This window comes from Strongyloides ratti, assembly GCF_001040885.1.
Source record: "Strongyloides ratti genome assembly S_ratti_ED321, chromosome : X".
Lineage (NCBI taxonomy): Eukaryota > Metazoa > Nematoda > Chromadorea > Rhabditida > Strongyloididae > Strongyloides > Strongyloides ratti.
Window position 1 is genome coordinate 222,887 of NC_037309.1, and position 259,262 is coordinate 482,148.

The window sequence follows — 259,262 nt, forward strand, 5'->3', positions numbered from 1 at the left end:
TCTTTATATTATACTTTTTAACAAAAACAGTAACATTATTTATTTTATTTTTATAATTTTAATATATTTTTATATAAAAAAAATATTAAGAAATGAAATAGAATATTAAATTTATTATTCAAATGTTCTTTGTGTAATAATTAAAATTTAAAAAAGTTATTTTGTTTTAAGTGCAGAATTTTTTTTTTTTGCCTTAAGAAAGTATTTTTCTTCAAATATATTATTTTTGACTTATAAATAAATTTCAATAGTATAAATTAGCAGAATGGACATAAATTAATTATTTAAAAGACAATGAAGACTTAAAAAATTTCATTTATATTTTAAATAAATAGAATACATTTTTTTATGCATTTTATATTAATATATAATTCATTGTTAAGAATTTGTATTTTTTGTACTTTTAAAGGAAAAAAACATAAACTAAAACTTTACGATATTTTAAAAGTAATATTAATCTTATTAAAATATAATATAACAGAAACTATGCCGTTTTTTTAAACAAAAAAATATAAGTTAATTGTATAATAATATATTTAACAAATTACCTTAAACATTATGTATAACATTATAATTAATATCAATTGATAATAATTATAAAAAAAATAAATAAAAAAGATTAAAATATTCTTTTTTTTTTAAATTAAAAATATCTTTTTTTTTGTTTTTTTGTATTTCTATTTCCATCATTTTTATGTAATATCGTTTTATTTCATGTAAACAGAAATATTATGTCATTTCTTCTAAACTTTTTATCTTAATGATTCTCATTTTGGTTGTAGAAAATAATATTTTTAGCAATTTTTATAAATTTTAATTATTTATGAATGTATATAGCAATTTGATTTATCAATTAATTTAATATGTATTTACATACGTTAAATATTTTAAAAATAGCATTTTTAAAATATTTTTATATTTTATCTTTTATATAAAATTAAATTTTACTAGAAGATTCTTAGTAATTTAACTAATATTGTTTTAAAAATAAATATAACAAACGACTTAAGGTAACAATATTGAAAATATATCTATTTTTTATAATAATAAATATCTTTTGACGTCAGACTTTAATTCATTGTAAAATATAATTAATTTTATACTTAAAAACGTATTTAGTAAAAGTTCTTTTTTTTTAAATTACAATTTAGTAATGATTCCTACAGGTAAAAAAAATATTTTTATAGTAAAAAAAAAATTTTTTTTTATTTAAATAAATTATATCTTTAAAAAAAATTTATATCAACAATTTGTATAAAAGAATTAAATTATTTCATCATGTTTTTAAAAATGAATAAAAAGTTTTGACGTTATTAATGACATCAGAAATAAAATTAATAACAGTGCTATTTTCATATAACTTACCATTTTAAAACTGTTATTTTAGTTATCATTATAAATTCCATGATGATTAAAAATTTTTCTCCTCTGAATGAAAAAATAACATTTTTTAATTTTAATTCTATCATGGGTAATGAACTAAAAAATTTTTTAACTTTAAGTACATTATAAGTATAAAAATTCAATTAGTTAAATTTTTTTAATTAAAAAAATAAATGTTCGTAATTTGTTTTTTTTTTATTAAGTACCATTTTTATTTAAAAACATAGATGTTTCTCATTTTTTTTATCTTGATAAGTCTTTATGTGTTATTTGATATAAGTTATATAAAAGCCATATTATTTAAAATATGTCCAGTTTATTATTTTATTTTTTACATAATAAAATGACATATATAGTATAGTATATTCACATTTTTTTTCGCTTTTTTTAGTTGAGATAACTTTTGTGAAAATATTTGAAGTCAAAGATATATTAAAATTTACTATTAATATTTTTATCAGAGGTATCCACTTTCTTTTACCACCCATACAATTGCCTTTGATTGACATACATAATCAGGATTATTTTTGTGTATTATTTTAATAAGCACAATTTTTATCATTTTAATAAACAACCCCTGTATTATTTATATTAAAACTTATTTCTCATATTTGTATCAAATGTCATATTTTCAGGTGGGAATAATTGTAGTTTAATAATGACATACTTTTAAAAGTTAATATTAACTTACATAATTTTTTTAAGTTTAAGAAATGTTTATTAATTCAATTTATCTAAAATAAGCTTATGACTTTAAGTAAAATATTTTAAAAATGTTTCTTACCCATGTAAAATAATTTTTGCAAAAACCAATTATAAAATATATTTATATTTTGAACTTTATTTTTTCACTAAAAAAATATTAAATTATTTAAGAGAAATAAAAAAAAATATAGATTAATATTTTTGTTTTATAAATAGAATTTCGAATAACCAACATTATTTTATAAAGTATTGTTTTATCATAGAAAATAAAATTATTTTTATAATTATTAAATTATTTTTTAAAAATAATTTGCAAAAGATATTATTATTTAAAATTACTTATTTTTCTCTTTTATTAATTTAATATTTTTTAAAAAAACATTAAAAAAAACAATTTAATTATGCGATTTTAGATAAATTAATGTTTTTAATGTACTTTTGTTAATAAATTTTAATATTGTTTTTTAGATTGACTTCTCATACCATTATTTGATGTTTAAATAAATCAGCTTTTTAATTTAGTTTCTTTTTAATATCATAAAATACATATACATATATATTTTGATTAATGGTAAGATTTCTACAAATTCCATAAATTGATGCATTAAAATTTCGGAAATATAAGTACTTGAATCTCATTTAATTAAATTAGTTTAAAAGATATCATTACTTTCCTTCATTTGAAGCGTCATCTTTTAAATATATACATATACTTATACTAAATAACCCCCCAAAAATATATGAATACTCATAATAATTTAACTTAAAAAAATATATAAATTTAATAGGAGCATGTGTGATGGACAAATATTAAGACACTTAAATAAATTACATTTATTACAAATATTGTATAAATTTTTTTTTAAAACAACTTATTAATTAGACACTTATCTATTTTATTTATATAAACCAACTAAAAAAACATTAGTATGTTACTTTAATTTCTCAATATAATTTTTTTTTTATAAAGAAAATCTAAGTTATATGGAATCGAATATTAAAGAATCGAGGAGGGCTTCACTACCTGCTATTAGCAGGACACCGAAGTCTTCAAATAGACTTATAATACCTCAGACATCTTTTAATGCACAAACATTAATTGAAGAAATAGCAGAATTTGATTTAGATCCTCCATATATATCTCAGCAGACAAGTTCAAGGTAATAATAAATATTTAATATAACATAAATATATATATATATATTAATTTATACTTTAATATACTAATAAACTAAATTAAAAAAGATTATTTATATTAAAATTTGTTATATAGAAAATTTCTAATTCCATTTCATATTACTCATTTTATGTTAATCGTAAGGAGAAAATTTTAATTATGTAATTTTAAATCTTTTATAATTTATAAAATTTTATAAAAAAAAAAAATAGTTTGATATACTAATAGGAGTAATATAAAAATTAAATTATAAATATATATATATATATAAAGATTTTTTAAAATTATGTATTCAATATAAAATTCTTAAAATATATTAAAATACTTATTACAAATCTATTTTTAGTGCTGAAACATCTCCAAATATATTAAGTCCTGGTAAAAAACCTTTATCTGCTAAGTTATATCGGTATGTTATTTGATAGAAAAGAAAAAAAATTTTTTTTTTTTCATTACACTATAATGTATATTTCCAATAACAATAATATATATATTTTTTCCTTTTTTAGTAAACATCTTAACATTGGAAGAATGCATAATTACAGTGATGATTTTGATAATTTTTGTGATTCTTCAACTTCTCAAAAGAAAATAGATGGCAAAATGTGTGGAAATCAAAACATTTCTACTAAGATGAAAATTGAAAAGCAAAAAGGTTTAAATTTAAAAAACTTTATTATATCTAAAAAAGGAAAAATTATAGAAAATAAAACTCCTATTGATAATGGTATATAAAAAATATTTATTTTAAATGTTATTATTAAAACTTATTTTTATAGACAAGAATCGCCGTGCCACTTGCCCGGAGATATGGCTTAGTAGTGATAGTGATTCTCATGACATTAATAAAACTATACTAAGAATATATGGACTTAAAAATGTTGGGAAACATACATTGACAAATAAATTAGCTTGTTATGCTTATCCTCATAAATATCCACCAGCAGAAGAACCTAAATGTTTAAATCATAAAAAAGAATATTTTTCAAGAAAGCTACAATTTTTGCTAAATACCAAACTTCATGAATTAGAAATAATTCAAGGTTCAGCTTTAGAATCTGAACCATTTCAAAATATTTTAAATTTATACATGGTAGTGTATAGTATTGATAATAAAGAATCTTTTAATGCAGCAACACAAACAATCAGTCGTTTAGTAGAGAATAATCGTAAAAATAATCTTATACAAATAATATTAGTTGGTAATAAAATAGATTTACAAAGAAAAAGGAAAATTTCTAAACTAGGTATGATTAAATATTGTAAAAATAACTATTAATAATTATATATATTATAGAAGGAAAAACTATTGCAAGAATTTATAATTGTTCATTTATTGAAACATCCTTATTACTTGGTGTTAATATTGATATATTATGGAAAAAAATATTACGAAATATTCAAAGATGTCAAGGAAATGAAGAATCATTCATTAGTCGACTTATTAACAATGGAAGACGTTTTACCAAATCATGTGAAGAAATCGTGGCAAAATTAACTTTTCAAAATGACTCACCTACAAATTCAAGATCGTCTCAAGTTTAAAATCTATTCAGCATAACATGATTTGATAATCTATACTATGAACTTTTTTTTATAATTCATTTATTTGATAACTATTACCTTTAATATTATGTTTTAATAAATTTGTAATTGTTTAATTATCAAAGATTGTAAATTTCCATTTTGTTTTATGTGAAAAGACAGTTATCAATAAAAGTTAATATATTTTAATATTTTCATTTAATGCTCGCCGCATGACTCATAAGCCAAAATTAATATAGAAATATATATTTAAAATTTAAAAATATATATAACCAAAAATTTAATGAGAAATTTTTTGAATATTTAATTTTTTCTGAACTAAAAAAATACGCTAATGCGGAAAATACAATAACTTCTTAAAAAAGTTACGTCTTTATATAATAATTGTAACAAAAATTGTAAACTTTATTTGTTGCAACATTGTAACTTAAAGTAATTTTTAAGTAAAATATGATATAAAGGTAAAAAATGTTGAGTTAAAACAATTTTGATGCTAGTTTTTTTTCTGTAAAGATAAGTTGTGAAGTTAGATATGATAATTAAAATATAAATATATAATGTAATATAATTTAAAGCGTTCCTAAAAAAGCATTTATTAAAAAAAATGTCTGTAATTATATTTTTTACAGCTTGAGCATTGTATCATACTTATATCACTTTTGTCCTTGAGTTACTTTTAAATTACTTTAACATTTTTAATCTTTTAAACTTATTTTCAAACTTTAATTAATTATAACTTTGTAATAAAGTAATATTTACATTACAATACCTAGGACAAAAATTGTTTATTTATTACTGCTCTTTTGAAAGAAATAAGTATCCTCAAAAGTGGATAATTTATTATTGAAATTTAAGCAAAAAATATCTTTTAATTTTTAAAAACTTTATAACTTTTTCAAAAAAAAACATTTATTAAAAAAAATCGTGTGTGGTATTTTTATTATCTACATTTCTAGCACTTTATCATACATATATCATTTTCTTTTATTGAAATATTTGAAAATACATGTAAAACAAATTTAACAAATTTATCAATTTTGTATTTTTTCCCTTTTGATTAATCTTAAATTTCTTAAATATAATTTTTTCAAAATGACAATAGAAAGATGAATTTTATGGTTTTTGATCTTCTTTCGAATGAGATAAGTAACGTTAAGATAAAAATCATTCGTTCTTAAGATATAAACTAAAAAATATATACTGGTCTTTTAAATTACTTTTTACATTTTAAGGTATAAAAATATATGAAACACTGATAAACTTCCTTAGGAATAAAATAAATTTAAAAAAAATTATATTATTATAGTTATAAGTAGACAAAAAACAACTATTAATTAGTATAAAGTGTAATGATAAATAAACTAAGCAATCAAATAAGATATTTTAAAATTGATAATAACACTTGGTAAATAGTGTTTTATGCAAAAAAGAAGTCATTAATCAAAATAGTTTATAATAAAGGGCTTCATTTTTTTAAATCTTTGTATATTAACTTACTAATTAAATACCTTTTATCTTCTTTATTAAATAAGACTAGTAAGTTTTCCCGGTATATTTTTTTCTTAATAAAAATATCATCGTTCTTTTAAAAGTTAATAGAATCTTTATGTGTGAAAATAAAATTTAAAAAAAACAATAATTTAATTTTAAGAAAAAAATTTTTTTTTTCTACAGAATACTTTTTATGTGGTGCTTTTATTAATTATTAAATATTTCCTTTATTAAATTATCATTTTTTTTTAATTGTACTTATTAATTTATATTATTCCCACGAAAATTGAATTGGAAAATTGCTTTATATATATATACGTATATATTTTATATTCTTTAAACTACAGAAAATTCAGTAAAATAAAAAAAAAGTACATAACTAACAGAAAAATATAATTTGGCGCGTTATTCACACGCGCTATTTAATTTCATTATAAAATAATGATTATGTTTAATGAAACGCATGATTATATTTTATTGTCTTCATACATCATTTTGCTTAGTCACCTTTTTTTAAAAAGATTCGTTAATCTTTTTTATTTCATACATTGTTATTTTACAATTCGTTTTAAGACTTTAAAGTTTGTTAACTCTATTTCACAATATTTAGTTTAACAATTTAACCAAATTTTTTTAAAGTAACTTATATTTTTGATAATATTCAGAAAATTATAGTGATATATTGCTAAATATTATATGTATATAACTTTGTTCAACTCTATTTTTTAACTTTTTAAGATTGTAACTAATTAACTAAATTCCAGTAAAGTAACTTTTTATTTTCAATGATATTGGAGAAGTGGTGATTTATTTTATATTAACTATTATATATAACTTCGTCATACAACTTTTAATAATATTTTTTACATCAGCTGTTAAATTTTCTAAATCAAAATATTTTTCAGATTCTTTTAATATATTCACATGGAAAAGGCTGTAAAACAAAGAACTAAAAAAGATAAAGCTAAAAACAAAGATGTTATTGAGGAGTTAGGACCTGCACCATTACCAATACGTGGTAGACAAGATTATTATATAAAACCACATGTTTTGAACGAAGAAAATACTAATGAGACATGTAAGTTTTCTTTCTTTAAATTTATTATATGAAATAATTTTAAGGTAAGGAAACAGAAATTAGAAAAGACTCTACAACTGTAATTGCATCTGCACCCGCAATAGATGAAGGTATTTTAAAAATCATATTTTCATAATTAGGTTATATTTCAGATGAAACTGATGTTATAAAATCACCTGATAAAGTGAACGACCGATATCAGCCAAAATACAATATTAGTAACGTTGATAATGTCATATCAAATTCTCAACTTTACCCTCAATTAAGTAAAGAGATTTGTAATAATAAACCGTTTGAGGATATTAAACATTTAAAAGAGGACAATTCTTGGTATGCTGAGGAATCTTCACCATATCGTTCTTTGGTGCATGAGGAAAATTTTATTAAGGAAAAAATGGTTGAAAAAGACGCAATTCATTATGAAATTAATAATTTATTGATGGCATATAAGGATTTAGAAGTCTTAAGAAATCGCTACAATTTACATGGCATCGATGAAGCACTTCATTTAAATCAACATATCGTACAAATAATGCAAGATGATTTGTTTCCTAGAAGTATTTTTATTCAAGGTCTTTTGGAAAAATTTCGCCAATATAGTATAGATAACATTAATGCAATTGTTGATAATCAAATGAATGTTATAAATTTACAAAATTCTGAAAAGGATGTATGGAAAGAGGAGATAATTAATCAAGATGTTACGGGGATATGTGGACATGGTAGTAAATGTAATGGTATTGTTACAATATCCAATTTTGTATTTCAACAAGAAGCTTATAATAAATTCTGTAACGTGACAAACGATACATTTAATCATGAATTTAATAAATTGTATCCACTAGAAATTGGTATTCAAAGTTTGGTAACTCAAATAGAATGGTGCTTACATCGTATTATGATAGATTTTGATGCTGAAATAAGAACACAATCAAATATACTATCAATAACTAATAACACAAATAATAAAGTAGATAAAAGTATAAGAAAGGAGATTCGTAAAATACTAGCATGCCTTTTCTTACAACTTCGAAAACCGGTAGTGAGTAAAGACTATTCAAATTATATAACTAAATGGATAAAAATGACTGTCGCAATATTAAGCAAATGTATAGATGTTTCAGATCAAATCGCAATTATTACTCATCTCTTACGGTTACCCGGTGAATTGTATGAAGGTGCTACTGATCTTATAGTTCCGTGTTTAACAAATTGTTCATTTGATCAGTCAATTACATATTTTGGACTACTTATATCAACGTTAATGAAACAAGTATATAATAGAGAGGAGTTTTTATCGGAAATTGGTATTACATCTGTGGATGAGGATGATTTTTTAGTTATAAATGAGGATTCAAATATTGAGAATCCAGTAAAGTTACAACAATCAGTTCTTATAAGTATTTTTGATAAATTTAAAATAGACGATTTAATTGGTGGACATCAAAAATTATTTATTACAAAATATGGTGATCCATCATTTCATTTAAGTATTTTTACAAATTTTTATTATTTAGTAACTTTATTGGGTGAAGGGTTAGATAATTATTCGGGGAGATATGATTATAAAGATTTTATGATAAGGATAGCTCATATGCAAAAAGAAATAATATATTGGTTATATAGTTTGTATGGTGCATCACAAAGACAAGAAAATTCTGAGTATTGTAATTTAATTAAAGCTGATTTATCTAAGTTGATGGTATATTTTTTTTATAAAATAGCAAATACTGATTGTCCAATAATAGGACAAGTATTAGTTGGATTACCTTTAGATGGAATGTTTATTGTTGATATTTATAAACTTAATTTTATACTTACAACAGATATGGATAAATTAAAATTTAATAATCTTTTTGATGGAAAATTTATTGATTGTATGATTGAGAAAAGGAGGAAAAAAAAGTGGGGTGATTTATTTTGTGAAATGAATAAAGAAATAACAGTTAATGATGCATGTTATTTTAATGCTCTTGCTGAAGTTGTTAGTAATTTGGATTTTGTTGACATTAGTTTTGTTGAACAAATTTTAGAATCATGTATGATTGATAGTTTGAGTAGAGAATTATTTTCAAAGACAGGATCAGAAATGATATCTTCAATGTTAATGAATAAACCAGAATGTTTTAAAAGGATACTTGATTTTATTGGTAGAAGGCATGCAGACTTGAATTCATATGCTTTAGATATTTTTAAATGTTCAAATTTATCTGGTGTTATTCCAAGTATTGAAATAGTCAATCAACTTGGTAAATGGTTGATATTATTTGATATATCCCATCCTGTTGCTAGAGTTTCTATCTCTGTTTTAAAATCAGTTAATTGGAGAAATTGTTATAAGAATGAAGAATTTGAATTGTATGACTGTGTTGGTAAACTTTTAGGACAGTTGCAGCTTACTAAATGTGCTTCAATAAATAAAAAAATTGCTAAGGGTTCATTAAACATTACTAAACAGGTAGAAAATAATATATATTTAGAGTTTAATAATTTTTTATGGGATATTTGTTTACGACTTCCACAATTACACATTTCATTTCCTTATAATGATTCAGATGATGTCATTAATTCTCCCATTAGTCAATTTTTACATATAATGAGAAATTGTATGGATACAATAGAAAATTTTAAAACATATGGTTATTTTTATTTAGAGGAATTACATAAACAAGGATGTTATCAGGCTGTAGCTATAGTCATTGGAAGATTATTATATCAGTTTAATGTACAAATTATTATAAATTTTAATAACAAAGAATTTTTAGGAATGTTTGAAGCAATGTTAACATCAAATGATACCTATCTTGCATTTTCAATGATTGGATTTGGTGCCAAGTTTCCAACAAATATAGTTCATTTTTTTAGAAATATTATTCTATTATATTTGCACTTGCTTGTTACAAAAAATTCAACTAAAAAAGAGATATATAATTATATGATATCAGTTTTAAAGTTGTTATCTCTTAGAACACAAATTGATTTTTATAATACAATGGAATTCACATATATCTTTGATTGTTTTGTTCGTTATTATATTACATTTGGTTTAAATGATTTTTCTTTTGATGAGGAGTTTGAAAAAGAACTTTTTAATATTTATATGGATAAAACGTTTGAAAATAAAAAAAAAATTGAAGGATCGATGTTTGGATTCATGAAATCATATGAAATGCCGTTATTTTATACAAAAACACCTAATTGTGATGTTTCAGAATATATTTTATTGTCAATTTATTCAAGACGTACACGTGAATGGCAGGATATGTTTTTTGAATATATAGCAAAAGGTAAATCACCAGAAGCATCAATAGTAAAAGTTAAAAATAGACTTAAACTAGATATAAATTTACATCATTTACCAATTGTGCAATGGCTTCAAATGGCTATTGATAAATGTGATGATTGTCTAATTTATCCATGGATATTACAAACACTTTTGTATCAAATTTTTGAATATAGGCAATTTTTTATAATTATATCAAAAAATACTTTTATTGAACAATTGTTCAAAAATTTTACAGATGTTGTATTACCAAAGGTCATAAAAAATGTTAGCAATAAAAAATTGAAATGTCAATATGAATTATATTTGCAATCATTTTTAGAAAAAAAATTTATTATAAAGGGTGAGTATTCAGATTTACAACTTATTGATATATGGAAATCAAATAACAATGGAAATTCTATTATGACAAACATAGACTTAACAGAATATATTGAGGAATCTTCACGAACTTTTGATTATTCATTAAAACGTTTTGAATTAGATTGTTATAATAGACGTGATAAAATGCACCATCAACCAAAATGGTTAAAATATAAAAATAATTGGATTGGATTGTTTGAACAATATAATAATTTTGATACATCGCATTCGTTAATGGATTTTTCTGTTTTACAATTTAGCACACAACTACCAGTATATTCATTTTATGGTAGTGGAAAGCAAGAAAATTATGTCATAGCAAATAATTCAAATTTCAATGAATCATTTATTATTTTAAAAAAATACATAAATGAATATTTTAATAGTAAAGAAAAATTGGAAGAAATATTGACAAAATATAAAAATAATGTTTTAAAAAGAATGCAACAAACAAATCAACTTATTCATGGAACATTATATTGTAAAAAACAACCATTTAAAAAATGTGATCGTCCTGTTAATATTTCTGTAAATTTTAATGTATATAAAGAAGTACCTGATATACTTAATCAAATTAATCAATTAAGAAATCAAAAAACAAGTGATATATATCGTATGAAGATAAAACTTTTCAAAGATATTGCTTCAAAACATGCACAATTAAATGATTTTATTCTTCATCTTTATCAAACAATAAATAAGTTTAATAAAAATAATTATGATGATGCCTTATGTGATAATTTACGTTACATAGGACAAAATATTTTTGAACGTATTATGTGTGATACATTAGCAGAAGAGATGTTATTTGAACCATATAATGAATTTATTGCAGATGCAATAAAATATTCAGCAGAAATTGTTTGTACTGATGATAGAGGTAAACAAAGATTTCAAGAACAACTTTTATTTTTTATATTTGGTGGATCTGGATTACTTAATCATATATTACATAAAATTTTTCAACCAGGAATGTTTAATAAACAAAGTATAACTACTACATATCAAACGATATGTGAAAAATTAAATACATTTGGTAAAACTTATGATGCTAGGCAGTGTTTAATAAGATTTACGGATATTTTATCACATGAATCTGAAGAAACATTATATAATCTTATTCCAGTAATTATAAAATTTGCTAGAAAATGTAAAAATTTTACAGAAGGAACAGAGGAACATAATCTTTTATTGATGTTTTCTGATCATCTTAGTATAATAGTTAGAAGAACACTTCCAGGATCAATATCAGTCATAATTAAAGATTTAGTAAATTCATGTGATGAAATAATTTTTCCTGATACATTAGGTACTGCATTATATGAAAAATTAAATATACCTTTGGTATTAAACAATAGAGATGTTAGTACAATTGATATGTCAATAATAAATGAATTAACAGCTTTGGATTTATTAAGATATATTAAAAATACATGTGAAAATAAAAGATCATATCATAAACAAAAATTATTTTCTGTTTTAGGAAAAAATGTTTGTATGATTAGTGATATGATAAGATTTTTATTAATTATCATGGGTCATCATTATATTAGAAATCCTTTTAATATTTCTACTGTTGATGAAAAGATGCTTATTTTATTACATGAAACATGGGATTTTTTGTTATTTCCAACAACATTTAGTGATAAAGATATACTTTCTTGGGAAGTTAATGACCAACAATTTGGAAATTTTGTAGTAAGTGTTTTTGAAAAAATAATATCGGACATAGAATATTTTTCATTTTACAGTAGAAAAGATGGAGTTAAGTTTGGCGTTACGAAAAGCATTGTTGAAATAATATTTCCTAAAATTTGCCAAATGAATAATGGATTACAACAAAAACATGTAACAAATGTTTTAAGACTTGCCTTTCGTCAATTAAAATGGGAGCAGTTTGAACCATCTGCAAATGATTTTTACACATTTCATTGTATGATTTATAATAATGATAATGAAATTCATGGTATTATTGGTGATATATCTGTAAAAATAAATTGGACAAATATGTGTAGTGATTTAAATAGAATGCTTAATGTATTTAAATTATTTTATTCTTTGTCAATTTGTCCAGTATCTATAAATGATATTCTTTCTTCATTCAAAAGATCATTAAAATGTTTAACAAATCTTCCAAATTGGCATCAATTAACGTCAAAACATTTAGAAGATATTTGTGAAGTAATATTTTGTGATACTTCTATCGATAGGTATCAAAATTATTCTAATAATTTTGAATCCATTTTATATCCAGAATTACTATTAATTTTAAAAAAAATTTCACAAATAGATATGATAAATGATTTTGAGAATAAATCAATTGAAGAATTTGAGGAAAGAGTAAAAAAAATTTCTTTATATGTGAAGATTCTTAATAAACTTATTTTTTGTCATAAAATATGTAATGGGTATAGTTGTGAAAACGAATACATGACATTATTTGATAGTGTTAGTTTATGGTTAAGAAAAGCATTTGATTATAATAATATAACATATTACTATGGATATGTTGCAACAAATCTTATAAATTTATCATCAGCTCAAAATGAAAATATATTAAAAGATGTTTTAAAAAAAATTAAAGAATATATTTCTAATTGTGATAATTTATTTGCAAAACCAATAATACCTGGATTTCAACAAATATCTATAACATATCATTCATCCATTGCTTTGAGATATGAAATGGAAATAATAAATGTATTATTTAAGTATGAATATCTTAAAAAAAATAATATTTTATTCCCGGAATGTGATATTCATTTTATTATAGAAGATTCTATATTACTACATTTAATGCAAAATTTTGGTTCTTTTAACGAGTATGTTAATATAGAATGGATTTTTGGTTCAATATTAGATGGATTGGTTGATAAACAAATGCCACATGAAAAACGTTTAGAATTTGTTAGTGCATTAGAAAATTATTTAGTACGATGTTTAAAATCAAACTCAGTAATAACTATTGAATTTTGTATCATTATTTATTATTATTTACAACATTTGACTATTCTAATTAAAGATGTTCATATAAATTCCAGACGACAAACACATTTGAAATCAGCAATTCACATTTTAGAACAATTCGATAGTAAATTTTCATCAAATTATATTATTTCAAGTTTTAATAGTATGTTTAAAAAATTGGTATCAACAGGTGTTGAGAATCAATTTCCTATATCAACATTTGCCAAAGGAATATTATTATATATTAAAAATCAGAAATTAAAAAATGACATACGACTTATGGTTACTGATAAAATATATAAATCAAAACTTAATGATTTCCAAACATTATTAAAATCAAATCCAGTAACAAATAAGAATAAAACATTAGATATTTATACTTTAAAAGAATATTTTACTGAAGAAAAAACATTTATAGATACTCCAGAATTTTATATCGCTTATTTTAACAAAATTGCATATATATTACCTCCAAATTTTATTAAATAATTTATTAATTTTCCTTATATTTTTTTCAATATAAATAAAATATTTTTTTTCTTATAAATCAATAAATTATTTACCACATTCTAAAATAACAATTTATAATATAATATATTCTTTATATCTTTTATAAACTACAAACCGAACATCTGCCATAGATTGTATAAAGAGTAAAATGGAAAGTTATAAGTATTGTTCATTCACAATATAAGCTAATGTACTATATTTATTTCCCTAGTCATATAAAAAGTCTTTTTTATTGATATTATATTTTAATATAAAAAAAATAACAATAAGATTATTAAAAAAAAAAGAATTTTAAATATGATTAATCATTTCAAATATGTTTCTAATATTCAGGTATGAAATTTTTTTCTTTATTTTTTTTAACTATTTTAGATTATTTTAAAACTTCTAATTTTTTGTTTACATGCATACTTTTTTAAAAAATTAGACAAAGAAATATATAGTTTTTTTTTCTTTCAATGTTTCTTACTTAAAAAGTTACTTTTTTGGATTAATCAAAGTTTTTTTGATAGTGAAAGATGTTTAATAAACAAAAAAAAATTTAAACTAAGGTAATTATATATATTATTTTAAATTATATATTTTTTAGATCAATAATTCTATTAATATTTGTATCTTTAATATCATTAATATGGTATAATCTGGTTGGAATACCAAATAAAATTTATAAAGTTGATTATATATATCTTCTTTTAATTTTTGCTTCTTCAATTTTTATTGAGATATTATTTCATAATTATAAGAAATTATCCTTTAACGGTTTATCAAACTTGAGGCATTCAATGGAAAATGACATACAACTTCTTTGTCAAAATGGAATAACTTTTACAATTTTTTTTTTAAAATTGTTAACACCACCATACTCACTTGTTATTGGTTATCTATTAGGCTATTTTTTACATTTTTTTATTTTGATAATATTTAAAAATGTATTAAAAGTATTTTGCCAAAATTATACATATCAAGATAACTCAAAAAATTGGGTAAAAGAAGAAAAATGTATAGATATTAATATTAATAATACATCTAACTATCATATAACATTTTTTATTGCAAAATGTTTAATTTTATTAACAAACAACTTTTCATTAAATAATCAAGCAGTATTATGTATAATTGAATGTTTTGGAAATTTATTGGTTGAGATATTATTTGAACCAACACTTAGAATTGGAAAAAAATTTATAAATACATCTTCATGTAATTATAAGAGAATAAGTGATGATGAAGTAGAAAGTTTTAAAAATGTATTAAAACCTTTTATTTTACTTGGTTTAATATTAGGTTTATTTATAACTCCATATTCATATTTACTTACTAAACTAATTGGTGATGATTTTTTAAAATATAATCAAGGAGATAAACTATTAATTTTTTATTTTAATTATTTAATTCTTCTATCTATAGACTGTATTTTAAAATATTTTATTTTGTCTACATTAAAAAAGAATGAGGTAAGAAAATTTAATAATTTAACCTAATTTTTTTTTTAAGAATAATATTTATAAAAAATATTTTTATCTAATATTTGGAATAATAGTAATTATATATTACTTTGCTTACCAATATAACAATAATATAGGTTTACTTACTGTTAATATATTTTTAACATTAATAAACATAATTTTAAGGTAAGTTTATAAAATAAAAATATTATTAAAAATAATGTAGTTTTAAACAAATATATTCAATTGAAAAAAAATTTTTAACACCTATATCTACATTTTTGCCGTCATTAAATGGTATAATATTATTAATTTTTGGATATCTTACAACACAATTATCATTTATTGTAAGTTTAAATGTTAGTTATTATAAAAAAAAAATTGTTATTTTTTAAGATTTTTGCAAAAGTTGATGGAATATTAAACAATCTAACTCATCTTTCTATTGGAGGAATAATGTTTATAGTTATTATTTTTCAATTTGTACAAAATGAATTTCCTAAATATAATCCTATAATATTTTTTCAAGAAAAACTTCATTGTCAATAAAACATTATTTTAAGGCATATTTTCATATATACATCAAAAGAATGTTTTTATTTTATTAATGTTTTTTATTATAATAATAAAAAATAATGTATTTGTTTAAAATATGCTTTTAATTACATCTTAACTTTTCCAACTTTTATTATTTAGCACATACAAATTTTTTGTTGACAATTTTTCTTGTATAACCTTCACAACATAATGATCTTGGATATGCACATACAATCTCACCACATGCTTCTGTACTATATAATGTATTATTTCCAACACAATCGCAACCTTTATCAACAGTTAAACAATTTCGTTGACGTTTGATTACTCCACACATTCCACAGGTATCAGTACAAGATGCAGAAGTCCATTCTGACCATATTCCACCAATAACTAAACAATTTGTACAAGAAGGTATTTCTTCAACTGTTGGCTTAGAAATTGGTCCACATAATATTTGTTTTGATATAACAGTTGCTTTTCCAATACAACATGAATTTCTCGGAAATACACAGGGTGGAAAACCACAAATTTCTGTTTTTTTAGATAATCCTTTACATGGACATGTATCAATAGTTAAACATGTTCTTTCTAATGTTCTTTCTCCACATTGTCCACAATTATCACTACATGGAACAGTTTCTTTCCACTCACTCCATATTCCTTCATATTTACATGATTGTATTTCAGTAGCATCACCAAGACATGAAGAATTAGTAGTTAAACATTTTCTACTTCTACTAATTATACCACAACTTCCACAAGTAGTACCTAAAAATGTATATAATAAAAATAAATATTCTTACCACTACATGAACTCCAATTTTCCCATATATTCCATATTCCATTACTAGGTTGACAATCTAATGATATAGGTGGAGGATCATCAATTGGTATTGAATCACAAACAATTTCTTTATTTTTAACAGTAGCATTCAAACCATGACAACAAGATAATCTTGGAAAAGTACAAGGTTTATGATTGCATCGTTCAACTTTTTCATTTTCTCCAATACAAGGAATATTAAACTTTAAACTTAAACATTCTCTTTCTTTAACTGTAATTCCACATGATCCACAACTATCAGAACACTCTTTAACTGTCCTCCAACTACTCCATATGCCATTTGGAGAATAACAAGTAGTTGGTACAGAAGTTGTTTCAAAAGAAGTAGAAGATTCAAATGTTGATTTATCTGTTATTGTAGAATTTATTATTAAAGAAACTGTTGTAACTTCATCTGTAGTTGTATAAGATTCTTTTGTTGTAGGTGACGTTATAGATGGTTCAGTTGTCAAACTATCAGTAGTTTTAGAAGTAAGTAACGATGATTCTGTTGTTGAATCTTTAATTGTAGATAATTTTGTTGTATCTTCATCTGTAGTTGTAAAAGATTCTTTTGTTGTAGGTGATGTTATAGATGATTTTGTCGTATTTTCATCAGTAGTTGTAAAAAATTCTTTTGTTGTGGGTGATGTTGTAGATGATTCAGTTGTCAAATTTTCAGTAGTCTTAGAGGTAAGTGATGAAGATTCTGTTGTTGAATCTTCTATTGTAGATGACTTTGTTGTAACTTCATCTGTAGTTGTAAAAGATTCTTTTGTTGTAGGTGATGTTATAGATGATTCAGTTGTCAAACTATCAGTAGTCTTAGAGGTAAGTGATGAAGATTCTGTTGTTGAATCTTCTATTGTAGATAATTTTGTTGTATCTTCATCTGTAGTTGTATAAGATTCTTTTGTTGTAGGTGACGTTACAGATGATTCAGTTGTCAAATTATCAGTAGTCTTAGAAGTTAGTGATGAAGATTCTGTTGTTGTATCTTCTGTTGTTGAACTTACTGTTGGATGGAAAGTAGAAGTTTCAAATACTGCTTTCTCTGTTATTTTGGAAATATCTAATGTTGTTGCTTCTGTCGTTTGTTCGTTATATTCTGTAAAATAAAATTAAAACAGTTTAGTTTGTTATTTTTTTTTAAAATTTACGTTCGCATATAACAACTTCTGATAATAAAACTTTATTTTTATCCTCCCATTGATTATTGTCATTACATATAAGCTGTCCTTCTATTTCATAAAAACCTCTTTGAAGCATCTTAAATTATATTAAAATTAAAAAAATTATCAAAATTACATGATAAGTGTTTTCTGGATTTTGCACCATTATTGCCGACAAAATTTTATCATTTGAAGCTTTACAATTTAATGTAGTTACAATACAACCATTTTGATTAGTTGTTTGGGTTGAAACAAGTGTTCCAGAACTGGCTCCTGGTGTAATAGGATTTCCTTCTACAATTGTTTCACAACTATTGCATACTTTTGATTCTGTTGTTTCTGGTGTATTTGATGTAGTTAACAAAGATGGCTCTGAATATTTATTTTAATTATAATACTAAATTTTTTTAAATACCTTCACAAACAAATTCACCAGTCAATTCTGTTCCTCCAACTGCTTGCGATTTGTAAAAACCATTTTTATCACAATAAATTTTAACCTGATTATTATATGGACCATATTTCATATCCTAAAAAATAATAGAAATAAATATTATAAATAACATACAAGAAATGTTTTATCCTGTTTTGTTGCAAGTAAAGCAATATTGTTATTTCCATATTTACTTTTACATGAAAGTACTAAAACTTCACAATTATATGTTAAATCATTAATAGTATTTATTTCAAGATCTGCCTTTATAAAACCTTCTGTTACGACGTTTCCAATAGTAGGACTTGGACATTTAATACATGATTCTGTTGTTGTCATTTCTATAGTTTCTGTTGTTGTTTCTTCTACTTTTTCAATTTCTAAAAAAATTTAAAAAAATTACTTTAATAAATTTACCATCACAAACAATTTCTCCTGTTACTTGTACACCAGTTTCTGTAATCCATACATTGTTTTTACATGAAATTAATACTGAATGTGTATATTGTCCTGATTGTATATTCTAAAAAGATTTTTTTACTATGAAAATATATTTTTTTTTACTAACTGTATCTTGATCATTTGTTGATTTTACGGCAAAAATAACATATCTTGTTGCATCTTTACCTTGGCATGTGAGTTGAATATCTCTAAATCCTGTTTTTAGTATTATTTCATTTTTATCTACATTTCCTGTACTAATTTTATATGGATATGTAATTTCATTAGGAACGTTTAAGTTTGCATCATTTAATGATATTTGTTTTATATCCAATGGATTACAGTCGGGAATTGGTTCATATTCTAAAAATATTTATTTAATTTTTTTTTTCTGATTACCTTGACATATAAAATTTCCTGTAAAAGTTCCTGGAATTCCTTCATTTGATATTAGCTGCCCTTTGTGACAAACAAATTCAGCATATGTATAAGATTCTTCTTTAGAAATAACCTATAAAAAAAAAATAATTTCTAGTAATAAGAATATGAAAATAAACTTACTACATATTTTCCGTCTGTCGTTTCAGCCATAATAGCAACATAATTAGTCTGTTTTGCTGCTTTACATAATTCAATAGTTTTTATTTCTTCACCCATATCATTAGAATTTGTTGATAGTTGAACAGTACCTTTTACAGAATTAGAATGAGGTATAGGCAAAAGAGCATTTGTATTTTCTATATCAACTTGGTTTAATTCATTACAATCAAGAATAAATAAAGATTCACATGAAAGTAAATTTGAATATTCTAAACCTTTAAAATTCCACACTCCATTTGAAGAACATTTTAATTGAGCATTTATTAATTCAGGTAAATTTGTTGGATCATCAAGTCCCTAAATTATAATATATTTTAAAAAAAATTTTAATGTTTTTACCAATTCTCTGAATTCACCAGTATTTTCATCAACTGTAAATAGTAATGTCATTGTCAATGCATTTGATGGCCCTGTTCCTTTGCATAATAAATCTGCCGTTTTACATCCATTAGAATCTATCGTATAATTAACAGAAAAACTTCCTTTTTCAAAGATAAACAATTGACTTGTTTCTACAAAATCACTACATGTTATCCCACAATCTAAAGTTGATAATTTAAATATTTAATAACTTTTTCTTACTTCCTGTTTGTCTTTTACTTCTTTGCAATGAAATTATATTTTTGATGTAATTTTCATAATTAGCGTTTACAATGTTTAAAAAAATTAAAAAAATTTCAATAATTAATAAACTTTTAAACTCAAATTTTAATTTCCATCTTACAATCATATTACATTAACTTATTACTATAAATGATGTTTATTAAAATTTTATATTATTATTTATTAATAATGTTATTTTTTTTAAAAAAAAAAAGTTTTACAATATATTTTATAAATTTATTATATTAATTAGTTTTTTTTTTAAAGAAAAATAAAACATTTCATAAAAATTGTAATAAATCAAATGATTGTTAAATCAAAAAAAAAATGTACCCTATATTTTTTAATTTACTAGAATAGTCAAGGTAACTTTTCAAGCGTTTTAAAAAAATGGTATGAAAAAATTTTTATATAAAATATTCTTAATGTTGTTTGATGTATTAATGTACAACAAAAATAATAGTATTAAAAATATTAAAGTTTTTAAAATTATATTAAAATAATATTTTCAAACTTTAAAAAAGTAAAATAAATTAATATAAAAAAATATAATCAAATTATTTAAAAAAATGCAACTTTTATTTGATAAATTCTTTAATAATTTTTATCAGACATTATGATCAATTGACAACGACTGCTTAAACATAGGAAATGATTTTTTTTTTTTTTGATTTTGTTTTAATTTTAGAATTCTTGAAAAGCAATTGTTATAATTTTAATATAACTACACCTGTTTATAAACATAAACTTATGTAAACTATTTTATTAATTTTTTAATATTAAATTATTGTTAATAAAAGAATTTATTTTTATAGATAAAATATTATATTTTATGATAAACAATTTTCTATTATATTCATTATTTATAAATTGTACTTATTTATAAAATTTATTCATAAATTAATGTAATTTTAAACAAATATACTATTTATTCAAAAATATAATGTTTACTTTTAAAAGTTTAAAATTGTTTAATAATTATTCTGCAACCACTAATTTTTGTTTACGTTGTAAGACATATTTTTTTAACAATTGCTGCATAAATATTACATATGTGGGAGTTTTTTTATATTTATATTAAATATAACATTTATTTGTTTTAGGTTATTCTTCGAAATTTTTTGATTGGTTTATTTAATTTTTTTTTGTTTTTACATTTAAATATAATTCATTATGAAATCACACGTGCCAAAAAATAAAATACTTTTTTTATTTTTAAATACGATCATAATAAAAAGTATATTAAAATATATTTTATAAAAAAATATTAATAAAAAACCTTTTAATAATATTCATAGTACAATATAGTTATTTTTCATTGAGTTGTATTGTGTAATTTTTTTTTACCGTTATTACTGGTTAATAACAGCATATAGTACATACATCTATAACTTGCACTTTAACTTATAATTTCTCTAATACAAAAATAGGAATGTCAAATCTTTAATATTATTGATAGTAATTCTTGTCATATATTTTTAAATTTATCACTTGAAATATATATCAAAAAAAGTTTTTTTTAATAGTATCTTTAATAGTAATATTTAAAAATTTTAATAATTTTAAAACATAATAAAAAATAAATAAACTATTATTATTATCAAATAATTTTTAAATAAAAATAATAAATCACATCATTTTAATGATAATTAAACTTATATAAAAATTTTATTTTTGCAATGAATTAAAAATAACAAACTTTATAATCCAAAATATATAATCATATTGTATGATTTTTATAAGCAGAATATAATTTAATGTATCATAATTGTTATCAGTTACTTGATAAACATATTTTTAATTTATATGTAAAATCTAGATAAAACTAAACAATAATTTTAACTGAATATGAATATAAGTAAAAGATTTTTTTCAGTAATAATAAAATTTTTATAAAAAAAAATTTCTTTTGCTAACTTTTAAAAATTTTATAAACTTTTACATACAATCATCAATCAAATTATTTATTAAAGTCAATTATCCCTTTACCTAGGTATATAAATAAAGTATAATTAGAAGTCTTTTTTTAATCTTAAATTAAAATTTATAATTATTTGTAACTAACAAATATGTATTTCAAAATACTCATAAAAATTTAATTACATTTAATCAAGGTTCAATATATAAAGTTTTGAAGTATTCTTTAACAAAAAAAAAAATGTATCGCATTATAAAATATAAAGTTTTGTAGTAGTTTGTCGACAAATAAAAATACCTTTATTGTGATTAGTTTTTTTTGTTGATAATTACAATGATCATTGTACATATTTTTACAACTAACAACTTTAACTAAGTTATACCTCGAAAATATACGGTGCTTTGTTTCCGGTATTAAACAATAAAAATAACTATTATAATAATCATTTGTAATGTTTAATGAAAAAGGTTTTATTTTTAAAAGTAATCTTTAAAAAAGATCTATGATAATTTAATTATTTTCACCTGATACAATAGAAAAATAATTTTATATTTAAAAAAAACTAATTAAGAATGTTTGAAAAAGATTTTACATAAAAATATTAAGTATATAAATATTATTTATATTTTTAATGAAAGAAAAAGAAAATTTATAAAAATATTATTATAATCGTTTAATTATTTATAAACATTAATAAAAATAAAAAAATTTGATAATATTTTGAATAACTTAATTAACATGAATAATTTTTTTTATCATTTACAAAAAATTATTATTTGTATACTTCATTTATTTTATAATTGATTTTATACCTATTAGCGATAAACTTCAAATTATTTAAGGTAAATGGTGTTCTTAATTTTTAAATAAAAAATGTTAACAAGTTTCTTATAATCAATGAAATGTATATTATAAAAATGTTGAATAAAAAAAATTTTTTTTAATTTTTTTAACTTAAAATTTATAAATTTTAATACTTCAAATCACATTGTATTTGTTTATTAATTGATAGAAAGATATCTTCAATAATAAAATAAAACGTTGAAAAGTGTGTTTTAAAAAAATTAAGATTTTCTGAAAATATTTGCTTTCCATTAGAAAAATAATTCAAATATGAAAAAATGTTACTTTTTATATATTTTTGTAATGAAATTTAAGTTAAAACAATTATATATTGCGAGTTATAATAAAAAAGTATACATATATAAGTTATAACTATTTTTATGTTATATTAAAAGTTTTTTATTTTATAATAATATTTTAAATCATTATTTCTAAACTTTTCATATATTAATGTTTTAAAATAATATTTTACATGATAAGATCGCTGTTAAAAAGTATCTTAAAAACATTTTTAAAATAAGTCAAGCATTAAAATAAAATTTATAACAAAATATTAAAATAAAACTTTTAAATAATTTTAAACAAATAATTATCAAATACTTCAATCTATTCATAAAAATTTTTCCAAGCAATAACTTTTATTAATAAATTTATTTTTTTAACATAAAGTTAATATAATTATTTGCATTTATAAAATTACTATGTTTAAAAAAAATTTCATATCTTTATTGGTTAATTTTTATTTCTGATCCCCAAATTTATTTATACAAATTTTTTGATTTTTATCCTATTGTTACCCAAACATATTTTGTTTGTGATGATACCATTAATATGTTTTTCAAATGTTGATTATTATAATAAGATAAAGTTTATTAGAAATTGATTGATAGAATGCTATAGTTTTCTGTTATATATTTAAAAAAATGTGTCACCAAATTTGATTTCTATCCGAAATTAAATGAGAAAAACGTTTATACAAAGTAACATAATTTCGAAAAAATCATTAATGAGACGCGATAATTTTTTTTAATTACAAAAACTTATAAAAATGTTCATTTTAATGTAACATTATTAATTAATACATGTCAAGATAGTATTCAAATTTTAAACTAGTATTAAACTGGTGCATTTTTTTCTTTATATTTACCTTTTTTAATTTAACTAATTGAAAAGTAAGAAATTGTTAAATAAAAAAATTATACATTTTTTTTTGTGGCCCCATTTTATTATTTATAGCGTTATTGCAATGATAGTGCAAAAAATTTGTACATTTTGTTTGAGAATTATAATATTTAAATTTATTTTTAAATAAAATAATAGTAAGCTTTAATTTATTGACTTGACATAATATTAATAAGAAATATAATCAACTTCATAAAAATTTTTATAATAAATAAAAAATATATTGTTTATTATTAATATAAAAAAAAAGTTATAAAAAAAAGAAAAAAATTTGTATATAATACTATTATAATCTTTATAATACTTAATTCGATATTTCATTAAATATATTTTTTTTAATTAAGGTAATTGATACTTTTTTCAATTTAAATATTAACCAATTTAATCTTTATTTATTATTAATATTGATAACAATAATTTTTATTATATAAATACATAATTAAAAGTTATTAATTATAATATAAATTTGTATTCCTATTATAGAAAAAACCATTATTTTTCTATTAAAATATTTATACTTAAAGTTCATATTAATTTTTCAATTTCAATGTATCACTGTAAACATTCATTTGTCATATAATTTATATATGTATTCAATCAGTAGAATATTAACGTTTTTATCTTTCTTAAATGTAATTATTTTTATTAAAATTAAATATAAGGAGATTAAATTGAAATATATATGTATAAGAAATCAAATATCAAAAAAAAAGAAGAAAAAAATTTAAACACGTTTTTATAAAAAAAAAAACTAGGTCACCATCTTTTTTTTTTTTAACTTTTTGATAAATAATAAAGACATTAACATTGATTATTTTAAAATAACTTAATAACATATAACAGCCAGTTTTTTTTTATTTATAAGTGGTACTGTAAAAATACCGTTGTTTTTTTTTAATTTTTTATCTCTATGAGCATTATTCTATATTTCTAATGTATTATAACTTATTTCTCTATATTGTTTTGGGCTGAAAATTACATATATTATTGTTGGTAAAGGTAACTTTGTTTTTTAAAATTTTAAAAGATATTACTTTATATATTTAATATAAAAAAAAAACTTTTTTTTTTGTTGAGATAATACTTTTTAAATATTATTTTATTTAAGTAAATGTTAACAAATTTTTGATTAATTAAATTTTTTTTTATCTTTTAATTTTTTTTTTTATAAAAAAATAATTTAAAGATATTATTTTTTATTCAACAAATAATATTTAACTTGATAATTTATTATTATTTTTAATAGAGAGATTTATTATCAAAAAGCGTTATTTAAGAATAAAAAAATGTATATAAATATTTAATATAAACAGCAATGTTTCACGATCTACGTGACAACATAAGTGGATTAATAAAAAAGAAAATAAGATATAATATAAAACAATATTAAAAATATTAAAAAGAAGAATCTTGTGAATAATCTTTATCACAAACGTTTAAGAACATTATTAATGTTTAACTTCTTAATTGCGAAAAGAAAGCAATAAATGCGTGTTTCATATATTCTACAAAAGAAATAATGTAAATGTATGATCATTTCAACATCTTGACATTTTTCGCTCCTTAGCTTGTTAGTAATTCAAAATACTTTCCAGAGTAAATATTTAGAGAGTAACCCAAAATTAAAAATGAGCCTTGAAACGTTTTGTAGATTGTTAGGCAGTGATTATATTATTAATGTAAATGCTTTTTTTGAGATTAATTATACTAACATTATTTCTTATGATAATATATTTCTGTTATTATTATCTCAGAAAGTCAGAACGCATTAAAGATGCCAAAAATTTGTACAAAATAAAATTAAATAATTTGTTAAAATAAGGCCATATGACCTTTATTTCGTGATCAACAAAAATTATTGTTATTTATAATTCAATAAAAAACAAATAGATAATATACAATAAAAATTATTGGAATCTATGCGCTGAAAAACCCGAAATAAAAGGGATGTAAAGTATGGAAATTTATATTAATATAAATGTAAAATACATGCTTGGCCGAGTTAAAAAAATAATAATGATACTAAAAAAAAAGACCGGCAGTTTCTTGGCAATATTATAATATAATAATATATAATTTTGTAATAAACAAAAATCAAATAACCATTACTGTTTAGGGCAAGAGATGAAAGTCAATATAGAAGGCACTTTGGGACACTTATTAACAAACATCTTTAAAGTAATAGGCATATTTTAGATTAAAAATTATAAGGAGAAGGAATGGAAATTTAAAGTAGTAAGATGTAGTAAAAAAAAAAAAACATTAAAAAATCAAACAATTATTCTTGGGAATAGACAAGACATCTAATTTATAATATAAATGGATTTAGCCAAAAATGGTAACATTATATAGAGATCCTTGTAATTAGAACAATGACAATTCTCTAAAAAAAAAATAAGCACAATATATAGTTAAAACAAATATATGATATAAGATATGCCCTAAATATTAATACAATGTTTTATAAAAATTTACACACATCAAAAAATAGAGCTATATGCGGTTTGATTGAAATAATGAATCGGATGTTTCACACATAAGCCATATTTTAATTTTTGTAAGCATAATCATATGTTCTAATTATTGTTAGTCTTGTTATATCTAAATTTTGATACTTCATAATAGAATTATAAGATTGGGTATTTGATAAAATATCAGAATTGGGAATGAGTGAAATAATTATTATGATTTTATAGTATAACTGGAAATTACAACGTATCGTTATAAGGATTCATCTCTTTTCATGATCTAAACCCTCCATTGTTGTATGTTTGATTAATTTTTTCCAATGGTGTTATGATATTAAACGCAGGTCCATTAAAAAGATCTAATGGTATGGTAGGTTGATTCATCATCGCGGAATTTGCGGCTGCAGCAGCAACCAATGTCGGCGTTGTTGTTTGGTATGTGTTATATGTCGATGAAGCAATTGAGGCTCCACCAAGGTTTCCACTACTAAGATTACTTTGCGATGCTGTAGCATGTGCTAATTGTTCCTGTGTTCGATTAAACGCAGCATTTGCCGACTGTCCTAATCCTTAAAAAAAAATATATAATAATTTGTATAAAAAAAAATATTTTATCATTTTATTAAAACTTACTTAAAAATTCACCTGGATTATTAAATTGTTGATTCCAATTGTGTAAATGATCAACTTGACTACCTATATTTCCCCTCCTATCAGAATGTTTTGCCATATGTTTTTCTAAATATACTGCTTGTGCATAAGATTTCCCACAAAACCGACATAGATGTTTCTAAAAAAATTTATATATTTATATAATTTTTTTTATTTATTTTTTTTTTTTATTTTTTTTACGTAAATTTTGTTTTTATATAATTATTATTTACCTTTAAATGTTTAGAGTCTTGATGTTTTGGAATATGCTCTAACAATTGACTTTCCTCTGAGAAACATTTATAACAACTAAAAAAAAAAAAGTTTTTTTATTATAAAAAATTATTTTATACAAACCTGTTACATCTGAATGGTTTATTTTGTTCATGACATCGCGAATGTGATTGCAAATTCGACAATTGACTAAATGCTTTTCCACACCCATCAATTTTACATCTATAAGGTTTTTCACCTGTATGTGTACGAAGATGTTGCTGTAGATGGGATAATTGTGTAAACTAAAAATAAAAATATTATAAAAAAAAAATATTTAATTTTAACTAAATAACCTACACTTTTGCCACAAAATTTGCAAGGACCAAACGGTTTCACACCAGAATGAATTCGTAAATGTTGTGATAAATATGAATTATTAGCAAATGACTTTGTACATTGTTGACATTTATATGGTTTAGCTTCTCTCATAGTTGGTTGACTTTCTTGTTTCGGACGATCAAAGGGCTGAAAAAAAAAAAATTTTGTTAATACTTTCACTAAATTTGTATTGATATCTTATTAACAAAAAACTATTAAATGATAAATGATAAAGAAACTAATTAACTTTGGTTAATCGAACGTCCTTTGTCTGTAAACAGATGCATTCTTAATAAAACATGTATCATTAAAAATAATTTTTTTATACTCTGATGACAATTAATAACAAATATTATTTAAATTCTAGCTTAGCTCGCTCAAATATGTCAAACCTTTTTCTATCTATCTATTTATACAAAAGGTGGCCGGTGTAAATGTCTCTTCTTAATACTGATAACAAGACAGTCAGAAAATAGTTTTTAAAAAAGTATTGAGAAATTAACCGAACACATAAATTTTTACGCACATATCGTATGATTGGTCCTTTTTCTAGGTTCTATAATTCCGCAAATATTTTTAATGATATAAAATCGACATTGGAGTTCTTTGTTACACTTAAGATAAAATACTTATTAAAAATTACTAAGAAAAAACATATATTCTTAATATGTCTATTTTGTTTTTAAAAAAATTTATATATACTATATTTGATCTGATAAGTAGTAGTAACATAAATGAAGAAAATCGTCAAAAGCTTACCAGTTGAAAACAGAAGAATGGATCTACCGTTTGAGACATTATGTAGCTGGCAGCAAATTAAAAATAGTTAGGCAGTGTGATAAATTATGAATTTTAAGATAGATAACATATACTGTTTGAATGGTTTTTAGTGAAATGTTATCTTCTCCCGAAATATATTATCTGGGAATATTACTTTTAGATGCCACAGATTTTCGCAATGCGACGTTAGTTCTGTGATTTGTAAAATTTAACAGTGTTCTAAAAACTGTATGCTGTACAGAGGAGATCAGTTCACCGAGAAGTTTTTCGTTTTCTTGTAATTGCCTTCTAGGGTGATCTCCTCGTGTGCGATATTAAAGAGCTGTAATTAAAACTGTTTGATGATATGCAATAATGTATGTTGACATGACGAAAATTGGTTTCGCAAAAAAGACACGCAAAATCATTAATTTTTTTTTTTGTAAAAAAGGTTTTGTTATATAATCAATTGTAGTAAAAATAGTGTAAAAAAAAAAAGAAAAAAAGAAAGAAAGAGAATGTATTTATAAGGCTCATTAATATATTTGGATTACGATATTATAATAAATTTTATTCTAATATCAATTAACAATTATAAGATACTACAAATCATAAATATTTTTAACGGAATTAAAAGTAATATAAGAAATATGATCAAAGATAAAAATATTTTTTGTCTGAAAAAACAGGATAAAATTATAATTAATTTTATATTAATACATTTGCAAGAAAATATAATTTAAAAAAGAGGATATTTAATATTCAATATTTATATATATACATATATATAAATTATATTTAATATTATAAAAAGAATCAAATCTTTTTATTTTCTTTTGATCTTTTATATAGTATTTAAAAAAAAAAATAAATTAGACATATGAAAAAGGAAATTCTAGCTTAGACTATGGATAAAACATGATGATACAGAAATAAAAGTTAGGAAAAAGAATATATGAAGGACATATAAAAGAGTTAAAGGTGGAGTGAATGTTTCTATATATGTATCGTCATCTCATGGTCGTCGTTGACATCACAACATAGAAACAAAAGCATATACCAAAAAAGGCTGTATAGCTATACCAAAAAACCAAGATTCTAAAAAGAATAGGCTGGCACAAAAACAACCAGGTTATGAGGCGTCCCACCTTTTCGCAAATCTATAATTTGTTATGGCAAATTAAAAAAGGAAGGACATAAGTAGATAAATATGTTGATAAGGAGTTCAAACCTTTTGTATGAGTTTTAAACGAACACCCAAGTTTTAATATTTTATGTTCAGTACACATGATATGTATTAAAATCTTTATTGCAAATGGTACGGCCTACCTTTCAACCCCGACCAATACAGTACAGGTGAGTTAAAAACATAACAACAAATAAGAAAACAGGAAATACAAGAAAATAAACATTTGAAATAAATAGATAAGACTATTTATAAGAAAGGTTAATATAATTGAAAATATTGTTAAAATATAGATGATTAATGTTAAGTAATGATAAAATATATAAGAAAATAAGGAATAAATTATAAAAATGATCATAAAATGTCTATCAAAATATAAGATATTAATTAAGTAAAATTTTTAACATTTAAATTACTTGATATTAGATAAAATTAAACGATGACAAAAAATAAAAGATAAGAATTTCTTAATTTCTAATTAATAAATAGATAAAAGAATAAAATTTTTAAATAATAAGAAAAATAATAATAATAAAATAAATTTAAATGTTAAAAAAAAAAAATATTATTAATATTATTTGTAATTTTGTTTGCGCAAAATATCAATAAATTTTTGTAAATGAGCTTTCATATATATATATATATATATATATATCTGTGAAGTAGTTTTTTTTTTTTTTTTTTTTTGAGTTCTTCTTGAACAAAAGTTTTATGGTAAACTTGTCGCTAAATTTTTAACAATGAATTGATGTTCGTTATACATTTTTATAACTGCTTTTATAAATTGTTAAGGCTTGAAATAGAATAGTATATATAAAAAAAATATATATATGTATTATATTAGATTTATATCTATTTATGCTATATATATATATATTTATATAATATTGGTGGTAACATAAAATAATGATAAGTCTAAAAATGAAAATGAATTTAAAAAAATTATTTAGTTGCATTAACTTCATTAAAACGTGAAAATTCATTTACTATTTATAATAAAATTTCTTTTTTTTGCATAACTAAAGATTAATATTAGTAAAAAAAAGATATTCCTAGACATGCATAGACATATAAGTATAAAGCTTTATGAGTTAATTAAGTATATTATTCGTATAGGAGGTGTCAAGGAATTCTCTAAAAAAGGAGGTTCATATGCCTATATATTTATGATTTTGTCTTTTTCAATTCAGTTATAACTTTAAACTTTAAAATGCATATGTCAGCATCATGGTTAAAAAAAAAAGTACATAAAAATGTATACATGCAAGAAGCTACTTTACAGAGGCTGAGAAAAGAAAAGTAAAAAGATAAAAAATGACTGATAACTGTTATCAAACTAAAAGACAGCCAAATGTTTATTCAAAAAAGATATAAGTACTTAGACATTACATACTATTTTACACGCCTGATCTTTCGTACAAGAGTAAAAGAAAAAATTATAATAAATAATTAAGGCATGATTATATGTAATATATATATATATATATATATATATATATACTATAAAATATATGTATATTAAAATAAAATATATGTATATAAAATAATATAATAGATCGAATACTAGGAAATAAACTATAATAAGATGTTCTTATTATGTTGTTTTTTTTTTCTACTGTATAATTTAAACGGGGTAGAAAGAAGGGTTTTAGACAATTATACGTGCAGAGAAAAAACCCCCGACAATAACAAATATCACTCTCATTGGCTACATAGTATTTATCAAAGTTCCTGAGCTGTCGAAAAAATTACGAAAGATTTAACTAGAAATAACATTATAATAAAGATCACTTCAATAAAAGATAAAATATTAAGTGTATTTAGAGGACGATCATATTATAACAGATTGAAAGAAACAAAATATTATACAAATGATTAAAAAAATTATTGATAAACTATAACTAAAATAAAAATAAATTTTAAATAATATAGCAGATGTGATAAAACTACATTGAAAAATTATTTTTAGTAATGTAAAAAAAGTTGGAATAAAAAATAGAGTAAGAACGTTTATTCAGCCGACATGACAATACAGATTGACGATTATACAAATGGTCAGTGTAATTGCCTTTTTTGGTTGCACTTTATTTGAATCTAATATTTAAAGAGAAAAGAGAATGCGAACAAAAAATCTCTAAAAAGTGCATGAAAAAAGTACATACATTGACAAAAAACGCATTTTAAATTGTAGAACATGTAATAGTTATGGAAAAAGTCAACGACTGAAAATAAAAAATTAGTTTTTTAATAGTTAAACATTAGTGCTGTTCTGAAAAAAGACCTGCCGGCATTGAAGACGGCCCAGTGTCTGCATTATTTAACTGTTCTACTGATTTCTTAAGAATATAACTAAGGCAATGTCAATCTTAATATGTATGTTAGAGAAAAATAGAGTGCAATATTATCACAATTATCTAGTTTCATTTTTAAAAGGTCTACACTCTACTTCGTTCGTCACATATTAGACTCTTGAAATATGTAAGAAAGTGTAATACATAAAAAGCATCGTTATAAAAAAGATACAAAAATAAAAATTATAAGATAGATACCAATACTGCAAAAATTATAAAAATTTTATCAATATGGCTTATAACTTTTTTTTTAATCTTTTTTTTTTTTTTAAAAAATAAATAAAAAAAAAAAAAAACTGATTTTGAGTTATATAATATGTTTATTGAAAAAAGAAAAAATCAAGGCTTCCGTATAATATTACTCATCTTAAATCTTTTTATTTCATTCTTCTATCTCTTTTTAAAATGTGTCTTTTGAGTATAAAGAAAAAGCCTCACGAACACTCGCACTACAATTCTATTTTTCTATTACCACATTTTCTTTATGATTTTTAGTTAAAAATTTGCTCTCTCTTACATTATCCAACCCAGCTATTTTTTATTAATGTACTTTTTGAAAGAGACTTGGCAGTTAAAGCCTGCAAAAAAGACATTCATCGCCATTACATCGTCACAATTATATGATCTCCTTTTCCTGTACATCCTGTCTCACCCAATCTCTCATTTTATAAAATATACATGTCCGTATTTCTATCTGTTATGTTTCAAAGCTTTAAAATATGTCGGAAAATGAGTGTACTTTATATCTAGGCACAAAGGTTTTTTTTTGTACTACTTGTGTCCTTTTCTCTGACTTTCATCTTATAATCCCAATCATTGAGGCACGTTCCATTAATGATATGACGGCCTTTAGAAACATTAAAATTATTCATTTAACATATAAATGGTTAGACAGGAGGAACACTAGCGGCTGACTGGGTCGCGTTCCTGTAGTAAACTTTTTTTTATAGATTTTTATGCACAGAAATTTCTTTGTAAGTAAAGAATAAAAATTATATATATATTATATATTTATTTATAAATATATATTTATATATATATTTATATATATATATATAATATATATAAAATATATATATATATATATATATATACCAAGTATTAAACGGACGGACGATTGGCAAGTGATTGCGTGGAGTCATTTTTTTTAAAGTCATTTTTTCGAGGAATGAATATGTACACGTTGGTACCAGCCGATTGACAAATATATACACACAAAACTTTGAAACATTTTTTCATGCACTACTTTTAAAAGTATATGTCCTCCAGTTTATAGTCTACTTTAATACTCCCCATTAAAAAGTTTATTTGAAATGGTCATATCTAAAATAACCTTTTTTTTTTATTTTAATCTATTAAAAAAAAAAAACATCAAAATTATTGGCATTAAAAATATATACATTTTGTATACATATATAAATAAATGTAAATAAGAAACATATCAACATCCATCAAAAGAAGCCTTTTTACTTTTAGTTTACAAATAATTTAGTATAAAAACGTCCAGACATTTTAATTTTTAATGCTCTTATATTTCTTTTTTTCCCATCCAAGTCTGTCCCTTGTAATGGCTAGTATATTTTTTAATATACTGAGATGAGATAAAAATTTATATAGACAACTATTCATTTATCATTATAATCGTCTTTAAAGCAAACGAAATTTTATCATTTATATATAAAAAAAAAAGTTATATATAGTTGAATAAAAATTTTTCTGATAAATGTCTATTTTAAAAATGATTATATATTTATATATATCTATATGTTGTTAATAGTAAAAATTAATACGACTTACAAAAAAGAACACTCAAATGTACCTTGATAAGCCAAACATTATCAATTTCTTTTTATATTATTATTAATGTTGAATAATCGGTCAAATTATAAAATAATACTCTTTTAGTTAATTTTAAACATTAAAAAGTCTATCAATAAAAATTGACTCTTTATAATAAATATGTAATAAAAATTCATAAGAAACATTATCATTGTTTATTTATTATAATATACTTTCTTTTTCATGATAAAATAAAAATTGGTAAAAGGATTAAAAAGTAATGTTATCATTTTAATTATACTATGGCCTTTATAATAAAATAATTTTTATATATTGGATTTTTCAAAATAGTATAATATATCTATAAAAGGCTGTTTTTTAAATTTGATTAATTACCCATCCTATAGATAGTTAGTTAAATAGGAACATATAACAATTTTATTTGTACCTTGAAAATTTAAAAAAAAAAAAAAAATTCTAAAAAAGTCCAAAATTTCAAGGACAATTTTTTTTTTGTAACATTTCAATTGTCATATTTAATTTGTTTAAAATAAGGAACTTACGAACATATTTTGAGTCTTATATTTATATATGTATATATATATATATTCATATATATAATAAATTTATATATACCATAATTCATCTTTTTTTTTTTAAAATGATTTTTGACAAAAGATATCTTTTCATTAACCAACATTTGTATTTAAAAAAAAAGGAACCTGAATTAAAGAATAATTAATAATGGATAATTAAAGTTGAAACAATTTGTATAAAGGATATAGTTGTACAGTTTCTTTCAATTAATGTATTTATTGGTTTATAATATTAATTTTCTTCTTTTTTTTTAATATAAAATAAATTGTGATATCAGATGCCATAAAGAATATCTTTATTAAGTATATTCCGTTAATATAATTGAACATATATATTGGGATTGCACTTTTTATTTAAACTTTAGTTGTGTGGGACAATTGGTTAATGTAAAAGAAATTGTGTAAGTTAACCGGATACATTAAAGTAAGGGACTCAACATTTGAGAAATGTCTTGCCGTATAAATAATAATATTCAAATGTTTTAAATTAACAAAAATTATTTTGATTTTAAAAGTTTAGTATTAATATTATGATTATTAATATTAATAATGTAAATATTTAAAAGTACACTGGTAACATTTACACATATATTATATCAACAAACATACAATTTACAAAGAATATTAATATATCATATATGTAATTTAAAATTTTATTATATTAAGAAACTGATTCATTTTTTTCATATGCCAAGGTCTTTTTATGTATATATATAAATATACTTATATTAAAATTAAAAAAAAAAAAGTTAATTTTTTTTATTATATTAATTTTTTATAAATATAATTTTATAAAATTTAATTATTCTTGAAATGTTTTTTAATGATAAAATTATTTTTATACTTAATATTTTATTAAATTTTAATGCTTCTAAGTATTTTATTCTTTCATATTTAACATTTTTAATTATTATAAAATTATTATTTATATAATAAATAAATAATATTTTATTTCTTTTGTTTACCCGGAAAAAATAACTTTTAATGGTAGTTGATTGACAACATTTTAATATCAAACATCACAAAGATTTTTTTTTAACTTGACTTACCCTTTTTTTATACTTTTATATTATATAATTAAAGATATGGTTTTAAAATAATGCAATTTACACTAAAAAATTATACAAAATTAAAAGTATTTATTTATTAAAAGAATTAAAAATCTTTTATATTTGTGCTTTTTAAGTTATGTATTAAAAAAAGAAGAAAATGTTTCGTAAAAGTATATGGAAAAGTCGAATATAATATTTATTTGAAATACAAGAATCTTTATAAAGCTTAGCACTTAATATTAAGCAAAAAAGTTTTGTTAAACATTGGATGCTTTTGTATAAAAAACAGCTTTGCAAACATTAGATAATTTGTCGAAGTAAATTTTATTTAGTTTTTTAGCATGTACTTACTTGCAATGTGTTAAATAGTGAAGGCCGATTCAGCGAATAAAAACGAAGATAAAAATTTTTGTGTTACTATAGGGGTTTGATATATAAAATATTTATAATGTGAAATTATTTTAACAATTTAATTACATTTATATTGTTATTTTTAAAAAAAAATATATAAATAATTATATTTTATAAATTTTTTATTAATTGATCTTCAAAATTTTTTTTTTATACTGGTAAAATATAATTTGAAAAAAAGGAAACAAAAAAGTTAAATTTTAGTTTTTTTTTTGTTATGAAAAAAATTTTAATCTAAAATTTATTATCTTATCAATAAATTGATAGAGTTAATTGAACAATTTACTATTTCATCTTCCTCAAATATACTTTGTAAAATATTTATACTTTAAGAAGAAATGAATATATAAGTAAGCAATTTGTTTAATCTAAAATATACATTGAAATTATTTTTTTGAATTATAATAAAAATTTTTTATCAGTGTACTCTTTTGGGAAGTTAAAAAATTATTTCTTTTTTATTTATGTTATATTCCAAAAATTATATTTAAATTGAAAAAAAAAAAAAAAAAAACTTTATTACTTTAGTGCTTTTTGTTTCTTTAATTTCCTTTTTTAAAATACTAAGTTGAAAATTGTATTTTAAAAGTGTAATATTATTAACAATTTTAAACAGATTGAACTTTTATAGTTACCATCTTATAAAAATTTGATGGTAAATATAATATACTTCATAATTATTTGATAATATATAATATCATTACATCAAAAAAAAAAAATATATATATGTATATTTTAATGTCAAGAGTATAACAAAAAGTTATAGCACATACTTATCAATTAATTAAACTCTTAATTGTCCTGTCTGTTGGCATTCATTAGTAAGCAGCATTCGTGCTATATTAAATATTTTTCATATCACTTTTCTTTCACATAAAAATTAGATGTCTACTAATAATAGGAAATATAAATTATTTCTCTTTTTTATTTTATATCTCTCTTTATAAAAAAAAAAAAAAGAGTTTCTCACAATGTTGAGGGAAATGAAAAAGTAACATGAGACAAGTAGCATTTGCCTGGACAAATCTTCAGACAGAAATTAATTGGTGGCCTAGAATAGACAAAATAGATATCCCATATATGTATATATATGTGTGATTAAATTTTTAATTAAAGTAATGAAAAAAAAAAACAATTTGAAATATAAATTTCACATAAGAAATATAATTTTTAATTTCAGACATTTTTTTTTTCTTTCATAATAATAAGGGATAAATGTCTATAAAGAAAGTTAGGGAAATTGAAACTTTTTGAAGAAAATATAAATTTTCTGTTAACAATATTAAAAGTACATTTGCTTTTTGTTTTTATTAAAATGAGAAAAAATATGTAGTAATTTTTTTTTTGATGATGTCATTTCTTGATTATATTTAAAATAAATATACTTTTTAATAAATATATAAAGAATATATTACAAATAATTTATATTTTTATGCATTTCTAAAAAAAGTATACAATTAAAGATAAGAGATATTTAAAAAAAAAACATTTATCAGGTAATTTACTTCCTGTAATTGATATTCTAAAAGATAATTCAATAAAATAAATAAAAAACTTCTTTTATTTAAGTATTAAGTTTCAACCTATTATTTTTTTTTAAAATAAAATGTCACAAAAACGTCAACTTTTTGTGGACAAAATTTAAGTAACTTGTGAAAGTATATTCTTTATATGTACCAGTTCATTTTTTTATATAAAGCAAATATCAACTTTTAAACACTTTAAACTTTCTCTATAGAAAATTTGATATATACTTATGTAAAGTCTAGTCGTTGTATCTTTAAAATAAATTTCTAATTTTAAACAGCTTTTATACTTTTTGTTAAAGTACAATAAAATAATGCTAATATAATTATGCTTATTGTTCGTACATAATATATTTCACTTTTTTTTATAGTGTCAGTCTGTGATATAAGTATATTCAAAAATGAAAATATTATTTATGTAAAGTAATTTCTTTTAGTCATTTTTTTAATACCAAGAAGATAATTTTCACATATTCTTTAAGTAAATAGAAGGAAAAGGATAGATATATATATACATATATCAATGAATATTATTTCTTAATGAAAAGCAACTTTCCAGTTTTTGCATAAATTTCATATATAACTTACTTAATGAATATATAAAAAAAAATAATAGTAAATTAATTCAAATAATTTAGCTATTTTTGTTCAATGAAATTAATGTGCATTGATGAAATGTTCAATGATAATTCAAAAATTTACATCCATTTTGATTATTCTTCTGTGTGAAATTTCATTTTACGTAATCATTTCAAAAATGCATACAATAAAATAAATAGATTTTAAAATTAAAAAAAAAAAAAAAAACTATACAAATAGAAAAATTTTTTTTAATAATATTTCTAAAATTATAAATATAATAACCTCAATCAACAATAATAACAAAAGGAAACATAAGTGATTTAGAAAACGGAAAAAAAAACAGTTTACATTGAAAATTGAATTTTTTTTTACCCGTGTATTATATTGAATGTAGTTATTTTAAATTTAAAAAAATACTCACTAACATTTTATATTTAATGGATAATACACTTAACATAAAATTTAATAATTTTAATGACCTTTACTATTAACGCTTTTTTATTATTAACAATATAATAAACTAATTGTCTAATTTTCAAACAAGACTGTCAACTGCCATTGAAAACTTGTTATTTTTAATCAACTTTATATTAGTAATTATTATATTTGTGTTCGATCATTTTCTTAAAATGCGTTGACTTTTTTATTCAAATGCGCATTTTTTTTTATCATATAATCAAACCATAATGTAATCATTTCTAGGTTTGATTGTAAATGAAACAAAAAAAAATATATATACAAAGTAATAGAAAAGATTAGAAAGTATTATGATTTTAAAATATCTTTTTAACAATAGTTTAGGGATTGAAAGAAAAAACAAGAAATTAAATAATCAATAGAGGTAGAAAAATATATTTCAAATATTATATCTTTTACTTTTAAAAATATATTCCCTATTGTTTTAAATTAATTTTTAAATGTATTATGGAAATTAAAAAAATTTTTTATTACATATATTTATTTACATATTAAATATATTCATTCATAAATATAAAAACTAATAATTTATTAATGTGTTATTTTATTTATATGAATACTTATATTACTTTTATAATATTAAAAAAAATTTATTTATTTATGATATTGTTAAAAAAAAAATGAAAAGTAATTTAACTTATATTAGTATATATAAATTTTTTTTTATAATATTATTTATATAATATTCAAAAATATGATTTTAAATAATTTATATTACTTTATAATATATTTATACGATCTATGCACTATGAATATTTATTCATAACCACTGGTGATATTAAAAAAAAGTTAAATTTTCATCTACTAATATATATTAAAAAAATTATATACATTTACAATTACTCATCATTATGATATAAATTTTAGTATTTTATTTAAAGTTCATAACAACATTAAAATACAAAGAATTGCGCAAAAAATACCAAAAATTTTAAGTAACATTTAAATAAGTGTATTAAATGATTGTTATTTTTATTTAGTAATTTCTTTTAAAAAAAAATATACTGTAAGAGGAACATTAGAAATATTTAAAAAAAAAAGAATGTATTTGAAGATTGTCATCATAAAAAAATTCTTACTCATCAAGCTTACTACTTTTGTTAACATTTCTTAAACAAAATATTGATAATAAAACAATTTAAAAAAGAATTTTTATAAGTCACGTTGTAATATGACGACTATAAAGAAATCCTCTCATTATTACTTTTATTAAATATCACTATTCAATAAAAGCGGAATACATAAGAAACAATCATAGTTTACATCTATTAGAAAATAATATAACTAATTTGTTTCATAATTTGTTACTCACGAAAGCCGCTATTGTTTCCATAAATTGTAGCATTTTTAAAAAAAGCTTTAATCATACTTCTTTTATTTTTACCTTCAAATTTTTGTTAAACAAATTATATAAAAAGATTTTACTCATATTCTTAATCATGGGGACATGCAAATATCCAAAGCAAAAAATTATTTTTTTAAATTTATCAAACTAGATATATACTCTTTTTTTTAAAAAAAAAAATAATATATTTAATGATTATATTATTATAATTGTTAGTTTAAATATAATTGTGCATTATTAAAAATTATCAACAAAAAAAAAGCAATTTACTAAAAAGACAACACCATTAAATAAAGAATCATTTCCTCAATATTTAAAATATAATTAAGTTGCTTAAATATAGTTAATTAAAAAAAGTATATAATTATTTCATTTATAATACGTAATTGAAATATAATATCAAATGAAGTTTTATCAAAATGGAATCTTAAAAATCAAAGCATTATTTTAAATTATTAGGAATTTCTTTTCATTGTAGATGAAGACCTAGAAAATGGATGTTCTGGCTTTTCATTACGCACAACCTAAAAAAAAATTTAAATTTAATTTTTAAATTAAAAATGAATATATATAAATAAAAATTAATTAATTTTTTTCTTACACTTGATCTTTTTTTTTGCGCATTTTCTGCTGTGACAAAACGAAGAAGGCGTTGTCTTCTAGGATCAAATTCTTTTTGTACTCTAATTTTATCACTTGGTTTTGCGTTCCTCCATAAATATTGTACAAATAGCCGACGTTTAAAACCCGGAGATGAACTTTCTTTATCACTATCTGTTACCTTATCAATCATTGTACATATTCGATGAAATGAAGTGCAAGTCTTCCAAAATGAATAAAATCTTATAACTTTATATACATTATCTAAGCTAACTTTTTCACCTCTACCACTTAAACCACCACCAGAAGATCGAGCTGATACTGAAAATGATGGTCTTGGTGTTGTTGATGATTGTATTGAACTACTACCACCAGCATTTAATGTTGATGATGTTGATGAACTTATCATTAATGTTGCTGAATTAGGAACTGAATTAGAAGTACTTGTTGCAGCAATTCTAGCTGATATGATTTTTCCTTTAGCTGTAATACAATTTACCCGAGTAAACTTTTTCATATCATCACTATAAAAATATTTTGTTGGTCTTGATGTATGCCTCCACCATTGATCATCACCCATTATATCATCAAACTTAACTTTATCTCCATCAACAACAAAACAATAATTATCAGCAACCATTGTTGGTGGAACAACACAACTAAGCATACTTTTTGGAGCATTCATTAAATTTTCAAGTGCTGCTTCAGTTTGAACAGTATCATGGTGTACTGAATGAACAGGCATATCTTTATGATAAATAACAGGTTCTTCTTGATTTAATAAACTTTCCGCTGTCATACCACTATTTACTAATTCAAATGCACCTAAATCAATGTCAAATGCTGGAGAATTAGAACTAGAAGATGAATCGTCCTCAAAAAAGTTACTACTTTCTCCATCCATACTAACATAAGATGATAATGGTGGTTCAGGTGATACTTGTTCAACAATTGTATTTAATTCTAATTCAAAATCATCATTAAATATAGTTGGAGTTAATTCAATAGGTTCTGGCATTGGAGAAAAAATGATATGTGATGGTTCACTTATATCTGATATATTTGCTTCTTTCCATACTCCAGGTTTTTTTTCTTCAAGTATTTTATGTACTTCTGGTTCATCTAAATTTTCTAATGATTTAACTGGGGAATAAAAAACATTTTCTAATGATTCTCCTTCAATAATTTGTACAGGTTGCTCCCAACTAACCATACAATGTAATCCAGTCGTCTAAATATTTAATATTAATTTTTTTTTTGCAATATACATAATTAATTCAAATATCATTTGAAATAAAAAAAAAGCCAAGCATAACAATATTTCAAGCATATAAAATAAATATAAATTATTTAAATTTCATAAATCATGCAAAAAAAAATATATATATCAAAAAAAATTTTTTTTGAATATTGCTATTGTAACAAGGATAAAAAAATTTATTCAGGAATTGATGAAATATCTTTATTATTATGTCCTGATACTTGTGTTAAACCATGTACTGGAACCGGTAATTGTAAATTAATTGATGGTTTTCTTGATAAAATTGCACTTGATGGTGAACTTGTATCACCTATAAAAGGTGTTCTTGGTGATATATTTAGCCAATCCATTTTATGTGTAGGACTTTTTTTTCTTTTAATTCTTTCATGCTTTTTACGCTTTAATATTGGTTCAGCTCTATGAATATCAGTTACTTGTATTGCACCTTCATCAAAATGAAAACTTTGCCTCCTTTCATTTCTTGGCATTAAAAGCCATTTCTTTAAATTTTTAGCCAATCCATCCTTAAAGTGATTAGCTTCCTGATAACTTACCTGTTCTATACTTTCACTTAATGCATAACTAGTATTCTCTCCATTAAATAATACTATTGGTGGATTTATTAAAAGTTTATGTTCAATACATGTTACAGCATCAAATAATTGGGGACAATTTAAAAATTTAACTAAATTTAACGATGATTCAAGCTCACAATTACTTAAAGCAGTTTGTTGGTGTAATTTTTTAAATAAAAACAAAAAATCTACATTAGAAAAAGGGGAATTATAGGCATGCAAATTGAAAGAAATACAACGACTAAACAATGGAGGTATTGATGCAAAGCACTCTATTGCATGGAAGCACGTATTTGTATCTCCACAAATAGATAATGATTTCCTTACACTAACAGATGATTGAGTTTGTAAACTTGTGTTTGATGGTGATTTTGAGTGAATATGTTCAATAATTCCTCCGCAACTCAATGATCTTTTCATTCTCTTAACACTATCGGAAATTTCTTTAATATCAGGAGATGGAATAGGATCAGGGGGAAATTCATATTTAAAGGATTGTATAGAAGGACTTGGTGAATGTCTATTGTCATATTGAAGTTCACGTTCATATACTGATGGTGAAGTTGAAATAGAACAATGAAAAGAAATATCTGGACCTGATTCAATCCATGAATTTTCACGATTTTCAAAACGTTCATACATCCTAAAATAAAATTATTAATATAAATTTTTTCTAAAAGAAAAATTACATTGATCTCCTGGATGCTGATGAAATTGTATAGGGTGATTCAGGTAGACTACCAGTATAAATTGTTGGTATTGAGCAAGAAGTTGCAATTGAGAAATAATTTTTTTCACTTATAATGGCAATATCACTGTTTAATGATGGATTTTTACTATTATTGGAAAAATATGAAACGATAGAATTATGTGGACTTAGTGAATGTGCTTTTGCATATTTTTTAGGTAAATCTGGTTTTACATATGGAACCATATTTTTCATTGGTATTTGTACTTGAATTTGTTCTTTTGCCATATGTGTTAAACACATTTGTAAAATTTCTTCACCCTGTCCAAGGGCTATTCTTCTTTCAATCATACGTTTTCTTTTTAATAATTGTAATATATCTGTTCCTCTAAATTTTCTTCCGAAATAATGTATTTTTTGAATATATTGTATACCAACTAAATCAATACACATTGTTGTAACAGCTAATCCAACGAATAAATAAATTAACATAATTACAATATATTCATGCCTTTCAGGAACAAAATCACCAAATCCAATTGTTGTTAATGAAACAAAACAATAATAAAAAGCATCCATATATGTCCATGATTCAAGAATTGCAAATAAAATTCCTCCTAAGGCAATATATAAAAGTAAAATTGCAAAAACAAGTAATACAGGCACTTCAGTTTTATCTAAATCATCCCAATCTATATTGGAACGGGAAACGGATTTATGTGTTGATACTGTTTCATCGACTTCTGTTGTTACACCTTCTAAAAAAAATAAGAAATATAAAAAAAAGTATTAAAATAAAAAAATTACTTCTGATATTAGACCAACGAGTATAATAAAGATTTATAGTTTTGCGAACTTTGATAATATTTTTATATAACCATATTGTACATTCTGAAAGAAATTTTCCTAAATCACCAATTGTTATGATAGCTAAAGGTGCTCCAAATAAAGCAAAAATTACACATGCTATCCTTCCTTGTGGTGTAACAGGTACAATATTTCCATATCCTTAAATATTAATAATTATTAAAAACATAAAAAAAAAATATATATATATATATATATATATACCTATTGTAGCCATTGTTGTTGCAGCAAAAAATAAAGAACTTGAATGTGTCCATAATTGACCACTTTTGTCATTTTTTGAATTAGCTTTACGATATTTACGAGATCTTGAATTTTGTAAATTTGTATAGTTGGATGACACTTTAACATTATCATATCTAACATATTGGTCTTTGAAAGCCTTAAAAACATCCGAATTAAATATTTCTAGTTTTCTTTCCATATTAGAATAAAAATCATGAATTGTATCACTATTTAAATAAGAATTTGTATTATCAATTTTAAAAGACCACATTGTTTGAATTAAATCTTTCCTTAAATTATCAATATGCCTTACACCGTTAATCTTCAAATTTTCTTCATGGGGTGCTTCAAAATGATAAAATATAAGAGATCCAATAATAGCATATAGACAGACAGTTAAAACAAGTACAACATGTGGTATTATTATTTTAGCATACTAAAAAAAAAGAGCAAGTAATTATTATTTTATAATTTAATAATAAATATTCTTACCTTTTTAAATGATCGAGTTTGAACATGGTCAGTACATTCAAGTAGACCTTCGATTTCTCTGAATTGTTCGTCCATATGATAAGAACGAAATAACTACCAGATTCAAATTAGAATCCAGATTGAAAGATTGAAATTGAACAAAAAAAACTTTATCATGTAGTAAAAATAAATTTTAAAACAATATATATATTCTAATGTTATCACCAATATCAATAAATAGAATTCCTAAAAAAACTGTCAAAATTGAAATAAAATAGAATTTAATTTATATAGAAAATAAATGTTGTTTAAATACTTGATATATTGAAAATGATTGTCGTTTTTTAAACCACAATTTGTGTTTCTCTTCACTATTTTATATTAGTATTAAATGAAATAGTATAAATATTTATATTATTTATTGTATTTTTTTAACCTATAAAAATTAATATATATGATGAAAAAATATATTAATATTGAAGAATAATATATATTATCATTGAGATATTTCAAATATCTTAAATGTATGAAATAAAAATCATAAATTTTATTAATTTTAAAATAAATTACTTTAAAAAAAGTTAACATTTAAATTGTAAGAGATAGGAATTAAAAATTTTCATTTCAATAATAAAAAAAATAAATTAAAAAGTTCACAATGAAATTGAAACATTAATATAAAAAAAATTTAAACTTCAATTTTAGTATATAAAAAAAACAAACATAAAAAAGCATGACATCACTAAGTACTCAAGAATTTTAAAAATAAAAATTATAATTTTTTTTCATTTCTAATTTATTGGAAATTATTTTTATATATAAACATAATTACAAAGTAAACATTAATTTATATTTCCATGAGAAAACATCAAAAATGACTCAGAAAGAATAAAAATATGATATAAAGTATAAATGAACTTTTGATAAAATATTCTCAATAGAATTAAATTTTGGTTTTTGAGATAAAAGAAAAATCTTATGTTTAATTTGTGATAAAGACTCTAAAAGAATCATTGACCTTATAATCAAAAAAAATTTTTTTTATACGTAAAATAAGTTTGGTATTTCAAATGTTATATATAAAAATTAATAATAGAAAAAAACCTAATAAATTAAGTTTAAAATTTAAAAAATATTATTTTTGATAATTAAATTTTTTAAACTAGTATTTTTTTAGTTATGTTTTCTTTTACTAAAATTTAAATAAGTTAATAATTAAATTTTTTTTTTTGACGTCAAAAATAATATCTATTAAGTTTTCTTTTTTATAAAATACTATTTATATTTTAAGATATAAAAGAAGAAAAAATTATTTTAATATTAAAATTAGTTGACAAAATTCATAGTGAATTTATAATAAAATAAATTATACAATATTAAAATTTTGTTCAAAGTTTATATAAAAAAATGATATTACTTACAGACACTTCTAATATATATAATTTTAACAAGTTATTGTGATAATAAAAAGTATTAAATAAAGTATATGATAATACAAAATAATTATAATTAAAAGATGGTTAGATTGAATAAATAGATAGGACATTAAATAAACTATAAAGATTTTTAAAAATTTTTAAATAAAAGTTCATACCACAGTTAAGTATGAATGAAAGATAAAAGTTACAAAGAAAAAGTTTAAGCAATAATATATACGTATATTACTTTTACTTTATAAATAATTTGCCATCGCATACATTTATTCAACTTTATATACATTTTGAATATTAATAAAATCTGAAAGGTAACAAATAATAATTATATTCTATTTTAAACATTATTCATTTTTATCAAAAAGAAATGAACCATGATTTAATAATATATTAAATATATCCAAATAAATTAATTTTTTTTTTTAAATTATTAAAAATCAAAAACTAAACAAATAAGGTAGTGGATGACATAACAAAAGTAAGTTAAATATAATTATTATGTTAAAAATAAATACATTATCATATCATGCCATTATAACAATTAAGAAAAATTTTTTTATTCTTAAATATTTAGTATAATATAAATCAATGTCATAAATAGTTATAGTAAAAAAAATATAAAAAAATATTAAGTAACAATACAATATATGATTTTTTTTATTATTAAATATGTTAAAATTAGTATATATATACGTATGAGACATTTTAAATATATAAAATATTATTATAATAAAAATATCAAGATATGTTTAAAGCACCTCTAACACCAAAAATAGAGAATGTAATACAAAATTGGTAATAAAAAAGTTTATTTATCCTGCATTTTGTTAAGACATTTAAATGTTTTTACTCTTATAATGTTGTGTACTTAGTTAATAATGCATAACACAAAATATATTTTATTTTAGTCCTAAAAAGATATAAGTTGATTAAAAGTAAAAAAAATATTTTTTTTAATCAACTATGATCAATTAGTTTTAAAGTAGATATAAATAGTTTATAATATGTATGTAGATAAAAATAAAATATCATTTATCTATTTTTTTGTATTGTTTTAACTAAAAAAAAGTTATACATTTAAGTTAAAATTAAAAAAAAAAAAAATACAGAAAATGAAAAAAAAATATCATTTTGGTAGAAGATTATTAAATCGTCATAAAATGTACTCAAAGGTCTGATAAAGAACCAATTTGGTATATATTTACACTGATATAATAACGGCAAATAAAAATAGTTTTCCGGTTTCTATTCATCATGCACATACACAAGTATAAAATAAATTTAGGCAAAGTTAGTATTTTTCAAGTTTATGACTTGTAATTAGAATGAAAGCATAGAAAAGTAAAAGCTGAAATTAACCAAAAATAATTGCTGATAAGCAGATTGTTGGTTATAAATGTTGAAAATATTAAGTTATATGTAAAAATAAATAATACAATCATAGTGGACTTTAGATACTTTTAAAAAGACAGTTATACTATTTTGTCTATAAAAAGTAAATTAAAATATAAGATATCTAAGTGATATATATACATTTTTTTTTTAAAATATCATAGAAATAAAAATAAAGGAAAAAAAATAGAATAACTAATATATTTTAAATTAAAAATATAGATAATAAGATATTATTTTGTAATTTTTAGTAAGAAATAAAAAAATTAATATGGAACATTTTGAATTTATTACTATAATGATAAACTAATTTATGTAAAAATATATTTTATCATCTCATATATTGCCTTTTTTTATTATAATATAGAGATATTTTGTACAGTTAATTGAATATATAATGAAAATTAAAATTATACAAGAATAACTAAAATCAAAAATTCAATTTTTAAGAAATGTAAGAATATTCTATTTAATAAAAAAGACAAAAATATATACTAAATACTAAAAATAAACATTAGTTTAAAGATAAAAAGTTTGTGTACAAACATTTTTATATTAAGTAATATGGTTCAAATATATTGAAAGGATAAATATCTAAAATAAATAAATAAAAAAATATTATATCATGTTTTGGATACAGTACTTCATATATCACAAAAATGAAGAACAATTTTGGCTTTTCCTAACAAAAAAAAAATCTTATAGGTTCCTAAAGAAGTACTGATAAATATGATATATTTAAAAAAATTAAAAAAAGTACTTAAAAGTTTTAAATAATACAAAATCTTATTCTATTTGCAATAAAATAAAAAAAAATATATTGTTTATAAATAGTAAATAAAATTTTTTCTAAAGATAACTTTTTTTTTTTTAAATACTGTGATAAAAGATAATGATATAGTAGTTTGGAGATCTAAGATAGATAAGATACAATAAATGCAAAAAAGTAAAGTGATAAACAAGTTTTAATATTGAGCCCATTATAAAACCTTTTTTGAATTGCTGTAATAGTAACAAGAGAAATAATGATGATGATAAAACTAGCTCAGCCTATGCATATAGAAAAAGATCTCTTGAGGCCATTGAAATGTGAGGCAGTAAAGTTTTAACGAACAGATGTGTACTAACAATCACTTAAGAAAAGTTGTCATGTGTTAGTATTGTTTACAAATATTTGGAAATGTACAAAAAAACGATGAAATATAAAACAAAAATTACTTGGGTTTTACAAAAAAAAATGTATGTATACAAAAGTTATGTAAAGTAAAATAAAAATAAATTTAGAAATTTTTTTTATATAAATAACAATTTTAAAATAACTTTTGTTACTATATTTTTATAACTTTTTTAAATTTAAAAATATATTCTATAATAATTAAATAATTTTAGGTAACTTATTTATAAAACTAACTATATAAATTAAATCATATATAAAACTGTTTTGTGTTAAACAATTTATATTTTTTTTTTACAAATAAAAGATAACAAAAAATGTAATTTAGTAAAGTAGTCAACTTTTTAAATTAATAATTTATAATAATATAAAAAAAAATTATAGAAAAATAAATAAACTTGGATAAAAAATATAAATTTAATTGAACAATGTTATAATTTATAAAGTTTTCTACAACTTTTGAATGTTTTTAAACATTACTCTTTTTGAAATATATAAAACTTTTTTTTGGAGTTAATTATATTATAAATTAATATGACAAGTTTTTTTTTTTAATTATAAGATATAATTTTTCAATTTTACATTCTTATTAAATATTATAGTAACATATATTATAAAAAAAAGTTTAATAATAGTATATATTATATAATAAAAGATGTTCTTTAAATAGTTATAGAAAAAAAATTTAGAAAATAAATATTTTTTTTTCACAAAATGTTTATTAGAAAATTTTACTTCTTTTTATCAAATGTTGTTTGATTTGTTTAAAATTATGTTAACTAATATTATATTTTTTGTTTTACAATAAAAAAATAAACAAAATTATACATAAACATGAATAACAAAAGAAAATAAATTAGTTTATTTAGATATATTGTAAAGGAAAAACATTTTTAACAACAAAGTTTAATTAAATTTTGTTACAAAAATAATTTATTCTTATTTTCAACATGTTTTTATAGTTTCAAAAGATAAATAAACACTTTAAAATATTTCTTTTTTACTTTTTAAAATTATCTTTTTTACCACTAGGAAAAAGGAAAATTTAATCAAATTGCAAATAATTTATATCACTAAAATTTATCATTAAAGTAAATAATGCGCAAATATTTAGAAATGAATTGTATATGAAAATAATATTATGATTTTTAATTTTCTCTAATAATTAAAAATAATTAAAAAGAAGTAAACATATAACTAAAACTATTATTTTCCTACTATTTTTAAAAAATATTCTATACATAATTATAGGAAAGTTTTTAATAGTATACAAAACATAATATAAAATTTTATAAAAAAAAATATATTTTTTTAAATTTTAAGATTGTTTATATTAAAAATAAGTTGTTTTCTTTTTAAAAAGCTTTGTACTTTAAGTTGAAATCTTATTTTTAAATATTGTTTTTTTTTTCATTTTATTGTTATATTGTTTGTCTAAAAATATTTTCTTATTATTATTTTTTTTTTTGGCATAAATTTTCTTTTAGACTATATTAAAATAATTTTACCTAAAAAAATGGCATTTCTCCCGGCTGTTTTATTCTTTTTGGGAGTAAAATTTTTATCAGTGGATATAAAATAACATAAATATTAAAAAAAATATTTATTAAAAGTTATTAATTTTAAAAAATTCTACATTATTAGTTTTACCCTAAAATAATACAACAATATTTTATCAGAAAGATAAATTTTTTCGATTAATTTTTAATGAAATATATTGTTTTCTGGTCCATTAAAAAAGCTTATTATTATATGCAATAACTTTGCCAATGAAATAAATGTTATGAATCTAAAAATAAATTTGAAAAAAATGAAAAACTAAGTTTGTAAATGTAAGACAAAGTTTACTGGATTCATAAATGAAAAAATAGATTTAAAAAGGAAAGGCTACATTTTTTACTAGTTATTTGAATTATCATTTTTTTCATTAATTAATGTGAAGTTTGAAAGATTAATGAAAAATATAATTATCAAGATATAAGATAATCCATTATCTTAATGTACTTCTACTCTAATATTATTTGGATATAAATAAAAAATTTAATAATAACGTTAATTTTGATTTTATTTGTAAAATTATCCGCTATAAAACTTAATATAAAAAAGATATAAATAAAATAACTTAAAACTTTGGATGAGAATAAATCTTCTAAATGTAATCTTGGTAAATTGGTTACAATTAAACTATTAATGCTAGTATTACTTAACTTTCTAACAGTCTCCTATTATTGTAATAAAAATTTTAGCATACTAAGAATTCATTCAAATATCTCATTTCGCAAATTAAAAGATTTACTATTGTAAGGTATAAACACTAGATTATATAGTAATGTCCCAAGTTAACGGTAATATAATTTCATTAGCCCCTAGTTGTTATAAAGTACGGTTACAATCATCCTACTGAAATTATAAAAAAAGAAGACGTCTGTTTTAATAAAATAGAAAACTTACAGAAATAAATAATTTTGCTGTAATTTTATTGCATAGTAGTTTGACTATGCCGACTAATTAACCAGCCACAACCCAAGTACAATCATTCTACTGTTAACAGTGAACTTTGGTACTTGAAAAATTAATACTCCTTGAGACATCCTTCCTATACACAACGTCTAAAGTCGAAATATATATATATATTTTCTTCCAACTGATTATTGAGATATCACATTGACTTAGTTGATATCATATATGATAAATTTGTTGCCCTGATAAATGAAGACATGAGAACTTTTATATAAAACATCCAAAAATAACAAATTTCGATTATTAATTGTGATATAAAAGTTTCATAAATTTATAAAGTATTATTTGATATTCTTTTGTTTATATTTAAAATGATGAATCACTTTTTGCATTTCTTTTTAAAATATTTTTATAAGTTATTGTTACAAGTGTCAACATAAAACAATGATGACCTTCTGTTTGATTCTAGAAATTAGGTAATTTTTAGAAAAAAAAAAAACTATATATATACAAATATCTTTTTGGCACAATGTATTTAGTTTCTTTAAGTAATAAATAAAATTTCTTATGTGAAAATTATTTCTACTTTTTTTTATCCAAAAGATTAATTTATTGTGGTGGATTATTGGTAATATCTTTTTATCTTGTGTAGATTACTTAACAGTTTATTACTCTTTGTTCTTTATATAAATGTAAATTTTTTTTTTATATTTATGTATATCTTTGGTTTTAATGTCATCAATGACGTAAGGAGTGAAAGCAAATAAACATGTAAAAAAACTAAAGAATCGATGGGAATAACAAAGTTTTTTGCTATTATGGTTATTTTTTAAACAAATAATTTCGGTGAATGGAAATTAAACAGTATTGATAATTATGTGTAAAAAAAAATGGATATACTTATTTTATTTTGCAATGTTTAATAGTGTTAAAAGTATTAGTAAGGGATGCAAAGTTTGGGACATTAATTAGTAAACAATAGGATAAGATATATATTTATACTATGGAAATATTCTTTTACATTAAGATGGTAAGTTTATTAATCATACTAATTCTAATTTTCTTTGGTAAACAGAAATTTCAGGTTTACCCACTTTACATTTTAGTATTCTAATTATAAAAAAATGATATAAAATTTATTATATGGATCTATTTTCGTTCTAGTTAAATTAGTACATATGCTAAATCGCTTTGATAAAAAATTTTATTTTATTTCTTTTGTAATATTTATAAACATATATCTCATTATTTTAATACTATCAATAATAATATATTAATACAAGTATTATTTGTAACACTATTTATATAGTCGAATTGCCTCATCTTTATTTACATTTAATATTTTAAAAAGATTTTTAAATAAACAAATTTTTTGCATATTTTCAAAACATAATAAGAAGCATTTTACCATATGTTAAAATAAATTTTTCTTAAATTAATGTAATAAATAGTATTAGATTAATGTTTAATTCTATAAAGTATTTAAAAAAATAATTCTATTTTTAATGAAAAACATCATTATCTTAAAATTTAAAAAAGTAATAAACAGAAAATATGGATGTTATTTAATTTAATTTTTTAAAATTTTAAAATTTATTTTAAAATTATTAAAGTACAAATTAGATTTATTTAATTAATCTTTAAATAACAATTTTATAACAAGATAAAAATTTTAAACTAATTAAAATATTTGAAATAAAAGTTTAATATACTTTTAGATATGATTAATATAATAGCTTGGTAGAAGTACAATAACTATAATTGGTTAAAAAAATAATTGTATTTATATAAAATATATCTTCTGTTTATATTTTACATTTAAAAATTTGACATTTTTTGTAATTCAAGCAAATAATAATACTACACTGTTGTATAATGTATTTACTTAAAATATATAATAATAACTGAAAAATTAAAAAATTTCTGCAAAATTAGAGTCATTTGTAAGCCTAAAATTTACATTTTATTTGACTTTATTTAAATATAGTAAATATTACTAATTTGATGAATATATAAATAATCATATAATTAAATGAAATTAATAATAAAGATATTCTAATATGAAAAAAAATAATTAATATATACAATTTACAATAATCATAATATAACAATCAAAATATCCATTAAACTTTTGAATTTTTTCTTTTTTACATTAAAATATTCATCAATTGTTGTAATTACTTTACACTGATCCAAGCTATTTTATAATATATATTTCCATTATTAACTAATTATTATGTTAAGTAATTTTTTTTATTTATTTTTATAATATCTTTAACAACTAACTAAAAATAAAAATAATAAATTCTTGTTGTTACATATTATTTTTAACTTAAAAAATATTTTTAAAAATAAGAAGGGATAATGTTTCTTAAATATAAATTTCAACTAAACAAAAAATTTTAAATCTTAACATTTATAACTTTGCCTGAATCTATTCAATTAAAGTTTAATAAAAATTTTTAAAACATCATAATTTAACCTGTTAAATAATTATTTAATAAAAAAAATCAATTACAAAAAAAATTATTAAAAATGTTTCATTTTTTTTTGATACTTTTTAAACAATCTATATTTAATTTATCTTTTTTTATAATAATAATTTTAAAATAAATATTTAAAATTTATGTTGAATATGTAATTTTATTAATGAAATACAACAATTATAGTGCTTAAAAAATGGTTTTTAATCAAATACCTCATCCGGTATATATGTATAAATATCAGCAATAATTTTAATGTTATGACAATTTTTATCATGAATAATTATAATAATAGATTTTTAAAAGAAAATATATTATTTAAAATATTGAAATAAAATTATTTAAGTGATTTTCTATTTATAAAACTTTATTATTAATATTATCTTTTATATTTAAATTTATGACAATGAAATTTAAGTTGTTACATTTTATATCTTTATATTTTTTTTATTGTTTGCAGAAATTTAATAATGTGCAATTTATTTGTTGGTCAAAAAAAAGTTTTGTATAATTTTATTAAGTTATTGTATATTATTGAATAATTATATTATTAAAAATTTAGTAATGAGTAACCTTTATTTATATTTTAAATTCTCATAATTTAGTAATTTTAACATTAAAAGATTATAAAAGAAAATATTTAAAATTAATTGTATGTATAATTGATTAGCATTTAAATAATATATTTAAAATTAGGTAACATTTATTTAAGCCAACATCAATAAAAATATGCATTTTAAATTAACATTTTATTATATTATTAATGTTAATCTATTTTTATGATGTTTATTTTTTAATATGTATAAAAAATGACATAAAACAATTATCTTAGATTAACTAAGTTATGTAAAAATATAGAATATTTCATAAATCAAAAATATTTAATAACAATTTTATTAATATTATCCTATCAATAGTGATTCAGTGATACTTTTTAAGTCAAACAATATATTTATTGTAATTTATCAAATAAATCAAACGTCCATAATATCTTTCATAATAAAAGTGACATGCAATTTTAAAGATAACGCTTTGAATGTTATAAATAAGAAATATATGTTTTAAGATGATACAATTGTTTATCATAAGAAACTACTTTTTTTTGTAAAATTACAATTGCTCCTATATATAATATTTAAATGTTATTTTTTTTTACAAAACTAGACAAAATAATTTTAGAAATATTTTAAAATGTTTCACATTGAATAGATTATTTCTTTATATTTTGTTGTTCAGAAAAAGAATATTAATACAACATGAGAAATTATAAAAAAAAACACACAATAGTAGTAATATATTATTAAGTAATTATAATAATTATAAAAAAAAGTATAATGTATGAAAACTAACATTGATACATTGGTTATGCAAAAATTGTACTATTAATTTTTTTTTTCACTTATTTTTAAAACTTTTAAAATAAGTTTCATAAAATATACTAACATTTTTTATAACTTTTTATATAAAATTCAATGTCTTTTTTCAAGTTATTTAAAAAATGTTGATAGATAATTACGCTTATTAATTTGTACATTTTTTTAAATTTTATTTATGACAATTAATTAATTGTAAAATTAATAGTAATTTTAATTATTATATAAACTTTCAAGACACTTGAACATTAAATATTTATCATTATTAATTTAAATAATACAGTTGGTTGTTATTTTTTTATTTTTAAATTTCAAATTACCATATTTTAATTTCAAATTAAATAAATTTTTAATATAATTATTAATGACATTATTTTCTACACTTTTTTTTACTTATTTAATCATATGTAACATTTATAAAGTAGTATTAAAGATAAAAAATTATACACTTTTGTCAAGTAACACATTTTGTTAACTTTACTTTAATTCTGTATATAATATTTTAAAGTGTTCAATATTGTATTTTTATTTGAAGAAGATATCTTTATTATTAAATTTATGATTATTTATATACAAAGTTGATTCTATTTTTACAATAAGATCACAATTTAGTTTTTTCATTGTAATATTACAAGAAGAAAAAAATTTATTTTTTGATGTCTTTTGTTACATTTAAATATTTGCTATGACAATTGAATATTGTTTTTTTTTTTTTTATATTTTTATAATAGTTATTGAATGTGTAAGATGAAATTTAAACTGCTATTATTAAAATAAAAATTCTACCGTTTACAAGACGTTTTTTAGAATATTTAAACTAAATCAGTAGTGATACTTATTATTTATACAACTATTCACAATTTTAATAAATCTTGCTTTGATGAAAAAGTATAAATAATACTATTTTATGTTTTAAATCAACAGTAGGTTTCAAAGAATAAAAAGTGATATTGGTGATATTATAATGGTCATATCAATTTCCTTCTAAATGAATAATAAATTACTTGAAAAAACATCTGGAGAATTATAGAACATTTTCTGATATTTAATGTTTTAAAAAAAATGAGTTTTATTAAAAGAACTATTAAAATTTAACCAATTTTATTTGTTAGATATACCACGACTTTTAACTTTTTAAATTAATGATAGAAAAAAAAAATTTAAATTATATTTGAGCATCTGTTGATTGACAATATCTTTACATTTTTAAAAAAAATTTATTAATCATTATACTAAGCATTTAGATGAACTTTGATATTTATTATAAAATTAGCGATACACTTTTTTGACAACCTACTGTTGATTTGAAATATAAAATTTTATAATTTCATTCTTTTATCAAAGGCATACATTGAATAATTATAAATGGATGAGAAAACAAATTAAAATGACTACTGATATTATTAAAATATTTATAAAAACATTTCCTTAAATTATTAAAGTATCACATAATTAAATATTTTTTTTAAAATATTGTGATAAACAAAATAATTGACCTGTAAAATTAAGAAAAAAAAAAAACAAATAATATTTGTATATAAACAACCAGAAATTTGATAATAATTAGTAGATTCTAATTATATGTTTATGTACTTTTCAATGTTATATGTAGTGTGAAAGTAAAATCAAAATGATACCTTTTTTTAAAAAGAAATTTTTTTATTTTTTGTTACTAGTATCATATTATGTATATATTGTACTTTTAGACAAAGCTGATAATTTCATTTTTTCAAAGTACAAGCTTAGGAATTTAAGGAATTAAAAAACATATTTTATGATAAGTAAGTATATATTAGTGTTATCTATAAGACAATGAATCCTTAAGTATATATAAGCGAGTAAGATGTTGATAAAGTTTTTTAGATATTTTTTTCAAACACGTTGATTAAAAAAAATGTGATTATTTCTTTAAGGAAATTTTTTATTTTAAACTATAATTTTGTAGATAGGTAAGAAGTAGTTAAAAAAATTTTTTCCACATTAAAAACTTCAAAAAAATGTACATTTTAGGCTTTATTTGGTTAAAAAAAAATTATAAATAGCTATAACTTTTTTAAAAATTAAAATTTTGAGAAGAAAAAAATTAACAAAATAAGTTATTTCTTTTTCTAAGGAACAAGTATGTTATTTTAAACGTTAGACAAATGGCAACGAAGATAATCATAAAAGAATTTTTATTAAATTATAAATTTTTTTTAACAATTTTTTTCTAATAACTGGTTTAAAGCTTAAATTTGATATATAGACTTATTTTTTTACTAAAGATTTCGTTATTAATTAAAAAAAATTAACTTCTTATAATTTAAGCTAGCTCCATTGTAATCTTTAAAATTTCTTTTATAAATCAGATGACACATCAAAATTATAAATATAACATTTTACTTTAACTTTTTATGATATTTTTTTTATACTAATTTTGAAAAAATTAAACAATATCATAAAATTTTTATGTCTAGTAATTAAATAAATTTACCATTACAATAAGTTGTACTTTTATATTTAGTTATTAAAAAATAACAAATTGATTAGCTAGAAATTTTTTTTTAAATTGGTCAATAACTTCTCTGATTTCAATTTCTAATAGAATGACTTAAACTAACATATCAATTATGAAAATTATTTCTAAAAAAAATTTATTCCTTTAAAAAATTTTATATTTTATTTCTTTTTATAAAATAATATTTTGTGAATAATAATAACTACAAAAAGGAAAAATTATAAACAAAGAAGAAATTACTTTACAATAATTAACTTTTCAATCTTATAAAAAAAGTCTTAAAGGATGTTTTTAAGTTGTTTACACTACAAGACACAAAATGTAAAATACAAAATGAAATGACTTGATTGAAAAGATAAATAATTCCAAATTGCCAGGTAACAATAATAAAAAAAATTTTAGAAACTTTATAAAAGTAATATTAACAATATACTAAGGATAATGCTTATAATTTATATATAAAAATATATTGATAATAATAAATATAAGGAATATCTAAAAATTAATATTAAGACCAAATATTTCTAGCCCTCTGTTAAATTAATGTTGTTTTTTAGTTACAATTTTATATAATATCTTATAACTAAAATTTTGTTTAAAAAGGAATAACTACAAACAAAAAAGCTATAAATGTTTATGTTTAAAAAATTTATTTTTTTTATATTAAAAAACCATGTAAAAATAACTAAGTTTTATATTCTTTGATTGACATTTACTAATATATAAACATCTGATTTCTTATCATAACTTTATAAAAGTAGTCAAATATAAGTAACAAAATTATAATATTTTTTACTTTTAAAATAACAACAAATGTAATTTATTTACCTTTTGTTTTAATTTTTTTTACAATTTTTAACAACTAGTTAAAATCATCCTCAATATCTTTTCATCTATTTAAACATTTTATTTCTAAAAGTATAACTTTTTATCTTAATAATATTTATTATTATATTAATAATCTATACTAATTTATTCTAATAAAAAATACAACCATGATAAAGGATACTAATTGTTAAATTTTATAATCAACATTAATGGTTAATTAGAAAGGATAAGCGACGCTAACATGATTTTTTTTAATGAATGGAAAGTTTAACCAAAAAACATAATAAAATAGCAAATAGAACGTTTCCAAGAACATGGAGTTGTCTCTAATTTACACTGTTTTTCTGAAGATCATGTATTAATAAGTTTGTGAAAATTTTCAATAATGTAATATTAAGCATAATATGTATGTATTTCAACTATTTTAAGAAGAAAACCATTTTAATTTTGAAGTTATAATTAACAATATAAAACAATAAGAAGGAGGAAATAATTTATTTTGATATGAAAGTAAATTATTTAAAACACCTATAATCAACATTTATGAAGATTTGATAACAATACAGAAATAGTATTATCAAAATGTAAATTTTCCTGATAAATTAAAACATTTACTAATATTTTTTTTACCTTTAATAAAATTTTAAACACAGAACATTATTTATAAAAATTACAAAATTTATTATTACTGTGGATAATCAGTGAATATTCATATCAATTCCATTCTCTTGGAAACGACCTATTAGCAATCTTATTATGTTTTTTGATGAATCTTTCTGTTCATTAGAAAATAAATGATTATCTCGCTGTTAAATGGTAATTGACTATTAATATTTAGATTATAAAATTCAATGGTATTTACTCATTTATAAAAACTATGTTTTTCATCCAAGTTAACTGGCAATTATTTACAATTCATTGTTTAAGAATGAAATATGTATATGAATAAAATTAGTTAAACTATTATATTATTAAAGTCATAAAAATTGAATAAAAACACATTTGTCTTGCTGCACTTTATAATGTAAAATATCTTGTGATATATTTTTTTTTAACATAAATTATTTTTCTTTTATATTTTGGTAAGAAATCAAACGTTGATAATAAAATATTTATTATCAAATATATCCAAACTTATAATACTATATTATTTTTATTTAACAATAAAATAAGATGTCATTCATGATAAGAAATGATGTTTTATTTACTATTTTAGGTTGTATAAACTATTAGTTAATAATATCAGTAAAATATACTATAACTAAATTTTATTCATATTATTTTTATTATATTTTAATACTTACAATATAACAATTTAATTAGTTCACATATAATAAAAACCCAAAGAGTCTCTTAACAAAATTTTTATTGTTTAAAACTTAAAGTTGACTAAATTTTATAAATATCAATGAGCATTTTATATTTATGTTATTTAAATTTTAACTATAATCAATAAAGAGACATTAAATAAAAGAATTACTAAATGTTATATTTTTAACTTATTTCGGTAACATTATTTTAAATATTATCACAATAAATTCTTTTCATTATTAAAAATAACTTTTTGTCAAAATGTAAAAAGTATATTTTAAATTTAATTATTGTTCATAAATTACCAATATAATATTTCTTCTTTCCATATAATATAAGTAATGAAATAAGTTTAAAAAAATTTACTGTAACATTTGTAAATAAATACTACAAGAATTATTTATTAAGTTAGAGAAAAAAAAATATTTTTTATCTTAGTAAAAATATTAAATTAATTTTTGTAAAAAAATTTTATATGTTATATTATAAATAAAAGTATTAGTTTACGTTTTATAATTTTTTTTTATAATAATCAAAAATATTAAGAATATTCTTATTTTAAAGTATATTACAATATAATACAATTATTTTTTTAAAAGAATTGAACATTGAATTATACATGATGTATCATTTAGTATTTCATTTTTACTAAACATAGAAAGTAATTTTTCACAGTTAATAATTTTTTTTGGATGACAAATAGTGCCATCTTTTGTACAAGTACATGATACACATGGTGTTATATCAATTGTTTTTCCTAATTCAATTTCTTTATCTTTTATTTGACATGATACTTAAATAATTATTAAAAAAATTTTTTAATAAAAATAAACTTACAATCTTCTTTCCATTCATTTAAATTAATCTTACCTAAATTTTCACAATCAACCAATGAATTCATCAAATCATCTGGCATATCAAAAACATTAGGTTGAATTGTTTTTATATAATTACTATTTTGACAAAAAATTGTTGATAATTTTATTTTTCTTATTTCTCTTAACTGTCTTAAGGTAAATTTTGTCACTTCATTGTTATTTTCATAATAATATCTGTCACATTTTTTTAAACGACTAAATTGTTCAGCTATCAAACATGCCATCGTCGGTCCTAATAAGGCACCTCTTAATGGTTTTTCAGATATTAAACCAGGAAATAAATCTATATCATTGACATCCTCATATACAGATTGAAGTGAGAAAACAGTCTCTGAATCCATGTCATTTAAAAGATCATTAAAATTTGTAGCTTTTTTAAAACCACAAAATTCTCTAAATGTATTATAAGATTGAACACCATGATCTCGTGCTCTAAGAATATTTATAGCAATTAAATCCATACCAGAAGTTTTTTCACCTCTTCGAGCAAATAAATGATTTCTAACAGCAGATGTAATATGACGATCAAATGCCATTGATGGTGTTCCAAGTAATCCCATTATTATTGAATCAATTCCACCGGCAGTTCCATTATATATAGGTTCAACATGTCCAAAATGAGTAGATATGTCAATTGGATCACTTATTTCTTTAAAATTTTTATCTAATCTAGGAAATAATCTTCTTATCAATGTATGTCCAAATCTATAAGCAGCTGTTGCAAATGGTTGTGATATTTGTGGATCACATGTCTCATCATATTTCTTATAATAACCATCTTTTTTAACCATAATATCATATTTATCTAATAATTTTATTCCAATAATTTTTGGTATAAATTCACTAAATACAATATGTTGAAATTGCCCAATCTGTATTCTACGACCCTCTTGATATAATTTTTCATCATTCCAATGAGGATTTATAATACTTAATTTTTTAACAATTCTATTATGTTCTCTCATAAATATTGTATGCATCATTGTTAAACCAGGTTGATGACTATTTCTTTCATCACCACTAACAAAACATTTATATTTTGGTAAACTACGACAATCTTTTTCTTGTTCACCTTGTGGTAATGCTTCAGTATTATGTAAACCAATATTAGAATATTTTAATAAACCTTTACTAAAAAATCTTAATTGATTTGCTTCACAATCTGTTGATCCATAAATAGCAGAACCATCAATAAATGATGTCAATTGATTAAGTTGATTTCTATATCCAAGATTAAGTTGTCCAAGTAATGAACGTGCAAATGGTAAACAACGTTTTTCACCATTTGGATAATGTGTTGGAAAATGTGGGTCGCCAATTTCAATAGGTATTGGTGAACAATGAACTGATATTGTTTCTGGACTATCACATCTTGTACAATTAAGTATTTCATTATTAGGGCCACGTGATGTTGGTGAATGTGTTAAATCATGATCTAAAAATTGCCCAAATTGCATAACCATATGAGTAAATTTAACATGTGAAATATTTTTATCTTCATGTATTTTATTAGAAATTATCCTTGGATTTGGTAATAATTTTCCTGTAATACTTTTAATTCTAGGTTTATCAAAACCATCATCATATACTGGTGTTAAAAGATGTTTTAATGGTTGAAAAGCATTACCATATTCTGGATGTTTAAGATTATTACACCAACCAGAATAAATACGATACTTATTTGTATGATCACATGGTAAATTTTGTGGTAAACATTGATCTTTTGTTAATCTACCATTATCACTTAAAAATGCAGTATAATTAAAAATAAATCTTGATACATCAATTTCTGGAAGCATTTTTTGTATATGTTCAATACTTAATTTAGGTAATTTTTCACCACCAGGTAAATTATTATTATTAATTAAAATTTTTGTTGATTCTAGTAAAATTTCAGCAATTTTACCTATTTCTTTAGATCTTTCTTTTGGTCTTAACATATTACTCCATGCATATAATGGGTCACCTTTTTGAAAATTTGTTTGATTTACATTTATATTTTTTAATTCACGTTTTATTCTTTCTTTAACATTTAATTCAGCTAAATCAAAAACTTTTTCTATTGTTTCTTTTGTAATAGGTATTTCAATTTTTTTTTCATCATCTTTCCAATATTTAAATTTCATTTTGTTAATTGCATTATTATTACAGTTAAGAAAAGTATTAGAAAATTTATCAGGCAATAAAAAAGTATTTGGTTGTAAAGAATTTATATTACTTCCTACGCATATTATTTCACTAATACTACTTTTTCTAATTTCATCTAACTGTTTTATGGTAAATGATGAATCAGTAAAATAATTTTCAAACCAATATCTATCACCATATTTAAGAATTTCAAATTGTTTTCCCAAGATGCATGATAATGTTGGACCAAGAAGACTACCATCAATTGGTTTTTCACCAAGACTACCAATTATTAATTCAACATCATTAATATTATCATATAATGATGATAAAATATTAACAACATCTTTGGAATAAAAAATTTTTTCTAAATCATTAAAATTTGTTATATCACTTAATCCACATGCTTGTCTATAAAATCTATAACCTTTTATTCCATGATCACGTCCTTTTTTGATAGCCAATGAAATACTATCTAAACCAAAATTACCACGTTTTGATAGATAATAACTTTTAAAAATTTCAGGTATTAATAATGATGGAGGATTAATTTTTTCTAATGTTAAAAATCTTATAATATTTTCAATACCATCTTTTTCATAGAGTAATGATGGGTCATTAAATGTATCACCAATATTAAAATTTTTTATTATCCACCCTTTATTATCAACTAATCGTATCATTTCATTTATCATAGAAAATAATAATGGATTTAAAAGAATACTGACCTCATTAAAGACATTTGAATTAATAGTTATATCATAGTTACTTTCATAACCATAATTTCTTAATTTTAATTTATATTTTATCATATTTTTTTCTCCCAACAAAATAGGTAAAAATTCATTATATGTAATAAATTGAATCTTACCTATAATTATTTTTTTACTTTCTTGATATATTTTTTCATCATCCCAAAAAGGATTTAATTTTTTTAAATTTATAGCTATATAATTATGATATTTTACTAATATTGTTCTTAATGTACTAGAACCAGGAAAAATATTACCATCTTTTGTACCAGTTTTAAAACAACTATAATTGCTTGACAATTGACACCATTCAGATGTTGTTATGTCAGCTGATAATAATTCAGAATCATTATTAAAAATTACTGTTTTGAGTTTACCATTTACATATTCTCTTAATTCTTTTTCATTATTTATACTAATTCCATAAATTGAACTTCCATCAATGTAACTGGTAACAAAATTTGCTTGTTCACGTTGTCCTAAATTACAATTTTTAGGTATTGTTGGAATGGAACGTGTATACGGGATACATGTTACTAATCCTCGATATATTGAATCACTTGATGAAATTTCTAATGGATCACATTCATTATCCATTTTTTTAGTATTAGGTGAACAACATTGTGGTATAATATCTTCACCTGAAGATGTCTTTGTGATAGAAGAAATTAATGAGATATCTGATGATATTAAGTGAAACCAATATGCAAATAAATTTGAAATAGTAACATTTCTATCATTTTTATAATTAAATAATTTTGTTGTTAACTCCCTTTCATTTGGTAATTGTTCTTTTTTATATGAACTTCTTGGTAACATAATATAATCTTCATAATCAGGAGAAAGAATTCTTTGAAATGGTTCATACACTGAACCAAGTGTTGGATTATTAACATTATTACATTCTCCATTAATAGTACGATAAGATGAAGGTGTACAAAAATTTTTTTTGTTTTTTATACATATTTCTGACATTATATTAGATATATTTTCTGGAATTTTAATAATTTTTAAATCAACTAAATTTAAACCCATAGTTTTTAATTCTTTTGAAAGTGCTGTATTTAAATTTGAACCATTTATTAAATTATTTTTTTGATATTCTTGCGATGTTACCTCTATATACCTCATAATTGAATCTTTAATCAATTTATCTTAAAATAATCAAATAAATATAATAAATATATAAATATATATTTATATATATATATATTTTTTTTTTGTTAAAATCCCTTACCATTTGGTTTATCAATAAATTTTTTTTCTTTCATATTATTTAATAGTGCCATTTCTGCTTGATGAGATGCTGTCAGGATCATATCTTCATCAATTAAGATTTTATTTGTATTACTAGTTAATGTAGTTGTAACACTACCATCAATCTTATAAATATGTCCCTCAATAATATTATAGTCAATAGCATTTTTTCTTTCAAATATTGAATTTTCACATGATACAAAACTTTTACCACACGGAATTTGTGAATATATTAAAAAAAAAGATAAAAATAGAATAATAAATATTAAAATATTCCTCCACAAATTTATTATTATTTTCATATTTTATTATTAAAAAAAAAGTATAAAAAAGAATGAAAAAAAAGAAAAGTATGTAATTTAGAAATAAAAATATAGATAGTTGTTGAAGGAAGTAAAAAATAATAACTACTTAAAAAAATTTTTTTTTAAATATTTTGATAAAAAGTGTCAATATGTTTAAAGTATCCTTAAAAGGTGTAGATATGAAAGTTATGGGAAGAATATTTGTCAAAAATATTAACTTTTACAGTAGAATATAAATTTTGTTAGTAATATTTTATTATTAGAGATACCTTAATGTCCAGTTCATAATTTTTAGACTTGTTATGTATAAATTAATAAAATGTTCATTGATAAGAAGGATATATTTAATTTAATAAATTATCTTTGATTTAGATCAAAGATATATCTTGCTCAATTTCTAAATTTTTATTTACCTTCATTATTATTTAATGAAAAACTTTTACTAAAATTAATATTAAATGTATGAGTTGTAGAAAAATTATTATTTGTTAAAATAGGATATTAAAAAATGTAATTGAAATATAGAAGAAGTAATTCTACTTCAAAAGTATCTTTTAATAGATTTATTAAAAAGAAATTAAGAATTGCTTCAACATATATTGAAAACCTGTATCATATTTTTAATACCATAAATTCTTTATTGATATATTTGTTAAATTAAAAAAAAAAAAAACAATTTTTTTACACATTTTACAGAAAAAGTAGTAAAAAATTTCTAAAAAAACTTAGATTTCTTTTTATTAATAAGTTTAGTATTTCGATATTTCATTTCAATTTTACATTATAAATAGATGGATGATAACAATATTTTCTGAATAACTTAATTACATAATATTTTATAATTACATTAATGAAAATAAAAATAATTATATAATTGTAAATAACAGATGAAAATATAATTTAAAATCTTTTTAAGTCTAAATTATCACTAGTTTTATTAATTATCATCTACGGCCATTGATTGTCTCTAATTAACAGGAAAGATATATTACTTTTTATAATTTTAATATATTATTTTTCTTAAGCCATACAACAAAATTACTAAAATATTCCTCTTTTTTAATTTAAAAATTAATTTATTTTTTTTTAGAATATAAACAAAACATATTTAAAAATATATAGTCAAAAAGCATGTAAGTGTTATATATTAACATATCCTGGATAACAAAAATTAATTTAACATTATTTTATATTTATGTAATTTTACTTTTTTTTGACATATTTAAAATTAAATATAAAAGAAATATATTATGAAAATATATCCTATAATATTTTATTTAATAACATTATTTAAAAAAAAAAGTAACAACAAAATAGAAGAAGCAAAATTTATTAAACGATAAATAAAATTTTTTTATTTATTTACAATATTGTTTCTTTAAAATTAGACATGAGAAAAAAGATTCTTGTTAAAGTTTTAAAATTATATATATACTAACTTTAATTATATATTACTATAATGCTAAAAAACGTTTTAAACTATTTTAAATAAATTATATAATTTAAAAATTTTTTTCATCACTCAAGAATAACATTCACTTATTAAGAAAAGTATACGTTTTCTTATATAATATACACAAAGAAAAAAAAAATTTTTTTTAAATCTTAATATATATATCTGTATTTTGTTTAATGTTTTTCATCCATAAAAAAAAACAACCAATTAATATGTATTTTTATAAATGAACTATGATGCTTATTTGTTCAAATTTAGTTGTTTTCTTAAGTTTATATTTTTCCATTATTATAAAAGTTTTGTCAAAGAAAATATTTATCAAAAATATTTTACATAATCTATATTTGTGTCTATTTTTATAAAACATTTATTTTTCATTGATATATTATATGATAATTAGTTTTAAATATTTCTTATTTTAATCTCCTAATTTATATTATATTTTTTTTTTGTATCAAATATTTTATAATCATATATTATTCCTAGAAAAATATTATGTTTGGCGAAAGAATATATTATTTGCAATTAATTAATAAAAAAAAATAAAAGGTTATTTAATATAAAATATTTTACATTAAACAACATCTTTTTATTGTAATTGTTTTACAAGATTTGTAATATATAAAACATTATTAAATTAATTGGAATCAAAACAACTATTTTTGTATCAATGTTACAATCATTTTACTATAATTAATTACTTTTTCTATGTATAAAGTTTAAAATTATATTCATGCAATTAACCATTAAAATTACTTTTTAATCTATTGCACTTTTAAAAAAAATAATATATTTTATTTTTTAAAAATCATCTAGTTGTGATCATTAAATTAAATTATACAATGATTAATATTTTATTCAATATAATTAAATAAAATATATTAAATTATTAATAAAAAAAATAATTTAATTAACTAAAATTGTTAGATAATTTTTTAATTTAAATAATAACATTTTGAAACATTTAAATTAAAGAAAAATCATTAGATGTACTATATATATATATATATATATATAAAAATAAAAAATTGAAATTTTTTTTTGTTTAATCACATTATTATAAATAAATTAAAAAGTTTTTTTTATCATGTTTTTTTAACTATTTTTATGTCACTTTCACTTTAATAAAAAATTAAGAGCTTTTAAAATGTCGTAACTTATTTTTTATTCTCTCTCAAAGAGCTCATTTTGAAGAGGGTAAGAGGAAAAATTTATTTACTCTCCTTTATTATATTAAAAATATTTCTTTTTCATATTTTTCTTTCAAAGAACAATATTATTTTAAACTTTTCTTTTACACTAAATATCTATATATATAATAGAATATTCTTTTACTACTTTTTAATTAATAATCATTCTTGAATAATGTATCTATTTTATATTCTAATAATACTAAATATATAAAAAAAAATATCATATTATTAAATAATTTTTAGATTATTTTTAATTTAATATATTTTAAAATCAACCTTTATTTATGATAACAAAATATATATATATATATATTTTAAATTAAAATAAAAATACATTTAATAACTATATAATAAAGTAATATATATAAGTTTATAAATAACTATATATATATATTTTTTGTTTTATGATAAAAATAAATCAAATATTTTAGTTATATTTGTACAATAAAAATATATATATATGTTTGTCAAAAAGGTCTATTAACAATAAAAAATTTATTGTATTAGATACATTGTAAAAGATGAAAAGTGTAAGTATGTAGAGGATGAATAATTTAATAATTCAATTTATTATTTAGATTTTTAAACAAATAACATATGATAAAATGCTTGATTTATAAAATAAAAACTTAAAGGTTTTTTCTCTCGCATTTTATATTTATAAATTATATGTATACAATATCATCATTACATATATCTTTATAAAATATATATAAATATAATGCTCTAAACCATTTATTGCATCTTTTTTACATACTAATTGCTCCACTAAATTAAACTTTGTTCTCTTTTTGTCATCATATCAATGTTTCCTTTCTTTAGTATAAAAAAAAAAGATAACATGGTAAAGGCATTTATTTTAAAGAAGAAAATTATTACTATTATTTAATTTGTACATTTTGTAACAAAAAGGAAAATATTTTAAAATAATAGTAACAATTTTCTTTGATTTTATTTCCTTTATAATTGTTTAACAATAATTCAAAATGTTTTATTTTTATTTTTATAATAATCAAAAAAAAAAGAAATTTATTTAATATTCTGTTTCATATTTTAATTATCATTTTAATATATTATTATATTTATATTATAATTAATACTTACTTTACGATTAAAGTTTGTTATTTTTAATAATAAAGTCATTAAATTTCAAATTGTTTCAAATTTCATTCTTACCCTTTATAAATATAATTTATTAAAAAAAATCATTGTTTTACTTATTATTAAAATTCTATCTTTTGATAGTTGAATTTATTATGTTTTGAAATAAAACTATTAATGTACATACATTGATAGTTTTATTTTACCTGTTATCATATATTTATATTTCTTTGACAATTTCTACTGTTACTTGAAATATTTTAGATTTTGTGTTTTTAATTATATACATATAAAAATATATTATATATATATATATATATATATATTTAAAATGTCATCAAATCAAGAACAATATCCCTTACATAAAGCTGCATTTTTAAATAATACTGAGATGGTTCTTCAACTTATTGAAAATGGAATTGATTTATATGAAAAAGATTTTCATGGAAATACTGCCTTACATATTTCAACAATCTTAGGACATCGTGGTTAGTTTATCTTTTTAAAAAAAATATATACTTTTTCTCTTATTTGTAATAATTAAATATAATTAAAACTTTTTTTTATTATGTATGTGTATTTTTTCTCAGAAACAACAGCTTTATTATTACTATATAATTCTCCTGTTAAAGTAAAAAATAGTGAAGGATGGAATTGTTTACAAGAAGCAATTAGTTATGGTGATAGGCAAATAAGTAAGTTTGTACTTATATTTACAAAATTAATGTTATCATATCATATATCTTTTTTATTTATTTTTTTTATATAATTATAGTTACATCAATGTTAAGAAAATTTAAAGAACAAAGTAATGAAAAGATGATAAAAAATAAACCATTATTAAAAAATGCTTTAACAACAATTAATGATTTTTATATGGAATTAAAATGGAATTTTCATAGTTGGATTCCTTTTGTATCAAAAGTCTTACCATCAGATACTTGTAAAATATATAAAAAAGGTTCTTGTTTAAGATTAGATACAACATTAGTAGACTTTAATGATAGAAGTTGGGAGAGAGGAGATATCTCATTTATATTTAATCCATGTGCTGATAAGATTGAGGATGAATTAATTATTCTTGATAATAAGTCAAAAGTTTTTCAAAGAATGAGGAGAATTGAGTCTGATCTTGAGTTAGATGAGGAAATTGATGTTTTAATGTCTTCAGATATAGTTAGTGCTCAAGCATCCTCAAAGCCTATTAAATTTGTTCGAGAGACATCCGGATGGATATTTAAACAGGAAAAGTCGGTACGTTAAATTTAATTATATTTGCATACAACTTAATTTAATCTATTTCCTTTTAGCGTATGATAGGAGATTATGATTGTGACTTTTATTCTGTTGAAGGTTTAACCTTATTAACACGTAAAAGAAGAGAACATTTATCACAAGAAGATATTAAAAATAATAAAGCATTTTTTAGACAAATGACATCAGGAAACTCAATACCAAAGGAAGATGATTTACGAATCCTTCAACATAGAAAAAGTCTTCCACCACCAGGTAGAACTTCAACAACATGGGAAGAGTATATTGGAGCAGCAGCTGGTAATCCTCCACCACTTGGAAGATGCCAAGTTTTAAAAGAACATTCTAAGAATCTCAAAGCATCTGTTGGAATGAGTCAAGATTTTCCATTATCATTAGAAACATTAATTCAAATATTAGAACAAGTATCAAGTGTTAGACATTTTAATAAATTAAAAAGGTTTTGTGAAGTTAAACTACCACCTGGTTTTCCAATATTTATCGAAATGCCTTTATTGCCAACAATATCCGCAAATATATCATTTAAAAATTTTGAATATCGTGATGACTTACCAAATAATATGTTTTGTATCCCAAAAAGTTATCATGAAGATCCAACAAGATTTCCAGATTTATAAAAATTAAATTTATTATATTTATACTATTCCTACTTAACCATTAACATTTTACCAAATATAAATCAAAATATTGTTAAATTTTATATTAAACATGTTATTAATATTTGTATTTATAATTAATATGAACAAAATGTGTTAATAAAATTTGTATATTTTTTTTAAATAATTAGTTTCAATAATAGATAAAAAAAAATGCATTGATTAAGAATGAATAAAAAATAAATTAAATATATGATATTTGTTAGATATACTAAAAAAAAATAAAATATTAAAAATAATCAAATTTATATTAATATGAAATATTTGAAAATAGATAAGTTATAAAATTCCATCATTATTTCGTTCACTGCTTTTTTTTGTCCAATTAATAAATTTAATGGATAAATATAGTCGATAAAAATATGTCAGTAAATTTATGACAAGATGGAACGAATTTCGCGATGAAGAGTACATAATGAGTCAACGTATGAACCACCTTGACCTGCATAACGATCTTCAACTAAAAATCTCTTCATCCATGCTTCAAGAGGATCCGTTTGGCGGATGATTGTAATTTTAGTATGGCGAAGAATTTCATTTGTAATTATTTTTGCTACCTTACGAAGACCACGAGATTGAGGATTGTCACGTTCAGGAATAGTATGCTAAAATGTTTTTTATAAAAAAAAAATATATATATATATATTTATAACTTACAGTTTCATTATCAACTTGTTGAATATTTGGAACATTAAATATAGCTTGAATCCATTCATTAGAAACTTGTTGTCCAATCCACAAAAATATATTAACACCATTTTCTATTAAATAAGCTTCTTCTTTCTTCAAATATTCATATGAGGCTCTAATTTCACTTGGCATGAAAAATTCATCATTATCATTTTCTACACTAACTCCTGTAACTGGAATAATTCGTGGATACAAAATTCTCATAATTTCTTCTGTTCTCATACCAGGAATTAATTGCATAAGCCATGCTCTATTATCAACAGTTAAATCAGCTCCACCTGCTAAACCATCATTTTTAATAATACTACCTAAATATAATGGTAAAAGTCTAAGACATTCAGGTAAAATTAATTGACCAATTGGTGGATTATCAGAGCATTTATCACGGTAAGTTGCCAAAACATGTGCACATAAATTAATTGTTTGTTCTTTCATGTCTTTTGGAATTTTTTCTTTAACAATACGTTCAGCATTTTTATAAAGATATGCGACAAAAGTATCAGCTTCAATAGCTTTATAAATTATTGAAAAATCAATAGTTGTTGTAAGAGATAAATTATGAATACGAAGTCTTCTTTGTCCTGAACAACTTGTATATAAAATAGCTGCCTGTATATAACATGGTTCATTTGGAGGTAATTTATCATCATACTTTATTTCAGCCATAACTTGTTTATTTGAATCAATAGCACCAAATTCCATATCAGTTGAATTTTGCATCAAGAAATGTCCATAAAATGTGGTAGCACGTAAACCAGTTGATGTTCTTATTCTCATGATAGCATCAAATGCTGTCTCACGACTAATAGCATTCTTAAAATCTATTAAAAAGTTTTCACTATCTTTTGATGCATCAAAATATTGATATTTATATAAATGTCCTCCAGAAATTGAAACTAATGGTGCCATTGAAGCAACATCAATAAAAGCATTTGGGAAAAGGAATAAATCAACACATACACCATTCTTTGTGCATTCTTCACCTAATTTTGTATAAAAATCACCATTAGGACTTAATACAGCTTTTTCTTTTTCTCCACCTAAAACTTTTCTATCTTCACGATTAACTAATTTACCTGGAGCTTCTAATGTTGGTAAAGAAGTATGGAAGACAAAAATCTTTCCACTTCTATCAGATGATTTCAAAGCATCTAAACCAGCTTGAACAACAGGTCCTAAACAAGTATCAGTTATTTTTGTATTACCAAATAATTTTGGTATTTCATCTAAAACTTTTTGAATACTTTCTTCAGCTTCTGATGCATCAACCAAAAAACCATCAACAAATGGTACAAAGACATCTTCAAGATCACTTACAATTGTCATTTCAGTTTTTTTAGCTTTAGAAGATAAATTATAAAAATGTAATGTATGATCATAGGTAACAAGACCAACACGAAGTGTTGACTTCTCTTGATATGATTCTTTAGGTAACATTGATAAAAAATTTTTTAAATTTGAACAAAATGTTCTAACAAGACCACTTTTAATTGCATTATAAGAAACATCTAACATAAATATAAAGGCAGGTTCTTTTGGTAACACTTTATTTTTGCAATATGAGGTTGTTGCAACAAATTCATATGAACCAAGACAAAACTCTGGACGATGTGCAATATCTGTTCTTCTTCCTGTATGATCTAAGTGAGCAAAATATTCATCAACAACAGGAGTTGAGGCTTCACAAAATGGACATTTAAACTTCCTACCACCATCAATAAATTGCATAAATGGACACATGTATGCTTTACATCTTTGACATCTAACTGGACCAAGTTCACCAAGATTAACTATTGGTGGTATATATTCATTTGACATTGGTTTAGCAAATGGTGTACAAGAAACAACAAATGGTACATGTGAAACTTTTAACATATCATTTGTTTGAGGAACAGCATAAATTGTTGAACGTATAAAACGTGGACTTGAATTTCCTTGATCTTGTGCAATGTAGTCTGTTGTTACAAGTGGTGGTAATTCTGCAGTTGGATAACCAGTTGGAAATGGTCCAGTTTTAGCAATTTTATCATCTTCACGAACTTGAACAGCACTTGGCATTTGTTCTGGATCAAGTCTTTGTTGTTTTTGTTGCATTGAATCCATCATACCTGGTGGTCCTGGCATTCCCATTAATTGTTGACCTGGCATTCCCATTTGTGCTCCTCCTGGAATTCCCATTTGAGGTCCGCCTGACATTCCCATTGGTGGTTGTCCTGGCATTCCCATTGGTGGTTGACCTGGCATTCCCATTGGTGGTTGACTTTGCATACCCATTTGAGGTCCTCCTGGTGGACCCATTGGTGATTGATTTGGCATTCCCATTTGAAGTCCTCCTGGTGCTCCCATTGGTGGTTGATTTGGCATTCCCATTTGTGGTCCTCCTGGTGGTCCCATTTGTGGTTGATTTGACATTCCTATTTGAGGTCCTCCTGGTGCTCCCATTGGTGGTTGATTTGGCATTCCCATTTGTGGTCCACCTGGTGGTCCCATTGGTGGTTGATTTGGCATTCCCATTGATGGTGGACCTGCTTGTGACATTTGAGACCCTCCTGGTACTCCCATTTGTGGTGGACCCTGTTGTAGCATTTGTGAACCTCCTGGCATTCCCATTTGTAATGAACCTTGTTGTCCCATTTGAGGTTCTCCTGATGTTCCTGGTAAACCAGTTGGAACTGGTCCTGGTATTCCTTGATTTATAGTTGTTGGTGGCCCTGATAATCTTTGTTGTCCTGGTATTCCAGATTGAATTGTGGATGGTGGTCCAGATATAGAATTTTGTCCTTCCATCGGTGGCATAGATGGCGGTTTACCACCAAATTGTCCTGCCATTCCCATTTGTGATAATCCTTCTGATTGTTGTTGCCCTCCAAATGATGTTTCATGCATACCCATTGGTGGAGCATTATCTTGTGTATTCATATTTAGATTACCTGGTGGTTGATTTGGTCCAAGATTTTGTTGTTGAATACCTGGTGGCATCATTGGCATATTTCCAAATTTAGGTTGTATTGGAAAGACAGGTTTAGCATTACTTGGAGGATTATTCGTTAAAATTGGTGGTCCATTATTTAAATTTTGTTGAATCTGATTATTATAATTTTGCATTTCTTGACCTGTTGGCAATTGATTACCTCCAAATGGTGGTTTTTGTTCATTAAAATCCATATTATTTCCTGAATTTTGAAAACCTTTAAAAGGTACCTGTGAAGGATTTGAGAATGGTGAATTAGAAGGTGGCATTCCTTGAAACATTGTTGGTGGTTTATTTAGCTGTTGTCCACTCATTTGTTTATTGTTAAAATCAGGTTGATTATTTGTAAATGGTACATTTTGATTAAATTGATTCATCTGTGGTGGAGATGGTATAGAATTTTGAGGTTGTTGTCCTTGTAAATTCATCTGCCCAAATGAAGCAGATAATGATTGCTGATGATTATTATCTCCTTGGTACGATTGTGGAACTGGTCCATTATTTTGAGACGGCGGTAGATTCATTCCAGGATTTGGATATTGACCTTGGAATTGGTTCATCTTGTTGATTTACTGATGCTTCTTTTTCCTCAGTATCTAAAATAATTATATTTTACTTCTATTAAGTAGTAGAAAAAGAATTTCCAAATGTAAAGTATGTTTATTTATAACGAATAAAATTTAATAATTTTTAAAAATGAGTGAAAATTAATAAATAAATAATGATTGTTATTAAAAATTACAAAGTATGAAGGACTGTCAGAAGATAAAGCTTATCAATGATAAGGATGGGAAAAGTTATATAATTATTTATAAATAATTCTACATTTTAAATTATTAAAATAACAGTATGGTTGTCACATAAAATATAACCACGTCATTCCTTACTACATTATATTAAAGAATGTTAATGTTTTAAAGATTAATGATAAATGTTGAATATTAGATTATATATATTAATAAGAAATATTTTTATTTATTTTATTTAATTAAATAATAAAGTTACTAAAAAATGAAAAGACTTTTTATATAATAAAAGTATTGTCATTAACTAATATAAAGGCCACGTATGCAATACAACAATTCCTCCTATTTATACTGCCAACAGATATCACATAAACTCTTAACAAGAAATACATTGGAATACTATATTACTGTTATTTTAAAAAAATGATAAAACTACAAATATAAAAGAAGGCGGAAATTGAAAGAAATATAATTTAATTTTAATTTTAATTATTTTTTTAAGATAAAAAAAAGTTGTGATTAATGTAGCAAAAACATTTTTATGGCAGTCGGTAAATTTTTAATAAAGGAATTGATAGACAAAATTTGTAAATATGTCATATAGATTACCTTAAATTTATTGATAACTTTCAAAACATATAATTTAATATGAAAAAATCCTCCACCGCATTAATATTGTGATTTTTTTTTCCAACTCATATAATTAACAAATATTTAAATTCAATTTTTTTATAGAAAAGTAATTTTACATTTTTAAAATAGATTTATGGTTATAAATGGTTTACATATGAGATTTAATATTATCAACAGTAAATTTAAATTTTGTTATTAAACTTATAAATTCAAAAACCAATATTTGAACTCGTTGTATTTAAATAAAATTTTATTTTATCTCTCTATTAGAAGAAAACCTACTTTTTTTTTTTTTTTGATTTCCAAGCAACAGAATATCATATCATAGCGACACATTATTTATTTTTATTTCTTATTTGTTAAATAATATATTCTATTAAAAAGATATTTTAAATTGCAAATGATTACCATAATAGACAAATATAAAAAAATGCACTTATGAAAGTATGTATAGTATTAAAGAAAGTTTAATTTAACTAATGATTTTCTTTTAATATAAATTTTTGAATTTTGTAATACTATACTATTTTTATTTTTACTTTTCAATAAAAAATAAATAAATACAATTTTATTATTATTATTATTATTTGTATTAAAATATTTAATATTCTAATATTAAAATATCCTTTGTTGAATATAAGACAAAGACGATAAACTAAAATCTCACGAGATATTTATAATTAATGTTGTATTTTTAAAACTTTTAACTAAACTTAATGTTTTTTAAATGCCAATTGTTTTTTGCACTTTTCTATTTGTTTGTTTTTAAGTCATATTTTTATTAATAAAATCTATATATTTTAAAATTTATCAAGATATTAGTTACAAAAATGTTTCTAAAAAAATTAGATAACTTGAATGTATTGTTTTAAAAATTTATGAATGAAAAAATGTTACTTGTTTACCAATTATTAATTAAAAAAAAAGTCATTCAAATATATTTTTAAGATAAAAAAAAATTTTTATTTTCATATTATTTTTAATTCTTTTTTAAGTAAAAGTATTTCAAATTTTGTTTTAAAATATTTTTTTAGAAGTATTTAAAATTAAACTTAAAGATTTTATTTCATGCTATCATTCTAATAACCCTCATAAAGAAAAAAGCAATAAACGATTTAATGCTTCCTATAGGCCCAAAATTTCATTTATTTATATTTCTTTTCAATGTTCATAGAAAATAATAAGTTTATATTATCTAACTTCTATTACTTATTGTTATCATTTTCTCCCTCTCTCTCTATCATACTCGTAATTTTGAGTTTACTATTAAAAAAGATAAAAGTAAGATTTTGGTTGGCGCAGATTATAATTATATATACTAAATATTTTATTATACTTTAAACAAAAAGTTGTCATAACAAATATATCTTTTTTTTTATTGTTATAGAACAACAACATATAATCAAAATAATATTCATTAATTATACCATTTTCTTTGATAACTCATTATCACTTTTATCACACGTCAATTCTTCTTTTATTTTTCAATTCCGATTGCTTATTTTAAAATGTTATAATATTGTTAATAATAATAATAATAATAATATTTATATATACATCCAAGGAAAACGTAAGATTTATTTTGGGAAGACTATTTTCCTGTTATTAAGTTGAAGTAAATTTTTATATTATACTATAAAAAGTAAAAAATTAGCCATATATTATTTATATATACGTTTCACATTATTAGGTTGATTAACCTAATTTAACAAAAAATACTTTCTCTCTTTCTATTTTGTAATGTATAATAATATTTTTTTATTTTCTTTTTTTACTTTTCCTATTTTTTCCTCCTTCTGAGACAAGGATTCTGGATATATTTTAATATATTTATTTATTCATTTTATATATATATATATATAATATATTTATATATATTATATTTATATACATATCAAAATTTTATTTTAACACTCCTAAGAATTAAGGAAGGATAAATGTACTAACATATTTTTCATAGTAACATTTGAATATTTATAAATGTTAATTTTTTAAACTCACAATAATTTGATATAATATATCTGGAGTGTTATCTAAATCTTCCTATAAATTAAAAATTTAAATATTAAAAAATTTTAAGGATACTAAAGATATATTTATTAAATTCATTTTTTTTTTCTTTTAATTATATTCTCTTAAGTGCTTTTCTAAATGACTTGATGAAACAGAAAACATACAGATATATACCTAATAATTAAACATTAAAAAATACTATTCTTTTTTTTTTTTTAAAAATGTTATTAAATTTGTATAACTTAACTTTTAAAGAGAAAATGTTTACATTATAGGAATGATGACATTTACAGTTTTTTTTTCATTTTTATATTATAAAAAAATTATATGTAGAAATATTTCTACAACCAGTAAATGACAGATTTATCTTTTTTTTTCATTTAGTATAAAATTTTATCATAATCATTTTTTATTTACTATAAATTGATTATTTGTATTCTGTAATAATAGTAAATTTATTTATTCTAATTTTTTTTTTCTACATTATTATCTTCTTTTTTTATTTAAATTTTATAAGATTGACACTTGGCTTTATATTTTACATATTTAAATATCACGTATGTATTTAATAATAGTATGTACTATCAAATATTATAATCATTCCCATTATTAGATCCATAAATTAAATAATTCTTTTTTATGCAAATTTCGTTACTTTTTTTATTCTTAAATATTTCAACAACGTAACAAAGTTGAGGAAATCATTAACATTTAGAGTGTTTATCAAACTATTTTCCATTTTTTTTTTTCTGTTTCATGACAACTCAATATATTATTATTCTTTATTCCCAAAAAGCTTATTTTAGTTATTCAGGAAACTAATACAAAAATTTTTAATGTTTGGAAAACGTTTGAAATTTAAATAATATAATATTATAAAGATTTTTTTATAGGCAAATTAATTTTTTTGAAATATTCATATAAATTATATACATATGTTAATAAAAAAAAATGCACTTTTAAGTATTTTATAACTTTAATATTTTATACTTATATTAGTATTTTTATACCAATATATATATATAACTAAAAGAGAAAAATAGTCTTTTTTTTTCCTCCTTTTATCTTATTTCTATTAAAAAAAAAAATTATGTTTGATACCATATTTCAAGTATTTCTCTGTTTATTCTTTTGAAAAGAAATATGTATTAAATTATAAGTATGATTTTATTAAATAAATGTCTTTAAAATTTAAACAAAACTTGACAGTTAACATATACTTTTTTAAATATAGAAAGGATAAGAAATATATATTTATATATAATATTCAAATTTGTTTTATGGATAAAATATGATAAGTTAAATATAACTTAATTACTACATATTAAACATTTTTTTCAAAAAAATATTTGATCATTATACTTTAAATATATTATCATATGCCTAATGATTATTTTTATTCAATATCTTCAACATATCATATGTTATTATAAAGTTCATATATAATACTATTTTTTTTTTGTCTTTATTTTATTTAAAATATTTGAAAATCATAGATTAATTTTGTGTACATCCATTTTTCTTCTACTTCTTATTCATTTTCTAATGATATTTCTTCAAGCACATTAATTTATTAAACATTTTAATATTAAAAAATTTCATTGTTAGTATATGATCAAAAAACTATATATACATATATATGTATATTTTTCTTAGTATTGAAATTTATGTAGCATTATTAATGAAAAATATCTAAGTATACATCTGAATAATTAAACATTTTTTTTTAAATAATTAATAATATAATTATTTTAAAATATATACTTTCTTTATATATATATATTTTTTTTTGTTAAATTAATAACTTTTATAATATGTAAACAAAGAATTGAAGTTTCTATTCATGGCATAAACAATGAGTATAATTAAAATGTTAATCATTTTACATATTTATACAATTTTTACAACTTTCTTATTATATTTTTTTTATAACGTTACAAATATATAATAACTGTTATAATTCTAACATAAAAGCATGCTTAATAATTTTCAAAGCATATTTTTTTTTTTTATTATATAGACATTTTTTTTTCTAAAATTTATATTACTAATAAAAATATATACATACCTTTTATAATTTAATATAATATGATCATAATATTTTTTTCGCACTATTATATATTATAAATTTTTTTGTAAAATGACATATTATATTGAATGTATATTTATTCTTATATATTTTATAATTAAAAAGATTGAAATATCATACATGATATTATACTTTAAGTAACACCATAATCACATTTCTCTATTTAAATATGATGTATATATTATAAACATCTGTAAGATACCTTACTTTGGAAAGAAAAAAATAAAAAAAAAAACTTTTCTTTTGACAAATAATAATATTTTTTTTTTCTTTCTCAAATAATTTATTCAATTGTTTTCTTATTTTTAGATAATTTTTTACTTACCACTAAGGAATTAAATATAGGTTAAAAATATTTTTTAAACTTTCATTTTTATTTTTTTTTATTATTTATTCTACTATTGTCCTTTTTTTTTGTTGACATAAAAATTTTTACAATACTTTTGTTTTATTTTTCTTGACAGATTATGTTACATATTTCAAAAGTACTTAACATAAGATTAAGATTGATCACAAATATTGTTTTATTAAAGATCATTTGAATAACAAAATGTCAGTAAAAATTATGTATATATTTTTATGCTTTTTATTTATTATTTTTATTAATCTGTTTAAAAAAAATTTTCTATTACATATTCTTTTATATATTTATATATATATATATTTTTTTTTAAATAGAACTAAACTAACAAAAAGCAAAATTACGGCTAAGTAAAACTATTTCAATAAAAAAAAAATGGGATGTATTTTTGGCAAACTTTGCCTTCCATCATTACCTGATAAATCTATTAGAGATTATTGGCATATTGATGGTGTTATTCTTGATGATCAAATTGAGGGCAAACTTTTACGAAGACCTTCGGGTATTCTTTACGTGTACAATGGAAATTTAGAGTATCGTAGTAGATCATGTATAAGAAATAGAAGAAATACAAATATTACATTAAATATATGTAATATATCAAGCATTAAAAGTAGTAATAAATTTACTTCCTTATCTGTAAGTACACAATTTTTTTTAATTTATAATATTGAAATAATATAATATATTAATTTTTTTTAGAATGGAAAATGTATCTGTGATGTTGTTGTTGAGATAAGTTTGAAAGAAGGTTCTGAAAAATTGTCTCATGTTGCTTTTATAACTAATAAAGCTGACACGGTAAGTATAATTATTAAACTATCATATTTCTTTTATGTTAAAAAAAAAAAATTTTTATAAAAATAATTTTTTTTTTCTCTTATTATAGATAAGTAATATATTACATTCTATTTGTGAGAAACACCGTCAAAAACCACGAATATTTCAATTTAATTCTATAGATGTTGAGGGTGTCGAAATTGAATGCCCCTAAAAATTATACAAGTCACGTTTTAATTTTTTATCATTAATATTTCATTATTTTTTACTTATAATATTTACTTATTAAATTGAGATCTTTAAAAGTATGAAAAATTATGAATGTAATATAATCGCAAATTTTATATCGAAAAAAAGAAAAACAATAATTAGACAAAATAAACAACTTTATTACATGTTCTATTTTATATAAAATGATCTCCAAATTTTTAATGAATATTTTTATTTTATATATATATTTTTATTTGTTTTATATACATACATTGTGACTAAGAAATAAAGTTAATTTTCTTTTTTTAAAAATACATTTTATTGGCAATTTTCTTTTCTTTTTTAAATAATTAATTATTGTGTATTATTTCAAATGTAAAAAAAAACCCACAAAAAAATAATATATTATTGTTTTTGATATTAAATATTATATAAATATATAATTTTTATATAAATGGATCTGGACTATTATATTCTGTTACCTTTTCTTTTGTAAATTTTATTTCTGGGTCTGATAGTACAGAGTCATATTGTTGTGTATTATAATATTTCTCATCTCCTGATGGTGATAAAAAATTTTTTTGTGGCCCATCATGTACCTTATCATTATAATTTTCAACATTTGGTACTTGTTGTGATGGTTGTTGTTTTTCTTGATATGATATTTCTTCTTTTAGTAATGATACTTCTGGTTCAGTGGCATATTTTGATATAGGTTTACTTTCACTGTAACCTAGGGGTGGGCATTTACAATATAAAACATCTTTTCCAGGATTTCCCATAGGTCCAGGTATTCCATAATCTCCTTCTTGTCCTTTTGCTCCTTGATAACCTGGTTCACCTGGTCTTCCTTTAATTCCAGGTGCACCTGGTGGTCCAGTTGGGCCTGGTGGACCAGGAGGACCAAAATTACCAGGAGGTCCTCTTGGTCCTTTAGGTCCTTTTGGTGAGTAACATTTTCTACCATTTTTACCAGGTACTCCCTGAATTCCAGGAATACCCCATGGACCTTGTGGTCCAGGCAATCCTCGTTCTCCAACAGTTCCAATTTCACCATCCATTCCTGGATAACCGGGTTCACCAGGTGGACCTGGATTTCCAATTCTTCCTAGTCTTCCTCTAGGTCCAGGTACACCTGGTGGTCCTGCAGGACACATGACACAATTATCTTGTGAATAACTATCTTGTGAATAACTATTTTGTGAGTAACTATCTTGTGAATAACTATTTTGTGAATAACTATTTTGTGAAATAGGTAAATTATCAAATGAATGTCCATCTTTTCCTGGTATACCATTAGGTCCATCAAATCCTTTTGAACCAGAAGGTCCTTTCATTCCAGGAGGACCTGGTGGACATTTATTATTATTTTGATTTGTTTCACAGTAACATTGTGGATTTTCATTTTTAACTTCATAAGCATTTCCTTGAATATTTTGTGGATAATTTATAATATTATTTAATGATGTTGGATAACCATTATTATCATTTTCAAATCTAGCATTACTCTCATAAATTTGTCTTTTTTTTCTTTTTGTTACAAGAGTTTGAATATCAATCCATGTACCATCATGCATAGATCTAAGTTCATTCATCTCATGATCAAGTTCTTTCCAAAAAATTTTAATACATTGATATACATTAACAAATGCCAATAATGTAGCAAGGAGAATTAAAAGAACAATTGTAACAATAATAGCAACAAATTGATGTGTTTTCATTATAATAAATAATAAAACAAAACAAAAAGTCTTTTAAAAAAGAATGGAGAAAAATTTAAATAATGATTATCAAAAATGAGAAAACCTGGATTTATACATGGTAATAATTCTTATTTTTTTGTTTAAAAGATCATAATTAAAAAAATAACATTAAAATAAAGGCACAATTACTGAATATGTTAGCTAATTAATTTTCTTTTAGAACTTGTTTTTCTTGGAAACTATTTAAATAAGCCAAAACTTGTTTATAATTTTATTTTAAAAAATATATATATATCTTTTATTATTGTGAGATAATATATATCAATCAAATACATGTAAAAAAATAAGTTGGCAAAGTAACATTTATATTGTAATATCAACTTTTATACAAAACAAAATATATTTATAAATATATATTTTGTTAAAATTTTTGATTTATTAAACGCCATATATGTCATGTAGATAAAACAATTGTTAGTTTCTAAATATATCAATATATATTTTGATGCTTTTTTTTTAGTTATTTCGTGTTATATATATTATAACTTGTAAAACATAATATTCATATATATTTAAACAATATTTCTCCACAATACAAATTAATCATTAATATAAATGGTGGTAAAAAATATTTTTTTTTATTAATCCTTGTTATTGTAGAAATGTCAGAAAAATGTATAATAATATAATTTCATAATAAATCACAATAATAAAATTTATCTTTTTCTAAACTTGATTTAAATTTACTATTAATAAATTTTAAATAATAAATTTTTTTTAACAATACATATCATTAATATTTATATATATTTGTTTACTTGACACATTTTTTGACATAATAAGTTTTCATCTTTTAACTTTTATTGAAAACTTGTTAAATTTTATTAATAAAAATAACTGATATTTTCTTTTATTTCTATTGAATTTAATAACAATTTAAATTTTTTAACCACTTTTTTTTAATTACATAAAAAGGTATATAAACTTTAACTTTTTTTTTATTTAAACCAAATTTATTGAAATGACCTATAAATGTAAATATTCAATCAGGTCAGTACTACTAATAGTTTAACTTAATAACATTATAAAATTATTAAAGTGTTTTGCTCAAGTAATTTTACAATATTTTGTTTTGAAATAATTGATAATGATAATAACCTTTTAACTAAATATCAATACAATTAATAGAAAAAATTAAAAAATAAATAATAAACAATAAATTATTTTTTTTATTTTCCAGTGAAGCACAAAATTTTATTATAATAGATAACAAAAAATATTTTTATCAAAAGAGGTAAAAATTAAGATAAAAAAAAAATTTATAAATAGATTTATTTAATTTATTTTTATAAACAAAAGATTACTACAAATATTTTTAATAGTTTCATTTTAAAATAAAAAAAAATCATTAAAAATGTATGTTAATCAAATATAATATGTTGTCATTTTTGTGGGTGATTCATTATGATGGATATATAATAAAATTTACATTAATGCTATTGGAGACTGAAACAGTGATCTGATTTGTACATAAAGACATACATTTATTTAATTCATCAAAACGTAAAAAGTTTAGTTTTTATCATTCTATTATAATAATTATAATATAATTTGTAAAAGAAGATTACCAATTGCAAGGTAAATGTCCTTGGCCTCAAAATTTTTAAAATGTAAAATAAAGGAGTGTTAAATGTCAGTGAATTATCATATACAATACAATCTAAATATATCTTTAATAAAAGTTGGCATATATCAATTTTTGCTATACAACTATTTCTTATATGACAATTATTTAAATATTATTTGTTAAATTTAACAAAAAAAATTTTTGTAAAAAAAATAAATTTATTTTAAATATACTTTAGAAAATTATGAAATTTTTGTTATCTCTTATTACTATTTTTACTATACCAGCAATCTTAGCTCAATCATCAATTGATCCAATTCCTGGTACAAAATGTGCAAAAAATCAAGTATGTTAATAATATTAAATATAGTTAATATAACTAAAAAATCTTTTTTTTTTTAATTATATGTAGGTTGTTAATAAAGTAACAGTTTATGAAGATGGAGCTATTGAGGCAGAATGTGGTCCAATTCCTTGTGCTACATCTGGTGAAACATGTATTGATGATCAAATTGCTTGTAAAGCAGAGCGTGACGTTTTTAGTGGAATGAAATGGGCTAGTAATGGACAATCTATTCTTTTAAGATGTTGTAACTTAAATGTTTCTAATAAACTTTACGTTGGAACAGATCTTGTTACTCTTGGTTCATATTATACTGGTGGACCAGTTGCAAAAAAAGATTTATATGGAAATGGTGGACCAGAATATGATTTTGTAGCTAATATTAGAACAGAACAAGGAGGTGTTAGATTATGGGTGTATAGAATTTTATGTCCACTTCAACAAGAAACAGTACCTTCATCAACTCCAGTTAGTCAAATGTAAGATAGTAATAAAAAAAAATTTATTATCATTAATAATTATATTTATTTTAGCACTGATGGTCGCAATTTTGCTTATGAAAAAAGACGTCAATATCTTCTTAGACAATTATCACAAAGTCAGCAACAACAATCATCAGGTGATTTAAGAAATAATGCCATGGTTGGAGAGACACGTCGTCTTCAATAAATTTTATAAGTAAAATATACTCCCAAAGAATAAAATAAGATGATAAGAATATATAATAACTGTCTCTAAAGTGATCTGACAAAACTACATTTATATACTAATAATATATAAACTAATAAACTTAAAAAAAATACAATTTTTTTTAATTAGAAAAATAAAAAAATATTAATTTTCAATTTAATTATTTTTATCTTATATTAAAATATTATTATATATATTTAAAATATCTTACTTAAAAAATTAAGTTTATTAGATTAAATTTGGATAAAATATTAAAAAGAAATTAATATTTTAAAAGAACACTAATTTTTTAATTATCTTAAAAATATTTATTTTGTTTTTATATATTACAATTTTTACTATTCATTTATTACATATGTATATTAAATATATATTTTTCTCAATTAAATAAGATATAGTTCATAAAAAGAAAGGATAGGAAGAAAGAAAGAAAAAGAAAATTTTTTCATTAAACATTTTTTAATAAGGATGTCGATTTTGGTACTATACTTCATATAACAATACCAATTTGTACTAAAAAAAAAATTTTTAATTTCACAACACAAAATATGCTTTTTTAATTAGATAATGTTTTTTTTTTTATAATTTAGTATTAATATTTTAAAAATTTTCATCTTTATATTTTCTAATTTTATTTTTTTTTGGTTTTATTTTTTATTTATAAATATTTTTATACTTCTTGTAGAAGTATTTTAAATTATTGAGTTTATTTTTTTAACATATATAGTTAAATATTAATTAAATTTATTACAATATTAAAATAGTAATATTATATACATTTTTTGATTTAAAAACATTTTCTCTTCATATATTTTTTCTTATGATATAGTATATTATAAAATAAAATAAAAAAATAAAAAATAAAAGATAAATCTTTAAAGTTAAAAGAGAATGGATTTTAATTAGATTGTAAGTTTTGGTAGAATTTATCAAAAAGATAAGAAAAACCTAGATATATAAAAATTACATTTGGTTTTAAATAATTTTAATTCTTTTTATAAAAATTTTTAACTCATATATATATACATATATGTAGGAGAAATTCTTTTAAATATTTATTAAATTATTGTTGATTTATATACTTATAAAATTGTTTTTTATATATTTTTTATGGAATATATTAATTTGATACTTTTATTTAATGTTAACAGAAATACTTTTTAAAGAATTTTTAGAATCTTTTATTTTGCTTTTATTAATTTTTAATATAAGTAACGTGATGGTATTTTTATTATTTATATACTTTTAAGTATAAAAAAATATCTTACTACATAATTAATTACTTTTACTTAATTTTTTATTCATAATAATTATTTTTAAAACATATTTACATACTTATATAATAATTTTTAATCTCTAATATAAGATTATTTATCTTTTACAAAGACTATAAAAAAAATAACTAAAATTAATTTATTTTTATACGTTTTTAAAGAAAAATAAAAAATTGTTATAAATTGGTATATTATTTTATAAGTCTTTCTTTTAAATATTTAAATAGCTAAATACTTAATATAATAATATGATAAATTTATTACAATAAATATAATGATACAACATTTTAAGTATTATTATGATATAAATAACTTTAAAAATTTTTTTTTTATATTTAAATATAAATATTACTTTTAAATTGGTAGTTTTCATAGTATTAAAAATCATTCTTATTACTATAATATTTACTTATAAAGTGTAATATTAAACATTTCATTGAAAATGACATGTATTTTGAGTAGATAAATAAAAGTTGAAAAATTAATGATCTATCTAATGGTGCTTTTTTGGAGATAAATAAAATTTACCACAAAAAGTATTTATAAAAAAGTTAACATTTTCGATCTTATTTAAATAATTTTTTTTTTATTTCTTTTTATATTGATAATATAAAATATTTTTTAACTAAAATGAATGTTAAGTAATTTTTTTATACTATAAAATATTAAATATTTATATATATTTTAAAGTTATAACTTAACTTTAAAAAAAAATATTTTTTTTATTTAAAACTTTTTTTTTTAAATTTTATTTATTGAAAAAATCATTTATATTTTAAAACTTTGATAGTTTAAAAAAAAAAGAATATGAAAGAAATGATAAATTTTTATAAAACAATGGGTAAATTACAATAGAAATGTCACTTGTGTGAATGGATTATTTTATAAAATACCACCCATACAAAAAAGTTCTTTGATAAAAGTATAACAATACTTTGTCAAAAACTTTTGAACCTCGTCATCCATCATGTTTCTTTCTTTATCTACAAGTTAAAAGATTATCCTTTTAATTTATACATATATATCACAATATATTTTTAAAACAACGTTAAAAATTTTTTTTTTATATAACAATATATGCTTTTTATGAATATATATATTCTTCGGTGTCCATTAATATAAATATAGATTTATAAATATATATATATATTCTTATACCAAACAAAAAAAAATGTTAGTTTTTACATTAATATATCTTTATGAATAGTTTTATTTGATAAATTTTTTTTTATTTATAACTATATATCTTTCCAATAAACTTTTTTTTTATTATGTTAACTTTCTTTATAAAGTACATTGTATTTTTACGTAATAAGGAAAACACTATTAGAATGAAAAATCACTTTTTAAAATATACTTAATGAAAAAAATTAATATTATGTCTCTTAGTTTTTTTATACTTTAACAATATTTTATAACAATAATAAACTATATTTTATTACTTAAAATATTTTTTTTGAATAATATTTTTAATTTTACCTTTACATTAATTTTGAATAACAAAAAAAATCAATGTACTATTTATCTTTTATTTCCTTTTTTTTAAAATAATTGTTATTCTTAGATACATGAAATTCTTCTTTAACCAATAAACTTTTTTTTTTTTGCTAATAAAAATTGAATGTTATATTTTTAATGGAAAAAATTTATCTTTAAAATTATCATGAGTCTCATTATCCTGAATGACTTTTATAATTTAAAAATCATCCATTTTTTTTATTCCTTAGTATTTTATATACACTTGAATTGTCTTAACTATAAATCTATCTCACAAATCATATCAATCATTTTAAAAATTTTTTTAAGTTTTTTTTTTTCAAAATTGTCACCAGAATAATTTATGTATTACATTTTTAAAAAATAACTCATTTATTTTAAAATTTTACTCTAAATCTTTTTTTTTTGTAATTTCTTTGATATTAATTTTAAAAAAAAACATTTATTTTAGATATGTATAAATACACTCATTTGTCTTATATTAATTAATTATGTATTTTTAAAAGTTGTTCAAATTTTTTCTTTGAAATTCTTATCATTATTCAATTTATTCTTCAGTTAATCCTTTATTATAACTATCAATAATACCATTCCTTTAAATGATTTTAAACAAAAACTTTTTACTTTATATCTTTTATCATTTCCTATATTATTGTCTATTATATATTTATGTCTAAAAAGATATCTAATCAACTGTAACTATTATATCTTCCAAACATCATCTTAATTTACTTCCATCTACCAAACATATTATTTTCCACAATTCTATTAGGTTTATTTCAATAATTATTTAATAAGCATAATTTTATACCAAAAACATTTTCCTTATTTTTTTTTTATTTCTTATCAATTAAAAATAATGCAAAAATATTATATATTTATTCTTCTCTTTTTTTTATACAAAATATAATAAACCAATACTACACGTAATATAAAGTCTTTTTTTTTTTTCTCATATATAATTACCATTAAAATAAAAAAAAAAGAAAACTTTATTTTATGTAGTAAAATTTTCCTCCTTATTAAATTGTTGTTTTTTTAAACATTTTTTTATTTTTACAAATACAATTATATTTTATCTGTTCAATTGAATATTATCTTACAAATTTTAAAATTTTTAATCTTCTATACTACATAAATTTATATTGTAGACATAATTTTTTGCATAAGCTTTTATTTTCATAAAAACTAATTTCTTTTTTTTTTTATTTATCAAAATCATGTTATGTAATTTTTTTTTTCTTTTGTTATTTAAAACTAACTGAAAAATTAAAGAAAGGAAAAAATATTATTAGTAAAACGTTTAATTTTTTTTATTATAAATAAATATATATTATTTATTTTTAATTTCTTTTTTTTTTAAACAAAAAATTATATTATATAAGGTTAATTGTACTTTTATTTTATTATTAGAGCAATGAATTTCTATTGGATGCGGGTTCAAAAAAAATATATTATTACTATTATAATTTTATTGTTATATATAAGTAAAAAATCATTGTCACAAGGTAGAAGAACTATAAAAAAAAGAAATTTATACTTTTATTCACCTTCAAATTATAATAATGATATTATAATATCAAAAGAATCAACGCTTACATCATTGTTAATACCATGTCAAATATTAACAGAGGGTGAAGAACATTTCTCAACATTATGCCAAAAACACTATCATAATTTAGATTATTTATGTGATCCTGGTGGATTGTTAAGTAGAACAGAAGCTGATTTATTACATGGATCATTGAAAAAAAATTATACTACTTGTAATTGCAAAGATAGATTAAATAAATTTTGTTATAATTATACTTCTGATGGTCGTAAAAAGTATCGTGTTTACATTACTATTGTGCCTTTTACTTCATATGCAAGGTAAAAAAAAATAAAATATAACTTATTTTTATTTTTTAAAAATATTTTGCCATTTTTTTTTAGCTTAAATGAATGTAATAAAAATTACATGGATGATGAAAATCAATCATTATATAGAGCACAATTTATTTATGGGCAAATGTTGGCAGAGAAATGGTCAAGTATATGTAAAGCTGACATCTTTATTGTTTATATTGATACATGGTATCCAGAAAGAATACATAAACCATTTATGGTAACATTATTTCTTAACCAATTATCGTATATGTATTATCGTAGTAAAATTGATGTTCTTGATATTAATACAAATGTTTATAGAAGAATTTTTGATCATATGAAAAAAATTAATAAAATGATAAATTATCATAATTTTTCTGATACCACAAAACAACAAATATTTCCACCATGGGCTATTATAACATGTGTATGTTTATTAGGAATGGTTGTATTGTCAAATTATTTAGCTAATAAAATTATTAAAGAATGGACATGTAATAAATCAACAAAACAGTCAACATTACTTGCTGTCAAAAATCATTCTGATCGTTTTCGTATGGGTTTTGCTGGTCATGTTAGACGTCATGCTAATCGACAAAATAGTGTAGTTAAAAGTTCAATGATGTTTAGGCAATTTTCAAGATCTCGTGAAAAACAATGGATGTCTAATGTAAATAATATATAAAAATAAAGTTAAACAAAAATGAAAATTAAAAAATTTATGATTTTATATTTTAAAATATTGTTTATAGTTATCAAATTATATTTAAATGATAATATAAAATAGTATATAATTAGCTTCAAAATACCATATAGTTTAATGATTTTTGCCATAAAAATAAAACTAATAAATCAAATAAATAGATATTTGATTTAAATCTATAACAAAAAGATATGTCAAATTTCTTATTATTTATGTTATTAGAGGGTACAAAATAAACATATGTTTTTTTTTTATTTTTACAACTATCAAGCTTTTCATCTTTGTAAATCACATTTGTTTCATCTTATGTCAATAAATAAAAGTTAATTTAGGATTTGTACATTAAAGATATTTATTGAGGTCGTAATTGTATAAATTTACTGCCTTTCTTTTGATCAACCTCTAAAAGTATTTGCCAAAAATAATAAATTTTCTTTTTTTTTTTTTTCCTTAGATTTAACTACATTAAAATATAGTATAATAGAAAATAAAAATGATTAAATAAAGAATGAAGTAAGAATAAATTAATCAACCATTCTATCTACAGTACAATTTTACTATTTTTATTATTTATTTTAATAAAAAAAATTTTTTTTGGGACATATTCATATTAATATATATATAATATATTTTTAACAATACATTTGTTGTCAAATAAGAGAAAAATTATTGTCATAAGACATATTTTAAATATTATAACCTTTTTGAAGAAATGATAATAAATTTCAAAATTACTAACATTTCATAGGTTATATATAAATGTATTATAAATAACATTTTATTGAAGGCTATAAATTATTGTCTAATTGAGAAAGAGTTGAAGAAAAAGGTTTAAGGAAATCATTTAAGAAAGGCAACAAATCTATTTTAATTGAGGTAATTTATATAAATATAAATTAGTTTTCTAACGTACATATCATTTTAAAATTTTATATATTTTAAAATTAACCTCTTTTAAATAATTATTTATTTTTAATTGTAATATTTTATATTATACTTTTTAATTTGAAGAATTATTTTAGCTATTTTTAATTTATTATTAATATATATAATGATTTTTTTTTAAATAAGTTCTTCTTTTATTGTTTTTCTTATCTTTATTTTTACTATAAAAAGAAAAAAGTTTAAGATATATATTATTATAAGAATATTATGTTATATGATAATAAATGAATACAAGGAAGAATTTTAAGAATAATTACATTGACAAAGTGAGATAAAGTATTTTATTTTTATAATATAATAATATCATGGCAATCATTGATATTATATTATAAACATATATACTACAAGACTATCATTTAACAAAAACTGTCAAGTTTTGACCAAAAATTTTATAGTAATAAATGTAAAAGTATCAAAGCTTTAAGGCGGCCTTTTTATTTTGTATTATATATCATCAACAACATTATAGGAAAAAGAAAAAGGATGAGTAAAGGAAAAATTTTATCTCTTTTACACTTGTGCCAATATGATTTACGATCATGATGTTTTGTTTCTTCTTTAAAAGACACGCTATTTGCTAGGGTCAAAATCAAATAAATAGATTGAATGAAGAAAAGAAAAGAAAAAGAAGTTTTAAAAATTTTTATATATTCAAACTTGACTTCTTTTACGTTATTTAAAATATTTTTATATTTGGTTATGAAAAATTATAATATATTCATATTTCTTTTTTTTTTCCTCAAAATATTTCTATAATATTAATCTTTTATTTCCTTTATATTTTTATAATTTATTATTAAAAAAAAATGTTATTCCTTTATTTCATCTCTCAATCATATTTAATTTCAATTTTTTTTTTAAAGGAAAAAAAGAATAATAATAAAAAGGACATATTTTTAATATTAAAAAAAATATAGTGATTTATGTTCTTTATTAACTTTATTTCCTGTTTGTTATATTTAAAGCATCACTTTTAACAGCATTCATTTTATATTATTTTTGTTTTGTATTTTTTTTTTTTAAATTTTTATTTTTAAGTAAACAGTAATTTTTTTTTCTATTATAATTTATATTTTTTTTAAAAAATTGTACTATTCTTTTTATAAAATAACATTATATGACAAGTATTATATAATTATAATATTTTTAGTAAAAATATTTCTGGATACATATTTATAAAAAAAAATAATAATAATAATAAAATAAATATAATTATCTTTCGGTACATTTTCAATCATATTTTATTTAGATAAAATCTTCTATATATATGAATGTAATAATTAGCATAAAAATGATCAAAAATATATTAATAGTACAAATTTTATAAATAATTAATGTTTTCAGACAAGAAATCTTATCTATAATTATTATATAATACATCAACCAAAGGAGTACCTAAATTTATTTTTATTTATCAAACAATATTATATATTTTGAGAAAAGAAAAAATAAAATAAACAAAAATCATGCAATTCTATTTTATTATAAAATATTATATTTTACTTTTTTTTACAATAATTAATATTAATGAAACAGTTAAGTGGTTGTAAGTTTTTTATTTTTATACAATTTTTTTTTTCAAAAAAAGTATTTAAATAATAATTATAGATCTGTTGGTGTTGGATCAGAGGATCATCCAATAATATTAAGATCTGCTAATGAATGTAAAAATATTAAAGGATTAACAAAAAAACAAATTAAATTTTGTAAAAAAAATTTAGATGCTATGACATCTGTTGCTAGAGGTGCTATTGAAGCTTACAGTGAATGTCAATATCAATTTAAAGGACGAAGGTATGTATATATTTACATATCTATATAAATTTTTTTTTTATTAATAATATTGATATTTTTTTATTTTTTTTTATTTAGATGGAATTGTTCACTTATTGATCCAGAAACAAAAGAAGTCTTTCCTGAAGTTATATTAAATAATGCTATTCGCGAGACAGCTTTTGTTCATGCTGTATCAGCTGCTGGTGTGGCATATAGAATAACTAGAGATTGTAGTAAAGGATTAATGGATAGATGTGGTTGTGATATGAGTCAAAAAGGGTAATTTATAAAAAAAAAATTTTTTTTTTTCAAATTTTAATATTTTATATTTATAGGAAAGAGAGCATAAATTATTATAATACAGATCAAGTAAATGATAAAGGATTACCAATACCAAATATTAATAGTGGTGAAGGATATAGTTGGAGAGGATGTTCTGATAATGTACAATATGGTATTGGTGTATCAAAAGAATTTGTTGATGGAGGTGAAAAGGGTAGAAATTTGTCATCTCAACAAGTTATTATGAATTTACATAACAATAGAGCTGGAAGACAAATATTAGTTGATAGTATGAGAAAAATGTGTAAATGTCATGGTGTTTCAGGATCCTGTGAAATGAAAACATGTTGGCAATCATTACCAACATTTAGAGAAATTGGTAATATTATAAAAGATAAATTTGATGGTGCAACAGAAGTAAGAGTTTCAAGAGAAGCAAATAAATATAAACTTATCAGAAAAAATCCAATGTTTAAAAGACATACAAGTGTTGATTTAGTTTATATACAACAATCACCTGATTTTTGTAATCCCAATCCATCACAAGGTGTTTTTGGGACAGCTGGACGTGTATGTAATATAACATCACAATCAGTTGATGGTTGTGATCTTTTATGTTGTGGTAGAGGTTATGATCGAAAAGTTGAAATTAAAGAAGAAATGTGTAATTGTAAATTTCATTTTTGTTGTAAGGTAGAATGCCAAAAATGTAAACGTACAAGAGAAGTCTATACTTGCCGATAATTTATCATTTTATAATGTATAGTACGCAAATTTTGTGATTTTTTTTACCCTTTATTTTGTCTTTTTATTGGTTTTTTTTATTAGTTATAAATAATAACATTAAGAAATATTAAAAAAAACTTATTTTATTTGTAGTAAATTGTTAAAAGAAAGATAATTATTTTTATTATAATAATGTCAATGATTTACCTTTTTTTTAATGTTATTGAATATGTTAAAGTTATTTTTTTTTTCTTTACACTACATTTTCTTCATATTTATTTATAAAAATCTTTAAATATTTTTTTTTTCTTTTTTTCAATCTCTCTAATATAAATATTATAAAATAGACATTTTAGTTAAATTTTTTTCTATTGACAATAAATATTATTATTTGTAAAAGTCAATTTTTATTGATAAATTTTAATAATTTATTTATCTCCAATCATAGTTTGTTTTAAACTATTCCAAAGAGAATTGATAATAAAATGTACAAAAAATGGTTTCTTGATGACATAAAAATTTTATTTTTTCTATTTAAATTATCCTATAAAATTGATAATTTATTAATCTTTTTTTTTATCAAAAAAAAAATAAATAAACGTATTTATATATATAAGTATACCGTTTTGATAGTTTAAAAAGAAAAATAAGATACCTCATGCTGTTTTATTTTTAAAATGATAAAGTTAACAAACATTTTTGCCATTTTATTCTTGTAAAAATAGATGGCAAAATTTGATATATTTTAGTGTCATCATTAGGTTACTTCCTGAAGCATTTAAGTTATCTTCATCATGAATACTTTATATAAATTTTCCATTCAATTGATACTTCCTCTACCATCTTTTAAAGGGATATATATTTTGAATAAAAATTAAGAAAATGTACATATAAACATTTATACTAATTGTATAATTATTTGTTTTTGGATCTCTTTTACCAACTAACTTATCATTGTTTAATTTACTAATATTGTTTTCAAATTTATTTAAAATTATCCTCACATTATAATAAAATTTTTATTTAAAATTACTTTAAGTTATTATTTTATTTTAATACTATTATTAAACTATATTACAAAAATGATTATAACATTATATTTAATTTTGATGTTTTATATTAATATTCATATATATATTATAAATATAAATATATATTTCATAGTACTATAAATTTATACATCAAAAATTCAATTTTTCTAAATTATTTATTGAAACTAAACATAAAATATATTCTGTTCTTCACTTTTTATTTAACAAAATATATATAACTAAAATAATAGCTACAATTTTAATTTACTATAATTTATGTCTATATAACAAATTAGGAAAAATTAAGTACATATTTTTATTGAAAAATATGTAAATGTATTTTTCATTAAATAATCCTAATCAACTATAAACGTTATTTTTCATGACTTTCTATTTAAAAAATAAATATATAATAATTTAAAAGAAGAGTCAAACATTTTATAAAATATATAACTAAAATAGAAAATTATTTAATTAGATACAAATGAATATATTATATATATATAGATATATATAAAGTGTTATCACTTATTTATATACATATATCCATATTAAATTTATGAAGGTCGTATATAAAGATTAATATAAAATGTTGTTTTTTTTTTTATTGCATTAATTTTTAAAACATATTATATTTTAATAATTTTTCTTTTTTTTTTTTTAAATTTTCATATTTCTTTTGGTGAGAAATTTTTTTTTTCTTTTTTTTATAATACTATAACAAAAAAATCATTTTAAAACTTTTAAAATTAATATTATAAAATAGATTAATTCTATAGATAGCTTAAATAAAAATGTTTTATCTATTAAACTATTATATTCTATAACCATTAGTTTATTTTGATAGCGACCACCTATAACACAGCAGGTGTGCTTTAGGTATCTTAAATGACATTTTAAAAACTGTATATGGCTCCTCTTGTCAATTGGCATCATCTTTTAGAGGTATAAACATATATATATATATCTATATGTATATATAATAATTATGAAGCTTAAATGGCGTGAGTTTTATATATATTATTATATATCTATCCACTATAACATCATCACCATATTTTCTTGTAATGTTGTATTATTAATTTAAATGTTTACTTTTATTTAATGAAGCTTTATAACATTTTGTTTTATAAGTGCTTATAAAAGTTTTTCAATATAAATAGTAAATCAACAACAAAAAAAAAATTATATATTATATTAATATTTAATAATAAATTGTAATATATTATAATTTTCTTTTTTTTTTAATCTATATATATATATATATATATAAATTATATATATGGTTTTTTCTTATACCGTATAAATATATAATATTATACATATGTAATCTCTCTTTTTTCATATAATGGAACTACTAAATTTTTACTGTCTCAATTTAACGATCACTTAAAATGTGAGAGAAAGAAAAAATTTTTATGTATATAAAAATTTTAATATACTTTTCAATAAGCATTTTTTCATATTTAATATTAAAAAGAGTATTATCTCTCTTGTAAATTCACCTTTCTCTCATGTAACAACAATACTGGGAGATCAAAAGTATGTTTATCAAAAAATTATATGCTTATAGATAGAGTAGTCATTTTATTATTATTATATTTACCCCTATATTTTTTATATACTATATTATATTTAATGTTATCCCTAGTTGATCAGACAACATGTATTATTAATTTAAGGGTATATATTTTATCATGAAATATATTCAACTATTGAGGGGAGAAACATCAATTATATTATAATAATCTATCAACCATAAGTCTATTTCTATAATTATAAATAATGATTGGTGGTACCAATGCCTCATTATAATCACCCTATTTCTTCCTCATAATACCAAATTATATATATTATACCGCCCTTTTGAAGATAGAGCTCATTTTTATACACTACATTATTATTAAAAGTAGAGGTAGAATTTGTTATTATAATAATAAAAAGTAACTAGAACTCTATTTTTTTTTACCTATCTTTTTTTTTACGTCAACTATTTCAACTAATAACAATAATAAAAGTCTTTATTTATTTATAATCTTTCAATTTTTTTTCTGAATAATATTTTCTTTTTTTTTTGTCTAATTAACCAAAAAGTTTATCAAAAAATTATTCATATCATTTTGATTAAAGATGATATAATTTATCAGGATAAATGTTTATACTATTATTTTTATTATAATATTAAACTCAAGAAAGAAAATAACATATATATTTGATCCGCTTATAATTTTTTTCTAGAAGTGTTACTTTTTCATGATAATTTATATATTAAATATAGATAAGATAGTATTTATCTATCCTTAAGCTTGATAAAAAAAAAATAATTAAACGTGTATCATTCATCTTATATTTTTTAATAAATATTCTATTTTCAAATTTGTATTTTATATAAATAAATATTTATTAAAGAACTTTTTTTTTTATAAAAATTTATAAAATACAAATATAGCATATTTTTTTTATATTCTTAGTATTTTTCTATTTTTTGTTTACTGATTTTAAAAAAGAAAATTAATTTAATTAATAAGTTAAAGTTTTTGAATCAATATCTATTTAATTTTCTATATGTCTTTTTTTTAACACAGCATTTAAATATTATGATTAACTATTAAAGTTTTTTACTAATAGATTGTAAAAAAAAACACAAATTTTTAATAACTAACTTTTTTTTTGCCCCCTTGCCAATATAAATACATAGAAAATAAAAATATATAAGTAAAAGTTGAAATAGTTAATGTTAAAATGTAATTTTTTTTAAAAAAATAATGTTAAAGAATTTTTTAAGATTAAGAAAATATTATAATTGTTGATGGACTTTTTTTTTTTATTATTTTTTTTTTATCAAAAGATACATGATAACCTACATTTTATAAACTTTTTTATATATTTTAATAAATTTAAAAATATTCATCTTCCTTTTAGCTATATCACGCACATATTTTATCATGTAATTTAACACCTTTTGTTAATAATATAAGTATGAAAATGTAATACAAAAAATTGAATAAATAGAGGCTTTTAGCTATTATTTGAAAGTATCTTGAAATTTTGTCTTTTTTTTTCATTATATGTATTACAACAATAATTTTTCCACTTTTATCTTTTCTTTTATTGGAAAATATATTTGATTATTATAAATATATATTTAATATATATATATTTTTTTTTTTACTTATACAATAAATGAAGATCTAGTATATTAATTCACCAGTTTATTGTCCTAAATTTATACAATAAAATGGTCACATATTATAATTATATTAGCTTAAAATGTGTAATGAAAATCGTTTTATGATTTCAGCTGTAAGTTATAATATTTCTATCCACGAATATTATTATTTCAATTTATCTATCCTTTTATTTTTATAATATAACTTTATACTTTTTGGCACATGTGGCGTTGCCTATTTATGAAAGATAGAAGTTCTTTTTAATTAAATCTCTTCTCTTATATATACATTTATATAAACTATCCTACATTAATTTTATTATTTTAAAATATTTGTTTACAAAAAAATGAAGAAGCCTTCAATATCATAAAAAAAAACTTCATCTGTTAAAACATTTGTAAAATTTTTTAAACAATCATTTTATATAACAGTTAGGTAATTACACGTGCAAAAAGTTAAAATAATTATTAATATAAATATTTTTTCATGATTTTTTATAAGATTTAAATGATCAAACTAGATAATTTTTCTTATTATATATTTAATTTTTTTATATAAAAAATTCTTCTAGTAAAAATATATTTTTTTTTCATTATTGTTCATTTATATTATTGTATTAAATTTTTTTTATATTAAACTATATATTTACATTAAGATTTTGATATATATATATATATATAAATACATATAATAATAAAAAATATCATTTATTTTTGAAAGTGTTTCCAATTTTTAATCGACTTCTTTATGTAGTAACTCTTCTCAGTTTTTTTATTTATTTAAAAGACTTCTTTATTCAAATCAAACAGATATACATACAGTATGTATAGATCTCTTACGCGCAAAGTAACTTCAATTGTTGTGTTAAATGTGTTGTATACAATTTATAAAAAAAAAAATTCTTGTTTATTATCGTCAATATATATAATAAGTCACTTGTAACCTTTAAGTACATATATTAATATTTCATTATTTATAGACTTATCTTTCTTTTTTTTTTTATTTTGTATTATATCTTTTATAATAACTATTCTAATTAATAAAAGTAACCTCTAAAAATATAATACAATATTCAATTTTGTGTATGTGAAGTATGGAAGAAACAAAGGCTGACTATACAGTAGTAGATTCTAAAACTTCTGAAAATCATCTTAATAATTCTATAAATACAAATAATGATAATAATTCGTTAAAAATCCTAGAAGATAAGAAGCAAAATATAGGCAAACATAATAACAAAGATTATGACGTAAGTATTAATAATATTTTTATTTTATTTGTTAATATTATATAAAATATTAACTATATTAAAGAAATACTTATAATTTTGTTTATCTTTATTATAGGGAGATGATAGACATTCATGTTCAGATTCATCTGATGCTCGTCCAGAGTCAACAGAGAATAATGAAAATAACAGAAATTTAATTATCAATTACCTACCAACTTCATTTAAAAATGATGATTTAAGAGAATACTTTTCAAAATTTGGTCCAATAGAATCTTGCAAATTAATTTGTGATAAAACAACTGGTAAGTATAATTAAAAATAAATGATAAAACAAATAAAAATAAGTTGTACTTTTATTCAATTATATAACAAATACTTACAAAAGTAATTAACAAAAATTTTTCATTTTTTTTTAAACATCCTTTTTATTTTGTTCTAATTTTTTTTTTCTGTTATATTTTTTTTTAATTTTAGGTCAAAGTCTTGGTTATGGCTTTGTTCAATTTCTTAATATTAATGATGCTATTACAGCACGCGAGAAATGTAATGAAGCAGTAATATTGGATAAAAAAATAAGGGTGTGTTTTTTTTTTTTAATTTTATTTGTTTATTTTTCTTATTTAAATTCATTATGATGACACATTAGTTTATGTTAATTTTTAAGTACATTTTTTTTATACTCTTATTTGTTAGTTTAACTTTTTGTACCCTTTTAATCTTAAACAAATTGTTAAATTGATAAAAAAAAAAAAGTTTACTTAACCTTATGTAAACAAACAATACATTCATTCAACTAAGAATGATATTGTCTTGGAAGAAAATGAACATTAAATAAAATTTAATACTTTAGTTTTTGTTTTTACAATAAATTAACAATTTCATTTAAATAGTAGTGCTCCATTATCTTTTATAAATAAAATATAATATTTTGTTTATTATGTTTTTTTTTAGGTGTCTTTTGCACGACCATCAAGTGAACAGATAAAAGGAGCCAACCTATATGTTAGTGGATTGGCAAAAGACATTACTGAAGAACTTTTAAAAGAAATGTTTAGTAGATTTGGTGAAATAATTAATGCTAGAGTACTTCGAGACTCAGCAACTGGAAAAATTAAAGGTGTTGGATTTGTTAGATTTAATACTAAAAAAGAGGCACAAACAGCAATTGATATGATGAATGGTTTACAACCACCACATGCAGCTAAACCATTAAATGTCAAATTTGCTAATAGTGTTGTTAATACAACTCAAATACCTACTGGATTAGTAACTTTACCACTTGGTCAAACACCTAATATTATTGCACCACAAATAGTAGATCCATTTTTAATGCAACAATTATTAAATGTTAGCACTTATATTAACGATCGCAACATGATTGGATTATCTGATCCTGGACCAATAAGAAATACCAAAAAATCAAATCATCGTAACAATCCATTGGGTGTACAACAATCATCACAAACTAGTGGAACACAAAATCTTGTTTGGCCTAATCAACCAATACTTCTTAATCAACAATTACCAGTTCTTCAATATCTTCAACCAACACCATTAACACAAGTTCAACATATTACACCTGTATATGGACAACAAACTACAACTACTGCTGCAAATTTATATGCAAATGCTGCTGCTGGATTAGCTTATCCTAATATAAATGCTTTATCACAACAAATTCCAGCAGCCGTTGCAGCAGGATTATCTAATGTTAACCTTTTTTCAACCCCAACAAATGACATTCAACTCAATTCAGGTTACAATTTATATGGTGGAAAACTTACTTTTAACACAACTAAATAATTTTAATCTATTACTATATGAAAAACAAACAGAATATCAAGTATAAATATATATACATATATATATATATTTTCACTTTTTTTTACCAAACAAAATCAGTATCATCTCTTCTGTTACTATAAATATATATATATAATTATATAAAAAAGAAACTGAAGAATTATAATTATACAATTTCCGGGTTTGGTTTGATATTTTACTTTAGTACCAAAAAAAAATTATTTTTTTTATCAATATTATATTATAAATCTTTCATCAATTACAATGAAAAGTTATCATTAATATAATTATATTATACTAAAGAACATTTTATCATAAAGCTTTACACAAATAAATAAAAGAAATTTTTTTTCTTACAATCAAAGTAAAAATAAGATTATATTAATTGAGATGACACGTTGCAACAAGAAGATAAAAATGTTTCTACAAAAAAAAATAAAGTAAAAATAATATGTAATAAATAATATTTTTTTATTTTTTGTTTTTACACATCCAGACACCCAATATTTCACGATTAACTCTTTTTTTTTTTTACTGTAAATAATAACTTTTTTTTATCTTTTTATATTCAAAATAAAAATAAACAATTATTTTTATTTATTTTTTTTTTATTTTTTTTAATATTGAAAATAAAAACAAATTGAAGAGGATGTAATTAAATATATATACGTAGCGCTTCTATATTTAATAACATTTTAAAATTGTTTGTTTATAGTTATTCGTTAACATATATATACGTGTATTATTGTCCATTGAAATATATTTTATTGATAAATAGTCTGATAAAGTTTTATTTGAAGTTTAAACCATTATATATTAAGTGACATTATGCTTATTTTTAATCCTTTTAAAATAGATAAAAAAAAATATTTTTAACTATCTATTGAGTCCCTGCCATTTCAAATAATTTTGATATATATATGCTAAGAAATGTTACAGTTGCATAAATACCACCGATTAAAGAACATAAACGTAAAAAAAATTGAATTGTTGTCCTAGAAATATTTGAAAAAAATTATTATAAATATTTATAATATAAAAAAAATCACTATATACTTACATTGTACTTTCTTTTATTTCAATAACAGTCCCTGTTAATTCATAAACAATTACTATTCCACCATGTCCATGTTCCTCAATTGAGGATGGTTCACTTTTTATAGATGTTACAGCATACTGATATACAAGAGATGGTGATGAAAAAATTGAACCATAGTATATTCTAGTTGGTATAACTTTAATATTATATGTATAAACTGTTTTACCACTTAAAGATATCTCCTCAACACCAGCTAATGGTGTAACAACACCAACATTTTTATCACCAAAGTAGAAACTTTCAATTCGATGTGATGAGTTTCCTGATTTAACTGTCCCTTGTAAATGTGCTATCATATTCTCTAATTCATTACTCCCACCACCAGTTATAATACTTATTGTCTCACTTTGCATTTTTTTAATTTCTAACTCTCCATGTATTCTACAAGCTGTTCCCTCATCCATTGAATTTTTTGTATTTGATGATATAATTTGTAACATACCTATTCCATTACCAAATATAATAACTTTATTATTACCACCAAAAAAAGGATCAACATCATTATCATTATCTTGATGTCCTTTTGAAAGTTCCTTTTTCTCTTCCTCTTGTTTAATATCAGCAGCCTCTTTAAGTTGCTTTTCTATATCTATATTGACAAAATCTATATCATTTAATTTATTAAAATTACTGCCTTTATTATACTTTTTACGATGTGCATCTTGTAATATCCTCCAATATTTATACTCTTTTTCTGATAATTCAAAACGTGTTGGATCTTTATTAAGTGTTGGTTCATTATCATTTTTTTCATCAAATATATCAAATATTTGTGACACAACATCTGATTGTGGTAATTTAAGTTCAAAATTCCCACATGATGTTGCAAGTTGCATATCAATTGTCAATTTAGGAAAACTTAAAGAAATATTTTAAGAATATATGTGTTATGATATTGAGACATTATATCATATAACATACCTTTCAGTATAGTCAGCAGTATTCATTGAATATGTATATTCCTTCTGTCCATAAAACCGATCATATGTATGACCTAGAGTTATAATAATTATAATTGTTATTACAATAAAGCTAGCTAAAAAAAAAATTTTTTTCAATTATATTTGTTATTTATATTTATATATTATTAATTACCAAATCCTTTAGCTGCATTTTTTTCCTCTTTAACTTTTTCTTGAACTTTATTAAAAGAATCTAGTTCTTGAATAACTTCTAAAATAGTACGCCTTTGACGTAATCCCTGTTCCGGTAAACTCATGTATACTAGAAAAAAATATATATATATATTTATTTATATATTATTATAATATCACTATTATATTTATAGATCTTATATGTTTTTAAAAAAATTGTTTTCCTTTATATTTGACAATAAAATAGTGGATTTGCGTCATCATTTTTATTTTATCATTTCATTCATATACTGACAAACATTTGTATTGTTGGAGGAGTAGTTTCTTAAAACGAAGTTTTATAAAGATAATTTAAATTATGGAATAGTGTTTTTTCGAAAAAATATTATTTTGATCAACGTTGTTATACAATATTATAATATTTAAAATTATAACATCATATTATTACAGTCTTTTAGTAAATAAGGCGTAGACAAAAATATACATAGAAAATGTAAAACCATATATAGCTGTTATAATATTTTTACTTTCTATATTCCACTTTGCGTGTGCTATAACACAACCCTATTTATATATTTTCTATAACTATTTTAAAATACATATATTTTTTTTATTCTTTGTATAAGATTGTTTTTATCACTAAAATATTTATTTTTTTTCGCAAAATATTTTATGTATGGTTTCTATATACAAAGATAAAAAAATGAACAATTACATAGATAAATATATATATATATATATATAAGTTATTTTTTAAAGATATGTTAAAATAGATATTTCAAGCATCTTAAAAATTATTTATTTTTAGTATTACTTTGTTTTTTTTGGTTTCTCTCTCTTTATATTCTATTCAAAAAAAAATATTACTCTACATCTTGATATATTATTTATCTTTAAAGTAATATTATGTAGAAGGACATAGATGTTTTTTGAGGTTACATACTTTATCATTTTTGATTCGTTATTTTTTTTTTTTTTTTTTTTTTGAGGAGACAGATAACATTTTTTCTTCAATACAAATTGTATATAAACATTTAATTACATATGTATTTTAACCTCGAGGTCGCTATACTTCTAACTAAAATAAAATATTTCATAATTTTTCATTCTCAAAAGGACATTATATACCTTAATATTTTCACATTTTTTTTCTATATGTTTTTTATTACTTAGTAATTTCTTTCTTCTATTAGTTATGTATTTTATACTTGTTACTACTCTTGGTACCTATATTACAATTCTAATTGTGATATGTATCTTCTTTTTTATTACAATAGTATATATAATATTTAGTGTACTTGATATAAGTTATACTTTTCGAAAAGTAATGATAATTTATGGGGGTAAAATTAGTTTTTTTTTTTTCTATTGTATCTAATACATATAAAGTGTTTATTATTTTGAAATAAATTTATAAAAAAAAAATTTAGTTAACCGGTATGTAAAAGGTAGTGGGTTAGAGAGAAAAGAGAATAGAAAACTTTTACATATATTGTCATTTTATGATTTCCTCAAATATTCTGTTGTGATTCACACTTTTATTTATTTTATATAAATTATATCATATTTTAAATGAGATAATTTTGAAATTTTAATGTAAAAATTATGTATAACAACTGTTTTATTACATATATATTATATAAAAATAATAATATATGTAATTGTAATTTTTAGAGTGAGATAGATGTTCTTGTGTCGTGTGGTGCTTATTCAAAGCTCTCAAATTGTTATTATTAAATATTTAGGAACAGACAAATATTCAATTAGAGACAGAAAGGTTTGTGTTGATAAGCCATATGACAATTGTTGAATATTATTATTTAAAAATATATGATGAAACAAAAAAATGTATTTTAGTATATATTAATGACTCAAAAAAAAGTTGTTTTTTTTTTTATCAAAAATTCTTTTGTGTTAAAATTACCTTTTATATATATTACACATGTATATATTTGTGCGCATGTAAAGTTAATGTAATCTTATATTCATTATATTTTTATTTCTACAACTTTCTGTCTAAGGTGGTTGTGGTGGTCTTATTATTTTCATTTCGCATACTTTCTAAAAATAATTGCATTCTCTTTACCCCCTTGAGGTAACTCTCTTAAAAATTTTTATTACACAAAAAGAAAGTTTGTTGGTTCGTTGTTTTACTGGGGCTTGATTATTGCAAAAGACACATTATTTCAATCTTTCAAATCATATTTAGTAGTATAATGATATAAATTTATATATATATATATATTTCTACTAAGCTACACTATCACTTAGTCGTTGTTTTACTGGTCAACTTTCATTATACTATCTTATCTGCACAGTAAAAATTAGTATGCGATCACATTTAACAATATTATATAAAGTGTCGTGTTGTCAAGCAATTGTGAAAGTAAAGAGATGTGTGATTTTAAGTTACTATTATATAAATTTAAAAATATGCTCATCATGTAATTAAAGAAATTTAAGATACATTCTATGAGAAAGGTATATATCTTAGTATGACTGAAAATTTATTACTTAAATGTTTCCTTTATACTTTAGAATTTGAATTGTTAAGCGTTATGTTTTTACCTTGATATCACAAAAGTAGAAATATTTATTTGATGATATGTTAATATTCACACTAAATAGTATATCAAGGTGCCTTCTATTTTATATGACATATCATTGTTAATTTGTCTTTTATCATCGTCTATCTATATATTATATATATGTAATATATGTCTCAATATATTACATATACATATACATTTTTTTTTTAAATTTTTCTTTGTTCCTTTCAAATTCATTAATTTCTTTTTTTCAGAGGACATTAAAAAGGGCGCCACTTTGAATAGCCCTTTCCCAACCCTCGCGTTACCACTACATAACATCTATTGTGGCAAACGGTTTAAACCTTCACTTATTCCAAAAAGATCTGGAATAATTCAAACCCTAAAGGCATTAGATTATCTCTCTATTTAAAGTGAGAAATCTAAAATTTTTTTTTTTTTTTTTATAAATTTTGCAAAAACCAGTTTAGCATTTTTTTGCCTAAAACTTTTTTTCTTCAAACATGCTCAATAGTTTTAAGTCTTCTGTAAATGAATTGAATAGTGATTGTCAGCTTCCAAAATCTTCTTTCACAAAAAATTTTTCATTGTAAGTAAAAATAAAATTAATTGTTAGAAACCAGTATAATTATTAATTTTTTTATTATTTCAGCACATCACCTATACCTAAAAAAGAATGTGATACGATAATATCAGATAAAGAAACGTATTCACAATTTGACAAATATTTTGGACAAAATTTAGAAGAATTAAAACACAATAAAGAACAAATATATAAAGATGAATATAGTAATGAAAATATTTTAAGTGATGAAGAATATACTTATTGCACTTTGTATTCTGATATATTTCAAGGGAATACTTTGAATTGTTCTAATGGCCTTATATATGATTGTTCCCAAGAATATAATAATACTTTCAAATGTAGTAGTAATGGATCAATGTCTAATATCTATAATCAATCTTCTACAAACGATAAGACTTTGTATCTACCAAAAAATACTGATCATTGTTTTAAAAATTTGTTTTCTCATAGCAATGATTCAGAATGTCATAATCACCAACAACCCACCTCGTATCCTGCTAACAATATGTTTGGTTTTGGCATACCATTTAATAATCAGAAATTTAATGCCAGTGATAATAATCTACAGGTTGACACAACGGCATCAACAACAAATAACACTTCTTTTTCAATTGAAAATTCAAAAGATTTCTATGATAATCAAATTAATACAAACAATGATACTAATTTTGATGAGTTAAGTTTAACTGAAGAATTAAATATGATTAAATCAACATCACAAGAAAATCTTAATCAACTTGCTTCACATTATGGAACTGAACGAGTTGATATCACTTCAGAACTTAAAAATAAGTTGAGAATGAAAATTTCTTCATCAAATGCTGATAATGACTACTCTGTTTTTGATAAAGATTCAGTTAACCATGAATTAATATCGACAAATATTAACCGTTTAATGAGTGATGATAAAAATTACGATTTTGAGTGGGATGAGGGTGTTGAAGATCCAACTGATGCCGAGGTTGAGGAAATACTTGAAAATTGTACTAATCAAAAAGACTGTAATATGGATAGCGACAACTTGACAAAATATGATGAAAGAATTGAAATAAATGAAGATACCAATGTTGCTGTAATAGAAAATATTGGTGCTGTTTTTATCAAATCTGACACATCAAATGTCAAATTTAAAACAACAAAACTTAAAGAAATTTGCGACAACGTCTTACGCCACAAGATGTTAGATAAATATTGTGAAGATGAAAAAATGGATTCAATGGGAAATGTTGAGTCAATCGTCGATGATTGGGTTGAAATCTCAGAATCATTAAATCAAAATCTTTCACATCAAATGGATGATGATAATCTTCCTGAACCATCTGTACTATCGGATATTGAGATGCTTCTTGATGAACCAGTTTCAAAGAAGGTGGTAACTCAGGATTTCAACTCTAATTTTCGAAATTGCCTTTTAATTAATTATCATACATTGTTGGTTTACGTTACCTACCTTAAAAAGAATGAATTTGGCATTCTTGATAAAGTGCCCTTAAAAGACGACTATTATATGTTAATATTTAATAAAGAAAAGGAAGCAATTGAAGTTAAATGTGCCGCTAAAAAGAGAGGCCTTTATGCAGAGACTTATGAAGATATCAAAAATAATCCTTATGATCAGGAAAAGAAAAATTACTGGAAACACCCTGATGTTTTAAAATGGTTGTAAAGAGATGTACATTATTTTAGTGTTAATTTCAATGTTTTATAATGTTTTAAACTTCTAGAATCAGCGATTTTTTTAATAAGAAAAGAAACAAAAAAAGAACAAAAAATTTAAAAAAGATACAAAAAAATTTCACGAGACATCAAAAAAAAAAAATAAGAAAATTTTGTCAATTTACGTTTTTGCCGAGCATTCTTTAATTTTTTTACCATTTTTTTTCTATTTTTTTTTTACAAAACTTGATAACATAATTTAAACTTTTTTTTGCAGTTTTCAAATTTGAAAGTATAGTGGTTAAGTTGAAGTTTTATACAACTTATGTTGCAACAATAATAATTTTTATTACTATTTAAAATGAAATTTTTGTGCCATCAATGTTGTTGTCTTTTTTATACTACTATACATTTAAATTATACCAAAATGGATAATTACTACAAAATTAATTATATGAATTAAAAATTGTTACGATTTGATGACTGCTTTTTTTTTGTTTAATAATGTTTTTTAAATAAAAATTTTAATTTTTTTTTGGTTTTATCAAATTATATCTAATTGAAAGTTTTGTATATTGTTTTAAGAGTATTTATTAATTATAAAAGCAATCATATATTTTATTATTTATATATTAAAAACAAATATAACATCTACTTAAGTATATTTTTATGGGTGTATTTTTTTTTGAGTTATACGAGAACAAAAATATTATTATTAGTACAATTATTATTAAATGATGACATTATGAGAAGATATAACTTTTGTTATTTGCGTCTATTTGCCATAACTTCTTCCGTATTCTGATCTACTATTGTAGGGTGATTTAAAGTCTCCGTCTATTTCATATTGTGTATTCATTTGTTGGGGAATTCTTGGTTGAGCTGCATTTGGTGAGACTAATATAACAGAATCAATATTTTGGCAAACACATGTTCCTGGTTCTCCTGGTGGTCCTTGATTTCCTGGTGGTCCTTCTGGTCCTGGATATCCTTGCTCACCTGGTTCACCTGGTACTCCTGGCCATCCTCTTTCTCCTTGTAATCCTGTAAGACCATTTCTTCCTGGTAAACCTGGTACTCCTGGAGCTCCAATTGGTCCATTTGGACCTGGATCTCCTGGTGGACCCTCACGTACTTCTCCTTCTGGTGTTTCTCCTTTATCACCTGGTGCACCTGGTCCACCTCTAAATCCTGGTGGTCCTTGTGGACCTGGCTCACCTGGTAAACCATCTTCACCATCTTTACCTTTTAAACCATGAGCACCAACAGGACCTGGATCTCCAGGAAAACCTGGCCATCCTTTAATTCCTGGTGGTCCTTTAGGACATGGTCTACATGGTGGTGGTTCTCTAGCTGCATGAATTGGACATGTTTGATTTGGTGATATGCCTGGTATTCCTGGTGTTCCTGCTTTGCCTGGATTTCCTGGTTTTCCAGGTTCACCAGCTGGTCCTCTTGGGCCTGGTGGTCCAGGAATACAACAACCCGGACATTCAGTTTGAATAGGTGTTCCTGTTACATCACTACGATAACCTTCATATGAACGTTTTGTTCTGTTACTTGGAGCACCGAAACCTCCAAAAGATAATATATCAAAAGCTTCTTTATTTGATTTTTCACAAAAAAGCATTTCTCTTTCAGCATATTCAACAGTTAATTGTACATTATTATACATAACAGGTAACGTTAGGCAAACAATTATTAAAGATAAAAGACTAAAAAAAAATTATTAATTATAATCTTAAAATAATTAATATAAAAAATACCTAAATGTTACTTGAATTATTGTAATAATTTTATATATTTTATCTTTTGTTGATATTTCATTTTCTATTGAATGCTTTCCGTCTTTAATTCCGACAGCTAAAGCCATCTTCTAAAAATAATAAATTATTAATAATAATAGTATAATAATTAAAAATATTAATTGAAAGTGGATATATATAATTTTTGTCTAGGATAATTAAAAAATAAAAATTTTAATTTAATATTTAAATAAAATAAGAATATGGGATATAATAGTAAAATCAAAAATAGCTTCTTATTTGTTAGATATGAAACGGGGTTATAACTATTACAACATTCATTATGTGATATTGTATATTCATTATATTTTTGTAGGTGTATTCATTACAAAAGTCAATAGGTTAAAGGGAAAATGCTATGGAATTTATAAAGAAGAAATCAAGATATAGAAAAGAATGCCTTTTTAATAGATTTTAACAATGTCATGTAACATTATATTACATTTAACTATATTGTGATATAAACTTCCTATTTAAATATAATCAAAAGATTTAAACATTATAACATAAATTGTGATATAAAAGGTAATATTTATAAACATGAAACAAGATAAATTTTTAACTAAACAATTATATTTATATATATCTTAAAAGGCCTATAAATAATAAGTTAATTAACACTCTTTTTCTATATACCATTTTCAAGGCAAATATTTTGGAAAATGGATATTATATATATATTATAAAGAACCGCTTATTCTAATTATTGTTAAAAAATATTTCTAATTATAATAAATTGAGCAATTGATAAATGAATTGATACCACATTAAGTGATAGGTACGATGACCTAATTAAATTAAGGTAATAGTATAGATCTTCTCATGGTCATTTATACACAAACATATCTTATGCTTCAAAATTAACTTACTGTAAAATATTTTTTTTTTTACAAGTCTCCTGTTTTCGGTCAAGTTCATTTAAACATAAAATAGATTGGTTATAGTGATTATAATTAGGTTAAAATATCCAAATTTATAAAATTTTAAAAATTTATTTAAACCTTTAGATGGTTTAAGGAATGTGATAACGAATTTATACATTGAATAAAATATTAATTTTAACATGATTTATGTGTCCTATATTGTTCAAATTTCATTTAATTGTTTTGGTAATATAAAAAAAAAGAACTAAATAACATAATATTAATATTTTACACAATTTAATATCATTACAAAAAGTATATTTAAAGAAAATGAAATGTTGACATTGAAAAGTTATTTTTAGAAATAATTAATTATTTTGTACTTATTGTTTTTGAAGTTATATATTTTTTTTATTTTTCTATAAAAAAAAATACGAAATATGTCAAAAATAACAAAAATGTTTAAAATATTTTTTTATTAAAAATATTAAAATTACCAGAACTATGAGATACGTACATGGTATAATGACTTATTAAAATTATTATTAATTATTATAAATAAATTTGAAGAATCATACATTATGTCTAAAGTTAATATCTGTTTCTAAAGTAGTTGCTTTTATCATTGCCAGCGGGAAAACCGTAATTATCATTTGCGTTTGTTTGACGGTCGTCTATTACAGTCACTTCTTCTCTTGGAATTTGAGCTGGTCTGCTAGCAGGTTTTTGACCTTGAATATCAGATATAACAACTTCAGTATCCTGACAAACACATGTTCCTGGTGTTCCTGTTGGTCCTTGTTCTCCTCTTGGTCCTGATGGTCCCGGAGGTCCTGGTGGTCCTGGAGGACCTGGTGGACCTGGCCATCCTTTTTCACCTGGACTACCTGGATATCCATCTTCACCAGGGGCACCAGGATGTCCTGGAGGTCCCCATGGTCCAGGCTCACCTGGATCTCCTGGTGGTCCTGGAATAACATGAGCTTCTGGTGTAACTCCTTTATCTCCTGGTGGTCCTTGTGGTCCCTGTGGTCCTGGAGGTCCTGGTGGACCATCTTCACCTGGTTTTCCTGGTAAGCCATCAAGTCCTGGTCTACCTGGTATACCTGAATCACCTGGATCTCCTGGAAATCCTGGATGTCCTGGTACTCCACGTGGTCCTTGTGGACATGGAAGGCATGGTGGTGGTTCAAATACTCTTTCTGGAATACAAGATGCATTAGGTGTAATTCCTGGTCTTCCTGGGGCTCCATCTGGTCCAGGTGCTCCTGGAATACCTGGTAAACCTGGATCACCTTTTGGTCCTCTTTCACCTGGTATACAACAAGCTGGACACTCTTGGAAATGTGGTACATTCAAAGCAATCATTGAAGCACCATATCCACCATAACCATTACTTCGTTTAGTTCTATTAATTGGTGTACCTATAAATTCTTTAACATTACTTATTTCAACTTCAATATCTGCATTTGATGCTTCACAATAAGCAAAATCTTGTTTACTAAATTCAGAAACTGAATTAGCATAGTCATAAAGTGATGGAACTACAAGACAAATTGTTAAAAGTGAGGAAATAGATAAAATTGCTGCAATAGATATGGTAATTCTATAAGCTCTTTCTTTTCCATCATCCAAGATTTCTAAATTATTTGTTGTATTGCTAAATCTCCTATGGCCAATAGAAACTTTCATTTGTTGGTCGTTTGACTTCATGTCCAAAACACTTTTGGACAATATATTTATACAAGTGACAGGAGAATTAAACTATAAATATATTATTATTAGATAAAATTTATAAATATTTATTATAAAGAAATAAAAAAAATATATTTAAATGTTTTTGATTGTTTAAATTAAATAACTACAAATTCATTAATGTATATATATTTATATTATTAAAAATATGTTAGTAACATTTTGTTTGCAAAATATTACGTAAAAGAAGAAGGAAATAATTTATAAAATTAAAGAAGGGTATATTTGAAGATTTATGTTTAAATCATGATAAAGACAATGAAAGATAAACATATCATGACCTAGAAAAAGAATGGCAAGGGCTTGACTAATTAATGAAAGACTAAGATATTTGTGATAATATTTCTTTACCTATACCTATGATCAAATTATCTGTAAAATAGAGATATATTTAATAGTATCATTTTATATTTATTAATTAATTTATATCAATTTATTGATAAAAAGGTGATATTATATATAAAATAAAAGGGAACCAATTTTTGGACATTAATAAAGTTAAAGTAATCAACAAAAATTATAATAAGATATATTATAGTTAAATAATTTATGGTATTATATATATATATGCTTTATACTACCAAAAATGTCTATTTATTAGATAATGACATATTAAAAAATTAACAAAATAGGTTAGTCTGTACAGATGTCGGCTATCTTTCTAAAACAATTAAAGGAATTGTGAATCCCAAAGTTGAAGGATGTTAATTTACTATGACAATTTGGTACAAGTGTAAAAAGAAATACTGATGGAGATCTGTTAAATATATATATTTAGAAATATATAATATCTTTCAAGGTATAGAAATCTTGTAATAACTAATTCAAGGGTAAAAATGTAATCTTTTTAAAATGTAACTTTTATATTTATAAAATAGTACTTGCCAGTCTATCTTTCATTAATTAATTTTATTATTTTATTACATTTAATTACACATACTTTTGATTATCAAACTTAATTTATTTTGCAAAAAAAAAGGTAAAATATAAATTTAAAACAACATAGTTTGATATGAAAGAAAAAAAAATTTATTGACATTTTAATTAAGAGTTTTTTAAGCATGACCGAATAAGATAACACAACATCCAATACGAATTATGTCACCACTTTTAAGGAATACACTTGGCATAAATGCTTTGCTAACATCTTTAAGTTTAAAATATTTTTGACATCCACAATTGCCATTAGAAGTTGATGAAAGACGATCTTTGCCAATTAATATACCATTAACAAATACTGGATATCTTCCTAAAACAAAAAGTTCATATTTTCCCAATGTTGGAATATATTTTATATCAACCATACGATCCTTTATTTCACAACAATTATTATATGGAAATCTGTTAATTTTGACATCTATTTTGGAGTCTTTATTTCCTAAATATAGTTGATCATAAAAAAAATAACGAATTGAAAAACTTCTACTTATAATAAATGCTTTCAATGAAACTTTAAGTACATATTTTAAAACAATATTTGTTAATGCAAATTGTTTTTTCAATTCATCATTATCTTTCTCTATGTCATCAGCAAAATCTTTTAATGACTCATCATTAATATCCTCTACAATTATATCCCACTTACATAATTGCTCATACTGATTATAAATATCATAAACATCATCCTCTAATTTTTGTTTAAGAATATTGCGAATTTTTGTATCTTTTAATTCAAAATGTTGTAAAAGTTTGGCAAATTGGGATGTATAATAACGTTCGACCTCTATTGGTACATTGCGACAAAAATTTTTTGGTCTTTTTAAAACTCTAGGCTTTTCCTCACGTTCTATTTGTTTAACAGCATTCCTAAATTCTAACTCAAATTCAATATTGCTTTTAAAACCGCCATCATTATATTTATTAATTGCATCGAGAACCCTACTATATGACAATAAATTAGGTTCTTTTTTAGGTTCATTGATATGATAGCCACAATTAAAATCATCTAATGGTGTATAACAGAATGGTGGTGTTAAACAATCACAATGATATTGTCCACTGCAAAAAGTACATTTCATTATATGTTTGACTTCAGTTTCTGGCTTTAAACAGAGATAACAACAATTTCTTAATGATCCAAACAACCCATTTGGGTATAATGAATTTCTATACCATATATCATCATCAGATGAATCACTAAATGAGTCATCATCAAAATCACATGGTGGTTTATCGATAACATTTACAAGTAAATTATAATATTTCATTTTTATATTACTAGGTTTTTTATGTAACTTATCATAAACATTAATATTATTATTAAGTTTTTCAAAAAAGCTTAGTTTCTTTGTATCACCTGTTTTTCTTGCAAGACATCTTTCTGTTCTTAATGATTTTTTAATATCGCTAATTTCTTCCTTTGTTATATTTTTTAAATGACAATTAATACATCTCCAAGGACGTTTAGGAAAAGTATATTTGAATAATCTTATAGGATAACATACCCAATGATAAGCATCTCTACACCAGCGACATCTGAGGACAACATCTGATATCTCATTACATACAACACATGGTGGTATACCACCTTTTTCATCTTCTTTTACAGTACAATCATTAATATATCCCGGTTCTCTAGGCACTTTAATTTTTTTTATACATAATTTTTTAAATTCTTCAGCCATTTCTGAATCAATTATGTTTTTCTATAATAACTATAATAATATATTTTTATTAAATTTAACTCACCTTTAACAAACTATCTATATAACCATGAAATTTTTTTTGTCCTTGATTTACTTTTTTTTGTGAAACAGTTTCTTTTTTGACAGCATCTTGATATGTTGTTAAAACATTTATATCATATGTCTGGACTGTTTTGCGTCTTCTTTTACCAGTAATTATATTTTCTACATTAATATCATTATATTGATGCTCTTGGAGAATTGAATTTTCTCTTCCACTTTCTTTTATTTGATTAGCATCTGTTGTTTGCTTCGTTTCATTAGATTTAGTTATTTTTCTAGGTATTTCTTTTTTGGTTGTTTCTTTTTTACTTAGTTCTTTCTCTTTCATACTTAATTCTCCCGCTATTTGTGTATTATTAGCAATTGTTTTTTTAGTAATACAAATTGATGGAGATCTTTTTTTACATACACGTTTATTTTTAATTACCTCCTCATTTTGAGTTTCTTCTATTATGTTACTTTTAAACCGCTTACATGTCTTTTTTGCATTTATATTATTATCTGTCATTGAAATATAATCCACTGTTTTCTTCTTTTTTAATGTATTTGTACTATTATTTTTACTATTTTCAATACATTCCTCTACATACTTAGGTGCAACATTTCGTGTTCTTCTTTTAACTCTTTCATACAATGATTCTTTTGATGTATTTAATATTTCATCTTTACTTTGCTTAATGTGCGATGGTCCAGCTAAAATTATTATTAAAAAATAAATTTTTAAAATATACTTACGTTCTGAAAGAATATGAGAAAATTTCCAATTTGCATCATCTAACTCATCATTTAAAACAAATGACCCTTTATCTTTCCCGCAATTTTCTTTTCCATTTATTTTTTGCAAATATTCATTATCCATTATATTTGATTTCACTTTTTTATTATTTCTTTTAGACATTATAAAAATATAATTAGTGAACAATATATGAATAATATCCTTTATTATTAAAAGAAATATTTAAAACAAATTAGTGTATAGTTAGTTTTAAAAATTATTTTTATAAAATAAAGTGACAATTTCCCAAATAGTTCTTATCTTAACACAATACTACAATAAATTCATTATTACCGCTTCTTTCATTTATTAGCATGCAATCTGATGATAATAAAATTAATGTTGTAGGCATATAATAACAATTTCTAATAATAGTTTTTGTAATTGTAAAAAATATATTTTTTTTAACACTAAAAAGTACAAATAATACAATTTTATATTTATAAAAAAATCTATATTCTATGGTAATCTATTGAATATTATAATACATATAAAAATGAGTAATATATTTATAAAACATTGTTTAAATATTGAATACTAATAGCTTTGTCTGGAAAAAACTTAAGTATCTTAGATAATTTTGGAGTTAGTAGATGCCACTATAAACATCTTTCCAAATATTATTTATAAGAGATTTCATTGTTAATTTTTATATTGTTCTTAGTATAAAAATTATTTTGGTAATCAGTTTTGATTAGTTAGGTATGTGTATGTTAAAAGCTTAGAAAGTGATTATACATATAAATATATTTATTTATAATGATAATACTTGTTTTGTAACATTTGTATATGCATTTGACATTATAAAAGTAAAAATATTTAAAAAATCTAGATTATAAAACTATTCTTGTCATTTATTCCTTTTTTTAATACATATTACTATTTTTAAAGTTTTTATTATTGTCCTAAACGTCAAATACTTTTTGTACTTGTTTATCAATTGTAAAAAAAAAATTTATTTTTGTAAAATTTTCTTATTATTTAATAATTTTCATTATTTAAAATTAGTTATATTGTTATATAATTTTTGTGATAACATTTATTATAGCTTTAAATATATAATCTATAATTGTTGTATTATTGTAGAACATGAATCGATTTAATAATGTTGGAAGACCAGTAATTCCTGCTAAACCGATGATAAAAGATGAAGACGACTGGGAAACAGATCCTGACTTTGTTAATGATCTTTCTGAAAAAGAAAGTAGATGGGGAGCAAAAACTGTTGAAGGTTCTGGAAGGTTAGATACATTTGATGTATCACAACTTAGAGATGAAGTTGTTCAAGCTGATGAGATAATCAAACAAAAACAATATGAAGCAATGCCAAAAGCTAGTGATGGTTATGGAGGTAAATTTGGTATTCAAAAAGATAGAGTTGATAATGTAAGTATTTTAATGATATGTTTTATATTTTTTTTTGATAAACCATTACAGTGTGCAGTTGATTTTTCATATGATGGAAAAGTTGAAGCTCATGTCTCACAGAAAGACTATAAAACAGGTTTTGGTGGAAAATTTGGTATTCAAAAAGATCGTCAGGATAAATCTGCAGCTTCATGGAATGAAAAGATTGAGGTACCAAAACATGAATCACAGAAAGATTACAAGCATGGTTTTGGTGGAAAATTTGGTATTCAGAAAGACAGACAAGATAAAAGTGCTGTTGGATGGGATTCAAAGGAACAGTTGCAAAGTCATGAATCACAAAAAGATTATAAAAAAGGCTTCGGTGGACAATTTGGAGTTCAAAGTGATCGCCAAGACAAATGTGCTGTTGGTTGGGATACTAATGAAAAAGTTGAAGCTCATGAATCACAAAAAGATTATAAAAAAGGATTTGGAGGTCAATTTGGTGTCCAAAAAGATCGTCAAGATAAGTCAGCCGTTGGTTGGGATTCTCATGAAAAATTACATTCTCATGAATCACAAAAAGACTATAAAAAAGGTTTTGGAGGACAATTTGGCGTTCAAAAAGATAGACAAGATAAAAGTGCTGTTGGATGGGAATGTAATCAAAAGGTAGAATTTCATGAATCTCAAAAGGATTATAAAAAAGGCTTTGAACCTCCAGCTCGTCCTGGTGGTATATCAAGTTTGAAATCTAAATTTGAACAATTTCAAATGGGCTCAAATAATGGTGATGACAAAGTAGCACAAGAAAGAGAAAGACGTAAGCTTGAGGATGAAGCATTAAGAAAAAGAGAAAAAGAAATGGCAGCAGAACGTAAGGCAAAAGAAAGCAAAAATGGAAGTATTTCTGTTAAAGTTGATAATGATCAAAACATTTTACCAAACAACTTTAAATCTTATAAAGCTCCTGAAGTAATGATTAGCCCTACTCAAAATTGTACTTCTTCAATTTCGACTGTTTCAAAAACTCAAGAAACATTTAATCAAAATAATACATATTTGAATAATACTTCAAAACCTCCAAAAGAAGAATCAATTGACAATCATACATTTTCTCCAGTTGAACAAGAACAATCATATGTACCACCACCAGCTCCAGGTGGAAATGAAATTCTTATTAACTCTTTACCTAAAAGGCATACAACTGACTCATTTGACCAAGTTTCAAATGATGAAGATGAATGGAATGATGAGAATACACAGTCATTAATAACTAAAGTGCAACCTCCAGCATCATATTCAACAATAGAAGATAATTCAATTAAAGAGCAAATATACAATATCGATCCTCCTCCTCCTGAGGCTTCTTTTGAAAATGAAATAAATGCAGTTGCTTTATTTGAATATGAAAAACAGGATGATGATGAAATTGGCTTTGATGTTGATGACATTATAACAAATATTGAAAAAGTAGATGTTGGATGGTGGCGTGGTACATGCAAAGGGCAGACTGGCCTATTTCCAGCAAATTATGTAAAAGAGAAATAAGCAATATATAATAGCTTTGATAAATATTCTTTATCTAACCTATTCATATATTAACTAACATATTAAAATGACATAATTAGAAATTTTTTCTTTTTTTATTTGAATAAAAAAAAATGACTTAATTTTTCATTTTTCTATTTATGTTACATTTAAAAATTGGTAAAAGCAAGATGTTTTTATAACAAAGCTTTATAAACATTTATAATGACTGAATAAAGATAGTATGACAATAAATAACAATGTAACTTTTTTTTTGCTTTATCTTCATTTGTTATGTGTTTTTTCATTTTTTTTTCTTCCTTGTAAATAGAATAACATTAATCATGAACCATGGTATAAATATGTATTAGTTTATTTTTATGTTATTATAAAAATAAAAAAATAGTATATACAAAATTGGACATATATATATTCGCGTTGCTCCCATGTTAAAAATTCATTTATAAATTATTAAAAAGTAAATATAAATTCTTTTTTTTTTTTTCTTAAGAAAATTAAATAATTTTTAAAAACTTAGTAAAGTCAATTTTTAATATTATTTTTTTCTCTATATTTTTCCAGTTTTATGGTAAATTTAACAAATTTTATGGTATTAAAACTTTATTTTAAAATATTTTTTTTATTGTTAATAATATATATATATATATATATATTATTTATAATAACATATAACTATTTTAAAAGAAAAACAAAGTATTTAATTCCATAGTTTGATATTATATAAGTATTATTATTTTTTTTAGGTTTTAAAAATTCACTAAATTTTTTTTTTATTCTTTTCTTAAAATGATAACAGGAGGTAATGTATTGACTCATATTCCTGGTAACATATCAGAAAATAATTTTGACAAAAATAATCTAGAACCTGGAAATTTAATATTTAATTCGCAATTTGAAGGTGGAAATTTAGGAAGAATTGATATCATTAATAATAATGAATATGATTTATTTATTAGACCTGATACATATAATGATAAGCAAAGAGTATGGTTTCATTTTGAAGTAAGAAATGCATTACCTAATCAGAAGGTTATCTTCAACTTTAGAAATTTATCTAAAAAAAATGTTCTACTAAAGAAAGGTGTTGCAAGTCCTGTTGTTAAAGAACCTGGATCTGATGTATGGTAAGTTATACATATTTTTATCATATATTTAGTTACCTATGTCATGTTTTTAGGAAACGTCTTAAATCATCAAAAATTTTTTATACAGAAAATTCTTTAACAACTAATTCTAAAGTCACAACAAATGTATTAACAATATATTACCAATTTAAAAATGAAAATTCTTACCAATTTGCTTATTGTATACCATATACATATTCAAAACTTCAAAAATTTTTACATGAAAAGGAGATAATGTTTCATAATATTTTTAGAAAACAAGTTATTGGTAAATCTATTTATCAAAATAATCTTGATCTTGTAACAATTACAAATAATGTTAATAATATACAAAAGAAACAAAAAATTGTAATTGTAACAGCAAGAGTACATCCTGGAGAAACACCATCATCACATGCAATGCATGGATTAATTAATTATTTGTGTAGTAATGAAATGGAAGCTGTTGAATTGAGAAATGAATATGTATTTAAGATAATACCCATGCTTAATCCTGATGGTGTTGTTTTAGGAAATTATAGGTAAATTTTTAAATTATTTTAAAATATATATTTTTTTTTATTAAAGATCTGATTGTTTGGGACATGATTTAAATAGACAATATGTTGAACCAAACTATTGGTCTACTTCAACAATTTATTGTGTTAAAAATCTTGTTAGACAGTATTCTAATGATCCTGTAAGTTTATTTTTTTTTAAATATAAATATTTTTTGATTATTTCTTTTTTTATCTTTTTAGAATGTTGAATTACAATTCTGTATTGATATACATGCACATTCTCAAAAGACAAATAGTTTTTGTATTGGAAATATTGTCTCAAAAGATCCCAAAAATTGTGATAATCAATTAATTTTTCCATATATGTTGGCTGAAGGTTCATCTGAATATTCATTATCTAATACAGTTTTTGATATGGATGATAGAAAAGAAGGAACATTTAGAAGAGTATTAGGATCAATTGTTCCAGATACATGTTTTGTTTATACTTATGAAATTTCTTATTTTTCATTTAATGAATTAGATGAAGGTGATACCAGCCCATGTATTAGTTATAGTCAAAATGATTTTGAAAATTGTGGTAAAAATATTTGTCTAGCAATTTATAAATATAATCAATTCAAATGCCATAAAAGAAGTATTACCATTGATCGACCATTTGAATCATTTTTAGGCAGTCGTACTCTTAATGAATTCAAAAAGTTGGGAAAAGTTCTTTCAAAGAAAAAAAAATCTCTAGAAAAATAAAAATGTTTTTATCAAAGCAATTTAATATGATATCAATTAATCTTTATTTATAAAATATATATAAATTTTTATCTTCCATATATAACAATTGACAGTTTTTATTATACTCTTATAGTTAATTATAAACATAAAAGAAATATAATTCTTCTTTTGTCAATGATAATATATAGTTTTAAATAGATAAAAATATAGTTTAAGAAATAATAATAAAAAATTTAATAAAAAAAGATTTAATTATGATAGTTTTCCTTTATTATAAATCATCAATAATTAGTTAAAAACCTATTTTTATGATTTAAATGATATTATAAAAAGTTTAATATATAAATATATATATATATATATTAATTTATATATAATTACCAATTGAGTATTATAACTATTACTTTTTATTATGGAAAATTATAATAATAAAAGAATTCCATCTTATTGTTAAAAGAATTTTTTTTTTCAAGCATTTTTAATTGTTAGGAAGTCCTAAATTTAAGGAAATCATTTGTTGAAAGTAGTAAAGGTCAAAACATCATTCTACAATTATGATTAAGTGTGGAATGACTACCTACCAGGATTCTTATAATATGCTTTATTATACTTGCATGACTAACTTATTAACTTATAATTTATATAGAGATAATTACTTAGTTATGAGAGTATTATAAATTAAACTTATTAAACTAAAAACATTCATACACATACATTTCTTATTTCTTTTGTTTTTCAGCTTGAATAAACAATAATTGAAAAGTGAATGAGTCTTAGGAAAATAAGTGAGAGAAACAATAATTTAGTTTGTCTTATATATAAATAAAAAGTAAACATTCTTTTATAATATTTAGTCTTTTTATTAATTCTTATAGTTTATGAACTTTAGAATCACTTTTATTTCCATGTTATACTTCTCAATTATTAATCTTATTATTCTTTTTTTTTTTATTTATAGAATATGATTATTTATTTTTTTAAATATATTATATATATTCCTACTATTTTTGCTATAATTAATTTTAATAATGATTTTGATCCTAATAATGAAATTATTGGTATGTTGAATATTTATTAAAAAATAATAATAATAATATAAAAAAAAATATTTTTAGGTGGTCCAATTATTCAATGTACACCAGAAAAAGTAAAATTTTCAATTGAAACATTAAAACCATTTCATGGTAGAATTTATGTAAAAGGAGAATTTAATAAAAAAAATTGTGGACGAAGTTTTTCAATGTTAGGTAAATAATTTTATTTATTTTCTTAAATATATATTCTATTTTAAAGATGATTTATATGGTTATAATTACAAGGAAGAAATAGATGATGAAAATTCTTTTTTAGGAACATCTAAATTATTATTAAAAAATCATAATAGATATGAATATCAAAATATTAATGATATAAAGAATAGACAAAAATATGATAAAAATGAACCACTTATATTTCCAAAAGGTAATAATATTAATAATCCAAGTTATGAAAATTATCTTATGAAATCATTTGGTGGTACTAAAGAATGTCCTATAATATGTCCAATTTGTGATAAATGTAATTGTCAAGGTAGAGGTAAACGTAATACAAATAATTGGAATGATTTAATTATTCCTATTAATGAATGTTTTGCAAAAAGAGATTCACAAATTGAGACAGCCACAGAAGCAGTTACTTTTACTGTAATAGTAACATTTCATAAAAATTTTATAACAAAATTAGATAAATCTTATCAAGTAATTTGTACATATCCTGAAATTTCAAAAACTGTTCAAACACAAATTAATGTTAGTGCTCCACCACCAAAAGATGTATCAATTGTTGTTAATCCTCCTAAATGTTTATATTCACTTAAAAATATTCATAATATATTAGTTAAACATGTAAATATTGGAGATGAAATAATGCATGAATGGACCTGTGAAAGTCAAAATACAAATATGTATTCAATGATTGTTAAAAATTGTTATGTTGAAGATGGTAGTGGTAGAAAAGAATTAATTATTGATGAAAGAGGATGTTCTTTAGATAATAATGTATTAAAAACACCTATATATAGTCCCAATAAAATGAAAGCTTATGTTAAGTCAAATGTTTTTAAATTTCCAGATAGACAATATATTGACTTCCAATGTAATATTGGTATATGTATTAATAGTGAGCAAGATTGCTCAAATATTAGTGTAAGTAATATATATATTTTTTATTTTTTTTTTTAATTAAAAAATTAATAATTTTTTAGCCACCAAAATGTGATGATTCATATAAAAGATATAAAAGAGATATAGATAATATGACTGATCTGAACAATTTAAATATTCACCTTCATTCGCAAACATTAACAGTTTTAGAAACAAAAAAGCAATCAGATATTGAGGAAGAAGAATCATTGAAATTTATGTTAAATCTTCCAAATACAGAAATATTTTCTGTACAATTATGTTTATCACTTTTAAGTTATGGTATATTGATTGCCTCAGGAACTTTTGTTTTTACTGTTTTAAGTATGACTATTGTAGTATTGAAATTTTTTAAATATTTTATTTAAATATAAACATTTAATTAAATAAAATTTATATTATTATAAAATATTTTATTTTAAAACGAAATAATTGGAAAAATAATGAATATATAGTTATAACTATTTTCTATCACATATATTATATAAAATAGAAAATGTAAAATTTTAACTTTGCAGGACGTTAACATTTATTCAAATATATAAAAATGTATAGACACATTTTTATTATAAAAAGAAAATCATTTTGATAGTAGTTTTAAATTTAATATTATATAAAAAAAATTTTTTAAATATTTTTTACATTAATATGATTATAGAGATTTATAAAAAATGTTTTTTTTGTCTGTTAATAATAACTTTAAAAATTTTACTTAGATAAAATCTTATGAAATAGTCATAAGAAAAGTAATGAAAATTTATTTTACATAAAATATTATGAACTTTTGTATTAAAGTCAAATATTTGTATCAAGGTTATTCAATTTATAACTGAGTATTATCTTCAATATTTTTTTTTAATGATGCTGTAAAAGTTGGATATCTGGGGAACTTTTTTTCCATTGAAAAAACAGTATGATTCTTTCTAATTTTAGTATTTTTTATATTACTTTGACATTTTCGACAATTTAAATATTTAAAAAATAAATAAATTTTTACAACTGGATACCATAACATATTTGTTATATTTTCTGAAAGTCCAATTTCCCAAAATCGATTCCAATAAATACAGTGTTGTTTTTTCATTTCAGTTAATCGTAGAATAATTAAAATTGGTTGGATAATTGGATTAATTAATAATAAAATTGAAAATATTTGATATAGCATTGTATGTTGAGCTATTTCAAATGTTCTATCATAATCACTTCCTTCACCATTTGATCCCATTAAATAATGAATATTTTTAAAATCAAGATATCCATTAGCTATTATATATGTTATATAACCACCAACTAATGAATAAACTGTTGATTTAAGATCTTAAAAAAAGAAAATAATTTTTATCAAACCAAAATCTTACTTTGAATATTAGAAAAAGTAAGTTCAATATTTGTTGTTTTTTGTTCAAGTTTATAATATAATAAAAAGAATATTGTTAATAATGTATAAATTAGTAAAAAACTAAATGATGTCCACGAATACATATTCATTCCTTTTTTACCTTCATTAAATGAATTTGAATATTTACAAATTTCAAGATATGCAAATTTTTCTACCTGCATTTTATGAACAATTTCTGAAATTTCATTCATTGAATTATATGTAAATATACTTGATACTACAACTAAAATTAATATACATATTCCAAGAAGATATGATACTATAACTGTTGATGATAATTTAAAATAAGACATTCTTCTTATTTTTTCTTTTTTATTTTTTAATCTAAAAAGCATATCAGCAAATGTATTAATCATAATTACAAAACCAATAATACATGTTAATTTATTCATACTTCTAAATATTGTTTCTTCAATTGCTACTATTAAACCTGTCTCTTTAAATGTATATAATATTGTCCATGTAAGAAGACTATATGTTTTATTAACCATACTTATACCTGGATAAGTTTCTGTATGTTTAATAAATTTTTTTTCCATAAAATCACCATAAAAATATGGTCTAAGGTAATGAAAAAATTTTACAGCCAAAAATATTAAATATGCAATAACAAAACTTGTCATTAATATTTTATTTTCACAATTTAATTTTTTCCAACAATCTTTTAATAAAACAGCAAAGTAACAATTAATAAAAAGTCCAATTATTATAAGTATAACTACTATTATTGTACTAAAAATATAATATTCTACAAAAATGTTAAACATATTTTTGTCTATATTTTCATTACTAGTTCTTTCTTTATTACAATCAACAATTCTAAATAAAGAAAAAGTTTTTTTTTTCTAGTATAATAAAAAAAATTTACATTAACTTACGTTGAACCAACTTCTTCAGATTTATGAATAAAACGACAATTACCAGAAAACATTTTATGAGTTTGGAGAGCTGTTAAAGAAAATGAATCAAGTATAAATGATGATGCTAACATTTGACGAGCTTCTCTTAAATGTTTAATAATACTTTGATATTTTATATTTCTTCTATGGTAAACTGTATATTCATCATATGCAACAAGATTATATAACATTTCTATTGAAGAATCACTTAAAAATGGATAATTTTTACCAGATAAAGCTTCTATAATATCTGTATTATTTTTTTGCATAAATGCACTATAAACAATAGAAAAAACAGGCCATGTTGCAAAAAATGTTCTAATATTTCCATCTGAACATATTTTGAAACCATAAGTACCATAAAATAATTGGTTATCTAAATCTATATCACATTTATCTTTATGATGTTCTCTAGGAAAATCACAAAAACGTTTTAAATTAACACTTGTTGTATTAAAAAGAATCTCAAAAATATTAATACCTAATTGTTCCATTTTAGAAAGTTTTTCACTTTTAATAGTATAATTATTATAACTTTTACATAAAAAATTTAATCCACCATAAATATAATGTTTAAATATTGTTTTATGTTTTCTAAGATAATATTGTTTATTTTCAAAATTTTCTTTACTATATTTTGTTTCAATTAAATGATCAAATTTATTTAATGTTGTACAAGAATGTTTACGGTGAAAAAATCTTTCAAGATCTGTTTCAGCTTTAATATTTAAAACACATTGATTACTAACATTAAGTAACAAACTTTCAGCCATTTTTTGTAAATTTCTATAATAAAATATGTAAATCATACATATACTTACCCACCACATTCTTCTTCACTTATAGGAACATTACTATCACTGTTTACTTTTAAACAAAAAATAAATATTAATATAATATTAAAATTTTTAAACATTATCCTTTTTTAAATCTAATTAAATTATTAAAAAAGTAAATGTATTAACATTAAAAAATGTATAGAAATATATTTTAAAAATTTTTGAAAATGAGAATTATACTTTTTAAAATTCTTTTACCATCAAATAATTAAAAATATCACAATAATGTTATTTATTTTTCCAATGACTAATAATATTTTTAAATATTATAACAACAAAGGTAATAGTTAAAGTTAAAAAATTTTTTTAAAAATTATTATTATAAAGTGATAAGATATGTTAAAAAAATTTCCAAATTTCTTTCTCAAAATATATTTTTAGACAATAAAAAATGTAGATATTTTTTTTATTATCATAAATAAATAATATCTTTTTTAGGGTAGTTAAGTTTAATCATTACTTGATGAACTTGAGTCAAATGCACTATCTTTTAAAGATCCTTCTTCGTCAAAATTTTCATTGTCAGATTCATTATTCACCAATCCATTAGCTTCAATAACTCTAAAATGAAATCTATCAACCAGTACACCATTCAAAAAACTATCACTATCACTTTCTTCACTATCAAAAAAACTACTATCTACTATTTTTGCAAGTCTATATCCAGTTGATTTTGCTAGTATTCCATGAAAAATGTGTAAAAAAGTAACTTTGGTAAAATTTCTTTCACCAAGATTTGCAACATTTTTATAAAAATGTATGAAATCAATACTAATAAGTATTGATAAAAAATATAATGCACATAAAAAATAATTGTTTTTACTTGGTATTTCAAGAAATTCATAACAGGTAACAAACTTAAAAAAAATAAATTATTACAAGATAATTAAACATTTTATATGATTTTATAACATTTTTATTTTTTTAATCTTGTTATTTTAACATTTAAGTAAAAATTGGTTTTTAATTATGCTTATTTAAAAAAGGATAAAATTTAAGATAAAGTTAAAGAAACAAGCAATAATAATATTATTAGTTAAATGTATTAAAATCATTGCTTCATTTTTAATTATAATATTAGCATCCTATATATTAAATATTAAAGAGTATTTAAATCATTTTTTTCTATAATGACAGATATTTTTTTTTATAAATTTACTTTATATAACTTCTTTTATAATAAAATTACATATGTACTAGTAATTTTATATCTTTTTGCATTAATTTATCAAAAGATCATACCTAATACAATATGTTGTTTTGTAATAAAAGTGTGAATATTATCAATATAATTTAATTTACTATTAAAAAAAACATACAGAAATGACTAAAATTTGTTGTAAAATGTTGTAACCATGTGTTGATAACTCATCCAAAATATTGATATGTTCATATAACCAAACATGCATATAAGAAGTGATTACAAATCTTATACCAGTCATTATTTGTGTTAATATAAAAATGCAAAATGAAATCCAAAATATTGAGATAGTAGAGATAAATTTTTTATAAAATTCTAATTCATTATTAATTAATAAAGTTTTAAAAAAATAAATACCACTCCAAAATAAATATGTGTAGAAGGCTGTTAAAAAGATTTGTAGAAATTTAACACTTGAAGAAACTAAACCAACGTTTATTTTCATTTTAATATTTATTAGTAGTACTAAAAAAAATGTTTATATTTTTTAAAAATGATAAAAAAATTTACATACAATGATAAAAAAAAATATAAAAGATATATAATAAATTAAAATATGTTATAATTATAACAATTTTTTTTTATCATGTAAAAAAAATTTTATATATTTATAACATTTATTTTTTAATTTAAATAAAAAAAATAAACCAATACATAATACTTTTAGTATAAAAATATCATAAACAATTGCAATATAAATATGAATAAATATGATAAGAATATTAAAAATTTATTACAAATTAAAATCAAAGATGATAAAATATGTATAACAATTATGTAATTTTACATTTATAGTTTTATAAAAAAATTATACATAAGCTTTTTTTTATAACTTATATGTATCTTTTAGTATAAAGTTTGTTTTAAATTAAAAATTTATTTGTGAATTATCTTGTATATAACTAGTGATAAGACAAATGAATAAAAAAATAAATTTTTTTTATATTATAAACATTTTTATTAAAAAAATGAGAAATAGAGATTATTTACATGTATAAAATCATAAAATAAAATATCTTGGATATTAAAAAAAACAACCTAAATATATATAATTGTAAAAGCATTATAACTTATAAATTATAAAAGAATAAATTATTTTGTTTTAATAAAATAAAAATATTTATATTTAATATAAATTATTTGTTGTTAAACAAATGTTATTAAATATAAAATTGTGAACTATTTGTTCATTTGATTTTTTTTTAATATTAAATAGACATAATATAATTACAAAAAATATTTTAAATCTAAATCTTTTTGAAAACATTTTTACAAGTTTGATTAAGTTTAAATCACGTGTGATTTTTAGACCTGTAAATAAAAATGTGATAATTTTTATTTTTTAAATTTAATTGAATAAAAATATTTATATCAAATATGTAGAATGAATGTAAAGCAAAAAAAATGTTGTACTAGTTAAAAAATAATTGCTATCAATTAAAATAAAAAAATTTCTATAAAATGTTTAAATTTTTTCAAATTGATAAAAACAACATACTTTAACTATTTAGTTTATTATTATATAAATTAATTAAAATAAGGTATATAATCAAGTATTAAAATAAGTTAAGTATTAAATTGTATCAGTTATTTTTAAAATATGGAAAAAAGAAAGTTATACCGTATCTGTAAAAAAAAACTATTCTAATGACATTTTAAATATTTTTGTTCATAATAAAATTTTATATTATGTGAAAACTACAGCAATATTTAAAACATTTGCCATTTATTTCAATTCAAATGTTTAATTAATATCCTCTTCATTATTTGTAAAATTGAATTATACTAAAAAATATTTAACAAAGTAAATTTTATTAACAGGCTAAAAAAGTTTAAAATACATAATTAATTCTTTTATTTCTAAAAAATATGCCAATTATTATATTCATAATAAAATAGTAAAAAAAAAAATATTATAGAATAACAAAGAAATTGAAATATTTGAATTTGTTTCTAAAAGTTTTTGTTTTATTTGAATAATAATTACTTATCAAAATTGATGAAAGAAACTGATATTTAAATAATACATTTGATTGACATTATTTAGAATTTACTATATTTAAAAATTTAAAATTTTTGATTCATAAATGATCAACAATTTTTCTAACATTGTTCTTTCTTTTATAAAATAATTCTAAAGAAATTATATAATAGATGTGTAAGTTATCAAAAGATAGAAAAATCTATTGTATAATTTAATATACACTCTTGCCTTTTTACATAATAACTATTTAATGTTAATTAGCTGTTTTGTGAATTAACAAATTTTTGTATTAATGTCGGTAGTGTTTAAATGTTTTCAATAAGATATACTTTAATTTTATATTTATAATAACTTTTCAAATATAACAAAAATTATATAATTTGTTTGTATATATCTTGTAAAATAAAATATATATATATATATCTAAAATAAAGTAAAATTATATTAATGTTTAATAAATAAAAAAATATACTGTAGTCAATTGTATTGCATCAATGAAAGTATTCATTTACCAACACATTATCATAAAGAATATTTAGAAACAAAATATTGAAATTGTAAGGCACATATATAATCAAATTTTATTATACAACTTTTCTTAATTTGTATTAATAAATGATATAGGATAAATTTTCAATCGTTTTTGAAATAAGTATTTACACTTCAAAAAAAATTTTATTAAAACTAAAATTTAAATTTTGTATTATAAAATATAATAAAACTGTTTTTAAAATAAGTATCCTTAAATCATAATGTAACAGTTATTTAAAAACGTTTTCAATTTATTGGTAGTATATTCAAAAAAGAAAGATTCACAATAAATTGAATTAAAAAAAATGATTGGACTAAAAACATTAGCTACCAAACAACTTATTCTTAAAAATAAATTAGTATGAATCAACTTCTGTTTCAATATATATTTCAAGTAAATTATATGGAATATCTGATTGTACAGCCAAAAAAGCATTTACACCTTCCTCCATTAAATGCTCATATTCTTGTAAATTTACAAAATAACAATTTGCTTCAGTTAAAAATTGAATAAAACACATTGAACCATAAATAAAATAACCAATTGCTACACATATAACCAGTAATTGTTTTTGATTCCATATTTGAAATAATATAAATGAATTAGTCAAACAAAACTAAAATTAGTCCTTACTAATTTTAATGTTAAAAAAAAACAACTTACACTATAAAAAAGTACATTTTCACAAACATAAACTATAAAATTTTCAGTTGGAATTGGTCTTAAGTTGTTGGCATACAAAATTTGTTTTCCAATAGTGATTGACTTTGAGATGTATACAATTAAATACATTACAATAATATAAATTCCAGAAATGTATTTTTTTAATATTTTTGTATCATCTTGCGACATTGGATGATAAAAAAAGAAAAGATATATATTTTCAACAAAGACACTTGAAAGATGAGTTATTGTAACATTAATTACAAGTATTGCAGATACTAATAAAAAATTTAATAATCTAAGAAGGTATCTACTAAATGTATTTTTAACATTATTAATAACATTAGCGAACATGACCATAATTGTTTCTTTAAGTAATATTTTTTGTTTCTATAAAAAAAAAATAAATTTTTAAAAATTAAAAAATAAATGATATACATTGTTAATACAAATTATTATTATAAAGTATTTAGTTGATATCTTTAGATAATGAAAAATATAAAATATTTGAGTAGGAGGAGATAAAATATTATGTTAGTTATACAAAACTTTATAAATAACTCCTATTTTATAACAAAAAAAATTAAAATGTATAAATTAATTTGATAATTCAAATAATTAAGTATTCATATTACACAAAATGAACTAAAAGAGTAATATAATATTATATATGAAAAAAATATATTTTAAAAAAACAAAAAAATAGTACAAATGTTTGAAAATAAAAAAAAATATTTAATTTAAAATTTTTTGATTTTTATATTGAAATAATATTTAGAATATTTTTGCAATTATTTTTAAAAATAATACAATAATTTAACAGATGTAAAATTAATGTAATATATTTTTTAAAATTTAGAATAGAAAGAAATAACAATTTGATGTATTTTAATACAAAATACATTTTTGTTTATTAATAATTTTATAAAATTTAGAAGAAATGTTTTAAAGAAAGATAAAATATTTATATAATGATATATTTTTCTAAACCTATAAATAGTAGTTAATGATTTTTTGGCTTAAAAATAAAAAGTATAAATAATAAAAGATTTTTTTTAATAGTATAAATATTTCAACTGTATTTTGATATATAATTATAAGATGTTGGACATTAATTCATTTTAATTGACTCAAAGAAAAAGATTTTCTTTAAATAATATTTATTTTTAGAAAATCTTTTTATTCATTAAAATTATAAAAGTTTGTCTAACTAAATATAATTAACATAAAAAACAGTTAATTTCAATGTTATTTTAATAACACTTAATATAAACAACAAAAATATATAAAATGGAAAATACTTTTGAAAACAAAAAAAAATGTAATAAATATATCTATTCTTTATCATTTTATGAGTAATCTTTGAATATTGCACACTAAAATTTGCCTATTTTTATATAAAATAAAAATGATCATTTTAAACAATATGATAAAAAAAATTACAATGATTTTTTTTTTTTGCATAAATTTTTTATCAATCAAATAAATTTAATTAAAACAAATTTTCTTAAAAAAAATTTTATTATCCTATTATTTTGATTTTATTTTCAAATAGGTTGCACTTCTTTTGTCTTCAGGAAAGAAAAACCCAAAAAACACAATATTTTTATTATCACTATAGGAAAAAAAAGGTAATTAATAGTTTTTAATGTTACAAAAAAAAATTATTTGCATATAATTTAATTTTATCTTTTCATAGAGCACTAATCATAATTAGAAAAAAAAAGTTTTAAATACAAAAATTTGAATAAATTATACCATGTAATTATATGATTTGTTATTGGTGTGTTTTACAATGATATTAAAGTACATTGTTTAAAGAAAATTTAAAAATAAAAAATATTTTTGATTATCAACTGTAGTAAATAATTTACAATAGATACATGAATGTGTCAATTTTTAATTATCTTTTAATATACATAAAAAAACAACATGTTTAATCTTAAATTGAAAATTTAATCATTACAATTATTTTAAAACAAAATAATAATTTTATTTTATTTTTATTTCTATTATTCTTTATTATTTCATAGAACAAAATTAAATATCTACAAATATTTTTAAAAAAAGTGCAAACATTTAAAGGGAAGACAATCATATTTGTGTAGGTACAAACAAATGACAAAATAAATATAAAGTTATATATGAAAGTTAAAATTTCTTTCTTTCTTTATCAAGTAATTTGTTTATACATAAAAAATAATTATTTTTTAAATGATATATAGGATAATTTTAAACTAATGTCAATCTTTTATGATCATGTAATTGGAAATTATAAATTTAGCATTTAATTAAACTATATAAATTTTAAATTAAGTTTTTATTTAATTTTATTAACATATTTTGTGATATTTAAAAATGCATATTTTAGACTATATATCTTTAATTATATATTTTTTAAGAATGACAACTTTAGTTTTAGAGTGATAGATAATCATTTTATCATGAAAGTTACATTTTTAATTTTTATTAAATACATATAAAAATGGAGAATAATATGATAATTATAAATTCAACTTTTGCCTTTTTTTAGTACATACTTAAAGTCTAAATTTTATCAGACTTCATGATTTTATGGCAAATTTTTAATATTTTATAATTTATGACAATGTTAAAGTTATGTTTATAAACTTATATAAATATGATTATATATAAATAAGAACAATACTTAAAAGAAGAACGTTTTTTAAACAAATTTCATAATTTTACTCTAATTATATTTATTATAATTGGGTTAAAAATTTATTTAAAACATCTAGCTAAAATAAAATCAGTAGTAATGAATCCACAAAATTAGTAATATCAATATACAATAAAGATTGTTTTTTTTTAATATATAATAACAAAGAGTAAATTTTATTACATTGTTAATTACCGACAACTAAAAATAATATCAAAAACTTAAAATACATATTTGATAAAAAAAAATAATCAGAATATTACAAAAAATAGTTATTATTTGTTTAATTTGATAACTAATGTTATCTTTCTATTTTTTTTACTTTTATTATTGTAGCGATTCCCCACTAAAAAGAAATGAGTTATTTTAAATAAAAGTTTTATATAATTAATAAGTTTATTTTTAGTAAAATATTTTTATAACTAATTACCAAAGATCATTTTCTCTAATGATATCCAATTAATTAATATTTAAAAAAAATACAGTAATTTATATTTCTAAAAAAGCTTTTAATTATGAATGAAACAAAAAATATAAATAAATTATTATTTATTTATTATTAAGTAAATGCTGAAGTGTTTATATTTATAATTATATATAAAAGATAATAATTTAAATTAAAAAATAGTTTTAATAAATATTATAAAAAAAAAGTATATTTAGATATGTTTAATTTAAAAATAATAAGAAGAAAATTATATTAATGATAACTAAGGTAAATAAAAATATGACATCATAATCATTAATTAATGCATATTCTAATGAGATGATAATAATAAACAAAAATTATTAAAATAAAGTAAAAAAGTTTTTTTTTTATTTTAACATGATATTCTTTTAAAATATTTGAATAAATTAAAACAAGACATTTTCTTAGAAATATAAATAAATTTGAATTTAAAAAAATTCACTAATCAGTAAATATATAATAATAATTATTAACATGTAATTTAAAGATTTACTATTGTTTGTGATTTATTTTTTTTATTCACCATAAGAATTTTTATTTATCTAACCATTTTGTAGCAACTATAAAAAAAATTTTTATGATTACAACCTTTTTAGTAACATGTAAAATAGAAAAAAAAAGTTTATATACAATTGTTTAATATTAAAACAATAAAGTATTTAAATTATGGTTTTAAAGCGTCTATTTCGTTTATACACGATTTCAAACTTTTCATAAAAAATATATAAAACACATAGATTTCCTCTATATAAAAAATAAAGAAATGATAGCTTAAATTTTTTCAATAAAAATTGTTAAGTTAAAAAAGAATATAAGGTGGAATTAGATTAAAATTTCTTGAGGAATAAATTTAATTCTTATATTTCTCACTACATGTTTCTAAAAATGATAAAAATAATGTAAGTAAAGATAAAATTTATAATAGTAAAATTTAGCCTTAAAATTTTATGATTTATCACATTCCAATAATTGTTTAAAAGAAGGACAAAAACTTGAATTATCATTTATTATATAAATTTTTAATTATATAAATAGAAAAAACATGTGGCATTTTTATTAAAATATTTTTATTATCACTGTTAAGTTATTTATTTTAAAAATATTGTTCATTTAAAGTTCAGAATTTTTATCTTTCTGTTTGTTAAAACAATATAACCAAAATATACAGGTAAAAAATGGTTTTTGTTATAGACATTAGCTGTTTTAAGTATAATTATTATTATATATTTATTTAATATGTACTTTTTAATATATTGAAACTTTTTTGTTAACTAATGTAAATGAATAAAAAAATTATTGAGATATTTTGAAAATAAAAAATTAATTTCCAAGAATTTATTTTTAATTAATATAAAGAAAATTACCACTATAAAAAGAAATGAAAATTTTAAAAATAGAATGGTTTACAACTAAATAATCTATAGTGCTTAGATAATGATTAAAAATTGTTTAAAAAAATTAATTGTAAAAACGTTTATGATGTATGAATAAAATAAAAACTTCCAATTAATTATTCCAAAATATTTATTAATATAATTTTGATATTGTATCACTCAAAAAAAAAAGTTCAATACTTTAAATAAATAATAATTAATTTTGTCTTTTTATAGTAAATATTAAATTATTTATACATTAACGTTTGATTAAATAACCAAAGATTATCTCCCACCACAATAAAATAAAAATTACTTCAAGCATTTCAATATAATAACGATTTTTTTATATTTACCAACAAATAATAAATTACATTATTTTTAATTTTATACGAAATAATTCATTAGTTAATTTTTATTCTTTTATGAAATAATTTAATTAAAAAAAGGAAATAAAATTTCATTATTATTAAAAAATTTTTAATTATAATGTTTAAAGTGCATTTTAAAGAAAATACTATATTATTCTAATATTTTTAGAAATATTTAAATGTAATAAATAGATATTTTTCTCATAGTATTTTAAAATTTTTGTTGCATGAAAAGCTATATATAAAAAAAGTTAGTTAATTTTACAGAAAACTGATATCATATTTTATTTTATTTTTTAAGAAAAGTAGTAATTTTCTCTATAGTAAATCTAATTATTAACTGTTTTGTTAGATTTATATACCATTATCAACAGAATAATGAATTAAATATTTTTTATTAAGAACAAATTTTTTTTATAATCAAATTATAGAAATTTATTAATAACAAAACTAGTATTTATTAACTTGACCTTTTTAATAATCGAAATTTATAAATTATAAATTATTTTTTTGTTAATTAATTCTTTAAATAATTTTTTATTAATGTGGAAAAATGACTTTATTATAAAAGAAAAGTTCAATAAAAAGGATATTTTTTTTCAATTAAATTTATTTGATTATATTTTAATATTTCTCTAAATGATAAATTTTGCTTAATTACTTATAATTTTTGAAAATATATTTTTATAATTAATTTTTACTATCTAATAATATTTTGTGATATTTTAAAAATATCTCTGAAAATGTTTTGTAGTAATAATAATAACTTTTTGAATTTTGTGGAAAACAATTTAGAATATTTATTATAAATTCTTTTTTATTATTAATCAGTTTTTATTAATATTTTAAAATATATTAACATATGGGGTAAAAATTAATCAATACATTTTTAATTTTTAAATCTTTTTAAGTTGTTGTATTAAAAGTTATATCTTAATTGAATGTAATAATTTATTTATAATCAGTATATTTATATAAATTATTTTAATATTCATAAATATCAGATTTTTTACATTTAGTTTTAAATGTTTCTTATCATGAAAGAATAAAATATTTAAATTAAACATTTTAAATAAACTTTGTTATAGTGCAAACACCATTTTTAAGAAAATAAAACATATAAATATCAAGTAAAAAATTTTTTATACTGAAATAAAGTTATTTTTCTTTTTGAAGACATGAAGAAATGGCATTTATTTTTCTATGATCGACTATTTAAATTTAATATTACTGTATTAAGAAAATATATTTCTTTTAAAGTAATAAAATATGTCGAAAGAGCATTGAAAAATTATAATATTTTATTAAATTTTTATATTAAAATATATTATTTATTAATTATATCACTTATTTTAGAGTAAAATAATTAAATTTTAACTATATAAATATATAATATATTCCAATAATAACTAACAAACGTTATTAAATTAATGAATATAAATGATTGCCAAATGATTGAATTCCAAATAATTTTATAAAATATGTATATGACTCTATGTGGGTTAAATCATCTAGATTCATAGATTAACATACGATTCTAGGTAATTTAAGCTACAAAGAGTTAGTACATGATATTTTATTAAAATAAAAATTCAATTTTACAAATAAAAAAAGTAATAGATTTACAATCATACTAAAACCAAATATTTTTTAAAAGAAAATATGAAATTAAATTATTATTCATAAAACCAAGATTAATTAATATCAAAGTTTAACAGACATTTTGCAATATTTTATTTAATGATGTTTTTTTTTGTATTTATTTAAATTTTATAGTTCATTTTTTGTTGTTGTATATATATAAAATAAAATATTCAACGTTTATTTAAACTTTTAAAATAAGTTTAATTTTTAAAACAATCTAAATCAGTTATCTTTTTTTTAACTAAATAAATAACTTTTTTTGAGTTATTTAAAAAAACCATTAAATTTATTACTTTTATGTGATAAAAAACCTATTGATTGTAGTTATCCATTTTATTAAAACCTTTTGAAAAGTTAATAAATGTTGCTTTTTAAAATAATTAAAAATTTTCAAAGGTAAACATATCAAAATTTATAAAAATTGTTTTATTTTCATAAAAAAAATCACATGCAACATAAAATATTAAATTTTAAAATAAACTAATTTAAAATTTTTTATAACCAAAAAAAGGTAAAAATTTTTATAAGTATATAAATATTACTTTAATATTGTAGACATGTATGAAAAAAAATTATTATTTTGTATTAAAAATTTATGTGAAGTTAATATATGTACATATATTAGCATATATGCAAAAAATATCCATATTTCTTTACATTAACAATTATAATTAATTATTCTTGTAAAGGAATAGGGATACAATAAATAAAAAAATTACCGTCTAATTTGTGTTTTTACATCATTTTAAATAATTGTATTTGTTACAAATTTTTTGAAGCTATTTTTTTTAAATGATGACGAAAGTAATTTGACTAATAAGACTAAGTAATTTTATTTATAACTTATTAGTAATTATATAAATTACATTGTTGATTAAAAAAGTTAAGACTCTTTTAAAATATTTTTATGTACTCATAGATTATAAAACATTTATAATTTATTAAAAAATGTCTTTATATGTTTATGATGTAATTTAATAAATTTTTCAATTTATTTAATTATATATTGTTTTAAGATCCATTAATTTAATTCAAATTTTGATATTCTAGTATAATACCTCAAAACACATTATTTAGTTTTAAAATTAAAAAAATTGTTCAATTTCATCACTCAAATCTTTTTCAAATATATTATATTAAAATAAAAATGAGTTTTATAAATAGCTATAATAATACATTATATTAAATGTAGAAAAAAATTTCTATTTTTTTTTAAAAAATATATATAATAACATAGTTAAGTATCGAAAAAAATAAACTATAACTTTAATTATACTTATTACTCATTTATTTTTTATTGACCATGAAAAATAATTAAAGCAATAAAAACATATTAAACATAGAAATTTTTTAAAATATAAATGTTAACTTAAGAAATTTCAGAACAGAAACTATATCATGAATCAATAAAAAATAAATAATATCCTTTTTAAAAAGAATCAAACTAAAGAATGTTACTTTTTTGTGTATTCATTTTGTATAACATTAAAACTTTATTAAGATTAAAAATTAAAAATTTATTACATAATGTTAATTAATGTCTTTTTTATAAAGATAATTTTCTTTACATAAAAAATGATTAAAAAATGTTCCATTTTGATTAAAGTAGAATTTAATGAAGAAGATAGGTGACATGCAATTACAAATTAAAAGTCAAAAAAAATGTTGGTAACATGAAAGACAAAGAAAAGACATAACAATTGAATGATTAATTAAAACAATTTATAAAAATAATGTATCATAAGTAAAAAATATGATATCCATAAGACATCGTTAAAAAACTTTTAAATTGTGATATTTATAAATGATCTTTTACTGATAATTGTTATATTCCATATTCTTCTTATATCCAACTTTCTTTTCTTTTTTTTTTGATACAGTTTATCAGTCGTCTTAAGTTTTCTAATGACGTGATTTCAACAACTTTTAATTACTTGAAATTTTTTATTGCAAATTAAAATTGAAAAAAAATTCTCTATTAAAAAGATAATGAATACATTAAAAAAAAAGTTATTTCCGCAGCAAAAGAAGATAATTAAAGTATGACTTATGTTTGCATATATCCAATCCACCTTATTTAATTCTGATAAACTTTTCTTTTTTTTCAAAATTAAATAAAATTTTTTGGTAGTAGAAAATTTTTTTTTAAAAAACAAATCTCCAGTTAGCAACTATTTTGTGTATCATAATTAGATAACTTTTGGAGATAATATTAAAGTACTATAGTACTATTGGAGTTTTAAAATATCTTTTAAAATGTTTATTTTGATTATTTATTTATCATATTTTTTATTCATCTAATATACCTAATTGTTGATGAAAATCATTGTAACACAAAGTATCTACATAAAATTCTTTTTCTGATTTCTTTTTTGCAAAATTGCATTATTATATGTAAATCTATTGAATAAATATGGTATATAGTTTAATAAAAATAGTTTTATTTTAAATTATGTTTATCAAAAGTAATACAAAAATACAAGCAATATTTTAATGTCATTTTTTTCTTTTAGGATATTTGAATAAGCTATAAATTAAAAGTATAAAAAACACATATTGGAAATGTTTTCAAAATTCAAAATAATTTAAGTTTCTATATATAAGATATCTTCAATTTTTTGTTAAAAAAAGTAATATTTTATCATGACTAGTGTTCTTCATTCTCGATATTCACTTTAATCATACTTACATTTTGACATGCAATTAAAAAAGTTTAAAAAGAAACTATCTTATTAATCTCTTCAAAATGTTATTTAAATATAACTTGATCACGACCACAACTATAATAGAAACAAAAAAAAATGTAATTTTAAATAGAAAATTATTATTTACATAAACTTTTTTTTTATAATTCGTGAAATATTAAAAATATCTGTTATGCAACAGAAATTTCTAATATAATTAGTAAACTGTCACCAATTTATATAAATTTTTTTTATTAATTTTATTATTATTATACTTTCTTCAATGTAATGTTAAAAAAAATTATATGTTTTCGTTTTATTTTTCTATTCTATTTGTATGTAAAAGAAATTTGTTTATCTCTTATAAAATTAGAATTGTAAAAAACAATTTCCTTTGATAAGCATGTAAAGTTTAAAAAAAATTAAAAAATTTAATACAAAAAAATATTATTAAATATGATTTTTAATTACAAAAATTTAAATACATTCATGCATACTAAAACATTAAAATTTTAAAAGGAATAGAAACAATTTGAGAAAGTTTTAAATAAAAATATTTCACTAATTTTTTCAATTCATTTTTTTTTACGTTGAAGAAAATTATGGACAATTTATTAATTTTTAACTATGCCTTGAAATCAATTTTTACCTTATTTTTGCCATAAAATGTATAATATTTAAGATAAGAAAACAATTTTTATTAAAGATATTTTTCCATGTAAATTTTCATACTCAAAAAAATTTAATCAGTTAAACTTTATAATATTTTTAAAATATCTGAATAATGTTTTATGTTAATGCCATCTTTGCAAAGATGTAATATATAATTGTATTAAAAAACAACATACAATGATATTTAGCAGAATCCTTTTTGATAAAATGCAAATTACAAAACTTTATTTTACAATTTTTTGTTCTAATAATAAAAAATAATATATATTTACGTAAATGTAATAATTAGTTTTATATTTAATGTAATTGATATCATATATAATTTATCACAACTAAATAAAAAAATTTATATAAAAGGTACATTTAAATAATGGATATTTAAAACTGTAATATAGTTATAAAATGATAATATATATATACCTACAGCAACATTGAAAAGCTAATGTATTTATGCAAAAAAGTTTATGCAATTTTTTTATAATATTTAAATAAAGATAAACGTTTTTATTTTAAAATGATTATGTTTAAATTATATAATCAAAGTAAATTTTTATTAAATCAATTCATATAGATAGAAATATTGTTAATATAACAAAAGATGAAATATAGAACATTCTATTAATAACTATTAAAAATAAGTGTAATAAACTAAAATTTTTAAAAAACTTAAAATTAAAACTATTTGTTTAAAAAAAATAAATAAATAATTTGAAAAAAAATATTTCTATGTTAGCTTAAATTAAAACAGCTTTTAAGCTATATTTTCATGATCATAACAAAAGGCTATAAAATATAATATAACATATTTGATTATTCATAACTAAATAGTAATTTTAAATGAAATTCATTTATAAATAGTTATCTTTTTGATAACTTTAAAATTTGCCATTGCTAAAAATATGACTATAAACAGTTAAGTTTCTTTGTAAAAAATTATATTATAAATTTGTCATTAATGTTAAGAAAAAATGAAAATAATCATTGATTTTTATCTAATTTCATCCTTTTTTAATACTAAATGATTAAGATAATAAATATTTTAAATTTACAATTAAGAAGTAAAAATGTAAATTTAATTTTATTGATTTTTGTGATCAAGAAAAAAAAAAATTAAATTAAAAAAAATACTATATTTTTAGATAAGGAGTATTAATCTGATAGTAATACACATACAATTTCTTGATAGAGAAATTATTTCTACTTTAACCTTTCTATACCTTTGAAAGATATTTTTAATTTAAATTTATTTTTAATGTTTATTATTATATAAAAGTACTTTTCAATAACTTCATTACTTTGCACATGTATCCTTTTTAATAATTTATTCAAATTTTCTTATTTGAAAATTTAATATTTATATTAAATTTATTAATGGAATAAATAATAAAGACAATGGTACTTTCTACATAAATTAACAGTCCAAAATTACATTCCCAAATGATAAAAGAAAAATAATGTATAAATAATTTTTTTCTTTTTTAATATATTGTAAGAAAGATAAAAAAAAATAAATGTCATTGGCAAATTAGTTATTTTATTTAATTTAAAACAGTTGTGATTTAATAATTGCTAAAAATGAATTTTGATGTTAAAATTAATTACGAAATTATATAGAAACATTAACATTTTATAAAATTAAAATAAAATGATAATGTTTATAAATTAAAAAAACAAATCATCTATATTTATATGAAAATAATTTTTATAAAATATTTCAATATTCCATTAATATTTAAATAATTTTTTGTTGCTTTTTTTTGCTATAACACTGTAAAAAATAAGTTAATATGTAAAAGAGATTCTATCAATTTACTCATCGAATCTATTAGACATAAATTCTTTACAATAAGTAAAGATAAATAAACAAAATAAGAATATTACACCAATACCAAGCCATATTACTAATGTTTTATAAACTTTCATAATGTAAAAAAATAAAATTTTTTCAGATACTGGTATTCTTCTATCTTCATAAATACTGATTTCTAATCTATTACATAGCTAAAATTATGTAAATTAAAAAAAATGTTTTATTATTAATAACTTACTGATGGTGTAATAACAAATATATAAAAAGTTATTAGAAACATGATTGATACAATTTCAATAGTATTATTTGTAAATCCATAGATATAATTTATCATAACATAAAATAATGTTACAGGTAACATGTTAGAAATTTTTGAAGCAGTTCTTTTTTTTTTTAAATATCAATCATAAATATAATATTAAATTTGACGTTATCTAAAAATAGTATTCCTACAAAATTTTATTTCACATTGTTAAAAATAAGTATGTAACTATACGAGATTATGGACAAATATATTTTATCAACGGTAAATCGACATTTATTATTATGTATTTTTAATTACAGACTATAATAATTTTTTTTTTTCAATACAAGAAAGGTAAGATTAAATTGAAGAACAAGTAATAATAATAAATTATATCACATATAAAATGCCTATGTAAGGGAAGACAAATTATTAAATATAATTGGCATTATCAATTAAAATATCATTAGTCTATAACGTATATAAATATATATATTTTAAAAATACAATGATATTGTTAAATAAAAAAAAAATAAAACAATTACATCATTAATTTTAATATTAATTGTGAAATGATGAAGAATTATACTATATATCGTGTTGTTCCTTTAATAAAAAAAAATAACTTCTAACCAATTTTTTCATTCTATTATTATAATTAAAATATATATTAATAATCATAAATAAATATTTATATAAAAGAAAAACTTTTTTTTTCTTTATGAATACAAAGTTTTGTTTTATATTAATATATATTTTTAAGAAATTCAAATGAAGCAATACTTGGTTTTCTTATTTTATAATATTTAATGTATGTAATTAGGTGAAATTTTGCACCAGGTAAATATTGTATTTCCTCCTTTAAAAATTCAGTAGCTTTATAATCTAAAATAGAATTATTTTGTATCCTAAATAAGAATGTATCAATTCAAGACTAATATATATTATTAATCACTATTTTATTTTCATATATTTTTAAATACTTAAGTAAAATATAAAAGCACTTATCAAATTAGTTGTTAAATAGTATTCATAAATGATAAATATGAAAAGTTTTATTTATAAAAACAGATAAAATAGATTCAATGTGTTTTAAAACTTACATTGAACATTCTTATATAATTCTTATTCTATTGAAAAAAAAAATTGTGTATAAAGTATTAGGTACCTTACTTTAATTAAATATAACTATCTTAATGACTTATAAATTTTTGTATTTTTGACTAAAGATGCAACTAGAAAATTTTGCTTTAAAAATTACTTATTGCAGATTACATTTCATTGCAAATTTATTAATTTATAAAAAAAAAAATTTTTTTTTAATATATTTAAATATTAGAAACACACTTTACATAACTTTTTTTCATTCAACAAAAATATTATTCTATAAAGTATGAATGCACGTTCTTAAACACGCTGAACCTATTTTTTTATGTTTTCATAATAAGTTCTTTCCATTTTATGTATATTTTAAGTAACAACCATTTGAAAATTAGGAATTTTAAAATTTTTCATAGGTAATAGAAAATATCTCAAAAATTTATGATTAATGATATATTTATTATCATAGTTTCAAAAATTCATTTTTGAGATATAAGATAATAATGTTTCACGCTTTGAATATTCACAGCTCAGAAAGGTGGAGATATAATGTTAATATTTTACCTGTTACAAAATGTCACCTAGATACTTTCTAAATTAAATATTGCTTGTAACGAATTTTCCAAGCTTTTTAAGAAAGGTGTTATTTAAATTAAAAGTAATTTATTATGTATTATTTTTAAATTTATGTAAAAAATTTTAATTTAAATACAATTTTTTTTTAAAATAAGTTAAATGACATCTAATAATAGAACACTTGTCTTACTTAACAACCATAAAAAGTGTTGTACATTATTTTATTTAAAAAAAAGGTTAAATAGATAAATTGGGATTAAAATAAGTTTATGGAAAATGTCTTAAATTGTTATTTTTTTTGTTTTAAGTATCAAGAATTGAAAAAAAATTTATATTATTACTTTTGACTTTTGTTGAAATTTAGATATTTATAAATAATTGTCATGTAAAATTAGAAAAATTTATTTTTAATTTATCATAAACATAAAAGTGATATTGTTTTAATGTTAAATTATATTGATAGAAAAGATATTGATGTATTTGAATCTTTACTGACAATTTATTCATCATAAAATTGACGACCTACACAATATAAAGTAGGTTCATTTTTTCTTTGGGAAATATAACATGGAACATATTTATGTTTTCCATCAATAATAGGAAATATTTTTAAGTCTTCTTCATGAGTAATATTGTTTAATTGTGAATCACCATTTCTTGACAATGTATAATACTCAACAGGATCAATTATAGATGGTTCTCCAGAATTTGGTGGAATTTCAATATTTAAAACATGTCTTTTTGAATATATTTCAATTGGAGTTTTAGTAAATTGAATATCATTTGTTACCTCATGACAAATACTTTCAATACTTTGATTATCCTTTACTGATGATGATTTTGTTTCATTTGATTGTGAAAATTTTTTTAATAATTTTGGTCCAAATGTTTGAAAATATTTTTTATCAATACATATGCCAAAATTTCCAAGAATACATATAATAAGAAGTATTGTTGATGATATTGCCCATACTACTAAAATAATAATTAATGTTGTCATTTAACATGAAGGAGCTTAAAAAAAATTACAATAATTAAAAAGTCATAAACAAATATATTATAAAATGATTTTTTTATATATAATTATTATTAAAACGTTTATATATAATATTATTGGAATGTTATACTGATATAATTTCGACATAAATATACTAAAATCAAACAAATTCTTACAATTAAAAAAATTCTATTGAAATTTAAATAATACCAACAATATAAACAATTAATTTCCATTCACAATACGTTTTTATCATTATTAAAAATAAAATAATTTTTAGAAATATTCGTACATATATGTATATATATTCGCATATAAATTTTCAACAGAAAAAAATAAATAAATATTTTTTAAGAATAATTGTATTGTATTTTGTAAAGTGAAAGGAAACTTTTAATATATTAATTAGACATCCTATACTATTGTATTTAAAAAAAACGTTTATAACATTATATTAGTATTTATAATTATTAGTAAGGATGTTTTGTATTACTAATTTTAATTGTGCAAGTAGTATTATTCGTGAATTAATTTTTTGTTAAAAAAAATAAAAAACTTTTCTACAATATGTGTGGGTAAATTTAAAAATTATTATAGAAGATCTTTATTTTAAGATAAATAAATTAATTAATCTTTAATATTAATTACTTTATTTATAGTAAAAAAAACATTTTATTATTTCTAGTATCATGTCATTAACAAATATAATAAAATATTAGTTAAAAATTACTGAAACAACTTATAATAATATGTTAAGAAACGTTTTATATAACAATAGTTGTCAATAAGAAATGATTTTTGAATTTTTAGGTAAAATATTTACTCATATTTCATTGTTATAAATTATAAAGTTATTGATAAAGTTTTTTTAAATTACATTTAGAATAGTTTTCCAATTAAAAGATAAATTAAATGTATATTTTTTTATTTAAAAAACATTTAACAACAAAAAAAAATATCATTGCTATTTTTAAAGTTTACCTTAACAAAATACTTTAAAAAAAAACTATCTTTCATTAAAGAAAGAACATTTTAATGTAATGTCAATGTATAACAAGGAACATCTTTATAAAAGATAAACTTTTTAAACAGATTTTTTTCCTTCAAAAATTACATCATTTTGTATAATAATTATTTTTATTTATCATACCAATTTAAATATTTCTCTATATTAAATATTGAAAAATAATTTTAAATTATTTTAAGCTAAAACAATTTAATGTAATAACATGTTGGTAATTAAATATTTTTTTATTAATGAATTAAAAATAATATAATAATATATGTTTAAAAGTTTATCATTTTGTTTTATACTTTGATATCATTTTAAAAAATTTTAATTACATCTTTTGTTAAAAATAAAAAATGTAATATTTAAATAGGTAAATATTAATTATAGTTTGGTAAAAAAAATGTTTGATTTTTTTAAACAATTTTCAAACTTTTACAAAATTAATTTTTAAAATAAAGCTACTTAATAAAATAAAAGTGCAAAAATATACAGCTTTTAAATTTTTAAAAAACAGTAAATAAATTATTTTGCCTCATATAACTAAATTTCCATTGAAAAATCATTGTTTTTTTCTAAATATTTATGAAAAGAAATGATATAAAAATATAATAATTTAAAGCATAAAGAAATTTGAATGTATCCACCATAATTCATTACATACATAATGTAATATTAAAGTGCAAACTTTTCAAAATATTTTTATTTATATATAGATACAATATTTGTTTTTTTTATCTTATTATAATTAATGTTAGATGCAAAATCAATTTATTGTTATTGCTTTTTTTTTATAAATTGATTCTTTTGATTTTTGAAAATATGATATAATTTAAATTTTTATTTACGTTTTTTAAACTATTAAATATGCAATCAAAAAATAAATAACTTTTTTTATTTAAATACTTCTTCAATAGACTTAATGTTTGTTTTGTTTTTTTTTTTAAATAATATTAAAAATAATGTGTTTTGTAAAGGTGTTGGAAAAAAAAAAGAAGAATTATGATAAAATAGTTGAGATCTATTAAAAATTATATAAAAATATTTTTTTAAAACATTTTTCAACTAATATTTTTCTTATAAAAATAAAAAATATATTTTTATTTAAAAGATGATGTTTTAGATATTTTACAAAAAAAAAAGATATATTTTTTATTGGTTATATTATTAATATAAAATAATTTATTTCTTCTATATTAAATGACATTTTAATTCTAAGAAATACTAAAAAACTTCCGTTAAAAAATAAATATATATCAATTGAAATTTTTTTAAATAAAATAAGTCATATAAGTAATGTATTTATTATTATATTTTAAATAACTACTTACCTAAAATAGTAAAAAAAAAATAAATCTTCCCATTATTTTTTTAATAAACATAATAAAATGATAAATTAAGTTTTTCTTTATATAAATATAATCAAAGTTTATTGGGTAATTACAGCTAGAGGAAAATTGAAATATAATAAATTTATGTTTGTCATATATAAATAAATAAATTTTTCTGTTTCATTCTAATCTTATAGAAATGTATATGAAAATCTTTTATTTTTATGTATAAATTTATTTTTCTGAATAGTTTTACTGGTAAAAAATTAATTTTTTTTTTGTTTTGTTATTGTATTATTGTATATTTAAAAGAAAAAAAAACAAATAATTTATATAACAATATTATTATTTAAAGTTAATTACTTAATAATAAATTATAAAAATTTGTATTTTAAAGAATATTTATATCTTTTAGAATAATTTTTCTATACCATAAAGAGAAAAACTATTAAATAATGAGTTAATTATTAAAAGATTTGTCATTATAAATGATGTTATATTACATGATTTACTTAATTATATATTTTCTTGATTATGTAATATCTTATTATTGTTTATTCTCTTTTTAGTTAAAATGTTCCCTCCAGATTGTAATATATACATTTATCTATTTACCATACATTTGTTAATTGATATTAAAGAAATCATCCTATATATAGATAGATAAATATATAAATATAATATAGAGGTACCGCTAAATTACAATTGTATAATATTAGATGTCACTATTTGTAATCAAAGAAATATAGTAGATAAATTAAATATTTATCCTATTATATGGTTAATTTTTAAAAGTTAAACTTTATATAAATATCTAAGATTAAAATTGAATAATAAAAATTAAATTTTAATTGTGGTAAAAGTTTTAAACTCCTCTGTTTGTGGTAATATTTTATTGTAATAATTTTCTTTAAACACAATAAAAATTTATTTTATTTATTAATTGTAATTTTAAAAGAGTACAAATTATTATCCTTAAAAAGACTATTTTTATTTATCCTTACAGTAATTATAAATATAATTTTAATAATAAATATTTTTCTTATAATAACAATATATATTTTACTATTTATGGTAAAATAATTTCTTTAACTATAATATATAAAATTTTATCATTCCACGCATCACTTATTAAGTGATATTATTATTAACAGGTTCAACTTGCAATATACTTTTATATTTGATTATTAAAACCTGCAATTTAGAAAGGATTCATTGAATGTCTCTAATTTACCATCTTGAGTAAATTTTATGCTTATTCTCTGTATATAATATATATTTTGATATGCTTTTTAACTCATAAAGTAATTACTAAAGTATATTTTATTTAAGTAAATTTCCTGTATTTTTATTTTCTTTAATAAATGGTTATATTTTTTTTCAGAAGACTAATCAAAAACAATATTTAAATTAAATGGTTTTTCTTTAACCTTTTTTAATATATAAAATTTAAGAATACTTTTAAAAAGAAAGCCGTGTATATATATATTGTTTTCTATTATTAGTAAAATGATTTCTTTAACAAATGAAAAAAAATATTTAGTTTAATACAATACATTTTAATTTAGTTTATTTATGTAAACTTCCGATGTATTTATTATAATTTTATTATAAATCTTTATAGTTTGGTTTTATTTAATTTGTCTTATACATAACTAACAAATTTTTTTTTTCATTATTTTAACTAAGAAAAATTTTTTTTTAACTGATCAAAGTTTAAGTTAAATTTAAATGCAATTTCTTTTGTTCAATTAAAAATAAGAAAAAAAAAATTAGTTATCTTAAGGACATACATATATCAATAACAGTTAGAATCAGTGCATACTTTTATATTCTTAGCATATTTAATAAGTATTTCTATAAACGTGAAAGACTAACACATAAATTATAAATATTTTATTTATATGAATACTGAAATGAATTATCACATCAACTTTTTAATAAATTAAATCTATTTTATTATATACAAATATTTTAAAATAAAAAAAAATTTTTTTTATATATTTTTTGTTAAATATTCAAGAAAAATAAATTTTCAGGTCCCAGTTTGGGAACAATTTTTAAAACATCCTTTTGTATAGCTTATATTAATTTCTTAATATTACCATTATTTTAACTTGCCTTCTATCACTTTTCATTTTATCATTGTACTAGTGAAATATCATTTAAAATATATTTTACAACAGTATTTGTGATATATTTAAGTTAAAAAAATTAATTTTATATAGACACGACATGAAAAAGAGATATATTTTGAGTAATGCATATTTATAGACTTCTTCTACATGAACTTCACAATATCATCCCATTTTTTTTTGTTTATATATAAAATATTAATTTTATTTAAGATTTTAAAAATATAAAAATTTTTAAAAAATTTTTATTTCTTTAATTTGTTGGTTATGTATAAAATAACAAATACTTGAATAATTATAACAATTTTGAATTAATAACACATTTTTGTTAATATTTAATTTGAAAAAAAAAATTTTTTTATATGATATATTATACATACATTTAGAATTTGTACAATTTACACTTTTAAATATATTTTTTCATTATAATTATCATTTTTTATTTTTTTTTTTTTTTTAAAATTACAAACATCTAAATTTTTAATAATATATATTTTAATATATTCACTAAATCTGGATGATACCAAATGAAAAATTTATACTTAGTGTAAATTATTATTATTTTTATGATAGTTATTATATCATATTTACACAGTAATATGAGTAAATTATTTTAAAATATTTAATTTATCTTTAATACATATTTTTTTTACTTTCATCCGTTCTCTTATATTATAATCTTTCAACTTACTCATTTCTTTAATATTTAAAATCTTTTTTAACCTGGAAAATATTTTTATTGTATCTTTTTTAGTTGAGATAAGAAAACAATTTATATAAAAAAAAATAATTATGTTATATTTGTTTTTTTTTAAAAAAAAAAGATAATTTATATAATTAAGTCATAAAATATGACTACCGTTATTTGTTTCATTTTTTTTTAGACAAACTGTTTATCTATACATTTTTTTAATTGTTAAATATTAATATTATATATGTCAAAAATAATACTCATAATTATTTATAAAATAATTATACAAAAATAAAGAATAAAAAAGATAGATGATAGGAGTATTTTACATTTGAATTACCATAGAATAATGTATGTTAACAATTTTTTCTTTTAGAAGTTAAAAAAAAAAATTAATAAATTCTTTTGTTAGTTTAAATTACCATGGCTTTTTAAGGAAACAAAAATTTTCCCAAATTATGAACATCTTTTTGTTTTTAGAAAATTAGTTTGTTTATTTGATTCTTTTTTTTTTTACTCATTCTCATTTTTCATCCGTCTTTTCTTACTCTTTATGAATAATCTATATATAGGTACCTTATTATAATAAGATATTATTGGATTAAAATAATACATATATTAAGGATTATCATATCATTAAACTTCCAGTTTTCTTATTTATATTTAAACAAAACAATACATATTATTAACTTTTTACATTTGAAAACATTCTATTCATTAATTTTTTTTATGTTGTTTTTAATTTAAATATTTTATAGTAAAAAGAAAGTACTTTTAGATATACTATTATTATTATTAATATTACATTTGATTAGATAATATTTAATTAAACCTGTACTAGAATAAGAATTTATAATTTAATATTATATATAATTTCTTTTTTTTTAATTATACTAATATTTAATAGTATAAATAAAATGAAATCATTGAAAATTATTTGTAATGTATTAACAGTTTTACTTTTGATATAAAATCTAAAAAAGATAACACGCCATAAGGACTTCACGCATTGTTTTTATTAAAGTATCTAAAATCTCCACCTAATTTATGTTCAATTATGTACTTCTTTATAATTATTTTAAAACAAGCGTAGGGTTGTGCCATTATTATTATTAATTTATATTGTATATATCTATTTACATCATAAAATATATTTTATTTTCTTTTTTAAATTGATACAATTGTAAAAGTAATAAATATATTAATATTTTAAAGTAAAGAATTGTTGATTAACCTATTTTAATATAGAAGTTTGCGTGATAATTATATTTTGGTATCTATAAAATGTTAAAATCATGCTTGAAATCACTTTCCTTTTTTCAGCTGGTAAAAGATTAAAAATTTTAAGTAATATGACTAAAATTACTTTTTCATTATACTTAATAAATATATAAATATAATTTATTTAAATTTTTTCTTAAACAATATTCTTTTATCATATTTCCAAATTTTGTTCTTTTTATTATATTATTTCTTTAACCACTTATCTTTATAACTTTTGGTTATTTAAGAATTATACTTATTATTATTACTTTTACTTTTAAAGACTTTTTAGTACTGTTACTAAAAGAAGATATATATACTTAATTTTTGAAGATATCTTAACATGTCATCAATTTAACCTTCTTTTCTTATTCTGTTAATCTAGCTAAAAGGGAATGACTAAAATATATATATTTAAAAATTGGTAGTAAAATAATGAATATTATGATACTGATAAGTAACTACTAAAACTTTTAAGGACAATTATATATATATCTTTTTATTTATTCAAACATTTTTATTTTATTCTCTTTTTCATAAAATTATTTAATACTATATTATTTTTATCATATTAAATATTAATATCAATAATTTTTTTATATATATAATTATTTAATATACAATATGACAATTATTTTTTTTACTATAGATATAAAAAGAACATATTAAAATTGATAAAAATAAATTGTATCAAAAGAAAAAAAAAGAGTGTAAATTTTTATTACATAAAAAGATGCCAACATGAAATATTTACATACTCTAAGGAATATTATTTTTGAATGTAAATACTCTTTTCAATCAAGATCATTTCTAATTTGTTTTTTATATATATTATGTCAATGTTCAAAGAATATTTCGGCAATTGCAACTTTTGAAATATCAGCTATATCTCATTCCTCTGTTGTAATTAAAATGATAAAAGCATCAAATGTCTCAAGATTTGATATGATTGTTGATATTTTTGATTTAAATTTATTTAAGCATTTTAGGCAAACAGAATTAACTACTGATAGAGTTGATCAGGTATGTATTTGTTTTAAAAAAAATAATATGATAATATTATTTATTTTAAAAAAATAAATAAATAATATAATTTTTTTTTCTTATATATTTAAATATAATATATTATTAATTGTTTTATGAAATATAGTTTTGAACCATAAAAATAAATTTTATTTATATTTCATAAAAAAAATAAAATAAAACTTTATCCCTAAAGGGACCATATAATTGATGTAAAAAGTTTTATTAAAGAATAAAAAGGAACAATATGATAAATGTTAAAGTTGTAAAATAATTAAAATAATTTATTTCTAGTTATTTTTATTTGATGGATTAACGCCTGCCACCTGGTTTGCCTTACGAATTCAGTATCGCCTTCATCATAGATTTTCCGGTAATCCTAAAACAGATATAACAACAAAACAGGTAAGCTAATTAAAGTTAAGCTAATATGTATATAAATGTTAAAATCTTTTTCTTTATATTAGTATAAAGGTAAATAATGTGTCGGCACCATTATATATCTCAATCATATAATTAAGAAATACAATAATTTCATTTATTTTTGACTTTTATTTTCTCTATTAAGACTACAGTTTTTTGTTATTTTTTTTTAGTCAACTATTTTATATTAAATACTTTATAAAGATTTATATTGTTATTTAAATAATAATAAAAGAAGATAATTATTTGAGTGACAATTAAATTCATGTTTAGTAGTAATAACAGTTGTTTTGTAATTAGTTTATACTTCTCATTTATCTTTAAAAGTATTGTTATAAGAGTTGACCTCGAAAATTATGCTTTTTTTTTTAAAACTTAATAAATATATTTTAGCATTAATAAATATGTATATTTATGATTATATTTTTAGGATTTAATTTTTAAAACAAAAGATGGTACTGGAATTGATAATTCATTAATTGATGAACAAATTATTTATCTAGATAATATAGTTTCAACATCTGAACAATTGGAAGTTTCGGTTAAATCAGTTTTTCATAATAGTAATCGTGTAAGTTATTATTTTAAAAAAAAATATATATATATTATTTAATGATATAAAATTTTTCATATATAATTATGTTATTAAAAATGTTTTATACTATTATTAAACAAAATAATAATAATAATAATTGTTTTACATATATAAATGATATTATTGATACTTGACCTTAAAAACATTATTATCAATTAAAACAAAATAGAGATACATTCTCATGAACCAATTGTTTTTATAATTAGATTATTTTTAGATAAAAGTTGTTGTTGTACCGGAATTAGTTTTATGTGATCGTGGTGTTATAAAGGCAAATGCTTTACAATTAAATCTTTCCACATCAACAGTTATCAGTTTTGATTTAAGGAAAGTTAATTTAAGACAAAATTTACCATATACAAATTCAAAAAATCCAACCTATCAATATCATCATCATCATTCCTGTTCCACACTATGTATCTATCCATACTTAAAAACAATCATTGAAAATAAAGATGAATTATTTCGTGGTGTAGCATGGTGTAGTAGTTTAGAGGAAGCGCAAAATCAAATTTTGATGGCAAATTCAGGAAATAAAAATGATTTTCTCATGTTTGGATGTATATATATTATTTATCTATATCTAAAATATCTTTTGATTTAGACATAAAAATCAAAAAAAAAATATTATATATAGTATATACCATAATTTTTTTTATATATTAAAATTATATTTAATATAGATGTAAAAAGTATTTTTCATTATATATCCGTCCAAATAATTTTTTAAATTGATTAAATAAATGTAATTATTTCAAAATAAATTTTATAAACAATGATTTTTTTTTCATTTTAAATGATAATAATAGATTTAATTATTGTTAATTACTTTAAAATTTATTTAAATATTATTTTAAAAATGACAAAATAAAGATAGAAGTATTAAAAATAAAAAAGTTAACTTTTAAATTGTTTATAACTATAGAATACTAATAAAATCTAAAGAAAATTGTTAATTTCGGAGTATTTTTATACTTTAGATAAAAAGTGTTTATTGAAAAGTTAATTAATTATTAAAGTTTTATATCTTGTTTTTGTTTCTGTTAACTAACTAGTTTATTTAAAAAGTATTTTAAAAAAATAAAACTAATATAAGAACTTTTCTTGCAACAGTAAAATGTTTCTTATTATCATTCTTCTAATCATTTTTAACAATTTTATTAATCTTAGTACTACTATTATTACATTTGTTAATCTTTGCATTATAAAAAAAGGGTTATATAAATTTATATATTTTCTTGAATAGATTTTTCTCTCAGAATAATAAAAAAAAAATTTTGGCTAACTAACATTTGTTACTAAAAAAAATAAAAACATAAATATTTTTATAAAAATTTATATTTAAAAGTGACATATATCATAGATGTATAAAATATTGTTTTAATTTTTTATAATGAAAAAAATTTTGGCAAAATAAATAAAATAAAAGAAATTTGTTTTTAAAATTATATTTTTGTTGATAAAAAAAAAAGTTTTTTTAAATTAAATATAATACACATTTGTTATGGTAAATATTATTAATTTTATAATAATAAAATATAATGAAAAAGATATTATAATTCAATTTATATATAAATATTGTAAAAAATTTTTTTTTCACTTTAATATTTATTTTTATATTAAATAATATACAAAAATAATGTAAGCTAAAAAACCAAGACAAATAATTGATATAATTCCCCAAATCAATTGAGTAACACTTGAACAACATATACGCATAACAAATCCTCGTTGTAACTTTTTTTGATACTTTTTTAATTTACGATCATTTTTTAAAATTTCTTTAAATTGCCTTTTACTTTCTTTCATTACAATACTATGATTTATAGGAGGTGGTGGTGGTGGAATAAAATATTTTGTTCCAATAATTGGTAGTATATTTGAATGATAACCATTAATATTATTAGGTATATTATATGATTTTTGTAGAAATTTTGATTGTATCGTCCTACTATTATCAAATGTTGAATTTTGTGAAATTTTTGTTGATGAATGTGGTGGCAATGATGGAGGTAAATTAAAATTTGGAACATCATAAATAACACTATTATCTTCGGAGGGTGATGTTTTACAATGATTTTCATTATCTTGAGATGCATATGTTTGATTATAGTCAATCTCTGAATTATTTTTTTTTACCCTAATTATAGTTAAATTTAAAAATAATATTAAATAATATGTTAAACATACGTATTTAATGAAATACTTTGAAATAATTTTGATTCATTTGGTTGACTATTTTCTGTACACATTGAGGCAGAAGATAAAATAGGTAATAAATTTTGATCTTTAAAAATATCAGTCCCTCTTGTAACTCCAATAGTATTTCTTGATGATCTTCCTTTTTTCATGTTTCTTTTTTGTTGCACCTGATATCTAGTATTAGGATTTATAATTTTATTATTACTAATAATAGATGAAATAGGAATTGAATTATTCAATGGATTTAAGTTAACCGTTGACAATGAAAGACTATTAGATTTAGATATATTTGCGATAGGTCTTGGTATATGATAAGATGATGATGGATAATTATTAGTGACAATTGATATAGGCATTAATATATAACTTTCTGTAGGAATATTATCAGTATTAACTGCTTTCATAATACTATTTATGGATGATCCTGTAACAGTATTTGACATTTTAGGTAATAAGATTACTGGATTTTTTTGATATTGTATTATATTAGAATCATTTTGAGATTTTTGAGAATGATAAACCATTATATTAGATTATAAAAAAAAAAATAAAATAAATTTTTCGTAATAAAACTATAATAAGTGGAAGCTTTTAAAATAAATTTAAAAATATAAAGTATTAGTTAGTTAATATTTAAAAAGCAAATGATTAAAGTTATAAATGTTAATTGTTTTTATTTCTTATGTAAATAAAGGTTTATTAAATAGTTAATAAATAAATAAAGATAAGATTTATATATTTGTAACGATAATTGCAAAGTTTAAAAAAAAATTAAAAGTGTAAAATAAAAAATAATTGTAATAACAATAGTTAAAAGATATATGGTATATTAAGCAATAAATATTTATCAATGTAAATAATAAGGTAATTGAATAAAGTCATATAAAGATGCATATAATAGTTATTGGTAATATCAAGATAAGATTATAATGATTTTCGTCCTTTATGTTGACATTACCAAGAGTCTCCCTAATACTCAATTGTTCTTATATTATATCTTTATACATCATAATTGTTATTTCAAGATATATAAGCCAATCACTTTTGTGTGGAGAAATTTTTGTTATTAGCAAATTTAACAGAGATATTGTTTATAACTTATGAAGATGATTTTATATTATCTAGGTTAACATTAGCTTCTTTTTAGAAGGTTGTCATTTACTATAAATTTATACCAAAATGACGGAACATTTTAAGAATCTATTGACAACAAAAGAAGAATATAAAATAATATCGTATGTTTATGCTAAATAAACATTTGTACAGATATGTACTATTTAACTGGATATTATTATGGTTTAGTATTTAATTTCTTTTTGGTAATTAATACTTTTTCAAAATAAGTTAAATAAATTTTTTTTTGATATCAAGTTTATTAAATTTATATAAGTAAAAGTAAATTAAAGTATTGACTTTAAAATCTAATTAATAAATTAATATTAATAATATTAAAAAAAATATAATTAACTTAACTAATAATATAAAAATTATTAAATATAAACATTAAAAATGATTTCTTTTTATAAAATTTACTAAATATTTTTAAAAAATTCTAATAAATATGAGAATAAAAAAAAATAGTAAACAAAAAAAAATATTTGTATTGAGTGAAAGAGATAATTAATAAAAAATATTTACTGTAATAAATGTATTTAAAAAAATTTATTTGTCTAATTAAACATTGTATAAAAAAACAAACTAGAAAAAAAAACTTGGTTAAACAACAATAAATTTTAACATTACATTATGATTAAATATTTTAAATTGTCATTATTTTATTCTATCATTTTACTATAATAGTAATATTAATATTTTACATATAAATACTCTCAACAACAAGAAACACAATATATTTTATTAAAATAAAAATAATTTTACATAAAATTTAACTAATTAATAACAAAGATAAATTTTCACACAAATACAATTGAAATTTGTACAATAATATATTTTTAAAAAGATCTATGAAAAAGCTAATTTATTGGTAATACTTAATCAAAAATCTATTGAATATTATTATTTATAAGTATGAAAATATTATTTGTATTCTTAATAAAATATAAAGATTTATAATAAATTATTATATATAGTAAGAAATATTTACAAACGAATTTTTCATTATTCACTACATAATTTTTATAATATAAATTGCAAAAAGTAGATTTGGAAATAAATGTAAAACTAAACGATTCTAAATATAAAAATATATATAAAAAAGAATATTTAAAAACTTATGTTCTTTTATAAACTTTAAGATTACATAAATCATAATTATTATACTAAAGTTTATTAAACGTGATTAAATAAAATCCCAGTAATAATTATATAATTGTAAAAGCTTAATTTAAAAGTAGAAAAAAACCAAAATATGAATAACAATAAAAATTACTATCCATCATTAAATAATTCAAAATCCAAATAACCAAAACAATATTTACAATTTATGAAACATCAAAAAACAATAATAATATACATAACACTATAATCTGATCTAAAATAAACAAAATATATATTAAAATAATATAGTGTGAAAAATAGTAATATAGTTATATTTCATATTCACTCAATATATTATAAAATATAATAATCAAGTTAAGTTATAAAAAAAATATTTATAATAAATATGACAATATTTTATTTGATTTAAAAAAAAAGTATATTATATATATGATACCTTAGTAATAAATATTTTTTTCAAAATAAAAAAAATTTTACTAATAATAAAATCTGATTATTTGAAAAATATCTATGCTTTTTAAAATATCAAAGTTTAAAAAAATTTGTAAATTCAAAAATTGTTGTCACTTCATAACATTTTTCTTATCTTTATTAAATTATTGACTGGTTTAGAAATTCATTGTACTTTTAAAAATATCTACTTGCAATATCAACAATATTTTTAAATAACTTAAATTAATAAATATTACCAATATATTGAAAAAAAATAAGAATAGAATTTTTCAATTTAAACACATTCTTTCTGAATATTAAAAATATTCAATCACTTCAAAAGCATATTTTAAAATTTATTGAATATTTTCATTTTATATGTAACTTATAATTTTTATAATAAAATAAAATATCACATAAAATCTTTTAATAAATTATTAAAATTTATTCTTATTTACAAAGTTAGGATACATTGAAAAAAAAACAAAGTATGCTTTTATGCTAATATTTTAATAAATATTAATGAAATTTTTCTTGGAAAATATAAATTTTAAAAGTATACATTATGAAAAATATAGTATCAATGAAATTTTTTATTTTTTTGATCAATTTCATCTTGATAGTAATATGGTTTACACGAGAAGATTACATTGTAGTAGAAGAAAAATTAACTGAACTTATCTTTGATCCAGTCCAAACATCAATGAGTTTAAAAAAATATATTGATGAATCTATAGATCCTTGTGATGATTTTTATCAATTTAGTTGTGGAAAATGGATACAAAATGAAAAACAAAAAGAAAAAAATTCTTCTTTATCACAAAATGTTAAATATAACTTTTATGATGGTAAGATATATTTATACTTTTTAATACTTTATTTTAGATATTTATAATGGTAAATATATTAATAAATCAAAAACAATGAAAAAATTATATATTTTATTAAAAAAATGTGACCAAGTTTCAGGGAAAGAACAATATTTATGTAAAGAAATAGTTCTTTTAATTGGTAGATATGGTATTACATCATTCATTATTAATGAAATTATGGATAAAGAAATACTTAAGTATAACTATATAACAATAGAAAATATGTATGAAAAAATTAAAAAAGAATTTATAATATTGGTTGAAAAAGAGGATAACATTTTTGATACTGAATCAAAAAAGAATGTTATAGAAAGTATTAAAAAATTAAAGTTAGATAAAACATTTCGTAAATTTGTTAGTAACGTTACATTAATGGAAAAATGTTATGATTATATTCAATTTTCAGTTGAAGATGATATTGAAAAAATTTTAAAAAATATTACAAATTTTTTTACAAATAAAACATTTGACGATATTACATATGAAAAAGAATGTAAATTTATTATGAGTATATCTAGTGCTGATCATCTTAAGTTATATCTTGGAAAAACTGCTTATTATACTGATCCGTTAAGAAAAATTTTTATTTCACCAAGATATATTGAAAAACCTTTATTTAGTTTATACTATCCGATGTCATTAAACTATGGAGGACTTGGTTTTACTATGGCTCATGAAATATTACATGGTTTTGATAGATTAGGAGTTTCAGATAAACCTGAATATCTTCAATATTCAAATATATTAACAAATAAATCAAAAATAAGATATGATAAGGCAAATAAATGTCTTGAAAAACAATATAACAGTACACAAGAAGAAGTAACTGGAAAGTATATTAATGGATTATTAACACTAAGAGAAAATATTGCTGATAATAATGGAATTAAAATTTCTCATCAAACATTTATGAAGTATCTTAAAGATATTGGTGGTGAAGAACCTAAAATTCCAGGTTTTGAAAAATATACACCTGAACAATTATTTTTTATTAATTTTGCTAGATCTTTTTGTAGTTATACAAGTGATAAAAACAAAATAGAGAAACGATTAAAAGATGACCATGCTCCTAATAAAAATCGTATTATAGTTACTTTAGGTAATTATAAACCATTTTCAAATGCTTTTAATTGTAAACTTGGAACAAAAATGAATCCAATACATAAATGTTTATTGGGATAACAATAAAATAAGATTTAACTAGTAATTAATTGGTAAAATTATTTTAATATGTATATGGTAGAGCCATATTATATTATCATTTATACATAACACAGTACACAAAAATAATACCAAAAACTGCTAAAAAGCTATTTCATTGCCTGGTTAACTATTCTTTCTGTTTTTAGAAGATAGTGAAAAAGATTTTATATAAATTAATTTTAAAATAATTTTTATGCATTTGTCTATTCATAATGTTATATAGGTTGTTAATGATATTTTCAAATGTATAAACTCAACTCAGTAGATTTTTTTTTATATATTTATATTCTTTAAAAAATTATTTATTAATGATCGATTATCTTTTAAAATAACCATCTAAATTTGGTCAAAGATGATTTAATTAATTCTTAACATTAGTAGTAAAATTTAATTAAATCTTTGTAGAATGACATTTAAATGGTTGTCTTTATATTATGTAATCTTATAGAGACATTTTTCAATCATATCATTCTTCCAATTAAAATAACTTTTTTCAATAATACTTTTTTTATGTTGATTATAGGTATTAAAGTAGAAACATTAATGTTATGTTGCTTTGTTATAATGTTAAATAATAAAGTATAAAAGTAAAAAAAGTCAAACTAATTTTCTCTTGACCAATGACTTTTTGATTTTTATTATACAAGAGTACTTTTTTCTTGTAACCTGGAAATGTCACTATTTTCTTTATTTTTTTGGATACATTTTAAAATTGTCTTCATCAATTTCAATGATGTTATTTAATTTTTTTTTTCTAATAGTATTATATAATTTGATTGGACAACTATATTTTTTAAATAGATTTTGCCATTTCTTTTATGTATTGTAATGACGTATGGGAGGGTTTTTAATCCATTGAAAAACTTTCTATGTAAGTTTATAATTTTTTAAAGTTTTTTGGTCATTAAATTGAATATACTAACTAACCATTGAGACATTAAAGTATTCATTTTTTTGTCATACTACTTTGTTTCAGATATAGTTGTGTTGAAATTTTTTTTTTTCTAATCATCATGAGAATTTGTTTTGTTAAAAGCAAAAAAAAGTTTTTTTTTTTTACAAATCTTCTTATAAACAATCTTTTAGAGTATCCAAAGTCTTTGTAATGATATCCGGAAATTTGACTTTGTATATTTAACGACTTCCTTCATTTCATTCTTTTTTCAAGGTCTAGTCGACTGTGAAATTTTTATTTTAAATGGAATAATCCCATTATTGAGTATAAATGTCAATAATACATTTAACTTATGCAATCAAGTAGTCTAATTCAACGGGGTTTATTTTATTACTACTTATACATAATGTAAAATTCAAATTATATTAAATCTTCCATACAACAATAGATTTGAAATTTGACATATATACAATTTTTTTAAATTGTTTTAAAACATATTTTTTTAACTTAAGTTAAAAAAAAATTAAACTTAACAAATTACAAACATTTTTCAGCCACTCATGCATTTAGGAAAGTGATAAGTTTATCACTACAAAACCAACTTTCAATTTTATTTTAAAATATGTTTTTATTGACAAAAAATATGATACTACAAAATTGGTTAGTAAAATTTTATTTAGTTTCATAACTACATGTGAAAAGTAATTATAATTTTTTGGTTGTTTAACTTAACTATTCACCTTTAAATCATGATTATTTTCACTCTTTATAATTTTAAAATTACCAGAATGTATTACATTCTATTACATCATAATACCACTTGAAACTAACTACCTATGTTAATGCTGATTATATGGCTAAAAAATTTCATTTTTAAAAAATTGTATTAAAAACATAATGGAGGTGTTGTTTTATCTTCTTTTTTTTTTTACAATAATCCAAAAAAAAATATAAGAATTTATAATAAAAAAAACGTCATAAATAATTTTTCAGTTTTAAAAGACCAGTCCTTCTCATGTCATATTGTATATAATAAATAAAATTTAAAAATAATTGTATAAATCTGCTGAAATCTACCTACATCAAAAAATAAAAACAGTATTACTTTAGAAAAAAAAAAGATTCTTAGAATTATATATGTAGTGGATTAAGTGTTTTTCATAATGAATAAATATATTTTTTTTTCAACAGAATTATTTTATAAGTATTCATTATAAATATTTTTTTGTGTATTTCTTTTTTAAATGTAATGAATAAGAATGTTGATACAAACAATTATGTTAATTTATCATTAACCTTTTTTTTTATTATTCATAGGTCAATATTATATATGAAAAAGGGAAGATTCACTACTAGTTATATATAAAATATTTTGATATAACATTTACTAAAAAGTCCATATTATCTAAAATCTGCTATTTTTAAAAAAAAAATATAATATGAAAAAAATGTAAAAGACAAACATTGATGTATTATTAAATGCATGTTGATACCCATTAATAAAAGTAATTGAAAAAAAAATACAACAGATTATACATTATACAATAAATATCTTAAAAACTTTTGTTATTTAAATTATTTTTCTAAATAAAGTTATAATTTGAAATAATTATTTTTTTTTTGTGACAATAATTATTTTTAATGATATCTTGTATCTTCCTCGGTAATCATTATTATGTTATTATAATTATTTATTACATTTTAAATAAAGCTATTTATTGTAACAAAATTATGGACTTACCATAATTTAAAATTATATTAATAGATATGACAATAAAAAAAGATTTTTTTTTTATATGTATAATAAAATTAAATTTATTAAATTTACAATTAATTAAAAATTTTTGAAATAACAAAACTTTGCGGCCCGTTCTAAAAAAAAATTTTTAGTTTAAAAAAAAAATATTATTTTATTATATAAACATACAACAAAATTTCTTTTAGTGATGATGCTTTTGTGACGAATCATCATTTCTAATATGGAAAAATGATAATGGGATAAAGCTTAGAATAACTGGAATAAATAATAAACCATGTATCATACCAATAAACATTGTAAGCCATATTGTTTTAAAGAATGTTAAAATAATATATGCATCAACTGTATATAATATTGATATTCCAGCAATTGTTGATGATGCACCCTAAAAAAAAATAATAAATATAATAAAGTATTTTTTTTTGTTAATTATATTATACCTGTAAAATAGGCCATCCAAGATGTGCTAATGCAGCTGTTACTTTATCTTTTGAATTATCACCTGGTGATGCTACAAAAGCATAAACTATATGTGCTGATAAATCAACAGCAAAACCAATACACATAATTAAAGATATCATTGAAACAGCATCTAAATTTACTCCCCAAAATGTCATATACCCAAAAACACCAATAGATATTGAACATATCATGACAGCAATTATTACTGCAGAAGGAAAACTTGGAATTAATAAGAAAGATATAGCTATCATACAAAATAATGATATAAAAACATTTTGTAATGTCGATGACATTATAATTAAATATTGATCTGCAAATGGAAATGCTTCATGATAAACATCAACTTTAAATGGACATTCATCAGCAATTTCTCTTAATAATTTTGTTGCTAATTTATGTTGATTTGGTGTTACCATATTTTTCATAGCAATTGTAAAACGGAATGCTTCAATTTGTGTTTTATTTTCATTATATTTTATATCTTGTTCCCATTGATTAGCAGCACCAGTATTTTTTAACCATTTTAATAATTTTTTATTCCATATTTTATCAGTATTTTCAGGTTCAGCATTTAATTGTTCTAAATAATTCATATATTCTAATAAAAAAAAGACTGTTCCTTCTCTACCCATTGTATATTCTGTATGTTCAAATGTATTAACTAATCCAAGTAATATTCCTCTTTGAATTGGATCAGTAAAATTAACTTTATCTTTAACTAATACATGTAATTGTGGTCCTTTTTCCCAAAACATTGTCATATCATGAAAATATTTTGATATATAATGTTTATTTGTAACTAAATTTTTAGGTTCTAAACCTTCTTTAAACATTGATGCTCCAATAATTGATCCAATTAAATATGTACAATATATTAATAATGTTAATGTTCTTATTTTATTATTTAATATAAATGGTGAATATTTATTTGAAAAAAATCTTCTTATTGCTGCTGAACCATCTTCTATTATATTTTCACTGTTTATTGAGGATGTTGTTGAAATTTTTTTAACTAAAACATTTTGTTGATGAATAGATTTACTAAAAAGTTTACCAGGAATGACCTCATTTGGTGGGACATGCTTTTCTACATCAATTGACATTGGTGGTAAAATATCATCACTTATATATATAGAACGAATATTATCTAATGTTAAATCATGTACCTTACTACATTTCTTCTTTCTATCATTTTCTTTCTTAACTTTATAAAAAAATAATGAATGTCTTTCTTCATGTTCACAATGACCCATAATTGCAGTAAATCCTGGGAAAAATGTTAATTGAAATGCATAACAAAATATGACAGCTGTTGCAGCATATATACAAAATAAATTAATACCAGGTAATGATGAGAATGCACCAATAAAAAAACTTAAAACATCTGTTATATTTGTTATTGATATTGCTATAGCTGAATGTTCCATCATTTGTGCCATTCTTTCTTCAACATCTAATTTTGGATCAGTTTGATCCCAACATGCATTCATAATAAACATATCATCAATACCAATAGCAATAATTAAAAATGGTATAATTGTATTAAGAACATTATATTGTACACCAAGATGCATTAAAAATCCAAATGAAGCTAATAATGCAATAAGTGTATTAAAAAGACCACAACATGCAACTAATGGTTTTGATCGTACCCAATCAATTTTAATACGACGACGACTTCTAATAGCAAATGAACAAATTATTGAAAATATAAATAATGTTATAAAACTAATAATAAAATTCATACCAAAACTACTAGCATTTTCATTTAATCCATCTTGAAGTGATTGATAATGCATAAATGATAAATCAATGAGATCAGATTGAAATGTATGAAGGATAAATTTTTCAATTGCATATGAAAAATCTGATGAATATTTTAAAAATTCTGGTGTTTCTTGTTTTAAAAAATATATTAATTGTGTTATATGTGCTGAAATAACTGTATTATCAGTTTCATTTAAAACAACATCACCAATAGCAGTACCAAGATATGCTGGTGTATCATCATTACCACCTTTAGGATATTTTAAATCAATTACTCTTCCTAATTTAGACATTTCTTTAAACATTAATATATGTTCATTACCTCCACATTTCCAATCATAATTAAGACATAAATCTTGATATGTTAAATTAAATTGTTGATCAATTGTCTTAACACTTATATTATTCATTATAAATTGATTTAATAATTCTATTTCATCAAGTATAAATGGTCTTAAAATATCACCATGATCTTTACATCGTATTAATACATTAACAAAACGTTTCATTTCAAATGATTTTCCTGCAATAAATTTATTTTCATTCATTGGCCATAACTCTGTAAAAGCTTTTAATTCATTTTTCCATCTAGCATTATATGGTGTAAATGTATAGGCAGGATCATCTAATAGGAGATCATTTGCTTTTAAAAGTCCTAATGATAGTATTGGTGTTAATATTAATGGTATAATAAAACACATCCAACGATAACGATTTACAAATTTACCATATTTATAAAAGAAAGACTTTAATACAGGTTCAAAAGACCACCATTTCATTTCAAAAGTCTAAAAATTTTATATAAAAAAATAATAATAATAATATTTTTTTTTAACATAAAATAAATAAATATATAGGTAAACTTTTTAATAAAAAAAAAAGTTACGTTAATATATCAAAATATTTTAATCTATCATTATTAACTATAGAAAAATGTTATTTAAAATGTATGTTATAAAATAAGAATATATTTAAAAAAAAAAGAAGATGAAAGATGTCAAAAATTAAAAGATATATTATAATAAATGTTTAGAATTTGAAATGACAAATATAAATAAGTATAAAAATGTTATACAATTTTTTTTACGATCTCTTAAAATAATTTTATACTTTTATCTTTATATTTTATGTATATATAATTATTTATAATATAATTTCTTTGTATTATAATAAAATGTTAATGTCTAAAATTTAAGTTACCATATCTTATTATATATATATGGGTATATATATTATATATAGAGGTTAAGGTTAAATATATATTTATAATTAGAAAAAGAAATACATCTATAATAGATAAAAAGTGGTAATATTTTTAATAAAGATTTAATTTAAAAAAGGTACTTTAATTTTGGATATTGACATATTTTATCCAGAAATAGTATGTAATTATTAAAAATAGAAAATTTATGTTGATATTAAAAATATAATTACTTAAATAAAATCTAGTCCGATTTTTCAAAGTCATTTTATCACTTTCACTAACTTTCAATTATTATTATCAAAATTTCTACATATGTATATATGAGGATAATATTTAATAAAATTATATTTATACATATAATATTATATGTAGGCAGCGCCATCATCAAATTATTTTAGGGGGATTTTTATTTATAAGTATTTTCAATCCCATATTAACATGTAATAAAACTTGATTTCTTTGTAATTTTTACTTTATAGATTAATATTGTTTATATCATAAAAGTTTTTTCTTTACTTAAAAGTTGTTTTAACACAAATTATGATATTAATAAACTTTAATTAACAATTTATTAATTAAAATTTAACAATTTTATATTAATCAATTTTTGATTTTAAAAAAAAATTTAAATTATAATTAATATATTTAAATTTTAGTAAATTAACAATTTAATAAATAAGATAAAGTAATAAGATAATTTTAATTAAAAATATAATATAACAAAAAGAATAAAAGAAATAGTATTATTGAAATGAATTTCCTCTTTAAATACACTTATTTTAAACTTAATGACATTAGAAGAAAATAATAAAGAATGATAGGTTAATTATTAAAATGACAACATTATGAATAAATTTTTGTATAACATTATTTTGATTACATAACTTTTATGAATAAGATTAATTTTACCACTACAAAAATAATAAAAAATTTTACCAATTATATAAAAATAATAATTAAAATATAATATAAAATTGATTCTAATAGATTTGTCTTATAAATGATAAATACCTTCATATATAAAAAAAATTAGTTTAAAATTTTAGGTCATTTAAAGTCTCAACTTTATCATCCATAACATGATTTAGAGATTTACAGATAAAAGGGAAAAAATTTGAAAAAAAAAATTTTTTTAAATCGTTTAATAAAGAATCATATTATTATACGCTTAATAAAGGTAAATCATTTTTAAATGTATCATATTAAGATCAACCATATTTAAATATAAATGATATTAGATATTTATATTTGCCATTTAAATCTCTTGACATTCTTTTGTTATACAATTATAATAACCAACAAAATAAATAAAATACCTTTTCTTGAATGAAAATGCTAATATTTATACGATAACAAATATTTTAACATTATTATTATTTATTAAAATGTAAATTATATTATAAAAAAAAAGTAATTTAATATAATAAATATAATACTATATTTAGATAAAGTAATTTTTTTTTCATAAAAAAAAATTAAAACTATAGTAATTATAAAAGAATTAAATTAATATAATGATAAAATATTTTTATATTGATATTATTTTAATAAACTTATATTTTATTAAATAGTAACTATTAACTATGTTAATTCTAAAGAGATGAAAAAAAATTTTAAAATACATCACCTTTTTATAGATAATAATCATGAAAATTTATCATTTAAAATAAACTCTTAACTAATATACTTACAGTAAGAAGTGAAAAAAAGTATTTTTTTTTTCTTTTAAAATGATAATCAAATATATATAAAAGTTTTTAAAATTTTTATTGATGATTCATTAAAAGATATGTTATACACTATAAACGAATATGTATAAAAATTTCATAAACACGATAAATTTATTTTTTAACCAGTTTTAAGAACACACCAAACTAGAATGGTAATATCTACCATATAAAAATAGATATATTAAATATTGTTAAAAAGAAAGAAATAGATATAAACCTAAAAGAAATTATTTAAATCTTAACTATTAAATTTATTTATAAAGATTTAAAAAAATTTTTACAATAAATTTATTATTAATAAAAAAAAAATATTATATATATTTATATGTATATATATATAATATGGAGTGCAAAATAATTTGAATAATAAAATATTATTTGCGTCAAAAATGTTTATTTTCTACTTTTTTTTATTGTTGTTATTATGTTTCACTTGTTGTTGTTATTACTATATTTCATCACATGTATCGTTTTTTCGATTTTCGTTAATTGCTTCAACTACTATTGGTAAAGACGTCCTAATCAAACATTTATTTTCCTTAATTCTTGTTGGAAGAATTTGACCATATTTTTTGGATGTTAACTCATTATTACTTGCATGTGATTTATTTGAACTAGTACTTTTTATAGAAATTGATCTTAAAATTGATGGTCGATGTAAGTATCCTGATGCTGATCTTGGAACATTACTATTCTTTTTCATACCTCCTGTCTCATCATGATATTCATTATCTTTTGGTAAATTTAATTCATTTTTTTGTTGATAAAATTCTGATGCTCTTCGGGATGTCAACTTCCTAGCAATATTTGATTGCCCAAGCTAAAAATATTTATATCATTATAAATAATTTTATCATTATTATTGTTATTTAATATTATAAAAAATAATTCATGATAGTTTTTTTATAAGATATAATTAAAAAAATTATACTATTTAAAAAATTTACTCTTTTTTTTTTAAGAAAAATTTTTGATAAAAGTTTCTTATAACTTACAGTTGGAAATTTCTTTAAAAATATTGCAACAAATTTTCTTCTAAAATGTGCTGAACTAAGACAAAATAAAAGAAAATTTGTTGTTTTTCCAGTTATAACTAATCCCGTTGTAATGCTCATTAATGTGTGAATGAATCGTCGTTGTTCCGGTAATCCGATAAACATTTCCCAAAAGTACATTACTGCTGAAGGACCTTGAGTAAATGCAAAACATGATGCTATTGCAATAACTGTTATAGTTACTTTCCTTTTTTGTCTCTGAAATGGTGTAACATTCATTTATTATTATATCACATTTCATTATATTTATATTATTAAATAGATAAATTTTTGAAGATTTTTAATAATAATATAAAGTAAACAAATTCTCAAGGATAAAAATTACTTTGATATCTAGAATATCATATAAAATTATGAATGCAAAAATAATCATTCATCTTTAAATAAATAATATAATATTTAATAATTTTAAGAAAATAAAATAAAAAAAAAAAAACATACGTGATGTGATATGGATAATCTATGACAACAGGTCTCATCAACATGCTGTAAAATTTCTTCTTCTCTATCTAAATTTTTTATCAAAAGGACAGTTAATATAGCAACAGCTATTATTGGTATTAATACAACAAAAAGAACATTACATGCTGTACTATAAATAATATAATATTTTCTAAAATTTGAAACTTCCCATGTTCTATTTGTTGTGCCATCCCAATTTTTATTTCCACTATTGAAACCAGCTGAATAACAGAATGATCGAATTTGTGTTCCATTACAAAAATAAACCATCTGACAATCATACTCAAAATGATGATAAGAAGTTATTAAAAATGTTGATATAAAAATTGAAAAAAGTAGTGTTGATCTTTTTCTATTCCACCAATAAATTTTGGGACGTAATGGTGATTTTATAACCAAGTATCTTTCAGCGGTAACAAAAAAAATTAACCTAAAAATTTTTTTTATTATTTTTTAAAAAAAAAGGATAAATATTATTTATTAATAAATAATAGTTCAAATATAATATTTATTATTATTTACCATATTGCTGCTGCTGAAATCCAATTGACTAAAGCAGATATTTCTGATTTATAATAATAATAATAATATCGAAATGTTAACATATTTCCTATACTTTCAAAATGTGATAAACTAATAGGAACCATTAGTATTAAAAAAACTAAATCACATAAACTAACTGCAGCCAGCTAAATTAAAAAAAAAAAAAGATAATATTCATTTAAAATAAAAAAAATAAAAGATATTTTAAACATACTAAGTCATTTGCTCTATTTCTAAGTGAATCAGAAACAAATATCCATAAATTTAATGAATTTCCTATTATTCCAAACGCAAATTGAATAGGAAAGATGTATGTATACATAAATGTCTCTAAATTTGATGATTCATGTAATGCTCTAGGTGAAAGACATTTATCTGAATAAAATACACCATCAAAAAATATCATTTGGAAAAGGAAATATAAATAAATATGAATATAAAGAATTAATAATAATATTTTTTTTACGCTTTTTTTTTTGATATTAATATATGTTTTTGATAACAATATAATTAGATTAAGTTTGATAAAAATTTCATCAGTTTTGATAATTTTTTTATATTTGAATTTGATTTGATTAGATTGAAAGTTTTTGATTAATGTGTTATTTTTTTTTATACAAATTAATATTTACTATAAAACCAAAATTTTCTACAAAAATTGAATTAAAATTAGTTATTTTTTTTATATTAAAATAATTAAAATAAAAATACAGACATTATTTTGGTTAAAAAAAATTTGAATAAATTTTGCTGTTTATCAAAGATAAACAATTATAATATGTATGGCATTTAAAAAGCTCTAGTAAATCGATAAAAAAATTAAGATGCTAATGAAAAAATCTTATCAAAAAGTCATTTATTTTAAATATTTGGTAAATAAAATAAAAACTTTTAAAACACAAACTAAGTAGTATGAGAAAAAAAATTTAATAAAAGTGTATGAGAATAAGCTATAAATATACATTGCAGCATTAAATAGTTTTAAATTATAAATATACGTTATATAATATTTTGTAATAAAATTATAATTCTCATATTACAGTTAATTTTTACTTATTTAACTTTTTGCAAATTTTATTTTACAAGTAAAATAATAATATTTAATAAAATATAATTTTTTTTTCAGTAATAATTAAAAAAAAAATTGTTTCAATTTAAGACAGAGAAAAACATTATAGTAAAATAAAAAATGAATATTAAATCATAGATTTAAAATTTAAAAAATTTTAAGAAAAAAATATAAGTACAGTCAAAAAATTTGTAAATAAAATATTATAGTAAGTTAACTTGTAAAAAAAATACATTTAACTCATTTTAGATAAATAGAAAGTAATATTTTAAACATGATCTTGACAATAACTGTACTAACTTAATATTAATTTTAGTAAATATATTTATAATATATAATATTCTATATATGTATAATAATATGACTATTTAAGTAAAATACATATTATAAAATTGTAAAATATTAGTAAAATAATATATCAATATACTTTTAGAAAAGTTTTATTTTATTTTTGTAAAGATATAGCTTAAAGTTAGTTAAATACATTTTTCTACATAAAGAGTTAACAGATCAAATTCGGAGAATAATAGGTTTATTATAATAAATTTATGCATAGTTTTTATCAAACGTTAAAATATGTTGATTGGGGTTTAGATTAAGTATAGTATAATATAGTATTTATTAAATGTAATATATATATAACGTTCTTAAGGTAAAATATAGAAAAAAAAAGAAATTTTTTTTTGTATAATTTAATTTATGTTGTAATAAAATGTTAATATCATTGTATATTTTATTAATTAATGGAAAAATAAATTTACTTGTAAAATATAAATATATAATAATTTTAAAACATCTAAACATAATATAATTAGCATTATTTTTTAAATGCTTTTGTTAATAATAATCTACCTTAAATTGTTTAGAAAAAAAACAATATCAAATTTTTTGCTTAATTTATCAAAAAAAAAAGACAATTTCTATTCATATTTCATGTTATAGTTTTTTTTTTAATAATTGTCGATAAAAATATTTATTGACATGTGATTATTTAATAATTTTTTACACAAAATTAGTAAAAAATATCTACTTTATTTTTTATAATCTTTATGAGAAATAAATAATATGATTAATTTTTAAAATATATATTTTAAGAGATTAATATAATTTAAAAAAAAGTAAAATTTAAAGTATTTTAACTATTCTTTGTAAGCATTACGGCAATTTCCTGAACAAAATAATTTGTTAGTTTTTAACATAAATGGTGAATTTTTTAATGATTTTTTACAAGTAAAACATTTGAAACATTCTGGTGTTGCGTGCCAATTTAAATCACTATGTGTTAACCTCTCCTGGTCTGGTGGAATTTTTTGATTGCATGTTTCACATTTCTAAAAATAAATAATAATTATTATATATAAGTATTTACTAATATTAACCTTTGCAAATTTATTCATATAACATGTAATACAATATGGTTTCTCATCTTTGACACAATATTTGTGACCACCTAGTGACATATCACAACTAAAACAACAAAAATGTTCAATATGCCAATTTTTTCCTTCAGCAAATGTATATTCATTTTGGAAAATTAACTATAAATAATTGTATATTAATAATAAATAAAAATATATATATATATTTACCTCATCACAACCAAAACATCTTGAATATATTTGTTCACCATAATGTCTTCCACAATAATATTTATCATTATGGTAAAAATATAGTAAGTCAACAAGTAATTGATTACAAACTTCACATCTAAAACATTTTGGATGAAAAATGTCTTTACCAGGACCTTTTGAAGTATCAACAATAACATTTGTATTATGGAGATTATTATTACAATTATAACATTCAACATTTTGATAAGTATTAGTCTGACATGATACGTCATTTGGTGTTTGACTACTACAATTTTTAAACTCTCTTCTATCAATAATTTCTCCAACACCAACGACATTCTTTTTTATTTTTTCAACAAATTTTTTGTGCAATTCAATATCTTCATTCTTTTGTAACGATTTACAAGCAGATGAATCTGAATCATGATATGGCAATTGGTAAGCTAATTTTGTTCTTCTAACTTGTTCACCTTCTGTTCCAATTAATGGTCTATCATTTTCTGGTATTGAATTCATATATTCAAGAATAACATGTTCTGCTACACCCTGTGGAAGCCATGTATATTCAGGAATTTGCCTATCATTTTCATTATTAGTACACTCATTATTTTTTTTGAATTTATCTTTAGAGATACTATCATTTATTATGTTAACATTATTTTTTTTTATTTTCTAAAAATAATTTTTTATTTAAAAAAAACATATTAATAAAACTTACACCATAAAGAGATTCTTTATGAGTATCTCTTGAATTATTTAAATTTATAGGTGTTGGTGGAATTGAAGTATTAGTACTACTATTATCCAATGAATGTTCTTTTTTATGAAATATTGCTGTACCAATTTTTTTTCTTAAATTTATAAAATTTTCACTATCTCTTGATGGTTGTGAATTGGACTGGTCAATTAAAAGTTTCTTGATATGTGCACCATGATCAAAATTTGATGGCATAACAACATCATGTTCATCCATTCTACAACTACATGTTTTACATATTTTTCTCCAAAAATGAAGATCAAGTCCTGGGCAATTACAGTTTAGACATCTTGATCCAGCACCATACTCGTGAGCAATTATATGTTTAGGCCTTATTTCTAGTTTTTCCAAGTATGGATTTAGCATATTAATTTGCGTACCAATCATAATTAATGATATTTAAATTACAAAAAAAAATTCTATAAAAAAGTAATTAATAAAATAAGGTAGCAAAAATAAATGTTTAAAAAAAGATTGATCGAAAGTTGATAACATTCAATTAATGTGATAAAAAGTAAAAAGAAATACTTTTAAGCTAACACTTCGACTACTATAATATAATCATCAAATATTTACAAAAAGTATTTATATTTTATTTATTTTAAACTATAAAAAAACTAATACATTTATAAAAATATATTAAAACAATTGTTAAAACTTAAATGTGAAAAAAAATAGTTTTTTTTTTAATATAAAATGTTCGATAATGGAAAAGATAATTTATTATCTTATTTATGACTAAAAAATTTATCGCTAATTTTTGAATAATATACTTTTTCATGCTAAAAATTGTAAACATTTTATAATCAAAAAGTCATGTAGTACAATAAGAAAAAAAAAATATTTTTGTATTAAAATTATAAAAATTTTAAAATAATTATGGTATAATTCTTTAAAAATATTAAAAAGATGAAATGCATAATCAAATAAACTTGTTAACATTAAATTTTTATTTGTAACTAACAAAGAAACTCTTAAATAAATGATTGTATTTTAATGAAATAAGAAATAAAATATTATGATAGAAAACATTAATGATGTGTTTCTATTAATCTATTTATTTTACTATTTCTCATCAATAATGAGTCATCGTTTTTTTTTTCTTTTTTTAGATAAAATTTAAATTTGGCACTAAAATCTAAATTTATTTATTTTTATGAACAAAAAAAATTGATTGTAATTTATATAAAAAAATAAAACTTTTCACTCAATAAAGTTTATTACAAACTAAAAAATTAATATATAAAATTTTACTATTAATATCTAAAAATAGAAAAAAAGTTTATAAAACATTTTTATATTTATGAATATTTAAAGTTTTATCTTTATAATGTATATCATTATTTTAATAGGAAAATGGTTAGTTTAATGACACAGACAATGGCAAAACATTAGAACCACTTATATGTACAGTTAATGATAGCAATTTTTAACAAAATAGAAAAAGAAGAGTGAGATGTATAAATTGATAAAAGATAGAAATAATCTTTATAATAAAATATTTTTCATCTCTTTTTGTTTTACATGAAAAATTTTTACCAAGAATTTAATTAAAAATAGATGCCTTTTATTATATTGGAAAAAGATGCATTTGGATTGTAAAAATAATAATTAGTTTTACCATTAGAAAAATGAATATAATATTATTGTAGATATTTACAATTGTAAAGTTAGAAATAATGTAATTGTAGACAGAAAAAAAGATAACATATTTTTGTTTTAATATAAATATATAGGTATGAAAACTTTTAATATATATATATACTATTTTAACTATAAATGAGAAGGTCATTTATCATAATTATTAATACAACAAAGAACTTTAATAATGAAAGATTTAAACATTTAAATTACTTTTAAAAACATTTAATTGAGATGGTTTAACATATATTATATCTTTAATAAATCTTTACTGATATACATTTATAGTTATATACATATGCATAACACATTAAACATCATAAAGGTGAACATTTTATAACCTTTTATTAAAATATATTTGTTGATGTGTATTGTTAACATTTGATAAAAATTTGAACAAATAAATAATCTTGGTCATTTGGGTGTAATCTATATATACAAATATATATATATATATATACATAACTAAATGACATAACATGATACTAAGAAATATGAGTGAAAAATAGCAAAGATGGTTTAAGAAAAAATGCAATTAAAGAAAAGAATTATTAAATTGAAAATGTACTTTTTGGCAAAATTCATATTACTTTATTCAATTTTCTAAATAGTTATTTTATATTTTATTTTATAATTGTTATGTTTGTTAAGATTGATGATAATTATATAAATAATGATCCATTTTTATGCATAAAAAGAAGAAAAAATTTTCAATTAATTTTTTTTTTTTATTATAAATTTTATTAACAACTTAAAAATATATTGTCTTTTTTTAAAAAGAAAATTTAATAAAATATAAAAAGAAAGATTTGTTAGTAATTTTTTTATATTATTTGATTGATAAAGTAAAAAAATTTAACCCAAATTTGGTATTCAATATTTTAAATAATTTTCTTTATTTAATTTAACAAAGTCAAAAATTCTTTTCAAATTTCAATTGTTGGATAAATGGTTTTCTCAAAGAAATATGTTAAAGATATCCCTTTTTTCTTGACGTTTTTTTATGTCTTTTTTTTTAACTACATTAAATTGTTTTTTTTTTTTTATTTTACTCTTATTATATATTCATAATAAATTGCTATAAAAATTTTGTTCCTCCTATTTTAATATATATAGTTACTATTAGAGGTATATATATTTAGCATATTACAATTTTTTTTAAATTCCTTTTTTTTTTACATTCCTTTTTAATAAATTATTTATTATATTATTTTTTTTCTCTATTTTTATTAATATATACTTTTTTTACATATTTCAAAATTTGTGTAATTTATTCTAATACTAAGTTATATATCAACATACATGCATTTTTTAGATATTTTACCATAAGATAATAAAAAAAATTTTAAATAGAAAAATTTATGTGAATTAGATCAAATTCCATGAATACTAAAAAGTAACAGGGATTCTATACTATGTGAATTTTCTCACAAAAAGTAAATGAAACGTTTCTTTTTTTATAGTAAGGATTACTTATTTTTAAGTTGTTGGTCAACATATTTAAAATATACATATGGCATCCAAACTTCTATCTATATCAATGTTTAACAAGGGCAAGCTTTTTATATATATATATATATATATATAGACTACCCACACATAAATATATATATATAGTTAATATACTTATATATAGATTTCCATCTTTTTTCAATTTTTTAACAGATTGAAATTAAATTTAAATTTTATAACTTTTGATTTGTTTATATCCCTTTTGTTTATTCATTTATCTTTTATATGTTATTATTAAAAAAATTTTTTTTTCTTCTATCTTTATATATTATGTAATTTATTAAATTTAACTTCTCATTTTATTAAAAAGTTACATATATTGTCCAAGTAAAGAAGATAAAGAAGAAATAAGATTACTTTTTATATAATTAAATAAAATTTGTTTTATATTTATCAAGTAATTTAACAGAAACTTTTTTTAAAATATGTTTTTATAAGTTTATTTGTCATATTAATGTAAATATATAGTATATTTTACAAAAAAACATATAAGAATATTTATATAATAATAAAAAAATTTTTTTTTTTTTAATTATCATAATAAATTTTAACTTTTAGAGATAATTAATTTAATTATTTGTTAATATAAAAATTATTCAATTTTCTAAAATGTTTATACATATATATTTGTATATATTTTAAATTTTTTGAAAATAATGGTTTTTGATAAAAAGTGTCCATTATCTATGATTATTCCTTAAAGTTTTTAATTCTAAAAAGAATTAAAGCTTAACATTAAAGAAGTGTGTAATTCTAGATAGATTTCAATATAATTCTTTTTAAATTTATTTTTACCTTCAACTTATGTTATCCTTTTCATGGAATAAAATACTACACATACATCGTAAGATATATAGTAAAAAAAAATTTTTTTTTTCTTATATACTAAAAATAGGTAATATAAATAATATTTTTATTACAAATATAATAAAATTAAAATATTTTAAAAAAATATATATACTAATTTTATGATTTATTTTATTATTATAGTATTTAAACATCATTCATAATAATAAAAAAATTATGACAAATTCCGGTTGACATTGAGATATATATGATAAAGGAAATAAAAATATATTTATTATATAATCTAAAAAATGTTTCAAGCTTATTTTTAAATATAAAATATATATAAATACTTTTTTTTATTAAAATAGATAATAATTATTTTTCCTATCATATATTAAAAATTTTTTAATTTAAAAAAAAATTAATTTCATTTGCCTTATTAATAGAAGCAACTTTGTTTTAATATAGAAAAGATTTTAATAATAAAGACAAGTTGTTTATCCAAGAATCACATTTTCTTAATAGCTTTAATATTTATATATATATATTTATTTAGATATATTTTAACTTCAAAATTACATGATGAAATATTTTTTCTATTTTGTTTAATGAATAGACCAATCACGCGTTCATTTACAATTTCTCTTTTAAACAATCTCTTATTATACAGTGATATATTATTTTTAAATACATCTATTCATATATATTTGCATATAAAATTTTATCATTTATTTCAAATATTTTTTTTCTATAATATATTATTATTCTTTTATTATTATATTGCAATATAATTTGTAAAATATTACTTTTATAGAGTATAATACTTTTTTATCTTTTATATTTTAATACCGTACTATTATAATTTTCCTTAACCATTAATTAAGTATTTAAATTTACGTATATTGTAAATAAAAATATTCTATTTTTAGTTTATTATACAAAAAAATTAAAAAAAAATTCACACATCTAATAATAAGTCAACACATTTTAAAGGAAGATATTATATATACGTATATAAAATATCATATTCAACATATAAATTTACATAATTCAATTGGGGAAAGGTTGACTCAACACCAGATTTCTGGTGAAACGAGCCGTATTTACTTTCCTTCTAAATATATCAATACGGGTCTTTGTAGTAGAATCATTTCTGGACTGCGAAAACGCAGATTCCGTAACACAAAGGATGACTTTGATAATCCACTTTCTATACTCTCATCCTTACAATTACCGCAAAATTCAGATCCAAGGTTAGTTTAAAAAAAAAAATTTTTTTTTTATTATTATGATGTTTTTTTTTAATAATTAAAAAAATATAAAAAAAAGTAATTTAATTGTATATGTTTCATTCTAAAATAATAAAAAATTTCTTTTTAAAATTATATATTTTTGAAAAGTTTTCATAATTGTATATTTACGTGCATATTTAAATCCTATTTCATTCATCAATTTCCTTATTTATATATACGTATTTTTATTTATTTTCTACATTTAACAATCTATCTTTGTAATGTATTATAAACTTTTACAAATTTTATATAAAAAAAAAGAATAGAAAAACAAAGATAAATTAGTTTATCTTTAACCTTCAATTATTCTTTATAGTTTAGAAAATTAAAAAAATATGTTTATAAAAGTATTTATAAAAGATAATACTATGTTTTAAATTTATTTCATACATACATTACTAATATTTAAACAAAACATTTATATCAATTTATAGATATATAAACTATTTATTTTTTTTTTTATTTATATTCTCTTTATATATTTTTAAATTAAACCCTAATGTTAAATAATCTTTGTTAAAAAGACTTTAGTATAATTAGTTTCATTTGATTTTTTTAATAGAAAAATTACATTCACTTTTTTTTTTTATAAATAACTTTGTAATCTTATTAAAAATGAAACATTTTTAAAATATATAAGAAAATATGTAAAGATGATTTTAATTTAACATATCCTTTTAACTTCCTATCATTAGTATTATAAAAAAGATTTTTACTTTATAGTAAATATTTAGTTTATATATTGTATAAAGTGATAAGTTTTTAAAAAAAGTAATTTGTATATCTTTTAAAATATATAAACATTTTAAAAAGACTTACTAAAACATACTATTGTTCTTATAGATGTGCCCAATCAGTAGAAAATTTCAATTTTATTTAAGTACCTTAAAAAGTTTTTAAATATTAGAAGTTATTTGTTACATATTCACAAATATGTAATTTAACTTTAACAAAAAAAAATTAAGTGGTAAGGAATGATAAAAAAGAAAAAAAAATTCTTGTTAATATTTTGGATACTAAAGTACTTTTGTCTTAAGATATTGTAAACAACCTTTTGCTACATTTACAATATATGACGTTATGATGTATTATTACATTGGTGGATAATTTATAAATTATTAAAAAAATTTTTTTTTTTTTACTATTAATATTTTATTTTAATAGTTATTGTCTTGTATCGTAAAATATTATGAATGAATTAATTTTTGATTCAACTCTTTTATAATTAGTATGTTGTTTTATAAAAATTCCTCTTTTATAATAAATATATATTTTAAAAATATTATTTAATTTACAAAAAAAAAAATTTTAATTTTTACATTTATTAAAAGTTAATAACATTCATTAGATAATCCTTCTTATTTTTATCATATAAAATATAATAAAATAAGTAGTTTATTAAAAATTCTTATTTTATAAAAAAATAAATAGTAAAAATTTCTCTTAATGTTTATTATACACCAAAAATAATTTTAAAAATAATTTATTATTCTTAAAAAAATAAGATTTATTTTTTTGTGTTAAATTTAATATTAAAAAGAAAAAAATATTAAACATAGAAGGATTTAAAAAGTTTTCTTTTGTTACCTTTTTAATAGAAATTCATGAATATTAATAGAAATAAAATTTTATTTCACAATGCAAATAGACTATTAATTTTTTATTTTACTACAAAATAACACACCGATTGCATTTTTAACCAAAATACATTATATAAATTTTTTTTTTTTATTTTCAATAAATTTATATTTTTTATGTTTATAAAGATAATGGGATATCTTACCTCATTTTATAAAATGATTTCATATATTTCTATTTGTAATAAAAGTTTTATTTATTTCATCTTGTATAAAATAATCATTTTATAAATTTAAAATATATTATCGTGTTTAAAAAAATAAGATTTTACATTTATTTATTTATATTTTATAGTTTTAATTAATAAATAGTTAAATTATTTTTTTTTATTTATGTAAAATAGACTTTGATATTAAGGAATGTTATTGTTTTCTTTGATGATTTAATGTTAAAGTAATGTTGTTTTTGTTTAAATAAATGTTTTTAAAATTTTCCATACTTTAGTACTTTCATTTTTTTTTTTAAAAAAAAACATTTTGAAACTATTTTTTTTTTAAAAAGAAACAAATATTATCTTTTAAGATTGAATACTATATATACATATATATATAAAATAAATTTTTCTAATCCTTTTTAAATGCAATTTGTAATTTTGATAACTTTTTTACATTTTTTTTATATTTTGTTAGAATGATAAAAACATTATTTCAAAATGTTAGTAAATATTATTATCAAATATTATTTAAATTCTTTAATATATATTTTTAATTTAAATTTTTATAACTTAGGGTATTTGTTTAAAATTTACTTATGATCAAAAAAGATTAAAAATTATTAAATTACTGAAGTGGTAAATTTTTATTGTACTTTTTTATTCTGCTTAATGGATTAGGGGGAAGTCTTTTATTGCTAAATTTTTAATGTATCTAACCGCAGGAAAAAAGTAGTATATTTTTCATATCACTAAATATTAAAAGAATTTTAATGTATTACTTTAAAAATAATAAAGTATAGTTAATAGTTGGGTGATTTTAAAAAAAAAAAATAATTTAAAATATTATTAAAAAGTTTTAAATATTTGTTAGAAAAAAAGCTTTAATTTTTTTTTTATTATAATGAATATAAGAGGATAATAAAATGGTTGTTAAGAAATAAAAAAATGTATTTTATATGTAGGGGCATTTCATAACTTTAAAATAATGTCTCATGAGATTTTGAAACATTAAAAATTTGGATGAAAGGAAATATGTTTATTTTTTTTTGGTAATATTTATATTTATTTTTTCAATAAATATATATTTTATATACTCAATCAGATTAAGGATGAGGATAAGAAAAATATATTATTTCTAGTCTGATCTTTTTGTTTTTAGTAATATAATATATATAGATGTTTAACACCATCAAAAAATAGTTAAGCATTCTAGAGGCAAAATAATATCTATCTGTTTTAATATGTTTCAAATTTTAAATATTCACATATAATGTCTACCGATCACATTATATATATATATATTAATATATTATTTTAAATCATTTAAAGATTAGAAGAAAAATTATATTTAATAATAACAAAGTAAATTTAAAAAAAAAAAATTTGTTACTGTTATATGATGAGTATATCAATTATAAGATATTATTTTTTTAAATAATGTTATAATTGAGAAATTTAATGTTTAATATAGATTATAGAAAAATAATATTCACCATCATTCTGACCTATCAATCATTAAAAAGTATTCCTCATGAAAATGATGACATTTTTAAAATTTTATAATATTTTTTTTTTCTTTCTCTAAGCTTAAAATTTCCCATCTTAATTATCATTCTTTAACCATTCTTCTATTTCTCTTAGTAGGTTAGAAATAAAATCATTTATTAACAAAGTCTTAGCGATCATTTTATTGAGAGAGTTGTTGGCAAAGATATAACCAAACTATATGATATTATTTTCTAAATTTATTTTTCTCATTTTACTTTACATTATTTTTTTAAGAATGATGTTTTAAAACTATATTACAAGATGTACTTATTTATTAATTATTTAACATAATTGCTTTAGGTAATAAATAAATATATTTAACATATAAAAAAATGTTTTTATTTTTTTATTTTTTTTTCTATTATTAATATCATACATTTATATATTTTATTCTAATTTTTTTTTTCATTTATTATTATTAGTTATTATTATATTAATATCATATTCTATTTTTTTTTTTAAATTCATAATACTTTTATATTTAAAATAATATTTATATAAAAGTTAAATTATTTAATGCTTAGAAAAATATTTTTTATTTTATTAAATTTATTAGGGTACTTTTTATTAAAATAGAAATTGTCAAAATTTGATTAGTAAAGTATACATATCCTTTCTACATGCTATAACATTTTTATAAAAATTAGGAAATTTTGACAAAGTACCACCATGACTATTGGCAATTATTACAATTTAAACAATTATGCATCAATTTTTGTATTATAATTTTAATTAACATAATAGTACATTCTAAAATATTAAATTTTTTTTAGTTTTTAATTAAAATAAAAAAAAAATGTATCGTTAAATAGATGAAATGTTAAAATTACTTTTTTTTTTATTAATAAATTGTGGTGTGCTAAATACTATAATGTATTGTAAAAAGCTTTCCTATTTACATTATATATAATATATAAATTTAAATTTTTTTTTAAATACATTTAATATCATTGATTATTGCATGAATTATATATACTTTTTAATAAAAAATTACTTTTTTTAACTTTACAAATATTTAATATTTCTTTTTATATTTATTATAATAAAATAACTAATTTTAATGAATATCATAAAAATTTAGATATTCTAAGAATATAGTTTTTTTTTTTAAACCTTTGTCATTGTTAAGAATTATCTTACTTTTTTTGATTATTTTGTTAATATTATATATATATAACAATATACTTGAAAATAAAAATGTTAATCATTTTTATTTTATAGCTACTTAGATACATCACTACATGTTCTTCTCACATTCTCTAAAAATGTTTTTAAGTTCTTTTTTTTTTAAAAATTGTTATAAAGTTGTAATAGATATTCCATTAAAAAATTAAATGAAATTTTGTTCATAAATTTTTATTGCAATATTTTAGTTATATTTAAATTGATAAATTAATAATAAAAAAATTTTTTTACTTTTATTTTATTACTACTATTTATGTGTGATATATTCTTATTTATTTATATTATTTATAGAGCTTTAAACGCACAATTGAACGGGTGTAACAATAAACAAGAAATTGTTGAACCTGTTGCAGCAAAAGGAACTTGTGTTTATCTTGTAGGAGTATTTAAATCTGAACCAGATCCATCAAAAAATACTGACTCAGATCTTATATTTGGAGGTAAAATTTTAAAATATATTTATTTTTATATTTATTTACTTTTTCCAGCAAATAATAGTGGATTAAAAGCATTAGATAGTACAGAATCAAGAATGCATAGGCAATTTACATCGTCATCAAATGGGGAAGAGGAGTTCAGTTTAGAGGAGTTACAGGAGTTTGCTCAGGCTTTTAAAGTATGTCTTACTTATATTTTAATCATACATTAATATTTTTTTTTTTTTTAAAGATGTTTGATAAAGATGGTAATGGTACGATGAACATCAAGGAATTAGGAATTGCAATGAGAACACTTGGTCTCAATCCAACTGAAGAAGAATTATTAAACATGGTTAATGAGTATGACGTTGACGGAAATGGTAAGATTGACTTTGGAGAATTTTGTAAAATGATGAAAGAGATGAATAAGGAAACAGATCAAGAATTAATACGTTTAGCTTTTAAGTAAATTTTTTTTTTAATGAAACCACTTTATAAATTAATTTTTTTTCTAGAGTTTTTGATAAAGATGGAAATGGTTATATAACAGCTCAAGAGTTTAAACATTTTATGACAACGATGGGTGAAAAATTTACAGAGGAGGAGGTTGATGAAATCATAAGAGAAGTTGATAAAGATGGTGATGAACAAATTGATTATGAGGAATTCGTCCAAATGATTGCTCCAATTGTTCAGGAAGGCAACAATAAGGATGATCCATTTGCCGATCCGGAAGCTAAGACATTCAAAGATGGAAAGCACAAATAAGTAAATATAATATCTTGAAATTTACTTCATTTTAACTTCACTAATATCACTTGACAGATCTCACTAATTTGGATAACCATATTTTTTTTTTATTATTACTTTACCCACATTTTTCGCAATTTTCTTTTTTTTTTTATTTTATAGTCTATCCAATGTATGAATGAGTTTTTAGAAATTTAACATCATTTACGAAACAAAAAATCTATCTCATTCGCAAAAAAAAATTAATACAATAATATTCCTTTTTTTTTATTATCATTTAAATTTTTAAAATTTTTTAAAATTTTTACATTCCAAAAAAAAGATTGTCATAAAAATATAAAAAAATTTTTTTTTTATTTTGATTTTTTTCATAGCTTTATTATTAATTACTTTAATTTTTATACATATTCTTTTATGAATATTTATAATCTGATGTATATAATGAATAAATGAACATCCCGAACAAATTATCTCATTACTTTCTTTTTTAAAAACTAATTTTTTTTTATGTCACTAATAAATAATTAAAAATAATAATCTTAGTATTTAATTGATTTTCATTTAATATAATTATTTTGAAAATTTAAAATTATATAGATAAATGTATACGTCATCTCTACAAACTAATGTATTAGTATTTGAGTAGGTAAAATATAAAGAATAAAAAATAAGACATTATAATTTATTTCTGTTAATGAACTTTATGACAAAATAATGAATTTTAAAATTTTTATAAACATTGTTATTTAAATTTATATTTATATTGTCATATATCTTATAACGTCAGAAAAATTAACATTTTATTTTAATTTTAAAAGATTTGAATTAATAAGAAATTCCAATAATTCAAATATATACTTTTGATATAATAGTTTTCATTTAATATAAAAAATTAATTAGAAAATAAAAAAATAAATGTAATATACTCAATGTATTAAATAGCTTAAATATAATATAAAATAAAAGAATATATTGGTATCTCTAGTTTATAAAAAAAAAACTTTTAAGATGAACTTTTGAAAGATTGTTTTTTGAAATATTTTATATATTTACAAATTAATTTTATAATAAATTGATAAATTTGACAAAAATTCTTTTGTTTCATTTAATTATTTCTTTAAAATATATCCAACATTATAGTACAATCGTTTATCTAATTAAATTAACTACTATAATGAAATTAAATTATTAAATTAAGTAATTTTAGTTTAAATATATTAAAAAAAAAGCATACAAACAAAATTATCATTAAAAAATTTAAATTAAAAGCAGTTTGGAAGAAAAAATAATTATTAAAAGTAAACAGCATTATATTTAAAAAATGACTAATTATATCAGCATAAAGCTCTTGATTGAGAGTTAGCGACAATCATTGTTGAATTTTTTTGATGAAGATGGATCATATGACATCATATTAAAGTATTTTCTTTGCGAACAAAAACCTCTTTGATTAGTGTACGCTAACAATTTAAATTCAGTAAAGGTAACACATGGTAACCATCTTAATAAATACCGTAAACCTTCACGCATTCTTTTATTTTGGCAGTAATAGATAAATGGATTGACAACTGAATGAAACATTGCGATTGTATGAGCAATCCACCTTAATTTTTGATAAAAAAAATCATTTTTTAAAAAAAATTAATACTACTTACCATATAAAAAGAATATAAGGATGTGTTAAGATGTCAGTATCATTAACAAGAACATTCATTAATAAATTTTGAGGAAGCCAACACCCTGCATATAACGCACTTATTAATATGACCATTGGAATAAGCTAAAATATATTTAATTTTATAATGAAAAAAAATATTATATAAAATATTTGTTTAATGTAAACAAACTTTTTTAACTGATTCGTGTCTTTCTTGTAATAATGTTTTATTAGTACGTTTAGATGCTTGTGAACAACTATCTGCGCCAGGAATTTCACTAAACCACATTTTAAAACCAATTATCGTATATGTAACAATTAATACTATAAGTGGCATACAATATTGTAAAACAAATAATGATTTATTATATAACGATACTATTTTTGTTTCATCGGAACCAAATACTTTTAATAAATTCCATTTTTCAACACATGTATCAGTGTTATCATTTCCTTCATGAGATATCTATATATATAAAAATATATATTTTAAAAAGAAAAAAAAAGATATAAATTTAATATATTATTTTACAATTAGTAAATGATTAATTAATAATTAAACCATACCTCATTTGCAAAGTACAATGGACAAGCCATCAACAATGAAAAAAACCAAATAATAAAAATAACATAAAGTGCTCTTTTTTTATTTAATCTATTCCAACGAGACATAACAAATAGTATTGCAAGACACCTGTCAAAACTAAAAAAAAAAGATATAAAAATATTATTATAATTAATAAAATATAAATAAAGATTAGACAAACCTTATTGCAACAAGTGTCCAAGAACTTGAAAAAACAGCAGTTGCTTGAAAAAAATTTAAAAGTTTACAAAATAAACTACCAAAAATCCATTTTGAATCTTCAAAAATAATAACATGCCAATAACTAAAAGGCATACAAATTAATGCAATCATTATATCAGCAATAGCTAAATTCATTATTAACATATTTGTACCGGTTTTTAGCTTTCGAAAATATAATATAATAACTATTATCATTAAATTACCAATAAATGCAATACAACTTAAAAGTGTATATAAAATAACAGCAAAAACCTAAATATTTTTTTTTTTTAAATTAATTAAAATTATTAAACTAACTTTACATATGAATGGTAGTGAAATTACATTAGAAGATGTGATTGTTGAAATATTTGAATCATTATAATCATTGGAATTATTGTTATTTGATACAATATTGCTAATTGTATAATATGCTTCTTCACTCATTACCTAAAATAAAAACAAAAATAAAAAAAAAAATTTTATTTTTATTTTTAAAAATATGAGAAAAAAAAAGTTGAAAATATATATGAATAAAATTTGTTATAGTAAGAAAAATGAATTAGACAATAGCTTAATTGTTAATAATGATATTTATATATCTATTTTTTGTAAAAAGAAAAAATATCTTAGTATTGTTTAAATAAAAAGTATATTTATAAATTTCTAATTATATAAATATGCTACTCAATTAGCATTTAATTAACAAAAATATATTAAATTAAAAATAAGGTAATGAATGAGGTAAGATAAAAGTGAAACAATTTAATATAATTTGTATTTGTCATAAAGATAAGGAAAAAAACCATTAATATTATTTAAATATGACTTAATCAAATAATTAATAATTTTAAAGAAAATTTAGTTTTATTGTTTTATTTTTATAACTAATGTCATTTTGTTTTTAAATTTATTTGATAAATAGTAAAAAAAAAGTTGATCATTAAATAAAAAAAAATAAACATACACTATTTTTAAGAAATTTATATATTTATTATGTCATATATAAATTTTTCTTTTTAATGATTACATTTTTGAGGATTAAAAAATGTGGTATGGAAAGTAAAAAATAGTTAACAATATTTTTATTGTAGTTAAAAAATTTTTTTTATAAAGATTTTATGTTTTCATCTATTAAACGATTTGATATAAGTTATCTATTAATAAAATTTACTAAATATAAAAAAATTTTTTTCTTAATATCATAATTAAATGTATAATTTAATAAATCCATTCATTTCTTTTTTGTTTAAAACGTAATGAGACATTTTAGTAAAAAAAACAATAGAAAAAAATAAAGATAAAATTATTTAATATTAACAAATAGTATAAAATATATCTAAATTTTTATAACAATATTATTACATTACATTATAAAGGATAGGATTAATGAATAGCATTTTAATATAGATTATTTGAATTCACTTCATCCCATCTTACTCATTCTTAGAATAATTATTGTTACTGCTTATAATTTGTCTAATTATTTTTCCCTTTTTTTGCATCTAAAACGTACTTCATCTTCTTATTTTTATTATCTTATAGAATTTGATATAATACATAATATGGTTATGATTTTGTATATCTTGTTTATATAGTTAATTTTAATTAACATATGAGACTTTTTTTTTTTATTATAAATCAAATTTTAATAAATAACTAAATAATTTTATATAAATAGATTTATAAGTATAAAATTAAATAAAATAGCAAAAATTTTTAAAATATTTTTATGTTAACATTAAAAAAAAACATTTATATATTTATATTTTCTAACATTAAATAGTTTAAATTATTTAAAACAATTTTTTTAAAAAAAAAAAGTCATTTAATATGGAAGAAAAAATTTATTTGCCAAATAGTTTATTTATTTTTTTTTTTTCAATATATGAATCATTTTTGTAAAGGTGGATAAAAAATGTACAATTTTTTTTTTGACAACTAAAAACATTTTTAATAGAGTTAATGTTACCGTAGTTTTGTGTTATAATGTGAATTATATATTTATACCATATGTTAACGATCAATTTAAATACCTTGTTAGTAGAATAAAATATTAGAAAAAAAAATATAAAATGAAAAATGATTAGATTATGTGATAATTAACATTTTTCTTCACAATATATTTTAAGGTAATAAAATATTTCTAAATATTTTTTTATTTATTTTCTTTTGAATAAATGTTTGTGTATATAAAACATTTATAAATTTATCTGAAAGGAACATAAAATTACACTTTATTAGTATGATAAATAATAAAATTTAAAAAATAAAAGAATATTTTTAAAAGCATGAAGTACGAAATATAATATGATTATAATTTATGATTGAAATGAATAATTTTAAAAAAAAAACAAACTATTTTAAAATGAAAAAAAAATACAACAATAATACATTAAATGATAAATAAATTTTTTTTTTCTTTAATTTTTTAACTTTAAAAGATGAAAACTTTATTTTTAAAATATAAGATTACACACAGGTCTTTAAATAATATGGCAAATGAAATACATAAATAAATAAATTATTTGAAATACATCTACATAAATATATATATTTATATATTATATGTAATATTAATTTAATTACAATTCGTATGAATTTTATTAAAAAGAATCAAAAAATATTTTTTTTGTATCATTATAATAATATATATTACAAATACTAATTAATGTGTTTATGACAAACATTCAACATGTGTAAAAGATTCTTAATAAGGTATTTAATTTAAATTCTTAATTAAATATTTTTAAATTTAAATAATGCTAAATTTCAAATTTAAATAGAAATAAAATATTTTTTTGTCAAACAATGATTTATAGTTTCTTAAGTAACTAAAATCAACGAAAAAGAAAAAAAAAATTAATAAACAATAGAAGTCATAAATTAAACTAATAAATTGTATATTAAAAACATTATGATTTTATTTTTAATTATAATGTTTGATATGAATTAATAATAATAATAAATTATTACATTTATCATTATTAAAAATAAAAAGAAAAAAAATACTTTTTAGAAATTATTTATATATTTAAACAGTCTTTTTTTTTTTGTTTTATAAAAAAATTTAAAAGTCAAAATTTTATCATTTTACAATAATTTTTTTTATTACTTTTAAAAAAAATCGTATTTTATTACACTTAAATTTTATATTAAGTTTAAAAACGTTTTTTTATTTATTATTTTTTTTAATTTACCACTATAACAATTGTTTTGCGACCACTTTTATTTAATTATTATTGTATATCTATATTAGTTTTAAAAATTTTTTATCTTTTTTTTTAATCATTTAGCATTTATTTAATCTTCTTTATCACTATGGTAACAAAAAAAGTAACGCAAAATTTTGCTAAAATCATCCTCATCTCATTAAAACATTCTTTTAAATTTTTACTTTTTTTTTCTATATAAAAATAAATTGTTATCATAATTTAAGTTTATTTTCCATTTATTTATAAAATAATTCCAAAATATTTTTAAACATGATGTAATTAAATTTTAAGTATAATATTATTTTAACAATGTTCAATTTTTTTTTTATAACAAAAATAAATGGATAGTAGATTATATGTATATTTTTTTGTCAAAGTTTAATATTAAAACATCTTAATGATGATATCGTTAAATTTAATATTTTTTTTTTTAGAATTTTGACTTACTCTTATAGTCAATAAAGTTTTCAAGATGGAATTAGATTTAGCCAATAGAAAACGTGTAGAACCATTTGTTTCATCCTACATGTATTGGTTGTCAATAAATGATCCTAACAAAGTTTTTACTGATATTATTATTAATGAAATGGAAAAAAAAATAGGAGAAATTTTAGAAAAGAAAGAAAAAGAAGAGATTGAAAAAAAAAAGTTACAAGGTAAGAAAAAAAATGGTGTTTTTCAGAGCAAGGAACCTGATTATGGATGGTTAAAAGATGTTAAACTCAAAGAAAGAAAAAAATTAAGTTATGTTGTATGTATTAAAAAATTATTTTTAATTAAAAATTATTTATCTTTAGGAATATTCTCATGTTAATGATTTAATTGAAAAACTAGACCAATCTGAGTGGGTTATTTTAGTTGATTTTTGGGGTTGGGAACTTAGTTGTGCAACCACAAGAAGTGAAGTTCTGACATCATTTGAAGAGAATGTTACAAAAATTATTGCAAATAGACTTCAAATATCATCAACTCCTACTTCTGTTGAAGATGTAGTCATTAGCATGAAGCAATTAATGGATAATGAGGAATCCCAAAAGGTAAACATAGGTTCATTTTACAGAATTTTAAATATTAAATTAGTCATTTAAAATAAGCTTTTAAAAAGAACTCAATTAGCTGAAAAAATAAAGTATAAAGATCGATTCTTAAAAAAAAACTTTTTTTTTAATTATAATCTCTTAATTATAAATGGTGTCATTTAAATTGAAATATTAGAAGAAATATAAATATTCGAAAATGGAAAATGTTAAAATGATAATATGCCATATAATAGAATAATTTCAAATTTATATTATGTTTGACTAGTCATTTTATTTGTTAAATTAAACCTTCTTTTTAGAAGTTTAAAAGGAAATTTTGAGATTTAAATTTTTTTAGATATATGATATTTGTGAAGAAAAAATTATACTTTAATGACTCTTAAACCATTTATCATTTTTTTTTTAGAAAGATGATTTTGAAACTAGCAGTATTAATACTTCTTATACTACTCTCAGTTTCGATACTTTAATAACATCCAGCAATGAATCTATTCAATTGCAAGCTGATGCTATGAAAAAATTCAACAAAGTCATGAATATTGTATAAATAATTTATAATTTTTCTCAAAATTTGTTAATGAAATGATATATTTATTATTTTTTTTATCAATTAAAGTAATCTTTTTTTATGTATATCAATTTTTTCTAAATAACTGAAAAGTAAATGATAATTCTTAAAAAAAATAATTATTATGGTTAAAATAAATAATAAAACACATTTTATCATTAAAATACATTTTAGTTTTTATTTCTTTAAAAAAGAAAACTAAAATACTTTTTAGAAAGAAAATGATGTTAATCAAATATTTATAATTTGAATAATATAAAAAAAATATAAATGCAATTTTTATAAAACAGTATAAAAAATTTCGTAAAGATGTTTAATAAAACTTGTGTGAAAAGCTTCTCAATTTATGTAAAATAATATTTTATTCTCCTGAAAAACTATAATATTCTTAATAAAAAGTTATAGTATTTATTAATTAAATATTATATCGTATGATAGCAAATAAATATAAGTATATTTTAAAAAAAAAATGAGAAACAATTTTATTCATGTTTTTTTATTAAAGATTCTCATGTATTGTTGATAAAAATTTCTACATTTTTGTTTTCAATGATTGGATATATATATATTTTTTGGTTGTGAAAATCTAAGAGAAATTTTTTATTTCAATTTTATTTTTATCTGATTATTTAAATAATAACAAGTTAATAAAAGTTTGTTTTATTTTATTTTACAGTTCATAAGAAATTTCTTTTTAAAATAACAATTTTTTTTTCTACTATAAATTCAATATATTTTATTCCTTGATATCACTTTTAATTTTTTTCAAAAAAAAATATCTTATAAAATTTCATTGAACTATTATACTATGATTTTTATTTCTTAAAAATACTAGCAATAACAATAAAAATAAAAAGTAAGTATATAAATTTATTTAATAAACATAAATTTATTGTGTTTTACTATAATTCTTTAAAAATTCATGTTTAAATTTATTATTAGTTTTAAAAAAAAATATATTTATTTATCTTAACATATCTATATCATCAATTTAATATATATATCACGACAACATTGTTACTTTCAAGTTTTTCTTAAGACAAAAGATACTCTAGAGAATATATGTGTTAGTCTATTATGGTACAAAGATTGTAACAAACATGGTTTTTAACATTCAGCAGTTTTTTTTTTTAATTTCTTTATTCTATTCTTAAAATAATAATAGTAAAAAATTCCTTTTTTTATTTTTCGATTTATTTATCATTATTAATCATTAGTCATTAATATTGCATTCTAATAATATAAAATAAAATTTATTAACTATTACTTTATTTTTTTTTGAAATTTCTAGCACATTTATTAATTAATAAAAATAATGAAAAGATTTGTATAAATGATAAATTGTATATAATAGAATAAATTAGAAAATATTTAATTTATTGAACTCACATTACAAAATGTAATATAATCTTATATTTTTTAACATTATATTTCATGCCTTTATATTTCAAAATTTATTAAATTCCCATTCTCGATCATTCTTTACTTCTTTTATCTATGAGAATATCTTATTTTATAGGATAATAGAAAGAAAAATTTTTAATCCAATCTATTGTATATATCCTTTTCATACACATTTAAAAGTTTTTTTTTTATCATCTTTTGATATGATAAATTAAATTTTTACATAAAAAAAATAAAAAATATTATTGTATTTTAAATTCTTTTATATATAAAATCCTCATAATATTAGATTAACAATTCTTTAATATTTCTTATCTTTTCTTGTAAAAAAGTTTTCCTATCCTATAGTAAATTTTAAGTAAATTTTATGAAAATTTAGTTAAACCAAATAAAAATTACATTCTTTACAAGGTTTCTGAATTTCCTATTTTTATTTATTTCTCTCTTTCCATCATGAAACATTATATATCTTTAAAAAACAGATAAAAAAATTTAACTTTATCAAAATCTTTTACAATCCTCTTTTTTTTAATGTTATGTAAATGAAAAAAAAAACATTATCTTGGAAAAAAAAACTAAATGCAATACCTATTGTTAAGGGACATAAATTTATGTAATCTATGATAATGCCATATCTTGTAACTACTACCATACTTCTTAATTATACTAAATTTTGCTTATTTTTGTCTTTTTTTTATTTTATTTTTTTTTCAAAAAACTAACTAGTTTTATTATCACTTTTCATATCTTTTTTAATAAATAATATTGTTTTTCTTTAACTTTTCTTAAATTTCTCGTCACTTTATAAATGTAATTTTAACCTATCTTTTACATCTCAATTTTTAAAAGAAACACAGTATTTAGTAATTTTAATTATACTAAATTGTTAAAGTTAATATCAAATAGTATTTTTAAATTAAAAAAAAAAATTTTTTTTTTCTACGAAATAATTATAAGTTAAATTTATTTAAATTTTTATTTTAGACAGAATGAATATTTTAACTTTAGAGACTCCATGAAAAATGATAAATCTTTCTCCTTAAATTAACCCTTATATTTTATTCTTTTTTTTTTTATTTTTACCATAACTTATTCTATCTTTTCATTCTTTTTCCCTTTTATCTATCTTGTTTTATTTTCACCTCTACAAATATTTGTATTGAAAAAATTCGTTGAAACATTAATGTACCAATATGTTATTCTTGAATATATAAAGAATTAAATATTAAGGGTCCTAATTTAGTAAATACATCAAATTTTTTGAAGAACTTTTCTCATTAATTAAGTTAATATAAGATATTGTTTATAAAAAAATTATATCATTTAAAAAATGTCCTAGTGTGAAAAGTGGATTTAACATTATTTTAATAAGTATCAAAGTAAATAAAATTAGGATAATTAATTATTATCTTTTCAATTAAAAATAATAATTTTCTTATTTAAAAAATATTTTTTTTTATATAATTTACTCACAATTTATCATTCTACATTATTATCACTTTTAAATAGCTACAAACATAAACTAAATAATATAAAAATCTTTCTATTTTTTCTTCTCGTTTTATATTATTATTTGCGTATCCTGTATTCACAAATTTTACATATTAGGATGAATTCTCCCTAATGAGTTACTCATTTGTTGTGTTTTCTTGAATGACTCCTTTGCTAATAGTAAATTCTTTTTCTTCATCTAACTTCTTTTTAATATATTACAATTCCTCAAATTTTTATACGAAAATGAGAAGATACATAAATTTATGTCAATTTGTGAAAATCTTCATTCTTTAAAAAGGAAAATGTTTAAGTGTTTTTATTTTACCATTAACAGATACCTTTTTTTTAAGATGATATATGAGTATAAAATTATATATAATTTACATTTAACTATAAAATTTTGAATAATCTTTAAACACTATCATTATAATAATCTTATTTTGATTGATAAACTTTATATTTTTTTTTGCTATTAATTTTCTCGTAATTTAAAAAATAATTATTTTAATATATTTAATTATTTTTAAATAATATATAAATATATGGATATAATATTTTTTTTTTAAATAAATGTAATAAAAATGATTATTATAAAAAATAAATATAATAAAAAAAATATGTATATTAACGTTTATAACAATTTATGGTGGTATAAAAAAAATTATATAGCGTGATTTGTTTTATTTTCTTGGTAATAAAAAATAATGATGTATGATTAAATTATCCATTTAATCTTCATAAAAAATTTTCAAACTTCTTTCACACCCACTTTAAGTTTAATGAAGATATTACTTTTTATAAATATGATAAAATATAAATAAGTAATACCAAAAAAAAACAAACTAAAATTTATATATATTTTCTTTACTAAAAAGTAATAAAGATATATATTTTAATATCTTATCTTATTTTAGATCACGCAATCTTTGACATATGAATAAAAATAACATATATATGAAAAATTTTATTCCTATGGGAAAATTTTCTTACCAATAATATAATACCATTTAACAATTGACTACAACTTAACTCATAATTTTTTTCCCCTTTGTTATTTTTATTTTTTATTTTAAGTTTATATCTACTAACAAAGAATTTCATCATTTTTTTTTAAATATTTGATAGTAATAATAATACATTAATGTAATATTAGTTTTATATGTATGATTTATAGTATCTTTAAAAATATATCATGTACTTTGTTTTTTTTTTTATCTTAAATAAATCCATTTTATTAGAATTCTCTTTTTAAAATAATGTTAAACTGATAAATATCTATATATTTATTCCTTTATTGTGTTTAGCTATAATTTTTTTTTTATTATATTAACTTAAGTAAAGTTAGGTAAGATGGTAAAATAGTAAAAGTTTATCTTATGTAAAAGTGCATAAGTTTTTTTATGTTTAAAAATAAAAAATTAGTTTATAAAATTTAGGTAAAAGTAGATGATAGTAATATATATATATATATATATGTAAATTTTCGTTTTTTTTAATAATTATTAAATGTTTTTTTTAAATATTTTGATACTAAATATATTGTTTATTATTAAAATATAATATATTTCTAAGAATAAAAATATATTTTTTTTATTTTTCATTATTTCTTTTTAATGTTACTTATCCTTATATTTAATGTTTTTTTTTCTAATCTATTGTACAAATTTACATAAAAACTTTTAATATTACTTTTGTAGTCTCGTAACCTTCTGAAAAAAAAAATGATTGATTATCTTGGCATCTTAGCTATTATCTTTTTTTACCTTCTCATTTTGATTGTCGGAATATGGGCTGGTAAAAAAAGTGATAATCAAAAAGAAGGAGAACAAACTGAAGAAGTTATGCTTGCAGGAAGAAATATTGGAACATTAGTTGGAATTTTTACAATGACAGGTATATTTTTATTTTTTTTTTTGATACAAAAATATAATTTTATTTTAAATAATATTTACTTTATACATGTTACAAATAAATTTGTATTATTGTTTAGGTTTTTTTTTAACAATATATACTAATTGTTGTGGAAGTACAATGTTTTTTTAATTTATTTTTTTGAATACTAGAAAATTATAACAAAAATGGTAGCATTTTTGATTTTATTTTATTAAAAAAAAAGCTTATTTTTAACAGTAAGAGAATGTAAATGTACTTGTTTATCAAAAGTAGAAAGAAAGTTTGCTATTTGATATATTCCCAATAGATTAACTTGATGTCATTTAGTATTCCTTATCAATTCAAAATATATATCAGATAAAAAAAATAATAAAAATATATAAAAAAAGTATCAATAATAAAATTTATAATTTTTTTTTAATTTATCTCATTTAATCATTTTAGCTACATGGGTTGGAGGTGCTTATATTAATGGAACAGCTGAAGCTTTGTATAATGGAGGTTTATTGGGATGTCAGGCACCAGTTGGTTATGCATTATCACTCGTTCTTGGGGGTGTATTATTTGCCAAAAAAATGAGAAACGAAGGTTATGTTACTATGTTAGATCCTTTTCAGGTATGATAATATAAAATAAATTACCATATTATGTATAATTATAAATAAAAAAATTTATATAATTTATTTAAGATAAAATATGGTCAACGTGTTGGTGGATTAATGTTCATTCCAGCTCTTCTAGGAGAAGTTTTTTGGTCAGCTGCAATACTTTCAGCATTAGGTTTGTTTTAGTTCTTTTTTCTTTGAATTACAAAATTTAATTATATTAATTAAATGAAAAAATTAGCCATTTTTTTGTTTTATTCTTTTTTCTTTAATTAGTATTAAACTAATTTTTATTATCATTATAATTATATAAACATTAAAAAAGATTACGTATTCAGTAATTAATATAATTTTTAAAAATAAAAGTACAGAATACATTAAAAGTAATTATTATTATTATAATAATTTAAAGTATAAAAAAAATTTCTTTTTTTTTTAAAAAAAAAAAAAAAAACTAAATATTTATTTTTATATTTTAGGAGCTACATTATCAGTAATATTACAAATAGATATTAATATATCTGTAATCCTTTCTGCTCTTATTGCTGTTTTTTATACATTCACTGGAGGATTGTATGCTGTTGCATATACTGATGTTGTACAATTGTTTTGTATATTTGTTGGTCTTTGGGTTTGTATCCCAGCAGCACTTTTACAAGAAAAGACATCAGATATTTCAAGAAATGTTAGTGACTGGGTTGGTAGTATTGGTGGTTTTCGTGAAACGTCAAATTGGATTGATTGCATGTTACTTTTAATATTTGGTGGTATACCATGGCAAGTATATTTTCAAAGAGTTTTATCATCAAAAACATCACAAGGTGCACAAACATTAAGTTTTATTGCTGGAGTTGGTTGTATTATTATGGCAATACCACCAGCTTTAATTGGTGCAATTGCTAGAAATACTGATTGGAGATTAACAGATTATTCACCATGGAATAATGGTACAAAAGTTCAAAGTATACCACCCGATCAAACAAATATGGTTGTTCCATTAGTTTTTCAATATCTAACACCTAAATGGGTTTCATTTATTGGATTAGGAGCTGTTTCAGCAGCAGTAATGTCATCTGCTGATAGTTCAGTTTTATCTGCAGCATCTATGTTTGCTCATAACATATGGAAACTAACAATTAGACCACATGCTAGTGAAAAGGAAGTTATTATTGTGATGAGATTTGCCATAATTTTAGTTGGAATTTTAGCAACAATAATGGCATTGACAATACAAACAATTTATGGCCTTTGGTATTTATGTGCTGATTTGGTTTATGTAATCTTATTTCCCCAATTATTATGTGTTGTCTATTTTGAAAAATCAAACACATATGGAAGTTTATGTGCTTATATTGGTAAGTCTTTTTTTTTTTTAATAAAATAAAAAAATATAAAAATATTTGTATATGATATAATTTATTTTTTTATAATTATAGTTGGTCTTGTTATTCGGTTATCTGGTGGGGAACCACTAGTTCACCTTCCACCTTCTATTCATTTCCCAATGTATGATATAGAAAGTGGTATACAATATTTTCCATTTAGAACAGTTGCAATGTTAGCATCATTATCAACATGTATTGGAATTTCACTTTATAGTAGATATTTATTTACATCAGGAAAATTATCACCAGAAATGGATTTTCTTAATTGTGTAGTTAATATTCCTGCCGAAAGAATAAGATTACCAACTGATACAAGTTTTAATATTAGTTGTGAAACACTAGCTTTGCAAAAATTAAATGGATCGCAAAATGGTGCAACTGCAACACAGATACCAAATATACGAAATAATCATCTTGATCCAGGTAATGGATTACTTTCAGAGACTAGTGCTCTCCATCCTCAATGTCATTCGGACATGAATTATGATACATTACAAAATACAAAATAATACAAAAAAAAAAACATACAAAGAAGACAAAATTATGATAAATACTAACAAATAAACAGCATTCAAATTCTCTTTAGATTTTCTATAAAATATAAACCATAAAAGCACTAATTTAAATATACAATGACAAAAGAAGTATACATTTTTGGATTAGTTTTTTTTTATCAATATACTTATTTCAATAGAAATTAGACAATTTTGATGATAAAATAGCAAAAAATAAATAATGTACTGGATAAAAATTTATTTTTCAAAAATTTAAAAAAAAAACCCAGCAACAATTATCACTTTTAAAAAATTCTCTTTATGGCGCACAACGCATTTTATAACCATAATTTTTATTAATTTTTTTAATACTTTATTAACAATTATTTGAAATGAAAAAAAAATTATTGTAATTTTAATTATATATGTACATATATTAATATTACAAAATTTTAATAACTTTAATATAACATTCATATAAAAAATTTTTCTAATTTAATGTATATAAAAAAATTATAAATAAATACATGTAACTTTTTTTTTGAAATAATTTCAAAATATAAAAAGAATATTATTTATTTAATTAAAAATAATATAAATAAATTATTGTTTAAAATAAAAAAAATTATGTTAATTCATATAACGATAATATTTTTAAAAATATTAGAACTAGATAAAAATTTTTTGAGGTATTAATTTATCTCCTAAACTAGTAGTAATAAAAATATAAACAACATTCTTTAGTTTTGGTATTTAAAATAAATTAACATTTTTTTTTTTTTCATTTTCATACCTCTTTTATCAATTGGTCAAAGAGGAATGTAAAAGTTGTCTATCTTATTCTTCTTTATTCTTATATTTTTGAGTAGTTGAAACATCTGAAAAAGAAGAAAATGTGTAAAAAAGCTACAAAAGGATGTTTTTACTTTGTCATTTCTTTTTGTAATATAAGTTGATATTTAATATATTTATAATATCATTCATTACTAGTTCCAAAGAGAAGTATTGAAATAAAATTATTTGTATTTTTTTTTTTTGTAAAATATTTAAGCATTTAACTAATTGTATAATGTAAATATAAGCAAAGAGTATATACGAGTGAAATAGTATTAAAATACCATGATTTTCAGTTTCAATTTTTTCAAATATAAATAAGTTTTTTTTTTTAATATTATATATTCTTTTTTATATTAAAATTTTTTTATATAGTATAATTTTAATGTTATGATTTAACTTATTCATATTAATATAATATCTTATTCAAAAAAGTTTTGTATTACATTTATTATTTATGATAAAGTTTTATTAATTAAAAATATTTTTATTTACCAAATTATTTAAGTGACTAGTAATAGACAAGATTTCATTCATTTATATAAATATTTTTTTTTATTTATTTATATAGATATATACAACTATACAACTTAAAGATCATTTAAATTCTTATAAACTTTTAGTATAATTATATTATTCATTACTGTTTTGATATCAGTTTCCGGTAAACTGCTTTATCATGATACTACTGTTTATCCTTTTTATATTAGATAAAAGCATTTTATGGTAAAAGTTTATATTATATATATACAACTTTTATATAGATGAATATATTATAATTAAGTTTCGTACAATTAAATAATATTATCATTTTATAACGTTCACTCAAAAACTTTTAATCATATTTTCTATAATACATTTTCTAATTAATTTTAATTCATTATTTTTCTTTTAATTTTTTTTTTTATATTTATAAATATTATTAATATATCAATGACAAAAGATATATCTAATAGATATATATTGTAATCATATATAATAAATATATTTTTAATAAAAGTTATTTTGTATTTATAAAATATAATTTAAATATTTAAAGAAGTTATATTTATATATAATTGCTATTGAAATTATGATATCTTACCCTAGTGAAAGTAATATTAAGAATAATTATGTGCTAAGCTTAAATATAATTTCCTTTTTAGTACTCAATATTATTTATAGATTGACAGGTGAATAATATAAGTTTGAAATTAATCCATGTACCTTAGTATAGTGATGGGTCTCTCTTTTATTCATAGAAAAGATAATTTATATCAATATATAATTTGTTTGCCTTATTGTTATAATTTATAAGTATGTATCTAAATATTACTAATAAAGATGAACGTTAAACATTTATATCATTCTATTTTATAAATATTATTATTAATAAAAATATTATATATTTTTATATATAAATTATTTTAAAAAAAATGATTTTTTTATTGTTGTTATTATTATTATTATTAATGATATAAAATTATAAGTAAATTTATTAACTATAAGATTTTAACTTTTATAAATAAAAGATTTAATTATCTAGTACTAATGAGTAGAGATTTATAATAATATACAACATTCTTAATTTTAAATTGTTTTCATAATTTATCACTTTCACACTAAATAGAAAAGTTTCCTTAATTTAGCTATAAACTTCCTTTTGTCTAATTAATAGTTTGTAATGATTATTAAAGTAAATTGAAAAAGAACAGTACTATTTATCTACATATGTATATAGTGATATAATATATTTAAAATAAAATTTGTCACATTACCAAAGGTTGTTATTAAATTTTCCTTTCCAACAAATTAAGTTTTGAATTTTTAACTATTATTTTAGTTTATCAAGAAAAAGTCAGCGAAATTATAATCATTTATCTTTTGAATATAAATAAGTTTACATCTTTGAAGTATAATCTGATTTATTTTGTAACAGTTTAAATATAATATAAATTTCTAATTTTCTCTTAAACAATTTTAAAAATATTATTTTTATCTATAAAATATTTAGAAAATCATACAAAATACAATTGTTATATTTCTAATAAAATGTATATATATACTTCTTAGTTATTTAAATATAACTGTAAAAAAGGAAAAGTTTTTTTTTTTTTGTTCATAAATATACTACTATGTTTTCACAAAATATATAAATAAATGTCTTATTAAATTATATTTAAAATCAAATTTTATTTATATAATAATATAAGTTAAAACCATTTTTTTTCATATATTATCCAAAAATTGTTCAAATTTTATATTTTGCTTTTATTAAATACTTCATTAATTGTTTGAAATTAACAATATTGTAAAGTTTTTATTTATCATAAATTTCTTTTTAATATATTTAACAATTTTTATTTAATAATTTTCTTTTTATAACAAAAATTTTCAATTAATACATATTTATTTTCACATAACATATATCTTTTACTCAAAATATATACTTTTTTTTTATTTAGATTTTTGCTATGTTCTAAAATTAAAAAAGACATTGATATATTTATATATATATATTCAAATTATTTTATATAACTAATAGTGAAATAAGATTTAAAAAAAAATTTTTTTTATTGGTTTTATATTTTATGCAGTTTAAATAATGGTAATTAACAAATTAAATAATACTATTGGATCATTATTTTATAATATCTTATTATTTATTGCATTTAATATTTTATTAACTAGTGATTCGTTGTTTGTTGATGGAAAAAAATTAACAGATTTATTATGGGATCCACAAAATGAAATGTAAGTAAAAAATTATATAATTACTTATAATTATTTTTATAATTAAACTATCAAATATTAATATATAATTATATTCTTAAAAATATGTTTGATAAAAAAAAACTTTCTAAGTTTTTTATTATTATTAAATGATTATATACAATTTTTTTTTAATATTTAATTTTAAGATTCAATAATAACAACAATATTAAACCTGTTATACAAGCACATATTATGGATAGAATTAAAATAAATTGCCCCAAAGCTAGAGAAAATGATAGAAAATATAAATATTCTAAATTATATATTGTAAGTACATGAAATTACTAAAAAAAAAAATGGAAGAAAAAAAAAATAATTATTACATTTTTTTTTAATTAAAAAAAAAATATTATTTATAGGTTTCAAAAGAAGGTTATGAAAAATGTTCATTAATAAATTCAAAAATTATTGGTACATGTAAAAATCCAAATTTGACTAGTTCAATAAATATTGTTTTTCGGGAAGTTTCCCCACTAGTTGGTGCATTTGTTTTTAAACCAGGTGAAGATTATTATTTAATTTGTAAGTACTTTTTATTATATATATATATATTTCTTTTTAATTAAATTTAATCTTTAATTTCTTATATTTTTTTTAAGCAACATCAACTGGAACATTAGATGGTATTGATAATACAGAGGGTGGATTATGTTTAACTGATAATATGAAAATTAAATTTGAAATTCAGGAAAAAGATCAAAAATTAAGTAATGAAAATTCGCAAACAAATATTGAAAATAAATATATAGAAAAGGATGAAAGTAATTCGATGACGGCTGGATTATTACAAAGTTTTAATGATGATACAGCAATCGTCTATAAAATTCATAATGCTGATGTGGAATATAATGATGATGAATTATATGGTTATATAAATTCAACTAAAAATATTTCTTTAAATTATAATATTTTTATGATATATTTATTTTTCTTTATCATTAGTTATATTTTTTTTCTTATATAATTAATAAAAAAAAATTTTATATATTATTATTTATTTTTATATATTTGTTAATGATTATATATATATATGTTAAAAAATTACATCGTTTCAAAAAAAGTTATTTTATATAAAAAACTATACTATAAAAAATTATTTTTGCTTTGTAATTCCATTTTTTATTAAATGCTGAAATTTTTGCTTTGATAAATTAATAATATATAATAACATTTCGAAAATATTTTCTAAACCTTCACCAGTAACACCACAACATCCAATACATTCAACTATACGTTCTCCAAAATATATATCAAGTTTTTTTTTTAACTATAAAATTAATTTAGAATAATAAAAAAATTTTAATTATTTTATATAATAATTAATATACCTGCGAAACTTCCATTGAACCTGGTAAATCTTGTTTATTTGCTAATAATAATATAGGTACATATATTGGTAATTCATATGATATTAATAATGTTTCTAATTCATCTTTAGCTTCTTCAAATCTATTTTTATTACTTGTATCAATAACATATATTAATGCTGAGGCTGCCTTCATATATGTTCTCCATAGGGGACGTAAACGTTGATGTCCTCCAACATCCCATAATGTAAAATTATGCCCCTTTGCAAAACCACCCATAACTTTATACTATAAAAAATAAAAAATTATTTATTAATATTATTATTAAATATAATAAATAAAGCATACCTTTTCACAGTTAAATCCAATTGTTGGTTGAGTAAGAACAATTTCATGAAGTTTTACTCTATATAAAACTGTTGTTTTACCTGCATTATCTAAACCTAATATAACAATTCTATGATCAGATGATTTAAAAATATGTAATGATATTGCTGAACCCATTTTATTATTTTTTTTTTTAATAACTATATTTTTTTTTATATTCTATTTAGTATTTACAATAAAAAAAATTATTAATTTTTAGTTAATTAGTAATGAAAAGAATTTTGGTAAAATCTAAAATTATTATCAATATTAAAAAATAAAAAATAATAAAAATCAATTTTAAATTTAAGAACATAATATATTAAAATTTTTTTTAAAATGTCATCTTATAAAAATACTTCTTTCAACAAATGAATAGAAACAATATATATTTATATACGAAATATTCAATGACATTGTCGTACCGTTTTTACATTACAAATGATAATTTTATAATATGATTCATTGTTTTATGATCTAATTTGTATATAGAAATAAAATATTATAGATATTAATTAAAAATTATATAAAATCAAAAATTTTAAATATATCTATTTTAATTTATTTTTATAAAATATATTGTTATAAAATAAATCTTATATCATAAACACAATTAAAATAATAAAACTTTTTCAATTTATAATATAAATTGTATTTATAGCATATATTTTAATATAAAAGATGTTAAAAGATGTATAAGTAGAAAATATATAGATTTTTAATCAATTTAAAAATTTATAATATATATTTGATATTGTTATTGAATCATTAACTATTTATGTCAAATTTATTTATATGTATATAAAAATTTTAGGTAAATGTAATAAAAAAAAAATATTTGAAAAATATATTGACTAGAAAATACAACATGCGTCTTATTTTATATATGTATAATGATAAAGATTTTTTTTTCTTAAATATCTTTTATATTTATTTAGAGATACGTATTGAATGTGGAAGGTGCATATATATATAAATATATATATATATATAATTGATAAAAGCTTATACAAAAATTTTCAATGTAATGTGTATGTTGTTGTTTGTTTAAGTCGATTAAGACTTTTCATTAAAAAGACAATTAACTATTGAGACATGAAAAAATGAATTTGTTTAACTATTCTTATTAGTTAACATACTTAACTAGAATTTCAAAAACTTTTTTTCCAGTTTATATTTTATTTTATTTGAAGTATCATTTTAATAATCAAGAAAATTATGCATTTTTTAAGCTTATTTTTTTAATAAATTAATAACCTGGTGGTAAACGTGGAGCAGGGCAGTGATCACATGATCCAACTTCACCTTGTTCACCAATTGGTCCTTTTTGTCCTCCTTGTCCAGCTCTTCCATCTCTTCCTGGTGCACCTTGATCTCCTTGTTGTCCTGGTGGTCCTGGATAACTATTTCCTGGTGCTCCTTTTGGTCCTTTAACTCCAGGTATTCCTTGTACTCCCTTGATACCTTGTGGTCCTTGTGGTCCTTGAACATATATAAGTCTTCCTGCAGCACCTGGAGCGCCTTTTGGTCCTGGTCTACCTGGTCTTCCTGGAGTTCCTTCAGCTCCTTGTGGTCCTTTTTCACCATTCAAACCTGGTTTAGCATTTTCTCCTTGTGATCCTTTTGGTCCTGGTGGTCCTTTTGGTCCCATTGGTCCTTGTGGTCCAACAACACCAACTGGACAAATTATACATGGTTCATATGGTTGAGCTGGTATTAATTCAGCATTCTTTCCTGGTTGACCATCTTTACCATGATTTCCATCATTTCCATGTTGACCTTCTACTCCAGGTGGTCCTGGTGGTCCTGGTGGACCTTGATGACATGTACAACATACTTGTTCTGGTTCAGCATTAACAGCAACACCATAACCTCCTCCCATATTTCCACCACCATTCATTGAAACACGTCTTCCTCCATTGTTTTGATTATCTTTATCAGCAATATATTGACCAAAAAGCCAACCTCTTTTTATTCTATGATTTTGTCTTTTTCCAATTTGTAATGCAGTAACTTCTAGCAACATATCTTTTGATTTTACCTTAAAAAAGAAATAAATATTTTATTTATTTTTAAGTATAAAAAAATTTACCTTGCAAAAGTCAGTTTCACTTAAAAGATGAGTTTGTAATGATTGAACATAATTGTAGAGCATTGGTAATGTAACAACAGAAGCAAAAACAGCAGCAGTTGAAACGACTATTGCTATAAAAGCAATACTACGCATTTGTCTATGTTGAGGTGTATCTTTACCTTCCATATTAATAATATTAAGTTAAAAACTTTAAAGATAATATAAATTATAATAAATTTTATCATATTTATATACTCAAAACTTATAATATCCAACCTCCAAATAATCAAGCTTCTTAACAAGACAAAATGCCAGTTTCATTATTAATTACCCTTGGGGTTTTTTTTCCTTTTTTTTATTAAAATGTAGAAAAAAATATGATAGTTAATTATGCATACTATATTATAAAAAAAATTAACTATTTGGACTAAGAAGAATAAGGAAAAAAACAAGGAAAATATACAATTCGGGTTAATCTTGATTATTACCGCACATGAATGTTTAAGAAATAATTATATGATTGTAGTTTCATGTTTTTTTTTAATACTATTATTAATCATCTTATTAAAGCCTGTTTCCATTTTGTTGTTTATTTTATATAAAAGTTTAAAAAAAAAACAAAGTAATATTTTATAATTTGAATATAATAATTAAACATACTTATATTTTTATTTAGAAAAAATAATAAAAAATACTTTTTTATCATTTTATAAATTAAAAATAAAAGGATTTTTAATGTTTCTTTTTAATAATTTATATTATTTTTAATAATATTTACGAAACAAAAGTTAAAAAAAATAGAGATCCAATTATTTTTTTAAAAATAATATTATATATATATTTATATATAAGTATATTGTTTATAAATCTATAGATTTATATGTTGCTTTTAAAATGTTTTGATATGGGACACATAAAATACTTGTAGAACTTTTTAAACCGTTTGATAGATATACTATGACTAATTCATTATCTAAATCAATATGTAAACCTTGACATCCATATCCTGGATGACCAAAAATATATTTAGATGAATCAACTAAACTAATATCCCAAAAAAATCCTCTTCCTTTATAAACTGGCCATAATGTTGTCCTTTCTAAATGCCAATTTGTTAATGTTGGTTCTGTTATTTGACTTAATGTTCTATTACTAACAATTTTACCATTAATAAATAAATTAAATAATTTTCCTAAATTATAACTATTTGTTATTCCTGTTATAGCACCATTTGGTATTGATAAAATTTTTGGATCATTAAAAGGAATATCATTTAAAGTCATCTTCATCCATGATGGATTTTCTTGCATCTTAACAATTGGTGAACCATTTGGTTGTAAAAATACAATACCAAACATTGGTATCATTAATGGTTGAATTAATGTATCTTTAATAATTTCAATTATTGATGGTTGTGATATTTTTGCTACTTGATGATAATTTTCTTTTTTACATCCAATATCAATATCAAGATTATATGGTATTGCAATTTCATCCTTAAAAAATGTATGTAATGATCTTTTTTTTGGATCAGTTCTTTTGACAATTTCATTAATAATCCAACCAAATGTTAAACCATGATATCCAGATGTATAACCTGGTGGCCATATAGGTGTACTATTTTCAATAATCCTTGCTATTTCTTCTTCATTTGATCCTATTTCTAATGATATTTCTTTTTCTAAATAAGGTATACCAGCCATATGTGTTAAAACATGTTCAATAGTTGTATTTTCTTTACCATATTGTCCATATTCCGGCCAAACTTTAGTTACTTTATCTTCATATTTTATATAATTTCTATCAACAAGTAACGCTATACAAACAGATGATATTGCTTTAGTTGTTGAAAATATAACAGTTTTAGTTTTATGATCCCATTCTTCATTATTAGAATTATTTTTAATTCCACCATATAAATTAACGACATTTATTCCCTTATAAAAAACAGCTACATTAGCACCCTCTCTTTCCATTCCTTTTAAAAAATTATTTCTATAAAAATTTATAAATAAATCATATGTTAAATAAGAAAAAAAAAAGTATAAGAGAAATAAAAGTACAAATACTTACTCAAAAGCTTTTTTAACGTAATCAAATTTATTATCAATATAACCATTTATTTTAACATTTCTTCCATATGACATTGGCCAATATACATGAGCAAATATATTTAATAAAATAATTAATAAAAATACTTGTATAATACCATACTTTTTAATATCATCCATATTTGATATAATATCTTATAAAATAATAAACAACTTTTTGAATTTTAAAATATATAGTAATTTTTAATGTTTCTTATTATTGAGAATATGTCCTTATCAATATAAAGTTTTTTAAAAAAAAATATGGATAAAGTAACCTTTTTTAATAATGTGTTGAAACACACGAAATGAGATAATGATAATATGTATTTGATTAAATTTAAAACTATAAACGTTTAGTACGAACTGAACGACTCACCGAGAAAAGAAAACATAAAAGTGTACAGTTAATAATGATTTAACAAATGATTAAGAAGTTCAATTGATAAGATTAAAAATTTATTTTATTTGTTTAAAAAGTTAACAATATGTAATGAAAAGTTAAGTCTATTTCAATTTGTTAAAAGTTAAAATGTCTTTTGTAGTTGTTTTTTTTTTCTACATTATCAGACAAAATAAAGCTGTATGATGACTATTGGGATAAAAAGTTTCATTTATTGCTTGAAAAATTATTCGGAAAATATTTCATCTAATTCAATGTTAATAAATTTTTTTTTTAATTATAAGGAAAAAATTTTTTTGTATTTATTTCATTTATTTTTTGTTATCATCAATATTACGAAAACGTTTTGTTGTAATTAAAACTAAAAAAAAAATTTTATGATTATAATAATTATTGTTTTTATTTCAAAACTTATAAAACTTACGATGTGGTGAATTTAATATATTTCTTATATTTCTTGCATATGGGGCTTTCATTTTAGACAATTGATTCCAGTATAACAAAGAATTATAATCCATATTGTCAAATGAATCTCCAATACGAAGTTTATCATTGTAAGGAGCATAAAGTAAGTGACGAAGATTGCTTAAATCATTTTGATCACTTATGACAACTTGAATGAATGATACTTGAAAAATTAAAAGAGCAAGTAATAACAATGGTAAAAGTTTACACATGATATCTAAAATATATAATATATTTAGTAATAAAACTTAAAAAATAAATGAATTAAAATTTTTATTAAATATATGTAAAAACATTAAAAATTTTTTTTAAAAATATTTACTAAACTTTTTTTTTTCATAAACTTATAATATTTTCAATAAGGAAAAAAAAATAATAGCAATATTAACTTTATGAAAAATAATATTTTAATTGTAACATTTAATGGAGAAAAAAAAATTCTTTTTTTATAATTATGGTGAGTATTATTTTAATAAACAATCAAGAAACAACATTTCATGAATTATTTATCATATTTATTTGCGTAATGCATTAGTGTAAAATGTTTTTATAACTTTATCTAATTAAATATTCATTTGATACCTTGGAAAAAATATTTATTATGTATAATGATATCAGAATTGCAAAAAATAATATATCTTCCTTTTTTTTTGGTGACAAAAATTTATAATGGAATAATAACAAGATTTAAACATTCATATGAATATAATTGTTTGTGTATCCTTTTAAGATATGATATTATGGAGAATATTTGTTTGGATAAAATAAATTATTCAAACGAAGGTTATTTATTATTCTTATCAATATTATAATGACCAAGCTTTTGTTAATGAGACTTCCTTATTAATTCCTTGAATTTATTTCTGAATTACCTTTATTCTTGGTACTGGTAACACGATTTAGAGATGGACGATTTTTGTGACTTGATCCTGCTTTGTTGACTCGTTTTTCACGATTCAATGAATGTTTTAAAACAGTTTTATTACCATCTTCATTTTTCTCTAAATCTTCAAAATTTTCTAGTGAATCTTGATTTTCAATATCACTACCCTCCAAATTATTATTTTGATACTCATCACTATCTGGAACAGTTGAATTTTTGTTTTCACTATTTTCTTCACTTTCTACAAGTGTTTCGTTATTTGTTGATACAAATTCTGACTCTAAATCTGAAGATGAATCATTAGCTACTTCCTCACTATTTTTCTTTTTTTCATGATCTTTTACAGCATGTCTTTTGTAAATAAAATTATTATGTTTCGTAATATCAGTAACCATAGTCATATCTTCATTAGCATTTTGATAAGGAATGTCTATATCTTAAATAAAAATTTACGAATTATTAATAAACATATGATTTTACCTTCTTCGTCTATATTTGTTATTTGTCCATTAGATAACAAATTAATAGTCAAAATAAGTATAATGTACAAAAAAATTTTAAAAGCAAGTCGCTTATCATATATCATTATTACAAAATGAAATATATCTCAATAATAATCTTGATATTTAAAGTCTTTTTATTAAACATTAAAATGATTTATTTGGGGTTGGATGATTAAGGATAATTAACTGGATTGAATAATAATATTATTATAAAAAAAAATTACTAAAAGTAATCGAGGCATAAATGATATATCAAATACTTTTTTAACAGTATTTTTTAATTTTTTTAATTGTAAATAAAATTATTAAATCATATATCCCTCAATTATAAATATACTTTCATGTCAAAGATGATAAAAAATGTTTCAAGAATAGATATACATATTTTTTTTATAATAGAAAATATCAAATTTTTTTAATTGATTATCTATCATATAAAATTACTTTTCTGAATTTTTAAAAAATAATAATCATAATAATTTAAAATTATCATATTTTTTTCAAGTTAAATGAACTTTTTAAATAACAAAATAAAAATTATTTACTAATATTATATTGAGTAAATATTGCTATTTCAAAAAACAAAATTGAACTAAGAAAAGAAAATTTTTAATAATTTATGTTGTTTTCAGTAATTAACAGAAAATATTTTTATTTAACAACTTTAAAATTAAAAAAAAAAATGTTGTTATTTATTTGGCAAGGGTAGAAATTTTCCATTACCTGTATTATAATAATTTGAATTAACAAATTTTTATAATTAGTTTGATAAAAAAACTTTTTGAAGGTTAACTCGATTCAATTGTTATTATTTTTGATAAAAAGTCAATAATATTTTTATCAAATTATATGTATATTTATGTAATTATAAATATATATTTTATTTTTAAAAAAAATGTAAATAATTAGAAAATAATTACATTTCTTTAAGTAATTTAAATTTTATGAAATTATATTGTAAATATTAAAATAAAACAATGATTTCAATTAATTTGCAAAATTATTATGCCAAGTATACATTTTGAGGCAAAAAGATAAAAGATTGTTTATTCACTTCTTAGTCATTGAAGCAAATCGTTGCTCTTAAAAAAAAGAAATTAATTAAAATAAATCATTTTTGTAACATACCTAACTTCTTGACATACTCATCAAGATTATAAACTATAGCTTCTAAATCTTTACTAGCCTTATCAATTACATCAATTTGATTAAGAAAAGTATGTAATTGCTCACCTAAAAAAAATTATTAAAGTTGATATTATATAAATTTTAAAAATAATATATTACATTTTTGATTTAGTTCTGTATATTTGTCATTGACACTTCTTGCAACGTGTTTCATATCATCATATCTTTGTGCTGCAACATCATTCATATCACCTAACACTTTATATTCTTGAATTGTTGCTTAATAAGAAAAAAAAACTATATAACAAAATTTTAAAATAAAAAAAAATCTTACATTCAATTTGTCCCTCCAAAAAAGAAGAAACTTTTTGATTCATTATTTTAGCTTCTTTCTGAGCTTTATCAGTTTTATCAACAACAGCTGGTGTTGGTGGTAGTTCAAAAGAAGTCCCTGTTTGTTCATTAATTTCAGCCATTCTACTAAAAATTATTTATGATAAAAAAAAAAATCATAATTTGTTAACGAACAATATTAAATATAATCTTTCAAAAGAATAATCTATCGCTTTATTTAATTTTAATATATCAATATTAGCTGTGCTAAAATATAACTATACAATTTTTTTAAAATTATTTTAACAACATGTTCCAATGGTTTTAATCTATGGGTTTTCATTACGTAAATAATATATTATAATCTTTAGTATTTAAAAATCTTTGTTTTAAGAATAAATTATTACGTAGATGTAAATTTAACTATACAAATTTTAAATAAAACAATTTTGAACTTTTAAATATTATATGATCAATAATATTGTTAGAAATAAATAATGTTAATAAATATTTTGGTCATTTTTTTATAATAATATGATATATGAAACATATAATGATAAATCTTATCAACTCAATATAGATAAGCTACTAGAATTATTTAATGAATGAACATACAATATTAAAAATTAAAAGAATATTATTAATAAAGCTATCAAAAAAACATTATTAAAATATTTGAAATTAAAAAATTATATAAATATTTCATTTAAGATATTTATTTTTACTTTTTTTTTTCACAAATAAAAAGGAAAAAAAATAGTTTGTTTTTATTTAACTAGAATTATTTATAATAACCAACATGTGACAACAGAACTAAACTAAATAATTAATTTAAACAAATTTTAATAACATATTTAATATTACTTATATATAAAACATTTACAATCCAATTTTTAAAAAGCTGTTGGAAAAATGTTTATGTGAACTTTAATAATACTAATAATATATATAAAACTGTGAAAACAAATTTATCACTACAAAAATATATAAAAAAAAATTAATATATTCTAATCAATTATTAAAAAAAAACGTATATTTGTAATTTAATATTTATTCTGTTATTTTTTTATATCAAATAACAAATATCTTAGTATTTTGTTTCCAAAAAGGAAGTATAGTAAAACTAATTAATAATTAATAAAAAAATATAATTTATTTAATCAGCTAAATTCATTTTTACAAATACAAATGACATAAATAATATAATATTATCTAGTAAATAACTATAATATCATTTTCACATTGTTTTTAATGAAAAAAAAAGTGTTAAATTTAAAGGACTAAAGGCATCAAAGAATGTAGCATTTTTAATTATGAGAAAAATAATTTTAAAAGACAAATGACTTTACATTTTTATAAATATAAATAAAGGATAATTCTCTTTTATTTTTAAAGAATGGAATCAACTGACTTTAAATATTTTATTTGCTTTAACTTTTTTATATATTAATTAAATAAATCATTGTTCTTTGTCAATTGGAAAATTTACTAAAAGTTAAAAAAAAAAAGTTTTATTTATATTATTATATGATACATATTATTATCCTTATGTCAATAATTTTATAAGAAAAAAGTTAAAAAAAATTATATTGTAGTAAAAATAGTTATAAAAATTAAGTTATCAAATTATTTTCATTACCATTTTCACTTTCTAAATAAGCCCATTGTTGACTTTGACTACCATATGGACAACTAAATTTCCATTCATCTGTTTTAGAGAAATCAAATTCACTAATAACAACACTTCCTGATATAAATGTTGGTACTTTTATATTTGATAAATCAAATTCAACATTTGGAAAACATAAGTCATATATATCTCTCCATTGATTTTCAGCATGTCCACTTGGACAACAATCATCATCACCACTAATAAAATTTTCAAAACAACATCTATTAAATGAGTCTGTTGGTGAGTGACTTCTTGATTGTTCCTCATCATTACAACATTTATGTTTTGATTGTAAAAATTTTTGTATACAACATAATTGTATAGTAACATTTGAACATTTTCCTGGTACACATAAATCTGTTAAAAGTATACGTTCATGACAACAACGATGAACTTTATTTAAAGGCATATTGGCTTTTTGATGGAAACATATTTCATCTGTAAATCCTGCACATGGCATATTTATCTGATAATCAAATTGTCCTGAGTTATATGTTGGCCATAATTGAATATTTGTTGGTGTTGGTTGCGGTATTTGATTTCTCTAAAATAAATATATAATAATATTATGAAAGAGATAAAATATTACTTACTGTTGATTCTGTTGTTAAAGGGATATCAGCAATATCAAGATATTCATAATCTTCTATAGATACTTGATCAGATGTATCTGGATACAATGAAACAACATCAGGATAATTTTTATTTCCCGTATTAATATTAAAATCATTAAAACTTTTTTTATCATTTACATTTTTTTCCATTTTTTTATTTGAAATATAATTAACTTCATATGGTTTGACTGTTCCATAAAATAAATTTTCAATATTATTTGGATTTTTATTAATTGTTGGATTAAATTTTTTATTATTATTAATTGCTTTTATAGTTGGATTTAGTGTTATTTTTTTATCATTAACATCATTTGGGAAATTATCATATTTAGTATTTGTTTTTGCGTATTGTGAATCAATGTTAGTATTTTTTGGTTCAACATTAGTATAACTGCCATCTTTAATAAAATTTCTTCCTTGTTGTTGATAGGTATTATAATTATTTATATTATTTTTTTGATTTTTTGAAGTATCATATTTGCACCATCCACAATAAGCATAATTTACTGCTCTATTTAAAATATTATATTCTTCCATAAAACTTTGATCATTAATTGGTTGTTTTTTTCTTACCATAGCAAGTCTACCACATCTAATAATATATTATAATTATTATTAAAATTTTATTTTAAAATGTCATTCTTACCTATCAAATAACAATTTTTCATCATCACTAGCATTTAAATAATAATATGGATCAAATTGCCCACCATCATCTTGAATTATAGATACATAAGTATATCTATTTTTCAAAGTAGTAAGATAATTTTGATCAAATTCTTTGTCAATCAAAATAAGAAACTTTATATCACGTAACATTGCTCCCAAACGATTAAATTGAAATATTTCATTTTCAACATTTCTATTTGAATAGGTAATTTTAGTAAGATATAATATATTTCCTATATATGGTTGAATAAAATCTTTATTTTTAAACCAAACTTTATTTGAAACATTAGTACATAATTTCATTAATGTTTCTACATATTGTTGATTAATAATAATCAAAAAAATAAGTATAATTTTAAGTAATAAATTCATTAAAAAATATTAAAAATGATATATCTATTATATTTAGTTTATAACAAAATGAAAAGATAATATAAATCAATAGATAAAATATCTTTTTAAAATTTTCAACTAAAGATGCCATTAATATAGAACATATTATCTCTACCTTTCATTTAAATATAATAACTTTAATTTTCGATTATAGATAATTTAACAAGATGCTATATATTATAATGTTTATTTTATTTGATTATTAAAAAAAAATGTACAATATATAATCATAAAATTTTTTAAATAAGCATAAAAAATATTTTCAACTTGCCTTTCTTTGGTATTACAACTTGCCAAAAAAAAAAAATTAAATATAGAGTAAAAAATTAAAATTATTTAAACAAAAGTAATCTTTTTTTTTCCTTCATTTAAAAAGAGATCATAATTAAATTTAGAGAATTATTTCAATTTCATCTGAATAACTACTATTTGTTGGTGAGGATTCTGGAGAACAATTCTTATGTTTAACCATTTTTTTTAATTTTCTTCTTATTGAAAATCTATGATCACAGGAAGTGTCATCTCTTATAATCGGTTGATTATATTTAAATGCATCATTATCATTACTTTCGTTATTTTGTTCATTTTTTTTTGTTTTATCATTATTTTTTGAGGTTAGTGATCCTATTGAAGGAATAACAAGTTTTTTAAACCAGGTTACATCAACACCGAGAGTATGCCTTGTAAGTGAATTTCTTCTATGTTTGCGAGGAGCTTTTATTTTACCTTTAGATGATTCTTTTGTCTTTGATACGTTTGAATTTACCAATCCTTGATTAACTGGTGGTTTAGATGTTACAGAGAAGAGATCTTTTGAAATTATCTTTAAAAAAATATATATTATTTATAAATATATTTAAAAACTTACTGGTTGTTCTTCATAAGGACTTTTTAATGTTGGAGTATTATCATTAAGAATTTTTAAATTTGTATAACTATCAACTATTAAATCAACATCAATTGACATTTTTTGTTTAATATTTTGTAATATTTTAATATTACTACTATTACTTATATTATTTAATTTTGGTATAATAATATTATCATTAATTGGTATATTTTCTCTTGATGAAGTAAATGATGATCCAGGTGATACAGTAGATTTATTAGATGATCCAGATGATATTCCACTTGAATCATTACCAATACATTCAAATTTAGTTTTAACTTTTAAATTACCATCCCATTCACCAACTTTATATGCTACTATTGAACTATGATCTAATTTACCAGGCATTTGCATAATCATATCTTTAATTAAACGTCTCCTAATTCTTTCCTCACTTTTTGTATATGTATTTCTAATTCTATATAATTCAGGATCTTCTAATGTTTTTCTTTTAACTTCTGTTAATTTATGAGCAAATTGTAAAAAGTTTTGACATAATGATTTTGCTGTTAAATTATTAATTTCTACTTCTATCATATCACTATTATCACAATTTTTTCCATCACAACCATTTTTTGCAACAGATGACATACGTAATAACATTAATTCATGGCGTTGTTTAGCATCAATACATGGTAATGTTGCACTACAACGTAAAGGAATTTTTTTTAATAATGGTGGAAATGAATTTTGTATACTATTTTTTAATTGACTTGTTAATGATACATTTTCTTTTGACTTATTATTTAATATTTCTTCTTTTTTAATTGTACAAAATTTACCAACAACTGGATCAAAATTATCACTAACACCATCAGATGTTATAAAAACAATATCACCCTCCTCAACAAATGTCATTGAACATGTCAAATTATGTAATTGTGGATTTCTTCCATCAACAGGACCTAATGCTCCACCCGCATCACGCATATCTCTCATTAAACTAATGTCATGTGATGCTAATGTTATTTCACGGACACCATATTGTGGATTTTGTACAAAACAAAGAGAATCACCAACATTACATACACATAAAACAAATGTTGAACTATTTTTTACAGGTGCTATAACAGATACACAAAGTGTTGTTAATGAACCACCTTCTTGTAATATTAATGCATGTCCAGCATGAAATGCTCCAAGTAAACAATGAAATATATCCTATAAATAAATTTATTATATTTATTAAAAAATATTATTATTAATATACATACATTTGTTGTTCGAAACACATTATTTTCAAGATGTTTGTTAATATGATCAATTGCACCTCTAACTCCACATCTTGCTGCAAGTTGTGCACCTAAATAAAAATATAATTAAATAATAAATATATAATTTTTTTTTACAAACCTTCACCCCAATTTACTCCATCTGCAAGTGCCATTATACAATTATTTTCACGTGCCACAATTCCAAAAACATCAGCAATTGGTGATCCAGCATTTTTTCCTGTTATTGGATTTGTTTCATATAATGATATAGATGCACCATATGCTCTTTTATCATCAAAAACATTCCAATCAAATTCATCTATAAATAAATATAAATATTATATATAAGGATAAAAAAAATATATATTTTTACTTGTATTGTTAATTGGTGATTCACGACCAGGATGAAAACCAAGTGATTCTAGGTGTGCTAAACGATAATCTTTACAATGTCTTTTTTCACTTATTGGTTCATCATTCCATTCATTAATAGAATTTCCATCAATAGATAAACATAACTCATCATCCAAATTTGCCATATTTACAATTGGTTGCTCTTTTTGTTCTCGAACTCTAGTTAATCCACCATCAGGACCAGTATATGATGCTTTTATTTTTAATGAAAAATTATCTAAATTTATAACTGGTATATCTAAACCTGTCTTTCCTGAATATATCTCTGGCATTGGGTTATTTTTTTTACTTTTACAATTTATAACCCATTCATTGATGATATCAGATATATCAGTATCATGATGATTTTCCTCAAGATGTTTTTTAAAATATATCTGTTCATCTATAAAAATATCATTTGTTGAGTCTTTTGATGATGACCATATAGATGTTCGTAATAATGAATTGACCCGTTTACGGAAAAAAGAAGTCATATTTTTCTAAAATTATAAAAAAATAATATTAAGAAAAAATAAATGTATATATATAAATATATTAAAATTAAATAATAAATGTTAAATATAAATATTACTTAAAAGTTTGTATATATATAATAATGATCACATAAACAAAATACATTTTAAGAAGTAAATTTTAGTAGCAGAGTTTGATAAGCAAAAAGAAAACGTCTCAACATTTATCTTTGAACAAAAGAAAGATAAATAAACAATAATGTTTATAATATTAAAACAGTAAGAAGAGCATCATTAATAATAAGTTTAAAATTATTTCATAAAATTGAATTGAAGTATAATAGAGAGGACAAAATATATATATTTGTGTATCCATCTTTTCTACTATATCTGTCAAGTGTTAATATAATAACTTCTTAAAAATGTCGTCAAAAGGGTTGACGAAAAATGATGTAAGGTAAAATATTAATCTATCATTATATGTGTTAACAAAATTTAATAAAATTATTATTTAATATTATAGGAAGTAAAAGAAAAAATTTATAATAACTTTTAATCTTCAAATATAAACTTTACTATTAAAATTAATTTAAAAAGGATGTTTATAAAGATAATGAGTAAAAAGTTAAAGTTATTTGATATATCTTTAGGTTAATCGTATATTCCTACGTCAATTGAGTACAAAGTAATAATAAAATTTGATATATAGGAAAAATGACCATTCTATTATAAAAGATCATAAACCTTGTGATTCAATATTTTTTATCATTAAAATGTGTTTAATTAAAATTATCTTCATCTATCATATTCTATAAATATTTGTTAATTGATGTATGATTTTTAATAAAATATTTGTAAAAAATTGTTTAACAATCAGAAATAATTTGAATATATTTAAAAATTTTTTTATATTTATAAATTTCTTTAAAAAAAACAACATTTTTAAAAATAATTTAAGCGATTATTAAATGATACATATTTTCAATAGGAAAAAACATCTGTTCATATAATAAAATAAAATAGAATTTTCACATTTTAGAAGAAGCAATTAAAATAAAAGTGTAAAATAATATTTAAGGATGAGTTAACAAAGAAATTTAAACTTTCTATAGTTATATATATAATATATATTTGTATGTATAAAAAAAAAAGCACTTCACTTTTAAATTATATTTTTACTATATTTATTTATTTTATTTTATTATGGTAAAAATATTTAAAAATACACTTAAAACTTATTATTTTTCATGTAAACAATACTTTAAAGTAATTATTAATATAATTTATACAAAAATATATTTTGGTTAAAGATATCATCCATATTTTTTTTAGTAAAAAATATATAAATATCATAAGAGATGACTAAAGATCTTTATATATTTTTAATAGATTTACAAAATATTAAATCTCTTTTAAAAATATTTATAGATGATGAGAAAATAATAATATGTCCATTTTAACAAATATACGATAATAGTATCAGGTATCACATAAATAATAAAAATGATGTAGTAAGTGATTTTAATAATTCAAAAATATATGTATTAATTTACAAAAAGCATATGTGTAAATATATATTTAAATGGACTATGAAAGATAAAAACAATAAAAATCTATTTTCTAAGTTCTTCTTTTATATTTTTATTTTTTTTTATGAATTAAATACACAGTATGTCATCGTTAAAATTTTAACATACTTCCAGTTTTAAACTAAAAATTAGTTAGAAGTATTATCATAAATAAAATGCGTATTGTTGCAAATAAAGATATTTTATATGTATATAAATGAAGTTTTACTTTTATTATAATAAAATAGTTTTATGTAAGACAAAAAAAAAAACAACATTAAAACCCCTAAAAATAACTTTTTAAGAGGAAAGTTTAATTTATATTTGATTATATCATATTATAAGCAACTGAATTATATCTAACATGACAGTAAAAGTGGTTAATTTTTCTAAACAAGTAAAAATTTAAATTAAACTCTTCTTATACAAGTGTCTATAAAATGTTTTTCAATAAATTTATACTTAAATGACAAAAGCAAAAAAAAAAAATAATTTTATGTATAATTTTATTTTTATTAAAAAATAAATATTTTATAAAATAAATATTAATATTTTGTTTAATATATTATTTAAAATAAAAAGAATTTCATATGACAATCATAAAAGAGAAGAGATAAAAAAAAATTCAGTAAAATGTCCATTAAATATATAACGTGATAAATTTTGTTTATAACTATTAATATCTCTCGCTATTTGGTAAAAGTTAATATATATCTAGCTTATCAAAAAAAAATATATATATTTTTAAATAAAATGCCATAGCTTTAAAATATAAAGTTTATTTTCGCCTAAAAGATATATACTATTTATCTAATCAACCTTATTATTTTTATAAAAATATATTTCTAAACTTTATAAGGGTACTTTTTATCTTGAATGTTGCAAATTTTTGTTGTCATTAAAAATTATTAATTATTTATCAGGAAAAAGTAATACATATATATTAAAGACAGATTAACTTTCTTTAATCATAAAAAAAGGTTAAAAATGTATTCATTGTAAAAAGTATTAGTTGATATAGTTAACAAAAAAAACTTTGTAAATATTACTAAAAAAAAATGTATATTAATAACAATCAAAAATTCAAGTTTTTTTTTTTCTTTTTTTAAACAAAAATAAATTATATAGATATAATAAAGTAAAAATTAAAATTTATATATAATTTGACAATAGATACTTTAATATGATATATTACTATTATATAAATTAATTTAAAAATTGGTAAGACAAAAAAAAATGTTACTTGATTAGATTAAAAATACTTGTTATTTTCAATTGTCAACAAATATATTTGATTATTATTAATTACCAAAATTAAAAGAAAATGATTAAAATTTATAGATATATGTATATAATGAAAAGGACAATAATTATATCATTTTAATACAATTTTGGTAAAACTTTTTAATATACTATCCTTATTGTAGATTAAAGTAGTAGAAATCCGATAAAATTTTTAGTACATGTATATATTATATGTATAAGAGGATGAATTAAAGTAGATTTAAAAAGAATACTTTCATGGGACGAGTAAGTAAAAATTTTTGGCATTGATAAAAAGTATATGTATATATATATATATATATACATATGCAAAAGAATAATAAAATTTAAAGATAGGAAAAGTGTTAATATTATATGTGAAAATTACAAATCTTTTTTGTTGTGACCACAATGTCCATAAGTTATTTATATCAATGTTACTTTATTTTGTTATGAATATTATTTTTAATATTGTAAAGTAGCAAAATATATAGATGATGTATAATTTTTTTATTTTTCAAATAATCTTTTATTCTAAACAAATATATATATATATATATTTACAATTATTCAAAAATTTTTTATTTAAAAATGAAAATTAATTCTTACTAACAGTCATTGTGCCTTTAAAAATAAATATATTTTATCAATTTTATTGTACCACATAAAGAAGATTCTTTATTTTAAATAAAAATAATTATTATTTTTCAAAAAATAATAAATAAAAATAAGAAAAATAACTAAAAATTGAAATATATTAAATAGAATAAACGATTATGTTATTGTACAAATTGTCAAACATTAACTATCTGTGAATAAATGTACTTTTTTTAATTATAAGGAAATTGTTTTTAAATAAATTATGATAGTAAAAAAAAAAATTGTTTCCTATACATTGTTAGAATGATAAATTTAAAAAAAAAAGGAAAGATATTATCAATTCTTTTTTGAAAAACTAGTTAATATTTCTTTTTAAAGTAAAAAGAAGATAAAAATATGAGGAAAAACTTTTTAAAATTAGGAAAAAATTAAACAACTATTATTATGTATATTTATATATATATATATAAGGAAATGATAATAAAATTTTTATAATTGCCCAATTACAAAAAGTTATTACAATAAATAGAATGTATAAAAGTTTATTATTAAGCTTAATGGGTTAAAAGGAAATTTATAGTTTAAGATTGTGTGATGATGAATTTAGATGTGAGAAATGATGAACAATATAATAATAGTCGCATCGTACTAAATTTTTAGTTAATATGTCAACATATATTCATAATTAATATAAGAGAGAGAAAAGGCCACATCTGGAACATATAATGTATATATATGTATATATTTAGAAATATGTGTAAAAGAAAATAGGTGTTATTCTTCTAATTATAATAAACTTAACAATAAATGTCCATAAACTATTTTCTATTGATTATGAGGTAAATTTCTTTACAATATTATATGAATATTAAAAAGGATTAACAAAAAGATACAATAAAATTTTAATATAAATGTCAATTGTACAATTATTATCAAAAATAAATATTATAAATTTTACAGTTCACTAATTTAATAATACAAAGTTTTTCATATAAACAACAAATTATGTTGACAATTTTTTTTTAAAGTACCCATAAAATAGTATATTTAACTTTTTTTGTTTACAAAAATATATTTATTGTATTTATTATTTTTTAATTACTTACTTTTAATATATTTATATAGGAGCATAGAAACTGAGGCTGCTTATTTATGGATGAAATATATTTTGTAAATAACAAAAATAACTATTTTTAAAAATATAAAAATGAAGTCCAAAAATTTTTTTTCTAACGAGATGTAATAGAAAAGATAAAGTAAAATTTATTTTATTATTTTACAAAAAAAAAATGTTTTCTAATCCCAAAAAGATAAATTTCAAAATTTTTAATTTAATGGCTTGATAATATATAAGAAATAGTGTTGTTATTTTAAGTAAAAAATTTTTTTTTATATAATTAAACTTAAAAGTATATTTATATATAATCCTTTTTATAAATTATTTTTTTTTGTCTCATGTAGTATTTATTATATATATATATTTTTTTTCTTAATATGAAATTGAATAATATTCTCATTAAACTTGTGGAATGATTTTAAATTATAGAAATAAGAATTGTCCTTCTATAACTTATGGATTAATTCAAGTAACATGTATAGACATTTTATATATGTTTCGCCAATATTCTATAACAGTCTTTTGACTATATATAAATATACTTTTCAAAATGTCTTATCTCTACTATGATAAAGAAAGCTAAAAAAAAATCTTTCCTGTTAAGCATCCTTTTCATTTTCTAATTTTTCTTTTCATTCGGAAAAAACGTTACTAAAATATATAGCTAGCCTTTTTATGACTAGTCAATATTATATCTATCATATATGTCATTTCATATTATTTTTTTGTTCTATTATATATTTATAAACGTATTATATCTTAGAAAGTAATATTTTAACAATATTTACATTTTTTTTATCTATAAATACTCATTAAAAATGTACCTTTTTTTTAAAAAAAAAATATTCCCATTTAACAAACTTATCAAATATTTATTCTTATATTATTGGGAAATTATAACAAATTTTTATATATTTTAACAGTGTTTTATATATTTTTAAATTTTCTATAAAATATTTTTAATTTTAGTTAACTTTTAAACTTATTTTTAAAACTAAGATGACAAATGAGGAGAAAAAGGTCTTAAGAGAACGTTGGAATGATATGACAAGTTTCATGAATGAAACAGTTAAAGAGAAATGGTGGGATAAAATTATACAACAATATTCTAATAGACCATTCTATAACTTATCTCATCTTCATAATATGCTTCAACTTTTTGATCAACATAAAGATAGATTACATGATCGTTATGCTGTTGCATTTGCAATATTTTTTAAACAGTATGTTAAAAAAAATATATTACTATAATTATTAAAATAAATATATATATTTTTAGTCTTGAATATGATAGTAAATCAACAGAATCTGCAAAAGCTTCCGCTGATGAATTTAAAAAATTTTGTAATGAAACAACATTTGATCAGGAGAGTTATGTTGTTAATTTAATTTTAGAAAGTGAAAATAATTGTACTGATGCTAATTTGAATGAAGGAATTTATGGAAGTGATGATATTCATTATTTAATTGATTTTGATATGATGATTCATGGAGAAGCTCCAGAAAAGTATGACATATATAAGTCACAACTTCGTCAAGAATATTCATATTTAAGTGATGATCAATACAAGAAGGAACGATTAAAGGTTATTTAGACTATTTATTTATTTTTTTTTAATAAAATATTATTTTAGGTCTTGAAATTATTTTTGCAAATACCAAATATTTTTGCAACCAAAGAATTTAGAGATAAATATGAAGAAAAAGCAAGAAAAAATATATCTGAAGAAATTAAATCAATAGGAGAATGAGTGGAAAAAAAATATCTCACTCTTTTATTTGTAATTTTGACAAAAGAATAATAAAGCAAAATTTTGACCAATATTATTATTATTTGGTAGTAAGAAAAACTAATATAAATAAAAAATATGATAATGATTTATATATAATGTGTAATTATATTTTGTAATAACTTCGTTCATTGTATTATTTTAAAAGCTATTTTTTTATGATCTCTTTTAACAAATAAAAAAGAATGATAAATATATATATTTAAATATATATATGCTTTACCGACGTAATTTTGCTTTTAAATTAAAAATAATAAGTAAAAAAAATGCATTGTTACATATTTATAATGTTAGTTAGCTAAAGATTTTTTTTTATGTAAAAAAGGCTAATTAATTGTTTGCTTATATAAATAAAAACAAATCTTAGGCAAGGCGATTAAAATTAATTGAACAAAAAAAAAAATTAATTTACAAGTAAAAAACAAAAAAAAATTTTTTTTTTGTTATTAAAACTTATTTTAGTTATATTATCTTAATTTAGCTTAATATCATTAAATCTTTAAAGCATCTATTAATATCTACAAAAAAAGAAAAATAATTTTACATTATTATACAGATTTACAAAATATATAAAAAAAAAATTAGTTTTTTTTTTCAATTTTTTTTATATCCATCTTCTTTGGTAAGTTTGCCGAGAACTCTTACCAAAGCACTATTTTCACTTTTTAGTTGTTCAAGTTTATCTCTTTCATTTTGGGAATTCTAAAAATAATAGAATGTTAATATAATTATAAAAAAATAAAAGATTACCTTTAATTCTAATTCCATTTTATCTAATTTTTGTTTAAACATAGAATTTTCATTCTGAAGTTTAATAAAATCTTTTTGAAGTTTTTCATGTGCTTCTTTTTCAAGAAGATACAATGTTTTGTAATTAATTTCATTATCATCTCCCTTTTCATCATTTTTATATATAGTAGGTAATTTTGATAATTTAGTAGAAGTATTATCATTTTTGGTATCTTCATTTGATGTAATATTAGAAAGATTTTCACTAACTTTAATAGGTGTTTTTTCTACACAATCAGATATTTCAGAATTTTTATTACTTTTTATTGATAAATTCGTGTATGGTGTAAAAGATTGACTAAAAGAGATTGGTTTTTTTGATGGTAAATTAGTATCTAAAAATTTATACATTTTGGTACCATGTTCTTGAGATTGTTTATTTTGATCATTATAACCGTTTTCTTCACAATTATTATGCACATCTTTAAGACAATAACTTGGTGATATAGAAGTTTGGTTATTAGGTGAAGTGTGTGATTGCAGTGGATTTGTTTTTTGAATAAATGTTTCCACGTGATTAGTTTTATCACTGTTATAAATTTCAGAACGTTTCAAAACATTTGACCGTGAATTAATAAAAGGCAGTTTATTAAGAGAATCTTCATAGGAACTACTAGATGAAGTAAATAATATGTCATCCTTTTTTTTTGTTGTATTAATTACTTCTTTAAGTTCTTCTTGTGTAATACCACGTGTTGATCTTCTTGCGCTTCTTCTTTGTTTGCTTATCATTTTTCTTTCTGATTCAGATTCATCATGAGTCATTTTTTGATTAGGTAGGACAACATTACAACGATTAGCATTGATAGAATTAAACAATTTAACATTATTTTCAACTTTCTTAAGTTTATTTGTCCTATCCCAAGGAACACCACTTATAAATTTATCAACATTCTCATTGTTTGCCATACTATTTGATGTACTAAAAATAAAAAATTTTTATAATATAAAAATATTTTAATAAAAATATACCTCGTTTCTTCAATATTTTTTGGTTTAACTATTGTAACATCATCAACAGATTCATTAGTTATTGACTCATCACCATCTGTCTCAGAAACATCACTTTTCTCATCTGGTAATTGAAATTTATCCAATTCATATTTTGCGATATCTTCCTTTAATTGATTATCTTCATTTAAAATATCTTTTGCAAGATTCTTTGTTTCATCTGTATCACAAATGTCTAAAATATTTTCATTAATGTTAGTTTTAGCATGTATATCAGCTCCATTATTTATTAAAAGAATAGCTGCATCATAATTATTCCAATAAACAGCACCATGTAAAGGTGTCCATCCATCATAATCTTTAATATTTGGATCACATATTTTATGGGCAACCAAAGCATACAATTCAGGAAGGTAATTCTTTGCAGCACAAACATGAATTGCATAACATCCTGTCAATGGATGAGGTTTTTCATCCCATTTTTTATCTTTATACCATTTTAATATATCTCTCCTTATAGATTGTCGTTCTTTAATACGTAAATCATCAATATCCATTTCTAATGCATCCATTTTTTTCTTTATTACTTTAATAATATTATCATCTTTTGCCAAGTCTATTGGTAATTTTTCATCACTATTCATTAATGATGGATCAGCACCATTATCTAATAAAATTTGAATAATTTCTAAATTTCCCATTTCAATGGCAGAATGTAATGGTGTCCAATACATTGGATCTTGAATATTAACATCAGAACCATTTTCCACTAAAAGTTTAACAATCTCACAATTATTATCAATAATAGCATTATGTAAAGCTGTTAAACCATCTGGTCCAACATAATTGATATTAGCACCCTCATCTAAATATTTTTTGATGTCATGAAAATCTGAAGCTTTACATGCAGCAGCAAATTTTATATTTAAATTAAAGTCAACTTTTACTGGTGTTCGCCTTTTATCTGGTTCAAATTGAAGATTATACCGCCAACTTTTTACAGCTTTCTTAAATTATAAAATTATTATTTTTTTTTTAAAATTAATTATAATATATAAAAAAAAAATACAAATAATAACATACCTCTTTATATTCTTTTCTTTTTTGTATGGTATCTAATCTATTACCGACAATAGAAGTAAAATCATTAGTCATATCCACATCCATTTTAATAAACCCAGAAAAATTTGTTTTCTCCTACAAAATTAATAAAAAAAAAATGATATACTAAAAAATTTTATTAAAATAAAATATCATGAAAATATGATTATATTTTAACGAATAGTTGATATATTTTAAGATAAATTTAAATAATAATCTTATTCAGAAAAAATAAATATCATATAATTGGATAATAAAATCAGAATAAAATGAACATAATAAAATTATAATTGTATAGTAAATATAAAAAAAAAATAAATTTTGAAAAGTTTTTTTTTTTCTTTTTTTTTATAAATATATTTAGTTATATTAAAAACATTCAATAACAAAATAATATTGAATATGTTATAACATAATAGTTGACCTCAAACATATCAAATATAATAGTTTAAGTTTAACTAAGTATGTTTAAAGACATTAAGCTAAAGTATGTCATATAGACACATTTGATTTCTTAACAAAAATTTTACTTTAACTATAAATTTAACGGGTTAACAAAAAAAAAAAGAAAAGAAAAAATAAGATAACATCAATATCTTTATAAATTAAATTTAAATAAAAAAGTATAATTATAAAAATATTTATTTTAATTAATAAAAAAAAAAAAAAAATTAAATAAATATTAGTAGGTAAGGATAGTGAGTTGGAAAAATATCTGCATAAATATATAATTGGTGTATAGATACCTCACTTTATAAATTAACAATCGACTTTTATGTTTGACAACTACCTCATACATAAAATAATGTTATACTTTTTATGCCCTAACATTAGAATAATAATAATATCATAATACATATCTATTTTTTTTTTATTATTATTTAATATAATAATAATAATAATAATGTAAAAAATTTATTCTTAAATGGAAATTTATCTAATATAATAATATTTTTATAAAATAGCTTAAATTAAAACATTAAATAATTATTTTTAAATAATATGTTATATAGCAAGCAATGTTGAAAAGTTGTCGACATTAGAACAAATTAGCATTTATTATTAACATTTAAAACTATAATATCTATTTTATTAGACAAAAGACACCCCCTATACTTCTCTAAAAATTATGGATCCAATTTATAATAAATATATCTTTGGGTCACCAAATATTTAGAATAATATAATAAAATACATTAAATAAAAAAAAAAGTATATATATTTTTTTTATATAAATATAATATATATATATAATATATTTTTTCTAGTCTTAAAGATTTAAAAAATAAATAAATTAAGAATTTATTAACAAAGAAATTTTTATAAATAATTATTAGCAAATTTTTTTTTTTTCTTAAACAATCTATATTGACTTTACTTTTTACACTAAGCATATTTCATCAACAAAATTAATTCTAATAATCATAGTAATAACTTTTCTAATAGTTTTTTTTATTTGATTCTTATTAAATTTTATTATACATTTTATCAAATTTTAATGGCATATTTTAACTTTATAGTGTTAAATTTTATACTTTCCCTCTAATAAATAAAAAAAATGTAATAAAATACTAATAAAATAATTTTTTTTATTATTATATATATAGAATGATAATTATAAAAATATAATCATCCCATATATATAAATATATATAATCATTTTATTCTTTAAATTATTATAACAACTTTTCTTTCCTTATTCTAATGTTCTTTATTAAATACATTATTTTATATTTAAAATTCTTTTAATATGTTACATAACATTAATATATTTTAACATTAAATAATTTTTTTTTACCTTATAATCCTTCTAAAATATAGCCGATTATGTAAAATAATAATATTTAAAAAGTAGAAGTTTTTTAAATTTAAATATAATATATTGTTCCTTCAAAGTATAAATATATATATATATATTTCAATGATCTTAAATCATCTATTAATAATTTTTTTTTAAATTAATAAAAAAAATATGTTATTTTGTATAAATAATATTTCAATAATAAATAAAACAAAAACTTTTTTATTCATACAATATTTGACAGTAGATTGTAAAAATAAATAGTAAAGTTGTTTTTATTTAATAAAATATTTGAAAATAAAAGAAAAGAATTAATATTATATACATATGTCATTTGAGTAGAGAATTTAAGTTTTAGTAAATATTAATATCTATTGATTTTATAATATTTTTAATTTTTTGGCAAAAATAATTGTTTTTAAAAATTTTTTAATGGAAAATATATATATCTATATATATTTATAGTAAAGGTATATTATTTTTAAAATTGTATCTAAAAATAATATTATTTACAAATATTTAAAAATTTTTAATATATGTTAAATTTTAATAAAATCATAAATTAAAAAAAAAAGCTTTTAAAAATAAGAATATTATATATACCCTTAAAAAGCATCGTAACCAATTTAAATTGGATATATCAAAATAAATAAATATTTTTAAATAACATTTATATTGTATAGTACATTTTTTTGAAATTTTTATCTTAAAAAAAATGTATACAAAAAAAATAATTGTCAATTCATCATCGTAAAGAAACTTTTATTTATTTAGTATAAAGAAAACTAATTCATTTATATTTATCATCTATATGTAAAGAAAATAAAATAACATTTTTAAATAAGTAAATTAAAATATAACCTTATATTAGTTCTATATAATGTTAAAAAAAAATTTTGTTTAAAAAAAAATGTATTGTAATAAAGATTAAATAATCAAAAATTTTATCAAATATTTAGAAAAAAAAAAGAGAGTAATACTTTTAAATAATAAGTTAATTATATATGCAAATTATACAGTTTCTACTTTTAAAACAATAAATATAAGTTAATTAATATAATAATAGTAGTAAAACTATCTTTTTTCACAATATGATAATAATTATGATGACAAAAAGTTTTTAAATGTGTAAGCGATAAGTATATAACTTTATTAGTAAAGATGACATGACATAAAAATGTTAATAATTATAATTATAATAGAATTGATCTCACATCTGTGGGAATCTTAATGAAAATTTTTACTAGAAATTAATAACATCATATTATTTATTAAACAAAAAGAAACTTAATGTATATGATTATAAAAGTATGAATAATGTCCTTCATAGTTTAAAAAGAAGGAGAGAAATAGAAATAAAGAAAATAAGTACATATTATATATTATCATCTCTTGTGAATTCTTCATTTCAAGATACAAAACAGATATATACAATATTATAGTATATTTATATACTATAACTATTAAAAGATCAAAATTATTTAGAACACAAAAGTTTATGATACTTTTGCAGTTTCCATCATAATATGTAGAAGTTTACAGAATGATTTATTTATTACTTATAACCAACTTTGTGTCTTGTTATTTTTCTTATATTGTATAAGAGACATTGTATAAGTCAATATTATAATATCAAAGGATGGATTATCTTTTTTCAAAAATTAAATAAAAGAAATATATAATACATATGAATAATACTATATATTTTAATAGATGAATCTATGAATAACTAATATAAAAAAAAAATTTTTGTGAATAGTCATAATAGTTTTATATTATTTTAATATCTTCGTATTCTAATAAGTTTTATTTTTTTTTCTTTCTTTTTATTAAGATTTTTTTTTTTACTAAGAAAAATATATTGTCTTTTAATAATAGTATAAATTATTATTTTAGATGTACTATAAATTAAATATAACAATTAAAAAAAATAAAAAAATTTTAAATATAAAATATACTGTTAATATTTTTAAAATAATAAGTTTATTTATGAAGTATGACAATAAATTGTTCAAAAATTATATAAAAAAAAAGGAAGTAACTTTATAATTTAGATGAATAATCTTAAAATAATATGTTTATTTTTAATATAATGTTAGAATGACAAAATAAATTAATATCAAGGTAGTATAAAAAAGAAATATTTATATGTTATTTTACAATATAATAATCCCGTTTTTAAGTAGAAAATATTTGGTTATTAAAAGTAGAAAATTATCATAGTTAAAATGATAAAAATTGAACATTAAAAAGTAATTATTTATATATATAGATATGTGTAATTATATATATGCATATTAAAAAATATTAGATAAAATATTAATAAAAATAAATAATTATATTTTTGTTTCTTTATATTCATTTTCCTGGATTTGTAAATTACTTAAAAAATCATCAATATTTTCATCTAACATTGTATTATTACTATCAACATTTGTACATTCATTTTTTAAATCAACAAGACGAAATAAAACAACTACATTTGCGTGTTCATTTTCCATAGCACATTCTAAAGGTGTTAAACCCCTCTTATTTTTAATTGATTTATCAGCATTCCTTTTAATTAAATGATAAACTAATAATGGATCTCCAATTTTAACTGCAATATGTAATGGTGTATCTAAATCTTCATTAAATGCATTTATTTTTCCACCATTAAGTATTAAAAATTCAATCATTCCTTGATTACTATATTTTACAGCAATATGTAATGGAGTATTACCTTGGATTACAGAATTAATGTCAAAGCCATTTGCGAGAAGTTCTAACATTTTTACAATATTATTATTTTTTATGACATCATATACCATATCGGGTAAAAATAATTCATCATTTCCTGAATTATCAAATTTCATTGTCTCTGATTCACAGGATAACCTTGATTCTGATCGATCAAAACTTTTAATTGATAATGTTTCAGTTGTTGGTAAGGGTAAATATTGATGATTAACATATGAATCACCATCTTCAAAATTATTGTCACATATTTTTATTCCAATATTAAGAGTAGGTGACTTTTCAGTAAATATTTTTTTAACATATTTTGCTTTTATAAAATATTCTCTTTCTGATCTAGGTGAATCTTTTACAATTAATGGATACTCTTTTCCCCAATAATTATAATATTTCATATAAATTGAATTAACAATATCATTACCTAATGATAACATAACTTCTTGTTGTTTACTTTCTAATGAATCCATTGTTAATGATCTTACTTTTGATATATGAACACCGAGACTTCTATGTACACCACTACATTCTATACATATAATTATACCAAGATTAATACTTATCCATTTCGCATCAGAACATCTACAGTCTGCACAAATAGTATTCCCTGGTAATGAACGTACATGTGAATAAAATTCTCTTATTGATAATACATTTTTAAATTTTTTAATCGGTTCATCTTGACTATCAATCTTTTGTAATTCTTGTCGTGGTGTACTAGTATTTGACTCATTTGATTCAAATCCACATAAATTATTTATATTATTATCATTATTATGTTCTTGTTGTTCATTACTTACATTATCAAAATTAACATCTTTCTTAGGTTTTTGAAAACTTTCTTCATGTAAATGTTGTATAGTACGTTGAAGAGCACGTATCCATGTTTTACAAAGTAAATCAGAATCTGCCTGAAGCATATAAGATTTACATGGAGTAACTAATTCAAAACAACATGATCTTTCAATATTTGGTGGAGCAGGACGTACAAGACATAATTTTAAATTATTTTCCATTACTCTTAATGGTTCATGATCATTATTTTTATGTGAATACATTAATTTATTATCCTTAATTTGAAACCACCTTCTATTCCATGATTTAAAAGCATTAGATGATCGTTTAAATAAATATCCTTCCATAACAACTTCTGGATCTAAAGATAATCCTGTTGGAAGAGAAAATAATTCCTTAAAAATAATAAAAATAATTTATTATAAACAATTTTTTTTATATTAAAAATTTACCTTTGGTACGACAGAATGCCTATCCTGCATTTTTTTTTCCATAATTTTAAAATTATTTTTTAAATTAGTTATTGTATTAAAAATTTCTTGTCCTTCTTTATCGACAAAATCAATCAATGTCTTGTAACTCTTTTTATAATAATTTGTTCCCTCGTTGAGAAATTTCCAAATCTATATTAATAAAAAAAAAAAGACAATTAATTATAAAAAAATTATATAATAATGTATATTTATATATAAATATTAATCTTACAGCTTCAATAAGTACATAACATTTCTTGGCATGTATTAAATTAATTTGTGCAACATAATCTACTGACACGTGTGCATAACATGTCCCAATAGCCGTAAGAGAATTTTTTGCTTCACCTAATTCATTTGCCTTTTGTTTTGGTATACATGCTTTTTTTGTTAATGCTTCTTCTAAATTTGATGATATACTATTAAATTGTGATTTTGTTTCTGATAATTTTTCTAAATCACTAAAATTTATAAATTATTTATTCTTATTATAAATATTTTAAAATTTGATAATGTTTATATAAACGATTAATTTTGTCACTTAATTTATTATACATTTATTTGATTAAACTTTTTTGTTAGTATAGATTATATTGATAATAATATATATATATATATATATATATATGTATGTATACAAAAATGTAACATTTTTATTTAAATATTATATGTATATATATAAATTTTATACTTACCTTTTTAAAAAATTAAATAAAACATTACGCATAGATAGGAAAGAACTTTCATGTACTGAACCATTTGTATTCATAATTTTAGAAAATCCTTCCGAAACTGTTGAGAAAGTTACATCAGATACAGGATCATTGTTTTTCATACTTTTCCATGCTTCAGCAAAACAAATATTAAGTTTACTAAAATATTATTTATTTATTTTTATATTATTAATAATATGATTACCCTGAAGCTGCTGTTAATTGTTCTTCCAATGACAAAACATGATCAATTGTTTTAATTAATTCTTCAATTCTTTTACGAAAACCAACCAAATATAATTCATTTTCAAGTAAAGAAGCCCTTAAATTAATTATTAAATTATTAATATTAAGAAAAAAAAAAATACCTGAAATTTGGCGAATCTTTAATAGCTTCTATAAAATTCATATATTTATCGTAATGAACCATAAAAACGATTATTTTATTGCTAAATTTTTGGTATAAAATCTAGTAAAATAAATAATTTATTAATGACAAATTAGGTTGACAAAATATATATAGGTAAAGTAGATATGTATTAAATTGATCTGAATTATATATGAAGTGTGTTATTTAAAAAATTTTGACAACTCACCTGAAATATATATATATATGTATGGTAGTTAAAAAAGATGTAAATGTATATTTTTGATTACAATATTATGATTTTTTTTACACTATTATTATAACAATGACAATAACATCTATATCCAATAAAAAATTTAAAAAAAAAAAAGATAAACACAAGTAAGTATAAATATAAATTTAATAAAGTATATATTAAAACTGTGGTGTTGTAATTATACTTCTTAGTTTAATATTTTTTTTCTCTTTTGTCTAAAGTTAAAAGTTAATGTTAAATACATAAACTGAAAAATTGAATAAAAATTTAGCTAATAATTGGGGTACATTTTTAACAAATAAACAATTTGCATTTTAGGTCGATTTATATATATATATATTATATTTCGGTCCATCAAATAATAAAAAAAAGTTTATATCGTATTTTAGAGTAGTTAAGATAACAAAGAAAAAATTTTTTTAAATATAAAATGTATCATTTTTATATAACAAGAATACAAATTGCAATTCTTCATATTTAATTACTAAATATGTTTATTAAACACGAACAAAAAATAAAAAAAAAAATTTATAATATAAAAAATATGAATAAATATAAATAATAATGTTTAAAATTTTGATATAACTAAGAGTAATGTGTCTAACAAAATCAAATTATAATACAATTTATTTCTTATAAAATATATTTTAATGCCTCTATATAAAACTTAAACTTTTCTAATAATCAATTTATTTTCCATTAACAAAAAGAGTGAGGCCATCATTTACTGGTTAAGTAATGTAAAAGTGCCTCTAATCAATTCAGAGTAATAAGACAGTCTCTGGCACATATTTCTTTCTTACATATATTTTACTTTTTCCATTAAACAAAAGAAAATCGTAATTAAATTTAATATGTAAAAAAATCATATAAATGTATTATTATATTCAATATATTATATAATAATGATCTTTCTTTAAATGAATAAAATATAATATTTTTTTATTTACAATAAGTACAATTATATATAATTTAAAAAATGTTTAAAAATAAATACTTCTAAAATTTTAAGACATAATATTTAATAATATTTATTTTATTCTAACAAAAAAATATAATAGTTATTCTAATATTGAAATTATTCTTTTTTTAATCTTTTTTAAAAGGAAAAAAATATAATTATTTTTTTTTTCATTTTAAAAAAGTAACAGTTGTCCAACAAACAAAAAAAAAATATCATATAAATTCTTTTTAACACTTTATTTATAAATATAATCTTTCAATACTTTTTTCTTTATGCCTCTGTTACATTGAATAATTAATTTTTTCCCATTAGAATAACTACTTTGCAAGTATAAATTTAATAGAATAAATTTTATTTTATGTACTAAATTTTTGAAAAGATACCTTCATATTATTTAGCAAAGGGCAATCACTTGCTTATACTTTATATTATTTAAAATATAAAATATTTTACTAATAATATTTTTTAATTTAGTTGTAAATATAACTTTTCGTACGTGTCAAAAAAAATATTTAAAAAAAATTTTTTTTTTTTTATATATATCATAAAAATATATATAAAATTTTGTAAATTTATATTATTATTAAGTATTAAAACAATAAAACAAGTTTATTATAAATAATAAATGTTATATTTTCCAAGCAAGACATATATATATATTTTGATCTGATACCACGTATCATAGTTTACTTAATAATATCATCTTATTATATTACTAACATGTATTATATTATCTATTTTATTAAAATAGATAACTTCTTTACGACACTTTTTTTATTTTTTAATTACTATACTTATCTTATCTAATTTTTTTCTAGGTACTTAAGAATAACAACTTTTTTATTTTCTAGTAAACATTTAAAATGTCATTGTATAAATCATTAGAAAACGTTAACACCAACTCTTGTTCCTGTTTCTCTCTAAATAATGGTGATTTAACTGATTATAATCCCATTCAATTAACAAATATTCCAGTAACATCAGGAGTTAATGCTAATTTTCTTGCTAATACTTTAGGTGTTTCTCCTCTTTATAAGCAAAACGAGTAAGTTTAAATTTAAAAAATAAGTGTCATTATTTTATTTATTTTTTATTTTAGTTCTGCTAGATGGCAGACAGCTGCTAACGTTTTTAAAACATCACAAGTCCAAAATCCTGTATCAGCACAGATATATTTATCAGGTAATATGAATTCAAATCAAAATTTAACAATAAACAACTGTTCTGAAGGTGGTGGACCACTATCAAGGCATACGTCGCATTTATTAATTCATCAAATTGGTAATACTGTTCCAACACCTATAAATTTAAGTGAAATATCTGCCGCAAATAGAAATGCTTATAAAGATAATTATTTAGAAAAAAATTGTGAAATACCAAAAGGATCATTAGAGTTGGAGGCAATTGCATCTGTTCATGAACTAGCTTCACGTGTTCAAACAGTTTCTGTCTCTGAAATGTTACCACGAACATCTGATTTAATATTTGTTAATATTAAAACAGTTGAAGATGTTCCATATACTTTAGAATTAACAATGAAAGGATGGAGGGTTGCATCATTACATACTGATTCAATGAATGGTGATTATAATCAAGTAGATCTTCATACTCGATATTTTGATGATGTTAGGGAACTAGTTGATTTTGTATCTCCAGGAAGTAAAGATTATTTAAATCAACTATTGGTTACTAAGTTATCTCAACTTACAAATGATGATAATCAAAAAAATGAAGATGATGATGAAATAATGAATAATGATGAAACTTTAACTTATTTTAATAATCTTAAAAATAAACCAATATCTTTAAGATCATTTTCAGCACCAATCGGAGATTCAAAACAATGTTTGTTTATTTCTAATATATAATTTTTAAATATTTTTAATATTTTCCATTTTTAGATGATGAGATAAGACATTTTTTAGAGAAGCAAATGAAGTAAAATTGTTGAAATATAGAAAAAACACTGGGGAATTTTTTTAATATTATATTAACATTATTTTATACAAGCATATTTACATTTTTTTAAAAACCTTCATTTATTTTTCCTTAAAAAAATTATTTTATTTATTATTGTTAGTTTGTATAAAAATTTATAACTAAAGATTGTGTTTTAATATATGATTCAAAAATTTAAGCTATATTTTTAACTTCAAGGAGTATATTATTTTATAGTTAAAAAGTGTATCAATATTGTAACATAATACTATTATAAATAAATTTCAAAAATACCTTAATTAACAGGATTATTTTGAAATAAGTAAAATATTTTGATATCTTTTAAGTAAATTGCTATCAAATTAAAAAAATAATATCTAACAACATTTTCTTTACTATTATATTTTGCTAAAAATGAATTTTAAACAACTTTTAAATTTAATGATATTTTGTAAAAGAAGAAATTTTTTTTTGAGAGAGATAAATAAAGTAATAAATAATACTTTATTTGGTAGAAATGATTAAATTTAAAATTATAAACAATGTTGTTTTATTTTATTTTTTGTCGTGGTTAAAGTTACTGAAGAAACAGAAAATGATCATTATCTTATGATTTTTGGTGGCCATTATAAATATTTATTTCAGAACTATAACAAATTTATAAAGTTTAAAGAATCATCAATGTAATTTATCTATCTGTAAACACTGATTGATAAATTATATATTTTATTTTAGTGTAAAAATTATATAATCATATCATTTAATTAATAATATATTTTAAAAAAGGATAGTTTTATCAAAGTAAAACATATAACTTTTGATTTTAGGATCATTTTTTTTATCAAATACTTTTTGGTATCAAATGTCTTTTATCAATTTAAATTTAGTATAGTTATTTTTAAAAAAATGATAATTTAAATTATTTCTTAATAAAAGAAAAAGTTAAACAAAAATTTTTTTTAATTAAATTTTATTGTCATTTAAATTAAAAAATAGGAAAAATAAAAACCAATTTGGAAGCCATTTATATAAAAGGTAAATCGCTATAATTCGAATTGATTTAATCCTTCTTAGATAACTGAAACGTATTTTTTTGGAAAAAACAGATATGAAATGTTACAAATAAAAATATCATTTGCCATAATTAAACATAACACTTTTTTTGTTGATAAGTATCTTTCAGTTGATTTTTAATTTAATAATGCCTGCAATTATGTTTGAAGATTAAACAACCTAACCAATAAAATTGTATGGTAGAAAGAATTAAACATATTCAATTTTTTGTATTTTTCAATTTCATTTTATTCTTAAAATTGTTATTTAGCTTCATTTGAAAATTTTTAGTGCCATGTTAGATTAAAAAAATATTTCTAAGAACATCCTTTAACAGCTCCACTCTATTTTACATTTATCTTAAACTTTATTACAAATATTGCAGAATACACTGTCATATACAATTCAGTTATAAGACATCTCAGAGATATTCGAAAAACGTAATCAATCTTTATGTCAACTGCATAGATATGCCGCAGAGATCCCGTCAAATATTTGTATTATAAAGTTTCTTCTTCCAAAAGAACCTGTAATTTGGGTGGCTCAATTTTGGGTCAAATAAAAGAAATAAAAGTGAGGTACATCTGACAAATTTTCTTGATAAAATTGGAGTAAGAAAAAAATCTTGAAAATAAAAAAAAAACAAAAATTGAATACAGGCAAGTTTGAAGGATGATAACTTTATCGGTTTCAATTTGGCATATGAGTTATCAAAATGCAAACAAATCTAATCCCGTTTAAAATTTCTCCAATTCTTTCCCATTACTAATTTCCTGGAGCAGATGCAAATTCCTATAAAAGTTATTATTTGAATATTATAAGAGTATAAAAAATACTTTCTTATTTTCCTCAGATATAGAGAATCATAACTTGTTATCATGCTATCTTCCATGGTTAGTATTGTTAAGTAAGAAAACTCAACTTACAGGTATCTTCAAAACAATTAAATCATATTCAATTCAAGAATCAACAAAAAGTTAAAGTTTTGAATGGTAAATTGATATAAATGTATAATTTTGTTGAATAAAACGACAGGTACCAAAAACGTTAACAGCAGAAGTGAATTAAATCTTCCATTTTTCAGCCAAGCCTATATACTTGTAGGGGCAACGAAAAAGTACTTTTGATTCGAATAGATTTCAACCTTTCCCTTTAAACAAGCATCTTTTGACAGCCTGTTAAGGATGGCAAATCTTCCTTGCTTCAAGGCAATAAAGATTCACTTAAACTTCTAAAATAAAACGTTGTTAATAGTATAAAAACTATGATAATTATAAATTATGATACGAACAAAATAAATTCATATAAGATAATTAACTACTACAATCTATGAAAAAACAATAAGAGTTAAATATGAAACATAAAAAATTTAAATTCATTTTTAACACTCTAATTTTTATAATAATACTATATTCCAATGCCACGTGTCATAGCAACAATATTGGTAAGATGTCTACTATTATACAAATGTATGCAGTATAAAATTAACAATGTTATATAAAATATCACTATGAAGAATAAATTTAGTTAAGAGGTAAAGATGTTTGTGAATAGCAACAACCCATCTTTACTAAACGACTCCAATAATGAATAAAAATAAAATTCTGTTTCTTTATATACCACTAATACAATGTTTTTTATATCATAAAATTAATCATTTGTTTATTCTATGACCAAATATTTAATAATGACAAAGATAATTTCATATATTTCGAAATAATAAAAGATGTAAAAATGAAATAGTTATGAAATTGTAAAGCAATCAAAGTTTTTATCGACACTAATACGATAAAAATTAATGTCATACTTTAAAAAAAAATTTATTTTAACAAATGTTAAAGTTGTTTGTCTATTTTTTCCAATTAAAATGTACTTTTGACGTGATAAAATTAAGAAATTTTTTTAAAGATTAAATTATTTTATAACAAAATTTATATATTATATGAAAAGTAATTACAATGAAAATGAAACAAGTTAACTTGTGATAATTATTCTTTATAGAAAAATTGCAAAAATATTATATTTACATTTAAAATATTTAATGAATTTTGTTTTTTTTTAAGGAATTTCAGTATTGTCTCTTTATATTTCCAGTGCCATATTGCTCATATTCCTAGAAACTTGTTAATATTTCAATTGCACTAAATATTTTAAATTATATCATTGTGTTTAATTTTTTCATGGTTAATAAATAGTTATTTTTATTATCAATAAATATTGTTATCATATTCTTTTTAAATCTTTTTTATGAATCATAGCAACGAACAATTTGATACACTTTAAATTTTAATATCAGATTATTCATAAGCATATAAAATGGTTAAAACATTTTTTCACCATTGTTTAAATGAATGTAAATATATTGATGAAAAATATTTTTCTGTGTAACATTTGTCATTTTTTTGTTACATTAGTTTATGAAATAATTTACCATTTTTGAGTGGAAATAATTTATTAATAAAGCATGATAAAGAAATAGAATTTATAAAGCTTTTAGATTTTATACTTTCAAAATAATACAAGTTAAATCATCTTATTTTGAACGATACATTTTATATGAAACTAAAAAAAATTTCATACTAAACTAATATTTTATATTTTGTATAAGAATATGCTTTGCAGTTTATGTAAAAACAAAATTACTTTAACACTTAAAAAAATGTTTTTTTTTTTTCTGAGAAGCATAAATTTTTTAAAATTTAAGATTTAATAAATAGGACGAAAAAAGTTTACATTTTCCATTTTACTACATACAAAACTATAAACGTCAAGATAGTGGGACGAAAGAAGTTTATTCATTTCATATTCTTTTTTTGGTCTATATGTACAAAAAAAAATATTGGTTTAAATATTATTCACCACTAAAATTAGTATTTTTTTACATATATTTTTGTTACGAAAAATATAGTGTATTAAAGATACAGCTCAATCACAATTTTCCTATCTTTTTTTCAATTTGAACGCTATTATCATAGGTACAAGAATGTTTTTTTCTTAGATTTCACTATCCTAAAATACTATATTTAACATTACCTGATTGATCTACATTTGTCCAAACATTACCATCAACAAATACTTTATAAAATTGACATTTTCACGTATAATTTTTGATGAAAACTTTAGTGGTGAGAATGGATGAATTGGAATATTCTGGAAAAAAAATATTCATCGAGTCTTTCTTAAAATTTCTTTTTACTAACAATTTTTTTTATAAAAATACAGTTAAATCTCTTAGTTTTGTCATAGTTTTATAGTACTCTATTTTGATTATTTTTTTTCCTTACATTTCAGGCGCCTTTATTTCTATCATGAGTACCTTCAAGTGGATTATTCTTTTTAGAAAGACAAATTTTTATGATTGAAACATTTCTATGTTCCTTAAAACCAGGTAATTTTTACAGTTACTTAATTAAATTATTTTAGATGTTGATTTAATTGACAGTGATTTTGTGGGTCATTTTGTCCCCGTCAAAGCTGCTTGGTTAAAAAAAGAAACAATTTTTTTAAGAATGATTAATTTCTTGGTGGTGGAATTTTTAAATGTTGCACGCAGTTCTTCAAACGTTTTTTCAAGACTTGTCATTGCTACTATATGGTTAAACATGGAGGATTAACAGCAAAAGTTATTGAATCAGAAGCAAAGTTTGACATTGATAAAATGATGCCAGCTTAAATTAATTCTATCAAATTTCTTGTCAATGCTGTTTATACACTTTTTAAGACTAAAAAATTGGAAATGTTCAAAAAAATATATAATTGTTAGAATTTTTATCACTGAGTTTGTTAAATTTTCTGTCAGTGTCACAATAAAATATCATTTTAATTTTGAAATGTGATGGTGTTACAGAAAAAAAGATACAATCACGTTTTTTAACAACATTTTTTAAAGTTTCTTTTCTTAAGGATACAAGAATATTACAATTGATAGCCTGATTTAGCACTTGTTTGAGCAGTATTGGGTTTGAAAATTTGTTTATATTCATTTTTGTACGAAATAAACCTTTGAAGACTTTTTTCAGAAACTCATATCTTTTAATGATTTACATAATAAAATGTTATAATAATTTACTTTTATTTATACACGCAGTGTTACAATTGGAAATTGAATTTTTTTTTTTAATTTCTTTATTATATTAATTATTTGTTTTATTTAAATTCAAAAAACTTAAATATTTAGAATATAAAAGTTTAAACAGCTTTTTTATTTTATAATTAATTTAAATTACTATCTTATATTACAAATTAAAAAAACATTGTAGAATGTTTTTTAAGATTTATCTAAAACTTTGCTTTGAAAATAAATTTGTACTATAATTTTGCATTTAACATAGTAATTATAAAATTAAAATATGTAGAAAAAATTTGAATTTGATATCCAATTATGTTCATATTTAAGTAGTATAAAAAGACAAATAAAATATAATAAAATTATTCTATTGTATAATGAATTTTTAAACACCTTCATGAAATTCATTAATACATCTGCTATTAATGTGTATAGGTAAACAGTCTGAGCCTATATGATAAAAATTTGATTAATCAAAGTGTAAGCAAGTTTAATTTTATTAATTAATTATAATTTTTTTTAGACTTAAAAATGTTAATTTAATGTGAGGACTTATGTCTAACCAAAACAAATAATTTTTTGGATCAGTTTTGACTGGCCAACTATATTACAGTCATGGATTTAATTTTTTAAATATAATTTTAAATATAATTTTTTATAATATAATATTACAAAACAAAACATATATCATTTATTATTATTATTTATATAAACTGTTTTTTTTATTCTAATAAAATATAATTTTTCTAATTAGTTTTTATTCTATTTTTAAAACAACATAAAATAAATTTAATTTTAGAAATAATATTATTTTAAAACAAAAATTACATCCATTTAAATAGAATGAAAATATGTATTTTATTTTATAAAAATTATATTAAGAAAAAAGTAAAATTGAATATATATATTACAGCTGTATATTTAAAATCATTTACAGTTTACCAGTTTGATTTTATTTAAATTTTATCTAAAAAAATGATTGAAAGATAATTGATATTCAAATAACAATTTGATAAACCTTTTATTTTTTATATCGTAACAATATCTTTAAAAATAAATGTTAATTAAAAATGAATATTGAAACAGATAAAAAGTAGTATTTTAATTTAATAATTTATTCATAAAACTAAAATATAGGAACATTTTTTGTTAATCTTATTAAATAATATAAAACATTTCTAGTTGTTGAGACAAAATTACACTGATAACTATGTTATCACAAAATTATATTAATAAAAATTTATATTATTTTAAAAATTTCTACCAAAGAAGTAGCATTTAATTCATAGATATTTGATATTATTAAGTTGTAACATTCATAATTTAACTAAATTGAATGTTACGAATAGCATACATTAATGTTTAAAAAAAATCTAAAAAAAGTATTAAAATAAAATGGAATTCACCTACATTATAGTAATTAACTTATTTGTTTAATATAACCTATTGTGGCTAGTCATCATTTAATTCAACATTATGGAAGAATATTATGAAATATTAACATTGTTCATAAATTTCATTTCATTTTTATACATTTTTGTTTTCTTTTAAATTTGAATTTTAAGCATAACAAATTTAAATTTTTTCATTTTTTCCATATTATCAATTAATTAATTGTCTTATTACATTTTTAAATAATGTTTCTACTAATATAAAACAATGTTTTCATGGCAATATCTATTTCTACTAGATATCATTTAAAATAATTTGTGCCATAATACTTCAATAAATGACATTTTTAATAAATATATTTATGAATAATAAATATTTGTGGTTATTTTAGAAGAAAAAGATTGAACTTTAAAAACAATGTGACGAATCCCATGTTGTTATTTCAAAAAGAATAATTGTAAACATGCGAAATTATGTTTACTTTAAAATGTTAAACTATTTTTTGATGAAATTATTTTTGTTTTTTGTAATCTACCAAATAGACTAAAATGTTAGAATTTCTTTTAACAAATTTAATCGTTTTCTATTGAAAAGAGTATTAAAAAGAGGTAACATTTTTTTATTGTGTTATTTTAAAATATTTTCAGGTTAATATTATGAAAGATATTTGACTATGTGATTACAAATAAAGTTAGGATTCAAGTTTTAAAAGTATTAGTTACTAAAGTAATATATGGCTGTTAGATTAAGAATTTTTTATCTGATACATATTTTCTCAGGACTAAACTTCATAAAGTATGTAGAATCAACGTTAAAGTATGGAGAAGAAATACATTATTGGTTTGAATATTATACAAGTTATCTAATAATCAATATATATAAGATAATCAAATAAAGAAGTAATTATAATTGTTGGATAGAATGAACTCAGAGAATGAATGTAAGGTATGGACTTGAAAAAGAAATATGTAAAAATAAAGACTATTTTATTAATTAAAATTTAAATAAAATTTTTATATATTTTTTTATATTACATATTTGATTAAAATAATATTTATTTTTCTTATAGTGATTATTAAGATTTCAAAAGTTTAGTATATTTTACAGTGGAATAGAAGGCATCAAAGTTTGGTATTTCAACTAAATGTATAAAAAATGTGTTGTAAAAACTTTGTGGATCTCTTTTGCTAATTTTAAGAAAATAGAATGCTTTATTTTAAAATATTGATAAAATAGAAGACCTGTTGTGTTTTTATGAGATATAGTTATTTAAATTAATACAAGTAAAAAAAAGATTAAGATTAATAATTTTTTTTTAAATTCGATAATAAATATTTTTAAAAGCCATATTTATAGTTAATATAGAACAATAAAGCTTAATTTTAATAGAAACTGATATATTCCATATTATTTATTTTTACACGAATTTTTGTGAAAACATTTGGAGTTATATTAACCTTTAAAATGTTAACTATTTTATTATGAAATTGTTTAGGATTATGAAATTAACCAATTGAACTAAATTATTAAATTCTATTCTTTATCTTAGATTAGAACATTATTTAATAAAAGGAGAGAATCAAAAAAAGGTAACATATTTTCGTTGTATTATTTTAAAAAATTTTCAGGATAATAATAAGATTGAAAATTGACTGTGCAATTACAATCAAATATTAAGTTCAATGTTTAAGATTTTTGTGGCTAAAAGAATGAAAACTTGTTGAAAAAGAAATTTTTCAACTGATAAATACTTTAAAATAGTCGGATTACAACACCCATGTAGAATTAGAGTTAAACTAAGGAGAAGAAATCCTTTTTTGACTTAAAATTTGGGCAATTCGTTAAATGTTCATCTTTCTACAACACAGTCAAATGTAGAAAGAATATGCAAATATTAAAGACTAGGATTGTTGCAACGGATGGTCTTGATGAATTTTTTTAGAATATGGAATTTAAAAGGAAAAAAATAAAAATGTAGATTAATTTATATATAGAAAATTTTTTTAAGATATCAGATTTTATTCTGGTATTACTCATTTTTGTTGTAATTATTTATCTTATTTTAGAATTTTTTTATATTTTGTGAATGATTTAAAGACTTCAAATCTTGCTATTTTAAAAATCAACATACTAGAAATAATAAATGGAATAAAGGATTTGTGAATTTATTTTGATGAAGTTAAAAACATAGGATGTTTTTTTGCTCTGAAAAAACTTGTTTACTAACTGTGGACCTTTGATGTTGTTTTTATGAAATATGTATGTTTCAAAGTACTAGGTGCAAAAATGTATGGGATCCTGATTTATTTGGTTATATTGTGTTAAAGGAATGTAAGTTTAAGAATGTTTTTGTTATTTCAGGTACACAGTTAATGAATGGTATATTTAAAAGTTGAAGTAAGGCAATGTATCCTAATGTGATTACATTATTGGGAAAGAACAATATGTATAAAGGAATCTACTATAGAAAGGATAATCTTAATATGGTTTATAAAATTTAATTTTTTTCATGGAATTATTTAACTTTTTGTAAGTTTGGAAGATCTATGTTACTTTATAAATATTTTTATAGGATTTTAACACTATAGTTAAAGTTGAAGATTTTTGTAATGCATATTTAAAAGATATTAAAATGATGAACATATGTATTCTTAAATGTTTATGCTTCAGTGACCTTTATTGGAAAAAGGTTTAGAGTTAATTTTACGTACTTGACTAAGCTTACATTACAAAAGGACTCAATTATTTTAAAATATAATGTAAGTTTAATGTAATTTTTTTTTCGATTGTACTATTTTTTTTCTATCAAATAAATGAATATTTTTTTAACATTTTTTTTTTTTTATTGTTTCTTTATGAAGTTACAGATAATGTCAGTGTTAAATAAAATGACTATAGATACATTTAAAAACTTTATGTTATCTGAAAACATATTATGTTTGGATTTATGAATTTGATTTTTTTTTAAATTCAAAACTTTTCTAGCACTTTATTAATGTTTGTTAATGGGTTTTCGATAAATAAATACTTGATAAAACTTTTTATTTTCTTGTATGGTTCTAGCATTTTTATAATGTTATTAATAAAATTTTTTTTTTTTATGAAATTATAATTATAAATATTTTATCAGTAAAATCTTTTTTGTTAAATTCAGTGAAGACAGTTTATATTCAACACAGTTAAAAAACAATACTTATTTTTTTTTTAATTAACAAAAACATAGATGTTCTCATAAGATTATGAGTAATAAAATGTAACTTAAGTTTTTCTTTTAATAAATATTTTTTATAATATATATTTATCATACCTCTTTTTTAGAATTATAATTTTTTTTAAGCATTTCCGATTTTTAATATCTTCTGTGAAAAAATAAACTTTACCACCAATGATTATAAAAAATTCTTCATTTTTAAAGATTTATTAAAATATCTTTTACAAATATTGTATTTATAAATAAAAGTTTTTTCTATGGTTATGTATAAGAATGTTTATATTTAATCTTTAGATATTTTATTAGTTTACTCCATTGAAGATGATTCAATGTATTCATTTATATATCTAATGATTATTTATTAATTGTAGCACTTAAAGACTGATTTAGTCTGTACCATTGAGTAATACAATACAGAAAATAAATATTTTAAGTATTCAACTAGTAAAATATAAAAAGATACTCTTAGAATTTATATGTTTTACACCTCTTTTTAATAATTAATTAATCTTTTTGATAAAAAAATCGTTAATTATAATGTTTTATTTTATATCAATAAAATTTTAAATGGATCATCTAATAAATAATTGAAGTTTGATATTTTTTTTGTGATAAATTTTTTTATATTCTATTGATAATGATTAAAACTGTGGAAATAATTGTCTGCTAAAAAACTGTTTGAATCACATTATTTTAGGATATAGTTTTATTGCTGTATCAAATAATATATGTAAACTTAATTTGTCAATTTTTAATTTGTGCTTAAAAGAAATATTATTACCAAATAAATAATTTGCAATTAGAATATTGACAATATTTTAATTATGCAACTTAAAAACATGTGCAGATTGAAGATAAGTAGCATAAATATTTTCATCTGATACTTTTATAACTATTGATAATTAAAAAATAAACTAAAATCCATTTCTATAATTTGACATAACATATTTAAGAATTTAAATTGAAATACTAATATACATAATTGATCATACTTTATCTTCTTTAAGATATATTAATGTTGAAAAAAAATCTAATTAAAAAAAATAATACATATAAAACACCATTACATATTATCTAAAATATCATTTTATTAATAAAAATATAAATATCATTTAAAAAAAATTATACCACCATATTCTTTAATAACACTTTTTACAACAATTTTTAATATATTTACATAAACAGTAACAAATAAAAAACTAAATTTATTATATAAATGAGTAGTAATAAATTTGTAATTTTGTTTATATATATCTTTATACGGAAAATTACCATAAAAAGAATATTTTTCAAAGATTCATTATTTTGAAGTGATTCTTATAAAACGTTATAAAAAGTTATTTTTGTTTATAAATATAATATTGTAATAGAAATTTGAAGATTAATGTTAATTTTTTTTAACATATTAGTTTTTTTTTTCATGTTTAATTTCAAAAAATTCTAATATTATAACAATAATTTAATTTTCTAAAAGTTTGTAATAATAACTTTTAAACTGTACTATTATTTTAAAATTTATTAATATACTGTTTTTTACTATTTTAAATAATTATTACATTCTAAATAAAGTTATTTTTTAAAATTTTAGTTTATTCCTAGTTTCATTTTGAAAATTACATATATTAAAAAAATTGTTTTTAACAAGGTATACATTGTAATTAGAATTTTAAAAATATACATGAAAAATATAAATTTGATACACATTATATTTATATTTTAGTAGTATAAAAAGACTAAGACTAAGAAAAATAAAAAATTATATAACGTTTTTTCAATGTATTAGGAGTTACCTAACTCCATCACAAAGTCATTAATAAATGTACTATTAATGAGAATAGGTATACAATATAAGCCTATAATAATAAAAATTAATAATTCAAAAAGTAAGTTAATTTAATTTTATTCTTTTATTAATTCTTTTTTTAGTTTTAAAAATATTAATTTAATAAGTGGACTTTCGTCCAATCAAAACAAATAATTTTTTGGTTTTGTTTTATTGACCATTTATATTACGGTCATAAATTTTAATTTTTTAAATATAATTTTAAATATAATTTTTTATAATATAATACAACAAAAACAAAACATATATCATTTATTATTATCATTTTATGAAAATTGTATTTTTTTTATTCTAATAAAATAAAATTTTTCTATTTATATTTTATTCTACTTTTAAAATAACATTAAATAACGTTTATTTAAAAAATAGTACAGATCTCTTTTAGATTCATTAAGTACTAAATTGATACAAATAAATATAGTATTTTAAATGTTTTAACAAAATTAATTTAATATATAGTAAATGGAGTATTTAATAGTTAATAAAAAAAAAAAAGTTTTCTACTTAAGGTATAATTCAAATAATGTTAGAATCACAGCACATCAAGATTTATGCTTCTGTAACTACATTTACTTGAGTTAAAGATTTATTCTTAAAAACTTTTTTGTTAACATATTTCTTATCATAACTTTATTCCTTAAATCCTTATAACTCTTGAACCTTTGATTTTCAAATATTGTTTTCTATACCCAAAATGTAGTACAGATCAAGAGCTTTCGAATAACTAGTAGATTGTTCGAAAATTCTAAAAAAAAAAAAACATTTAATTATATGATAAATTTAAAATAAAAGTTTTGCTATTAATAGAGTACAATTTGAGTAAAAAAAATTTTCCATTAAAATATTTCTTATCATAACTTTGTTCTTTGCCATCTTATAAGAATGAGAATGGTTTCTATGAATTCGGCGTAAAAAAAATGATCTAGAATGAATTTTTTTCAAAATTTAACAATTTTTATTATATATCCAGTGTTTTATGAAAAATGTAAATATATGTATATTGGATCATGGAGAACATTCTACAATTTAGTCCAAGTTGGAGTTTATCTTTCTGTTGATAAATTTAATGGGTGTTTAATTAAAAATGAATTTGGTAACTTTTATATCTTATTGAAGCATTTTTACAATTCAAATTAAAATGCCTAAATCCAGGAGATTTTGATTTTTATATGACAGATGTTACATTAATTCTTTAATCAACTATATATTCTGAATCTGAAAAGTATTAACTTATTTATAAAATGATTCTTTAAATATTTGTTAAATTTCCAAGTTTGAACGAAGAATTTTATAGACAGAAAGATAAAAAACTTATTCTTTATTCTCTTAAATATTATATTGTGGACAAAAAAAAGCATTCTAATTTTTTACTGATAAACAAAATGTTTGAAATACATTACAATCTAATCAAAAAAAGTTGCTTTTTTATTATCAAAAAAATATAGAAAACACTTTTTGAGTAACATTTTTTTTATATCTACATATATATAAGTATCGCCCATTGTTATACAAAAGCAGTATTTTATAAAATAACATTTTTGATTTTAAAATTATGATTAATTATAAAACTGAAGATTATTAAAATTTTTTGGTTGTATCAAAATATTCTTAGAAAATTTAAAATGAGTTTTTTTTTATGTAATGGTTCAATAATTGTTTTCTAAGTTTCCAATGATCAACAATTTTTTACACTGTCATTATGAATGCAAAATCAAAATAAATTGTCTTTGAAAAAAGCCAATTAGAAAACAATCTGTGTTAAGATATTCATAAACTAAATTATATATAAAACATTAACTAAAAAAGTTTGAATCATAATAACAGATATTAATATATATGCTGAATTCTTAAAATAAATATAAAAACATTACTTTTTAAACTGAACCAATAAAAACATAATTTTAAAATTTTATTAATTTATTTTTAACAAAAATTTTTTACAACGTTATTATTTTAAATAAATTTCTAGTTTAATTTATTCTAAACATTATTACTTTTTTAGCATTTTAAATAACATCAATTTTTTGATCAATTAAAAAAATAAATTAAATTAATATCTTTAGTAATATTTTTATTATTACCATTCCAATTTTTCATTACAATTGGAACACATCTTCTAAGCTTATTACATATATATTACTTGGTTATGAATTTATTTCATTATTAGACACCTTATATTCAAATTTTTACATCAATACGTTCATTAATATAATTTCATCAAATTTAAATATTAATATTTAATTATGATTATTTTTTGTTAATAATTTAAATTAATTGAATATAACATTCAAATTTTTATCTTTAAAATAATAATTTATAATGTTGCATTTTTAACCAAATAACAAACTACAATGTTCCGGGTTCTACATCACTTCACAACCACATGGCTGCTGTTTCAAATTATCACTTACTGTCAAGGAGCAATTCATTGGACTTTCTTCCCATCAGTTCCTGAGAATATTACTAAAAATACTTTTCCTGTTACTATTAAATCTACATATAGCTCCAAATCTGACATTATTCTAATAAAATGTCCTGATTATGATTACAAACATAGTAATGAAAATGATAAATTTACAGAGAATAAAAAACTGACAAATTTTGGTGTATCATTTGAAGGAACCACTCATATTTTTATTTGGACACCACTGTCATATAATGCAACAACATATAGTATAATCACTTGTGGAGAAGTTGCTATAAAACGTGATGAAGAAAATCATATGCATAAAAATTGGAAGTTTAAATACAATTGGCAGTCTCAACCAAAACCATTAGAAATAGCAAAGAGAGAAAAAATATCAAAAACACTTCCTTCACATAATAATTGTAGCAACGATCCAACTAAAATTGTTAAATTTACCAAAGATAAACAAGGCAATATGAAACGTCTCAATATAAATAATGGTGAATTAAAGGAAGCAGATGAAATACCTCATGCCAATAAATTGTATTACTATTTTGTTGTACCTGATGATAATTCTATTCTGGAACATGTACCTCCTTGTGCAATTATAAAAGCAGTTAATGATAAACCAGAAATAAAAATTAATGGTCAAGAACATCCAGTATCTCCTAAGAATAGCAAAATTCATGTTCTTAAAAGAAAAACAATGACGGAAGTTTTCAATATAAAACTTCACTTGATGTCTCCAGATGCTCCTGATTTTTATAAAGGTGAAAAAATTTTAATGAAAGAAATGAGATACACAGAATCAAGTATTAAAGATATACCAAATACTGATGAAATGATAATGGACAGCCTTACTTTAAATCAATTTAAAATACTGAAGTTTAGTTACAACTATCCAACAATTGAAAATGATAACGTTGTAGAAAAAATATATTATTTTGGACCAATGAAGGATGATTATAAATTTCCAAATCAGGACGTATTATATCTGGCAAATGAAACGTCCATTCAACCAAATTGTACCATTAATGGAATCACTTATGGATATTTTGAATCTGTTACTTATGAAAATAAAACTATTAAATTAAATGAATTTATTAATAATGAAAAAGATAATTTTAAACGTTATGGAGATTATATTATTTTAAAAAATAATAAAACCAACATGATATCTTTAATGTGCCGTTATATTACTCCAACTGGAACTGTTACATTAACTCAAACATTTATAAAAGGAAAAAAAGTATTTATGGGAAAAAATGAAAAAGGTGAAGATTTATATAAAATTTTATCACAAACTGATGGATCAGAATATGAAAAAAAAATGGCTGATAAAAAAAAGGAAATGGAATCTATGAAAAAATCTTTTATTGATAAATTAATTGATTATATTGGTATTGGTGGTACATATGGACTTATTGGTGGTATATCTCTATTTATTATTATTATAATAATAATTATTATTTTATTATGTTATTTCAAATCAATTAAACCACGTCTTATCAGAAAAAAAATTCAAAAAACTTATCCCAATATATTTGAATTATGGAATGATATATCAAAACAAAAATTAGAAAAATATTCACAAATTGGTGTTAAAAGAGATTATGTTGCTGATCGTGAACAATGCCATGATTATAAAAAGACATGTGAAGGTTTTGAAGAAATATTTACTGACACAACTTCCTTATTTAATAATGAATTAGTTAAATGTTATAAAGATATTAATGGAGCAATAACTGCCTATTATATTGATAAAATATCACCTCAAAAAAAATATATCATTTCTGATGGACCATCAAATAATAATATTAATTATTTTTGGGAACTGTTGTATCGTGAAAATGTTAAAGTTATTGTGGCATTTATTGATATTGAAGATGACTATGTAAATTATTGGCCAAAAAAATCTTCTCAAAAATATGGTAATATTAATGTTGAATTTATTAAAAATTTGTCTGCTAATGATATTTCACATTTATCTATTTATCATTTTCAAATGACTGTTGATGTTGGTAAACCAAAAGAAATAACATTATTTCATATTAATAATTGGAAAGAACATGAATTACCTAAAACTGATTTATATATTACAAAATTATATGATGTTATTTCTTCATATTCAGGCAATAATATTACACTTATTCATTCATCAAAACAACCTGATTCACGTTCATATATTTACCTATACTTTTCTTGTGTCTATGAAGTTATGAAAGAAAAAAAGAATATATCTAATCCTATGGAAATTATTAAAGATATTCGTGAAAATTTTTATGGTGGTAGTATTTCTGCTATTGAATATGCATTTATTATCAAGTCACTTATATCATATTTTATGGAAAAAAATGTGCTTCTTGATTTAATTAATCATGGTTTAGAATTTAATGAGCAATATAAAAAATATAAATACAAGTATGATTCACGTATTATTTATAAGAATGAAAAAGTTAAATATTTTATCAGATTTGTTAATATGATTGATCGTGGAAAATTAAGATATCTTTATGATAAATTTATCATAACAAAAAAAATTGATAAAAAATATATTACCAAAAAATGTTCTCGTTTTTATGCTATACTTCAAACTCCTAACAAAACCAAAATACGCCATCCAGAACTACCATGTTATGATAAGCATTCAATAAATATTGGTGGAAAAGAATGTAAGCATATTGATAGATTTATTAATGCTAATGAAATGATTTATAAATATGGTAATGGTAAAGAAAGAAAAATTATCATGTGTCAGGTATGCTTATATTTATTTTTAAACTTTTATTTATTTCTTTTTTTTTCTAGGCACCTGTAAGAGCAACTGTTGATGATACATATGATATGTTTTATAGATATCGTGTTAAAGTTGTTATTTTACTTGTAAGTAAAGAAGAAATTGATGTTTTAGATAAATGTCATTTCAAATCATATCCTGATAATAATAAATTTGTTCAATCAGCTAATTATGTTCTTATAAATAGAACTAGTATTAGTGATAAAAATAGTTGCTTTTATGAACATGATTGTGAGCTTCAACATATAGCCACAAAAAAAACATTACTTCTAAAATTAATTCAATATATGGATTGGCCTAATAAAAGTAAATTTTAACATTTAATTATATTTTATTATTATATATTTTTTTTAGATATACCTGTTGATAGAAAAACATTATATGGATTATATAAAAGAGCTGTTGAATTATGTAAAAATGATTATTTGGTAATACAGTGTAGTTCAGGTGTTGGAAGATCTGGTACACTTGCAATGATCATCCACATGATTGATACAATCGACAAGGAAAACCCATTTGATCCCTTCAAAAGTTTGGACTTTATAAGGCAACATCGTTTTAAAGGAGTCCAAACAATAAGTCAATTTTTCCTTGCTCTTTGTATTCTTTATCAACATTTTAAAGATGAAATTAAATTTGTTGATCGAAAATTATATGATCAATTTATGGAATTGACACAAATTGTCTTTGATGGAGAAAAATTAAGTTATTGCTAAAATTTAATTTTCTACTACTTCTTTTTATATATATAATATAAATATAATTATTTGTTTTGTCATGCGAATATATAATAATAAACTTTATAATAACACATTTTTTCTATTTTAAATACATTTTTATTTATAATAATTATAATAACTTTAAAAAAAAACAACTTCTTTATTTAAAATAAATATTTTAAAAAAAAAGTAACAATACTCTATATACAAAGATATGATATAAAATTAAATATAGTTTTATTTTTTTATCATTATAATATTTTTACATTTCTTTTCAATATATAATAAAATTTTAATTATCATATTTATATGATATCATAATAGATATAATATATACAAAAATAAATCACATTTTTTTTTAGTTATTTTTTATTATTATTAATTTTAAAAATTAACTTTTTATATTAATTAATTAGAAATTATAACTCATAACAAATGCTATTTTTCTTTAAAATATTTTTTTTTGCAATATTAGTGTATAAATTTCCATTATCACTATTACCTTTTTATATTAAAGTGAAAAATAAATATACTTTAAAATATAGATTTACAAAGTCCATCAATTATAATTCCTTACACTTAATATTATTCTAAATTGCATCAAATTATGTTCAACTCCAAAAATGATTCTAACTAGAAGTTATCTTATTACTTAAATCAAAGATATCTCTTGTAAAACTATTTCTAACATATAACACCTTATTATATAATATTGTAATTAACAAAAAATATTATCATTATTTAAATTAAAAGATAACATTTTTTCCATTGTCAGTATTAATAAAATTATATAGATATTATTTCTTATAAATATTTTATGGTTTTACCAGTTTATTATGATAGTAAATTTACTAAATCTGTAGAACAAAAACTTTTGGGAGAAAAAGATAGTATTGAAAAGGTTTTGTTGATGAAATTTGAAAATTTCTAATAAATCATTTTTGGCTTAAATTTTATTTAATATTTTTATTTTCTAAAATTGAACAAAACAAAATTGTCTTTAATTACATTGCTAATAAACTTTCTTTTTTGCTGAAAACTATACATTGCTTGAAATTTAAATGTAATCTTTTTGTTAATTTTAACTTATTCTTTATCATTAATCTTATTTTTTATGACAAATATAATTATATTATGTACATTTAAATCATGAAAAAACATTCTACAATTTATTTCAAGTTGAAGTCTATTTTTTCTAACAATAATATTAATAATTGTTTATTTGTTAACAAGTTTTTGTAGATTTAATTTTTATTAAAGCATTCTTACAATTCAAATAAAAATATTTTTAAATTCAGAAATATTTTATATTTAACATCACATATATTACATTAATTAATTTTTGAATCAATTTTTTATTAGGTCATTTGAAAAGTTTTGAGCCTCACTATGATGGAGTTAATATTTTTCCCTAATAATACCGCCATTATTTGACGTTATCCCCCTCAAGCTTAATGCTTTTTTTCCATCTAGATTCCATAGCTTCTTTACCCTTTTTGAAGCAATTTTCTTCAAAGCCTTCAAAATAGCTATCTACGGTCTTTTGAAGCTTTTTAAGTGATGAAAATCGCTTTCAACTTAGAAATTTTTTTAATCTAGAGAACAAATAAAAGACAGATGAAGCTAAGTCTAAAAAATTAGGTGGATTTGGCAATAATTTGTATCTCAAACTTGAGATTTTTGATAAAAAAGTCAAGCACGTATGAGCATGTGCATTGTCCTGATGAAAAATGATTTTTTTTTGTTCAATCTAGGTCTTTTTTAACGAATCTTTTGATCCAACTGGTCTAAAAGATTAGAATAATATTCTCCAGTTATATTCTGATTATTTGGAAAAAAATCTATTAGAAGAATCTCTTTGAAATCCCAAAAATTGAAGCCATAATTTTTTTGCTTCAAAACGTTGACTTAACCTCCTTCGAAGGTGGAAAATTAGGGTTTTTCCATTCTTTTGACTATTTTTTTTGTCTCAGGATTGTTGTAGAGAATCCACATTTTATCTTTAATTAAAAATTTTTTAATGAAATTCCTTTTATCTTTCAAAAAAAGCTCCAAAATTTTCTTTGAAATTTGAACTCTGGTGCTTTTTTTATCGATTTTCAGTGAATGCGGCACCCATATTGCGGACATTATTTTCATCTCTAATTCTTCAATTTTTATATAATATTTTTATACCACAGAAATCTCCATCTTCTCAGCTATCTCCTTGACTAATAATTTTTTATCATACATTATCATTTCGTGGACTTTTTTAATGATTTCTTTGGTCGTTGCATTTTTTAGGCGAAACTGCGTGGATCATCTTCTAAGCTTGTTTTTTCATGATTGAATTCAGATATCCATATCCTAATAGTGCCATTAGAAAGAGAATCTTCTTCTGATACGTTTAGCATGTTTTTGAAGATTTCTGTGGCTT

At 20.0% G+C, this 259,262-nt stretch overlaps 51 protein-coding genes across 51 annotated transcripts; 23 read left to right on the forward strand and 28 right to left on the reverse strand.

Annotated features, from left to right (window-relative positions):
• Nucleotides 1-3,072: 3,072 nt before the first annotated feature.
• On the forward strand, nt 3,073-4,810 carry SRAE_X000004400 (Small GTPase superfamily and Small GTPase superfamily, Rab type and Small GTPase superfamily, Ras type and P-loop containing nucleoside triphosphate hydrolase domain-containing protein; the record flags this gene model as incomplete). Its single annotated transcript, XM_024644339.1, has 5 exons — nt 3,073-3,248; nt 3,612-3,674; nt 3,775-3,992; nt 4,045-4,512; nt 4,563-4,810. 5 exons carry the CDS (start codon nt 3,073-3,075, stop codon nt 4,808-4,810), a joined length of 1,173 nt encoding a protein of 390 aa, XP_024509909.1.
• A 2,415-nt stretch (nt 4,811-7,225) lies between these two features.
• Nucleotides 7,226-12,779, forward strand: SRAE_X000004500 (Ectopic P granules protein 5 homolog; the record flags this gene model as incomplete). The annotated part of the gene is made up of 7 exons (XM_024644341.1): nt 7,226-7,379; nt 7,424-7,489; nt 7,532-8,848; nt 8,897-10,838; nt 10,901-10,929; nt 11,018-12,723; nt 12,777-12,779. The coding sequence occupies 7 exons, from the start codon at nt 7,226-7,228 to the stop codon at nt 12,777-12,779; spliced, it is 5,217 nt and encodes a 1,738-aa protein (XP_024509910.1).
• A 67-nt stretch (nt 12,780-12,846) lies between these two features.
• Nucleotides 12,847-14,481, forward strand: SRAE_X000004600 (Ectopic P granules protein 5 homolog; the record flags this gene model as incomplete). Its single annotated transcript, XM_024644342.1, has 1 exon — nt 12,847-14,481. One exon carries the CDS (start codon nt 12,847-12,849, stop codon nt 14,479-14,481), a length of 1,635 nt encoding a protein of 544 aa, XP_024509911.1.
• Nucleotides 14,482-14,799: 318 nt separating this feature from the next.
• Nucleotides 14,800-16,496, forward strand: SRAE_X000004700 (RFT1 family-containing protein; the record flags this gene model as incomplete). The annotated part of the gene is made up of 6 exons (XM_024644343.1): nt 14,800-14,835; nt 14,875-15,053; nt 15,092-15,956; nt 15,997-16,133; nt 16,174-16,294; nt 16,344-16,496. 6 exons carry the CDS (start codon nt 14,800-14,802, stop codon nt 16,494-16,496), a joined length of 1,491 nt encoding a protein of 496 aa, XP_024509912.1.
• A 139-nt stretch (nt 16,497-16,635) lies between these two features.
• Nucleotides 16,636-20,686, reverse strand: SRAE_X000004800 (Thrombospondin, type 1 repeat-containing protein; the record flags this gene model as incomplete). The annotated part of the gene is made up of 12 exons (XM_024644344.1): nt 16,636-17,255; nt 17,297-18,418; nt 18,471-18,579; nt 18,619-18,854; nt 18,898-19,012; nt 19,051-19,295; nt 19,333-19,438; nt 19,484-19,719; nt 19,756-19,867; nt 19,918-20,253; nt 20,296-20,498; nt 20,539-20,686. The coding sequence occupies 12 exons, from the start codon at nt 20,684-20,686 to the stop codon at nt 16,636-16,638; spliced, it is 3,588 nt and encodes a 1,195-aa protein (XP_024509913.1).
• A 6,557-nt stretch (nt 20,687-27,243) lies between these two features.
• SRAE_X000004900 (Zinc finger, C2H2 domain and Zinc finger C2H2-type/integrase DNA-binding domain and Zinc finger, C2H2-like domain-containing protein) lies at nt 27,244-29,013 on the reverse strand (the record flags this gene model as incomplete). The annotated part of the gene is made up of 6 exons (XM_024644345.1): nt 27,244-27,539; nt 27,604-27,760; nt 27,855-27,930; nt 27,979-28,139; nt 28,195-28,362; nt 28,975-29,013. The coding sequence occupies 6 exons, from the start codon at nt 29,011-29,013 to the stop codon at nt 27,244-27,246; spliced, it is 897 nt and encodes a 298-aa protein (XP_024509914.1).
• Nucleotides 29,014-40,734: 11,721 nt separating this feature from the next.
• On the reverse strand, nt 40,735-45,062 carry SRAE_X000005000 (Potassium channel subfamily K member 18; the record flags this gene model as incomplete). Its single annotated transcript, XM_024644346.1, has 7 exons — nt 40,735-40,803; nt 40,881-42,110; nt 42,362-43,358; nt 43,405-44,161; nt 44,211-44,411; nt 44,475-44,931; nt 44,988-45,062. The coding sequence occupies 7 exons, from the start codon at nt 45,060-45,062 to the stop codon at nt 40,735-40,737; spliced, it is 3,786 nt and encodes a 1,261-aa protein (XP_024509915.1).
• A 15,439-nt stretch (nt 45,063-60,501) lies between these two features.
• On the reverse strand, nt 60,502-65,233 carry SRAE_X000005100 (Peroxidasin-like protein; the record flags this gene model as incomplete). The annotated part of the gene is made up of 3 exons (XM_024644347.1): nt 60,502-60,710; nt 60,755-64,828; nt 64,912-65,233. The coding sequence occupies 3 exons, from the start codon at nt 65,231-65,233 to the stop codon at nt 60,502-60,504; spliced, it is 4,605 nt and encodes a 1,534-aa protein (XP_024509916.1).
• A 4,084-nt stretch (nt 65,234-69,317) lies between these two features.
• On the forward strand, nt 69,318-70,878 carry SRAE_X000005200 (Ankyrin repeat and Ankyrin repeat-containing domain and Ankyrin repeat domain-containing protein 13 family-containing protein; the record flags this gene model as incomplete). Its single annotated transcript, XM_024644348.1, has 4 exons — nt 69,318-69,474; nt 69,577-69,681; nt 69,762-70,240; nt 70,297-70,878. The coding sequence occupies 4 exons, from the start codon at nt 69,318-69,320 to the stop codon at nt 70,876-70,878; spliced, it is 1,323 nt and encodes a 440-aa protein (XP_024509917.1).
• A 413-nt stretch (nt 70,879-71,291) lies between these two features.
• On the reverse strand, nt 71,292-75,138 carry SRAE_X000005300 (Sec24CD ortholog; the record flags this gene model as incomplete). Its single annotated transcript, XM_024644349.1, has 2 exons — nt 71,292-71,522; nt 71,575-75,138. 2 exons carry the CDS (start codon nt 75,136-75,138, stop codon nt 71,292-71,294), a joined length of 3,795 nt encoding a protein of 1,264 aa, XP_024509918.1.
• Nucleotides 75,139-80,795: 5,657 nt separating this feature from the next.
• Nucleotides 80,796-81,414, forward strand: SRAE_X000005400 (Hypothetical protein; the record flags this gene model as incomplete). Its single annotated transcript, XM_024644350.1, has 3 exons — nt 80,796-81,059; nt 81,123-81,221; nt 81,310-81,414. The coding sequence occupies 3 exons, from the start codon at nt 80,796-80,798 to the stop codon at nt 81,412-81,414; spliced, it is 468 nt and encodes a 155-aa protein (XP_024509919.1).
• Nucleotides 81,415-81,856: 442 nt separating this feature from the next.
• Nucleotides 81,857-83,131, reverse strand: SRAE_X000005500 (Collagen triple helix repeat-containing protein; the record flags this gene model as incomplete). Its single annotated transcript, XM_024644352.1, has 1 exon — nt 81,857-83,131. The coding sequence occupies one exon, from the start codon at nt 83,129-83,131 to the stop codon at nt 81,857-81,859; it is 1,275 nt and encodes a 424-aa protein (XP_024509920.1).
• Nucleotides 83,132-84,984: 1,853 nt separating this feature from the next.
• SRAE_X000005600 (Hypothetical protein) lies at nt 84,985-85,752 on the forward strand (the record flags this gene model as incomplete). The annotated part of the gene is made up of 3 exons (XM_024644353.1): nt 84,985-85,086; nt 85,153-85,562; nt 85,617-85,752. 3 exons carry the CDS (start codon nt 84,985-84,987, stop codon nt 85,750-85,752), a joined length of 648 nt encoding a protein of 215 aa, XP_024509921.1.
• A 4,209-nt stretch (nt 85,753-89,961) lies between these two features.
• Nucleotides 89,962-91,098, forward strand: SRAE_X000005700 (Hypothetical protein; the record flags this gene model as incomplete). The annotated part of the gene is made up of 2 exons (XM_024644354.1): nt 89,962-90,416; nt 90,480-91,098. 2 exons carry the CDS (start codon nt 89,962-89,964, stop codon nt 91,096-91,098), a joined length of 1,074 nt encoding a protein of 357 aa, XP_024509922.1.
• Nucleotides 91,099-93,527: 2,429 nt separating this feature from the next.
• SRAE_X000005800 (Protein Wnt-4) lies at nt 93,528-94,863 on the forward strand (the record flags this gene model as incomplete). The annotated part of the gene is made up of 4 exons (XM_024644355.1): nt 93,528-93,607; nt 93,670-93,855; nt 93,934-94,116; nt 94,173-94,863. 4 exons carry the CDS (start codon nt 93,528-93,530, stop codon nt 94,861-94,863), a joined length of 1,140 nt encoding a protein of 379 aa, XP_024509923.1.
• A 5,276-nt stretch (nt 94,864-100,139) lies between these two features.
• Nucleotides 100,140-102,080, forward strand: SRAE_X000005900 (RNA recognition motif domain and Paraneoplastic encephalomyelitis antigen family and Nucleotide-binding, alpha-beta plait domain-containing protein; the record flags this gene model as incomplete). The annotated part of the gene is made up of 4 exons (XM_024644356.1): nt 100,140-100,295; nt 100,393-100,579; nt 100,752-100,855; nt 101,229-102,080. The coding sequence occupies 4 exons, from the start codon at nt 100,140-100,142 to the stop codon at nt 102,078-102,080; spliced, it is 1,299 nt and encodes a 432-aa protein (XP_024509924.1).
• An 880-nt stretch (nt 102,081-102,960) lies between these two features.
• On the reverse strand, nt 102,961-104,398 carry SRAE_X000006000 (Endoplasmic reticulum-Golgi intermediate compartment protein 2; the record flags this gene model as incomplete). Its single annotated transcript, XM_024644357.1, has 5 exons — nt 102,961-103,075; nt 103,141-103,768; nt 103,811-104,037; nt 104,101-104,215; nt 104,275-104,398. 5 exons carry the CDS (start codon nt 104,396-104,398, stop codon nt 102,961-102,963), a joined length of 1,209 nt encoding a protein of 402 aa, XP_024509925.1.
• Nucleotides 104,399-107,325: 2,927 nt separating this feature from the next.
• On the forward strand, nt 107,326-109,074 carry SRAE_X000006100 (Hypothetical protein; the record flags this gene model as incomplete). The annotated part of the gene is made up of 2 exons (XM_024644358.1): nt 107,326-107,411; nt 107,475-109,074. The coding sequence occupies 2 exons, from the start codon at nt 107,326-107,328 to the stop codon at nt 109,072-109,074; spliced, it is 1,686 nt and encodes a 561-aa protein (XP_024509926.1).
• A 765-nt stretch (nt 109,075-109,839) lies between these two features.
• On the reverse strand, nt 109,840-110,937 carry SRAE_X000006200 (Collagen alpha-5(IV) chain; the record flags this gene model as incomplete). The annotated part of the gene is made up of 2 exons (XM_024644359.1): nt 109,840-110,779; nt 110,831-110,937. 2 exons carry the CDS (start codon nt 110,935-110,937, stop codon nt 109,840-109,842), a joined length of 1,047 nt encoding a protein of 348 aa, XP_024509927.1.
• Nucleotides 110,938-112,323: 1,386 nt separating this feature from the next.
• SRAE_X000006300 (Collagen alpha-5(IV) chain) lies at nt 112,324-113,445 on the reverse strand (the record flags this gene model as incomplete). Its single annotated transcript, XM_024644360.1, has 1 exon — nt 112,324-113,445. The coding sequence occupies one exon, from the start codon at nt 113,443-113,445 to the stop codon at nt 112,324-112,326; it is 1,122 nt and encodes a 373-aa protein (XP_024509928.1).
• Nucleotides 113,446-114,542: 1,097 nt separating this feature from the next.
• Nucleotides 114,543-117,033, reverse strand: SRAE_X000006400 (Zinc finger, PHD-type domain and Zinc finger, FYVE/PHD-type domain and Zinc finger, RING/FYVE/PHD-type domain-containing protein; the record flags this gene model as incomplete). The annotated part of the gene is made up of 5 exons (XM_024644361.1): nt 114,543-114,865; nt 114,914-115,024; nt 115,073-116,132; nt 116,176-116,867; nt 116,910-117,033. 5 exons carry the CDS (start codon nt 117,031-117,033, stop codon nt 114,543-114,545), a joined length of 2,310 nt encoding a protein of 769 aa, XP_024509929.1.
• Nucleotides 117,034-118,038: 1,005 nt separating this feature from the next.
• SRAE_X000006500 (Cortactin) lies at nt 118,039-119,850 on the forward strand (the record flags this gene model as incomplete). The annotated part of the gene is made up of 2 exons (XM_024644364.1): nt 118,039-118,335; nt 118,387-119,850. The coding sequence occupies 2 exons, from the start codon at nt 118,039-118,041 to the stop codon at nt 119,848-119,850; spliced, it is 1,761 nt and encodes a 586-aa protein (XP_024509930.1).
• A 786-nt stretch (nt 119,851-120,636) lies between these two features.
• Nucleotides 120,637-122,221, forward strand: SRAE_X000006600 (Cytosolic carboxypeptidase 6; the record flags this gene model as incomplete). Its single annotated transcript, XM_024644365.1, has 5 exons — nt 120,637-120,649; nt 120,713-120,974; nt 121,028-121,495; nt 121,542-121,653; nt 121,715-122,221. The coding sequence occupies 5 exons, from the start codon at nt 120,637-120,639 to the stop codon at nt 122,219-122,221; spliced, it is 1,362 nt and encodes a 453-aa protein (XP_024509931.1).
• Nucleotides 122,222-123,164: 943 nt separating this feature from the next.
• Nucleotides 123,165-124,751, forward strand: SRAE_X000006700 (Zona pellucida domain-containing protein; the record flags this gene model as incomplete). Its single annotated transcript, XM_024644366.1, has 4 exons — nt 123,165-123,261; nt 123,319-123,450; nt 123,497-124,386; nt 124,446-124,751. The coding sequence occupies 4 exons, from the start codon at nt 123,165-123,167 to the stop codon at nt 124,749-124,751; spliced, it is 1,425 nt and encodes a 474-aa protein (XP_024509932.1).
• A 455-nt stretch (nt 124,752-125,206) lies between these two features.
• Nucleotides 125,207-127,454, reverse strand: SRAE_X000006800 (Hypothetical protein; the record flags this gene model as incomplete). The annotated part of the gene is made up of 3 exons (XM_024644367.1): nt 125,207-125,700; nt 125,742-126,601; nt 126,661-127,454. 3 exons carry the CDS (start codon nt 127,452-127,454, stop codon nt 125,207-125,209), a joined length of 2,148 nt encoding a protein of 715 aa, XP_024509933.1.
• Nucleotides 127,455-127,969: 515 nt separating this feature from the next.
• On the reverse strand, nt 127,970-128,962 carry SRAE_X000006900 (Hypothetical protein; the record flags this gene model as incomplete). Its single annotated transcript, XM_024644368.1, has 2 exons — nt 127,970-128,377; nt 128,840-128,962. 2 exons carry the CDS (start codon nt 128,960-128,962, stop codon nt 127,970-127,972), a joined length of 531 nt encoding a protein of 176 aa, XP_024509934.1.
• Nucleotides 128,963-131,592: 2,630 nt separating this feature from the next.
• Nucleotides 131,593-132,260, reverse strand: SRAE_X000007000 (Hypothetical protein; the record flags this gene model as incomplete). The annotated part of the gene is made up of 2 exons (XM_024644369.1): nt 131,593-131,853; nt 131,901-132,260. 2 exons carry the CDS (start codon nt 132,258-132,260, stop codon nt 131,593-131,595), a joined length of 621 nt encoding a protein of 206 aa, XP_024509935.1.
• Nucleotides 132,261-143,602: 11,342 nt separating this feature from the next.
• Nucleotides 143,603-146,524, reverse strand: SRAE_X000007100 (Hypothetical protein; the record flags this gene model as incomplete). Its single annotated transcript, XM_024644370.1, has 2 exons — nt 143,603-143,794; nt 146,051-146,524. The coding sequence occupies 2 exons, from the start codon at nt 146,522-146,524 to the stop codon at nt 143,603-143,605; spliced, it is 666 nt and encodes a 221-aa protein (XP_024509936.1).
• A 7,338-nt stretch (nt 146,525-153,862) lies between these two features.
• SRAE_X000007200 (Hypothetical protein) lies at nt 153,863-155,595 on the forward strand (the record flags this gene model as incomplete). The annotated part of the gene is made up of 4 exons (XM_024644371.1): nt 153,863-153,973; nt 154,268-154,378; nt 154,827-154,967; nt 155,209-155,595. The coding sequence occupies 4 exons, from the start codon at nt 153,863-153,865 to the stop codon at nt 155,593-155,595; spliced, it is 750 nt and encodes a 249-aa protein (XP_024509937.1).
• Nucleotides 155,596-156,605: 1,010 nt separating this feature from the next.
• Nucleotides 156,606-157,717, reverse strand: SRAE_X000007300 (Hypothetical protein; the record flags this gene model as incomplete). The annotated part of the gene is made up of 2 exons (XM_024644372.1): nt 156,606-157,131; nt 157,182-157,717. The coding sequence occupies 2 exons, from the start codon at nt 157,715-157,717 to the stop codon at nt 156,606-156,608; spliced, it is 1,062 nt and encodes a 353-aa protein (XP_024509938.1).
• Nucleotides 157,718-160,428: 2,711 nt separating this feature from the next.
• On the forward strand, nt 160,429-161,917 carry SRAE_X000007400 (Phosphate-regulating neutral endopeptidase; the record flags this gene model as incomplete). Its single annotated transcript, XM_024644373.1, has 2 exons — nt 160,429-160,711; nt 160,749-161,917. 2 exons carry the CDS (start codon nt 160,429-160,431, stop codon nt 161,915-161,917), a joined length of 1,452 nt encoding a protein of 483 aa, XP_024509939.1.
• A 2,746-nt stretch (nt 161,918-164,663) lies between these two features.
• Nucleotides 164,664-167,600, reverse strand: SRAE_X000007500 (Sterol-sensing domain and Patched family-containing protein; the record flags this gene model as incomplete). The annotated part of the gene is made up of 5 exons (XM_024644375.1): nt 164,664-164,705; nt 164,761-164,807; nt 164,878-164,977; nt 165,033-166,066; nt 166,109-167,600. 5 exons carry the CDS (start codon nt 167,598-167,600, stop codon nt 164,664-164,666), a joined length of 2,715 nt encoding a protein of 904 aa, XP_024509940.1.
• Nucleotides 167,601-170,203: 2,603 nt separating this feature from the next.
• SRAE_X000007600 (G protein-coupled receptor, rhodopsin-like family and GPCR, rhodopsin-like, 7TM domain and 7TM GPCR, serpentine receptor class w (Srw) family-containing protein) lies at nt 170,204-172,221 on the reverse strand (the record flags this gene model as incomplete). The annotated part of the gene is made up of 5 exons (XM_024644376.1): nt 170,204-170,575; nt 170,751-171,008; nt 171,252-171,702; nt 171,795-171,961; nt 172,030-172,221. The coding sequence occupies 5 exons, from the start codon at nt 172,219-172,221 to the stop codon at nt 170,204-170,206; spliced, it is 1,440 nt and encodes a 479-aa protein (XP_024509941.1).
• Nucleotides 172,222-174,023: 1,802 nt separating this feature from the next.
• Nucleotides 174,024-175,599, reverse strand: SRAE_X000007700 (Zinc finger, LIM-type domain and PET domain-containing protein; the record flags this gene model as incomplete). The annotated part of the gene is made up of 4 exons (XM_024644377.1): nt 174,024-174,215; nt 174,264-174,422; nt 174,474-175,127; nt 175,174-175,599. The coding sequence occupies 4 exons, from the start codon at nt 175,597-175,599 to the stop codon at nt 174,024-174,026; spliced, it is 1,431 nt and encodes a 476-aa protein (XP_024509942.1).
• A 1,173-nt stretch (nt 175,600-176,772) lies between these two features.
• On the forward strand, nt 176,773-186,158 carry SRAE_X000007800 (Calmodulin-like protein 3; the record flags this gene model as incomplete). The annotated part of the gene is made up of 6 exons (XM_024644378.1): nt 176,773-176,810; nt 180,297-180,407; nt 185,263-185,411; nt 185,460-185,587; nt 185,641-185,855; nt 185,906-186,158. The coding sequence occupies 6 exons, from the start codon at nt 176,773-176,775 to the stop codon at nt 186,156-186,158; spliced, it is 894 nt and encodes a 297-aa protein (XP_024509943.1).
• A 1,341-nt stretch (nt 186,159-187,499) lies between these two features.
• On the reverse strand, nt 187,500-189,031 carry SRAE_X000007900 (G protein-coupled receptor, rhodopsin-like family and GPCR, rhodopsin-like, 7TM domain-containing protein; the record flags this gene model as incomplete). Its single annotated transcript, XM_024644379.1, has 6 exons — nt 187,500-187,743; nt 187,796-187,920; nt 187,988-188,263; nt 188,365-188,500; nt 188,565-188,857; nt 188,903-189,031. 6 exons carry the CDS (start codon nt 189,029-189,031, stop codon nt 187,500-187,502), a joined length of 1,203 nt encoding a protein of 400 aa, XP_024509944.1.
• Nucleotides 189,032-192,271: 3,240 nt separating this feature from the next.
• Nucleotides 192,272-193,386, forward strand: SRAE_X000008000 (Retinal degeneration protein 3 family-containing protein; the record flags this gene model as incomplete). Its single annotated transcript, XM_024644380.1, has 3 exons — nt 192,272-192,550; nt 192,597-192,836; nt 193,246-193,386. The coding sequence occupies 3 exons, from the start codon at nt 192,272-192,274 to the stop codon at nt 193,384-193,386; spliced, it is 660 nt and encodes a 219-aa protein (XP_024509945.1).
• A 4,640-nt stretch (nt 193,387-198,026) lies between these two features.
• Nucleotides 198,027-200,697, forward strand: SRAE_X000008100 (High-affinity choline transporter 1; the record flags this gene model as incomplete). The annotated part of the gene is made up of 5 exons (XM_024644381.1): nt 198,027-198,198; nt 198,643-198,815; nt 198,888-198,978; nt 199,283-200,158; nt 200,240-200,697. 5 exons carry the CDS (start codon nt 198,027-198,029, stop codon nt 200,695-200,697), a joined length of 1,770 nt encoding a protein of 589 aa, XP_024509946.1.
• A 3,403-nt stretch (nt 200,698-204,100) lies between these two features.
• On the forward strand, nt 204,101-205,234 carry SRAE_X000008200 (Ephrin; the record flags this gene model as incomplete). The annotated part of the gene is made up of 4 exons (XM_024644382.1): nt 204,101-204,249; nt 204,417-204,537; nt 204,630-204,792; nt 204,870-205,234. The coding sequence occupies 4 exons, from the start codon at nt 204,101-204,103 to the stop codon at nt 205,232-205,234; spliced, it is 798 nt and encodes a 265-aa protein (XP_024509947.1).
• A 129-nt stretch (nt 205,235-205,363) lies between these two features.
• SRAE_X000008300 (ADP ribosylation factor-like 4) lies at nt 205,364-206,081 on the reverse strand (the record flags this gene model as incomplete). Its single annotated transcript, XM_024644383.1, has 3 exons — nt 205,364-205,537; nt 205,599-205,865; nt 205,926-206,081. 3 exons carry the CDS (start codon nt 206,079-206,081, stop codon nt 205,364-205,366), a joined length of 597 nt encoding a protein of 198 aa, XP_024509948.1.
• Nucleotides 206,082-207,192: 1,111 nt separating this feature from the next.
• SRAE_X000008400 (Nematode cuticle collagen, N-terminal domain and Collagen triple helix repeat-containing protein) lies at nt 207,193-208,203 on the reverse strand (the record flags this gene model as incomplete). The annotated part of the gene is made up of 2 exons (XM_024644384.1): nt 207,193-207,984; nt 208,036-208,203. The coding sequence occupies 2 exons, from the start codon at nt 208,201-208,203 to the stop codon at nt 207,193-207,195; spliced, it is 960 nt and encodes a 319-aa protein (XP_024509949.1).
• Nucleotides 208,204-208,877: 674 nt separating this feature from the next.
• SRAE_X000008500 (Beta-lactamase-related domain and Beta-lactamase/transpeptidase-like domain-containing protein) lies at nt 208,878-210,248 on the reverse strand (the record flags this gene model as incomplete). Its single annotated transcript, XM_024644386.1, has 2 exons — nt 208,878-210,012; nt 210,091-210,248. 2 exons carry the CDS (start codon nt 210,246-210,248, stop codon nt 208,878-208,880), a joined length of 1,293 nt encoding a protein of 430 aa, XP_024509950.1.
• Nucleotides 210,249-210,821: 573 nt separating this feature from the next.
• Nucleotides 210,822-212,444, reverse strand: SRAE_X000008600 (Hypothetical protein; the record flags this gene model as incomplete). Its single annotated transcript, XM_024644387.1, has 4 exons — nt 210,822-210,871; nt 210,935-211,192; nt 211,848-212,294; nt 212,339-212,444. 4 exons carry the CDS (start codon nt 212,442-212,444, stop codon nt 210,822-210,824), a joined length of 861 nt encoding a protein of 286 aa, XP_024509951.1.
• Nucleotides 212,445-213,411: 967 nt separating this feature from the next.
• Nucleotides 213,412-214,134, reverse strand: SRAE_X000008700 (Biogenesis of lysosome-related organelles complex 1 subunit 2; the record flags this gene model as incomplete). Its single annotated transcript, XM_024644388.1, has 6 exons — nt 213,412-213,443; nt 213,490-213,594; nt 213,649-213,768; nt 213,824-213,969; nt 214,018-214,089; nt 214,130-214,134. 6 exons carry the CDS (start codon nt 214,132-214,134, stop codon nt 213,412-213,414), a joined length of 480 nt encoding a protein of 159 aa, XP_024509952.1.
• A 1,301-nt stretch (nt 214,135-215,435) lies between these two features.
• SRAE_X000008800 (Selenoprotein P, N-terminal domain-containing protein) lies at nt 215,436-217,080 on the reverse strand (the record flags this gene model as incomplete). The annotated part of the gene is made up of 3 exons (XM_024644389.1): nt 215,436-216,038; nt 216,088-216,700; nt 216,755-217,080. 3 exons carry the CDS (start codon nt 217,078-217,080, stop codon nt 215,436-215,438), a joined length of 1,542 nt encoding a protein of 513 aa, XP_024509953.1.
• A 481-nt stretch (nt 217,081-217,561) lies between these two features.
• SRAE_X000008900 (Protein phosphatase 2C (PP2C)-like domain-containing protein) lies at nt 217,562-220,160 on the reverse strand (the record flags this gene model as incomplete). The annotated part of the gene is made up of 5 exons (XM_024644390.1): nt 217,562-217,993; nt 218,039-219,220; nt 219,274-219,362; nt 219,413-219,592; nt 219,647-220,160. The coding sequence occupies 5 exons, from the start codon at nt 220,158-220,160 to the stop codon at nt 217,562-217,564; spliced, it is 2,397 nt and encodes a 798-aa protein (XP_024509954.1).
• A 5,526-nt stretch (nt 220,161-225,686) lies between these two features.
• On the forward strand, nt 225,687-226,438 carry SRAE_X000009000 (Hypothetical protein; the record flags this gene model as incomplete). The annotated part of the gene is made up of 4 exons (XM_024644391.1): nt 225,687-225,910; nt 225,967-226,031; nt 226,185-226,273; nt 226,322-226,438. The coding sequence occupies 4 exons, from the start codon at nt 225,687-225,689 to the stop codon at nt 226,436-226,438; spliced, it is 495 nt and encodes a 164-aa protein (XP_024509955.1).
• A 633-nt stretch (nt 226,439-227,071) lies between these two features.
• Nucleotides 227,072-232,642, reverse strand: SRAE_X000009100 (Ankyrin repeat and Ankyrin repeat-containing domain-containing protein; the record flags this gene model as incomplete). The annotated part of the gene is made up of 6 exons (XM_024644392.1): nt 227,072-227,179; nt 227,228-228,188; nt 228,239-229,224; nt 229,301-229,414; nt 231,117-231,128; nt 232,625-232,642. 6 exons carry the CDS (start codon nt 232,640-232,642, stop codon nt 227,072-227,074), a joined length of 2,199 nt encoding a protein of 732 aa, XP_024509956.1.
• An 813-nt stretch (nt 232,643-233,455) lies between these two features.
• On the reverse strand, nt 233,456-236,263 carry SRAE_X000009200 (Arf GTPase activating protein family and Pleckstrin homology domain and Ankyrin repeat and Pleckstrin homology-like domain and Ankyrin repeat-containing domain-containing protein; the record flags this gene model as incomplete). The annotated part of the gene is made up of 6 exons (XM_024644393.1): nt 233,456-235,042; nt 235,100-235,270; nt 235,353-235,581; nt 235,816-235,992; nt 236,039-236,155; nt 236,202-236,263. The coding sequence occupies 6 exons, from the start codon at nt 236,261-236,263 to the stop codon at nt 233,456-233,458; spliced, it is 2,343 nt and encodes a 780-aa protein (XP_024509957.1).
• A 2,020-nt stretch (nt 236,264-238,283) lies between these two features.
• Nucleotides 238,284-239,362, forward strand: SRAE_X000009300 (Protein of unknown function DUF727 family and GSKIP domain-containing protein; the record flags this gene model as incomplete). The annotated part of the gene is made up of 5 exons (XM_024644394.1): nt 238,284-238,350; nt 238,396-238,465; nt 238,520-238,602; nt 238,651-239,265; nt 239,322-239,362. The coding sequence occupies 5 exons, from the start codon at nt 238,284-238,286 to the stop codon at nt 239,360-239,362; spliced, it is 876 nt and encodes a 291-aa protein (XP_024509958.1).
• Nucleotides 239,363-253,274: 13,912 nt separating this feature from the next.
• On the forward strand, nt 253,275-256,843 carry SRAE_X000009400 (Protein-tyrosine phosphatase, receptor/non-receptor type domain and Protein-tyrosine/Dual specificity phosphatase domain and Protein-tyrosine phosphatase, catalytic domain-containing protein; the record flags this gene model as incomplete). Its single annotated transcript, XM_024644395.1, has 3 exons — nt 253,275-256,088; nt 256,139-256,433; nt 256,482-256,843. The coding sequence occupies 3 exons, from the start codon at nt 253,275-253,277 to the stop codon at nt 256,841-256,843; spliced, it is 3,471 nt and encodes a 1,156-aa protein (XP_024509959.1).
• Nucleotides 256,844-259,262: the final 2,419 nt, after the last annotated feature.